This window comes from Chelmon rostratus, chromosome 3 (genome assembly GCF_017976325.1).
Source record: "Chelmon rostratus isolate fCheRos1 chromosome 3, fCheRos1.pri, whole genome shotgun sequence".
Taxonomy (NCBI): Eukaryota; Metazoa; Chordata; class Actinopteri; order Chaetodontiformes; family Chaetodontidae; genus Chelmon; species Chelmon rostratus.
In genome coordinates, this window is record NC_055660.1 from 20,621,038 (window position 1) to 20,895,157 (window position 274,120).

At 43.1% G+C, this 274,120-nt stretch overlaps 13 protein-coding genes and 1 long non-coding RNA gene across 27 annotated transcripts; 9 read left to right on the forward strand and 5 right to left on the reverse strand.

The window, feature by feature from the left end:
• Positions 1 to 24,875: 24,875 nt before the first annotated feature.
• Positions 24,876 to 139,099, forward strand: LOC121604626 (nuclear factor 1 X-type-like). 11 transcript variants are annotated; one of them, XM_041934190.1, is made up of 14 exons: positions 24,879 to 25,552; positions 32,710 to 32,793; positions 60,502 to 61,033; positions 115,120 to 115,182; positions 115,505 to 115,579; positions 115,846 to 115,966; positions 116,475 to 116,510; positions 116,904 to 117,031; positions 118,682 to 118,756; positions 123,107 to 123,235; positions 126,502 to 126,671; positions 128,334 to 128,481; positions 130,764 to 130,852; positions 134,168 to 139,099. In XM_041934190.1, exons 1-14 carry the CDS (start codon positions 25,550 to 25,552, stop codon positions 134,180 to 134,182), a joined length of 1,668 nt encoding a protein of 555 aa, XP_041790124.1. In that variant the 5' UTR covers positions 24,879 to 25,549; the 3' UTR covers positions 134,183 to 139,099. The 11 variants fall into 11 exon arrangements, with proteins under 11 accessions (XP_041790131.1, XP_041790128.1, XP_041790124.1 ...); XM_041934197.1 differs by lacking the exon at positions 123,107 to 123,235 and having other exon boundaries at positions 24,876 to 25,552; XM_041934194.1 differs by lacking the exon at positions 118,682 to 118,756 and having other exon boundaries at positions 24,877 to 25,552.
• Positions 139,100 to 139,679: 580 nt separating this feature from the next.
• LOC121604652 (vegetative cell wall protein gp1-like) lies at positions 139,680 to 142,313 on the reverse strand. Its single transcript, XM_041934226.1, has 4 exons — positions 142,136 to 142,313; positions 141,317 to 141,484; positions 141,090 to 141,236; positions 139,680 to 141,002 (listed from the first exon to the last, which is right to left on the reverse strand). Exons 1-4 carry the CDS (start codon positions 142,136 to 142,138, stop codon positions 140,937 to 140,939), a joined length of 384 nt encoding a protein of 127 aa, XP_041790160.1. The 5' UTR covers positions 142,139 to 142,313; the 3' UTR covers positions 139,680 to 140,936.
• A 485-nt stretch (positions 142,314 to 142,798) lies between these two features.
• rnf11a (ring finger protein 11a) lies at positions 142,799 to 147,133 on the forward strand. The gene is made up of 3 exons (XM_041933459.1): positions 142,799 to 143,226; positions 144,877 to 145,058; positions 145,384 to 147,133. The coding sequence occupies exons 1-3, from the start codon at positions 143,128 to 143,130 to the stop codon at positions 145,553 to 145,555; spliced, it is 453 nt and encodes a 150-aa protein (XP_041789393.1). The 5' UTR covers positions 142,799 to 143,127; the 3' UTR covers positions 145,556 to 147,133.
• A 510-nt stretch (positions 147,134 to 147,643) lies between these two features.
• LOC121604001 (heme oxygenase-like) lies at positions 147,644 to 149,734 on the reverse strand. Its single transcript, XM_041933368.1, has 6 exons — positions 149,651 to 149,734; positions 149,427 to 149,483; positions 148,929 to 149,040; positions 148,594 to 148,809; positions 148,233 to 148,505; positions 147,644 to 148,119 (listed from the first exon to the last, which is right to left on the reverse strand). Exons 2-6 carry the CDS (start codon positions 149,474 to 149,476, stop codon positions 147,931 to 147,933), a joined length of 840 nt encoding a protein of 279 aa, XP_041789302.1. The 5' UTR covers positions 149,477 to 149,483; positions 149,651 to 149,734; the 3' UTR covers positions 147,644 to 147,930.
• Positions 149,735 to 151,350: 1,616 nt separating this feature from the next.
• Positions 151,351 to 157,401, forward strand: LOC121604575. Of its 2 annotated transcripts, XM_041934135.1 has the most exons (9): positions 151,351 to 151,417; positions 152,935 to 153,039; positions 153,613 to 153,646; positions 153,815 to 153,924; positions 154,093 to 154,149; positions 154,228 to 154,345; positions 154,475 to 154,605; positions 155,604 to 155,726; positions 155,877 to 157,401. In XM_041934135.1, the coding sequence occupies exons 2-9, from the start codon at positions 152,935 to 152,937 to the stop codon at positions 155,919 to 155,921; spliced, it is 723 nt and encodes a 240-aa protein (XP_041790069.1). In that variant the 5' UTR covers positions 151,351 to 151,417; the 3' UTR covers positions 155,922 to 157,401. The 2 variants fall into 2 exon arrangements, with proteins under 2 accessions (XP_041790069.1, XP_041790068.1); XM_041934134.1 differs by having other exon boundaries at positions 154,228 to 154,605.
• Positions 157,402 to 157,549: 148 nt separating this feature from the next.
• Positions 157,550 to 164,577, forward strand: LOC121604785. Its single transcript, XM_041934387.1, has 8 exons — positions 157,550 to 157,735; positions 158,545 to 158,879; positions 159,099 to 159,209; positions 159,748 to 159,870; positions 160,975 to 161,350; positions 161,457 to 161,516; positions 161,629 to 161,957; positions 162,153 to 164,577. The coding sequence occupies exons 2-8, from the start codon at positions 158,547 to 158,549 to the stop codon at positions 163,731 to 163,733; spliced, it is 2,913 nt and encodes a 970-aa protein (XP_041790321.1). The 5' UTR covers positions 157,550 to 157,735; positions 158,545 to 158,546; the 3' UTR covers positions 163,734 to 164,577.
• Positions 164,578 to 167,074: 2,497 nt separating this feature from the next.
• Positions 167,075 to 174,860, reverse strand: lyl1 (LYL1 basic helix-loop-helix family member). Of its 2 annotated transcripts, none has more exons than XM_041933766.1 (5): positions 174,684 to 174,860; positions 174,314 to 174,557; positions 171,845 to 173,203; positions 169,800 to 169,897; positions 167,075 to 169,196 (listed from the first exon to the last, which is right to left on the reverse strand). In XM_041933766.1, the coding sequence occupies exons 3-5, from the start codon at positions 172,597 to 172,599 to the stop codon at positions 168,673 to 168,675; spliced, it is 1,377 nt and encodes a 458-aa protein (XP_041789700.1). In that variant the 5' UTR covers positions 172,600 to 173,203; positions 174,314 to 174,557; positions 174,684 to 174,860; the 3' UTR covers positions 167,075 to 168,672. The 2 variants fall into 2 exon arrangements, with proteins under 2 accessions (XP_041789700.1, XP_041789701.1); XM_041933767.1 differs by having other exon boundaries at positions 174,729 to 174,848.
• LOC121604289 lies at positions 173,393 to 182,748 on the forward strand. Of its 2 annotated transcripts, XR_006006745.1 has the most exons (4): positions 173,393 to 173,593; positions 174,450 to 174,547; positions 181,168 to 181,274; positions 181,399 to 182,748. It is a non-coding gene; the product is annotated as an uncharacterized LOC121604289 (long non-coding RNA). The 2 variants fall into 2 exon arrangements; XR_006006744.1 differs by lacking the exon at positions 181,399 to 182,748 and having other exon boundaries at positions 181,168 to 181,328.
• A 12,035-nt stretch (positions 182,749 to 194,783) lies between these two features.
• On the forward strand, positions 194,784 to 197,286 carry LOC121603945 (sialidase-3-like). Its single transcript, XM_041933279.1, has 2 exons — positions 194,784 to 195,078; positions 195,186 to 197,286. Exons 1-2 carry the CDS (start codon positions 194,857 to 194,859, stop codon positions 196,140 to 196,142), a joined length of 1,179 nt encoding a protein of 392 aa, XP_041789213.1. The 5' UTR covers positions 194,784 to 194,856; the 3' UTR covers positions 196,143 to 197,286.
• A 1,770-nt stretch (positions 197,287 to 199,056) lies between these two features.
• On the reverse strand, positions 199,057 to 201,399 carry LOC121604291 (forkhead box protein D1-like). The gene has a single exon (XM_041933770.1). The coding sequence runs from the start codon at positions 201,324 to 201,326 to the stop codon at positions 200,412 to 200,414; it is 915 nt and encodes a 304-aa protein (XP_041789704.1). The 5' UTR covers positions 201,327 to 201,399; the 3' UTR covers positions 199,057 to 200,411.
• Positions 201,400 to 209,550: 8,151 nt separating this feature from the next.
• fdx2 (ferredoxin 2) lies at positions 209,551 to 212,801 on the reverse strand. The gene is made up of 5 exons (XM_041934069.1): positions 212,615 to 212,801; positions 212,212 to 212,263; positions 211,129 to 211,235; positions 210,943 to 211,030; positions 209,551 to 210,831 (listed from the first exon to the last, which is right to left on the reverse strand). Exons 1-5 carry the CDS (start codon positions 212,799 to 212,801, stop codon positions 210,675 to 210,677), a joined length of 591 nt encoding a protein of 196 aa, XP_041790003.1. The 3' UTR covers positions 209,551 to 210,674.
• Positions 212,802 to 242,418: 29,617 nt separating this feature from the next.
• s1pr5b (sphingosine-1-phosphate receptor 5b) lies at positions 242,419 to 247,293 on the forward strand. Its single transcript, XM_041933382.1, has 2 exons — positions 242,419 to 242,521; positions 244,431 to 247,293. The coding sequence occupies exon 2, from the start codon at positions 244,689 to 244,691 to the stop codon at positions 245,916 to 245,918; it is 1,230 nt and encodes a 409-aa protein (XP_041789316.1). The 5' UTR covers positions 242,419 to 242,521; positions 244,431 to 244,688; the 3' UTR covers positions 245,919 to 247,293.
• Positions 247,294 to 249,831: 2,538 nt separating this feature from the next.
• keap1b (kelch-like ECH-associated protein 1b) lies at positions 249,832 to 262,810 on the forward strand. Its single transcript, XM_041965595.1, has 7 exons — positions 249,832 to 249,879; positions 253,387 to 254,621; positions 255,329 to 255,574; positions 256,095 to 256,771; positions 258,158 to 258,363; positions 259,754 to 259,930; positions 260,242 to 262,810. Exons 2-7 carry the CDS (start codon positions 254,316 to 254,318, stop codon positions 260,493 to 260,495), a joined length of 1,866 nt encoding a protein of 621 aa, XP_041821529.1. The 5' UTR covers positions 249,832 to 249,879; positions 253,387 to 254,315; the 3' UTR covers positions 260,496 to 262,810.
• Positions 262,811 to 263,943: 1,133 nt separating this feature from the next.
• On the forward strand, positions 263,944 to 270,092 carry si:zfos-323e3.4 (volume-regulated anion channel subunit LRRC8C). Its single transcript, XM_041965584.1, has 3 exons — positions 263,944 to 264,011; positions 264,728 to 264,886; positions 266,898 to 270,092. The coding sequence occupies exons 2-3, from the start codon at positions 264,746 to 264,748 to the stop codon at positions 269,187 to 269,189; spliced, it is 2,433 nt and encodes an 810-aa protein (XP_041821518.1). The 5' UTR covers positions 263,944 to 264,011; positions 264,728 to 264,745; the 3' UTR covers positions 269,190 to 270,092.
• The last annotated feature ends 4,028 nt before the right edge of the window (positions 270,093 to 274,120 follow it).

Consider the following 274,120-nt stretch of genomic DNA (forward strand, 5'->3'; position numbering starts at 1 on the left):
CATGAAGCCTAAAATCAGCTAAACGCTCCACTCCAGAAGCACTTAAGAGACCCTCAGCTCAATTTATTGTCACAGAGACAGCTACGGAAGGGAGAGTGCGAAGGCCGGGTCCGGCAGGAGAAAGAGGGGAGTTAAATAGGGGGAGCGGATGCGAGCCAGGTCCTAACGAGGGGAGAGATAATTGTTTTGTTTTGTTAGGGGCCCTTCTTCAGCGTGGAGGGAGTTGAAATGACACGCCACACATGGTTTTTGGATGAAGTACGCACGGGGAGAGGGGGGTGCAAGCTTGATGCAAGAGTGGTGAAAGTGTAGAGGAGGGGGTTGTAGCACAGAAAAGGCGGCTATACGCACAGAAAAAGGCTCCACAAAGCTGCAGCCACAGCTGCAGAACATGCAACGTGATTTTTTACGCTGCGGCTTCACGAGCTCCCATGAAGCTTTGATGATGGTCAGTGCACATCGTTGTCTTCCACTCACACAACCTCTGGAAGAGTTCAATGTCAAAATAAACATTAATCACAGAGGAGTTCAATATCACAGTCCACGGATTCCAACAGTGGGAAAGACCACGCTGGGCCAAGACACAGCTTTGGCTCCCAGGCCTGGTCAGATTTATCAAAATTTATGAAACGGCAAACATATGAATCTCTGGTGTCTTGGTGTTCTTTCAACACTCGGATTCCCAGACTGACAGTCAATGTTCCTGGATTTGTAGTTGGCGTGGCAGCACAAACGCTTCTCCAGAATCTCATCACATTTTCTGCGAGGAAAAAGCCTTTGATGTGAACCGTGGGTCCACCTCCCTCCGTGTCCCCGTCCACGTCCTCTCCAGCCCGCTTTCCCCTTTATTTGTCAGTAACATTTGACCAGGAGCGAACTGCTGCTGTGGCTGCTTATAAAACATTTCAAAACTAACCATAAAAACCTTTTTGCAGGAGGAGCGGCACTACTTTTCTGTCTCTCGCATGGTGACGCAGCGAGAGGCATCACTGGTGACATTCAAGGCAGTTTTTCACATTGAGCTGAAAGCCTTGTGAAAACCGCCATCATCAAAATTACAGCTGAGCACACTTTGGTAATCTGGCGACTAGCAGCATCAAGCAAATTATCCTGGTGGACTGCCTCTTTGAGCCAGGCCGGCGAATCACCTCCAGAAGCCTGTCACCGCTTCCATGAAGATAAATGGTATCATTACGCAGCCTCCATCATGCATTAGCTGATCTGGAATCCACTTTCTGCTCAAAAGTGGAAATGGCTATGGATTACACTCAGTCATCTGATAGCACTGATAGAATGTGCGACAAACATCGCTAACTCACTTTGTTACGGCGCTCATCAGGATGCGGCAGTTGACATTTCGCACCAAAACAGTTTGTTAATGTCCTCATCTTGAATTATGGTCATCAAACAACTAATTTCTGCCCTGTCTGTTAATAGGATCAATACCAATACAGGCACAATTTATCCGACACATTCTGCCAGTGTCACAGATATCTGTCCACTAACAGTCATCCTCACAGTGGGCAGCGGAGGAAGAGTAGCATGCCAGTGTGTGCGAGCGAGACAGAGGAAGAGCGATTGAGAGAGAGACAGACACACACACGCATAGGAGGTGGGGGCAGAGACAGGGGGGAGCAGTGCGCCAGTGTTCAAGAGAGATAGGCCAAGTGAGAAAGCGAGGGAGTGTGTGCATGTTTGAGTTCGTGTGGAGGGGTACAGAGGAGGGGTGCAGGTGGCATGGAGCTGGCGCAGGCCTGGCCCACTGTCCCCTGGCAGTGCCAGGCTCCATCTGTCATCAGCAGGAACATCTGCAGCCCAAGGTGCCCTTGTCACCCAGCGTTAGAGTAACGAGTTTGGCGTTTCCATTAGTCCAGGGCCCTCGCCCGCCCGGCCGGCTCTAGCCAAAACCATGGCATTTTGGGTGTGAGCTTGTGTGTGTTTGCCTGTGAGTGAGTGTGCGTCTAGATATGAGACGGAGAGAGGGAGAATGAGGGAGCGAGCTGGGGGTAACTGGATTTGTTTGTCAGTTTGTGCGTGTGTGTGCGCAGGAGAAGTGTGCGCCAAGCCAAAACAACATGGCAGTGCAGAGCGTTGACCCAGCTGGGCTGAGCCGGCATGTCGAGTCATGTCCCCTCCTGATGTGAGCGTGCCCAGTGCGCTCTCACCGCTGCCAGACCCAATCTCTGGTCCCCTCTCTACCTCACCCTCTCTCGCTCTTTCTCCCTCTCTCATCTTCCTGTCTTCCATCTGTCCACCTCCCTCTTATCTGCCCTCTCTCCCTTACCTCTCCGTGCCCCTTGTAGTTTCCTCCCCCTGTACGCAGACTCCTCTCACACCCTGAGTCTATACTAGCATTCTGCCTCTGAGAGCTATACTCACATTTTTATCTTCCTTGTGCCTAAAAAACAGATGGTACTTCTTTCCCGGCTCCCTCTTTTCATCCCTCTCTCTGAGCTCCCCTCCCTCCCTCCCTCTTGTCCTGTGTTTCTTTCCATCCAGCCGGCGTATCACTGATCCTAACTGGCAGTCCACCTGTTTATTCTGCCCCCCCCCCCCTTCTCGGCTTCCTCTAATTTATAAACCTGAATCATTTTCCCTCTCTCTCAAGGGCAATAACATGGATTTATTATTACTTATTGTAGTTATTACTTACATGACATTTTGTTAAGACTAAACATGGCTTACACACTTATCAACTCCACTTTTAGCAAGATGGCTGCTGTTTGTGTTTGCACCACATGGTGGCTCTAACGAGCAGCAATCTGTCTTTACATTAATGAACCAAGCTTTGGCTGCAATTGTGTCAATTACCCACAGAATACTAATCAGTCAAACATGAGCACATCAGAATCAGATAAGATTGATTATTCTTTTTCATTTTTCCGCATCACATGTAGGCGTGCATCATAAATCAGGTTTGACGGCATCTGTGAAGCTAATGTTTAGCCTAGAGGTCTGAGGGAAATTAGACACCATTTAATAAAAAGCCCCACATTCAGGCCTCGAGCAAGTTGGACTTTCTGAGACTCTCGTGATGCGTGAACTTCATGCACTCACACACACATACTCACACACACACGAAGTCATGTTTCCATCTCTTTTGGGGACATTGCGTAGACTTGCACTCATTCCACGGAGACGTGCCCTTACATAACCACTACTTGCCTAACCCTAACCCTTACCCTAACCTTAAATCAAGTCTCCGCCATGAAATTTAATGATTTACATTATGGAGACTTGTGTTTTGTCCCCAGAAGGAAGATGAGTCCCCACAATGTGTCTGTGTAAATAGATTTATGTCCCCACAACGTGAGTAATATGTGTACTCACACACACGCTATTTATCCAATATTTTATCTAATATTTTAGAAGTGTGACTTAAAGCCACAGCTTTGTTCTGTGACACTTCATGTCCAGTCACTTCCTGTGAGAGAGCAGAGGGTTTTAAGTTATACTTAAGATTTCTTTTGCTCTCTTTTTTTTCTTGGCCTGTCCTACAAAGGTTCCTCGTTCCCCTATCAAGACTTAAAAAGTGTGTGGAGATAGAGTGAGTGAGGCAGAAAAGGAGAGCCGCACAGAGATAAAGAAAAGGGAAGCGACAACTGCTAATCAATAAGATTTCTCCAACCTTGTTTTTTTTTTCTCCTCCCCCCCGAGGCCCGCGGCATTCAAGACGAGCCAAGACGAGCTTGGCATTGTGGAGCACGCCTTAAAAAGAAACACCTGCGAGGTGGAAGACTTAAAAAAACAGCAGAAAAAAAAAATCCTGCTTTTCGCAGCTCTTAAAAATGTTGGCAAATGTTCCATGGGTTTTCTGGGAACAAAACAGTAAAAAGAAAGAGCTCCCATGCAAGTGAAGACAAAAGGGGATGGTTTTCCATAGAGATGGAGGTGTCATTACACTTGAGACGGTTGCCAGATTTGGACTTATCTTACCCCCCACCCCTCTCCCCACCCCCACACCCAGCCTTGTATCTATACCATCTTAGTTTATTATCGGTGCTTGAGCAGTGTGGAAAACAAATAATGAATGGTAATATTTAGCTGTTGACAAAATATGTATGTGGCTTTAGTGGGAGATGGGAATGAGGGAATGTGCAGAGAAAGAAAGATGGAGAAAGCCAGGGAGGGATGGTAGAGGAGGGAGAGGAAACTGGAAAGGGGGGTAACTAAAGCAGATGGCACTCTTGGCATCCACCTCGCTCTTAAATCTGTTTCTGCTGTTTTTCTCATGTGCACGAGGCTTTAACCCTGTGGTAACCTGTGTCCCGGCCTGACCCCGAACCCAACTGCTGTATGTAACAAGCATGCGGTGTGTGTTTGTGTGTACACGTTCATCTCTAGCATGTCTCTGTCTGCGCGCTCATTTAATCGGCACCCTATGGAAGCGAGTGTCAGCAGCCTCTCTCAGTGGTTATATTGCACACTTCAAATTGTGCTGCATGTCTTTACCTGAGAGAGATGTTCTCATATTTTGAGTGGCGGGTGGCTTCTTCTCTCCCGACTCTCTTAAATTAGCCTTTAATGAACTTGGCTTCACTGGAGGCCTGCAGGATTGCTCAAGTTCTGTCGATTTTCTGAACTGTTTTTTATTTCTGCGTTTTGTCCTACATGCAGAATCAATGATCAGTCGAAGTGGTTACTGGTAGATCAGTCGTGGAATGTAACTACAGTACATTCACTCAAGTTCTTTTTTGCGGTACTTGTATTTTACTTGAATATTTGCATTTTGTGCTACTTCATATTTCTACTACAATACATTTACTTACCAGCTTACTTTGCATATGAAGGGTTTCTGTGAGTTTATAGAACATAATGCACTGCTATAGGTTCATCTGCCAAATAAAATAGAAATTAAAATGAGCTCCACCTCAATCAGCTGCAAATTAAAATGCTGCTAGCACATTAATGCATCACCAACTATAATCCAGTCATATAACATGTAGATATATAACACTGACAGGAGCCAGTAATACATGTTTTCAGTCTAACTAACTAACATACTTACATCTTGTATAAATGAGTTTTACTCATAATTCAGTACTTTCACTTTGTGGTATTGCTTAAGTAAAGGATATGAATACTTTCTACCAGTAGTGGTGTAAAGTATTTAAGTGCATTTACTCAAGTCCTGTCCTTTGGTACAATTTTGAGTTGTTCCATTTTATGCTACTTTATGCTTCTAGCACACAGAGAACTAGAAAGTATTGGTATAATACATTTCAGAGGGAAATCATGTACTCTTTACTCCAGTACATTAGATTTACATTTTACATACAAAATATATTATCACTCTATAAAACATGTGCATTATTCTAAATTCTTACTACTTTATGAAGTAGTCCATTGTTTCCAACTCAACCATTAGCTTTTACATATTAATAGATCAATAATAATGATCTATTACTATGAGTATAGTAAAGTAACACTGACGGTGGCTGTTTTCCTGCATAATTAGTACTTTTTTGTGACAACACTTACTGTATTTTCTATGGTACTTGAGTAAAGCATCTGAATACTTCTTCCAGCACTGGACTTAATAGTCTTTTCGATATGACACACATTTTTGACTGCTTGTTCATTTAATTTGTTCCGAGCACCATATTCAAGCAAGTGCTCTTCCGTCAGTCCATTCACAGCTGCTGCAGATAAGAGAAATGTCAGCCGTGAGTCGAGAGATCCGCCTGCGAGCTGAAGGAATATTTTTAGCAGTTCAGGCAGAAATTTGCGAAACATATTTGAGGTTAAAAAAAGAAAAGAAAATTAAGGCTGAACACGAAGAGCAACAATAAAGCGCTGCAGCCTGTGATTGACAGAGGTAATATTCTAGTGTGGTTCAAACACCTGTGACGCTGACTGTTTATTTAGGCCACATCCATCTCTTGGTGAGTTGGAACATTCATGTGCTGACTCCCATACATGCTCCCATAGACAGACTATAGATTTCACTGAATGCACATCACTTATATGTGGGGTGCCGCGGTGGTTTGAGCTCATTTGCATAATCTCCCATTTAAAGAGGGATGTGCTGGAAGCCGGTGGGGGGTTGATGGTAAGGGCTGGGGTGTAGGGCTGGGGTGTGGAGCTGGGGAGGGGGGGGGGGGGGTGTACAAAGTGCCCATTGTGCAGTCCCAGGATAGGGAAAATGCCCTGTAGGGCCTGGTTTGTGCGTGTGACTGAGAGTGTTTGCGAATGTTTATCTGTGTGTGTCTGTGTGTGGGAGCCACACCTGTCAGGAGAGCCTGAGGGAAGCAATGAGACCACGATAATGAGTGTGTACATGTCTATGTGTGTGTGTTAATGTTTGTGTGAGGCAGATATAGTCGAAGGGATTTCATTAAGACAGACAAGAGCATTAAAATCTGTGGGCTATGTCAATCTTTTATGTCCTAATTGTTTCCCTTTATTAACTTGGCTTCTTATTATGCCATTTTCTCTCTCTTGCTCACTGTCACACACACACACAAACACACACAGACACACACACACACACACGTACGGTCGCACATACTCCCACTCACTTTCTCCCACACTCAGCAGTAACCACACTCTCCATCATGCCAAATCATAATCTACCCAAGACGCAGCAGGCCGATAGGATCAGACTGGAGAACTAATGGTAAAATCAGATTTTTGGGGGGCTTTCGAGGAAAACAGCCCAGAAGTGCTGAAATAGCTGGTGGCTGTGTCTCTAATGGTAAAACGTAATGCTCAGCAATCTGCTTAATATCCTCGCCACACTCATTAGATTAGTGAACATTAAGGAGATTGGAAGATTTGCACTCTATTGTTTTACCATGGCAACACAGGGGCACAGAGGCTACACTGCTAATGGCGAGGAACAAGAGGTACGGGGAGGCTCTAAATTGATGAAGAGGCTACTGAAAGCTAATGCTGGTGTCTTTTCTGGTGCAGAGGCTGTGTGAGGCAGGTGTACAGACGGACAGGAACTGAGGCACTGATAGATTTGTGCAGAAATTCTCAAATGGAGCCGAGACATGGCGAAGAATTTAAAAAAAAAAACCTAGTCACCTACTGCTCACACACACACACACACACACACACACAGGGAAGCATTTCTAACCCCCACAAAAACCATTGTACACTTATATTCTTTCTTCATCAGTATGGGAAACAGTAGCAGCCTGAAGTTGTCCCCCTATTAATGACTAATTCCTCGGCTGGTTTGGCTCAGGGCAAGACAGAAAGCAGTGTGTGACCACCACCAGTAAAAGCAGCGCCGTGCTGGGATTCAGGAACGTTATCGGAGCTCAAAGTCCTAATTCCACACTGGGAATTCTGCCATCAGTAACATAATAAGTCCACTTTGGCTGTGAGGGAGAGAGAGAGAAAGGTTTTCAGGTTGTTGTTTTTTTTTTTTCTTTGCACTGGAGTCTTGGCTCTTTCTGTTGTAAAGTTCCTCAGGCGAGCGTAAACAGATCAACAGAAAAACAGTTATTTTATTTTGCAGGCTCCCAGCAGTTTGTACGAGCTAATAAGACTAACTATTAAACTCATGTTCTGGGTCTCAGGGAGGGATTTTTTGGGGAGAATTATATGACCTGAGCTCTGCAGGGTGTTTTATATTGCTGGGGTGAACCAAAGCTGAACAGAGATTAGTACTGCACGTATCCACTGCAAATGCAGAACTTGTCAGAAGCTTATTTCCCAAAGCCTTCACAATCCTCTGTTTCCTCTTATTGGCCTGATCACGTCTCACCCACAAAACAGAATTTGTCTCATTTTAGGAAAGTCTGACAATTAACTAACATTTTGTTTTCGGATAATCATTATCAATAAGATCATTTTGCCATGACTTATTCATGAAACGCTGTGTTTTCTTAGCTTTTTGGGGGACTGAGGCAAACTTTGGCAAAGCCCATGATGATTCACATTCCTGGACAAGGTCGCACAAAGCTTTGAAAGGGGAGACAGTGAACAGATTGCACTAACTCAGAGGAAAACACAAGCTTATATGAACATTTATGTATGGTTTTAATGCAAGAGCGTTACCCTTTAATAATAAATTATGAACATGCTGGCTCATTTAAAACAACTACAGGATTGAGCCTTATGTGAAACAGAATTCAACCAAAAGTCAAAGATTTCTATGTTACGCCAGGTACATTACCATTAGCCTTATAACCAGTTCTCCCTGTAGAGAAAAGCTTTGTTTGTTATACGCCTCAGGTGACGTGGTAGAAAAAGTCCCTTTCATATATCATTATTCATTATATGATGATCAAAGGGCTACACTTTCTTGTAGGATGTCTTGGAGGATAATTCCTATTTTGTTTTCAGAAGAGAACTTTTTTGTGAGTAGAGTTTAGCAAAGTCGCAGCACAAATTCTGGACCCTGTACTTTCAAACCCGTAGCTTTTCATTGTGGTATAAAGGGCCCTCCTCATATGAGGGCCCTTTATACTCAGTCCCCTTTCCCCCTTGTACTTGTATGTGCATTACACAGTAAATAAGCTAAGGTCAGACGGCATATTTGAACAATGTGTGATCTTGCATCACTCTCATTATAAAACAGCCGCCTAACCTGCAGTTTCTGTGCAGGTTTTTAGTATGTCGTGTGCTCACACTGGAAAAGCGGCAGAAGAAAGTCTACTCAAACCAGAAACAAACACAGTCCACTTTTGAGTGTGCTGTTGATGGACACTATTCTCCCACAATGCAATGCACAAAGGAAATGGGGAAGCATGGTTGTGAAACAGCTCCAGAAAGATCTTGGAAAACATTCTGATGTCTCTTTGTCTCTTCCCAAAGTTGCTGTTTGATTCACATCCAGTGTCACAGTGTAATTTGTTGTGAGCATAAAATGGTAAAGTATGCTGACCTTTTTGAACACTAACTGCGACAACAGTATGGAGTATATACTGTGTAGAATTAGTGTGCAATGTGCACTTGGGACACAGCTGTGCATCGGGTTCAGTGAATGTAACACCATAGTAACATCATATACAAACCACTAGAGGCCACTAGAAGCCCTGTCGGTAGGACTGCAGGGATGTATGTCCAGTATGAGAGCATGTGGAGCACAGCTTGGCTGTCTTCAGTAGGTCTTGGTGAAATTTTCCATTTTCCAAAAAGGTTTACAACAATAATTCCTTCTAAATGCCAGGATGTGATGGTTGTTTTTAGATTCCGCTGGCTTAAACAGAAACAAGTGACCGGAGCGCCATTTTTGCCACTTCTGTTACTGAGAAAAAATTATAGAGGTAGGTAGCTGTTAGATGTTACACAATATAGGAGAGAGGGCTATCTTTAAGCAGCCTAAATTCAAATCAGAACTTTCTTCTATTTGTGGAAAGATTTGGCCAAAATTAGAGACGTGCTGCAGTCGCTCTCGCCTCCCATTCGTTTCACATTAGTGGAGGCTCAGTTGTGCTGAAGTGTGCGGTGAGTGCTCAAGCCAGACCACAAAATTGTAGTTTCACTTTGGGCAAAAACAAATTTGAGGTCAAGGAACTGTTTGACTATTACGGAAAGAAGAAGAATTATTGTTGTCATATATTATATTTACACAAAATACACACAGATTATTATTAGCATGGGTGCTGTCTCTGACTTTTGCATTCATCAATTGTGCTTACTGCTGACTAGGAACAATGGTGGAATATATCTCAGTACATCTGCTCAAATACACTGCTTAAGTATTAATTGGAGGTACTTATATTTTAATTGAGCATTCCTTCATATGCAGCCGTATACTTCTAATCCACTACATCTCAGAGGCAAATATTGCACTTTTCACTGCACTGCATTTGTCTGACAGCTAAAGTCAATCGTCACTTTTCATATTACAATTTTTCATGCCCTTCCTGTCCAGAAAAAAAGCATGTATCTCCAAATGTGTTGACTTTCAATGTTTGTGATAAACTGAAGGATTCACTGTTCCTTTATGGGTTGAGGAAATTCTCCCACATCTTAGCCTAAATAAACTATTTTAAAACCCTCTTGGATAAGCCGGGAAATGCACCGTCACAAAGCTGAAAATGGTGCTACTGATCTGAATTCATGAAAAGTTGACTTATTGGGGATATGTGCTTCTCACAGGACGGTGGCACTACAATACATGTACAGCTACAATAAAATGATATAATGCCAAATAACAAAATGAGTATAAACAGTAGCTAAAATCAGTCCAACTTTTGACATTTACAGCAATAAAATCAAACATACATATTAGTTCACCGGTAATATTAATAAAAAAATATCATATATACTGTATATCTGTATAAAAGATAGTAAAGAGCTACAGAGACATTTTACTGCAGAATGAGTCCTTTTTACTTTTGATACTTTAAGCAAATTTTGCTGATTATACTTATGTACTTTTACTTAAGTCAGGTCTTGAGTGAAGGGCTTTTTTACTTATAGTGGAGGATTTTCACAGTGTGGCATTAATTACTTTTATTTAAGCAAAGGATCTGAATAATTCCTCCACCACTGATTAGGAATTTCAGGTTACTTCTGCACTCACTGTTAATTACTTTGGATGGGAGTGCGCAAAATAAATGCACACACACACACACACGCACGCACAAAGTCGCACACACAAACATTAGCAGGAACAAAGAAAGATGCCAGTATGAAAACATTAACCATCAGTGGAAATCCAGAGCCAATTTTAAAGTTAGCACTTGGATTTGAGACTCTCTGGGGTAAGTTTAACCAAAACAAACACAGAATGTACTTGCAGAAAATGCATGTATGCTGTTTACTCTTAGCCAGTTCTTTTGTTGTTGAGTTTATTAATCAATAATATGTCATAGCCAAAAACATGCTATGCTATGTTTTTTATTCATGTTCACACATATACAGTTTGAAAAGAGTAGAAACAGTAAGATTAAATGCAAACCTTTAAGAACACGACAGAATAGAGAATGCAGAGCAGTGTGTGCATGTGTGTGTGTGTGTGTTGGGGGATATGGTGGTTTGTAAGCATGAGTTGGCGGGCAAAGTTGAACTCGCTGGCTTTGCCGCTGTCCCGGGTTTCCTACCAGTGTCTAAGCATTTAGCCGAGGCTGGCACAAGATGTTCATCGTGCACACACGCGCGTGTGCACGCACGCAGACACATACACAATCGTATGTTTTATAAGGTGCCCACCGATGTCATGGCAACCCCATATCCTCAGCAAGAGGGAGGATGCTGTGTGCCAAAAAAATGCCATGGTAACTTTTTTTTTTTTTTGAAAGCCACGTTGCCCAGAAACCTTTGAAGCTTATTAAGTGAAACCAGTAGGGAGACAAATGGACAGGGGGAGAGAGAGAGGGGGGAGAGAGAAAGAGAGAGAGAGAGAGGAACTGGGGAAAGAGAGAGAGAGAGAGGGATGGGAGTGCATCCTGTTCCAGGGCCAAAGTGGGTCTTTGTTTTAGGGAAGGGAACATTGTGAACCTGCAGTGAGGAGGCGCAGCTAGCTCGTTAATGGTGCCTTCAATGAGTTTTCCTGTGTACATGACAAGTCCACCTTAACTTATTATTATTATGATGGCGCATTGAGTTATGTTTACGAGAAAAGGTTAACATCCGTGTTGAGCTCACACTCACACTTTCATCTGCTTGAAAAGGTTGCACCAGTCTGCTAGCTGGCATTACATGGTGTTGGCAAGAAGTGGCTAATGGGCAATATTTGATGGAGTGTTGTGAGCTGTGTGTGCTCTCTAACATTTGGCTTTTTAGTGTGTGTATTTGTGCGCGTGTGTGGTTGCATTTTTATTCATGATTATGTACCTGTATGCAAAGTGTGTGAGCATCCTGCATGTGTCCATGCATTTCTTTTCTCTCTCTGTGCATGTGTGTGCAAGTGTATTTGCATGTGCGTGTGTGTGTGTGTGCAAGTGCGTGTGCATGCGTGTGTGCCCTCGCTGTGTAATTAAATCAGTCCATTTCTCCTTGAGTTAGCTTGCGGCGCCAGCGGTGCTGCCCAGTGAGACGGTGTCAGGGTCTGCCAGTTTCATTAGCCCTGATGGATGACCTCATGACAAGCATTACACTCACCTACACTTCAAAAAGAACACACACCAACTTTGAATGACTGGAAAAGTGGCTGTGCGTGTGTGTGTGTACACATGCTGGCATGTGTGCCAACAGTGACAACAGCAGGAGTATTTCATTTCATGCCCCTGTGAACTGAAACTACTATATGTGTGTTTGCATGTGTGTATTTCGGTGTTGTAGTCATGTACGCATGTGAACAGCCTGCAATTACTTTTTCATGTTTTTAATCATATGTGTAAGTATGTGTGCATAGCACCATTGTGAGCTGGGTGTTGTCCCTCTGCGCTGTGTGTGTGTGTGTGTGTGTGTGAGATAGCACCGCTCTGCGCATGTCTGTGTGTACTGTGTACACTGTGCACCAGAGGCAGGCCTCGGCGCTTAGTTAGGATTTTTGGTGGCGATTTCCATATTGCCTGGGGTCATGTGGGCACGGTGCCCACTCCTGGTGCTGTGGGTGCCCGCTGAGGCGTGGGGAGATTAAAGCGGGCGCACGGTGCCACAAAGGGGCCTGTCTAGTGCTTTTTAATTCCCCTAAATTAGGGCACGGTGCCAAGGCAGCTCCCTGCTATGGCAAACACTCCATAACTGGCACCATAACTACTGCTCAGCAAGACAGAGAGAGAGAGAGAGAGAGAGACAGAGACAGAGACAGAGAGAGAGAGACACTGAACACTGGAAGAAAACATTCCCTCACTCTCTCTCTTTCACACACTTGGACACACATGCTTGCATACTTGTAATTAGCAGTCTGCAGCCTTTGCTAGTTTGCAGGGGGACCGTCTTGGTAATTCGCTATCATTCACATCACTTCAGCCGTATTCAGTGAGTTCAGTTGCAGTGATGTCAGAGTCACCAGTGGAATGTGCATGCTGCTGTGGGTTTGTGTGAATGTATTTGTGTGTGCATGTGTGTGTAAATCTGCATACCCTAAGGGCAGTGGCACACCACTAAAGAAACAGTAGGTGGACACTTGGTTGGTATTCATGTGTGTCTTTGCATATTTGTGTGTGTGTGTGTTTGCATTCATGCCCTCGGGGTAGTGGCATGCTGCTAAAGGGCTAGTGTACGGACACTGGGGTGTGTGTGTATGTCAGGTCTCTGAGGTCCTTTTCTCTGTCTGCCTAATCCAAATCCACTTTCTGAGGTGCTGTGCTGGCATGAGTACACCAACTCAGAACACTGCCAGGGACTGCTGGTTCGTCACAGGATCTCTGATACCTTTGTATCCTGTCTCATGCATTTCTGCGTGTGATCCGGCATTTTATTAATGTCATAAAAGAGGGTTCGTAGGTTTAGAGCGAAGCTGATGCGGTGCCGCCCTGGAAGTGGATTTGTTTTGATACATATTGAAGCAGGTACTGGGTCTTTTCTTTGTCTCTCTCACATTTTCTTTCTCTGTGTGAGACTCACCCAGGCTTCGGTCAAAACATGCAACACAAAGCATATGAAGTATGATGCAATATATGGGCCGAGAGAATATTTTGTGTGTGTCTGTTTGCGCCCATGTGTCTGCATACAAACGCCTGTGTTAATCCCAGTCTCTCCCAGCATCTGGAGCCTTGACACAGTTTAAAGGGCTGGCTGTGTCCGCACAGAGCTGGGCCAGTGCTCACAAACACAAACACACACACACACACACACACAAACACACACACACACTCACGCAGCTATCTAGGGCACCAGAAGGCCCAGGCAACGCCAAGGCAGAGGCTGCCCACTTTGGCACCGCGAGGTGGGGCTGTGCTGGCGCTTTGGGGGAGAGAGAAATGGCAAGGGTGTGTGGTAGGTACTGGGAAAGAGGAGGGGAGAGGAAAGGGGTGGGGATGGGGGGTCGGGAAGAAGTGTATACGTGCTTGCATGTGTGTTTGTGTGTGTGTATATATATGAAGGCGAGGGGGGGTGGGGGGGACGCCCATTCCCCCTGAAGAGGAAGGTGCAGAAGGACAAGGGAGGGTGTTGTTGTCCGTATGTGTTAGAGACAGACAGAAATGCAGAGATGGAGAAGGGTGTGTGTGTGTGTGTGTGTGTGTGTGTGTGTTTGGGCGCTGAGGGCATTAACTCCAGTCCTGGAGCGGTCCATCCTAGTCTTCTTATGCTAACGTCTTTCTCCTCATATTTCTAATGTGATTTCTGCAATAGTTTGGAGGACAGATGCTATTTTTTATCCACAGCTTGGCATACAAGAAGAAGAAGAAGAAGAAGAAGAAGAAGAGGAAGAGATGCCTTCTTTTTCCTTCCTCTCACTCTATTTTTCTCTCTTGTCCTCTTCACCTTTCCACATTCATCCAATAATAATCCCTGAAACTTGGGGACACGCTCACACACAAACACATATGCACACAGGGCAGAGAAAGGGTACCATCTCCCTCTCTTGGTGCCGTCTGCACCCCCCTACAAACACCCCCCACCACCACCAGAGCCCCCGTACTATCCCCTCTCCTCTATGTAGCACCACAGATGCCCATGTTGCCCTGCAACAGCTGTCTCACCATGTGCCCTACCAAGTGTTGCCACCCAATGGAGGGGAGAGGAAGTGAGGAGGAGGAGGGAGGATTTGAGTGGGAAGGGAGAAAGGGTGGGTGCTGAATTTGGTTGGGAGGGACGGGGGCATGAATATTAATTTTTTCTTTCTTTTTCCATCCTAAAAAGGATCTGTCATCTACATGGCCATCATGTTTCTTGCTTTGTCTTGATTATCAACGTGTAATCAGGATTTTTTTTTTATTGCATCCACGCTCGCTCACTGTTTCTGCTTCTCTCTCTCTTTCTCATTTGGTTCTGGATTCGGTCGAGGTAATGGCCAGCGCCCATGTCCCCCCACCCCCCATCCCCACTCCGGTCACAGGAAGCCCCTGGAAGCAGAGTGTAGAAGGAGTGAACGTCAGTCAGAGTGTGCCCTCCTATTGGTGCAGCAGGTTAATGACACACGTGATGACCAATGACCAGAAGAGGGGTGCATAGTAACAGCGGGGCATGGAGAGAGGGTATTTTCAAATGCAAACACTGGTCCAACAAGTCAGGTGCAGGATCCAGACTCGATCCGGTGACAGAACAAAATGGAGGGCTGGGATGGTGTGCCGCCATTTTGGGGCAAAATATTTTGAGCATGCATGCCATGTCTCCTTATTAAGGAGAAAGAAGCAGTTCAGACTGCACCGCAAAGCCGTGGCAGCAGAATGACCTCCAGCACTAGTGTTTGTTTGCTAAAAATTCTCAATAGCACGCAAATAATGAATAATTAACAGTACGCTTGTGCTTTTTTAGAACACAATGTGATTCAAAGGTGCCACAGTCACGACTAAGCCACTCTAAATATTCCGCTAATTACTGAAAATTCTTTCAAAGGCAGACATCTGTGCTCACAGAGAAAGCCATACCTGTGACTTTCATTTTTATTTTCAAATTGGAAAAGTAAAGCAATGAGACGCAAAAGATGCCAGGACAGATGGATCCAAGTGTAGGGTACCATCCGAGAAACTGATGCCACGTACTCGTCCCCCGTGGGCTTCGGTGCATGCTAAATAAACGCAGTTGAGTGCTTGAGACGCCCAATAAAAGAAAACTAATAAAAAAAGTATACGAAAAAGTACGAGAGGAGTTGTGAGCGAGTGTGGCACAGCACCCTCCTTGTGTATTTGTTCATTTAATTTTGAAGGGATGAAAGCAGACAGGCATAAAGAGGGGCAGACGTAGAGAGATCACAGCATCGTGTACCGTATTGGTGGGTAGTGTGCCACACAGTCTGCCTCCTAAAGCAATAAATCTGAAACAGCATAATAGATAAACGCAATTCAGAACACAAAATACCCTGCGAGGGAAAACTAATAAAAAACTGAGTGATTAAGTGGAATCAGAGCTCTTAGGCAGTATCTGGAGATGGGAGCTGTCGCCATACAAAGACCAGAGCGGGCCAACACAACAGATGAGAGAGCATAGGGACGGGGGGCCGAGAAAACGAGGGCTAAAAGCAGAGGGAGCGAGAGACAGATGATGGAAGCGAGGAAAGGAAGGATGGAGGAGAGAGAGAGAGAAAGTGAGGGATGGATGGGGCAGCAGATCAGAGGGAGCCTCTAGTGTGTCTTGCTCTCCCTTTAAAGAAGAGCCAGGAAAACAGATTAGGAGTCCTCTTTTCTCCTGGGGGAGCACACACACACACACACACACACACACACACATGCTCGCGCACACACTCACAACCTCCATTCAACCGCCCTCCTCCTCCTCCTCCTCACACAAACATACAACTAACTAACTTTTACACTGCGCCCGCCGCTGACCTGCCCGGCCCAGAACAAATCCACTCGGTGCTGAAGTCGTGCCCGCCGACAGAGAGGGTGGAGACATGGAGACACAATGACAGCCTGTGTGTGCTGCAGTTTAGATGACCTCACATCAGGTCACGTTTGCTAACTGTTTATCACACAAAGAGGAGCGATGTCAGGGAGTATCTGCCTGCTTCAGAGGGATGTGGACACACTCGAACACACAGTGCACACACAAATACAGGCAGAACGGACACACAGGAACACAGTGTGTCAGTGAGAGTAGGTTGTCTGTTTACATACATATATGTATATACATATTGTTTTATGTACATGTGAACAATAATGTTTACAATAATGATAATAATAACCAGAATGATAATAATAATAATAATCATAATAGGGATGCAATTAACAATTGTCTTCATTAACAATAATCTAATTGTTATTTTATCTATTAATGAATTATTCATTTAGTGCATGAAATGTACAAAAAATGCACAACTTGCCCATCACAGTTTCTCTCAATCCTAAATCAGCATCACTGTGATATTCAAATATTCAAAAAAAAAAAACCAGCAAATCCTGCCAAATGTTTTGTCATTTTTGCTTGAAAAATGACTGGAAGGTGAACTTTAACATCAAAGCGGTGGCAGAATAATTTCTTTGTTGATCAACTCATCAGTTTGACAACTTGAAGCTTCGGCTCTAATGATCAGATTAAAATAACTGTTGTTTTATTTGTAATACCTATTGTTGCTGATGCAAAATATCTGATTGAAAACTGATCCTTTGCTTTATCAATAAAATTGTGTGTGTGGTGTGTGTGGGTGTGTGCGTGTGGGTGTGTGCATGTGTGTGTGTTATCAAAGCTCAGCCTAATGTCAGCCATTGATAAACCACTGCACAGGCAAAAACACAAAGACACGCATTAGACCCGTCCCAGCTAAATTCTTGGAAAGGTGAGGTCTCTCTTCAGAAAGACAAACGGCTCCTAATCTTTGTCGCTGACCGCTCGCTGTGAAATGTGCAGAGCTGAACAAAGCATTAAAACCACAGAGGGACAGGAGGAACAATTCAGACCTGTTACCTCAGTAAAAATAACAATATTGCAATGTGACAATACTAAATTATAGACGTCTGAGGTATTATAAGCAAAATGTACTTAAAGTATCAAAGCGTGCAGATTATCACTCATTTTGGTGTTATATTATTATATATTATATCACTGGATTATTGTAAATAATTCATTAACATATAAGCGTTATTTTAATGTTGCGGATGGTCAAAGTGGAGCTGGTTTGGTAGTTTAATCTAGAAACTTGATATTTTCTAAGAAATGATCATATGTAATATATGTAAAATATTCATTTGCAGAGTAAATACCGAGTAAAGCTGTCAGGTAAATTTAGTGAAATAAAAAGTCCCTCTGAAATGCACAGGCAAGGAAGTACAAAGTAGGATAAAATGGAAATACTTAAAATAAAAGTACTTTAAAATTGTACTTATGCACAGTACTGGAGTACTTTCCACATAATGTGTTTTGGAGACACGAGGGATGTGCAATGTTCATTATTAGTGCAGTTCAACTAGAAGACAGTGAAAATGATTTTTTTAAGATGCTGCCAAAAAATAATTGTCACTTCAGCTCAACTTAATACTGCACAGGTCTTCAGAAAAAAGGCCATAAGACGATGAGCGAGGCCGCACTCGGTCTTTGTGACTCCTTCGCTCAGGAATGCATTCAGACGGCCTCTCAGGCAGAAGTAAGTTCGCTTTTACCCCAGAAGCCATTTGACTTGCGGACACTAGATGGTCATTTACACTTTTTGGCATTACGTGTGTTTTGTGGCGTTAGACATGATGAGCCAGCTCTGGATAAGTCACTGCCATTATGTGCACTACTTTCCAACATTATAACATTTATTATTCATAGATTGCTTTTGTCTGTATGAATCAACTTGTAAACACTTTTGCTTCTAATTACCCTTTTGAGAAGGTATTTTAAGCTAGACTGATAATTATAAGAATTAGAGACTCAGTGTATTTAATTTGTCTTGATGTTTTTATTTCCTCCCAGAGCAGCGGCCTCTGTGTTTTTTAATGACAGTTGACTCCTGTCTTACCCATCAGGACGTGTGTTTGTGTTCTCACCCTGTCAGCAGGAGGATGGCACAGCCTGTGGTTAAAACATATATTGTTCAGGATATGGCGGTCTAAGGAGCAGGCTGCAATCAGATGTTCCCCGGTGGAGTCCGGCTGGGGACCTTTGTCGCACGTCACCCAGCCCTCACGCCTCCACTCTCTCGCCACATGTCCTGTCTGTCTCTGCCGTCAGCCCCGGAGCAAAAAGACAAACATGCCCAAAACAAAGCAACCTTAAGAACACGTTCTCAGTGTCTGCTTGTGGCCCCAGCAGATCATTTTAGCATCACTCCGGATCATTTTTGAGGCCTTTACTTCACTGCACTTTGTGAACTTAAGCTCTGTTCGATCTATATACTTGTATAATTCGGTGGGAAAACTGTCCCGGAGGACACTGCTGCAGCTTCGTAATCTGTAGGTTAAAAAGTCTCCATGACTCTGTAGTGGGAATGTGCTCGGCTGGCAGCAGCAATGTGAACATACTCCACCCTCCATCCCATTCTCCTGTGCCAGGGCCGGGCATTCCTCTCCCCTCCAACGGCCGGCTCGTACCCACTCTTTTTCTCTTTCTTTCTGTTGCACACAAACACACACAGACTTACGCTCTTTTTGTCCCTATGCAACTACTTCAAACCATTTCCTTCCTTCCTTACTAGCCACATACATTTCTTCATTTCCTCTTTGCGGCCATGCCATCCTTCACTCTTCCTTCCTTCCATCTTTTTTTTTCCTCCCCCCTTCAACAAACCCTCCATCTCCATCGCTGTCTGTCCCTCAGCTGCTCTCTCATTTTGGGTTTATTTGCATGGCAGAGCGTAAAGGATGCAGACAGTGTGAGCGGGGCCAGCAGAGCCCTCCTGTGTCCATCCAGTCCAGGGCTGAGAATTTGTAATGCTAGACAACACTCGGCAATGCAGGGATAAAACCTCGGCCGCCGCAGACAAAAAGAGCCTTGTTTTTTCCTTTCCCTTTCCACCGCTTATTGCACTTCTCGCATGGAGACGCAGAACTCTCCGGGCCATTTCTTTTAGCTGGGAGAGGAATGAAGATTGTTCAGAGGAAAAAAATAGTTCCGCCGGGTTTGATATATGGTTTTTGGTACAGAGTATATTTTGCATAAGGCCAAGTGAGTATTTAATTTTCCCCTGACTTGGCTGCAGCAGAGGGCAGTGAGAGCAGGCTGGGAGTAGATGTCAGCAGTGCTACAGCCAGGAGTCAGAGTGAAGTGCTTTTAATAGGTGGCAGCAGGACCGAGGCCTTTGATTTCTATTTGAATTGTGTGTTTTGTACTTTGTGTTCTCTCCTGCTGGCGCTGCATGATACCAATCTCAACTTTGGCTTATCAGTTGTGAATAGCAGCTACCCTTTTATCCGGCTCGGTTATATTTACTTTTCTTCATTTCTTAAATATATTTCATTGACTCTGTGTGAGCGTGTTAGGCCCAGTGCCCCAGCAGCCGAACTGAGCACTTCTGCAAATGTGTAGATAAAATTTCTACATTTTGCAGGTAGCAGGGTGAAGGCTGCAGGGGTGAGCCGCCACCTTTGTTTGCACTGCTTTCTCTGTTTTTCTTTTTCTTTTTTTTAATGTATTCTTGGCATTAAAGTTGAGTGACTGTCTTTCTGTCTCACACAGGTTTGTTAGCGTTTCAGAAGGGATTTATTTTTCATGTTTGTTATTTTGACCTCTGCACACCCCGACTTATATTTTCTTCAGTTTACTGTCGCCACCTTTTGCAATAATAAATTATAATCAGTTGGTTTGCAGAGTGAGAAGGAAACATTCAGCTTTCCCACTGTGCTTCTGCCCCGCAGATTAAAACATCTGTTTGATTGATTTCTGAAGCCATATTCTCTCCTTGACCACAATCTGACATGTTCCCTTATACTGTTGTCCTAATATATACTTTATTGCTGATTAATTTTTCTGTTTCTAGCTCGTACCTTTGTTCCTCTGTCCTTCAAAACTTGTAAACAAGTGTATGGGCCAGGTCCATCTTTGATAACAATGGAAATTTATCAGCTACAGTTTACCTCAGTGGCATCCGCTGACCAGCAATTTATCGCATGGTCTGTTCTCTGATAATTACTTCCAACATGTCAATCATGGTTTGCAGTTGTATTCCAGCCCGGGATGGAAAACTTGTAATTTTGAGGAAAAATTTCATTTTGGGGTTTGCAGACGAGCATTAAGGGCTCTGAAGAAGTCCTCCCATGTTGTCTGAACTTTGCCTGTCTGATCCCACAGCGTGCCCTTCTCTTCTCACAGTGAGGTTTTAGGGAACTTATTGCCCACATAATGCTGGGTCTTAAAACAGTGTGGTATCAGAGCCATTGTGGTCTGCAGTAATGGCTGGTTTAAGGAGGCTGTGGTGAGATACTCCGCTCAGGGCTTTCATTAACCCAAAGCTCAGCCTAATTGACGCTTATAGGTTGCCTTACATGATTAGGGCCAGCGCACGGCAACAAATTTCCTACAGTTTGTTTTGCAACTTTTGGAACATATCAGCACAATCTATTTTTTCCCAAAGTGAACGTTTTCTTCCGAGAAACATTCAAAAGGAACAAAACTCATTAACTTTTCTGCGGGTGGCTCCTTTTTTTAAATTTTGGTTTAATAATATAAATTAAGGTTTTATGACAAAACCATTTGAGTTATTTTATTATTGTGCACCCTGTCTCCACAAAATAAAACAATCTACTGGCTGTGATGGTTTGGAGGTCATAACCAGGATGGTTTGAGGAGAGATTTACAGCAGTAATCCACACTTTCATCAACATTATTTTAAGAAAAACAAGGGAATTGTTGCCTAATTGAAATGAGGTCAATGCTGCTACAAGCATATGGTGCATGAGCATCAGGAGCACAGAGTATAAATTATTATTTAAGCCACATTTATATACAAATGCAAGGCCTCTATGTAGCATTAATGATTCAGTGTACAGATTTTTAATGAGCACGTTTCAAAGAATTTGGCCCATTGTTCCCTGATGGCGGTCAGACTTTGATGAATTACATGAAGTTATACTTGTTTTAAGAAACAATTTGACACTTTTCAATAATCAACACTATTGAAGCACTTTAAAGTTCAGCTTCAGTTTTAGTCTCCCCTCCTCATCCCTCATAATGATTAATTGACCTTATGATGAAACTCCTCGCGGTTATGTGACATTTTGAAATCAATGAATTGTTGCAGTTTCCTCTCAGATGTAAATGCTCTCGGAACAGGCAGCGTGTGTTTTTCCTGCAGTTTTTCGATTTTAGAAAAATGTCTGCGGGCCGTTTATTATCGTGGACTTTACCTGAAAAAGCTCCGCACTGCACATTTGATTAGTGCTCATTTGTGTGTCAGATAAACACCCGATAGTGACGCACTGAGATGATGCAGAGCTGCACGGTTGTTTTTTTGGTTTTTGTTTTTGTTTTTTCGTTCTAGAAACACGTTTGCTCGTTTTTATTGATTTTTTCCGGAAGCAGTTTTGTTACCTGAGACTTGCAGAAAATCTGCCTGGCCTTCTGCAACTTCCGGGCTTGAGCTGGTCGTGCTGAGCACACACTGTGCGGTCTGACTGTACAAAGTGCAGTTTGTAAATTAATTAAGGGGTAGGAAAAAAATCGTGTCGTGGGATTATTTGGGGTTTAGAGGCCCGTTCTGGTGTTTTTCCAATCAACTGGTCATCCTCCAAACAGGCCGTCGGGCATCACCAGCATCTGTAAAGGGACAGCAGAATTCATATTCTAACAAAATAATAGTGATAATACAAGTAGGAAGGTCATGGTAGGAAACTATACAACCGCTTTATCCTGATATCATTCAATCAATAAATCACCGCGTGGGTTGAGTTCTGAATTACACTTTTTTTAATGACATTATTGTTATTATTATTATTTATCATTATTGTTGTTGTTTGATTTTAATTTTCACGAATCGTTATTAGCCTCGGTGCTTTGGTGATTGCGCTGCTTTTATTTTCTGTGTGAAAGTTTACTCATCATTTATATTACAAAAAAGACCTGAAAGACTCACATTTGAGCTCGTGCGCATTTATATGATCAAACTAATGACACTGGTGTGGTGAGAAAATTATATTTTGAAAATTAGATCGAAATGTAGAATAAAATCTGTCCTTTTACTCTAAGCAGAGGGCCTGAAGCTGTTCTAATGTGCCTGCAGAAAGTGAGTCAGGCTGCTTTATTTGTCTTTGTGCTAAATTCTGATTAACACAATCAAGTTTTGATTGCAGGTTCTTCGTTGAGCTGCGAGTTAAACAACATTAAAACTACGACACCAACAGATACGACGTTTTTTTTTTTTTTTTTTAATCTCTCTGCTGGTGAGAAAATGGGCCATCGCGGCCTTCGTTACCTCAAAATCTTGAACTAAATAAAAAACAGTCTGAAACGTCATCCCAGCGCAGACACACTTTCGTGTTAAATTGAATCGTCCAAATTAGGCTGAAACAAAAACTTAAATCACGAATTCAATTACAGATGAATAATTGATGTGGCCAAATGTGTGGGGAGGTCAGCATTTAATAATTGATAAGCCGTCTTGTTGGAGGAATGTCATTAGACGTCTGATTGGAACAAAACAGCAACAAAAAGACAGATAACGACACACGCACAAGTGAGAACAAGAAGATTTCAACACGCAGACGCACAGTTCAGCTCAGAGCCGGTCCATCCAAACAGCGAGCACCAAGAATCCAGCATTCATCTGGAGCAAGAAGGAAAATAATGATCTGACTTGATTTAAATCAAGCGTTTGCATTTGTTTAGCAAAGCCTGACATTTGAAAATACCTGAGAATGAGACAAAAAGAGGCGGATTTTAAAATCTGGCTCAACCTGAAGGTGCCAGGAGCTGCACAAAGCTTTCGTTTTAAAACTGAACACGTTTGCTTTATTTATTTATTCATTCATTTTTGAAGTGTTTTAAGTTTTCTTGGGTTTGCTAAAATCACTTTTATCTGCCGCAATTTTTTTTCTTTTTGAGATACAAATTTATTTGTGCCATTTCCAGCCCAGGTGGCCCCTTTATGGGCACGACGGTGTCCCTGCAAGTCCTGCAACACTTAACGCTCCTCATCCCAGAGCAGCGGGCCTACAGGTCCCACAAATAACCCGCTTTCTTACAAGAAAACTGCACAGACGTTGTGAACTTTCCTTTGGCCCTGTTCCTAAGCAGTCAGAGAGCATGTCCACATGTGTTTTGCTCTTGTCTCTCTGTTGTCTGGGACCGTGCTGTTGCTCCTGGCTGCTGCTGCTGCTGCTTCAGGCCTCCAGCCCCTGCAACTATGAGCACTTTCATAAAAAAAAACGAAAAAAGAAAAGAAGCATATTTCTGTGTTCTTTCTGTTATTTCCCTAAAGTCAGATATGTTGTGGCTTACAATATGTCTGTAATATCTCAGTCGCATTTAATCCTGCTGCTTCTCTGCGTCGTTCTGTTGGGAGACACTGTGACAATAAATCTGCGCCCGTCAAGTGTTGAGAAAAAGCTTTAAAGTTAAAGCTTCCTAAATTCCGTCATTACAATCACCACCAGGATGAATTAACAGAATACAGTTAACCTCGTGCGTGCGTCATAATACAACCAAACCCAAACTGTGGTGAGTCCTGCCTTCAAAACCCCTGTAAACCTCCTCATGTCCACTGAATGTCTGGGCTTACACTGACTGATAGCTGACAGAGGTGTGTTTATATTTTGGCGAGTGTGATCAGCCTCGTGGAAACAGAGGGACGTCTTTTGCTCTGAGTGACGAGTTGTTGGGTTTTTTTTTTTTTTTTTTCTAAAATGAACCTCTTGGCCGTTTTGTTGCTTGATCTTTGCTCCAGACCGTAACATAAAGCACTACGGGAATCAGGCTCGGAGCAGCTCGGGTCGTACCCGGCCGTGCCCACAGTGGCACTGTGGAACCGACAGTACATGCAGGCGGTAGGCAGGAGCCAGTGCAGCCCTAATCCCCGCCGTCCGTGATTTAGCCCCTGGTCCTCCTAATTCTCCTAAAGCCCCAGCTGCTCCCCTGGCTGCCCCGCTCTCTCCGCGACAGACTGCACACCGCTCGCTTTATTAATAATTCACCCAATAATTCACCAGTTCGACGCTGCCGGCTGAAGCACCGGCCCCCCACCTTCACTGTAAACAACTGCCCTAATTCCCCGTCTATGATTTTATGTGTGTGCGTGTGTGTGTGTAAACAGGTCGCACGCTGCTGAGGTGAGCTATTTAGTGGCCGATATTTTTGGGGAGGGAAGTGAAGGCTGCCTGTCGTCGCTGCACGGAGCGCACGGAGAGCTTCCATTTTACGCACCGAGGCATCCGGAGCGCCGCGGCAGCCCGGAGCCGACGACGTGTCGCCGCGCAGGCTTTCTGCTTCTCGGCGAGGCTGGAGCGATCTGAAGAAGCGAAAGACGCAAAGCTGCTCTTTCATCTCGTCAGCTTCGAGGAGGAGGCGGCGAGGGACCAGGGGTGTCCTCCCGTTTTGTGTGCAACGCCGCGTGTGTGCGTGCGCGCGTTTGTGTGTGTTCGAAACGAGAGAGAGAGGAGAGAGAGAGCGAGCGAGAGAGATACGAGGGTAAAACAGATCGGACGCGCGGCGCAGGAGACAGCCGCTTTTGGACACGTTTTGGAGACAGAAGCTGCCCGGCTGCAAAGGCTGCACACGGAAAAACAATATAAACAAAACTTACTTTGCATCACCACTCCCGTCCATTATTTTTTTTTATCGTGTTATTAATATTACTTCGGGGAGTTTTTAGCGTCTCCCAATCTGCCGGACAAGTTTGGCCGCTGAAGGACGCACCTCGGGACTTTGACGCAGACGTCTCCCTGACTTCTTGCTGCCGGACATGGGCGCATCTGAGGCCAAACAGCGGTAGACGGAGGGCTCGGAGCTGCTGTCCTCCTTTCCTCCTATCTCTTGCAGAGTGGACCCACTTTTGAAAGAGCGTGTTTTTTTTCTATCTGGGCCTAAGGCCGACTTGTTTAAAGGTCCTTTTTTTGCTTCCGGCAACGGCGAAGAGACCAAGTTTTCCTCCCTCAACCCGCACTCCCTCTCTCACTTTTTTGGAAGCTGAACTTTTAAAGGAAAATGGGGCATTGAGAGGGTTGGCAGATCTCCCCACGCTATAATGGTACGTGCTGTGTAACTCAATAGTTTCCCTCTGTTGGGTCTATAGGGTGAAGTCTATAGGACTGAAAATAAACCAAACATTGCATGTGTTTAATTGCATCCCTGCAGGGTTTTTTTTTTTCAGATTTAGAATTTAAAAGATCTGCACTTTGTTGGACGCGCAGGGTGAGAGTTGGCTGTCCAGTGTGAGGCCATGGATGACGATACAACACACCTGTGTGTGTGTGTGTGTGTGTGTGTGTGTGTGTGTGTGTGTGTGAGAGTGAGAGAGAGAGAGAGAGAGAGAGAGAGAGAGAGATGTGTGTGTTATGTGTATAAGTATAATCACCTTGCTTGCCTGCCAAATTTGATTATTATTAAACACGTAAACTCAGTTTGATTAACCAAATTTCAAACATTTAATATGCTGCCTGTCCCATTTTACTTTCACTGCAAACAATGTATTTTAATAGATATTTTACTTGTAAAATTTATTTATGAACATATGCATTTTTGTCAACTGCTATCCCTTGCACACATTTTCCTTAATCCATCCTCAAAGACATAATAACGCTCTAATATATATAATGTTATGTAATGTAATATATATATCTATATGAATGTGTCACGATAGAAATGGGTTTAGCCTCGCTGGTGGGTGAACAGTGTCGTGCAGGCTGGATTGTTTGCGGAGGCGTTTGTAGACACCGACTGACAAAGTGGAGGCTGATCTTCCTGCGCTGCTCAGATCAAACAGAATAAAACACACATGCAACCGCAGACTGAGGAGCTCTAAACGGCCAGCATATAGGCAGAGTATACTGGCGGTAGTCGTGATGATGATGATGATGATGATGATGATGATGATGATGATACTCTGCAAGCATCCCATCAGCCCATGTGGCGCAGAGTCGCTGCAACGTTCTCCACCTTGCCTTTTACTGTCTGAGCCGGTCACCGTTTCTTTTCTCTTTTTCTTATCAATGGGCACTTCATTTGCGTAGCTGATGACACTTTATAACGACTACAAGAGGTCGGGGAGGTGAGGCGACACAGAGCGTCTTTGTGCCTCGGGAACAAGTGCTGAGAGTGCTTAAAACCAAAGCAACGTGGACAGCAGCTATTGCTTATTGATCAGAAAAGCCAGCAGAACAATCTCTAGTTGCATGATGATGATGATGATGATGATGCTCCAATTATGCTTTGATATGCTGCAGTATTTAGAGAGATAAATATTATATTTTACAACCTGCTTATTGCAGTTTTGTTCTTTTCATTGCCTTTTTCTCAGTGCATCAGTTACTATCTGCAAATGATTATTTGACATTAAACATCATGCTGCAGTTTGAAGCCTTTAAATTATAATGGACTTAAATTAAAATTATAATGGCCTTGAAATTGTGACCTACATTTTAATTGACAGTCATTATTAACTCAAGAGATTACAGCAAAGCTGCCACTATTTGGCTGAACGTCATGTGTTTTGTAATTTGACCAGTAGCTCACAGGGTTGATTTGTTGAGCTTTTTGGTTGACGGAAGACCTGTTCAAATATTCTGAGGTGACATTGGGAACACTTTGTGGTAGCATGGAAATACAGCTCTTCAGAAGGGAATGAGCAGAAATTATTTTGATTAGCAACACAATATTCCTAATTGCATCAGTAATGGAGCTCTTTCAATACGGCAGTCCAAGTAGTTTCATGTGCATTTTAATATTATTGCCCAAAAACAGTAATTCAATGGTCCCCTGAGGTCAGGACTCCCTTTATTAGACATAGAAATTAAATGTATTCTCTATATGGACTGAAACACTATCTAGATCCACTTTTTAAAACGGCAGTATATTTGTCTCACCAATGAAGACGCAGTAAAAATATGAAACATTGAAAGTGATAAAGGCATGCATGTGCAATAGTTGCTCCAGCTTATGTAAATGGAAACTCCTGTCATGAGCATATTTTACTGCAGTTTATTCATTATATTTATTGTATAAGATTGAGCAAATTTTCTAATATGTTTTTTGTTTTGTATATATTGTTCTGAAATAATCATCTCAAATTCAGACTGGAGGGCACATTCAGTGTCATAAGCAATAAGCTCAAGTGTCTTTATATGCGTTACACAGAGCATCAGTGAGTCTGCCTCTGCTTGTTTATTGTCATCAGCCAACTCCACAGGGGCAACTCGATTCCTGTCCCCCAGATGAGTGACACATTGTCAGCGCCAGTAGGATGTGAATACATATTTTGCTGTGTTTTAAACATCAGTGTTACATAACTTTATCGCGCGGGGGGGAGGGGGTCACCTGCCAAAACTGTTTGTTGGCCTGGGTTTGTGCGACGCTCAGTCATACCTGCACAACAACACAGACAGGCCTCAAGGGGTTCAAAATGTCAAATTACAGGCCATATGTGACTTGTGATGTCTGCTGTCCAATTATCTGTCTATTTTTCTTAAGGTAAGCGAAGCATTAGACAATGCTTCATAATTGGCAGTGATATAACGATCCTCATTTTGTTTTGATTGTAGGCCTATAATTTCACAGTTGGTTGCACCGCGGTTGTTGCAGAGAAAACCTGCCAACCACAGAACCTGTCAGTCAAATCAAAGCCAAGACTGTTATTGGTGCCAAGCTGGGAGGTGGGCGTGAACCGCACCATATTATTTAAAAAAAAGTTTTTAGAGTATCATTTCAGTTGAGTTGGAAGTGGGTGAGACATCTTACACGAGCGCAATGCGCTGCTTTATTGAGTCATACTGTGTGTGTGTGTCTGTGTGTGTGTGTGTTTTGTAATGTAACTCTATGCTTCCTGGTCTTTGTGGTAAACTCTGCTGTATTAGAACCATAACCACAAGAAAATCTCCCCATGGATCAGTCCTTGTGTGACACAAAGGGCTGATTGTACCAGCCCAAACCTCATTGTTAAATGCACATAGCCAGTGCGGCGAGGCCTTAACTGAGTGTGGTTTGGCCATTAAAAAAAGCTTGAATAAGGATCCGTGTAGGAAAAGGATGCCAGTGGCGTTGGGTTACCTAGTGTACCCAACGTGCATGGCGCGAGGAGTGTGGCAGCAAAATGTTGCAGCCTGGGAAGTTGCAATTGGCATGGTGTTATCTTAGGGCCAGCCTGTCGAGCAAGATCAGTAGTTGACAGGCGAGGTGCCAGGCCAAGCGAATTTTTGGGTGTGTCACAATGCGTGCTCTGTTCAAACTTGTTTCACCGTAACAGTTTTGGTGAAGGGATGTATTTCTTTGCATGGGGTCGAGACTGCTGTTGTCAGGGCTGGCATAGTTTCACATCAATTACTCAGGGATTCAAAAGTTTCACCTCACCCAGGTGATTTGTATGTCAGCACGTTTGATTTGAGCCACGCACACACGGTTGAATTACCAGCATAAGTCGAATTGTTTTCAGCTGTAGTCATCTGAAATTATATTGTACTCCTGCCTCCTGCAGTCAGGCCTCCTTAACAGAAACTGTTCACACCGTGTGCCGCATGCCTTCTCCAGAATCCCACCGTTTACTATTGTGTTAAACACAACTGCACAATTAAGCCTAATGCAATCTTCAGCGCTGCATCTTGGCTGTACTTCTGACCCAACAAAACCTTCAGGACCCACAAGTGGAGTGAAATAATTAGCCCCACTCTGCTCAGCCATCCATCTATCCTTCTTTTTTTAATGCAGCCCCTCAGTTTCTCATCTTCTTTCTTATTCTCCCCGTTTTCCCTTCAACCCCCCCACCCACCCCCGAGACGGCTGTGTGAAAAATTGTATTTTTCCAACATTTCTCCCTGAGGTAGCTTTGGCAGGGACTCACACGGCGGCCATTTCTGCCTTTCATACACCCCTCACACACCGTGGAACAGATCGCCGGTGCGGCCCGGCGTCTTTGAAGTGGTTGCCATCTCACGCAGGTTGGCTGGACTCTCTCATTCTCTCTCCCCACCCCCCCACCCCCTCCCCATTTTCATCCTGTGCCTTAAACTTGGCAGTGTTATTTTCAGCCAACGAATCACGATGATGAAAACGCGTTTAAGACACAATGCTGGTGATAATAATTATGGTTTTTAAAAGACGAACTGACAGTGCTGGTAGTGCTTGACGATTGTGCAGAAGCCAGAATAAATGTTCTCTGGAAACAAGGAGATGACTGCACCAGGTGTGTGAGCAGCGCAAGTTGTGTGTGTGTGTGGGTGATGAATTAAGGTGTGTGTTTGTGTGTGACTGCTAATGTGAGATGCAGAGAGACAGAAAGATAGCGAGGGGGATCATTGATATGTTGCCATTCATGTGCTTTAAAATGGAGCCATCTGAGAGCAAATTTCACCATCAGGGCCTTTCATACACAAAGCTCCGTGGAGGTGTGTTTGCGAGCGAGTACGCGTGTGCGTGCAAGTGTGTGAGCAGGTTTTTGGAGATCTCACCTCCAAAGAATTTGGCCATATGGTCGTCAACACATATATCCAGAGAGAGAGAGAAAGAGAGAGCGAGAGAGGCAGAGAGCAAGCCAAGGAAAGGCTGTGTGAGATGAGTGAGGGAGAAAGTGAAAGAGAAGTGTCTTCTTTTGTGAGTGGAGGCAGCAGGAAAGGCAGTTTAAAACACATCCTCTACCCCTACCTTAGATCAGATGGCTCAGACAAAAAAAAACAACCCTCCATCGCATCCCCTTCTCCACATATTTGTGGAGTGGGAAAATCTGTCTCAATTAACACATTTGCATTGGGCGATGATGGACTCCAAATAGGTCACTGACTCAATCTCCCGCCTCCGAATCTTCCCTCTAAAATGTTAATTAAGGAGGGCTTTGAGATTTTTTCGCTCAGGGCTGGCCATATGGGCCGGGCATATGTTCTATATATATAGTACAATATATAATTCATACACTGCTGCAGGAGAGAGTGTTTGGGGGCCTGGAGTTTTTTTGGGGTTTACTACAAAGGGAGTCAGTATGTTCTGGCCTCCCCAGTGGCAGGTACAGAGCTTAGCCTATTCATTAGCTTCATGTTATTCACTGTTGCACAATGGGATTGAGGTTCATCAGCACCTGTCTCTTTGGCTGACGACATAAAGAGGGCATTTTAATTCTTCTTTGTTGGTTTGTTAATATGAAATGAGAGCAAATGATCTATTGTTGGAGTGCGGATGCATTTTTGTGCATTTTTCCATCGTTTCAAAGAGGTCAAGTTAAAGGATGAGTGATGATGAGAATCTGTGTGTGAAGCGTTGCATATGTACAAAGATATTCTTAAATGGTTAGTGTGTTTCCTCACACACTCCCAGTTGAACCAGTTCTCCCAGTGCCATCCTCCCAGACACCCATTCAGCAGCAGAATGAGGCAGTGGCAGCCAATGAAAACAGTTCTTTCCCACCCGCAGCTTTTTGGGTCTGGCTCAACCAATCAGGGAAGGCTTGCTCGTGCACCTGACCCTGTTTCTGGCCGGGGACAGCCAATCACAGATGCTCCAGCACACCTGATGCATTGTGGTCCGCTTGCTGGTAGTCGGCAGGCTCGTGCTGGTGCGGACCCCCACACAGGTGCCGTGGATCCAGGCCATCATTCTGACCGCCGGCCAATCAGATGCATCATCTCATTATCACATGTGGTCTGGCAGACTTTGAGTGTTTGCATTTTGTGTGTGTGTGTGTGTGTGTGTGTTTGTGTGTGTGCGTGTGTGTGCATCAGCATGGATGTGTATGTGTGCATCTGAGGAACTCTGCTACCCAATTCCCATAATGCTTTGCAGTCTTATCAGCAGGCCTCTCTCACTCCGTTCCTGGCTTCATCCTCTTCTTGAGCCTCAACAATGGGCACTGTGTTGCCCCCTTAAGGAGCTGGAGGCCTTGGCTATAAAAAGAGACTAAAAATTAAAAAAACATGTTTATGGACTAATAAAGATGATTAGAAATCGCACAATTGCAGAAAAATGGAAGGTTTGCGAGTGCAGATTATCTGTAATAAAAAGCTGAGGGGAGAGACGGGGGAGAGAGGGAGAAAGAGAGTTAGCTGTACAGACCTCTCATTGCGAAGGATATGAATAGCCTTTGTTTTCACCACAACTCAGGGCTGTGTGGTCTGCCAATGTCTGGCTCTTATTATGGGGTTTGTGTCTGTGTGTCTGCGTAAGTGGCATGCACGTGTGCGTTGGTGTGTGCGTGTGTGCGTTGCTGTATGTTTGTGTGCGAAGCAGAGAGCACATGGGCATGGAAAAAAAACGTACATACGTGCAGGTGATTATATTTTCAAAAGGGTGAGACTATACGTACGCGCATTTAAACGTTCCCACACACAAGATACACTGTTTTCTCTCTGCTCCTGTTCGGCTAAATAAATGTGGCATGGGGTCTTGGGCTGGCACAAGCGTGTGTGCACGCTATTTTATCCGTTAAAGTTGTGAAATGAAATAGGATTTCACAGAACGGCACAGCGGCTGTGGGATTTGGGCTCCCTTCGGCTAAGTAGAGTGGGATAGGTTGATCCAATCAACGGCAGAACTGCGAGGAGAGCCCATTTCACAGCTCCGGGCCCTGCCAGAACCCTGCCTGCCTGCCTGCTTGACTTAGAATACAAATGAAGCTCCCTGAATGCACACTTACACACACATGCATGCATGCACAGTGGTACTTACAGTCTGGCTGGGGATGTATAGTTGTGAGCAGGCGCAGTGCTTTCTGTGGAGAAATGAAACCAGTCGGGTTATGAGGCTGCCTCATATAGTGCAGGTACATTTTAGGGATGTCTCACAAAGGCAAGCAAGAAAATGTTTGATCAGGGTGACTTCAGGACAAGATTAGCCACGAACGTCAATCTGGATTTTTTAAAATTCCCACAATTTTGTGAAATTGCTAACTTTTTTTTTACGACTGCATTATTTCTAGTGTAGCTTACTATTTGTTAGAGAACAACAAACATCAGATATACATTGTGTTTTGCTAAATATTGAGAGAAATTCAGTGATTTAAACATTTGTCTATAATGTTTTGATATATTGTATCCATCTTCAAATTCATTGCAAGTTTATACTTCTCACTGGCACCTCACACAAATCTTCTGGTGTCCTGAGGCTAAAAACTGTTGAGATCTGCCTCATAAGAGAGTCGTTAATATTGTGACAGAATCACTGCAAAGCTGTCGCAATTTTAATTCAATAACCATCTCTTTCTTTTCTTTTTAGGCTACTGACACGTACCTGGTGAACGACGATCCTTCTAGAGGCCCAGGGATGCCTGAATGTTTCCTCGTGTCGGATACATATAGGGTATATACACAGACACAAACACACACACACACACACACACACACACACACACACACACACACACACACACACACACACACTACAAGCTCTCTATGTCTGTCCTTGTCACATGGGTGTCTCACAGATTTATTTCCTGGACACTTAAACAAGCCCAGTCCATTAAAAACAATCTATTTTTTCCTTTATAAAGACTGACTGCAGTGGAGAGGAGGAGGGTATTCAGAGTACAAAAGACTCATCAGTGCGTGTTGCAGAATAATTTTTACATGGTCAGACTCCTCTATGGGGATGTTAACCACTATATTATCTTTATTCTTCAGATCTTGAATTGGTGGTTGTGGGGTTAATGTGCCCAGGAAATACACACCCACACACAGACACATACATTTTTTAGTGTTGTCATTCTGACCGTTAGCATGCTCATATATCCACTTCCTGTAAAATCTCCCTCATGTCATCATGGATGTCCTGAACACATGTGCTGCCGTGTGGCGGCAATGCCCTGCATGAAGAATGCATTTCCTCAAAATTTTAGCTTTTCTGCGACTTGTATTTTTTCACTAGGTGTTATTTATTCTAAGCAGTTGTTCGGCTTTGTTGCACAGTCCGGACACATTTTGCTTTTCACTAGGTGTTATTTATTCTAAGCAGTAGTTCGGCTTTGTTGCAGAGTCCGGACACATTTTGCTGACGCGGAGGACAGAGCCAGAAGCCAGTCCTAACAAAGTAAAATGCAAAAACCTTAAAAAAGAAACAAAGATATGATGGTTTGTTTTGTTTTGTTTTGGGTTTTTTTTGCAGGACACTTTCTGTGTGTTCTGCATGTGGTCATTTTCATATCTTTTGTGGAAAAAAAAAAGCATGTCGTCGTTCAGGCTGCAACTGTTAGACTGCCAGGAAGACTGCTCCTCTGGCCTCTGTGCCGGAGTCTGACATGTTGAATTCACCACTTAAATTAAGAAACAGTGACATCAGACTAGAAATATAAATCTATATCCTTTCTTCCTGTTGAATTCAAACGCGGTAGGACGGCACTAATCCAAACCAGCCGAGTAAAACGTATATGGAGCTATTTCACACAGTAAACACATAAAAAGCAGCAGGCGTAACACATTGCTCTGCGCACACACACTCAGATTGCAAACAGATCCATAGAGTCTCAGGGATCCGCACTGTGTATGATATGCTTGTTAGCCATAACGGCCAGTCAGCCATTTCTTTCTGACTGCATATGCCTGTATGCATTTGACTGGCGTGCTCCCTCCCAGAGCACACATAAACAGCTTACTCAAACAATATTTACACTGTACGGCGTAGTAAACGGCACAGTTACACACATTTTCCGTTCACATATTTCCTGCCTTTTGAAAGGCAGCCTCAACCACCTGTCTCACACATTTAGCATGCTAATGGCAGTATCAGTATGCTACATCACTTTCAATATTTAATGGCCTAGCCACAGGCGAGGATAAACAGCAAGTATATGGGCAGCGCTGTGTGTCAATGGGAGACCACAACATGCTAACTTTAGACGCACCATATGGTTTTCTCGTGTGCTATTTAACGGCGAACTACTCAGAAACCGCTAGAGCCCTGTGCGCTCGAGGGGCATTGTAGGTGATGGTCAGGGAGGACGCCTCCAATCGCGGCTCAGAGAGAGACATGAAGAGAGGGAGAGTGTGGAAAGAGAACCTGAGTGTCAGTGTTTTGTAACTCCTGTGGTTGCTATAGTTTGTTTGTTGCAGCCAAGTGCCTGTGTTGAATACTGAGATGGTCGTCTCGGTCCAGGCTGCAGCCAAAGAGACAAAGAAGGCCGGGAAAAGTCAGACAGACGAGCGGGACGGTGTGTATGTGTGTGTGTGTGTGTGTGCGTGTGTGTGTGTGTGATTAAGACGGGAGAAAGCGAGAGGGAACAGCAAAAAGATTATAAGATAGAGAAAGGTCACTAAAAAGCACCATGGAGAAATAGAAAAGGGGGCAGACAGAGAGAGAAGGAGGGAAAGCGAGGGAGCACACAAAGGCTTTGGGGTTTGGGCCTGTGCCGTGGTGGGGTGTGGTTTGGAAAGAGGAGAGACGATGGGAAAGGAATAGACTACACCTCAATATGCTTCACTTTCTTCCACTTTTATTTTGTGTTTTTCTCCTTTTTCTCAATCTAATTCCTTTTCGAGTTGCTCGTGCCAGCATATCTTTGACCGCAGGACATTTGTGGCCGTGTGCATGCGTGCGTGCGTACATGCACGTGTGCATATACTGTACATTATATGCATGTGTGTCTGTGGTGTGAGCGTCTAAGTATCCAACATAGGCTGAGGTCTCGTAAATCTGCACAGCTTCATATCCCCCTGAAAAACTTGGCATCCGTGCTCTGGGGTGACTTCAACCCCCGAAACCGCACCCTTGCACACACACACACGCACATACAGAATTGTATTCACACATATGCACACACACTTCCAAACACTCTCACTCGCACACATGCACAAGGCAGGGGCTTATGTATAATTGCAGGCACTCTGCCTGCATATATGAGTTTGATTAGGCTGAGGAGCAGGGAGCAGGCGAGGATAAAGCCAAGCCTGATTAGAAACAGAGTGTATCGCTTCCATACAATAGAAGTCACAATGAAACTGGTTTAGACCACTTTGTCCAAGTTCAGGTATCTTTTGTCTCCATATACACATGCAGGGCACCAGAATATGACTTGGACTGGGTTGAAAAGGAGAAAAACAGGAATCTGAGGGCTATCACAGCCGAATAAATTACAATCATGCAGACAGCAAATTTACAACTTGCTGAAATAACTTTGGACTTGTTTAGTTCCTCGAAGGCATTCGAGGAGGCCCCCAGAAATACACGTGAACGCTCCCTCGCTTAAAAATATAACGTGGCCTTGGTTCTAACTTTGAGGCGAGGAGCTTCTCGTACCCAAACTCTGCAGCCATGACGGTCCTCAGCCAAGAGCTGGGCCTCAAATCCAGCCGTGGCACCTTGTAAAATGAGTTAAACACAAATAACTTGGGTCCACACTGGAGCTGATGTTTCCGCTGCATCAAACACTTTGTCCGTTGCACACTTTTCATTTGCACTAACAAATGCTCGAGTTAAGAACACGGGGGCCTCTTCCACTTCAGACACTTGAATTGGTTTACTGTGTGCTGAAAGCTTTGTGTCACTCTGCAGCTGACGGGCTGACCAAATACCGCAGCAGAAATCTGAGTTGTAAATTTCAAACCTTTGTTTCTATTTTGGGCCCACATGGGTTTGCTTCTGCATTTTGTGTGACAGCGAAGTATATGAAAATGGAAAAAGATAATTGTGAGGAAATCTGCCTCCTCTGTCATTTTGCGTTTACTGTGTACTCATTGCAAAACTTTTGATTTACAGCTTATTTATAATACAAAGTCAAAAACATACTGTTTGCCTGTTCTGGAAGGAATCCTTAAACATAACAAGGTTTCTTTGCAATAATAAATTGATACCACAAGAGAATAAATTGTACTGTAAGCAATAAAATACGATAAAGCCATAAAGTCATAGTGAATTCACCACTGAGTAACAAAGGCAAACTGTCAGCTGTGATGTAAAAACGTTACCTGGCTCTTTGTTCAGAAAAATGGAGATTTGGCTTTCTTACCTTAACATCTATCTATGTATCTGACCAGACAGCTAACATAGATTGACACTTTGTTATTATTTGTCATAGCAGTATGAGATTAAGTATGTAAATATGCGGCAAAATCATGGCTGCATGTTTGCTGCAGGAGAACAATTATCCCTCTCACACAAACTAAATGCTGTAATATATGTAAAGCAGGGTGGCTGCAGAAGCTCCTGCAGGACTGCACGTCCAGATGGAAGCATTACAGATATTCCATATGAGTTTTGTAAAATACCATAAAACACGACGAGGTGACTGAACTCACCGCTGCGTGCCACATGCGCACTGCGAGCCCCTGCAGCACTGTGGGGCTACTGTAACCTCGAGCGATCCCTGTCTGAGCTTTTAGCGAAGCGCGGATTCTTTACACACACAAAAGAGAAACTATAAAAAAGCCGATGATAATTTAAAATACAGTTAGGTTTGTGGCGATCCAGGAGAGAAGCGGGGAGCGAGAGAGAGAGCGAGAGAGAGAGAGTCAGAGAGAAAGAGGGAGGGAGGGAGGGAGGGAGGGAGGGAGAGAGAGCAGCAAAAACTTTCCCCTAAAGTTAGTGCGGAGCTTTCACTGCGAGTGAGGCGGGGTTACAGCCTGGACTGAGCCACAGCGGCTTTGCAATGCGGCACCGCAGCGAACCTCCATCCAACTTTATTATCAACGACTCCAATTTTCATCTCTAGACACAACCATGTACTCCCCGTACTGCTTGACACAGGTATGAAAAAAACGCCGTTTTTCACGCTCCTCTTCGCAGCTTTGTTCCGGTTTGGTGCGCCTCCGGTGTGTTTCTACTGTATGTGGTTACAGTGTTGTCCGCCGTGCTGCTGCCGCCGCCGCCTGTCATTTGTTGCGTTTTTAAGGACGCTTTTTCCAGCTCTGCTCTCTTTTCCCCGATAGTGTTTAACCTCGCTCTCTCTCTCTGTCTCCCCCTCTCTCGCTCTCTCTCTCTCCCCTTTCTTTTTAATGGCACTCTTCCAACGGGCTTTCTTGTGCGTCTCATTGCGCATGGTTTGGAGAGAAAATGGCGCTTCTCCCAAATCTATTTTATATAAAACGGAGGTTGGAGAAAGGGGAAGAAGGGCTCGGTGCCCTGACAGTTGGCGACTGATTACAGTCGCCCTGAGGCAATAATCGGCTTTATCGACAAACATAATAAACCACCAATCGAGTTTTAATGTGGCTGGTTGAGTTATGGGACAGTTCGTACATTTTTTGTCTATATGAATTAGGGTTTCTGACTTGCGGCTGTTACGGAGGTCTGCCGGTCTCCAGCCGCTGTCGGCGCCGGGGGGCTTTCGGGTCACCGTGGACACATTCAGGACTATCCGTCATTTAGTTTATTTCACGTCAGCAGCCTCGTTGTTGAAGTGAAAAAGTTTTTGGGGGGCATCCTGAAGGCGACAGAGGGAAGGGTGGGCGTGTGTAGTTTGGAGAGTCCGAGCTGCATGGCTGCAGTTTGATTAATCAGAAAATGCAGCTGACCTTTAAAGCAGCAGTAAAGCTACTATGTGTAATTTACCTCAATTATATATATGTTATATTAAAGAGAGCACAAACTGGAACTTTTAAGGGATTCACTCTCTGTAAAAAGAAAACCTCGCTGTGACTTGTGCGTAATTTCAGAGGCCGTTTGGAGGTTCATGTAGAAGTTGTGCACAGTTTATTTTTGTTTTGCTTGTATTAAAAGAATGTAATAAAATCTGTTAAATAATTAAGACATCCATTGTGAATATTCAGCTCATATTTTATTGAATGAACAATGTCAGACTCTGTTTTGACCTTTCGGGCCTCATCCCCTGTGCGCACTTCTTGCAATACACATAAATAGGAAATAGTCTCATTTTTTTCATTTTTTAAAGCAGCACAAACACTTGAAGCAAACGTATGTTTATTATATTTCAGTAAAAATATCCACCTGAAATAAGCTTTTATCGATCAGTGCCAAGGCTACACAGTGAAAATACTGGACCGGCAGGTTTGACACAAGTGGCCTGTTGTTTCTTTCTTTTTCTTTTTTTAAATTTTTGTTTTGTTTTGTTTTATCACAGCACGTCTATTTTCTTTGCGTGCTGAATTTGTCTTATTTCAGAGTGTACATAGTTTTATCTGCAAATTAAACAGCCTCATATAACGGCTCACAAACAGCAAAGGTCAAGTCATAAATGACCTTTTTTGATTTTCTTGCAGTGCCGCGCTTTTTGCGCCTCGTGAGCGCATAATTAAAGTTGTCATTTGAAATGAAGCCTGAGCTCTGACGCGCAGACCTTCAGCTCAGTCACTGCAGAGTTAACAGAGGAGAGCTGCAGGCGCGCCGAGCCTCAGCCTCAGGCCGCCGCAGCTCCGGTTTTCCCCTCTGCCGCTCGGTTTCCCACTTCACACACCGGGCCAGAAGACGCTTTCACCTTTCACTATTTCCCCATTAAACCCATTTTTATAAAGATCAAGTGGAATATTAACTTTTCAAATCAGTCTTTGTCAGGAGGCTAACATTCTCTTTGTCTGAGGGCAAGAGCTTCCGTTAGTCATGACTTCTACAGGAGCCCAGAAGAAGCTTAATTATCAGGCTCCTGCACTGTAAGTTTTACACATGAATTTACGCTTTGAACTGATTTTGCCTTTAAGATGCATGTTTGAGCGCCGCAGGGAGGTCACGGCCCGCCGCTCTGCTCTCCTTTCCTCAGTTACGCTGTTGTTCTGGGATAATATAATATTCATATTTTTTACTTTTTTAGAGCTAATATTAGACCTATACATATGAAGCAGAGAAATTACAGTCATGCCTTTCCTTAAACAGAACAGTGTGTGACTTTGACGAGCTCCGTGGAAAAATCCCTCTCAGTGTTATTTCAGGCCTTCTGACCAGACCTCAGCATGTTTTCTCTTGATTGTTTGTAGTCGTCAGAAACGAGAGAACAGCCCTGGTCAAATGCAAAATAATATTTCAGTACATCTTTTTTCCATTATGTTTATTATTATTATTATTATTATTGCTGTCACAGAATCAGAAGCCGTGGCTGAAAAACAGGCTGCACTTAAAACGCGTCTGTCTCGTTTCTTTTTTTCCCTCTTCCCTTTTTATTTTCTCTTGACCTCTCTGGCGTCTGGAGAGTTTTGAGGGAGACTTTTTCTAATCAATAGTCTGTTTGATTTGCTCCGTAAAATAAATCCAACAGCCCTACTGCATGTTTAGCCCAGATAATTTTCCAAGCCTGGTGGTATGAGGCAGAGGTCCGCATCGAGTTTCCTCTTTCTTTCCATTAATTAAAATTAATTGGCAGCAGATCCTCTCACACGAGCGCCGCATGGACGCGTGCTGTCCATATGCGCGATACATATTGATCTGCTTAGGCTGCTGTTACTGCGTCTCCCGGTCCTACTGATGGATATCAAGCGGAGCTGACTTGTTTGCACTCTCACATGTCTCCTTGAGAACTTGTGCTCGTACTTAAAGGATATCCCGCCAGCTCAAAGATAACAGCAGTCAAAAATTAACTTGAAAACCGCCCGCGCGTCCTGCTTGCGCACACCTCTGCTTCACACCTGTGATTTAAACTGGACTTGAGCATCCGCATTTAGTTAGCTTTACTCGCCTGTTTTAATGATCTCTTTATGTGTGTGTGTGTGTGTGTGTGTGTGTGTGTGTGTGTACACCCAGTCACGCATGCATGAATTACGCGTCATGTAGCCACGACTGCGGTGGTCGTCCTGTGACTCCGTTAAGTGAGTTCTTCGATCTCAGACACGTAAATAATTCACAAATCGCAGAAAACACGCAAAACTGCTGCAAACAATCTGCAATGCATTATTAATGCTGATAAAAGCTTTGCTGGAATGGCCTGGTAGGTGACGGACCCGAGCAGCCAAAAGTGGTGCAAGTGCACACTTGCCAAACAGCACCGGCAGTTTTTTTTTTTTTTTTTTTACGGGACTACGTGGCATTGTTTCACATCCCTGTGACGGAAACGCATTTGCATAAAGTTTTTATGCGGTTTGAAGGTCGCGGAGGCGTCGTTAATTAAAACTTTTATGTGCTGCGTTTTGAAATCAATTATTTCAGACTCCACTTAAGTCCCGCTTATCCAAATGAGATGTGGGCTGCTAATATGCCGCTCGTCTCGCAAACACTGCCAACTTTTGAAGCTTTTGCCGCAAACTCTCTCCCTCTCTCTGTCTCTCTCTCCCTCTCTCCCCTCTTTCTAAGATGTTTAACACTGTGCGGGAGATTGTTTAACCGTTTCCCGCACATTTCACAAGCAGAAAAAGTTTCATTTGCTTGCTCGAGTCTTGCTCAGAAGCGCTTCGTGTCCAATTCTTGCACTTCTAAAGTGTTTTTTTTTTTGTTTTTTTTTTTTGTTTTTTTTAGATAGGGAGATCAAATGAGTCCTTGAAATTCACTCAGCCAGCACAGATTGGCAAAGCACTTGAAAGCATGCAGTGAAAGCCATACGTACTGTAGCCATGCCATATAGCCATAGCAACAGAAAAAAAATGTGTGTTGTCAGTGTCTTTGGTGATGGAGATAAAGGAACTTTATCAGCTCAAGGAAACGCCGTTAGTGCATCAGTGCATATGAAGAAGCACGAAGTGTGTGTGGCATATTGTCCTAAATATCTTCTAAATGAAACATTTTCTTTAAGGCAAATTATGGTTCATTGTATCTTCCTGGTCAGCCACCAGAATCACTATACTAAAACTCACTTTCAAGGCCTCAGTCCACACCTGGCTGCCATAGCTGCATGCAGCTTTGTGTGTGTGTGTGTGTGTACAGTGCATGTGCGTGTTTCTCACTCCTGCCCCGTTTTGGGCCGATGGCTCTCCTGCGTCAGTCGTCGGTTCTGGTTTCACTGGGACCGGACGGTGACGGCCGCGGTGCTGGTGTAAACCGAGGTGGGCCTGCATGATCTGGTAACATACCAAGCCTTGCCGGAGTCACTTTGCACCACACACACACACAAACACACACACACACACATACACTAATCCTGCTCACACAGAGCTAGTTGGTAGGCACAGCACAGGCAGCGGAGAATAGGTTTGCTGTATAGTGGACGGTAGACAGGGTAAAAGTGGCCTGCCAAATGTGCCAGGACGACAGGCAGGCAGGCAGTGGGTTGCAGGCAGAACCCAGGGGTACATTGTGTTCTTTTTACTTATTCATCCTTTCTGCTGGAGGCAGACCAGGTCCACCTAACACTGCTTGGCCCGGAGTGAGAGCTGGTAGGCAGGGACGGAGGGATGGGACGGAGGAAGGAGCGCAGGGAAGTGGGAAATGGCTCAACGTGTCCATGTCAGTTAAACAGCGTCTGAATACATTTTGATTACACGGAAAGAAGGAAAAAAAGTTCCTGATTTGTGAGACGGATCTGTTGACACTTGAGGCCTTTAAAATGCACGGATGGAGTTCAAGTATTTTAAATCAAACGTTGTGCATCATGTTTGTCAAGATTTACGTGTGCGCACGAATGAAAAATATTAGTTTTTGTTTGCAGCATGCATGTATAAGGCCCCCCAATCAAAACCCTGAGGTAGCTTGTGGACGGCCCTCTGCGTCTGTGTGTGCGTGTGTGTGTGTGTGTGTGTGTGTGTGAATCTGTCTTGGAGGTGAGTTAAATCCAGCACTGCGGTGCTCTGCTCATCCCTTATCTGTGCAGTCTTGCTGACCGCCCATAGAAAATGGATTTCATGCTTAACTGAGGCAATTGGCACAACAGGGTAATAGGTGGTTGTCCCCTGGATGGATGGGCATGTGTGTGTGTGTCCGATATCTGTGTAAGTGTGTGTGAATATGTGCACCCCCCTCCACCCCACACACACACACGCACACACACCTCCCTGTGCCTCCTAGTGTGGATTAGGTTTAGGGCTGATCTGCGGCCAGTGGAAGCAGGCGGCCCCTATAGCGGTCTTATGTTGGTCTCTGATATAGTTGTGTTTACCAAGCCATACGGCACACACATGTACGTGCGCACACACACACACACACATAGAGACGCACTCATCTGAAATCAGACTGAACACTCACATATGCTACAGACAGATAGACAGACGTGGTGGAGGAGTCACAATCACTTCAGTGTGCTGATACTGAGAACATCTCCCTCAGTTTGGCCTAGGCCAGCTTTTGTCATGAGAGTAGAAAGTCCTCCAAAACTAAATATATGCAATTACCCTGCGGAGCTGTTGTTGCTGCAATGCTCGCTACCCGATATCATTTTATTTTTGGCCTTGGGTAAGAATTAGGTGTGTGCTTGACTGATAATTGCGTATCCTCCCTGTGCGAAAGTGCTGTTATTTTTCTCAGGTTTTTTAGAATCAAAGGTGCAACAACTAGCAGTTTACTGTCATTTACACCAAAAAGAGATTTTTGCCAACGAGCGGTGAGACGATCGGGCGGCAGAACCCGCAAAGGAATCGAGGGATGAGAAGACACAAGAGCCAAAGGACTGTGCTCTTCTTGCAGCTGCTTGGTACAGACTCCCCCTCACCTTCATCCTTCTCCTCTTCCTCCACCCCCTCCACCTCCTCAATTAGCTCCCTTTAAAAGCAAAGTAACGGTTAGTGAGAGATCTGCATTGTTCGAGGATGAGCTTCAGTTGTTGTTGTTGTTGTTGTTTGTCTCTCCCTCTCTCTCTCTCTGTCTTTCTCCATCCCCCTCCTCCGTCGCCCTTTCTTTTTGATTTTCTCAGAGGCTTTTTTGTGGGGGTAACCCCGCTGAATGGGACAATGCAGCCTAGCGTGAAATTAAAGCTCTTAGTAAGTTTGGAGTTGCTCAAAAGAGGATTTTACACATGCATGCATTCATACACCCTCCCATACGCTATAGATATAGCTAATTAGAGGAAGTACACCCTATGTCGAGCATCAAGGGCCCAATTAAAAGAGTAGGGGGAACCTCAGTGCGCGAGATCTAGGCCAAATCAGCTCTGTGAATGCATTTCTAGGCCTTGTGTGTGAGCAGTATGTCTGCCTTCTTAATCCAGGCGGGAGAATATGGACAAGACCGATATGAGAAGCGCGCAAGTTTCATTAACATATGCATGTCACGTACTGGGTAAGTAAATGAAGAAAACAGTCGGATTGATCATCCTGACAGGCGACTGTCTGATTCTAAACAGATTGGCTCGCTCTTGCTGACTCTTCCAAGTCTCATTTTGGAAGTAGTCTTCAATGAAATGTCTGTCATGCATGCGCATTACGGTTTTCGTTGATCACGTCAAAAGGCATTTATGTATTTGGCATTTATTCGTGCATGGAGTCTGATGATTGTTTTGCTTTGTCAAATACGTTTGCATGGTACTTAAAAACATAAAGCATTCAGAAGTTAAATAGCGGCCTCTTAGAATAGACTTAGCAGTAATGTTCTGCATGTAAAGCGTAACTTGTCTTGATATGTTTACTCCATCTTTAAAGTGTAGCTGATGGAAATACATGAAGCACAGTCTATAGCCACAACACCCCACTGTGTTGAATGACTACCTAAGGTCATTTATTTTTTGCCTGCACTGTGTGCGTGCGTGTGTGTGTGTGTGTGTGTGTGCAGAGGCAGACTAATATAGAGCAGCAGCAGTCCACATCGCCTTAGGGAGTGAGAGCTGAAACATTCACCAGACCTAATAAATGTATCTGATACTTGAAACAAAAGCACCAACAATCTTTACTGCCATTACTGAATTATCAAGTTACACACACACACACACAGACACACTTGCTTTTGTTCAGCCCTATTTCCTCAGTGTAACTACTGGTCATAGAGGCCTGCAGTCCCAGCAAGGGAGCCAGTGAATCCAGTTAGTGAGTCAGACTTTGTGGAACAAAGTGTGCTGCTCTCTGATACTCTCTCTCTCTCTCTCTCTCTCTCTCTCTCTCTCTCTCTCTCTCTCTCTCTCTCTGTCTCTCTCTCCCATTGAGAGCGCTGGCAGCTCGCCAGGGGTGGAAAAATCTATAAGCCATTGCGTAATATACCATATCTTTACCTTGGTTGAACCCGGCACAAGATCCACAGCTGTGTGAGCGCACAAACAGAGAAATGAGTGTGTCCATTGCCTCTGTGTGAAAGAAGGAGACAGACAAGACAGACAGAGGGAAAGAGGACGCACAGAGTGGCTTCTTTGTGGCTAGTTTTCAGCGTGCACCCTCATATAAACAGTATCACACCACTTTGATCAAATGCTGCTGACAAAATATTTTCCAAAGCAGGCCGAGCACGGCGTTCCGATCGCCTTCTGGAGTGTTGTGCCAAAAGGAACGTAAGCTGAGGCCATAAAAAATTTATCTGTTTTTGAGGCGGTTGACGTTAAAAATGGAAATCAAATTAACTTCATGTTTTGCTTTAATGACATATAAACTCCATGGCAACACCACTGCGCTTCCAAAGCCAGTGGTGTAAGTGATACTCACTACTGGAGTTACTTGTTCTCCATGCATATCTTTAGAATGGAAATTAATGTGCAAGGCCCGAGGCTGAGTGGCTTCCAGGGCCTTTCATGTTCGGCACTCCTCTTCTTATCCGGTTTTGCGTTGCGTGGATGTTTTTGGTGCTGTGTTTCAGCAAGTGCGGGCCTCTCTCGCAGTGTCCGTGCACCTGAAGCTTCTTCGGAAGCTGTGAGCCTGAGCTCCTGAGGGAGAGAGTGTAATGTTTTTATTGGATGCCTTTATAACAGGCCTAAGTCACCAGCTTTCAAACTTTTCTGAGGAGGGTTTTGATAATGTAAGTTCACAGGTGTCATCTCTGCAATTGCTCTATTATCTCACAGAGACAGTGAGGCACACATGCAGTATACAGAAAAAGGTAGATGTAAACAATAATAAGCTGGATCTCTGTGTGACAACTCCAATGAGATGAAATTCCAAACACCTTGTTATCACTTTTCATCTTCACTAATATGATCCACTCAGCCAGTGATGCTGGCCATCCAAATATCACATGCTTGGACTGATTCGTTTTTGATGGTGGTGATTATTATTAAATGATCTGTAATGACTACTGATAATCCCCATGTGCACCCTGGATTCACTGAGAGGCAGTTGTTTGTTAGTGCACCACTGAAACCTAAAACACATACAGATGTGTGTGGGACAAAACCACAAACTCAACTGAGAGCCCTGCCTTTGTCTGAGTGCATGCTCGTGCTTAATTTTTACCGGCTTGCTTATGGAAATTTTGCAGCAGACGTGCAGCTTTTCAGCGCAGGGCCCCCACATTAAATTCATTTACTTTGCTCGCCCTCAGCTACACAGTGTAAAGGGTCAAACTGTGTTAGTGTGGTGATGGTGGTTTGGGCCTGGGGGGGTGACAGCTGGGTGGGAGATGGATACAGCATCATTTTTCACCTCATGTATTGCATATGCATTTGTGTGTGTGTGTGTGTGTACTGTGTGAACGTGTGTGAGGCGGACTGCTGATATGTTTGTGTTTATTGACTCAAAGAGACGGGCCGTGGCTGCGTACACAGCGGTGTACGGGTGGCAGAGGTCCAGGCTTGGGGGAAACGTGTGTGTTTAAAGTACACACAGGCCTAATTATGCTGATTTAAGCATTCTTGCGGTCCTCCCTCTGGCTTGTGGTGAGTTAACTGGCACAGAGGCGTCCAGCAGAGAGAGGGAGAGAGAGCGATGGCAAACATAAAGAAGACAGAGACAGAAACCGAAGGCTCAATAAAGAGATTGATTTTTTTTTTAAAAGTAGAAGAGACAAAGAAGAAGAAAGAGAAGAGGTGGCAGAGGGCTGCAACACAGTGGGAGTGACTACACAGAGAGAAATGTTGTCCCAGACACTGGTGAAACACAGGAAAAACATACAGCCGAACTTCCCGGCAGGTTTTTTCCCTCCACACTTTGGGGTTAAGAGCGCGCCCGCTCTTCGTATTTATTTTTATATTCAGATGTTATGGATTGCTCCGGGAAAAGGCTGTCCCTTTTCCCAGCAAGAGGAATTAATACTGTTTGAATGTGCTCTCTGGAGTCTAAAAAGAGGAATTTTTGCAATGGAGTTTACAAGTGAAAACCTGACCGCTGCTAAATAAACAAACTAGGAATGATTAAAAACTGACCCCCGTTTGTTGGCTCTCTGCTTTCTGGGCCGTGTGTGCACCTGTCTCCTGTCGCTTTATGCACACGCATGTCCCATAGCAGCGTACATGTGCGGAAAGTGGGGGACGTGAGGGAAAAACCCACATGAGGGTGATTTAAATCACTTTAACTAAATTATAGAGGCAGCTGTACAGGTGAGTCTAACAAAGCTGAGGAAGCAACATGTGCCAGCAGGAGACAGGTCTGAATATTTATGCACATGCATGTAATATCTGAAACACGTCGCACACGTTTTAGTGTGTTTCCGTGTGTGCTGACTTATGTATTGTTGCCTGTTTGAAACAGAAAACCGAAATCCTGTGTGTGTGTGTGTGTGTGTTTCTGCACTTTGCATTACGACTTCTCTGCCTTAAAGACACCCAAAGCATCGCATTAACACCAAAGAGTGCATAAAAGGTCCGCACAGGTTCCTCCTGCAACAGAGCGCAGCAGAGATTGATGACGTCGGCCTGAGTGTATTCAAGCCGCCTTTCACGCAGGTGATAAAATCCTGCTGGAGAGGCAGGCAGGGCTGCTCAGTGTCTCTGGGTTCATTCGCTGCACTGTATGAGACAGGATCAAGCAACACCAGAGCTCACATGTGCTCTCATCTGAAAATATGCTCTCACGTTCCTTACACTTCATTCCTATCTTTTTTCTCTCCATTTCTGGTTCTCTCAAAACCTCCCTCTCTCTTTTGCCTTTTTAGTTTGCTTATCTTTGCCTGCTTTTCCCTATCTCAGTCTCTCCCCATCCCTCAACTCTCTCTCTCACACACACACACATTGCGTCTTTTACTTCAACTGTCTCTTTCTTCCATTTTACCTCATTCTTTCCAGCCCCCTCCGCTGCTCCTCTCTTTCGTTCCCTCAGGAAGAGCCACAGTCTTATCTGGGATATGTTGGATTTGGTGAGCTTAAAAGCCACTTTACTAACTCCCTGTCTGCCTCTCCTGAGAACAGCTCAGGCTATCTTAAACAGTTTCACCATTCGCCAGGCTTTGTCCACTGGAATGCTGCTCATCGGGCAACTTTTCACTCCCAATGGCCTCTTAATGCTAATCCTTTACCTGCCTCTCCATCTTCTTGACTTCTCCCCTCCTCTCCCTTCTCTTTTTCTCCCTCCACTTCTTTTCTGTTCCTCCGCGGACCAAAATGCTTGATAAACACAGATTGGGTTTCTTTGGTGATGTGAAGGAATGCTAATGTATCATAACCATATTACAGTACTTAGAGGAGGCAAATGGTGCCAAGTGCTATCTGGAGAATCAAATCTCTACACAAGAGCCTGCTCCCCCCTTCAGATTGAAAAACGGTGCTCCCATTTTGATTTTCCTCTCTGGAAATATCTAAAGCTGAAAGCCCCTCTAGAATTTGATGAAACAATAGCGCCGTTGTATTCAATAATGCAATTTCTCCAGGAACTGGAAGGCTAGCCTAAATAAAGATGAGGCCAAATCCTATTTTGCATCTGATTTTTATTATTTATTTATTTATTGGCAGCCTGAGCACTTAAATGTTGCCCACAACAATCCACTGCTGTCCTCCTTGTGAATAAATATTTGAATATTCTGCACAAAGCGCTATTACAATTTGGGTGTCACTGTTTAAAGTAAAATAATGTCTTTCAAAAAAGAGCATTGAAATACTGTACTGATATTTGGAACACAAAATACGCATTTAATTGCTTGAAGAGTGTGACCAAATGATAAGTGCAAATCCAGAAGCAATCCTAACAGGATATGATCAGACCCGGGGCAGGCCCTCTCTGGCGTGTGGCAGGCGAGCTGGAGTGAGGGAGGATTTGCTCGTTTTATTATTAGGGCCTGTGTGTGTTGTTGATGGAGCAGCTCCATCCATGTTGACTCACAGAGAGACAGCGGTGATGGCTACACTGAGCAGGGGTGTCAGGCTTGGCTGAAGACTCCAACTCCCTAAACAGCACTGCAAAGGCAAACCCTTCCTGGTGCGTGCTTGTGTGTGTGTGTGTCTGCACATTTATGAGTCTGTTTGTGCACGTGCGTTCACATGCATGCGTGGATGTGTGCGTGTGCAGGCCATACTGCGTTTGCATGTGCGTGTGTGTCTCCGCTGTGCGTGCGTGTGTGTCTGTTTCAGTCCTGACAGCCAAGAAGCCTCAGCAGCATCTGACGTGGCAGCTCTTGCTGCTTTCAGTCCAGCTCTCTCCTTCTGGCTCACTTTTCTGTGATACTATCTTTTCATACAATCGCATGTTTATAAATGGAGACTGACTGGTATTTTATACCGGACCAGTTTCGGAGAGAGTTGATAAACACTGTACCATTCGCTGCAAAATAACATGGCACGAGTAGAATATTTATTGCAGCTAAGAATGCTTATTTTCAGTGAGGCGGCTGTAAATCTTAGCAGGAAGCTAAGTAAAGGAGGAAAAGTTAAATTTTTTTTTTGAAAATGGCTGGATTCAATCTGAGGCCAGAAGGGGCACATTTGATGCACGTACACAGTATTTCACTTGCATGTTATTCCATTTCTAATACAAAATACTACCTGTAAATATACCAAATTATATTAAGTAGCTGCATTTATAAAACGCAGAGATAACTGATTTTCACTTATACATTTTCTCATCATAAAAATTCAATATATGAGGATCACTGTTATAAATCTAACACTAAACTAATTTGAAGCTTGGATCAGTTGCCCTCTCCTCCTTTTTCTCTCCCCGGCCGGTTTGTGAGGTGCCTTTTTATCGAGGTGGGTTTCCTCCATTTTATGTCCCCTCTGAGGACATGTACTTATGGCCGTCTGTCTGTGGTACTGCGGTGCTCCTGAGGTCTGCGCGAGGTGGTAGTTTAGGCCGGGGAAGTCAGCGAGCGTGGTCACAGAGGAGATAACTGCACACACTCTCTTCCAGAGGCGCCCGTCTGCATGTCTGTCTGTCCTCCCCTTGCTTTGGTGGAGGATACATCTTTAGAAAAGGAAAGCACTGGTTTGAGAGGATAAAAGTTTCAAAATGATTTAGCTGTTGTGTGTGTGCGCACGTGTCCTCATGTGTTTAAGTGTGCGCGTGTGTGGTTGTGAAGGCTCTTTGTTTCTCGCCTTGCATGTGTTTGTGTGTGTCCTCTGTTTCTTCCGGCCTGGCATGGTGCTCGCCCTACAGGGAATGCCACTCAAAATGGGCTGAGCGACCTTTAACCCTCACGCTGCCAGCTCAGAGTAGGCATAACGTGCTGCCATATCAAGAGCCCGTTTCCCTTTAACCCAAACTCTGTCATGTGTAGCAGAGATTAAGACCCGGCTCTCAGGAAGCCATTTGGAACAGACACCTTTTAACCCTAATGGGATCAGAGTTGCACATGAAGCCACTTGGAGCAGCCACCCACTCTTAACCCCTAACACTACTAACTCAGCGCAGACAAGGAAGAGTGCACAGGCAAAGGCCCAGCTCATATCATGCCACAGGGAGCGGGCACCGTTTAACCCTCGCAGCGCCAACTCAGCACAGGCAAAACTCCAGCTCTCATGATAAGCAGAATTAAATCCGCAAGCTTCAGTGTTCCTGATAGGGAGCTCACTGATGCAGAAATAGGAAGCTAATGTAACAGGGTTGGTTTTCCATCTGCAAAGTAGCATGCAAACATTTGCTGTGTTCTAATTGTAAATGATAAATTGTGGTCACCAGGCTAAGAAGTTCTGTTCTTTTTCTTATCGAGAAATTAAAGAAAAAAAAAACAACAACAACAACACACAAGCAAGAGTAATTTGCCACATTAAACCCTGCCAGTATTTCTGCCGTGCTCCCACAAGTGTCAAGAAGAAAACAGCCAATGTTTCCAGCTCGACAACCATAGAGTTATGAGTTGTAAAAATTTAAAAGGGTTTCACAAAGCCAAGAGTTGTAGAATCTCATCTCATAGTTAATAATTCTTCACTCTCCCAGATTGGACTTGGTGGGGTTTCACCCATCGCTCAGGAATTTGCTGTGTGCAGCTGCAATGTTAATTTGGAACAATACAATATCCTGCACTTTTCAAAATATGAAGAAAAAGTGGCTGCTGTGTAAACATGACCCAACACATTAAATCAAGGGGGAGTGTTTGTGCGCTCCACTCATGTCCTGCTCAGCAATCACGGAAACGATCAGTGTTATACTAAATGCTGATGGATGGTATAGTAGTTATACGGACCGCAGGAGATAAAGAAAAAATATTATTTCTAAGAGATACTTTCCCTTTAAGGGAAGCACCAGGGCATGAGTTGTGGCATGAGTGGCTTTGTGTGTAAGAGAGAGAGAGAGAGTGAAAGAGATAGAGGAAGAAGAGGGAGAGGGTAAAGGGAGTTTCTGCACTTGCCTGTCTGGCAATGACCAAGGAATGAGTGTACAAGTTTGAGTCTGGGTGAGTCAAGCTGTGTGTGTGTGTGTGTGTGTGTGTGCATGAGAGAGAGGAGGAAGGAGGGGAGAGGGAGTTCCACAGTGAAAGGAGTGAGGGGGAGCGGAGCGAGAGGCGCTGGAAGATGGATAGCGATGGAGATAGAGAGAGCACAGGCGATTGGTAGAAGTGAGAGCGTGAAGCAGCAAAAAGCAGAGGGAGGGATGGCTGAAGTGCAACAACAATATGGAGTGCAGGAAAGGGAAAAAAGTGTTAGAGGGAGAGGGAGAGAGAGAGAGAGAGGGATTTCAGAGCAAGAGGTGAAAGAAATAAATGAAGGAATGGAGGAGTAGGTGATGGTGGTGGTGGGGGGCACAGAATGAATGTGTGAGTCGGGCTAGTGGTGAAGCATTTGCATAAAGGGTGAGGGCACTCTGCCCGGGCTTTGGGGAGAGGTTGGCATCTCGCCTTGCCGACTGGCAGAACGAGGACCAGGGAGGAATAAAAGAATGAGGGGGAGCGAAAGAGTGAGAGAGAAAGTCTCTCAATAGTGCATCTCTTGTGTGAGGAGAAGCAGGCCTTGGCTGCTGCTGGAGCAGGGCATGGAGGGGAGGGGGATATCGGGTTTCATTATCTGCTTGATTCCTGCTGTATTTGCTAACCATGAGGTTCAAAGCCCTCTCTGCAGCTGTAGGCAGGGCATGGTAGCCAGTGTGTGCCGCTGGCATGTGTCGACTGGAACGCTCTAGGTGTGTGCAGCATGCGCCTCGGTCCGGAGTGAGACAGAAAGTGTGAGACGGACGCTCTCCTTGCCTGTACAGTCGGAGCTGCCGCACTCTGCCGTCACCCCTCACACACACAACCACTCCACCAGCACCCCTCAATAAACACACACTCCAAGTATCACAGTGCCTACTTGACCTTATCAGGAATGGCCGCCCTTGTCGGAGGGAAATGCTGTACTCTCAGTTTTATTGCAGCATCCTGTCGGAAAATGCCACACCAGCCGTATGCCTGTGTGTGCCTGATTCAGTTTATGTGTGTGTATTTGCCATGGTGACGCAACTGAAACCGTTGTAATGTAAACACACAGACGACACACGTGCAGTAGTCTATATGTATTCATTTAGCAGACATGTAATCCTATACTGCCCCATCTAGCTGCAGCCACATGTTGAAACGGTTTTATTAAATCATTGTTTGCAACATGCTGCGCCAAAATCTCATAATTTAGTTTGAAATCTATAACTTTGCCAAGTTTTATTTATAGCAAGATAACATCATCCCTAAGAAAAACATTCTTTCTAATTGACGGCACTGTTATCAAGATTTACATTCAGTTTTGCATTATGAGGAGTAAATGTATAATGTTTCACACAGCCCTTTTTGCAGTTCCCACAATACATTCTGCTGTATGCAGTGAGTTTTTAATTTTGTTCACCAAATCCAAGCCAAAAAACCCCCAAATCTATTTAACAAATGATCATCACAAAATGTCTTTTTAAGTCGTCCAGATTGAATTCAGTTCTCCAAATATTTTCATAATATAAATTGGGAATATAAATCACTTGTGAGGTTATGGTTATGTTTATAATTAACTTGTATAAGGTGAAATTTATGCAGATGGGCCAGAGTCATAGAAAAACCACACAAACCTCAAGAAAGTCCTGGCTGAATTAATTTTGGATACTCCAAAAAAAAAAAAAAGAAAGAAAAAAAATCACGATGAGCTCTTGATCTTAACTGTGATGTGCTTACATTTGAGGCTGAAACAGTCTGCGCAGACAAATCCATCGCACAAACATGAAAGAATACTGAGTATAAAATTACCCAGGTCTGACTGCAGTCATGTCAGAAGCCCCAGCTTGCCATCAGTCCTTGTGTCTCTGGAGCTGTTTAAAGTTCGTTCGCTCTGTCTTTCCCTCTCAGCCTCATGCCACAAATGGCTTCCAGACTTTCACACATAGTAATGCTTCAGTGTGTAAACAGGCGTAATTACAAACGATGCGCAGACACACTTTTAACATCAATCTGTGCCGATGGGAGAAAGAGAGCAGAAAGAGGGGAAGTTTTTTTCCTCTTCCAGGGAGTAGAATGGATGAAAAGGTTTTGAGCTGGATGGAAATGGAAGGACTGGCACTAATGAAGTTAAGGAGGAAATTTTAAAGAAGAATAATGTGGGTCTGTGTGTGTATGCATGTGTGTGGGCTTGAATAAGTGAATGAAAGGAGAGGGAAAAAATGACACTTATTTTTTCTATTTCATGAGAGTTTCCAAGGAAATGGTAGTTTATGTCAACTTGTCCGTAATTATTTTATATCCCAGAGGCTTGTGAGGTTACTAACCCATCACCTCTTAATGGCAGGGTGTTAGTCACTGCTAGTCAGCCTGCGCACCTTACTTTTCCTGTACTCCTCATGGGAAGAAAATATGGAAACTTCGCTCAACCCGCAGAGAATTTTTTTTTCTCCTCTACTTCCTTTTTCGTTTTTCACAGAGTGGACAGAAACAGAAATGGTATTATGCCTGCACTGCAGTGTGGTTTTGAAAAGTTTTAAAAAACATTTGTTTATACACAAAGCTCAAACAGCTCCAGCAGGAACGTAAGGCCAAATTATTCCCGACCATCTCAAGTGATCAGAGCACACGCACACACACACACACACACGCACAAAGGGAAAATAGTTCAGATCACTCACAGTCTTTCCCTTACATCACCTCAGTACTTGTCAATATGTGATTTCATACAGCAGATGTCAAAGATGAATTCCAGTCGTGACACTTCCTGACATGCTATAACCTTCATCAGCTTTCTCTCTCTCTTTGTGTGTGTGTGTGTGTGTGTGTGTGTGTGTGCGCGTGTGTGCCCTTATTTTATGGGATCATCTTGAGTTAACAAAAACTTGAGGCAAATTTAATTTCATCTGACAAATGTGGCCTTCAATTACATGCTTTTGCAGCATTTTAAAAAATTAGGTTTTGCTTTCTTCTTTCTAATAAGACTTTGTAATAATAAATGTTACTAAAATAAAATGCTGAAAAAAGCAAAAGGTGGTAGGTCCCTGGGTTTCCTGTTATTTCAGCAAAAAAAAAAAATCATTATTTTCACAATCATTATTATTGTTGTTAGTATTATTATTATTATAAAACAATTGGAATGTATATACTGTAAATTAAATACAATTTAAGAATATGTTTTTACAAGGAAACTGTCATTTAAAATGATTATGACTAAAATGTTCAGAATTTTCAAATTAAAGGAAAATGTGAAAAGTTTGATCAAATTTATGCTTGAGTTTGATTTTATTTTTAATTAAATACTGTTCCTTTGTTTAAAAAATGCATTTAAAACATGTAGATTTTCAGGATATTGGTGTTCATTAATTCACTGCAATTGTTATGTTTTAAAATGTATATGTATTAAATCTATATTAATTTTTAAACCAACTACCTTAAACTTTAAACCAACAAATTAAAGGGGTTTTAATAATGAAGGGATGTTATGCTGGTGGTAAAAATGCAATAATATAATATAGTATCACAGGAATAGAAAATACAAATAGGGTTCTTTTATTAATATAATATAAGGGTGACCTGTTGTAAGGCTGAGTTTTTTGATGAGCCTGGAATTTATTTGTGTTTAAATGTTTGTACTTCCACTTACTAATTCCTTCTCAAATTCAATTTTGTCTTTTGTTGTAATCACAATTTAACAGTAAAAAAAAAAAGAAGGAAAGAAAACAAGGGACCTTTATGCTTTTAATATAATGTCATGGCCCTTAAATCTTACCTGAAAGAGCAAATCTAATGCCTGCTGACACACAGAGGCATCCTCACCGGGCTGGATGTGGCAGCACATAAATGTCTGACCTGGTCTTTCAGCCCTTTGGCATTCATTTGCATACCACAAATTCATTTCAGGTAATTGCTTATTAGAGCTTTGCTTACTTATCTTGATAATATTGTGGGAATCGCCCAAGTTACGGCTGTTAAAATCAACTGTATGCAAATATAACCCACAGGCAGGAACTAAGTGTCCTTTTCATTTGCATGAAGGTGTTCGTGTATCTAACAATGTTCACGCAGCACAGGAGACGTCAATAAATCTGCAGTAACTGAAGGAGGAAAAGCTGCGTACGCGCTCTTGTACAAAATCAATTGCATTGTTCACCAGTGAATATTTGCCTTCACTGAGGTCACACTTCACGCTTTTCTTTTATTATCAGCTCCACTACGGAACGACCAACTACTAAATACATAATCGACTTTTTTAGAATTAATTTTGACCCTCTCTGTTCAACGTAGGTCGCGCGGAACCGAGGCTGGGAGGAGACCGTTAGCAAAGCTCAAGTTCAGCTTTGTCTCTATGTGGTAGAGGAACATGAGATTTGACCATGACTGGTATTTAGAGCAGTTTTACTGTCAAGCATAAAACATTTTGTTTATTTTGACGAACGTGAAATACATAGAGTTGCTCATAAACAGACGGGCGGAGGTTAAGACAGGGAAAGACAGCCGTTATCAGCCAAAACTAACGTTACACCGGTGCTGGAGAGACGGTAATTTTCCGGTTGACACTGAGGTAGGTTTCTGTATATGTTCTCTGTGTGAGTGTGTTCATTTTACATTGTTTTACAAATGTAGAGACACAGGGTGTAGGCCGTTAGACAGGCGTTAGAGGAATTTGGTGCGTAGTTACCTTTATCACACTGATAATTTCTTTAGCCAAAACCTTAGTAATTTAGTCATGTTGAAGTAGTGACGCTGGTTAAATAATAAAAATATGTTATTTTCAACGATAGGACCTACGGGGTGTTTAAAGCCTGAATCTGGTGCCATTGCACTTCATTTGTAGGCCTCATTTCACAGCGCTGCGGCCACGAACGTTACAGTGTGTTAGTAACGGTGTGACGTTCAGGACACTCGCTCTGTCAGCCTCGCAGATATGACAAATAGTCTAATAGATTCATTTGCTCTAAGCGCTGTTATTTAGTTTAATACCACCAAAAGCTTGAATACAGCCGTTTCAGTTTTTATGGGTTTCCTCTGTCTTGTGCTTTCTGCAGTTGCTGCTGCTCCAAGCTTGGCCTTGTTAATAAAACCTGAGGTGGTTTTCATTTCTCCCCTGCTCTCTGAGTTGCATACTGTCAGGCCAGGAGGGGAGAAGACGGTCTTGCCCAGCCTGGCGAACAAAGGTCGTAAGACGGAGCATGGCAAGCAGAGATAAGATGAGCTCTCGCTCAAATTATAGCAAAACAGATACCGAAAGAGTACAGTGGCCAAGGCCCGAAAAACTGCCACCCTCGGTTTTGCTTTCCTGCAGAACTGTGGGCAAACAGCACTCAGCCAGTCTGATGAGCTGAGGGAAATGTGGATTTGAAAATACAAAAATGACACATTAAATAATACGGTGCCACACAGACTCACTCCTTGGCCAAAATCATAAAAGATCTTGCCTGAACTGCAGATTGTGCACAAACCTCAAAGCTTGTGTTATGCTGTTGTGTATAATTTTGTATTTGGTCCAGTTTATGATCATAATAGGCCTGGCAGTGGATTTAACTAAGTGATTTTAAAAGGGGGGATTTTTTTTTTGGAAGGATTACACATTTTATACAAATAGTATTTGCTTAATAGTATGGATTAAATTTATAGTCTTATAATAGGTTTCTGTCAGTTTTTCATCCTCTTTTTGTTATATAAAGAGTTAATAAGAGTTATGGTCCTGAAAAAATGCTGCAGGGCTGGAACTACAAAAGCAAATGTGTTGTTAGTTTGAATGGACAAAGGAGAGGTTTGGATTACCCTGATAGTAATCTTGGTTATTATCATTTTGCCTGTCAGTAATGGCATGATGATATTACAGGAAGTGACAGTAATACTTGGCACATATCTGTCCTTTTCTTTGTCTGCGGCCCATTCATCAGAAAGTCTAGATCCCTTCAGTCTTTTCAAATAAGTGACAAACACACCTCCATCATTATTCCTCAAAAACAAAAACAAACACACACATCCTCTTTAATTCCATCTCCTCATGTTCCTTATCCCATACTTTTTTTTCTTGCCTCCGCCATCTTCTCTCATTCCCACATTTTTCACGTGTTCAGTGTGGCTGTGTGAGGCAGGCGTATGTTAGCATGAACAATCGGCACCCGGCCCGGCTGGACCGGTCTGGTCCAGATGGGGTCTGCCCCCCCCCCCACCCCCACCCCCCCAGCAGTAGCAGTGACGAGCCAGCCAGCCAGCCAGCCAGCTAGCCAGCTAGCTACCCACCCGGGTAGCCAACCAGTCATTCACCCAGCCAGTCATTTAGCCTCTCAGCCAAGCTAACAGCCAGTTCGCCAGGCAGTCAGTGGACCAGCCAGTCATCCAGGCTGCGGCTCCTCTGTCAGACTCTGACAGAGGGAGCAGGCCAGGCTAAATCTGATGGAGCCAACCAGAGGACTCTCGCCTTTGTAGGGCGTTCACACAGACAGCCTGTCCCGTTGCACAGCAGGGGGCTTCAACCCGCAATCAAATGGCCGGGCCCTCAACTTTGCCACATGACAAGTTAGCTTTTTGTGGCTGCCCACTGCACAGATTCCAGTTTTGACAATGTCTCTATAATTCCTATGAGCCCCATGGACTAATTCATGTAATTTGGACAGCAAGTGTGTTCCTTTTTTGTAATTTGGAAGAATGCTATTTAAACGCACTTCTAATGAGAAGACTGGCCTGTACGTATTTCATACATATATCAGATTATATTGAATTGATTCTTGGTGAGAGCCTTTGTCTCTGCGATATTTCTCCAATGGTGCACTGGGCACAGCTTGTCCCTCTGAGGTCATGTGGGTCAGCCAATGAGGGCGAAGCAATGAGCTTGCCAGTACAGCTATACAGCCCTGTGCTCTCGCACTTTTTGCTGCTGTTCAATCCCAATCATGTGTCATTGTGTACTTCACAATGCGTCAAAATGAAAATCTGGGCAATTTAGTGGCCACAGTATGAATCTATAATTCATTTTGCCATTACAAAGACCAACGTATCTAAATCTGAAAGCATTAGACTAAGCTTTGTGAACTACAGGGAACCGGTATAGCCTGTTTAAGGCATGAATATCCGCTTGCCTTAATCAACATCTTAACATGTATAGGCTACTTATATGAAGGTGTCCACCACAGCATTTTCAGCTGTCATTGTCCACTGCATCCTGTCTCTCACCCACAAATGGCATTGCTCTCTAATTTGGTAACAGAAACTTTTAATGTGTTTCTGTATCTGTGCTGTTGGGGCTTTTAAAGTGGACTAACAAAAAAAAAGAGCGAGGGGGAGAAGGAGCCAGTTTGGATGTGAGAGTGCATTTTGAAACAGGAGAGCATGTTTTTGGATGGTATTTTTTGTTGGGGGGGTAACGGGCATTTTCTTCCCCCTCCTCTCTTTGTTTGTGTGGTAAATCCAGGAGCAGCTGCTGGTCTCAGGGTCTAGTGGGATTTTGGGCCTGTGTTTTCTCATGCCATCCCATGCCAAGGTGGTGTAACGCGAGCAGAGAGGGAGAGGGGGAGGGAGAGAGGGGTGTTTCTCGAAGGGGGTGGGTTGTGGGGGGGAATGCAGTTTGGAGAGCGAGCTGGTTTGTTGGGATGGCTGTGACCATGCTGGTGACGAAGGCGATGAAGGCGGAGGGGGGCGTAGAGGGCTTTAGAAGGCGGGTGCTGTCTGGATTGGATGCATGTAAAATTAATATCCTCTGGACTTTGCCTTTGCACTAGATTGGAACTTGTCTATTTGGCTAATGACGTGCCTTCTGCCTGCACCACACACAGTCTCCGTCTCCCTCCCTTCTCCCTCTCTCTCTCTCTCTCTCTCTCTCACTCTCTCACTCTCTCTCTCCACTACCAGCCACCAACCATCCACCCCCCACATCTTTGCTTCTCCCTCTGCCATCTCTCTCTTCCCTCCCTTTCAGCGCTGGGAGCGTGCGTATTGGCTGGGCTGTTTGAGACTCTGTGCCAAATAGGTGGGCCCTCTGCATGTTGGCACAGACTCAGTCAATGGTTAGAGAAGGAAAGTGGAGAGGAAGAGAGAAAGAGAGAGACAGAGTTGGAGAGAAACAGGGGGAAAAAAGAAGCTGCACTCGGGTTTGCCAGCGGTCGTGCACACTCTTCCAACATTGATTCGGTCCTCTTGTTTTGTTTTTTTTTTTCTTCTCCTCCGTCCGCACCCCCCTTGTCCAGCTCTCTCTCTCCCTCTCCGTGAGTCTTATGCAGATCCTAGAGAATTGAACCAATAGCACGCGTCGCTTTGCCAAGCGTTTTTTTTGTTGTTTTTTTTCATCAAGATATTTTTCTCTACATATTTTTGCAAACACAGAGGCTTGTTTAAGTTTTTGACAATTTTATCCTTTTTGCTGCAATATCTGTTTATTTGGTTTGTGCATGTCCAGCTCTTTTTTGAAATCCTTTTAGACAGAGAGATTGCTGAACTTCTCTACACTCTCCTTCTGTTGTGCTCTTGAACAGCACCTCTCCTGCAGCTCTTGCCACAGTACCTCCTGTGTTCCTGTGCTGGTATTACACTGCGCCCCCTTGGCCTGTCTCCTCTTTCTCAGCTTTTTCCCCCCTGCTGCTTTTATTGGACAGTTTCTCAGCTTCTCTTTTTGCTTAATCTTTTTTTCCTCAGTCTTTTGTTTTCCAATATACGCAGCATTACTTCAGAACCTTTTGACTCGAACAATCCAGTTACTGTCCTGGTGGCGCATTTTAAGTTTCTTTGCAATCGGCGGGGTGAATTTATGATGAGAGAGCAAAATGGTAAATACCATGTTATTCTTGTTTTATTCACATACAATGTTTCGTGATAACGTCTGTTCTTAGATCATTTTGAGTCCGGACACAGTCATGTTATTTATGGATGAGTGTTTTGTGTTTAATTTTAATAATTAGAAATTTGTATGTAATTTCTGAAATTATTTTAGTGTTGTAGGCATTATATGTTATTTAATATAGTCGGTCTGCATTATGTTTTATAAATGCTGCAAGTTTTTACTTTTTCTAGATGAAGATATACATTTTTTTAGAATGAATATTCTTTGGCAGAATTAAATCTGTTTTCGTTTTAGTTTTGTAATTGGTAAATGAAAGTCTGGCAAATACTTTCATTTATATATAAAATATTTGTTTGTATTATATTTATTTAGTCACGCAGGCACATTAATATTAGACGAAAACTCCCACAGTATATACTTAATTTTTCTTTCAAATTTCATACCTGTCTTTCAGTATTGTGTTCAGTGTTTTATCAAGTGTGTCCTTCAATGTGTCTGTGTTAGGTGTTAGTCAGGGAGTGTATAGCATCTTTCTCTCTCTCTCTTTCTCTCTCTCTCTCTCTCTCTCTGTCTCTCTCTCTTTCTCTCTCTCTCTCTCGGTGCCTCTCGCTCATTCTCTCCCTCCGCTCACACAGAGCAGGCGCTGCTCCTCCATGCTGCGTGCCGGTGCTAACTGCCTCTCTTCTCTCTTCCCTTCCTCACCCCCACTCCCTCTCTCCCCATCCTTCTCTCCCCCATTCTCCCCCTCTCTCTCCACTGCCTCCTCCTGCTTCCCCCCCTCCTCCCTCTCCTCCTCTACCCTCCCCCCATCCTCCTCCCTCATCCAGGATGAATTCCACCCCTTCATCGAGGCCCTGCTGCCCCATGTCCGCGCCTTCGCCTACACCTGGTTCAACCTGCAGGCCCGCAAGCGCAAATACTTTAAGAAGCACGAGAAGCGCATGTCCAAGGAGGAAGAACGTGCAGTGAAGGATGAACTGCTGGGGGAAAAGCCAGAGATCAAGCAGAAGTGGGCCTCGCGCCTGCTGGCCAAGCTCCGCAAGGACATCCGGCCCGAGTTCCGTGAGGACTTTGTGCTCACCATCACGGGGAAAAAGCCCCCCTGCTGCGTGTTGTCCAACCCCGACCAGAAGGGCAAGATCCGTCGCATCGACTGCCTGCGCCAGGCTGACAAGGTGTGGCGGCTGGACCTGGTGATGGTCATCCTGTTCAAGGGCAGCCCCCTGGAGAGCACGGATGGGGAACGGCTGGTCAAGTCACCACAGTGTACCAACCCTGGCCTGTGCGTCCAGCCGCACCACATCGGAGTGTCCGTCAAGGAGCTGGACCTCTACCTGGCCTACTTCGTCCACACGCCAGGTATGTGGCCAACTGGATACTAGACACTGATAGGGAGGGATGCCAACACAAAAACACCCGCCATACATGCCCGTGTGCATGCGCATATAGATGTACACACAGACACACACATTTGCATAATCATGCATGTGTACACACAGAGAAACACACCTAACACTGAAACACTTGCTTGCATAACACAAAATTAAATAGGGAAGGAATGACAGAAATAAAAAATCATGAACTTTAAATGTAGTAAGTTTCAGGAACACACTAAAAATGTGTTTCAAATTTAGAAGAGATTTAGGATTATAATTAGGCTATCTAATAATATTATATGAAAATTGTGAATTCACAGAAAGTTTTTATTTAATGATCTTCTGCTACATAAATAAAACAAACATTTACCTCTGAGGACCAAAATGAAAATCCCTTCTTGACTTTGTTCTCTTAGCAAACAACAAATAGTTTTGCTTTTTGTCTTTTTGAATTTTTCCTTCTTTTCGTCTGTTTATTGGTGTTTGTTTACATGACAACATAGTATCAACAGTAATAGAAAGAATATGTGAGTGTGTGTCAAGGGCATTCGGCCAGCGTGGTCTGGCAAGTAAGCGTTCATTTTTCTGAGCGAGGCATTTGCGGCTTCATATGAGCATGTATTTTGTGTTTTTTATAGGAAGGAATTTGCATGCCTGCGTGTGCGCGCGAGTGTTTTTTATGAGATGATCACCACTGTCAAATTGTGTGTTTTTGTGCAGTGAGTGAGAGTCACTGTTTATAAGATTGTACTCAGTCTGTTGAAGTGTATGTGCCACGATAAGGCCATTGTAGCCAGGGATCGTCATTTGGCCACAGCCCAGCTTGTGTGTGTGTGTGTGTGTGTGTGTGTGTGTGTGTGTGTGTGTGTATGAGAGAGGGAGAGCAGAGCCGCGAGTCTCCTGCTCTCAGGCCGCAGGCTGCTGCCGCCTTCACCGTCTGCCTGAACGCTAGCACCACGTTGGACCTGGCTGCCAAACACACACTCACACACAAAATGCCAGTGCTTACAGACAGCCAGTACTATTGCAGCCACCTTCACACCCATACACACACACACACATACAAACACAGCTAAATAAAGATACACACATTCGATAACAAAAAAAAGAAAAACAACTCTGTCATCTTTGTAGCGCACTTTCACACGTAGAGCCAAACACGGTTTTAGTCACGATTGCGTACACACACCCACACAGCATACATTCTCAGCCAAGGACTATCATAGATACAGTTTGATACAGCCAAACATTGTTGTATCTCAGCCACCATCATGGATACACACACTCACACTCGGCCAAACATCGCTGTAGCCTCCAGTGCGCGTACTTTACGCACACAGCCAAAACACTGGCTGTGTTGTAGTTTTTTCCCCACATTGCAAAAAAACACCGTCACAGCAACCACACACGCACACACACGAAACACATTTCACAGCCAAATCCTCCAAATACACACTACTTCACCATTTGCTGGCTACGTATACATACAAACACACGCTCATGACCTAATATTATCTCAGCTGGAATTTTCTGGAAATTTCAAACAGTGACTCAACCAGCTTTACACACACACACACACACACACACAGGCACATATATGTACAGCATACCCAGTGACTGCCCAAATACACTCACTCTCTGCCTAGGCAGAACTCTTATGGTAGCCACTAATACGAGTGTAGCCAAATGCTATCACAGTCGTCCCTCAGTCTGCCTCTTTCTCTCTCTCTTTCTTTCTCTCTCTCTGTGTCTCTCTCTATCTCCCCCTCTCTCTCTCTGACACACACACACACACACACACACAGAAAATCTCGGTCCAGGCCAAACACCTCGCTCGGCCCAAGCCAAACCCTGGCAGCTTCACTTTGTTGGTCTGTCTGTGGTGGTGATAAACCGTAGGTAGCGGACAGTCCTAACGTTGTCTGCAGAAATCTATCTTTCTGTTTTAGTGGTATTTTTTTCGGATGAATTGTCTCTCAGCCATAATTGTTTGATTTTATTTAATTTTAATTTTTTTAAAACTTTTTGTTATTGTACTATAAATGAGACAGGGGTGCAAAGAAGAAATTATAATGAATTATACTGGATTGTGGGTCAGTGAGTCGTTTTTGGGATTTAGTAACATGTCTGCAGAGCCTGTTTTGGCTCAGTTTATTTTGAAATATACAGCGCTTTTTAGCACTATTTTCCTTGTAAATTATACTCTTTGATTATACTAAATTATAGTATTATGTTTGTTTAATTTTAGCTCAGGGTGTGTGGTCAGGGAAGGCAAAATGTAATTAAATAGAAAGATGTTGCCTTGCTGTTACATTTGTAGTTTTGATATTAATTGCTAGGTATTTTGATGCATATATTTAAAGCAATTATATAGGTCTAAGTTTTTGATTTAAACATATTGACAAGACAAAATGGTTCTTCTGTTACGCTGGATGCACACACAAAATGCAGTCCACTTAAAGCTGTAAGTATTGTATTTGTGGTATTATATACTACTATAAGTGACACGAAGACTTTTCAAAATGTTTAAAAAGTGTCTGTATATGATGAGGAACAATTGTGACGCAAAAAGTGAAAACTAATTGAAATATTGTATTTTCCTTTTTTACATATATTGTGAAATACACACAGGCAAGCAGTAAATGTCTCATGACTAATGTTTTCTCCCTCTTCTGACACCATTCCCTATCCAGTTTTTAGTTATTTTCACTCTCTGCTACAGTACTTTGGTTTACAGCGGTACAGTAAAACACAAAGCTGCTTGCAGGAGCGACCCAGTGCGCTGCCCATTCATAATGTTGACTTACTGTGTGCTCTCTCTTATCTTATCTGGCTAACACAGCGTGCCTCGGCAGTTTTATCTGCCTCCAAAGAGCCTGTGCTCAGTTAAAGTCCTAGTTGAAGAGACACTTTGGGGTCTACAGACAGAGGGAGAGACAAAGGGCAAACCACTGTCTGCAAACCTGTCATAAGGTCGCCAATGTTACCACACTTGGCTCTCATTTACTTCTAACTTGTAAATGTGTGTTTGTGAACCAATAGGCTTAAAGGCCTGCATTTATCTGTCACATTTATCTGTTACAGTAATGTGCGGTTGCGTTTTTTAGCCACAGCCGCGCACTGAGTGACAAGATGTGCTCATTGTTTGTTTTTGTTTGGTTTGCGTTTTGTCGGTCTTTAGCATCTCTGTCTTCCTCGCTCCTCTTTGATCCCGTGCACACTTTTGTTTTGTCTCCTTAAACATCGCCCTCATTGTTGCTCTCACAGAGGTAAAGCCTCTGCTGATCTCTTTTGTTTATATTGTAGGAGACAGAGAGAGAGAGGGAGAGGGAGCGCGTTGGAAAGGAGAAGAGGCTGCGATAGTGATTGTTCTGTTTGGCAGCGCCCGAGCTCCGTTGGTGTGGGAAGAAGAGAAAGACGTCTTGTGTTTTGTTTATGACAGAGTGGCAAAAGCTGCCACGGGGAATCTCTGGGCTTGCCGTCAGGCTTTCTCAGGCTGTTCTGCAGCCAGCCAGCCTTTGAGATCCTCTCTGTTACGGAGCGTAACACACTGCAGCCGTTACAGAATAAACCACGCTGCCACAATACACAACCTTCTCCCCTGTTTTTCAGGCACCTCAGATGAAGAGCAACAAACCAGACAGAACGTGTCTTTGAATATTGCACTACTGAACTGAAAAACTGGCATGGAACACAGGAGAGGCGAAGTGTAGTAGTGGTACAGTACAGTGAGTAGTGTATTATTTTTAGTGTTTTATGAAGAGTGAGTGATTGGTATCGTAATGGAGACAGTGAGTGACTGGTATTATAATGGAGATAGTGGCCCTTGGCCTATAAGAGCCAAAGGTCTGCCAGAGAACCACACGCTGGCAGGCTCCCATTGATAACCCATGAATGGAGTGTGCTGGATAAGCTTAGTTCACGGTACTAGTTTAGATATAATTCTCACTCCTGTTAGTCTGACTACTGAATAAGTGGGTCCACTTGTGCACCATCAGGGGAGAAATCCTTTAACTGCTTCTCATAGTGTTCAGCGGACTATTTGATTTATGTAACCTTTGTGCTGTTTTAGCTTAAACTCAGCACATTTCTGATTTATTCAAGGTTGGAAAAATAGAAGATTAAAAAAAAAAACAGTTGTGAGGTCCAAAGTTAGCTCAGTGCACTTAGTCATATTTTGGAACTCATTCCTACTGCTTTTTTTTTTTTTTTTTTGAACTTTTCTTTCTTTTGTGCACCATAAGTGTGATCATGAAAAGATGCTTCAAATGTGTTTCCAATCAAAAGTGCAGTACAGGAAATTTGCAGTCACTCCGAGGGAGGTGTGAAATGTGCTCGCCGTGCCATTTCTGCCATGACCGCTCCACACTCTCCCGCTCCACAGTGCCAGATCCCGCCTCCCTCTCACTATAGCAATAGTAATGCCTTGGACAGCGCTGTGAGAAAGCCCAGAGAAACCCTAGCACTGCGGCCAGCCCCCTGGCCAACTCACTGACCACAGGAAGGATTCACAAATATAAACCCCACTTGTGTTCGTCATTGAGGAAACCTTCCTGAGTATTCTGAATTTATGAGGGGGGGAAATAAGAGTGGGAGAAATGAAAAAGGAACGAGAGAGTGAAACAGAGAAAAAGAGAGGCATGCTGACAGTCATGGCTGACATGATGAATGGCTTGCAACGTGTTAAAAGTTGATACTCTGATAGATTCCGCAGGTTCCCACTGCTGTGTGCCTCAGTATTTCTTTCTTTCCTGTGAAAATAATCTGTTGTTAATTACTTCCTGGAACTCTTCTCCAGCTCCCATGACATCACAAGGGTTGAGTGGACTGTCCTTGTGTCTAAGTGTTTTTGTTTGTGTCTGTGTGTGTGCACAGCTCAGGATGACCCTCAACAGTAAAGTAAGCATTGAGTTTTGATTAACTGAAATCTCGACACTGAGGGAGTCGGTCAGGTCTGAGGCTTTTGTATTGTGTGTGGTGGGAACAGGGCCCATGCCGGCTAAGAAAAGCCCTCCACATGCAGAGCGGCTTTGGCATCAGTAAATGTTCGCTGATGGCTCTTGTTTAGCCGGGCCCGCATCTTCTTTTACGTGTTTCTGTCTTTCTGTCTGGCATCAGGGACACGTAGACGTGGCTCCATATCAAAATCTGAAGGGTTAAGATAGAGGGAGAGCCCCGTCACATTAGAGAGACAGAGTGAGAGGGAGTCTTCTCACACTATTCTTGGCTTCGGAAAAAAGTCTGTGTATTTGGATAGCTAATGGTACAGGGCTAGCCAAAGCCCTGTTGTGTGCTCATTCGCTCCAAAACATGCGCGCACACACACACGCGCACACACACACAGACGCAAGGCTAACATTGGGGTGTCACAGACGTACATAGATTGGTCCAAAACCGCAGGGTCTGCATTTATCTCATGAGACCATGATGACACGAGCAGACTCGAGGGGAAAAAAAAAAAAACATGAGAAAGACGAGTCAAAGACAATGTTGTTATGTTTGGTCTGTCATTAAATTGACCAGCGAAAACTGGCACACTCCATGATACGGTGCCTTTGTCCTAGAAACAGCTCCCTGCTTTTTTGGTTTTTACATAACGATCATAAGCCTCCGTCTCTTTGGCTGTGGCTGACTCGGGAGAGAGTAAAACCCCTGCAAATTTCTGGTCTACCCGCATCTGTTTCCTTTTGTGTGAAGAGTTTTAGCATTGGGAGATATGAGGTAAACAGATTATTCCAGTGAAATCGGGAGGCCATCATCATGGTGGAACAGACAAATGAGGCAGTTTGTGCTGTTTGGCTCCTTTGGCAGTTTTTTCTGAGCCCCTCTTTCTTTTTGAATGAACTCAGCCGTCAGATTTTTTTCCTGTTTCTCCTCACAAAAAGCTCTCCATTGAAAAGCCAACACAGGTAGAAAAGCAAAAGGACTGACAAACATTTCTCTGCTTTGTATTGTACGACTCTTCACGATCGAACACAGAAGTCTTATCTCACTGTCGAATTAGAATTACACGTGTTTTCTTCATTACTAATGGTGTAAACCTTTTTTCCTTCGTGGTAATTTACTTTAATACAGAATTCATCATTTTGAATTCTAGCTACCCTGTTTTGTAATTAATATTTACACAAAATGAAAGGTACAATAATCAGTGTCAAATATAATGTTGCCATATTATTTTTTCATCTTTATGTTGGATATGTGTTAGAATTAATTGGTTCTGTTATGGAAATCAAAATACATGTATCTTAACTATAATTAAAAATAATAATAATGCAGTTAATGGAATGGTATTACATAAATGCTTAGCAATTTTTCATTTTGTCTAAAGGAAAATAGGGCGTTTTTACATGCTGCTGAACCCAGTCTAATACCTACTGTTGAGATTTAATTACACATTAAAACACATTAACGATTGTCAAATAAAAATGGGTGTAGGCTAAGCTAAGCACGCAGTGATAAAAACTGCATTCTTTACTTGAGCTGAGTGGGCTTTTTTTACATTTTTTATTTGGAAGAAAAAAAACCTACAGAGAGCAAGAGATGGGGAGGAAGAAGGGGAGAGAAAGGAGAAGAAGAGAAGACAAGAAAGAGGTTATTGAGAAAAGAGAGAGTCAGAAGCAGCGAGGGGGTGGTATTGTCTGTATTAATACTGTGTCTTCCCAGTGCCGGGTCTCTTTTCAGGCTTTTGTAGCAGCGCCAACCATGAAATGTGTCTGTCCCCAAAAACCATATACCCACTCAGGAGGGATTCCCGACCTCAGAGAGACAGAGAGGAGGAGGAGGAGGAGAAGGAGCAGGAGAAAGAGTGCAGTGGCCAGTGCTCACTATCAGACAGGCCAGCCAGAAAGGAGGGAGAGCCAGGGAACATGGCTTATTCACCGGGCTGCACTCACAGCAAGGCCCTGGCATCGGCTGCTAAGTCTGGCTAACAACGCTATTCAGCACCACACAGTCGTAGTCATGCTCGAATGAGAGTCACAATAATGCGTTTTAAATCCAAAGCACCATTACTTTTCTTCTTGTTGTTTTTATCTCATTTTTTCCCATAGACTTGTTTTTCCCATAAGAAGCGGCTTTGCTGAGTTTTTGTTGCTGAATAAAAAGTTAGGTCACTACTGATTTAGAAAGCAAACAAAAAATAAATTTAAACCCTTTTTCATTTTATTTTGTACATGTGGGTTGAAGAATAAAGAAATTATTATGTGGGCGAGTTTAACGCTGATGTTCAGAAAGTGAGAGGAGTTGAGAGGAGTTGTGTCGGCGGCCGTTTTTGGCACGATGCTATCTCTCTGTATGGAAGACGCCAAATTTTCATACACAGTTCCTGCCAACCTCCTCCCTCTGATCCTCGCTTTCTTCTCTTTTCTTTTCTTTCTTTCACTTGTTCCCCTTTTCTTTTATTCCTCTTTAGGGTTCAAATGAATGCCCTCCCCTAGCCTCATTAGCACCCTGGACTCCTGTTTGCAGCTACAGAAAAATGTATAATAACTTGTAAGCACAAACATTTTAGCACTCAATAGGACCATTATCCTTGTTTTTCATGAAAGCAGGGCATCATGGGGCTGTGAGCCTTGACTGTGAAGTTTTTTGTTTTTTTTGTAATTCTCTGATGTTTCTTTCATTTAGTATGCAAAGATGTTTTGCCACCAGTCGTTTGGGTCTGTCTTCACAAAGACTGGCATCCTCCCTTTTTAACGGTATCTTTACGTTTCGTGTTAGATCACAGGCTATGATTTTTTTTTTTTTGGTTTTGAGATAAAATCATTTCTGTAGAAGCTTTAGTTTCTCTTGTTTTGTGTAAAAATTTCTTTCCTGCACTTAACGAGATTTTCAGAACATTTCATTTGGTCACTTCGGTTTTTTTTACCACCTATGAGGTGAAAAATTTTAACCACATTTTGCGTTTCGTTTTTCAGTTAAAGATGTCTGGGCTTTCTCACTGCGGGCCACTCGCTCTTCTTGAGAGACAACCTTCACGAGGGCATCGCTTGGTGTTAGTTACACCGTGAGAAGGAGAGCAGTTTAGAGAAGACAGAAAGTGGGGTGGGGGGGCGAATGAGCGAGCTAGCTGAGAAGCACAACAGAATGCAGAGAATCAAATTTGGCATGCGTCTGTGTAAGCGAGTAAGCTTCAAATCAGTTTGGACACAGATCTAGGACGCTAGACGGAGAGAAGAAAGCAGGATGAAACGGGATAGGGAACAACATGGGATTGAGAGGGGGGATAGTGTGTGTATATGTGTATGTGTGTTTAGGAGACTAAGGGGGTGTAGTTAAGTAGAGGATGAGATGGAGGGGGTTGGTGGGTGAGGTTGAGGGGGTGGAGGGGGGGGGCAGTTGGTGTTTGGTAGTGTCCCTCAATGACGACTTGAAAAACAGGCCGGTAAATAAATGGAGTGGCAGTAAACAAGGCTCGGCGCTTCATCAAAAGACTCCATTCATCTGTGAACAGGAGAGTCTCTCTTTTCACTGAGGAGACAGAGAAAGGAACCCACTGACGCTGACGAGAGAACGGCGCTTGTTTAGATAACAGGATGAGTTTGGAGTGGAATGGCGTTAGTGTGTGCGGGCTCGCTCGTGTTTGTGTGAGTTTGGAGGGGGTGCAGAGCAGGTGGGAGGTGGACATAGTCTTAACGAGTGGGGTAAGGTGGGGGTAGAGATAGTGTGTTTTTTTATCACTAGCGTGGATTCAGGGAAGGATTGTGTTTTGGGGGTTAGAACTGTGGGATCGGCCAATGACAGTATGCGTTTGTGTGTGTAGTACAAAGCGGTGTAGGGGGTGGTGTGTTTTTGGCAAAGGCTTATGTGCGTGTATGCACAGGCGTGCATTTGTGGAAGAGTGCATATGTGCATATGTCTCTGTCTGCTCATTATACATGGTTATTTTTTCCAGACCGAGTGCTATGCTCTATTTTGCATGATTTACATTCTTATGAGCCAAGCAGCAGGTCTTTTTTATGAGAGAGACAGAGTTTGGAAAGAGCTGAGTGTTGGGGTCTCAGGGACACCGTGGTGAACCGGCCACAGCAAGGTGCCATGCATCGCTCTCTGCCTCAGCTATTCATAATTCATTCTGTCGGCCAAGGGAGCCAGGTGTGAACTAAGTGCTAAAAAGTCCTTTTGCGCATTTCCGTCATGCAAACTTTTTAATTAAGAGAGAGAAGAATTTATGAATATAGAGATCAGGGTTAAATCACCTCCAACCACTTAGTGAATTCCGACTGAAAGAGCAGGACAGAGAAGCCTCTTTCAAAAGCTTTAATTTAGCTCATGTTTAATTGTGCCACACTTAAGTGTGAATGTTAACAATTCCTTTTAACTTGCCTATAATCGTTTAAGAGCACATCTTGAGATAACAGTGGCCTTGTGGAGTAAGATATGAGATGCGTTGTCTGTCTTTTTAACTCGATTGATCAGAGTAGTATAGACACATACATTACTCATGTCATTCACTTTGCCAAGAGACTCTTTTAAAAACCCTTTGTGTAGGTTATCAGCAGTATCCAGCACACGTAGTCTCTCTCAGGTTCTCTGTTGCCACTTGTATTTTATAGGACATCAATGATGTTATTTTACTGTCCTTCCATCAATGTATCTTTATCTAAACAGGTCTTTTTATGGTTCTAAAGGAGTCAATTCTTTAGAACCACAGGATTGATTTTAAGGTTGCCATAGCACTCAGGAACCCCCCTTTCCTTCTCTCTATCCTCTGTCTTGCCACCCCAAAATCCCCCTCCCTATCCCACCGCCTGTTCCCCTCACGTTTATTGGACCCAAATTTGGCTGGCACCATGGCAACCAAGGCTCCCAGGGAACCTTGCCTGGGTAGAATCCAAGGTGCCTCCAGGGTGGCACTGGCTGGCGTTGTCAGCGTCAGCGGGCTGTCACCGCGGCAGGTTGCTACGACAAGGCCAGCCTGGCTCTAGCCCGCCACGGCCGCGTTGGGAGTGCTAGCTTGCTAACCTCCTTTAACTAGCGACGAGCTAACATGACCTGCTATATCTGGTGTCATTAGCCACCGCTTCCACTGCTGCTGGCCTCAACGACTGCAGCACGGGGGAAAGCAGGGGAAGCGTTTCACCAGTACGCATATTGATGTGGCATGGCTGGGTGCCCAGTGCTGCCTCCCACATGAGAGAACACAGGGGAGAGAGAGTGAGAGAGAGAGACAGAGACAGAAAGAGAGGGAGAGAGCATGGAGATGCATTTTCAATGTATAATATATGAGCGTATATGTTTTTTTGAACAATGCCTTTCTCCCATGGTGTGTAAATATTCAGCTGCACACATTCGGCTCTCGATGTCTTGCCAAAACGTGTATGATATTTAAATGCATGATTATAATGTGTACAGCTCTGTGCATCTGTTGAAGCAATATGGTTTTATGATGGATGCTGAAAACCATTAGTGTGAACCAGAGGTGAAATTCATTCATGAGGGGTTATTGTTTTATTCTATTTTTCCATGGACTACTTTTTTTTCTGCACAAAGTGAGTGTGGGTGTGCTTGTGTGTGAGTGCATGGCTTCCTGTGTGAAAGTGAATGTATGGTCGTCTGCTTCACCCTGTTTAATTGCAAACAAAACAAGCAGGTGACGCACAGAGTCCTCATACTTAATGTGATGATTATGTTAGCGGGATCCAGATTGTATGCTAAATAGAAGGCACACTTGTGCATGTTTTGTATTTATTTGCACTTCCTCCGGATAACATAGGAATTCTGCAACACTTTGGGCGCATTATCTCATTGTGAAGATTGGCACCTGGTGCCCGTGCATCCACCCACCCTTAGACACACACACAAAGCTGAGGCCTGGATAGTCCCTGGGTAGGCTGGTACAGCGGGGATCCATGTGGCGCTCCTCCTTACCTCAGCTTTCTTCAGACGGGTTTTCCTGCTGTGGCACGGTGAGCATAGGAGACTGGAGCTGTAGGGTCCCGCTGATTTAGAGCATCTTCGCACTATGTCTTTCCAATTTACCCTGCCCTGGCAATTGACAGTTTGCCAAACATATCAGCACATTGGAGAAAGCTTTACATAATGTCTATATTTAGGCAGAGCGGTCTGCTTCAGATACTCTTCAATCTGGAGCCCAGCTCTTTTGAGTTAGACACCAATAGGGAGTTGGTGTTTTAGTCATAGGTAGCAGGCTGCCATGGTTCACCCAGCTTTAATGACAACCCACCACAAGAAGCTAAAAGTGGTGCTTGACAGTGTGAATGAAATGATAAAAATGTATATGACTCACTTTTTCACAATATCAGTACAAAATGCAGTTTAGGCAGCAGTCAGACTGACTCTGTAGAGGAGCCTGACTTAAAGTCTGCTGCCGTCTGTACAGTACATTCCAGATCTTAACTGCACAAAGGGTGGGTAGGGCAACGCATTTACTCTGCAGGGAAGGAATGGATATCTCATCACCCTACTTTCTTAAACTATGAGTCAGTATCCCTAATTGGTCATGGGCCAGTCACTGCAACAGTAGGCCTCCACTTAATGAAAGTAGCAGTGTACAATTTGCCTGAGCTTGGGTTCAGATTAGGAAGAAAGTTTGCAGAGGGGTTTATGGGCAGTTTAATCTCGCCTTGGTATTGTGAGTTTCTCCCTTATAGGTCCATCTCGTACATTTTAACCACTCCTTTGCCTTTGTTGTTTCTTTTTCTCTCTTTGTGAGGACAAAGTCAGCGTTTCTTCCTCACCCTTAAGTGAGTTCAGCCTGTGGCAGGAAGACAGTGGATTCGTCATGCGAGGTGTGTAAGGAGATATGGTGTGTGATCCATGACGGTGCTGGCGGGAGTGTGCACGCTCAGCGCTGCCAGCTAGTGTAAAGAGGCCAGAGGTAGAAAGTTGAACAGAGAGAAAAGTTTGAAACTACATCGTTTGAGACTACGTAAACAGGAGATGGAGTATTACTAAGTTGCTCCATCCTTGTTTGTTTCTCATTTCTGCTCTAGTCTCCCTCTGTGTTCCTCCTGACCTGAAATTGGGGGTTAGATTGAGGATAGTGACGGACTAATGAGCCCCCTTTCCTGCAATTACCCTCCACTCTCCTATTCTCTCTGTCTCTCTCTATTTCCCTCTCAAATTCTCTGTTCAGCTTTGCCCGTCCGTCTTGTTCATTTTCTCTTTCAGTCTAATCATTCGGATTCCCTCTCTTCCCTGCTTCTCCTTCTTTTGCTGTCACCTTCTTAGAGAGTAGTGGTAAATCAAGGTGGCAGTTAATCTTTAAAAGCAACATGATGGTCAATTAGAGTAATCTGGTCCTAATTTGTGGTAGATTGCTATCTGAGATGTTGGATGGAAACGTTGCTTGTTAATAACGAAAAAATGCAGAGCTGTGCTCCCTTTCTCTTTATTCCCTCCTTTGTTTTCATTTGATTGGGGTTTTTATTTTTGGCCGTCTCTCCACTTGGATTTTAAAATACTCTTCTTTTTTCTTTGTTTCTTCATTCTTCAGTGTTATCTGAAACACCGTTTCTCAGAATCAGCAGTACATTTTTATTACATGTAATGAGGTTTGGAAAGTGTGTTTTACTTTATACTCTGCATGTATGAGTCTTGGTTATTGGCATATTGGCAGCAAATCCTGGTATATAAGCTGATTCTTTCTTTCCAGTCACTCACTTTTTGGTCTAAACTGCCTCTTAACCACAGAGGATGTGTATTAACGTGTTCAACTTGAGGTGTGCATGAAAAAGAACATGATTTCTTTTCCTTTCATGGTACCTGGCTGCTGTTTGTGTTTGGTTTGGTTGCTAGCCTGCTGTGTCTGCCTCCCCACTGCACACTGGCCATGAAAAAGAGCAGAATAGTCAAGGGTTTGATTGCCCCTGCTATTTTTTGTTTCTTTGCGCATTGTATCAATACAGACTGAACCCCCCCACCCTTCACTGTGACGGCCTCTGTAGCAGAGGCCTCAGAGGCTATAGGTATCTTTGTAGGTACAGTGAGTATCGTAAGGTGAAATCACTACATTAAAACATGTTTTCAGTCGTATTTGTTAGCCTTTATCCTTAAGAATCATTCTCTTTCTCTGTGTTTAACATCATTGTTAAGTGTGAGGTTTTTGCAGGAAAGTGATTAATGATTGATTGATTAGTGATTGAGTGATTAACAAATTTTGGTGTCACGGCTTGCTCCCAGCTTTCAGCTGCATTGGCACCAAGTGTTTAAATAACAACAGGGTGGTTTACTGAGTCAGGTTAAAGCTCTGGTGGTCAACAAACACCCAACCAGTTTCAGCAACCTTGAACAAAACACTCAGTCCTTACCAGCTCCAGAGGTACTGCTCTGTGACCAACCCTGGCCTCTGACCCCTCTGAGCATTGCAACTACAGTAAAGAATTTTTACAGGGAATCAATGAGGTATCACATTACTAGTAACTCCTAGCATAACGCCATGCTCTTTGGATGGTAAATGCCTTGCACAGGTGCTAATGGGATGCTGCCTCTTAGCCTAGCGCCAACTCCCTCGCATCCCGTCTCCTAGTCTTGTGCCAAGTAAAAGTCAGTCTGGATGCTAAATCCTTGCCTATTGCACTATGCTAACAAGCCCCAATCTAGGCTGATCCGTATTAATACAGTAGGTCATGATCAGCCTAAAAGATATCATACAGCTGCCCTCTGTGTGGCATGGTGTTTTTGTAGGGTCAACCAAATGACAGCCTGAGAGAGAGTCGGAAGAGGAAGAAGATGAATGAGTTGCTGAGTTCTGACTGTATGTGACACATGTGTGGCTGTTGTTGATTAAAAGTTGTTGTTGTAATTGCGGGGCTTAAAATGCCAGGTGGCGGATGTGTCCCGCTAATCCCCTATCTAATTTCGAGGTCCAGGGGTGAAGCTCTTAATCCGAAACACACACATACGCTCACTCATAGTCTTGCAAACACACATATGCACATACGCACACGTTCCCCGACAAGAACACATATGCACATACACATGCTCTCAGTCTTCTGTGTTAATTGTATGCACACAAAGTTTTGAAATTCCCACAAAAACTGTTCAATCATTTGCAGATTCTTAAAAAAGAATGGATTGTTCATAGTGCATGAAAGTATGGCAACACATGCACCACGCACTCACACGTAAACATGTTTAATTTCACGAGTTTGACCTTACCCTGCAGATGCACTTTTATCCGTTTGTTTTTCTTGATGGACTAAGCATCTGTGTGCGGCCTTGTTTGTGTAGGATAGCTTTAATTGATGATGCATGCTTTCCTCATCTCTCATACCTCAACACACACACACACACACACACACACACACACACACACACACACACACACACACACACACAAACATGATTTTATGTAACTCACTTTTTTGTTTTCTGTCTTTCTCTCTCTTGTGTTTATTTTTATAACTTCAGCGGTTTACAGGGGATGTCGCTGCACACTCAGGCCATTATAAAGGTACTCTTGAGATAGTGGAGTGTCACAGTTACAGAGAGATAAGAGGGTTGACTGGCTGCTCCACCCTTTACCTCAGTTCACCCTTGCTCTGCTCTGCTCCACTGTATGTGGGTCAACCACACAGTGCACAACTTGCACACAGTGGATAGCTATATTATAACATGTGGAGGCCTCATTGAGGAGGTGCAAGGGGATGTTATTGTCTGCGATGGTTATCTTTCTTTTCTCCTTGCTCTGTCTGAAGGATCTTTCTCAGTGTAACAATTTCACTGTTTTTCACTGTTCATTGAGCTTTTACAGTATATTCCTTTTCTCAGTTTTAACTTTATAATAGAGACTTCATGCTTTGCTCCTGTCATGGCTCTGCTAGTTCTTTATTGTCTGTAATTATCCAAATATACAGCCTAAAAAAGAATTTAATTGTCTTTCTTTTCACCGTGCAGTGGGAGATTTGTTTAGGCCTTCAAAACCTGTTGATAGCTTTGTTTTTTGCACTACATATAGCACATTAGTGTTCAGATCCTGCCATATTTTCTTCTGTTTTTTTTCTTGTCTGCCTCTTTCTCTTTTCCTTGTCTTTCTATCAGCCCTCTGCCTCTCAGTGGCAGGTGTGGCAGCCATGTGTTTTAAGTATGTGTAGTAGTTTACAGCCAAGCTAAGAGGGGGAGGAAGGAGGGAGGCAAGCAGGGAGGGTGGCAGGAGGGAGGAGGAACCGCCTTGCCCCGGGCGTAGGGTCATCTCAGGTGAAATGTCTCTCTGGGCATGTGGGCATGGCCTCAAAGAGAAGAAGGAGGAGTCTGTTGACACAACAAGATAGACAGAAAGTTGGTTTTAGGAAGGGAGATCAGGAAACCAGTCAATATCCAGTATTTTTACATCATTAGCACTAAAGTCTCAAATGTAGAACAAATTTGATCTGTTTACTAGTGCTTATGTGTATAAAGATTGAAGTTAGAGGAATGAAAGTCTTGAGAATGAGAGAAAGAAGGAAAGAGGGTGGAATATCTCCTTCTGGCCTCTGGTTGTACTGTGGATGCAGTTCCTAATAAAGTAGAAATATGCATCTGAGTGATACATTGAGTGACCAGGCCGGTGTGAAGTGTTGTGAATTCTCAGTGACAGCAGCGACGTGTGTGCTCAAATTTGGAGCGCTGAGAAAGGTGCCTCGTCAGGGGACCTCTGTCAGAAAAAAAAGGAGGGGCAACGTTGCGGAGAAACTTTGAGAGAGAAGGAAGGAGGGAAAATAAACCGAGGTTGGGGAGTGGGGGTTGGGGGGGGATGACAGATGATTTCCCAAGTTCAGATATGAAAAGAGGGCGGAGTAAATAACAACGAGGAAGGGGGGGAAACAGGGAAACAGAGAGAGAAGTGGGGAGGTGGCAAGAGAGAGAAAGAGAGGCTGTGGAGAGAGAGCGAGAGAAGAACGCAAGAGAAAAAGAGAGAGAGCTTCTTTGCAGGGCGGGTTTCCTGAGGTCACAGTACTGAATATCACAGAGGAATGTGGAATGCTGAATCACTGCCAAGCCAAACACACCGGCCGGGCCACCGCCGCCCCCGATGGCCGTCAAGGGCTGCTTTATATACACAAAGACACACACAAACAGGCAGTCATATATGTATGTGCATGTGCATATATACACTACAGTCACACAGAAAGCCCAGTGCACACTAAGATTGGATATAGTGCACTGTTCACACACACACACACACGCACACACAAATACATGCACATGCAGGCTGCAGTAACAGCCATGTTGTCAACACCTGCAGAAGATGTAATTTTTTTTAAGCTCTCCGTGCAGGCTTGTGGTGATCAGAGACCAAGTTTAGGTATCTTTTAACTACAGTCCTCTACAGCTGTGATTACTCGACTGGGATATTCTTGCTCTCAAATGAGCGTTATTCAGAAATGTTTTCATTAGTGTGTGTGTGTACGTGTGTGTGTGCAGAAAGAACATTATAATGGACCGTGACAGCATAGCTGAAATGCAGGGAGCTGTAAGTTATTACAGCTGTGACACACACGCACGCACACACACGCAAAATATGCAGACGAATAGACACACGTGTGTATAGTTACACACAGAGGGAATTACTCATTTATTGCGGGTTGGACAAACATGTTAAAACACACTTGCACATACACTGATCCAGTGACTCATACTCCATGCACACACATGCTAAACCAGCCTTTGATGTTTTGTCAAGGACTTAGGTTATATCCGCCGTCGGCTAAAAATAAGTGCAGCAAAGATGTAGAGGAGAAGATCACCTTTGAAGAATTCACTTCAAGTACAAATGATGAAAAGAGTGAGAGATAAAGTGCTCATCCAAGTGCCAAGAAACTCATCCATTTGTCCTCCATGTTCATACCAAAGTCAAATGAAAATCACTCTGAACATTTGCAATTGATTGAATCAAGGAGGACGCTGCAATACAGTCAGACTCAGACAAGTTCAGCAGGATGAAGGATGGCCTGCACCACAGAAGAAGATGCACAAAGAGCTGAGAGAGGAGGCAGAAAAGTCTGTGTGACAGTCTGAGTGTGTGTGCATATACGTGTCCTAATGATTCACTTGTGTGTGCTCGCTTGCAGGTCCCTATAAAAGTTTACAAGACAAATTGCTATGTCTCTATCCGTGGTTGTTTTTCTAGCTGTTGTAAATTTAGAGGCTGTACTGTGTATCCCACCCTTTTCCTTGTGTGTGTGTGTGTGTGTGTGTGTGTGTGTGTGTGTGTGTGTGTGTGTGTGCGCGCGCGCGCGCGTGTGTGTGTCTGGGTATGTTTGACTGTGTCTTTTTCTTCTACTCCACCAGCCTCCCTCTGTCTCGGAGCATGCCAGGGTCATAGGTCATAACAACTGAGCCACTCCGTTGTTCTTTGATGTGGTTCACCACACAGATCCACGCACGCACACACACATGAGCTCGTGCACACACATATACACACGCACACAAACCAAGGTCATGTCAAGACAAACAGCGCTCACACTTAAGGCCTTGTGCCTCCGTTTGCTCTCTCTCAAGGCGCTGACAGCCAAGGAGAAAAAACAAGGCCAGGGTTTTGCTGTGCTGGTCTCTGTGCTTTGATGTGCTCTCATGTTTGCCACATGCACATTAGCAGGTTTTGACAACAGCCCTTAGGAACCGGACGGGGTACATCTGTTGCAACACGGATGCACACTGTGTGTGTGCATGAAGAATTTAAGTATTTTGCATATAAAGAATGACAAAACACTATACATTCAGATGAGAAATAATCAGAGGGATCTGGCTGCAGGCTTGTGGTGAAAAACCCCTGTCTTGGTTATCTGCCAGTAAGATCAGGTCACATAGTTGTAGCATTATCTGGGCTTTTCTATCATAGGTTGGAGGCTTGGAATGACATAATTCTTTTTACCTAATCCAGACATATCCAAACAATGAACAGTTTGATTGGGAGAGCTGCCTTATGTGTGCAACAAGGCTGTCTATTTTTCTGCCACTAGTACATTTTGACAAAATTGGGCAGACTACACCTCATGCTGCTAGTCCTGTAAAAGGGGGATCTGTCACTCGAAGTCTGCAACCAGACTACTGTAGAAATCATGCTCATTATTCCAAAAATGTAAAATCGGCAAGGTCCAGTTTGTAAATTGGCAACATTTTGTCCTAGAGGGACTCTCTGCTACCAGAATTTCTGTTTTGCGTTTGAGTCATCAGTCATTTTCTAAAAGTAGGCAGGTTCTGTGTGGATTTGTGTGCTTTTGTTCACACCGCAGGAGTTTAAATGAGCTCATTTAATTTGCGCAAGTGTTTGTATGCACACATATGTATTTGTTTATGCGGTTGCTCACACATGTACAGCCAGCATGCATGTGTGTGTGTGTTTTTCATTCTGTCCACACCCTGTCATCTCCCTCCTTCTCTCCCTCTGTCCCACTGTTCTTTTCCTTCCTCACTCTTAGCTGTGCAGTTGGGAGAGGCAGGCCTGGAGTCAAAAGTGCAAGTGTGCCGCTTGGCTGATGAGTCACAGAGAGGCAGCTTTCCCCCCACTGTTTGTAAATATGTGGTTACCCTAATTGAACGCAGCTCCAGTTCCCAACAACTTTCATTTCTTCTTTTGTGTGTGTGTGTGTGTGTGTGTGTGTGTTTGTGTGAGCATAGCCACAGCTGGAGCAGCAGGAGAAATATGGCAGTAATACACACTGCTGTGCAAAAATCACACATACACACAATAACACATAACAGAGGTACAGAGGTCCGCTGGCACACACACACACAGACACTCCTAGGATCCAGTTGAAATTGTGTGGAGAAGGATGTAGCATATCTTCCTGCCTGCCTGTTTCTCCTTCTTTCTCATACACATGCACACATACACATAAACACACACACACACTCTCTCTCTCTCTCGTGCTCACACACACACGCACACGAACACACACACACACACACACACAAAGAGTGACTTTAACATCTCTCCATAATTACAGGCTGTGAGATCCCAGTCTAAAGGCTGTGGTTTGGCTGGCCCTCCTCTCCCTCCATTAAGACACTAAGCAGCGTGTGTCACTCAGCACTTGGACGGCTCCTCTCCAGAGGTGGCAGCAGGGGGCCCATAAATGTACACTCTCACTCTCACTACGCACACAAACACACGTCCTGTCTCTCACACACACACAGAGGTGTTAGTGAGGGGCCAGTAAATGTTTCCCCGAGGGCTCTTTCTGGGTGGCACTGGCATTGCTCCTGCCAACTACCACAACTGCTGTCCATTTTATCTTATCTTTGAGTTGGTTTAACTTGTAAAAGCTTGACTCACATTCAGACATAGTCTAAATAAAGTTAATCTAATGGAAATTTAATCAGACTCACCTCGGTTTAAACAAAACTGCCAACTGCCAAAAGATATTGGTATGGACACCATATAGTCCTAATTCCATTTCCTTATAAATAATTGAAATTCTTGCAGTTTCTGTAGCTAATCTTTTGAAACTTGTGAAGACTTCTAAATGTGAATTCAATTTAGTCATCTGCCTAGTCTGTTTTGACCTTTTGACCCAAAATGTGCCCGTAACTAATCTGCCTATGTTATCTCTGCAGACCCAGAAGTACCCTTTGCTAAATTCATCTCCCTGGAGCTCCGCATTTTCTTTCCTTGCCATCCCAACACAGACTTAGTAATTTCACGTTTAGGTCCTTAAATAGTTTTAATAGAACTAATTAGATTATGTCCTCCTTCACAAGCCCAGAAGCACCTTGTACAGAATTAGACTTTATTTTAACCTATTTTTACTTCTCTACCTGTTTTTTCCTGCAGTCCTGTCTTGACTTTACTTAATGATCCATGAGCCTTTCAGTAAACAAACATGAGACGATCTTCCCCAGATTTAAGCTCATTGACGTCATCCCGTGCAAATCTAGAAGGTGGTCTGCAGTGGCAAATCCTATATAGTTTCTCTCACAGCACCTTGATCTTTAAACTTTGGCTTCAGTGGCAGCGGAGTGCTTATGGAGACATAGAAGCTGTACCTTTGGTAAGTGAACTGTGAAATCATCACCTTAGTTGTGCTTTTCCTTTTACCCACATTATTAAGTAAGATTATTTTTTTGAATTTAAGTTTGGTGATGCCATTGTTTGATGTCTCCTCGTGTAAACACAGTTTCTTAAGCTGTGAGAATCAGCCTCAATTTTTTTTTACTGCTACTAACTACTATGTCTTGGCCAAAAAATGTAGTTTCATTAAATAAACAGAATGCATACATAGTCCATAAACAACATTAAACACTCCAAAATGCCTTTCGGAACAGTGACATTTCATTTACAAGTGTGTTAATCAGGTTGTGAAGGAAAACATCAAGGCAGCTCATCCAGGCGTACTGTATGCACATGTTTGGATAAGGTCTGTTGGATGTAATGTTTTGCCTCCCTGACCCTTCATGACTCCAGTAAAATAGCCTCAAGTGCTTAGACTGTCACCTGCAGCTCCATCTGTACCCGTCATTAAACTCCATCTCTTCCGTACCTAATTCGAGTTTGATTTGATTTACCTAAGTTGACTCTTGCCTCAACCAAACATGTACGGTCATGGCACATTCAGCTCTAGCAGTGGTCTGATCTCCCTTTGACCCTGCACACACCCTGACATACCCGTGTGTATGTGGCAAAGCCATATTAGCATTAGACTCTCTGGCCTGGCCTGGTGTTGGTAATGGCTGATTAATCGACTGGTGACAGTATCAGAGCTCCCCTTAGTCGCAAAGCAGCTTAGCCTCTCCGGGGCACAGCCAGAACACCCTGTGATTGTGTGTGTGTTGCACATGTGTGTATGTGTTTGTGTAACACTGTACTGCTATAGTAGACTTTCCCATCCCAAAGTATAAGAAAGAATGAATTGTACCTACTAAATGTCACTTATAGGAAGGCGCTGCGCTTTAGTCTGCAATATGATTTGTGGCATATGATCGAAAAGCAATATGACTAAAAGATTTAGTGACTGAGGGAAACAGATGCAACTGTACCACACTCGGATAAGCACGTACACACACACACACACACACACACACACAACGGCGTGACCATAAACACAGTTTAAATCCACTCGGGGATTACAAATCCACTTATAGTGGGTCAACTTGACTATGTCAGCTGCAGATCCTGCACTGATCCTGCTGCCCTTCCACACTGCTTCATGTTGCATATTTGAAAAAACGAATATGAACATGATGAATTCTCAAGTGGTTAGTTGCAATGCATGAAACATGTGTACATTATAGTAACACACACACACACACACATTAACTGCAGTGCATTATGGTCATCCTGTTTTCTGTGCGTGTTGCAGATGTTGGGACTTTGCCGTATGTTGAGCTTCAGAACTGTTTCAAGTGTTTCGATTGAATGTTATAAGGGTTAAACTGAACATAGATGGCAGTGAAAGTAGAACACCGAATGAGAGAGTAGCAGCAAAGAGCAAAAGGCAGAGCTTTTGTGTCTGCCTGTTTTTGTGTAAGTGTGGACGAGTGAAGGAGTACGTCGTCTGAATGAGTAATGACACATATGATATTGACTTTAATCACATCTGTTTATGTGATTTCATCTCTCTCCATTCCCATTGGACCTCCCCTAGTTCTTGGAATGGGCCGCAGCCTGGTCTGCCAAAAATAATCGCTTGTTTGCTGCTATTTACTTAAATCTGTCAAAGAGGCACTGTTGGAGCCCATGCTGTTATGGTTCCCTCTTTTGCTCCGTGTGTATGTGTGTCTGCAAAGTACACAAGGACATGCCAATGTGTGTAATGTTCTATACTGTTCTCTCAGCTGTGTGTGAGAGTCAGACATATCCAGGCATCCTTAGCCAGTGGAAACACACACTTTCCCTCTCTCTCTTTTACACACACACACACAAACACACACACACAACCAGAGCCAGCCAGCTAGAGAGTGTGAGACGCCTCAATATCTCTCAGTGAGTAGAAACCTGGCAGAGGCACTGGGTTCATCTCAGCGTCTCTCTGTGTGAGACCAGAGGCCTGTGAAAAAAATACAACCCTCAGAATATAACACACACACACAGACACAGACACAGCGCCTCAGAGAAGTGAAGAAGTGTCAGACAGGAGTGTCGGGGGGAGCAGGGGGGGTTTGTGTGGTTTGGATGTTTGCCTTTGTCAGATGAGCGATGTCATTTTTCCTCCTACTTTATGAAAGACGAGTAAAAGGGGAGAGTGATTGGTCAAAGAGCATGCAAGGTGAAAGGATGCCAGGCAGATGTCGACTCTCACCTTCCCTCCCTTTTTCTTCATCTTGTGTACTTTCTTCATTCTCCATCTCTGTCTCTCTTCATCATTGCTCCTAACCTTTTCTCTCTCTCATCTTTTCTCTTTCACTTTGGGGTCTGGAGGCATCACAGACCGCTCCCAGCTGGAACCAGGTCTGAAAGCATCCAGGGATATATCAGTTATTATTAAACCTGCTCTCCGATTGCCAAATACCTCATCACTCATGTGCACATGCACACACACACACACACACACACACACACACACACACACACACACACACACACACACACACACCACCAGGCAGAGTGAAGCAACCACTTTTCTCACAGAAGATAGACATTAAAAAAGAAGAAGAACAAAAAATACCCTTCTGATTAGAAGTTGAGGGGATCATCGTAAATCTTCCCCTGTGTGATGGCAAAATGGTAAACACATGTCAAAGCTGTCTTCTCAGGCTGCAAAGCTTGCAGAGCGCTTTTTTGGAAGTCTTCTGTGTTACAATAATGATTCCACCACACCCAGCGGCCCGCGGTCCTTATCCTTATCCAAACTAGACATTCACAATCAATCACAAACTCATCAAATGCCAATATGCGATAGTCTTTGATGAAGACATTACTGGATAGAGTGTGGCTCTCTTAGAGAGCATCACACAGTTATACTGCTATCGTATGGACATTTTTTACTGTTCAGTCAAATATAGCATCTGAAGTCACAGAAGTGCTTAAGGAGCACTTGATTTATGGTTAACTACCATTCAAGTCTATTTATTCTGTTTTGTACCATTGAGGCAGGATTAATAACACACACCACAGATGTTCATATATGGAACAATAAGTCAAATATGTTGTTTTTAAATGTTTTAATTCAATCCAGATCTGTCTGTCATAACCCTTTTGGTTTTATTGACTGTATTGCTTCCACCTCATCCCCCCACCACTCATGTCTGCACACACTCAGTTTGAGTTGGAGATAGCAGGGCTTGTTTTCCCTCCCTTCAGAAGAATACATTTGCTATCATTTTTTCTTAAACAGGATGAAAAACAACTTCCACAGGACAAGATTAAACATCTATTTCAGCAGACATGAGGCCAAAGTTGTATTTAGAGAGTGTTATCAGTGCTGCGTTATGCTATGGTATTTTTCTTCTGTTAATCACTTGACACCCACAGGAAGTAACAGAACATGTTGTCTTGTCATATCTAGCATTTTCTTAAGTAGCTAGGCTACATTTATCGGTCAGGTTAGCAGTTAATCGTAAGCTAGGTTCTGCACTGTAAAGTTTGTATTTTCACCGAGACAAAACAACAAGTAAATGTTAAAAATCTTGCATCGCAGTCTAAGCTGCACACAGTTAAAAGGGCTAAATGCAGTATAGCTTTATACCAACGTTACATTAAAATCAAGTGTGAACACATAAGCTGTAAATGATTCAAACGAATTTCAACATAACCAATGTAGCCTAATCCTAAAACTACTCTATGTCAAATTGACATTCCATTCATTTGTTGGGCTGCCTCACTCGAGTGACAAGCCAATAGGTGATTTGTTGTTGTCATAAGGCGGTTTTTAAAGGCAGCAAACACCCTTACCTTTACCCATGTTTTTTTTAATCGATGGTGTCAAATCCAAAATGCTTCCATTGATCTCTGATGGAATTTGTGTCATGAATGCACGATTTGCTAGTTTTCTCCATTTCGCGTTTGCAAAGAGAACAATAGCCTAATTTGGTGAACAATGCATTTTACGAATGCATCCCACCGGAGTGCAAGGCATGGGCTGTGGCACTTGCAGACTGTGAATTTTGCACATGGAAGCTCATTCTCAACTGTGAATTCGAATTCTGAGATTGAACTTGAACTTAAGTCTGAACTAGAGCTTGACCGGGTCAGAGCCAGTTGCCAATCTCCCCTCCCCCGCTACTTGTAGCGCTCTCTGTCCCTCTCTTTCTCTCTTGCACCCTCTCTCCCCTGTCTGCCCCTCCCTCTGTGTTGGGATTAAGGAGCGGTGGCGGCATCAAAGGCCTGTCACCACTAGAGTTAATGGAGCATCACACGTGTTCATTCACACACACACACACACACACACACACACACACACACAGACATGAGAGACAGGTCCTGCAACCTGAGATCGGGGCATTTGGAGATTTGGGATGGGGGTATTAACAGCATAGAAAGGAAGGAGAGAATGTTACAGAAAGGGTTATAGGGCACGGTAAGGAAAGCATGTGTGAAAATGAAATGTTACAGTGTGGTTTTGAATAAGTCCATGTGTGTGAGCATGCATTTGTGACAAAGCTGGAGCAAAGAGAGGTCATATGTAGAGGTCAAATCCTTTAAAAGAACATGGGGGAAGTTTGTAGTCATAAGAAGGAATGACGAGAGGCACTTGTTCAACATAAAGCCTAATGTCATGCTTACTTACACTTCAAACAGAGAGTCTGCCTACTCACTGGAGGGAAATGTATACTGTTATCAGACTCACACACGCACGCTGCAGGCAGCCATACATTATATACGTAACCACACACAATGAAGTGCACCTTCCTGAAATACACGCACACACACAAACACACACATACCGAGAGCTGGGTTAATAGGGTACAGTTCCTGTTGCTTCCCTGATCAAACAATGGCATCTCTATTACAGGCTGACAAACCAGACTGTGCCAAGGGAGAGAGAGAGGGAGATGAAAAAAAAAGAGGGAGAATGAAGGGAAGCAGACAGAGAGATAGAAGGGGCAGAAGGCTGAAGAAAAGCAGTCAACAAAACAGGCTTGGCAGAAAAAAGAGACTGAGAAGGAGAAAGACGAGAAAGCGAGAGATCCTCTTACATACAGGACATACTGTAGAGTCCTCCAGGGTTTTGTCTCTATAGAAGTTGCAACACAGAAACTGTATTTCATTACCTGAATCCAAACGGCAAACTGAAATGTACGTGTAATTGCATGTCTGCATTTGCATGAATATGAGCACATGTGGATTTGTGCTTGTCTATGCACAAGTCCACATGTCTGTCTATTTGTGTCAGTGCTCTGCAGTGTGTGTGCTCCTTTCCAGTGTGTTGTACATCAGGAGGCGGCCAGCCAGTGTTTTGTCCCCCTCTGTTTGACACTGGCGTGTACAGAGCCCCTGTCAGGACAGAACCTCTGCTTGGAACAAGCCACCCCTGTGTTTCCCCTCCTCCTTCTCCTCCTGCGTATCCTGCCTACCACGTCTCTCCAGGAAACGCTCCTCCTCCCTTCCTTCCTCCCTCTCTCCCTTCTCCACCTCCTCCCCCTCGTCACTGCTGTCTGGGCCTTTATCGCTCCCCTGCCTCCTTCCTCTTTCTATCTATCTACTAGGATGAAAGACTCAGTGAAGGAGTACGTGTGAGGGGGCATTCCTTATGTGCATAATTGTCACTGTGTGTCTGTGTGTGTGTGTGCACCTATGTATCTTTGTGTGTACATGGGTCTTTGTCTGTGCAAGTGTGTCTTTGTATATGTGATTAAAATACTGTTGACTCTAGTGAGCTAGCTGTGTGAGGGCTCCTATTGAGTCAGAGCAGGTGGGCTCCTGCTACTACAGTCCTACTAATCACTCCTTCCTCTGGGTGACTGACTGGGTCAGGCAAAGGGCAGCTGACATACAGAAAGCCCACTGTTAATGCCAGATAGAGTGAAGAGAAGTCAATGGATGATTAGACACCTTGTGTACTTGTTAGGCTATATTGAAAAGCTTTCGTTTGTGAATTTGGTCAGTGGTGCTATTTGGCTGCCATCACTGGATGTCCTGTTCTGTGACTTTGTTGCCTTTAGATCTATTAAAAAGAAGTGTACAGGGGTTGTAAATGATAAATGAATTTGCATTTAGTGTCTTTAACCCTCAAGCGAAGCAAAGTTCTTTACAGTTCCTCACATACGTCATTTGCAATAACAATGCAATATACTTTACAACTCACATTTACTCACACAAACTGACAGACTGATGGTGGCGAACTGTCATACAAGGCAGGTGAACAGACTGGCAAAGCTGTCATTGCTGAACGAAAGTCAGTTACAGTTAGTGTATCAGATCAAAGGACAGTTCAGCAACATAACATAACGCAAGTGCTAGTTGTTTGTTACCTATTTCATCTGAAGTAGCAAAACAGGAGTCACTGACAGTAAAATTTGATGAGATAAGGAGCGCAGTAGCTTTGTCAAGCACAGAGCTATAGGAGGATCTAATTTACCCTAACCCTAACCCTCACCAATACCAAGGAAGATATTATTAAACTGATCCTATAGTCATTTTTCGACCCATTCAAGTGATTATGCTCAAAGTCCTGTGTGTGAACACTGATTTTGGGGAAACCGTTTTTCATATTTGTGCTGCACGAGCTTAGAACATTTGACAAACTCATTAAAAATGAACACAGTTATACCTTTAGGTCAAAAACCTTGATTACAAACTACTCTGCACTTAAATGTAACTGTTTTTTGAGTTGTTTCATTTCTCGTGAATTATTTTTGTGTGAATTTATTCTGTGATGATTCAATGATTCTTTGAGATTTAAAGGACCAGTGTGTAAGGTTTAGGGCTCTCTATTGGCAGAACATGGCAAAAATGCAATATAATATTCAGAATTTTGTTTTCATGAGTGTAAAATCACCTTAAAATAAGAATTGCTGTGCTTTCGTTACCTTAGAATGAGCTCTTTATGCCTACGGAGGGTGCGGGTGCTCTTCATGGTGTTGCACCGCCATGTTTGTACAGTAGCCCAAAATGGACGCACCAAACACTGGCTCTAGAGAGCGCCTTTTCAGTTGGTATTCAGTTGGTTGCAATCTGCAACCTCACCCCTAGATGCCACTAAATCCTACACACTAATAAAGAAAAGGTGTGTTTACTGATCACAGATTTAGTTAACAAGTTGTCTTATACATAAAAGAGTCAGTGAGTGTGCATTTGCCAGCGTATCTGTTTTTCAGTTTTTTAGACTTAATCAAAGCCATGTGGTAGCAGAGGTCTTGATAAAGTCAGACATTTCCAAGGTGGGAATTCTGTGAACAGTGTGGTTACTGTCCTGGCCATGGGTCAGATAAGCTTCTGTCTTGTAGTGATAGCCAGACAGTCAAACAGCTCATTAAACCTGCTAGTTGGCAGACTGATTACATTACATAGCTTGTTGCTCAGTCTGAGGGTTTTTCCTGTTGGATTCTGTGGATCTCTCAGATGTCAGGACAGTATTTTAGGCTGCTGTGTTTTCTTACTGTAGCTAAGCTGCTCTCTCGTCTATTTGGGAGCTGCTATATCTCTTTAACTGTTCCCAAAGAGAAGGAGTGATACTCTATGTTTTCCATGTACTTAAGTAACCAGGTTTTTATGGGGTTTCTTGACTTTGTAACGTTGTCACAGCTACATTAATTGAAGACACCCTGTTTCTTTGCCAGTTTATATTTTACATGCGCAATTTTTACATATGGATTTTTACATTTGAAAGTACCTCTGTGTTGATCAGTGTCAAGGAATGAAAAGGAGATGGTCTGTCCTTGCATCCAAATTGAGTCTGAACAACTGAAACTGACACTAAAATAAAGAACTCTAAATAAGTTGGCTTCCAAAACTGAACAGTCACTTATTTATTAATCACATTTGCACAATAACTGAAATTGGCCTGCTCTTTGACCACAGAAAGTCTTCTCTCCTTGTACCATGTCCAAATGCTTAAACACCCAAAGTTGGCAGTAGTCAATAAAGGAGAAACAGGATTTCTAACCAGCTGCAAGCAAACATGTTGTAAACCTGTGGCAACTGGGCTATTGCATTGATTTGTGCCTTAGCCTGACTTTTCTCAGTAACCTTGTGTATGTGTAAACATAGTGAATGAGGCAGAGAGCAGGGAGATGAGTCCACCAGACATGACATCAAGGACTATCCAACACAGCTGCAGACAGAGACACAGAGATGCACCAATGGCCCACAGGCTTTTGATCGAGGAGGGGGGAATAAGTGAGAAATAGAGAGAAGCAGCATTTACGTTTGTTGCTTGTTCTTGATCAGTCACAGGTCTGAAAAAGTGTGTGGGAGTTCTGAACCGCGGCCGTTGAATGAAGTGTGTGGTTTCTTGAGAGAGGGGGTTGCACTTATGTGGTTTTTGTGGGTGTGTGTCTTTGTGTTTCTTTCTGTTGTTTGTCAACCTTTCTTGTGTCTATGTGTCTCCATTTATCTGTGAAGGCATACAGCATCAAAACCTGATGATATCCTTATGAGCAACTGTAAGACAGTCTGCAAGTGCATGAATGCATTTCTGGTCAAACCAAATGGAAAGCACTTTGAATATTTGGAGGTGGAAGTATGCGCTTGATTTGTCTGTGTAGAATTTCAAATATTCAAACCAATTTTTCATTTTTTTGATAAGGAGCCATGTAAAAAAAACTTACAACATATTCTTAAAAAATAGAATTTACAAACATTGTTCAAGTAAAGGTTTAAGACAGATGTATGTGTTTCTGTATCTAGCTATATATTTTCATCCTGGACTGTTGCCCAGTGCTGCCCATGGTTTCTTTCCTGGCCTGTATCCAGTCCAAACTATAGATACACCATCAGACTGGTTGGAGCATTAACAGTGAAAGGAGATCACCTCTAATCTCTGATTTAAAAAAAGTTACATAAAGTATTGTGAGCTGCAGAGTATTATTTCAGATACCTTGGCGAGCAACCAAGACGTTCTTAAGTCTGGCAGCAATTGCAGTGCTTTTTTTGTGTGTGTCCCCCCGGTGTAGAAAGTACAGAGGGTTCATTGTGTCTTTTTCTGTCTGAGTGAGGAGGGGGAGCATTCGTGTATGCACAAACCAGAGAGTGCGTACCTTCCCAAAAAACCCTGTATAAGTATGTTGTAAAGCGGAGATGAAAGTCAGCGTGTTAAGTAGAAATCCACCTCCTGTCTCTTCCCTCCTTCCCCTCTCCCTACTTCCCTCCATCCATCTCCTCCTCCTTTTCTACAGCATTCGTTTTTTTTTTTTTCTCTTTCCTTTCTCCCCGTCAGGCTTAATGCCTGCTTACAGCTCCATTTAGGCTGCATGCGTGGAAATTGGGTAGGGGATCTTGTGGGTTTTGTGTCCTTGGAGATAACCAGTGTGTGGGAGGTGACAAAGGTAGCGTAAGCCGTTTGAGTGTGTGTGTGTATGTGTGTGTGTGTGTGAGTGTGTGAGAGAGAGAGAGCGAGTCTGCTTTAAGTGCAGGAATAGATCTCTGACAAACGGCAGTGCGGAGGGGTATGCATCTGTCAGTGTTGTTTGAAAAGCCAGAGGAGAGTTAATCTGAGCGAGTCACTCCACCTTGTGTTTGATCAGCTCCGCGTGTCAGCTCCACCTGCATCGCGCTGCTCTGTTCTGCCTCGAGTAGTTGGTCCAATAATGTCCACTTGCAAAATAGAATCAAAGCTATGCACAATTGAAAGTAGGGCTGAGGCAAATAATAGTTATATTAGCAGTTGTATTAAGCCATAAGTATTTTTTTCTGTTGCTCGAGACATTTGAACTGGCAGCTCAGCCTTAAGACAGCTGTTTTGTGAATGATGTAACGTGTTCATACTGCTCGGAAACTATGACAGTAAAGCAAAGCAATGTGTGATTTATTCTTATTATTATGCTTTCTGATTTTATGAGTATGTTTTGTTTAGTTTTGTGTATGACTGTCGTGCATGCAGGCCTGGGTATTGAAGATGTGATCACTGCCCTCCCCCTCTGTATTTGTCTCCATCATGAAGTGTAAACCTCTCCACTCTTTCTATCCCAGTGATGATCAGCTTGGCCCCATCATTACCACCACCATTGTTGTCGTCATGGTCCCTATATCCCCACTAGTTCAGTCAGTAATCCTCTCTAAACAATCCCTCATAGCCCTGATTCACCATTAGCTTGTCATTAAGCCCAAATAATCACCATCAGCTATCAAGGAGCCAAAGCAGGAGGATCTGTGGCTGTTAGCCCAACGCAAGAGCTAATAATAAGGCCTCAGTGGGCCTTACGCCCCAGGCTGAGCTGTATGATTTCTGGCTGAGCATTGGACCACCAGTCAGCCTGAGCTAAAACAATCTGACACTGGCTTATTGATCACGCACATTGATTAGAGTGTGTGAGGGAGTGAGTGCTAATGCGCATGAACCCTTTGTCAGAGTGAACTCTAACACAGCATGTCATAAACTTTTTACTTCACATTAACCATACCTCCTTCTTCCTCCTCCTCCTACTCTTGTCTCTCTTTGTGCTTGCCGTCTCCCATGAGAAAGACAATCAGTGAGGGCGTCAGTAGTTTCACCACAAAGCCCCCAAGTGGATTACATCACCGCCTCTGTTAACGACGCTGTCTGTCACAAGCCATCAGCATGTTGTTGACTTCATACAGTCCTCTACTAAACTTTATTGTAGTAGTGGAACCAGTTGTAACCAGTCTTAGGGCGCCACAGGCATGACCTGTTATATCAAGACCTCCTTCTCATTGAGATGCATTGGATTTCGAGTATTTGCAGTGGTTTTTGGTTTCTTACTTAATTTCTTTCTTTCTTTTTTTCCTGTCTGTCTGTTACTCTTTCTGTCTGTCTGTCTGTCTGTCTGTCTTCCTTTCTTTCTTCTCCATTATATAAAAATGAGATGTCTTTCTGGAGGTAAACACAGTCCCATACAGGGAACATCTGCAGGATTGTGTAACAGGATGTGGAATTTAGTAACCTATCTATATAAACCGTCTGAGATGCATAATGTATTGTCATTCTTTCAATCTGCCAGAATTCCCTCTATAGTGCTGGAAGAGAAAGGGTGAGAAGGTTTTATATATACAAAGAATAATATATACAGAAGAAGAAGAAGAAAGAGTACTGATATCGCAAATTAGGTGTAATCATAAATGTTTGTATATAGTGGGAAGAAGGAGGGAGAGAAAAAACTGGTATGTGTTTGAGGTAGGGAGAGGTTAACTTGTGAAATAAACAGAAATTGAGTAAGATGAGGAGGGAGAGGAATAGACAAAGCTGAGCAGTGATTGAGAGGGAAAGAGAAGAACTCAGAGAAAGATAGAGAGAATGATGGAGAGGGGGGAGTAGGATAATTGCAGGAAAGGGGTATTATTAGTTCGTCACTATCCCCAGTCTGGAGGCTCTCAGACCAAGGCCGTGGATAAGTGAAATCATATGGCTGTCTCATCACAGAACAGAGAGAGAGAGCGTTGATGAGTGCAGACGGTTTCAATGTAGCAGTAAACATTCATTCAACGGTGCTCATTAAAACAGCCACCTCATTTATGCTGTGGCCCATATGGCTCTGTGTATGTGTGTCTGTGCGTGCGTCTTTACTTTCCTCTAATGCATATTCTTTATCTGCATACCTTACGCACTTGTGTCATGCAGTTTTTACATTGAACTCAAATACAATCAAGTCAGTATGTAGTGGTGCGTGAAATAGTCGCCAGCTTACAGTAACGTGTCCATGAAATAATTGGTATCAGGGTTTTGAACAGTTAAGTGTGCACAGTGGCACGAAGCCAGAAGAAAACCACGTTGGTACAGTAAAGTTGAGCTCAACGGCCTGATCGGGACTGTTATGCTTAAACATTATGAAAAAGGATCACCGTTAAATCTGCCCCTCACACATGCCTTCACACTCAGGTGAACTTTTAAATATGCGAAAGCATGAGCCAAATACTAGTTGGGATTTGGTTGTGGAAAAATGGAGTAGGTACGTGAAAGAAAGTATAAGATTAAAAGGACATTCATTCCTTTCTGGAAGAATGAATTTCCCACAAACATGTCAGTAGACATTTGTTTTCGGTTCCATTTCACCAGTTCTCTTTCATGAGGTCTCGCTTCCTGGACCAGATGACTTGCTCTTTTAAATGTACTGATTATAATAGAAAACAGTGTGTGGCAAGTGATGACAAGTTGGATTAAGAGACAACTGTAAACTTAGTGACAAAACTTGCTTAGATTAACAGATCACACTTTTTAATATACTTTTAAATACTGTTTGATTTCTCAAAGTAATGTTAAAGATAGTTATTGGGCCCATATAAATGTCTAAAGCCAGGAGTGTTTTTTTTTCCACAAAAGAAAATAAGCTTGTTTTTATTTTATAGCAAATCCATTTTGAGTTTTGTAAGGATTTCATAAGCTTAGGGGTTATACACACAATTTAACATGTAAGAAAGCATTCAGCAGGACCACAACAGTCGACGAGAGAGACTGTCTCATTGGCTTTTGTGCAGCTGACAGTGTTCCCAAGCAACGGTAAACGTTCTAGCCCTTGAGGCTAATGTTAGATAGCATATTACTGTTGCCGGATATTAAAACTGACAGTTAAAATCTCACTTGCAGGTTTCGCTGAAGAGTAGATGACCCGTGTCTCCCCAGCCACTTTCTAATCCAGAATCGTTTAGCCTTCTGCTTTGGTTTCTTGTCATTGCAAAGCGTTACTACAGCAAGTTGTTGCACCACTTCAGTCTCCATTTTGTTTACATCTGCTTCCCAATGAGATCATGTCAGGTGGTGCATTGCTCCCTCTGGCATGATAATCTTAATAATATCCTGTAGTGTGGGATGCGCAATTATTTTCAAATCTTGTAGTGTGTGTATGTTTGAGATTAGAGAGAAGAACATCTGTGAGGTTTCGACTTATGTGCATGATGAAACCCGATTTCAAAATCAAGTAGGATTTTAAAACTCCTGTAGACTGAGTCTGGCTTAATTTTGTTCAAAGTTTCACCCTGGTCTGGTATAGGAAGAACTTTCTGTCAGGATTAGAATAAATAATGGAGGAAAACAATCTGAGTAAAAAAGAATAAATAGATCAGCCTTGTCTTGGAAAGGTTTCATCTCGGACTTGACGGATGAATGAAAAATACAGAAAATGTAAAATACTGTTTGTCTCTAACCTCCAGCTGTGGGCTCTTCTGAAGTCTTTTCTTTATCGCCGTCTGCAATCGTCTCCTCTTTGCTCACTGTGAAGGTCCTTAGCTATAAATCGCCAGGAGAGCTGCACAACCAAAGATAACGCTAATGCACTCGTAAGCTCAAACCAGTCACTTAGCTGGGATATTTACAGTTTTCTATAGAAAGCCTCGCCTGAGGGAGACTCTTCAAAAACAGAAAGAGCTGAATGGAGAAGACTAATGATGTGTTTGTTAGAGATACCGTGAGGAGTCCCAGCCTTTGAGGTGATGCCGAATGTTGTATCTGTGGTGGTGTCATGTGGTTTTCTTTAACTCTTATTCAAGCAGGGTGACTGATTATGTGTTTTCTTTGAAGGTAATGTCCTGGAGGAGTGTGTACAAGTGGAGGGAGCGTTTTACACACCTCCGAGCTGAGCTGTTTGTACTGTTAATTCATGTGGACCAGTGCAGTGATTGAGTGCCTTGCTTAAATGATAATTCTGGTGACATTCTATGTTTTTCTAATCGTCAACAGATTCAATTAAAAAATCAAAACTAACAATGAATAGATTCTACTGACAAATAGTGTCTGCTATGCTGTGTCCACAAACCATTAAACACACATCACTGCATGACCTGACCTTTTTATTGTGATGATGGGCACTGTAGTTTATTTTGACATACACTGTCCTGCTGGTGTAACTTCTGTTAACTAAAGCACTATATGTTGCCCAACTGTTTTGGGAACTTACTTGAAAAGCTAGAGCTAAGTATTTGTGATGAGTTTTTAAAGACTTACATTTTCAGTAGGAATCAACAGGCTTGTGACTGAGTACCAAAGACGGGATTGAAGGCAGAAGGTATTCAGAGATTTGTATTGTATTGACAGGTAGAAAAATAGAGAATGCTGCCAACTGTTGCTTTTAAGAGGGCTTTTACGTCAGTTTCTCCTTGGTTTGCACAAAAGCATTTACTTAGAAAATACAAATAAAACCGAAACCTACATCTAAACAGTTTTTTATGATATAATCACAGTTTATGTTGTTGTTGATTGTTGAAAAAAGACAAAATATGCATCACCGTAATCCTCATGTTAATTGGCGGATAAATTATGTGATTAAGTATTATTTCCCAAATTAACCACTGGTAAAAGTTTTATACCAGCCCACCCTGCTTACAGCAAAACCTCAACACTGCAAACAGGAAAAAAACCGGCGGACCTAGTAACTTTTCCACATTAATTTCTGTCCCACGACTTTCAAGGCTTCTGGTCATCTCACACCTCCCCACAACCATCTCGCTGCCTGTCTGTTCGTCTCCTCTGTCTGTCGACCTCTCTCCCTGGTCTGTCCTCAGACAACCCTGAGTAGCTTTATGTGCGGGTTTGGTGGTTTTGGGAGCTGCTTTGCCCAACATCAATCCAGGCCGGACAAGCAAAATGCCTTAAAATGACTGAAATCCCCCCAAAGCTGATAGCACAGGGATAGTACAGGCTTATGTGTTCCAGTGGGATCTACAGGGAGTTAGACTGAGAGGGGGGGGGGGGGGGGGGGGGTTGTTCCACTGTAGAATTCAAATTAACATACAAGAATCATGTCACAAAACTAAGTATCTCAGAAACATACAGTGGAAGTAGGAGAGAGCGAAATATAAAGACAGAGAGAGGGTGGTGGTGCGGTATCAAGAAATGAGAAGCACATTTTCATTCTTTTATTCCGTCACACTGACGCTCCACTCCTCCTCTCTCTCCTTCCCTCCATCTATCTCCACGCTCTAACTCCCCTGTAAGTTTATTTTCTTCCCTTCCAACTTCCCTCACTTGTCCATCCATCTCTCCTTCCTCTCCTCCCTCCCTCTCTCTGTCAGTTAGCTCATGTAAACTTTGCCTTCCCTCACTGTTTTTCCAGGGGAAAGTGCCTCTGCTTTTGATTAAGCTCTGGGCCCCACTTTAATACCATAACCCCCCTCCTCCTCCTCAACACACACACTGTACCAGCACCATACGTCATATCTTGCTTTGCTGTGGAGCAGTACAGCGGTTTGGCTTTTGCAACCAGATACTGATTGGCTGCCTATATGTCTCTCTCTCCAAAAAGAAGCCACCTTCAATGTGCTATGGTATATTTGTGTCTGTCCGCACTGTATATACAGTATCCACTCAGAGAGATACGCGGTTATCAGCGTGCAAGTATGCATCTACATACAAACACACACAGAGACACGCACACAGGTGCTGGTTTGGGAGGTGGACGGCAGCGGCACCTGTCTGCCAGCTGTTTGTCGTCCCCTGGGGGTTTCAGCCGTCTGACTGACAGGTGAGGAGGCCCGGGGCTGCGAGCCACAACACAGCTGGTCTAGCCCAGATGCCGAGGAGGGACAAAAATCCTCTGTATGTGTGCGTGTACTTTTTGTGGTTGCCTCATTACCCCTGATCCCTGTTTTTTTTTTTCTTTTTTCTTTTTTTAACTTTCGAATAAGTAGGGGCTATTGTTGGGGTGGGCTTGAATAAGTATTGTGAACAGGTGAAGTTGACAGAAGAAGTGTGGCCCTCATTTCTACTGTGCTTCATTCCTGTCATTTATCTAATTTTCACTTACTGTCACATTTTAAATATCTCGTACTGCTCTGAACTGTCATTCATCGCCTTCCTCTTTCACAGACTCCACTCTTCAGAATTTTATCCTTTCCCGTATGTCATCCCTTTCTTCTCCCCCACTTTCTCTCTCTCGTCTTTTTCCTTTCTTTCCTTCTCCCTCCCTGCCTCCCTCCTTCCTCTCGCTCCTGCTTTCCTTCCTTCCCTTGTTGCCTCTCTTTCTCCGGTTCCCTCCATCTCCCCTTTTCCACATAAAGCTGTTTTTCATAGAAGCCCATGCAGCCTGGAATAGCATTCCCCCGGGCACTGCAGGGTGAAACACTAGACTTTTCTGAGCCCCAGCCAAACAGATGCTGGCTCTTGGAGTCCCACCAGAAACAAGCCTTCATGCTTCTCTCTTTTTTCTTTTTTTCTCCCTTCCTCTCTCTGTCTCTCTTCTCTATCTTGTTTCTGTCTCTCACTTTCATGCTTTTTTTTCCTCTTCTCTCCCTTTTCTGTCCCTGGTTCCCAGTCTTTCTTCCTTGTCTCTCATTCTCCTGACACTTTCTCACACTCTCTTCTCTGTCCTACTCTCTCCTCCCTGTCAAGGGCAACATCTTAGTGTCCTAATCTCTTAGCAGAGTGTCGTCCAAGCGCAGTGTCTGGCCTCGAAAGTCTGCTCAGCCTCTGCTTCATCAAACTTCCTCCATCAGAATCCCTTTGTCAGGTGCCTGTCGCTTTGTGCCTCCTCTTTAAGCATAGGCCTTGTGCTTGGAAACAAGGAAAGCAGTGGAAAAAAGGGGGGTTTTCTCTATTGCTCTGTTCTTTCTTTGAATATTCTTCTATCCACCCTGAAGTCTACACTCCTACATTTTCCTTCCTGCCTCCTTGCTGTCTTTCCTTACAATTCTTGACCCACCTCATCCCTACTTTTTGTTTTTTCATTTTGGCAGACCTTGCTAACCCCCCTCCTTCACCCTCCCCTTATAGCTCCTTCCTCTACTTCTTTTTCTCTCTGCCTTTCTTGCTTGCTTGCACAGTCTTTAAATTTGCTTGAACCCAGGGACCCTGTCTGTTACGTAAATCGGTTAAACACAGACGCACATGTGCTCACGTACTGTATGTACACACTCATGCCTGCACATACAAACCCTCTTTTCACCACACATGCACACACACATACATGCACACACGCACAGTGTGCTATATGGCCAAACTTGGCTTTGCAGCTTTTGGCAGGCGTTCAACTCTCTCCCCGTCTCCACTATCGCTCACTAGCTGATGCAGTGTTTACATGAGCTGCCAGTCACAACCGAATCAAAAGCGTTCCCCTTTGAGCTAAGAACAGTTGGGGGCCATGGAGGTATGCTGTAAGTGCAGAGCTTTACACTAACTTTTTTTTTGCCTATAGCACTGGTGCTACAGAGGTTGAAAGTTTTGTAGCACAGGTCACAAAATTGTAGCATGAGTATAAAAATCTGTTACCATCTCAAGAAACCACCACAAGTAGTGCAGTTCATCACGTAGACAGGCATGTGACCGACATTAGTGTTCCATACAGGACTTACAAAATTGACAAACATCGTCTTTATTTGATCATATTGTTAAATTGCAGGGGCATATCACCTCTTACTATACAAAACATCCATATATTATGCTGTGAATGAGCAGAACAACAAAAACTCAGTTGGTACATTTCATCATACATGCCATATTATTTATATTAAATTCATATTGATTATATAGTATAAATCTGTAAAGTTATTTGTTCTCTAATTAGTGATTTACACAAACAAACATGGGAGCCGGTTCAGCAATAAAAAACTAGAATTCAAAAGATTTTTGTCAGATTCAAGTTTTGGCCATATCTCGGGTAGACATTGAACTTTCTGGAGCTTTGCCACACCAGCAACAGAACAAGAGCTGCTGTTTCTAACTTAATTGTTTAACTTTCGTGTTTATTGTATTTTGGTCTGTTGTTAAGACTTCATTCATTTCTAAAACTACATAGTATCTAATCTATTTTACGATGCACTAAGAAAAAAAAAGAATATATATAGAAACTAATGGCATTAAATTAATTTTAAATATTATAGAACTATTTATACTATTGAACTACTGCTACTGTCTATGTATTTTGGTATGAAAACCCACATTTTTAAGTTAGCCAACTGTCATAAATACAGTCTAGTCATTTGTCTCATCTAGTCATTTCTTACAAAACAAATTGATTGAAAATTGGTTGAAAATTACTTGAAAAGTTATGTTGATTATAAGTTCCCTAGGAACTGACTGTGGGAATTGGTGTTAAATGTATTGATTCTGCACTGGCAGGAATAGACTTAGATCGCACGATAGACTATAACTACCAAGTTACGGCAGTCACCTCACACACAAACAAGCTGGTCTCTCTCACATGCACACATCACAAAGCTCTATCGCACGGGCAATATTGCAGGAATTTCATTCCTTGCACTGACTTTATTTTTTGCCTTAGCATGTCGCAGTGTACAACCCTGGAGTGGGTATGTTAGCACTGATTTGACCAAAGCCATTTTGAGGGCTGAATGTAGCCATTGGTATTGTGCTGCTGCTCTGCATCTACTTGACCTTAGTGAAGCTAAATCTTTGAAATAGGTCCTCATCAGAATGGAGCTGCATGATGACTCTTGACACATTTTGAAAATGCTCTGTGCTGATTGCAGATACTTGATTGTGACATAATCAAAATATTCGGCTGCACAAAGTGAGAATTCTTCTGTGGCTGAAGCCTTGTTGATTTGAGTAGCGTATTATTGATTATTGAATTATTTTGGATCTTGATGTTTATACCTCTTGTCCTGACAAAACAGCCATTCATGCTCAGAATGAACCCCGTGAACCCTTGGGTATGTAAGCCTGTTATAAGGTTATGTAACATATTATGGTGGCTGCACCAGGCATTACATCACTGGTTAGATTACAGGGGATCAGGTCTGCTCACACACAACCTCTGCCCCAGCATACACACACATTGCTTCCCATTTTATAGCTCTTTATAGTGTGGATAAAAGCTTGCATGTCTATTTAATGAATTCTGCTCATTTGATGAGGAGAATTATAAATAGTGGTATTAATGTTTTGATTGTGTTTCTGTTCTTGTGTTCTGTGTCAGAATCCAAAGTGAGTATCAGGTGTCTTTGTGGGAAGCCTCTACATGTTTATTTTGGCAAGCTTTAGGAGTGGGGTTCCACTAAATTTAATTGATTGGGGTCGTAGGCTGAAGCTAATCAAGCACTATTAATATGGATTAACTATACAGCACAGTCAAATACTATGGGCCAGTTACCACGTGGCCAGACAGATATGGTGTGTGTATAGCTTAGCCGAGTACAGGGATGATGTGTGGGGTGATTGTGGTAAGGAGGTGAATTAGATTTAAAATTAGAATTAGTGAGGAGACGTTAAGCGGGATGGGCTTACAGGCTCAGCCCTGTGAGGTGGTTGGGGGATGTGATCCTTATACAAACACTCATACACACACAAACACATACGCACAGCAAGATCAATCAATAGATGAATGCCTAACGTTTCCACGTGGAGACATATAGGAGAAGTTTGACAACAAAAGAAAGGGAGGGGGAGCCAGAGAAATGGCTGAATAGCGCAGACAAATGAGCACAGACGTCCACACACACACGTACAAATGTTCAGTGTGTTGTGTTTTAGTGACTTGTTGCTCTGTGGGTACACACATGCTTTGTCTGTGATCCAAACCCTAAAAAGACTGTAGGCCTCTGTTGTCTGGCAGAAGCCTTGGAGTCGCCTGCTGTCTTCTGCCCAGACTGAGTGCTCTTTTCTGGGAGCGATAGTGAGGATGAGAGGAACATTGCGACATTATGAGAGGGGAGAAAGTGTGTTTGTGTGTACATGTAAATTTACTGATTATATACACACCTGAGGCATACGTTATCTCTCTGTCTTCCTCTCAATCTCTCTCACTATCGCGCACACACACACACACACACACACACACATACACACTGACCCTATGTGGCACCGATGCGGCTCCCTAGTGAGTCCCTATACTATCAGACAGATGGTGGTCTGCTTAACTGTACATCTACATCCTGATTGGTTTATCCACTTGTCTGTGTTGGTGCCATCACTTTTTTGTCCCGAATCCAAGCTGTTCGGCGCTATCCTCACTACGAGGGTTATCACCATCACCATTTGTTGGATTAGCTTGTTAACATTGTTTTTAACAGTAACTGACTTTTTCCTATGTAGGTTAAAATGATTGGCAATCTGTCCGCTTCTCCAGCAGTAATGCTCTTTTAGTTTGTTGGTACTCATGCTTAAAGTAAGCATCAGTATGCATTAAGGTTGCCATGATTCTCCAAATCTATGATTCGATTAGATTTTGGATTTAAACATTTATTGCAACACTAACGACTAAGTCATTGTTAGACTATCAAGTCTTGATTTGTAAAGATGAACAGATCATTGTCATTTACAAATTTGAAATTATTATTAAAAGCTACATGGTATCATTGTGATATAATCAGCATGCTTTTTATTTTTGTTTTTTTTGTACCACCATAAGGCCATATGGTCTATTTAAAGGACCTGTGTGTAGCATTTAGTGGCATCTGTTGGTGAGGTTTGCTGATTGCAACCAACTGAATACCCCTCTTGCCTCACTTCCACTCTCTTCCAAGCATGTTGCACAAGTGACTTCAGAGAAGCAAGAGGATTTTAGTTCTGTTTCTCTGTCATCTCCCACTCCAGCAGCAGCCACGGTGTCAAGTTTAACTCAAGTAGTTGGGGCTGGAGAGAAAAATACTGGGAGCCCTTTTCAATCAATATTTGATCCTGAATCAAAATCATTATACCTCTATCAAGCATGTGTGTGAGTATGTTTGTATATTAATTGCACGTTGAACAGAACAAAATCAATATTCATCTCATATACACATACAAACATTGCTTTTTTTGGAAACATTTTATTTTTTTCACCCTGTTTTTTTAATGGTTTTAATGGGTCACCTGTGTTTGGGTGATGTAGTTAGAAGAAACTTAATGGCTGCAGTGCTTTGCTTAGAATCCTCCAGCCAGCTGTTCTTTCATGGGCCAAAGCACCACAGGTCAGTTTCATTCATTCCCTTCATCTCTACATCCATATAGTCACCCATTTTACGTGTGCATGTGGCCCTCCACTTCATCAAACATCAAATCCAAAGACACACAGACACTGAAGCATCCTCGCAGGGACACCCACTGGTGATGCAGACTTCTGGGTTGACTTGAGGCTGGCTGTTGCGCCTGGCTCCAGCTCCCTCACATGACCTCACCCTTTATCCCTCACCACTCTCTCCAACTGCCCTCACCAGGCCACACAATAGACAAAGAGTGCCTCGAGTGTGTGTGTTTGTGTGTGTGAGTGTGCCTATGTAAAAATGTATCAACATTACCAAGCAACATATCATGTCTTTTCAAGCATTGTGTGGTTGAAGTGTGTGCACCATGAGCCATTCTTGATAAGATGGCAGTTCAGCGCCCGAGACCTGGCACTCAGGGGCACAAGTTCACAGTCTGCCTCCTCTGCCATTTACTTGCCAACTCCTCCCCTCTACCTTGCTTCCTCTCTTCCGCCGCCCTCACACATTCCTCCTACGTGGTCTTTAATCCTCCGTCTGCGTAGCAACACTAAAACACATGCAGACACACCAACACACTGATACAAATGCACACAGCAGCTGACATGAACGCATATTGACATGGCACAAAGTGATCGATCGTCAACCCTTGTCAACCTGGTAAAACTTTGCTTTCATTGGCTCATACGATCTGACGTCATGGTTGTGATTGGCCAGTGTGTGCCCACACCCCTGTGTACACACAAATGCACACACACACACACACACACATACACACATAAGCACATTGAAGCACACTGTTTGCTCTACTTCCTGCGTTGAGCTGTCTGGCTGGCATCATCTCCAGCTACAGTGCCAAGGGGTCAAAGGTGACCACCGCTTGGCAGCACTAGCTCCATGTCCTTCCGCTCTTCTGTGGGTATGTGTGTGTGTGTGTGTGTGCGTGTGTGTTGTCAACGTGACAGCATGACCTCTTTGATCAAGTTTGCACTCCTGGAGTTTTCCTCCATGTATATGTACAATACAATATATACAGCCTTTACATCCTTCACTGTTTTTACTCTATTCCACGACTTGCCAACAGTTCCTTTCCTCCTCTCCTGCTAGCATCCCTGCTCTTCCTTTTGCTTTTGATTCCCCCGTCCACCTCCCTCTTACTTTCTGCCTCCCACCCTCCCTCTGTCCTCTTGGCACAGATTGACAGGGTTGAGTCACTTGGATTGTTCGTACTTCCCAGTGAGACACATATTGTGTCAGTGTCCAGACCACTGAGTGGTGCACTGTATGTGTACAACCCAGCAGAGAGCAACAGTGTCTAATGCATATTGTATAAAACTGCCTGTGTCACTGTGTATACTTAGCCGAAAAATTACACTGTCGCAATGAAATATACATCTTAATTCTCGTTATATTAAAAAGTTTTTTCCAAGAGAAAATAATTTTGATTATGGCTTTTATGCATTCCCAGCAGAACAATCATTATTTTCAAATGCATTCAAATGGGATGGGTTCTCTCTTTACTTTCATCATTACATTTCTCATGAGCAAAGAACTTAAGAGATCTTCTGTAATTGGGTCTCTTGCTCAAGTGCAACACACTCACCCAACTGACTTTGACGTATTGTTATGTTCATAAAGTGGCACATTTGCTCTGAATTTTCATTGAAGTGTTCCTCGGGAGAAAAAGACTTGGCTGCAGGAAGAATGTTTGTTATCACTGTTATCTCAGTGGTGCTTTTGGAGGAGTTGGCAACCTTGCTCAGTATCACTTTGTGAGTGTGTGTGTATGTGTGTGTGTCTGTTTTGAGGATGTTTTCTCACTCTTATTAACGTGTCCTTGGCTGTGCCAGTGCTCCAGCATTCTATTAGTGTAATTCACTTTCTTTTATGTATCTTGTAAAGAAATGCGAAGAGCCTGGGAGATAAAAGCAAGGGAAATAGTACCGGTGTAATAGACATGTAAAAAATAACACTCAGAAACAAATATAATGTTAAATAGGGAAGGACATGGGCATAAAGCAGGTGGTCTGAGTTATTTACATTGAAATGAATGATGTGTTTTTTACCAGATAGAGGAATAAAGAGTAAGTGTAATACAGGAAGAGGGAGGAATAGAAAGAAAGACAGTTCCAATGCTCGAACATGGGAGAGGCTTACCTTAAAGCACCCCTTTGCTGGCCAGACAGGAAGTGTGTGTAACAGCCTCAGCACAAAGACCCACAGTGTGTATCTGGGCCAGCAGGAAGAGGGACTGAGGGAGGAGAAATCCAAGTCTCAACACAGGCCTTCCCTTGCTCCCCAGCTCTATATTCAGCTCTGTACTGTACTTTCTCGGCAACATTTTCAACTTTTCTTTTTGCAAAGCTGCACTCAACTGCTCTGCATTGTACTGGTTTACTTCACTCCAATTGTCATTTCTATCTTTTATCTTTGTCCTGCTATACTCTCAACTCCTGTCTTGCATCCTCCTTAAGAATTGACCTGTAATAAACAATGTACTGTCAAGGTAAGCCTAACATAAGATAATGCTGTACAGTGTCACACTACAAAACAGCTTTCTCAAGACTCGCTCATAACGTATTTCTTCTCTGCTTTCTTTTGGCAAAGTTTTCACATTCTTTTATTGCTGTTCTCCTCTGCCGCAAATATGCCTTCTGTCACAGTGCTATGTTTTTGTTTTGTTTGTTTGTTTTTTTTCCATTTTCTGACCGTGTTCTGTTCTCTTGCAAATCTACATTCCCCCGGCTCACATATCTCTCTCTCTCTCTGCACTTTCTGGTAGGTTTGCCCCTCTCTAACTGCCTCTTTGTCTAACAACGCTCAGCTCCTGATGTTGTTGAGTGTGAGGCATTTTGATTCGAAACACTTTATTTGAACACGATAGTATGCGGGCTGTGTGTTGGATCTCGCTATCTAAGGGCAAAATGCAGTAGGGATAAGCTCCTACTCACATCTCAATAATATTCACGGCTCCATATTTCACTTTGATTTTATTCACATCACATCTCTCTCCCTTTTCATCTCTTTGTCTCTCTTTCTCTCCATTCCTGGCCTGCTTCTCTCTACAGTCTAGAGAGTGAAGTCTGAGCTAGCTGAGACGCCTGGCCCAAGGCCTTGTTGCTTTATTTGCATTTCACCATGCTCTCTATGTGCCAGGAAAATGCCACCTGGTGGTGATAACCCCCTACTGCAGCCGCCCATTCAGTGTGCTTGTCTCGCTGATGTTTGTACTGTATCTTGTGAGAGCCAAGTAGGTAGTGGCAAGAATAAGTGTACCCCCCACCCCCCGCCCCCCTTCCTCCTTCCCTCTACCTCCCCAGTGTTCCCCTTCTCTTTCCCTTTCCGGCCTTTGTGCAGCTGTATTTATTTGGGCTGGCTGGAGCAGGGCTATGCAGAGACACTGGTCCTGACCACGCGTGGGCCCCCGCCCTGGTTGACGCCTTTAAGCTGAGTAGAGATGGAGGTTGACAGGGTAATAATGCTGGTGTCAACACCACTTACAGGACAGTTATATCAGTATCAGCTCAGCAGGGGGACGTTCACACTCTGTTAGGCTGGGTCGTGAACCGTGCTGGGGGCCCCCAGCCTCAGACACACACACACACACACACACACACATACATACACGCAGTACACTCGGGTCTCTGCTCATGAAGCAGCTTAGATGTACGTGATCGCAAAATGCTCATACTCATATACAGCAAACTCATATTTAAACACACATGCATGCACAGGCTGAACATATTAATTCAGCATATAACGTTTTATAAAATATTCTTTTTAATATACATAATAATCTGTGTGTTGAGTTGTATAAATTCAAATTTAATTGATCAAATCAGGTACATTTCATATGAGAGTGCTTTCTTTCCCTGACACGTGTCAGTTGGAAGAGTGTGTGTGTATTTGAGTGTGCATGTGTCTTCTTGTGAGTCTTGCACCTTGAGCCCTAGCGGTCCTTCAGGACTTTGAGCGGCTGTCCAAAAGCAAGTTTTGTCAGCATGACTCCAAGCACAGAATCCCATTTACACTATTCATATTAATTATGAGTCAGACTTCTGTTGGAGGCGTCTGTGACCGCATTGCATAGAAATAAGCATCAGATTGGATGCTAACAGGGTTGCCTGTTTCACAAACTATATTATTGCCCAGCTAAGTGTTTTTAGCCATAAAGGAAATTACAACATATATAATATACAGCCAGTTCTCATTTTGTTTGGCATAGAGCCAAACTGTCTGTTGGATACACTTAAGCTTCTTGAACTCTCACAACCTTCTTACATAAATTGTACCTGCCACCTGCAACTGCCACACAACAGGAAATACCCAGAACATGGACTTCTACAACATGTAGGCTTCCAGTCGAATAGTTACGAATCCTCTGCTGAAATTCAGGCTAACCATAATAAAAAGTCTGATTTAAAATGTATATGCAAGTTATGAACGGGATAATAAAACGCATGGATATGCTTACTTTAACCAAGAGTTTTAATCAAGTCTGACCTGATTCAACTGATATTGCATCTGTTTCAACTGACCTGTGAACCACTGCAGCATCTAATAAACCCAGACTTGGGTTGCACCCAGATTTTATTAAGACTGGCACATGCTGTTAGCAGGCTCAAACCTTTGTCTGTTGTCTGATTTTAACATTCAATACATCATCCTGACGTTTTGGGACTATTGGCAATAACGTAGTTATTCCACTGACTATTTTATTCTTTATTTCATCTGCATTCATTTTTCTTTCAGTATATGTAAAACAAGCTGGCAAGCTAACAAATATTGGCAATCCTAACACAGCGCATTGTTTCCCATGCTCTGATTTAGGGCTGCTCTGTTATGAGGAAAATCATAATCATGATTATTTTGGTCAATACTGACATCATGATTATATAACAGGGTTACTCATATACTTTGGAAACATCATGCATTTATTGAACTTTAGAAAAAAGACTTCTTTCTTTCTTTTCCTTTTAACAGTGGATTTTCATAAACTTTAATACAGTTCAACTGAAAATAAACTGAAAATATGTACAGCGGAATGATACATGTGACATTCTGATATTAGACTTTATTCTGAATGTAGCACTTTCTGATTAAGACGGGGGATATGGCGACATTATTCGAGTTTTAGGAGTGTTCTTTGGATATGTAGACAGTGCATTTGGAAGATGCCTGTTATTTGGGGGTTTTTGATGCAGTTTTTCATGTAGTCTGCATGTAAACGGGGACATTCATAAAAAAATCATTTTCATAAGCCATGTAAGCAGTTTAGGAGAGATATCGTCTTTTTTGGAATAAGGACAAAATCCACAATATTTTGTGCATGTAAACATACTCAGTGTCAGCTCTGAGCATGTTATACACACACACACACACAGTAATCACTGTAGAGAGCCGATACATGCACTGCAAGTTGCCATAATCTAGACTCTTTTCTAATTTATTTGTATGAGGTTTCGGGACTGCTACAGTGTGTAACAACCATCCCTGCCTGCTCTCCCAACATAAGTTCCCTGTGTGAGTGTGTGTGCGATTGCTGCGTGCACCGGTGCACCATGTCATATCTTCCTGTCTAATAGCTGAACTAGTTTTACCTTCCTTGTTGACCAAAGGCTCTCTTTCCGCATCTGGGCTCTGAACTAAACATGCCACAGCCTGGCTGCGAGCGAGCTTGGGCTTTTAGGAAGGGGTGAAGGGCACTGAGGCACTTCGGATTCATATTTGAAAATAAATTCAGATAATCACCCATCCCTACTTTGATTTAGGGAAACAAGCCATGGAATGTGTGCGGATACTGATTCCATGACTCATTTTCAGCTCAATACAGGAAAATGATAGAGGAGGACAACATGACTGATGAATGATGAAAACCTAAGCCTTGATAAACTAACACCTTGTTAAAGAAAAAGAATAAAATGAAACTAATGTAATGGTGGGAGTTGACTATCAAACCTTTACTTCAAGCTTTACTTCAGGAAGAAGAACCAGAAAATCCAACATACTGCACCAGTTTTGTACAAACTTGTGAAACCGGACCTAATTCATACACACATGACAGTTGATTCACACATCCTGTACTGAAGTTCATAACTCTCAGGGGAAGTCATTTTTCACTCCTCAAGTGCATTTAAAGTAAGCGTTTGGCTTACTTTAAATGCCACAAGTGAATGAGTTCACTTCTGATATGCAGAATATATTCACACACTTTTAACAATTTTAACAAAAATCTGAATTTCTTTTATTTGCCACTTTTACCACATACAGTAATGAAGGACTTAAAATTGTGTAATTGATATACCTTGGGTTTTCATGCTCTTACTCTCGGAATTTCCCCAAATTGATTTTTATAGGCCATTGGGTAAGCTAATTTAATATAATCTTCCCCTTTTGGGGATACCACCTCTGGGCCTTCAACTTAATAATTAGCCTAGCTTATATTGTAGCAGCTTGGGGATACCCTGGTGATTTAACAAAGCCAATATCTTTGGCTAAAACATGTCTGAAGAAACCGTTCCTGTTTTTAGGAGGCCCCTATAACCCACTGTTGGGTCCTAACCCAGGGATGGAGAAACATAGCTGTGTAGTACGTAGCTGTGTAACACAGGTCCTCAGTAATCTGCACTGATGGAGCCAAGAGGTGATGCAGGGGTGAGGATAAGAGGATGAATGGAGAGAGGGAGGAACAACGGGAAGGAGTGGAGCGGATAAAGGAGGGGGGTATGTATGGGCATCCAGCCAGCCACATAGCCCCCCAAACCTCCACTCAGCACCCCACCCTCTCACTATCACCCACTCCACCCATTCCCTGCGAGTTCATGCATACTCTCTAGACCCATAACCCCCTCCCATTCCCTCTTCCACTTTCTTTTGCTCCCTTTCCTATCCTCCATGCACCCAGCCTTGTAATCCCTCTCTCCCTCCTGTCTCTGCTCCTCCCTCCATCCTTCCCCCTCGTCCCTCTCTTCTTCTCCTCCTCCTCCCCTCCATCTCTCGCTTTCTTTCCATTCCTCCCCTCGTCTCTCAGCATCCTTCTCTCCTGGGTGTTCTTGCCGTGGTGTGGTACTGTTGGCAGAGCGTGGGCGCAGGCGGCACACAGACGGGAGCACAGATGGGCAACAAGCTGCGCAGGGCGGCCAGGCACACCTGCTCCACACACACACACACACGCACACACACGCACACATACAGAGCCCTACTCCGCCACCTCGTCACACAGCCTGCCTGCCTGGCAGCGTGGCACAGTGATACATGGACACAAACACAAATACACACGGACACACATGCATACATACGTACTTACATACATTCATTTGCACATCCATACGTACATACAAATGTTTGCGCACACACAGATACGCATGTATTTGTAGTGTATACACTGTGCAAGCAGTGGTTTCTGTACACACGTAATACCTCATTTCACCATCGAATAGTTCAGTTTCCACTGACATTTTTAGTCTCTTGTGACTCTTAAGGATTTCAAGTTTCACTTTGAACTTTTTGCTTAGAACAGAGTAAACATTCGAAAAGGTCACATTCACACTTCTGGTTCACCACATGGGGATGTGGTTAACACTTTTAGGACAAAAGCATTATTGCACACATACGCACACACTCACACACACACACACACACACATATACATACACTAAACAGTGGCAGTGATAAAGACTTCTTAACACTGAAACATAAATATACCCTCATATGACACAGACTTAAATAATAAAAAAAGAAAACAGAGAAAAAAATATATAAATAAAAAAAGAAAAAATAAATAAAATAACGTCCAATAAAAGAGCTGAGTGAACATCTGTGTGGGATAGCCGGGGGGATTAGGAGGGTTTGGAACATTTTAAGCGCATTAAGGATTAAAAAAAGGTCAGAATGTTTAGCAACATACCGATAAACCTCTTAAGCGAAACCCAATTGGGAGGCTGTACCGCGTTATCCTGTGTTTTGGGGAGGAGAGGAGAGGAGAGGGGGAGAGTAGAGTTGACATTTGTTCCAACAAGGAGGGGAATCTCTGTGAACCAACAGTCTGTGCACATGCATGTCGTTACACACATATGGACACACACTGGTTTAATGTGGCTACAGAGTACATTAGCTCACTTGTTGGTTTGTGTGTTGATTTTACGAGTGTGTGTGCTTGTACTGCACAGACTCACAAATGACCAGCGCTGTTTATGCATCTGTCAAACAGTGGTATGCCGCTGCAGAGCCCACTTGTCACTTCTTTCATTTCTGACCTTGACTTTTGCTGTGGTTTCATCCCAAGTTTATAATCATCAGTTCGTATGTTTCCACACTTGCAGAAACATAATTTGTGCATTTCCAGCTTTTGTCTGTCACAGTAGCGCGCGTGGCGCTTTTAGGTCATGTTTGAATGTGTTTTAATCTGGACTTTTTTTCGGCTGAGCTTTAGTTCCCTGCTTTGCTCTGCTCCGCTGGCTGTCTCCTCGCCACGAGGAGTGACAGACTGGCAACTCTGCCTGACCCCTATCGCCAGTCGGTCAACAGCACAATCCAACAGGTCACTGAGCCAAAGCCTAATCCACAACTGATGGATGGATGGTGGGTTGGTCGTTCGCTCGGTGGGATGGATGATAGACCAGAGATCAACAGTGCAGCTTGTACTGTAATAACAGGGGAGAGAGTGGAGCAGTGAAGACAGTAAATAGAAGAAGATGTGGTGGAGGGATGAGAATGATTAGTTGTGTCGGTTGAGAACAGGGACGGAGGTGCTTATACTGTGGAAGACATGAAAAGAATGTCACATAAGACAAAATATTATGACGAGGAGAATGCAGCACAGATTGAACTGATGCAGGGAAAAGCCACAGAGATATGTGCCGGATGTCAGAGAGATGGTAAGAGTTATCCCACACAGTGAAAGATGGAAGGATTGTGAGAGGCAGAGAACAACCACAGCGGGGGGTACAGTACTGTATGTCAAGGCCATGACGACTGGGGTTATGTTGATTGTGGGGAGGGTCGTGAGATTTGCCCTGGAGCCTGTAGGGAAAATTCTGCAATCAGAGTTAGAATGCAGACGCCAACACAACCTCACCACAGCAAGCCTACATGTATCAACATATCCTGTGCTAAACAGCGAATGTGTTAGCAAACATTTAGTCGTTAAATGTCAAATTTGGGTGCAATGTTAGCACAGGTCTGGTCTGCCAACCCCTACAAAAATTATCCCAGTCTTTTCATCATACTGGATCTGGATCACACTCTCTTCACTCATTTACCTTGGCTGTTCAATAAAGAACAAGATGTCGTTGTGAAAAAGCAGGAATTTTTGGAGTTTCTTTCTGATCATTTGTGGAAATGTGCATCGTAGTTTTACTTACGTAGAAACCCAACTCTAAAAAAAAAAAAAAGTTGGTACGCTGTGTAAAATAAATATAACAATGTGACAACTTGCTAATCCTTTTTGACATATACTGAATTGAAAACAGTATAAAGACAATATATTTAATGTTTTACCTCATCAACTTCATTGATTTTCGTAAATATCTGTTTATTCTGAATTTGATGCAGCAAAGTGTTCCAAACAAGTTGGGACAGGAGCAACAAAGACTGGGAAAGTTGTGGAACGCTCCAAAAACACCTGTTTGGATCATTCCACAGGTAAACAGGTTGATTGGTAACAGGTGATAGTATCATGATTGGGTATGAAAGGAGCATCCTAGAAAGGCTCAGTTGTTCACAAGCGAGGATGGAGCGAGGTTCATCACTTTGTGAACATGTGATTGTATTAAGGATGTTACTACATGGATTCAGGAACACTTTGTAAAACCGTTGTCATTAAACAGTTTATCCACAGATGATTACATTAATTCATTTTTGTTTTGCACAGCATCCCAACTTTGTTGGAATTGAGTTTGTACTTGATTTTGAAGAATTATTTCTCTTATTTACCAGGATGTTCATGTTTAAGGCTGAAATGAAGTCAGTAAGTTAAACTGAGCAAAATTGTTCGCTAATAATCTAAATTCAATCTTAAAATCTGACTTGATTAATTTTTTGAACCAAGTTGGAGGGTAGAGCCCAGTTTGTGCTCATGACTGTGGCTCCATCGCCCCAACTGTTATATCAGGATTGACTCTTGCTCAGAACAATGTCGAGTCAGTCTTGTCAATCCAGTCCAACATAGGTGGTTATGAGAAAATAAGTGCAGGCCTAACAGTTTTAAACATGCTTTATGTGTGCGTCATGGGGTCACACTGTGTGCACACTCGGCTTTTATCTGTGTCTATTTTTTTTGAGGGGGCTGCGGGGTAGGCTGACATGTCTGAGGTTAAAGGATGGGGTTGGTGGAGGTGGAGGGGCATCGTGGGGGCTGCAGGACTATGATTGGGGTTGCTGAAGGGAGGGCTTTGGGGGGCTGCGGTGGGAAGATAAGGGACGGGATGTGTGGTTAGGAGGCGGGGAGGAGGGGAAAGGGGGTTGCTGCTGCTGTTGTAGGCTGCAGCTGGCAGAGTGGTGATAACCAGCAACTAGACCTCCTCTGTCTTACCTCCCTCTGTCCTGTCCTCCTTGCTTCTCTACCCAGTTATATGATGCACTGGTGAACTCAACAGCGGCACTGATTTCCGATGAATGATGTAGTGCTGTGTTCCAAGCACAGTGTTAGCTGCCGAAGGAGCCAGACCTCAGAAAACTAGAGACAGAACTGTTGAAAGCTCCATTATCTAGCTAGGTCATCTTATTGTACAGTCTCCAGGACAGCTTTTCAGGACTTGAATAAACTCTCTGTAGACAGGACAGAGCATATTAAAAAAAGCCTCCTTGAATTAGAAACAATTTGGAAAGAAAATAGGGGTCACTGTCTCTCTTGTAAACCAACATCTAGCCTTCTTTCTTCCTGATGGGGTGATGTGGTTTGAGGCCTCAGGGTGACGTTGAGGACAGCTATCAGTGTCTCTGCTACTGCGCATATCTGCCTGACAGTCTCTTATCTACCATGAGCCTCAGTTTTCACTCTTAGTCTTTCACACCTTGGCAACAGCATAACATGTTGGGGTCATGACAGGCCAACGGTAGTCAATCTAAGCGACAGTGAGGACAGGGTTTCCAAGTGCAGGTCCACGCTGAAAAAACAGTTGTTCCCTGTCGCTTAATAAGATTTACAGTACATGATTCCAAAGTAGGGGGCATTATGGTATGTTAAAGGAGGTCTTCAAATAAAAGATATCAGAGATATAGCAATTCCATGGTGTGTGTCAATTAGAAGATTCTCCGTGGTGTCAATCCAGTATTGTGCGAAGGACTGAACTTGTTCTTTTAGAAGAAAAAGTGGAAGATCCTGGGTTCATTTCTGTTCATTCTGTATTGCATTTTTTTTTAAGTAGGAAGCAGGCTTTGCTAAAGTCACTGTGGAAACTTCCATCTGTGCGCGCTCCCTCGTAGTCTTGTGAAGGTTTGTGGCTGCAAACCACACCCTGTAACTTATGCATTAGATGCATATCACATATCTCCCTAGCATACTGTACATACAGTGAGGCGGTTGTGTATCCAACCAGTGCGTGCATGGTGTGAGAAATAGAGTATTTACAATATTGTAGAGGCCTGTGGTGAAATACTACACGACGGTAAGAAGTCCAGTGAAGTCAGGTTGTTTTTTCAACAGCTTTCATTGGCCATCATATATGTTTACTCTCAGTGTGTACCTCAATGTTTGTCCACGTATGAGTGTGTGTGTGTTTCAAAGTGTCTGGGTGCGTGTGCGGCGGGGGCGCAGCCTCGTATGTTTGGAGTGAGTGCCGTCAGTTAGCTGGAATGTGGCGCTACCGCCAATGCTAAGATGGCTGCCAAGCTCTAAGATGGCTGCCAGGATTACACCCAGCCAGTGAGAGAAAGAGAAGAGCGAGAGATTCTGCATGAGAAAAGAGGGGAAAAAAGAAGCTCTCTTTCATTTCTGTGCTCTTTCTGTCTTTCATTCTCGCTCTCGTCTGTCTCGCCCCTCTCTCTGTGGATAAGCAGTGCTTCGTAGGCAGCGAGACAGGTCTGTTATTGTTTCTGCTCAGTAATCTCTGGCTTAGTGTGGCTGCAAGGCAAGTGCTGCTGGCAGGAGTCTGTGTGCTCTGTTATCACCTACAGCCTACAGATAAACACCTCCTCTAGCTAGCTTGCTAGCTAGCTACAGCCTAGCAAGGCCTGAATGCATGGTCAAGAGCAATAGCCCCCCCCACACACACACACAGCCAGTCCTTTAAATTGAACTCAGTCTTAATGGTGGTCGCAAGGATTGAGGCAAAACATAGCCTGTGTTTTATATATCCATAAACATATATGCATGCACACGTGACGCCGCTTTTCACAACCTGCATGAGAATGCACCATCTTTAGACCAACTTTTTCAGTGCTCGTGTTACAAAACCTCATTTTGAACCCTCCTCTCTCAGCCTGCAGCCCCTCCAGGCCTAATTGTGGCCCTTTGTTGCCAAGACTTGGCATGTTTGTGTCTGCTCATGTGAGTGGAGCACCAATGCTTTCATAGGCCAGTCATAACAGGTGCGTGTGTGTGTTTGTTTTGCTCTGCTGTCATTTGATCCCAAGAGGCAGAGTTTCTGTCTCAACTTTAACATACTCTGCCTCAAATCCCTCGGGCCGGCCAAACTGGCATGGTCAGCCTTTTCACAGGGTCTGTGTGCTTAAGTTTGTGTGTGTTTGTGTGTGTGTGTCCATGCAAGGATTACAGCATGTATTAAAGTATGAAACAAAAATTAAAGAAAGAAACAGATTGAGAGAGAGTGTGCACGGTTGTGTGTGTGTGTGTGTGTGTGTGTGTGTGTGTGTGTGTTATGTGTAAGGTGCTCTGTTTACGCAGACTAAATCCCTACCAGCAAGAAGGTATTAAATAGGATTAGGGCGAGGGATATGATTGCGTGGTTAGATACTAAATGGCATAGCAGCACACTGTAAATCATTGCACCTTAAGTCAGGAGGGACAGAGGGAGATGGAAGAGAACATTCTTAGATACAAGACTGTCACACAAAAATGTGTGAATTATCACACACACACACACACACACACACACACACATACACTCACAAGATGTATACCATAGCCCAGCACATACTGCAAGTCCCTCTTATTCCTTCTCACACCTCAGATATCACAGTCTTGGCAGCATGGATACATAGCTATGAGTCATCGAGACATTGCACACTTAGCAGTATGTTTTTGGTTACTTTTTTTTAGCATACAAACCAGATCCTAACCATTTGTCTTTCTCTACTCTCCTCTCCCTGTCTCTGTTTCTGTGCAGAATCCGGACAATCAGACAGCTCCAGCCAACAGGGGGACACAGACATCAAACCACCACCCAATGGTAGGTACACACACACACACACACACACACACACATCCATGTCCAAAGACTGTCAAATTAGCATACTAGAATTGATTCCATCATGCTTATCAGTCTTAACATTTTCCAATTATGGATCCAATTAGGAAACACACTCACACAGATGTTGATTCACAAACATAGTTGCAGATGGTCGCCCTCTCAAAGGAATGTGATGTTCAGGGTTTCTTCCTTTTTTTTTTTTTTTTTTTTTTGATACATGAATTTCTAATTTAGTGTGTTTTTTCCCCCCCAAAGCTTTTGTGTGTATATGTCTGTCCTGATAACATCCTTTTCTGTACAGGGCACCTGAGTTTCCAGGACTGCTTTGTCACATCAGGTGTGTGGAACGTGGCGGAGCTGGTCAGAGTGTCACAGAGTAAGTTGGAATTTGGTGGCTTAAAATAAATTTGTTTCCTGATGGGACTAGGAACCGCAACAACAACGATACCGTTTTGACAATATTTATATACAGAAGGAGCCCAGTGTATGCCTTTTAAGTGAACATGCTACTGAGACACAACGTAACTTTATGGATGATTGTTTTCCTCCAATGAAAATCTTTGGAATATCTCTGGAACATAAAATACATATCATCTTAACTCTTACTTATTTTTCTCTCTCCTTGCCTTTTCTCCCTTTCAGCTCCTGTAGCCACAGCGTCAGGTCCTAACTTCTCACTGGCTGACCTGGACAGCAGTCCCAGCTACTACAACATCAACCAGGCTTTGGGGCGGCGCTCCCTCACCTCCCCTCCTTCCACCAGGTAAGCAGTCCCAACTATGATTTCGCACAGACAACAGTAGGGCACTGGTGTATCGAGATGTATGTTGCCCAGAAAACAGCAGTGACCATTATACAAGTCCAGCTGTCCACCATTAGTGGAGTCCCTTGTGGGTGAAGCTACCATGTGGCAGTAGTAGTGCTACCTTGGTATGCGATTCTCTGTGAAGCCAAGGGCAGACTGTAGGGAAGTGTGAAATCACAGTAATATCTGCCAACGGGATATCGCTTCTTATCGGAAGGATGACTTTACTGGCAAGTAAAGTACGCCATTTCATTGAGGTTTCTCGCTATAAATGGCATTTAGTACTCCAGCCCATTCCCAGTCTTGGAATCTGTCCTGAATGTCTTCATATATATGTGTGTGTCTCTCTGTTAGCTGCTCTCCTCTTTATGAATGTGTGATGGCTCTTTCTGCTTTTTCCTCTTTTGTGTCTTTCTTAACTTGTCGCTTTCTCTCTTCTTACCTCTGTCATCTGCTGTCACTTTAGGTCTGAGGTGGAGTTGTACGCAAACCTTCCAAGGAGGTAGTTATAAACACCTACAAAGACACAAACTAATGTGACACACGCACTGAAAAACACACACAAACACACATACAGAGAGAGAGTTTCACTGTGTGGCTGTCTCTGCTTCCTAACTTTTCTTCCTGTTTCCTCCTTTTTCATTCGTAGTTTTGACATTTCTTGTACTCTATATGTTCTGCGCCAAGACTTTGTGACAGTATTATTATTTCCACTAAGATGCAAAACTTGAAGCCTCTTCAAATGTTAAAGTGCTTGTTGATATAATTACTTTCTACGAGGTATTTTGTTCTTGATCCATACATTCCATAACATTATGTATGTTTTTAAAACCGTGTCTCTTCTCCTCCTCTCTTTCTGCCTCCCACATCTCCTCCCCCCTCCTCATGGCCTCAGCTCCACCAAGAGGAAGTCATTAGACGACAGTGAGCTGGAGAGCCCCACAGATGATGTTTTCTACCCTGGGCGCTCGCCTGCTGCCAGCTCCTCCCAGTCCAGTGCATGGCCCAACGACATGGATGCAGGTACCCCTATCCCACCCCGTGCCTGTCACCCACTGAGCAAGCATCATGAAACTTTATCACACACCTGCCTGACCCCCACCCGCCACCACCAAAGTCCAAACTGATGTCTCCATTCGACTTTGTCTCTTCTCCACGTTCCCTACCTCAATAATCCTGCCATCACTCTGGTGACCCTGAACACCCCTCAAAGCCTCCCGCTTACCCACCAACTACCTTTGTAAAGACCCTGTACCCATTCTACACCTTAGAGAAACAGCAACACCCAAGACTGCAGGTCATAAATACCAAAGAGAGAATTTCGACTTGATCATTTGTCAAAAAAAAAAAACAAACAAACATGAGGAGTGCTTACAGGCAGAATGAGTAGGATTTGTCGGTTGTGGTTTGTAAAAAAACATTTAAAGTCAGCTCCTCCTCCTTCGGCTCAGGATGCCTGGTTATGATCTGACACCTGTTATGCTTTTATAGAGTCCCACCCTCACACCCTGCGCACTGTTATTGGCTGGAGGCTACACACACACTGCCCGTATGTTGACACCGAGAAACATCCCGAACACAGCAAAATAGAAATAGACAGGCAGAGGGCAGATGCCACCACACTATTAGTGGGTCATAAGTGATGATCGAGAGTGATTATTTCTGTATGAGTCATGCTTTTTGCTTTTTTTGTCATTTTCTTTAGCAGAATCCTACTCATTCTGCCTTTAACTGATATTGAAAGGGGTGACCAAGATTGACCAGGGTCGGTCACAGCAATAAAAAGCTTTAAATAGTTTAAATATTTATAACCCTGCCTTATATTTAAGCCTATGAAAGAAGACTTGAAATAGAGATGCTTAAATGTTCACAAGCTACCTGCCAAAATAAAGGTGACTTAGGTTCATAATGAAAGGCCAGGTTTAGGTCTAGTCATGAGAAAATATAATTGGCAATAAAACCTTTACACAGTCATCACCTGGTGAACCTATTTCACTCTGATTGGGATAGACTCCTTCCTTATTGTTCAGTAAATGGATTTAAAAGCATCAACATGTTTTAAATTGCAGTCTGTGCCATTTTTTGTCACAATTTTTGCAATCATCATCAGTACAAACCCAGAAAATTGAATCTATCATGGATAAATGGTGCTAAATGCTACCCACCAAATAGCTCCAGACATCAGGAATATAAATGCCAGGATGCATCAGGGATGAAATAACAGCTTACAGCAGCCTATATTAAGGCTTTATGTCAGTGTTTCCATTGTTTTGGCAGTAACCACTGACTCTGTTATTCAGCTTTGGACATCACCCTCTTTATCCTACCTCCTCAGTAATCCTACCTCATCCCCCCAACAACCCAATAACTCCAAGAAAAAACACCTGTCTTGTTTACTTTACATGAGTCCCAAATCTCAAGGCTTCATATTTCCTCATCCTCACCTTAAAGCCATGATCACACATACAGTTTACCCTGATGTTGTGTCAATTATCAGTCACTCACTACCTCCATCGTACACAAATGCTCACTCTTAACTCTCTACCTTCCCTCTCTCTCTCTCTCTCTCTCTCTCTCTCTCTCTCTCTTTCTCTCTGTCTGTCTCTCTCTTTCTTTCTGTCTCTCTCACTCTTCCTCTGTCTCATTGTTAACAATACCCTTTTCCACTTTCAGTGCAGCACCATTTGGCGAGTGTGCAGGAGAGGAAGATAAAACATGAAAACGATGGCGTGCAGTTTCCTTACCATGGTTAGAACAACATTGATTACACTCATATATATTTGCTATTTATCAGCCTTTCTGCAGCTCAGTCATTCCTATGTGTATGTGTGTATATACATACATATGTATATGATGTTTACTGTTTGAATGTGTGTGTGTGTATGACTGTATCAAGGACAAGAGTGCAAGGGACTACACTATACTTGTCGGATCATTTTAGTGATGTTTAGTTGTTATCAGATTGATTTCATTGCTGCTGCTACTCAAAATTTCATTCACTGACGTTACATTTCTTGTGATGCACAGTATCAGGATTGTCGAGGATTATCCAGTTCAGGCTTTACTTTCTGTGTGAAGCATGAGGCTGAAAGTAGCTCACCTAACATACCTCTCTGAAGTCATGTCAGTCCTCCAGCAGCACTTAGATTGACAGATGTCATCAGGCTAACACTGACAATATCAGCAGGGATATTCACATGCTGTGCCCACTCTGCCTCACATGCTCAGTGACACACTCACATATCCACACAGATCGTCACACATGCACATACATATACTGTACATACCCCCCCCCCAGCACGTGCAATGACTTTAACACTTACAACCCCCCTCATACGCAGACGTTCACACATTGAAACACATGCTTATCAGGCTCTCCACCCCTGCAGGTGTTCAGGTGCCTGCCTCGCCTCCATCCCTCTGCCGCTCCATCCCTCCCTTGCTTCAAATCCCTCATTAAGACGCTTACCGTCTGTGGATCAGAGGTGTAAAACCCTTCCTCCTGCTCCCTAGCTCTCCCTTCAACCCTCCATCCCTGTCTCCCTTCTGTCTAATTGAAAACGTGTACAGCAGGAGGGACCCTGGGGAGGGAGAAAACATGTCAGAGGAGAGGAGGAGAGAGAAGCAGAAAGCAGGCAAGTGGATGGGAAAAGTGGGAGGTGAGAGAAGGAAGAGAGGAGAGAAGAAGATTTGGTGTAGTTAAATGGTGATAGCTAATGAGAGAGAAGGGTTATCAGGATGCAAAGTAGAGGAGCCAAGAGTCCTGGTTAGGTTTTGCCCCAGTCTACTCTCACTCGAGTCTCAGCGGCTGCTCTCCTGTTCCTGCTCCACTTAGCTGTAAATGTAATTAAGAGGCTGTTCATCAGAGCCACAACAGAGGCTGCTGCACGCCTTGGCGCACCAGAGCCTCACCTCCCATCTTTTTCCTGTCTCTCTCACTCGCTCTTGCTCTGTGTGTGTGTGTGTGCCCCCTTACTCTCCAAAGTGCACCACACACAGCCTTGTACACCTCCTAATGAGTTTGGCAAATAGAGGTGTAGAATGGCGTGCAAATCTGGACCCTTTACCCAATTAATTTACAAAATCCAAGCGAAAAATTAGGAAGCCAAAAGCTTTTGTAATTATCAGCCGTTTTTTAATTTATTTTTTAATGTTGTGTGGGTTTGGGAATAGTTTGTAACAGTAGCTAGTGCAAAACATGGTTCACACTCAAGAGCGGCCAAGGCAAAAAGTAGAGCTTGAGGTTTGCGTGAGCAAGGATGGAGCGAGTACAGAATGTGTGATTTTGGTACGGTGTGTATCCGATTTTTCCAAAGGATCCCACCTGCCACAGGCAAAGCTCATCTGGGAATTCCTGTCCAGGTGGGGGGTATGTAAACAAGCAGCACACAAAAACACGCACACACACACACACACACACACACACACAGACAAACAAACCAAGCGGCTTCTTGGAATAGAATAGAAAGCACACTCACATACAGGTGTGCCTCACCGTCTGTCCACAGCACCATCAACTCCCCCTGACTCCCTCCATAACCAACAAAACGCACACATCCAGTAACACACACACACACACACATACACACACACACACACATATGCATTTATACATATAAATCACACAAACACAGTTGCTTTCAGAAATACACGTGGTAGATGTGTGCACACATATTACACACACACACACACACACACACACACACACACACACACACACACATGCACAGCTGAAGCATGGACCCAGATGGTGTTTCCGTGTGTGTGTAGCCTTGGGATCCGTGAGGATGCTGGAGACATCTGCTCCACAGGGGCTAGAAGAGGGGTGGGGGAGGTTAGGGGAGGAAAACGAAACAACCATGATTTCATATTAGTTCCAAATGATTGTGAAATTTTCTTGAGACACCAGAGACTTGCGGTGGCGGGGGCCTTTTTTGGTGTTTTGAGTTAAATGTTACAGGTCCGTAGAGGGATTCGGCTGGACTTACATATGTGGTTTAAATCACTAGAGAGAGGAGAATTCCCTCACTTTCCTTCACTTATTTAAACCACTATCTCCTACCTTTTTCAACTGTGTGTGTGTGTGTGTGTGTGTGTGTGTGTGTGTGTGTGTGTGTGTGTGTGTGTCTGTCTGTCTGTCTCTGCGTCTGTGTGTGCTTCAGAGGCGCATCTGGTGGCAGGCCTGTTAGTGCAAAGAGACAGAAGGGTCATCATGGGAGCGCTTGATTGGTTGCCAGTGAAATAATAAGCCTTGCCAAGAGAGAAAACAGTGCAGTTGTGGCACATACACACACACACACACACACACACACACAAGCCAGATCAGACCATTGCACAGTCTCTGAAGTGTTGAATATTGTCTTTCACATTCCCTTGGTGATAGTGACAGTGCTATAACTTCCTATATATACAGATGTCAATCTTCATCTGATCCTCTCTGTGTTTCCTGGCTCTCACAACTTCAGATTCATTTTATACTTCCAAAATTAAAGCACATAACTACCTCTCTGAAACTGTTTAATCTATACAGTTCTGGTTGTTATACTTTCTTCCAAACCCAAGCCTTTCCCAGATCTCCCCTCCAGGGCCTTTCCTTGTTTAAGTCTCTGCAAACTGCTCTTATTTCCAGTTTGCTCCCACCAGTGTGACAGTGTCATAGCAATCACTGCTAACTATTGGTGTCAGAAGTGGGATTGGGGTTGTCTTCATGCTTGGAATCTGTCTGACAGTACAATACGCCCCCAGACTCCTGCTACATTTTGGGCGGGGGGGGGGGGATATATGTCTGCTAAAGACATAAATGGTTCACACATATTCACTCCCACCTGCTTGAGACTTAACTCTTTCACACAGGGAGGGAAGGTTTTACACGCCCCCACACTCCCATAGACTTTCACACGTCTCCAGCTGGAGAACTGAGGAGGAATCGTATTTAATGCCTTCTTTGATGCGGAGGGGCCACGGAAATAGACTACCAAACAACAGTCTAAAAAAAGTTGAAACAGAGAACATTATCACATCACTCACTTGTTAGGAAGATTAGAAGAAAACTTAATGGAGAAGAAATGTGTCCATTGTTTCATCATTTAAATGTGACGGTGTTCTAAAGGTCTTTGTTTTCGTGTGATTGGACGTGTGCTCGCACCTTTGAGTATGTTCAGACGTCGAGTGAGTGTGTGTGAGTGAGAGATAATAACCATATTTAACATCTTATGACATTCCAATTTCATACATGTCGTCAGAGCAACGCATTGAAAAACAAGACACTGCTGCATTTTTCACAGGTTCTGCTTTGCTCTCTCGCTCCCTTGCTCCCTCACATATTTTCATGTCTCCCACGTTCTTCTCGCCTCTCTCTTTCTCTCTCTCCCTCCCTCTGTCTCCTCTCTCTGTCCGTCTGCTTGTCTTTCGCACTCAGCAGCTGCCGTGTCCATACTGTACAGTGTGTGCTATTTCTGAATGAAGCCTTCTTCTCGTGCAGCCAGCCTGTGAGCTTCGCTGAAGCCAGACCACAACTAGCTGACTGTGGCTGTACGGTGGCCATGCTCATACACAGAGAAAGCCTGGAGTTGGCACCTGAAAGAGAGAGAGAGAAACAGAGAGAAAGAGATGAGAGAGAAAAACATACAGTGGCACAGGATAGGTTATTATAGCTACAGATGTGTTTTGGCTCTAAAGCAAAAAGCAGATTCAGATTGGCTTCAGCTATTTTTCCCTTTTTTTTCTTTGAAGACATGCACTAAGGCTTTGAAACATTGCTCAGCCCATATTATCTGACTATAAAGCTGGGAGTTAGGAATCCTGCAGTATATCTCTGAATGAGTTATTACAACCTAGAGTCCTCTGATTGACTCATTGAAACTAATGGGACAACAGCCAAAAGAACAGGGAGCAATGCACTGCCATCAACCAATGAGGAAATTAAACAATCTAATCAGCAAATCATGATTGTCAAAGTCCCCTTTAATAAAAAATCAAATTGATTTTTTTTAGTGTAGCCAATTAAATAAGCAACATTTTGTTGATTAAAACCACCTCTCTCTTTTCCTCCCTCTTCCCCACCACTTTTTTTGTTGATCCCATTTTTTTTTTCGCCAGGACTGTCCTCGCCTGGTTCACTTAAGAAGCCGGGGAAGTTTGATTTCAACGCCCTGACTTCCCAGACGAGGTCCCCCCGCATGGCGTTCACACACCACCCGCTGCCTGTGCTGGCAGGAGTGAGACCAGGTGAGAGCGCTGCCATGAACCCAACAACCCCAATCCCCCCTTTATAACCTGAAAAAGAGAGAGAAGGAAAGGGAGTGTCAAACTTGATCCTAGATTGCCATATTTACACCTCCGAACTCCTCTGGAAAGAAACAAAATACATTCTACAAACGTGTGCCTGGAAATGATGAAAAATCCCAAGCGTACTTACTGAGAAAGCAAAATAAAACTTTAAAATCCTACAGTTGCAACTGCTGAGAAGCAATATGCCCGCAGAGTTTCACCTGTTCAGTGTTACTGCTATCATCATGGCTTGGCATAAATTTCTCTCTCTCTCTCTTTCAGCCTCTCTCATCCATCCATTTTACCACCATCTTTGTGCCTGTGTGTTTTAATATTGTCATTGCATGGTACCATTGCTGCATCCATGCCTTTGTGACTTATTGGCCTCATATCTTGCTGCTTCATGCATCCATTGTAATGTTTTTAGAAGTCTGTTTTTCCATTGAAACTGACAAAGCTGTGTATTCTTATATAATGAACTTGACTGGGTGTGTTAATATACCAAATGGAGTTATCAACACACTTAATAATTTAATTTATGCTGTAATAAGATCAAAAACTAATACGTACACGACATGAGAACCTTGGAAAATATCTACTTGTTTATGGTCAAGAAAGCTGTTGTACCAAGGAAAAAGACACACTATAGTGAAAATCAAAAAAATCAGTACTATATCTACAAGAAGAGGACAAAAAAGGGGCCATGCGTCTTAATCGGGAGGGGGGGTTCTTTGCCATGGTGCATCTGTCAGTTATTAGAGCCAACCAGCGCTTCTTTTTGTGTTTGTTTGTTTTTTTAGATGCACCATCTCAGTTTCATGTTTGTTCTTCAAAATATGTGTATGGTAGATTTTGCTTGCCAGTATAGAGCAAATACAGATTTAGCAGCAAGTTGTAACAGGGATTAAAACAGTATCTGAAGTCATGCAGTTGCACAGAGGTAGTCTGTAGTGTATAAAATTAAGTAACCAAAGTAACATCCAGTATTTCCAAGGTCTTGTTTCATTAGAGGCACTAAGGGCAAGTTGTCCTCATAAGAGCTTTTAGGTGCTATAGGATAACCGACATGGTTTCTCCATCTCCAGTCAGAGAATTCCCTAAGTCTCCAGGATCTCAAGTTTGCCAACAAGTCCCTGTAGGCTGGTCTCACTTTTCAAAGGAGTAAATATGTCCTCCTCTCTCAATCTCTCCCTCTCATTCCATTTGTCTCTCAGAGGGATGATTTGATCCACAGCCAAACCAGACCTACCGCGTAAAGGTCATTTGGACTCATTGCCTTCCATGTTGAAACGTATTGAATTTTACTTACGGAGCTCCCCACAGTATATTTAGAAAATATAGTTCAGGCCGGATCTCGCACCATTAAGCCATGTTGTTTATCTGCATGGAGCAGTCCTATACCCTCTGGAGAATCCAAAGCACCAGATTGAATTTTGCATTTGAATTGATTTCTAAAATCTGCTGCTCTGTTTGGTGCGTGAGTTGAAGAGGTGTGAGGGACTGGCTCAGGTTTCTTTGTTCGTCCAACTAACTTCTCACACTCTCTGAAACTGTGTGTGTGCACTGTTGGCTTAGAGGGTTTCATGAAATAGAGAGACTGTAATGAGACAGCGTTTAGAGATTTTGAATGGTGCGTTTGTGCACACACATATAGACACACATGTGCGTATGTGTAAATTTACACTCTTGTGGAGGACTCTCTGTGCTAAAATGGCTGCCATCCAAATGGAATGTCCCTCGGAGGCCTTGGTTCTATAAAGAGACTGGAGGATGATGGGAGGGAGGGAAGGAGAGAGGGATGAAAAGAGAAATGGGGGTAGACAGAGGGGGGGAGAGAAGCAGTTAGCAATCATGGCTTGCCTTGGATGGACTGGAGCTATTAGCTCTTGTTGTGTAGGTCTAGTGAGTGTGGCTGCTCAGGGGTAAGGACTAGATGGTTTATGTCCTGTTTTTGGCTCCGGACTGACGTGGAGAGCTGCCAGATTGACTGTTGTCTGATTATACCAGTCTGGAGAGTCCGCCATTGTGACGGTGATTACACACACACATCAATATACTGTACATACAAAGACACATGAAAGCTGCAACAGACATAGCAACACATTCATACAGACAGAGCACAAAAATGCATGCAAACAAAGATACAGAAGCAAGGACCCACAAAATTCAATTGCACACAAAAACCCAGCAGAAAAAAAACACACACCCAGACACAAAAAGATGGGAACACCAATACGCCAAAATACAGAGCAGGCACACACTTTATGAGTACGGCATACACAAGAGATAGTAGGTGACAGACATAATCGCAGATGCTTGTTCGCCAGGCTCCCCTCACCTAGCAGCTTGCCTCTTTAGTTTGGTGTGCCAAATTACCAAAGCCATAGAATCTCAGCAGAAGACAGACAGTGGAGCCTTGTGTGTGTGTGTGTGTGTGTGTGTGTGTGTGTGTGTTTGGCTGGCTGGTTGACTAATGTCTCCGGGAGGCGTTTTGTGGTTGGTTGGGAGCAGAGGGGAGATTCTCTCTCAAGCTTCAAACTACTGGGCAGAACCGCACAGCAAGGATATGCTGCTGATTGATTACACATCACCGACAAGCAATAAAACAAAAGTGGAAAAACCCACTGTGTGTGTGTGTGGCACTGTCATACACCAGTGGTTTGTGTGTGTGTGTGTGTGTGTGTGTGTTTGAGAAAGAAATTGAGAGGGAGCAGAAGGCAGAAAATACTGTAACACTGGAGCGTGTATGGGCCTGTGAAAGTGTGTGTATGTGCATGTGGTGATGCCAGGCTTACCAGAGGTACAGAGAAATCTAGTGGGCTGATTTCTAAAATGAATGGGACCAGATGTTTCCCAATAGCCAGGGATAATGCCAGTCATTTGTAAGCAGAAGCAGCTCTAGTCAGTCAACCACAAGAGAATGTCACAGCGATTTTCTGTGTTATGACAATAATAGGCCTAAGCGACAACCTGGTCTTTGATGCCAGCTGTGTTGGTGCTTAGTTAGAACATATGCATGTCTTATATACTTTCATAGGTATGCATGGACTGAGTAGAGTGTAAATGTAAAGTTAACATCAATCCTGTGTTTTACAGTAGTAAAAAACAAATAGAATGACCTGAGCCTCATTGTATTTTCCTACTTTTGGTCTCTCTTCTACTCCTCATGTTCCTCTTCCTCCTCTCCTTTCCCTGTCCTGTTTCCCTTTCACTTTTCTCCGCAGGGAGTCCCCGTGCCTCAGCCTCAGCTCTGCACTTCCCCTCCTCCTCTATCATCCAGCAGTCCAGCCCGTACTTCACCCACCCCACCATACGCTACCATCACCACCAGGACCCGCTTAAGGAGTTTGTGCAGTTTGTGTGCACCGATGGCACAGGACAGCCCAGCGCACAGGTAAGTGGTCTATGGGTTCAGCAAAGGAAGGTGAGGGGACGGTGGGACGGTCTGCGGCACAAACGGCCATAAAAGAAACGTTGGCGCTGATTAGAAGTCAGTTTATAATTCTATACAGAGTGACTGCTACATCATTTCTAATGTTATTTGTTAGATATGCAGATACAACAGGGTCATGTGAGCCCAGACCAGGGAACAGAGCAATCTTTGTGAAGTGAAGCAACTTCACCAGGGAAGAAGAAAATAGCTTAAGGGCAAATACGTCAACGGGAGGAGGCAGCCAGATGTGCTTAAACAAGAGAAAGAACCCAGTTGGAGAAAACCAAGGGGGAACAAGCCAAACCACATTTGACTCATCATAGTTGTAACATATAAACTTCTCCCACAGTTATGTTCAGGTTTATGAACGAAGAAAATATCAGGAAAAAGCCCCTTTCAGCAGACAGGCAGGTATGACCCGGGCGGGACTGGCAACTGGCAGTGGATTTCCTAAAGGGAAGCACTAGGGCTGCAAACTTGGTAGACGGGGTGTGTAGACGGATCTAGATTAGCACTGTTCAGAGAGTTAGGTATCCATGGAAGGAAACTGAAGCAAACATTTAAGACTCCTTATTTAACAAGCCCTCAGTGGCCAGGTGCCATTTCAAGTGATGTCCTCTTGACGGGCACATCTTTCCCAGTCTGCATTGTGATCGGTGATCAGAAATCATTAAAAATATTTATCTGTACAAAGTTTATGTGAGTGCCGAGGGGAAAGAAGGAAAAGACATTAAAAGCACACCATGTTGCAGATGAAGCTGTGGAAGCTAGCGAGGGGTTCTGGGTGAGGAGGAAACTAACTGAGGAAGCTAAGTGGGGCAGAGGGGTGGGGGTGGGGGTGTGGTGTTTCTGGGACACAGTTGAGCCTTTTTTGAGGTGTCATGGGGCTAATTCAGTGAAACCTCAGTGAAGGGAGGTGCCCCCTCGATAGCCCCCACTACTTGCCCAACACTCATCCTGAAAGCTAGAGTTTCCAAACATCAAACATCAAACATTTCAGAATTGTTTGCAGACATGTTCGCTGAGGTGCAGGGTGCTGGTAGAACTGTAAACCTCTACTGAAAACTTGGCCTTGTGAGCAACTTTGAAACCACTTATTGAGCCGTTTTTCATGTCATGTATTATTCTTTGTTCTCATTACTTCACACACTGATGACACAGTATCAGCAGTGAAATCACACATGCACACACACAATGTACATGCACTCGCACATAGAGACACCCCTTTCTCATTGCTGGTTTCCCCTTCTTTTTTAATTTCCTACATTGCACTATAATAACTTCCCTTGTGCACAACTCCATTTTTATTTTCCACTTGTGTGTTGGTATTGTTCAACATTTTTTTCACTTCTAATTTATCTCATTATTTTTGACCAGACTTTCTGATTTTTTTGTTTTATTCTAAAATTGTGGGTGAGTTAGGTGATCTCTTTTGTCCCTGTGTGCGAGATTACTTGTGTGGATTCTGTTTGCATCTGTCTGTATATGAGTGTCTTACCTTGACATAGGAAACTTGGCCGTGTGTGTGACTTTATGTCGTGTTCGTATGTGTGTCTGGCTCCTTGTGCACTGTATATTCTCGGGGTGTGTCCTGCTCACCCTGTCTGTATGGTCCGTCTGCAGCCTAATGGAGGTGGCCAGAGCAAAATGCCGGGCTCCTTCCTGCTGCCTCCGCCACCCCCGGTGGCGCGCCCTGTGCCCCTCCCCATGCCCGACTCTAAAATCATCAGCACGCCCACTGACGGCGGACTCAGCTCACCCGCATCTCCGTGTAAGTCACCCCAAACTCCCACTCCCCTCCACAAACCCCCATTACTGCCCCAGTCTCCCCACAGACTTCTCATAGAAGCCATTCCGATCCGATTTTAGGCTCCAGTAGGATGGTTAGCTCTTAGCTGCCAGTTGATTTGTCCTCTGTTCCAAGCAAAACTACATCAAGTTTGTTAGGCTAGAACAGATGTAGCCATCATAGACGTCCCAGTATTTATGTGCAGTGCAGCTACACTTGGCTTTTTTCTGTCATCTTGTAGTACAACTACTGAAAAAGCACAGGTGTGGGACTTCTACAATGGCTACTGCTGTAGTTTTTCATAGTTTAGCTGACTGCTTCCAGTAAGGTTGTAGTCTGTGCAGTCAAACACTCAGCAGCCCCAGGAGCTTCACTCCTATTTCATCCATGACCTTATGAACTGTACTGTACCGTACTGTACTGTACTGTACTGTACTGTACCGTACTGCACAAGCAAGATCTAATTCTGTCGAGGCAGAAGCCACGCCTTTGCCAAACCAGAGATCCTCTTTCAAGCTCTTCTGTATCTCTGAAGTTCAGTCCTCTTTTCTCTCTTTATGTCTTTGCAAACCTCCTCAGCCTCTTTCCTCCACCCTTTCTCTTTCCTCAAAATCTTTTTATTCACTCTTTCTCTCTCTCTCTCTCTCTGGTGTTCGGTTTCCTGCAAGCACCACAAGAGGCAGTGTAGTCTCTCTCCCTTCTTTTTGATGTGTTTTGTAGTTTGGGGGGAGCAGAGCAGGGCCCTGTGCACGTTGCCTCTGTAGCCGCACGCCTTTGATCAACGCAGACTTTGCATGTCTGTCTGTGACAGTGGCAATACAATCTACCCCCTTCTCTCATTTCTTTTTTGCCTTCTTTTCTTTATTTGATATATTCTCATATCCTCCTTTGTTTCTTTTTTCCTTTATTTCTCTCTTTTTTCTTTTTAAGGGAACAAAATTAGGGCAGTTGGCGTGGACTCCAAAAAAACATCATGCCCCACTTTACCCACCCAATCCCCTCGCCACTTTCACACAAATCTCACAACAATTAAAAATTGAGAACAACAAAAAACATGGAAATCACAGTATAACAAGAACAACCCAAATCTCTCTTAACATGAATGATAAAATCTAATCAAACCTGTCTAATTAGTGCTATGCTGGGGGAGCGGGAGAGAGGAGTGTCATCAGGGAGCGGTGAGGCTTTGGTTGGTTCCACCCAGACAGGTGCGGTGCGAGAGTCGGGCCATGGGAGAGGCACACCAAGAGGGGGCACTGGACGGAGCAACCGGGGCACCTTCTCCTCCTTTTGTTTTGACTTTTTCTCCTCTTGCTGTCCTATCAACCTTTCCTCCCCTCCCCCCTTCCAACTCTCTCGAATTAACGTGTCACTTTATTATTTATTTATATGAACATCTATATAAATAAATATCGTACTTTCCGTCTCTTTTCTCATTCCAGTGACTGTTATCACTGTATTTTTTTTAACCCCCTCTACTTTTGTCTCTGATTCTCAAGATATCGTAAATACAGTCATAAAAACACACACACATGCATATGGTACACGCGTACCCTCACTCATGCATCAGTTTCCAGCCCTGTCACTGTCACCCCCACACATCCCCATCCCCTCAACCTCAGTCCAGTCATGCACAGCAAAAGTTCTAGTCAGCCGCCATGTTGGAGTCCAGTGAGAACAACTGCCCTAAATTTGATCCTGTGGCATCACTGAATGGTGTCACCGTAGGCAAGATGCTCCTCTTAACCTATTAAATGTAAATGGAGCATTGGTTACCATTGGTGATGAATACAGTTCCTCCATTGGTCACCCTATTATTAAATCCACAGTGAATCCTCAGTGGTTTTCTATGATTACGGTGGCTTATTACTGAGGCCAGGGGCTGCTGAGGAGAGGCTGTGACCAACAGTGCAGCCATAGTTGGGGGAAATAGCTACTTTATGTTTGTGCTAATCATTACAGGCTGTACATCCCCTTGTTAAAGACATATTAAATGATTAAATAAAGGAAAGTCACAACGAACCTGCCCTCAAAATGAATAAATCATCCATGTGACTAACAGGGCAGTAGTATCCCATGACCCTTACTGGTCTTTTTCCAGCAATTCATTTGACAGTGGATCGTAGTCGTAGTCTTAGCATTAGGCTAATATTATATTAAAACATATTGATAATGATAAGGAGAGCATCAAACTCTTCTATGAGCTCGGTGTGTATGTGTGTGTGTAAAAGCATGTACACACTTGTCCCTCTCTCTGTTTATAGCATACTCCACGCCAGGCTCCACAGCTCCCAACCGGTTTGTCGGCATCGGAACACGGGACAACTTTCTGAATATCCCCCAGCAGACTCAGGTACCCCGCCAACCTCCCTCATTTAATTAACATCCACCCATCCGCCTCTCCCTCCTCCTCCTCTTCCTCTGTTTTTATGTCCTTCTCTTCCTTCTCTCTCATCACCCGCTGCAAACCTGATGCTGCACAGTGCTGCACGCAGATGATACTTTACAGTGTGCCATTACTGTAGGCATCTTCGGGTTTAATGGGACAAGCATGTCATTCAGAGCGAAGACCGTGATACAGAGGCAGTGCTCAGACAATGGATCTGCATTGGCACTGGCTACACTCAGTGACTGAGCCCATGGTACCAGTGTTGATCAACAGTTTGAATATATTGCCACATTGAAAGTTGAGCTGACATCTGTAGTCATTCATAACTGTTAACCTGCATTATTCTGGCAAAACAGTCCCAAGTCAAGGTCCACTCACAAGCTTTTTCCAGCTTTTAACCACATCGCACTTCAACATGGAACTAAGCTCAGCTTTGATAGAGATGGAATGAGAGATATGTTAAGCTTGCATGCAAACCGATTCATGTACATGAAAACTGAGCAAAATCCATAAATGAACACTGTGCGTTATGGTTGAAAGCCTTGGAAAAAGCTTGCAAGTAAGTGGACCTAGATTCAGGATTGCTTTGTCAAACTACTTCCAAGGGCGAACCGTAGTATGTATTTCTAAAATGCAGTTTTTGAAGCTTCTCATGCTGAAAAAAAATGTTGTGCTGTCCACGTCTTAGACACTGCCATCTTTAAAATGCTTGCAGAGGAACATTATAATGGACATGGGGAGGCAAATATGTCACATTGTCAAGATTTTGTCCATCAATTGTTTGCAAACTTGCCCACCTACACTGACACAAAGTGTTGCCCGTGTATCAAGGCCTTTAGTTTCAGCATTGGTTTACAGTGTCTGTACCACAGTAGTTTCCCCACAGTGAATGTAAGCAGTGCCAGTTAGTTTCAGCTCCAGCAGTGTTGATTTATCTCTGCTCGGCCCCACAGTGTGTATTAGTGCAGCATGTGAGGCCAGTAGTGAACTACATTGTGGTTTCAGCTTTGGCTGCGCTCTGCCACTGGGCTGCAGTGTCTTGGGCCTCCTCCATCACCAACACAACTTTTCTCATTAGGGGCTAACCGCACCTGCCTGCAGCCAACTCAGCTCTCCTGTCCTCCCCACACATGGAAACAATCTGCATTCCTCCTCGGCACAGCTCTGCTCGGCTGCTCTGCTCCCCCCTGCCCTCCCCTCGTGCATCAGCAGCCCACCCTCCCTCTCTTTCTCTCTCCCTCTCTCCTCCTGCTGCTCCCTCTAGTATTTTCGAGCTCCCCACCTGCACCATTCTCCCACAGATGTAGCCCTGGCACTGAGGGGACATCCAAACACCATCCAAATGTGTGTGAGCGCGTATACGCGCACACACACACACACACACACACACACACACACACACACACACACACACTTCAACTCTGTGCCAGAACTCTTGCCCCTCATTTTCTCTCCTAAAAACAACAGGGCTTTTACAACAGCTTACATCTGTTCAGAACACTTATTATCTCCTGCTATTGCTTATCAAACATTATTGAAAAATATCCGCTTTGAACATTTCTGCTGGGTTTACGGCACACACACTGAGAACCTGGGCACTGGTCTCCACTGCTCCCAGTTAGCTGAGCCTAGTAGGTCAGTAACAACCCCAGCCAGAGTGAGTAACAGAGGTCTCTGCCTTTCCTGCTGTTCTCTGGCATATGGAGAGGTTCAGACGATGGCCCTGCCAGCCCGCCTCGCCGCCTGCTAGCCAACTAGCCAAGACAGAGGGAGAGAGTCTTCCCACTGCTGTCGGGACAAGAGGCAGAGAAAAGCTGGTCTGAGGAGCTCTCTGGTGGTGAGGCCTCAGCCCTGCAGGAAGAGAGGGGCAGACAGGGGGACGTCTATGAACAAAGTAGGAGGGCCTGAAAGAAACGGAGGGAAAAAAGAGAGAGGGAGTTAGTCGAAGCTCACTGCACTCCACAGTCACGTCCCGGCTGTCTGGTTGCCCGCAGCAACCAGACATGATGTCATAGGCAGTTGAACTTGGACTTGAAGGGGGGTTAGAGAGAGGGGGTCACTTTCCACTGCCAAGGATTACACTGGGAGAGCCGGAGTGAGAGAGGGAGAGGAGAAGAGACGGGGGTTAAGGGAAGTCAGAGCCAGGAGGTGGAGTTATCTACAAACACCGAAGAATCATGGGTAGGAAGGAGGGAGGCACAGTTGGAGGAGGATAGATGGAGGTTGAGGGGGGTTTGCGAGAATGGGGGACAACAGAGAGTTTGCTGTTAAAGGTGGGGTGATTCGCTGCTGTCCCCGGGCCGAGGCCTGTGGAATGTCAGCGGCAGCCAGAACAGCTCGGCCTGTGCCAAAGCCTCCACTCTGCCCTCTTATCAAACTGAGAAACTGGATCCCTGGAGTAGCTGCCCTCAATAGCTTTACAGTGTAGCCTGAGACCACTCGGGCCCACAGAGCAGAGACATATTAGGAGGATCGCTTTACATGTAAACTGGTAGCGCATGACAGAGCGGATATAGTCTAGTGTTTGCTCACTGGAAAGCCATTCAGGCTAAATGCTATTAGTAGCTCTGAAATAACACAAGTGTTTTTAATGAGTAAAACACCAGAGTCAGCCCTCTCGAAAACAGCAAGCTTTGACGTTGAGGTAGTAACTTTTCTGACACTGTGTGGGACAGCTGAGCTCAGCAAGTACTGTAAGTGAGGAGGGAAAGCGGTAGTAGGTGGCCCCCTAGTGGATGAAGGATTATCTACACAAGCACTTCCCACCACTTCAACCATGTAAAACAAAGCACAACAAACAAACTAAACATTGTTGCTGCTTGCATATGCCTCCCTTTTCTGTTGTTTTTAAAGGTCTAATTTCCTAGAATAAAAAAGGCAAAGACTGGAGGAACATCTGTAAAATATGTTTTCTCCTGTCCTATTAATCACCCTGAGACCCCTGAGATTTACCTTGTGACCCTTTGTGGGGGTCTTGACCCCTAGGTTGGGAAGTACAGTGTAAGATGCTGTTCTGTGTTCATACTTAATATCTTTTCATACTATGCTATGTCCCACCACGTCTACCACCTTTGTGTGTGTGTGTGTGGTGTGTGTGTGTGTGTGTGTGTGTGTGTGTGTGTGTTTGTGTGTCTGATAGTAAGTAATTTTCCATATTTTTCTTTTTTGTCATTGTACTTCAAGTTGGAACTTAAGACTGATGAGAGTTGAGACTTGATTTAAATGTAAATCTGCTGATGTTGCTGAAAGACTCATTTGTTTTTCTTCTCTTCTCCACAGTCCTGGTTCCTCTGACAAGGCCTCTCTGAAATCAAGAGCTAAAATTGTGTCATGAAAATTGGAAATTTGAAAAAACAAACACATCACCGCTGATTAAGAACAGACTGCTGACACTCAAAGGTCTTTCTCTCTCGCCAACACTATTCAAAGTACTACTATAGAACCCCCCAAAACCCCCCACCCCACCCCGAGAGGACTCCCAATCCAACACAATTTGAACAGGAACGTTCGTCCCCCTTTATGCAGGAGGCTTCAATGAGATTGAGTGGACAGACTCAGAATGCAAGGAGGAGGAAGAGGAAGATGAGGAACTGTCTCACACACACCACGAAATGCCAGAAAGGAAACACAATATGGCAACCTGACAAACGACCAATTATACATTTGTTGTTTCTTTTTTATGATTTTTTTTTTTTTTTCATTTTGTTGTCTCCACAATGAAACTCCATGCATTGGCTGGGAGATCCAAAAAAATAACAAGTAGTGGTAAACGGTGAAGTCGGATGTGCAAGTTGAAAAAATTGCCACCCAAATTGCACGCCTCCATATCTGTTTATTTTTCCACATACCTCTCCTCCAGGTGCTTGGTCCCACCTGACCCACAACCCCCACCACCCCTCATCACCCCACCTGCAGCTCAGTGCTGCCCAGGGCCCAGACCGCAACCACAGCCGCACGCCTGCGTGTCGCCACGCTCTGCCGCTTCGTTCGCTCAGCCCTGAGCCTCTTTTCATTTCTGATTGGCCAATCATGGTGACACCATCTGATGGTGTGACATATATGCACTAAGTGGCTGGTCTTTGTTTACCTGTCAAAGTATCAGGGCGCCCTGCTGTGGGAAAAGTAATAGCCATGAGGCGAGTGCACGTGAGTGAACACACGACAGACAGTCATAACACTAACTCTACATGTGCCCGTTCGTCCCCTCACCTATGCACTATTAATTTTTAATAAGGGATGAACAATATTGCACATTGATGGTCAGATGAGCGATCGGAGGAGTGAGTCGAGGCGTGCTGCCGCGGCAGGGATGTGGCTGTGCTAACATTCAGGTCTGTGCCCTGAGACACGCAGCGCACATACGCACACGCTCACACACAAACACATGCACGCTTGCATACAGCACATACAGACGTTCTTCTCCAGAATAGTCTGTCACACAACCACTCATTATATCATCTTGTTATTATTCATAGACATGGAATTTAATTTACAGTAATGCACACGCAGCATCAGCTTCATATTATTAGCTTTCATTTTGTTTGTAGGTGTTTTCTTGCAATTTCCTCTTTTTTTGCGAGATTTGGTTTTGGTTTTGTCTCACTTAGATTGTTTTAACCTTCTCTTGCATGCCATAACACTTTTTCCTTAGTTTGCAGTAACACGTTAAGTATCATGCTCAGATTTCAGCGAAGTAGTGACAGCAGTTTCTCAAATCTCTCACGTATGGACAGCACAGTAACAACAGCTCATCACATGCATCCCTTGCATTGCTTCACCTTGTATCCCTCAATCCAGTCACAGCAAACCCCAGAGGACTACACACACACACACACACACAAACACACACACACACACACACAGACAGACACGTACATATAAATTGCACACTAGCACCACCAACAACCAGACATAAAATAATAAAGGGAAGCCTTTATATTTGGTTCTCCAAACTGCCTTTGTTAATGGTTTTTCATTCACTTAAGATTTGTCTTTTTAATTTGAGATATTTTTTCTATGTAAATGTTCACATTGAAATTGCTATTGGTATCATTTTCATCATGACACAATCCAACAAAAGCCGACCTCACAAAATAACTGGACTGCCTAGCTGTTGGTTCTATTTTGCAGGGATAGTAAACAGGGCTGAGGCCCTGTTCTCAGCCTCTCTAGTAACATTAGCTCTATGTACTAAAACCATATATCAAAACTATAACAATATATCAAAGTGCCTCTGTATTCCCTTCATGCAATTAGTAATAAACTTGACTTCAGGTTCTCTTCCCACATATAAGCTAAAGCTACAGGGAATGGTAGCGTTGGTGCATGTGGAAACCATTGGCCTAGGACAGATCTTTATAGAGGACTGCAAACTTTTTTTTTTTGTAAAGACAGAGAGAGAGAGATCTTATACATATATATTTATGATATACAGTATGCTCCTTTTTAACTTTTACTACATGAGCTGGTTGGCAGTCTAGTTATTTTCTGAACTCCCCCCCCCCCCCCCCCCTCCACCCCTCCACCCCCCCACCCACAACCCGTTTAAGTAACATCACCTTACTGTTACCAGTACGGATCAAACGACACACGCCATCGCCATCTGCAGCGCAGCATTATAATACCTAGATGAACATGTCAAAAATCGACAGTAGGTTTGAAGAAAAAAAAGTGTTTGTTTTTTGATGGAAAGTATTATTATTGAAAAATATGTGTCGATTGAGCCACGTGCAATGCATTGGGTAGATCATTGTGTTTGTCTGTTAGAGATTTTTAAGAAAGCTAAGAGAAAAGAGAAAAAAAATGTATTTGTTTCAAGTCCGTAAGCTCCGGGACTCTAAACTAGAGGGCCATGAAAATCCTAGTCTTTGTAAGTTGGGGGTATTTGTTTTTATTTCCTTTGTCTCTTTTTTAATGTTTTATGTGTAATCAGTTGTTTTTAAAAATGTGGGAGGGCTGAAGGAAAAAAAATTCTACACAGCTTGAGAAAAAAAATCTCTATCATCAGATAAAAACTGGTGCTTTAACACTATAAAGTACTTTCAGAACTATTGTAAATGAATGGTAATGAACAAAAATAACAGACCATTTAGGAAACAGCATTATTCCTCTCTATTTTTATTCTTCTTCTATTTGTATTGAGTGGGGGGAGAGGTTCCTATTCCTTAAGGTTGTGACACAAAAGGCATTTTGGTTCAACCTTTAGAAAAAAACAAAACAAACAAACCTATACTGTCAAGCCGAAGAAACTCTTCAGATAACTTACCCATGCACTGCCTGAAACTCACCAGCAAAAAACAAAACAATCCTCCCAGTTTGACTCATTTTATCACATACATTGGCATAAATACATGACAAGTTCCTCCCTGTTTTGCGGGAGAAGAGATCTTTTATTCCCATGATCATCTCGATGTGTTTCTGAATCTCGAGCTGGAGAAAATTCAGCAGGTTGTGTTGAGACCCACATGCAAAGGAGCGAGCATTAGGTTAGACCCTCTGTCTCCTGCACAGATAACACTAATAGAAAAGGGGCGAAAAGTAGCTTAAAATCAGGCAAAAATATGAGGTCAGAACCATTTATGAAATAGGCAGCAAGGTGAGCCTCTCCCCTGTTCCACCCCCTCCTCTGTAAATGACTCTTATAGTGCTTGTGCTGTAGTGTATAGTTTCCCAGCAGTTAAAGGTTGTCCCTTAAAAGTGCCTTTTGTTCACAGACTCCATTTTGTAATCCAGATCGCCCCCTTTTTCCTGAAATGGCTCGAGGTAGCAGGTTGTCCCTGAGTGCCGCAGGGAGGCAACAGGTCGCCGCCCACTCAGCGCCCAGGGACAACTTTTTATCCCTCCGCCTTCGAAATGAATCCCTTTCATTGTACCTCCCCTATATCCTCTCTTCCTTTTCAAAGCTGTATATATATATATATATATATATATATACATATATATATGTATGTATATATACAGTACAAAAGGAAACTGGTGTGAATTAGTTCTTTACTTTTTATTGATAAATGACAAAAAAAATTTTTGAAAAGGCAAAAAAACTTGTTCTCGTTCAGCTCTTGCTTTTTTCTTCCCCTCTGTCTCCACTGTCTGTTTTCTCTTAGACACTGGAGTAGTCTGTAACTGTGTGTCCTTCACTCTCCGTCTCTCTCTCTCTCTCTGTCTCTCTCTCTCTCTCTCTCTCTCTCCCGCCCTCTCCGCTGTTGGGAGGGTGAAAAAAAAAAATGCCGAAAAACTTTTGTCTGAGCAGAATGCAGTTAGCTCACATGTTATTCTTGTCTGTATGCTTCACATTGTATTACCATACCCATCTTCTTCAGCTTCTCCATTCAACAGCTAATGTAAGTGAACAAATTACGCTGACGGGCTTTTGGGGGTGTCCTTGGGTGGGTTAGGAAGGGACGACAGGGGTTCAGGGGTTTGGGTTGAAGAGGTTTATGGAGAACATTAACGGGGTCGAGAGGGCTGGATGAACTGCTTTGGGATGTTGGAAAGGGGCTGCTTTGACCAGGATAAGAGTTTGCTCTTTTGTTTTAGCTATTTATTTTTGGCTTTGTTTTACTTCCCCCCCCTTTTTTGTTTCCTTTTAATTTGGATTTTTTTTGCTGTCAGGGTATGCTGTCATTTAGGCTCTCTTTGAGGATGCCTTGGACTGTAAATGAAAGCTACAAGCACCTTATAACCGGACTTGTCCTGCACGAGGCTGAAAGAGGGGGGTTGCATTTCCAGGACATATTCCACATCCATTCAAACCAACCTTTTAAAGTGAAGTATTATTGTTCATGGTGGGTCTCACACAGTGAAACCCTCAGCAGTATTAGCCATTTACAACATACCAACCAGATAGATAAAAAGCCAGCATGAACCTGATCACTCAGATTTTTGAGGATTCAGGAAAGTCCCTCCATTTTTTTCTCCTCTAACCACCTCATGCTGGACTGCTCCGTGTATTTGTTCTGTTGTTTATTTTGTTCTTTATCTTCTTAAGCGTGTATGGTTATTGGTGTAATAGGCAGCACCCTAGGCCCCCTGACTCCCAGCTCTTCTACGCCTCTGTCTACGCCCTCAGTGCAGCACCACTTCTTTGTGAGAACACCCCCAGAGCTCTAGGTGAAATGCATGTGTTAATTACAGTTTCTTTTCCATAAGAAGAAAAACACAGTTTGAGAAGAGCAGCACCTGATTGAATAAAAAGGATGTTCTTGACTGTACCATCTTGTCGTGCCATGTCTTTCTTTCTATGAAGAATCAGCTCTAGAGCTGCGTAATATCCGTATACAGTATTTGTTGTCATGTAACTAGTACAGTATTACTATAAACTCTTAAAATGGTTCCTATTTGCAGAGCAATCCTGGCGGAAATTGGTGTTGTCTATGTGCTGCTTTCATCCCTTCATTCTCACTGAACCTGGGAAAATCCATCAGGGGAGGAGGTGGAGTGTATCAACGTGCAGTGCAGTCAGGAGATGTCTCTTTTTTCATGATGTCACCAGTATTAAAGACAGTGTCTCCAAGTGGACTTTTTAGCAGTGCTAGCGGCATAGCTCTATTGTTGGCCTGCCTGTCTGTCTGTCAGTCCACCGCTTTAGTCCATATTGAGATATCTCAACAATTTTTGGATGGATGACCATAAAACTTGGTATACATGTCTATGGTGCACAGAGGAGGAATTCTGCTGACATTTGTGATCTGTGGCTTTTCATCTAGCACCACCAGCAGGTCAGAATTTTCACTTATCGAGTGTGTAGGAGCCACATTGAAGTTTATTTTGCTTGCACTCATATTTTGTTGTTTTCTGCATTTTGTGAGATTGCGTCCTCTATAGGTGGTGAATGGTGCCACCACCACCGGGTCAATGGATGCCTATTGCGCATGACTGTAGGAAGGCAGGCAGCAGGATACGCTGCTCACCTGTGCTGAATATTGCCTTGCAGTGTGCTATTTACTAAACTTTATCTTTTGCATACCATTGCATCCTTTTGTTTGTATTTTCTTTTATTTGTAATAAAATCGGCAACAATTCCAGTCAACCATCTCATTGGATTATTAAGGGTGTGAGTCTGACACTGAAATCTGCCTTCTTGTCTCATGGGAAAACGGATAGGACTTAGGCTAAAGGAAAAGCCAAAACCTGTTTTTGTAATAACTGTTCCTCTAACGTCACTGTCAGGTTCACATTCTTGGTTTTGAGGGAACTGTCGCAACTATTGGATGGATTGCTGAGATATGGTGCAGATTCATTTGTTCCCACCGGATGAATTGTAATAACTATGGTGATCCCCTGACTTCTCATCTTGCACCATCATCCCGTTAACATTTAAATTAGTCCAATACTTTGGTTTATGACCAAATACCTGCAAAACTAAAGACATCACATCATGTTCAAAGCAGATCTGACTTAAATTTATGGAAAGTGACAAAAACTACATTTGGCCGAAATGTGCATTTAAACACAATAAAATGAGATCTTTTTAAAAAGCAGTGGAAGTGTACATTCAATATACATCCTCCAATCTTAGAGAATATACTGTAAATAAAGGGGTACTCCAGTGATTTAGTATTGCACATAATTCCATAAAATTAGGAAAGTCAAAAGAGACAGATTACATATTGAAATTCAAGATGCAGGGGTTGAGATATCTGGTCTTTAGGTCCCTAAGCTCTCAACAAGCTTGATCCTTTTCCTTTAAATAATTTAAATAATAAATAGTGGCAACAAAATATACTCAATGTGTCATACCAAGTCCTTATAGTTTAGCATTTTGGGAGCTTATTTCAGATTTTTATGACTATGTTACCAAAATATCTGTTTTTAAGATGTTTGGTTCAGCGTTTTTCAAAGGCACAATAAACTCAGTGGCTGTAATATGTACGAAAAAAGCAAACTCTATATGATCAGTTCAGCTAATAACATATTCAAGCATCTTTGGCCTGAACATGAAGCGATGTGCTCACTCGACTGTACCCTGTTACAGTGTGTCAGCGCCATTAGGAACAGCATTTTCAAGTGCTGGGAAATGTAGATGTTGGTTTTAAGTAAATAAAGTGCGTCAGGGCGATTGGTCGTCTGCAGCCTGGTCCATCTGAGCGACTGCTTCATCTCGCTGCTCCGTCAGCTTGAGACAGAAAGAAAGCCGAGTTATATCTTATGCTCTTTGTGATACGGATAATGATATGGAAAAACAATATCTACAGAAATATACCTGTGGGCCACTGAGTGTCTGTGGGGCAGGATCAGTTTCCTGCTTTGGAACAAGGTTCTCTTCACTATCAGGATTGTCTTCTTGTCCTTCTGATGATGGAAACTGGGGTCCATTTTCCACTGGAAGCGGTGGTGTACAAGGTGCATCCTGGATATTGAGAGATTTCACAGTAAGATCTTTTAGAGGTCTCACACAATATAACTCCAGACTGTGGAGAAGACACTTACCTCTGCGTCATTAACAGTCTCTGGTGAAGGACTCGTCTCTTGGACTGGAGGTCTCTCTTTAGAAAAAAATGGTATTGCAGCATATCCAGGGCACGGTGTGGGACTGCTCCTACAAGGTTGGTTTGTACAGGGGGGAGGAGGGGGTGGTGCCGGTGGTGGAGCTGTTGACTAAATGTGTGAAGAATGACATTAGGGAAAGCTGAAGTCCCACTTTGTATCCAAGCTGAGCTCTGTTCTACTTGTTTGACAGTGACTTCTCTGATTGGCCTTTCTCGAAGAGAAACATGGTACTGAGGTTGTCTGTCTGTCCACACTCTAAACTAATGCGCATGTACTGGTCAGGGCTGTGGCTGCAGCAGAGAGCACGTCCTTTGTGATATTTCTTTAAACTCAGAGGGGCACCCAAACATCCACCTGCAGACTCCGACTTTAGCAACGGGAAAGACACCTGCTAGCATCACTTCCTGTTCTCTTCCCCAGTGCAAGTGCGGTGCTACAAAGATGCCAAAGATAATTATATTGTTGGGCTGTCTTCACATGTGAATAAACTTTTCTATATACGGTGACTAATTGGAATACAGTGTGTTAAATTTAAATCAGAGGAATTATCTACCACAATTACGTACCTGGCACCGGATCATAGATAGCAGATAAAAATGAGCTAAATTTTTTAAAAAGACACCGCCAACATCCACTCCGCACTGCAGATATGCCAACAATCCGTAGTAGAATAACAAATGTTGCTATATAAAACCATTTCTTACAATAACATAAATTAAACACAGAACACAATTGTCATGCGTTGCCTCCATTTCTTACCATGTCTTATTTCTCGGTCTAAAGATCTCTGTGAACTGAAAAAACAGCACAGGACGAAAACACAGCGGGACGAGACAAACAGATCAGTTAAAAACAGCTATTTTTTTCTCCACTAACAACTTTGAAAAACAAAATAAGGTTAACATCCCGAGCAGCGGTCTGCAGTGTCACTGACATGTGTTTCGCCCCCGTCTGCTACGCTGTTCATGCATCCGGAAATGATCCTTCACAATTAAGCGTCAGCGTTACAAACTTTTTTATGAGAATTGTTTTTCTCAAAGAAACAAAGGTTTGTGTTGCACAGATTATATACTCTTCCCGACAGACTAAATGCCAGTGTGTGTGTACAGTGCTGATGAAGGGGAATAATTTCATAGATTCTGGCCATATTGTAAATCCTATTTTATAACCTGCATTTCAGACTTTATTTGATGGTTTATTATATTTTTCCATAATAGATAAACGAATAAATGCCATATAACAGTATAAGTATAGGTCTGTGGCCACTCGGGTGCCCGTTGTCTCATTATCCGTCCCTCATCACCAATGTATGACTTTGACAAAAAAAATCTTAAAATTCTCGCTTTTATTCTGAATTTCTAATGACGTCTCATCAAAGGCGGAAGTCCGTTGTTTTGCACACATACTCATGACCATTTCCGGTTTGTGTTTTTTTGTAAACACAAGAAGCCAGAGTACAAGCAAATACAAACATCACCTCGTTGTGACGGTTGAACTCTATGTCAGCAGTTGTTTTGCCAGCCACCGCGTAGCTCAGCACTGGACGTCTCCATCACGAGAGCGGCGTTTCTCCTCTCGCCGACTTCCGTCACGCTGCTCTCGGAATGACTACAGACTATCGGCTAACTAGCTAAGCTAACGTGAGGCCAAATCGTTCAGACGTTAGCCAGTTAGCTTAGCTCCTGCTGACGCTTGCTCGGTGTCGTTCACCCTCAGTACGAAGTGGTCACGCTCATGGTGGTCTCAGTTCAATGGGGAACTGTCTGTTTTCACAAGGTGCGGATGACCTGTCGCTGCTGAACGAGTCCGAGGGCGGCAGCCTGCCCGGAGAGCCTCCGCCGCCTTACCAGGTGAGCTGCTGGAGCTCCAGATACAAACAGTTGTGTTCCAAATAATAGCAGTGTGTTTAAAATTCTTCAAATTTGAATGAACACAAATTCATTGGGGACACTGCACATCCTATTTCAAAGCAAGAAAACTGGAGAAAGTAATTGAATTTGATAATATTTTACAGAAAGTCAAGAAATATAATGTTCAAAAAAACAGCAGTGTTGACATCTGTCTTTACAAACTCATACATGTACTGTATAAACTAAGAAATGCTTGAAGATTCAACTTTCCTGAGAATCATAAATTAATATTTAGTTGCATAACCACGGCACCGCTCACCAGGTATTGCAGTCCAGGACAATTGTACTACATTCCACAATTCCTCTGCTTTTCTTGGTTTTGCCTCATGAACAGCATTTTTTATGTCAGTCCTCTAGTTTTCTATGGGATTAAGGTCCGGGGATTGTGCTGGCCACTCCATTACTTGAATGCCATTTGTCTGGTTGACCATGGTTTTGCCCGCTTGCTGATGTGTTTGTGGTCATTGTCTTGTTGAAACACCCATTTCAAAGGCATTTCCTCTTCAGCATATGGCAACATGACTTCTTCCAGGATTCTGATGTACTCAAACTGATCCATGATCCCTGATAAGCGATAAATAGGACCAACACCGTAGTATGAGAAACTTGCACCACCACTGTCTTCACTGTGTATTGTGGCTTGAATTCAGTGTTTGCAGGACGTCTGACAAACTGCCTGTGGCCCTTAGACCCAAAAAGAACAATCTTACTCTCATCAGTCCACAAAATATTACACCATTTCTTTTTAGGCCAGTTAATGTGTTCTTTGGCAAATTGTAACCGCTTCAGCACATGTCTTTTTATTAACAATGGGACATCTTACATGACGACATGCAGCGTCAGTTGCCTTGATCCTTAAATAAGGGCCACCTGTTTAACACCTATTTTTTTCAGTGAATCACAGACCTCACTAAGTGAACTCAGCACTGCTATTTTTTTAACACAACTGTACACTGTGGGGTCGTGTCACCTCAGAGGTTTCAACATGTTACCAAAAACTAACCTAAACAGACATTCAGTATTGATGCTGATTGAAATGTTCAGTAATGAAATAACCGTAGCCCCAAACAACACTGTTCAGGTTTGGACTTTTAAAGTATTTGTCTCAATTTGGAAGTTGGAGCTTACTTTTATCAGAAACATACTATTATGGTAGGAAAGCTGGTAGAGGCATGGGCATACTGTGCTGTACATTCAGAAAATGTGATGTTTACCTGTAATTATAATGAATACATCTTATAAATCATATATCAAATATGTCAATCAAAATAAGACGATATGAAATAATTATCTATTAATAAAAAAATAAAAAAGCAAGGAATAAAATGATATGATATGAAGATATGAATAAAACAGCCAACGGTTGAATTTTCCATGATTTAACGTAGATAAAGTCTTAAACCACATCATCCTTACCAGTAAGACAGCCATTCCACTGGTGTTGACAGAGACACAGGTGCATTGCTGTCTTGGATGTCCTCCAAATGATTTCCATGTTCAGTTTGACAAACAGTAACAGTATTAGCTTCATAGATCCATTATGTCAGGCTCGAACGCAAAGGGAACATACCAAGAAGACTTGCTTCATAGCCTTTTCAGGAGCGCACCCAGCCGCTGCCGGTGTACCATCCCACTCCAGGTGAGAGTCGTCTGGCGTGCCAGCTGACCGAGGAGGAGCAGGTCCGCATTGCCCAGCGAATCGGTCTTATCCAGCACCTGCCCAGAGGTATCTTCGACCCAGGCTCCGACCCCTCTGACAAGAAAGTGAAAGAGTGAGTATAAAATTGGCAAAACTCATTACATTGTTTTTTGTCTGGCCGTTTTTTTTGTTTTGTTTTGTTTTGTGGGGTGGGGGGGGGGGTATTCCGCTTTTTCTTCTTCTTCTTGCAGCCTGAGCGTTTGGATAAATAAGTTGAGATGATGGGATCATGTCATAAGTAAATTTTAACAATACGTGTGGAGGGTTTATTGTGTTTTGTGCTGCATGATGTATCACAGTCTGTGTGTGTTTGAGAATCTATAAATGTTGATTTTCCTGACCTAATTTTACAAGCACTGTATTCATGCTTAATGTCTTGCGGTTTCTCTCTGCTCCAGGTGTGTGATCTGCATGATGGATTTTGAGTACAGCGATCCCATTCGGTTCTTGCCCTGCCTTCACATCTACCACGTGGATTGCATCGACCCCTGGCTGATGCGCTCCTTCACCTGCCCCTCCTGCATGGAGCCGGTAGATGCAGCCCTGCTGTCCTCTTACGAAACCAACTGAGCAGCCTCATGGTGGCTGCTCCTGCCTAAAAGTTAACTGCACCTTTTTAGCTAAAACTGTCCTTGCTGTTCAAACAAGTAGCCATGGTGATATGGCGTTATGCAGATGTTTGGAGGGTGTTTTAGGATGCACACAGATGTTAAACTGTGCCCTACAGTACATTGCTTAGGTCTGGTATGCACCTATTTGGGCTTTGGAAATCTTTGCCTTTTACAGTAGAACAACGTGCCAAATCAAGCTAGATGGAAAGCTGTACACGTAGCATAATATTACTGCAATGTGTTTTCACTTGTGTATGACTGACAGTCTATTTTAATTTGTGATTTTTATGGTAATTAGATGCATGTCACCAATATAATTTCCTTCCCCTTTCAATACGTAATGTGCAATATGGTATATCTATGGAGAAAATGCAGGAAATTTGTCTTGGCATCATTGTTTGTCAGAAAATCCAGTGAAAACATGAAGTGAAGTTGCTGTGTTTTTTCAAGTGAACTCATGGCCTTGACTGGCACAAAAGCACAGGCCTCTCTACTTATATGCAATCATCAGAACATAGAAAAATAGGTTTCCTGAGCAAAGATATGCTATGAGGTCCCCTGAGATAATATGGTGTCATTTCAGCTTTTGAAGATATTTGAAAATTGAATATTTTTTTGACTAGGGTCTTGTTGTTTGTACTGTAGTGCTTTTTCCTTTGAAGCTGCTTTTATAATGTGGATCTGTTTGTTGCCTTCCACAGTATGGAACCTCTTCTTTGCTTTGCCTTTAGTTTGTGCTCTCTGTTTTGTTTTAAAAAACAGTCCTCAGTGTGCCCTTTTCATTGTTTACCGTTGGTGACATTTACAAAGACAGGATTTGCTCTGCAGTCCCCCTTAAAGCACCTTGGGCTACCCCTCATGTGTCACTCTGTAGCTTGTAGATTTTGTAGATGATTGTGAGTTTTGATATGTGTGGGATTTTTGAGGGGGTGGTGGGTAGAGATTGGCATGTCGTGGTAACATTGTGAGTTAACCCTGTCAGTTGTAAGCCTTGTTGTAGTTACCTCTCTCTTTCTCATCTGAAGCTGTTGGCTTTTGTTTTGGGTTGATGGCCTTCTCACAGCAAGGGTTGCATTTGCAGAGCGCCCGGGTCGGGTCACACAAATGCTTTTACCTTTTGGTGTTAGACGTGTGCTTTGTGACACTGACCGCATGATGAAAGAGAAGCTACTATTAGAAAGGAATGTATTTTGAATGTAAAGCATTATTCCAGCTTTATTTAGACAGTATAGGTGACAATAAGAGGACATTTCTGATTTACTCAGGCTGCTGTGCCTTTTAAGGTTGAGGTAAGCCAATTCCTGTGAAGTACAATCATTTCTGACTAGACTTTTGGTGTTCTTTTAGTTGTCCTGTAGGGGGAGACAGATACCAGCACTGCACTGATTTGTGTCACCATGAAGTAGGCCTAGGAAGAAGCCAGAAATGTGCTCTGGCTACTGTTAACAATCATTTTGTGTTTTAATTTATAATGTGTGCCGCTGGCGCATGTTTTAGGAAAATTATGAAACCACAATAAAAGTGGATACCAAATTTTACACAAGTATGGCGTGTCGTCTCTTTATTACATGTTAAAGCTGAGGAGGTCACTGTGGCGAAAACAAAAAATATGCTTTGCTTTCTTTTTGCTTGCCTAAATCACAGTTCCTCTTTTTTATACAGTGTGATAGTTGAGTTCACTGTGCATTAAGAAATTAATAAATAATAAAAATAATTGTTAGTAGCGGCGCTTGTTTCAGAAGGTGCCAGCCTGATGAAGAGAAGGCGAAAATAATTCTGCATGTTGGAGATGGTTTACCAGCAATTGTGTTCATTAACTGCGCAGTTGTATGAACAGTGAATCTTTCCCAGTGTTTCACCGGGAACCATCATAACAGCAAGGGCCAATGAACAGCAGGCACATGGTCGGGTGCCAGAACATTAGTGCAAATGTCAACCAGCTGGACCCTGAGCATCAGCAGTGTTGTACCATTACAAGAAAATAATATGCATGAGCGGTGCCAATTAAAGCACAAACAAATACCACACAAAACTGCAACGCTTTCCAACAAAATATTTTATTAAAAAGTCACATATTTACATATTTAAAAGCACACATATTGCACATTTAACACACACTGGATAACAGTGTTGACCAGAGAATCATACACTGAGATTTCATGAATGCATATTTCAAGATTCTCAGATCAAAAACAAACATTACACAGCATTTTGTAACTTCCAGGCAGTTAAAATTATAATGAGGTTAAGGTTTTGTAATGATCTTACAGTACAAAAGTGAAGATTTTAAAACCTTAGTAGTAAATACATAGTATTTCTTGTTATGTAGCTTCTCTAAAGAGCATAGATTCCCATACTGACTGTGGCCAGAGCCACAAACAGTCCCAGAATCATCCTGAGCAGTGGGGTAGTTTTGATGATGGTTCCATCGATCTGGAGCGTCTTTACTGGTTTGGAGTGTGTTGAACTATTCTGCAGCTGGTTTTCTGTGACACTCAGCATCTTCTGTAAATCATCAAAGACCTGTAAAACAAAGCAAAGGATGTCCATCAGATGCCTCTGGCTTCATAGGCAACTGCAAGAGCAAAGGTTGATCTTGAACATTTAGCTGCCCTCAACGGGACATTTCATTGTACCTGAATGTTGAACTCGAAAGCTCTGACAGCCTCCTCCAGCACGCCGTTCCTCTCCTCCTCTGTCAGCTCCACGCTGTTCATTCTACTGCGATACAGCTGTTTGAACAGGTTGGGGCTGGACACACCAGGGAAAGCGAAGAAAGCCAGACCCTCTCTGTCCTTCAGCCCCATGGACTTCTGGGCGATTCGACCCAGGACCTGACCTCCAGACAGGTCCCCGAGGTACCGGGTGTAAGCGTGGGCAACCAGAAATTCAGGGTTTTCTTTACCAATCTGAAAACAACAGGAATGAAGAGTGTTATTTCGGTTTCAAACGGCAGAGAAACTGTGTGTAATACATGTGCGATTCAGCGAAACATACCTGTCTGAGTCTGTGGGAGTATCTTTTAGTGGCTGCGGGGACGACAATCTTCTCTCTCCAGTTCTGGCCGTAGAAGAACTCCAGGTCTTTCTCGATGGCCTCCAGCCTGGCCAACTCAGCCGGGAAGTAAATGGGTGCGACGCCCGGGTGGTTGCAGTTCCTCTCCAGCTCTTCCTCCAAGGCCTGGTAGATCTCATACAGCGAGCACAGGAGAAGCTGAAGAGGACGAGGAGGTGGTGTCAGACACAAGGACCACAGCAGCCCACAAAAAGGTATGCAAAAAGTGAGATAATCTGATAAAAATAAAAAAAATATGTTGGGCTCCACTGCGTTACCTTGTACTGCTGCAGTGTGACTTGTCCCCTCTGGAAGCTCAGCATCAGCTCAGTGTTTTCTGCCCTGACGTGACTCTCCTTTGTCACCTTTTTGATTTGTTCTGACAGATCCCTGCAAAAAAGACAATGAATCATTATCAGTGCAGGCAGGTTGCACTGAACGCAGATATTTTCTGTTCATTTATGTGAAATACGGCACCTGTAGATGTTTATCTAATCTAGGCAACAACAGTTTTGATAAAATTTTGCAATCACAGACAGAAAGTCAGCACATCCTGCACTACAAACTGACTTTTTGGATGCAGCAGCATGAATGCAGAGCCGCTCATCAACTCAGCTTAAGTTTAATGTTTAGAGTTAAATGTTAACTCTCAAGATACTTAGAGTTTCAACACAATAATCTGAAGGATAGATGAACACTGTGACCGGTGGTGAAATGTGAGTGAGTTAGGAAGAAAGGATTTAAATATGCAATTAATCACAGCAGCTCATTCTTACCGGTCAGTTGTCTGCTCTGCTGTAGTCTGAGTTCTCTTCTCGGTCTCCATTGTGGCCCTGAAAAAACGTCATGATGTCAGAAAGGTACTTTTGCAGGACGTAAACAATCATCCAACATGATCACCAACATTGTACAGGCATTCAAGAGGTGTAAAATGTCAGAGAGAGGTTAAGAAATTCAAAACATGACAAAAAATAGTAGTGTAAGTTTGTGTTCGACTCACCAGATGAAGTTCTGTAGGTTTGGTGGTTTGGTCTATAATCACAGCGGTTCAGTCTTCTCTCTGGGTGTTCAGTACAGTTTGTGCTCTGTGTGCCACCCGTCCTCTCCTCCTTTTATACGATCCTCCTTTGTCTCCTCCCTCCAGCAGCTGAATGAAAACAGGAACTCAGCGTCACAAAACCTCAGCTAAACATGATGTGGCAACTTCAGCAAAAATCAGTAGGAGGGACTGACAGTTAACATGATGCAGCAACTATGGACGCAACTTGGTAAAGTCCTGAGGGAGGGACTACGGGACTTAGCATGAGTAAGGAGGTTTTAGTTCTGCCCTGGAAAACCAGGAGGAGGAGGGACTGAGTGCTAAACGTGACGCCGCAGCTTTGGAATTCCAAAGTTGAACCGGCCAAGAGGAGGAGCCGACCCTAAACATGACTGTGTGAATTTCTGAAGAGCGAGGAAGTGTTGAAACAGTGACTAACGGTACAAGAAAAAAAAAAATCACATGACAGTATCAGTGCAATACATCAGCAGTGTCAGCTCATCAGAAACATGAACAAGTTGCACCACATAACCTGATAAATCTGTGAACGTTGGCATGGGAAGAAAACGTTCAGTACAGAAGCAATAGTAGAGCAGTGGAGGCTGCAACAATTATATTAAAAGATGTGGTGAAACATGCTGCTTTCTTTTATTTTTTTTAAATTGTTTTAAAACCAGAGCTTAAAACTGTTAAAACAGCTGAACTATCTGTGCAGAGTTCATCCTTTTTGTAAACAGAGCAGCACAGTTGGATAGATCATCAACTCTCAAGTCACATTGAACTTGACTGTCTGGTTGGTGGCATCCTTTATGTGTTAGTAATGGCTGGTTTCAGCGATACAAACTACTAGCAATCTAACACTGCTGAAAGAACAAATACTGCATGGCCAAAAGTCTGTGGACACCTGCACATTACACCCCTATATGATTGCTGAGCGTCTCATTCCAAAAACATGGGCGTCAGTATTGCTGCTTCCACTCTTATGTGAAGGTTTCTACAAGATTTTGAATCTGGCTGACGTCGGACGATCATGTTTGCCGGCTTGCAGCAGATATTCACCTCACCAAACTCAAACAGTTTCTTTATTGACCTCCTTTTGAGCATAGGTGAGTGTGTTTAAACAGGACAGGGAATTTCCCAAACTGCTTGCACAAATGAAATTGGAAGCACACAAAATAATGTTGAAGGGTGTCGTGTGTTGTAGAGATTGTGAAGACCTTTGGGGCAAATTTGTGATTTCTGTGCTATCAGAGCAAACCATGACGAGCAGTAGACATTCAATGCATGGAGACAGGGGTGTCTACATACCTTTGGCCCCAAAGTGTGTTTACTCCCATTATGGAAAGGCCCACGTGAAAATTAAATATGCAGCTTATTTTTAATGAATTGATACAGAAATGTAGAATGCACGCAGTCTGGTGACGTTTTACTGTAAAGTAGTGAAAAATTCTTAAATACAATAAAAAAAAATGTCAAGAACATCAGTTAATGTGGAAACTGTGTCACAGAACTTCTATGCTGGGTCAGCTGCAGGGAGACATGATAATTGGTCATCTATTAAATCAGTTCGGTCACTGTCGCTCTGGCCTAACATGAGTCAGCCATACGGGAGGGAGACAGAGACCTGCTAAACGTGAGTCAGCAGCTTCTTCCTTCGCGTGGTTCACCGTCATGAGAGAGGGCTGAGTTTAGTCGAGCGCTCCGGCGAAAACAAGACTCGGTCTTAAGGTTGTTTGTATGACGTTTTAAGATGATAGTACATGTTAGGTCGTAGTTCAGTTGACAAAACCTACACGAAAGTCGTTTTTTGAGTTACCGTTAGCTTTTAACGAAGTTTCAGGCATGACGTTGCCGTCAAATGTCGCTGTAACCTGGCAACATCGACTACGGACTTAAAACCTGCAGCATGGCGGCATGTAAACGTTAACATCCTCACAGTTTTAGCCGTTTGTTTCATTTGTTTTACAGCAAAACAACCTCAGCGACTAGAAAGGAGCAAACAGTCCCAGTTTTAACTGCATTATTAGCAACATTAACTCATGTATTTAGGCAACACTGAGACGGTACTGCTTGTTGCTTGTTTGGTACACTCGCGAGACCTCCGGGCTACAAAACACCTATCTTAGCATTTAGCTAATTCCTCTATTTCGGTTGCTATGGCAAGTGGTGGAGGCAGTATCCAGATCCTTTTCTGAAGTAGACGTACTAATAGCACGCTGAATATACTCCACTACAAGTCCTGTGTTTAAAACCGTACTTAAGTAGAAGTATGTAGAGGTTAAGAATTATTAGAAAAATGTCGATAAAAGTATCAAAAGTACTCATTCTGCAGTAAAATGGTCTCTGTCAGTGTTTAACTATTATATATGATGTTGTTGGGTGAATGTGACTGCTGCATTGATGTATATGTTGCATTTAATTGCTGTAGATGCTACTTTGAACTACTTTACATCCTGTTGGCTATTTTAATCTACAGCAATACATCATAATCTATAAGATCTTCATGTTTGTACCGTCCTGTGAGAACCACATGAACCACTTTTCATAAGCAGCCCTGTTTTCAGCTTTGTGATAATCCATTTCCAGCTGATCCAAGAGGGTCTTTAAAACATACTTTATGTAGCTTTATAAGTAGGATGATTTTCTAATCCTTCAGTTTGTCAGAAAAATTCAAAATCTGGAGATACATGGTTTTCACAGGACAGTTGTAATCTGAAAAGTAACTGGTAACTGTAGCTGTCAGACAAATGTAGTGGAGTGCAAGGTACAATATTTACCCCTAAGATGTAGTGGAGTAGAAGCATAAAGTTGCATATAATGGAAATACTGAAGTAAAGTAATACATTAAATTAGTACTGATCTGTACCTGAGTAAATGTACTTTCTTTACACTACTGACTATACCAAGACATTGACAATAAAGGTTAATGATTAATTCACTTGCCTAATGCAAATGCTCTATTTCTGGCAAACTGACACAGTGAATTAGAATACATTTAGTCAGCCCTTCTTATTGGTCTGACAAAAATCTTAACAAATTCAAATAGGGCCAGACATATCATCAAAATAAAGTACATTTTGTAATGAAATGGTCTTTAGATCATACTGTAACTGAATTATTTCTGAAGTTATGCTATATTCTCTCTCTCATTGGTGTTCCCTTGCCTCTCAATCACAAGTGAAGCTCATATGTCAGTTAACATTACTGCTGCTGAATCACTGTCCTTGTCATTCCTGATGGTGCAGATGGACGCTGAAGTGGGCCTAGAGAGTGGACTCAGCCAGAGAGAGAATAAAAGGTCCCTCAAAGACTCAATGATGGACGAGGAGGAGCTGGAGAGGCTCTACAAGGTGGATTGCATTGGTGGTTAGAGGAATGGTGGACAAGTTGTTGACGATTAAGAGTATTAACAGTTGTGTTAAGGGGTGTGACAAATTACATGATATATTACGATATAGTGTCTTGGCATATGTAATTGATACATTGTGATCAATATTGTATCCTGTTGCAAGGTCAAAGGTGTATCCTTAACTGCAGATATTGAACTCTGAACTGTTCTGCTTTGTGGCAACCTTTTGCCAGTTTATGACTGTGTGTGTGTGTGTGTGTGTGTGTGTGTGTGTGTGTGTGTGTGTGTGTGTGTGTGTGTGTGTGTGTAAAATAAATAGAATCGCACCATGCAGAATGGTACACACTGTTCTGTTTAAGCCCTCTATAAAACTGTGAAACAGGCAGCTTTTGTAATGCAGTGTATGATTGATTGTATATTGAATTAGGTGTATGTTTTGCCTGATCAGTTATGCAGTACATCATTATGCATTACAGGTAACTGTTTTGCAGTGTTGTCATTGTTTTTGCATGTTGTTGATTCACTTTTAATTCTAGCACCAATTGTGATAGCTTCTTATTCACCTTTTTTTCAGGAACCAAAAGGCTTGCTTAACAAGCAACACTCTGGTAAGGTGCTTTTAGTGTAACTGTGTGTGCTCAGTGGTAAAAATTTTGGTTAAAACCATCATGACTGTTGATTACGTTAGATGATGACTGCCATCTGAAGGTGCAGAAAGGCATGGGATAATCATAATCATCTGTTGTTTAAGTTTATGAATACTTGACATATTGCAGGCAACAGCGGAGCTGAGCCTGCACTCTATGGAGCAGAGTCCTCCAGCTTCCTCCCTGCTTCTCCTGTCTGTGTGCCACAAGCTAGATGGGAAATAAGAACAGGAGGAGAGGTGACAGAACAGATGGGATGTAAAAACGTGGGGTTAAATACATTCTAAGTTTGTCTGTGGATGTTAAGACTGTAGGATCATCAGTAAATAGGTAATCTGATCTAAACTGCCTGTGATTTCATCACTGCTATACTTTCTCAGGACTAATATCTAAAGTCTCTCTTTCAGGACTTCCAAGACAAGTTGCTGCATTTGTGTTGTACAGCAGAGGGCAGCATTGATCAGGTAGTTGTCATGTATGTTATTCAAAGTTTAGTTGTCTGTTCTTCTATGCTTCATCATTTCTCTACCTTTCTGTTGCAGGCAAGTCCAAGCTCCATGTTGGAGTACTTGGTGTATCTAGATAACCAGCACAACATGGCAGACTGTCCCATTACCACGGCTATCACCCCTCCTGCCACTCCAGTGAGCCACAGGCCATGTCCGTTCATACCTGTTCCTAGTTCAGTGATACCTTCTACATTGAGCTCTGTAGTTCATCCCATGGTATCCAGCCCCATGACTGACACCTGTACTCCCATTAGTTCTTTGTGCTGTGTCACCGCTTCAGACAGGGACACTCTCAGATCAACATCCAGGGGTCCTGGCTGCTCGAAACCGGATCCTGTCAGTGCTGCAGCTCACCTGCACCTGTTGGGGGAATCATTGTCCTTGATTGGACACCATCTTCAGGAGACTAATGTGAGTGTTGAAAAAAACAAAGAACAGAAAAACAGAACTCTTGTCTTAATTTCTAATGAATACTGGTCTGAGTCTTTGACATTGTTAGGGTATCGCATAGATAATAAAGAGGCTGTTCCTTCATTCGATTTAATTGGATATCTATATTTCTAATCTTTCCAATCATGATATAACCCTAATTCTAATGATAAAGTACATAACAAGTGCTGCTTCATGAACTCATAGTGTTGCATGTTGTTCATCTTTTTCTGTTTACTTTTTAAAGTAACAGATGAGGGGTGCTATGCCTGTCGGCCACAGTGGCTGTGCAAATTACTGTGCTGTGCCTGTTTGAGAGCAAATAACAACAAGTGGAGATTACTGATTACAGCTCAATTTACCAGACATCCAGACCAAATTCCTAACTAGGAAGGCCCGTGAATTTGCAGGTACAGATAAGTGTAAGTGCAATAGGGCTAAAATACTAGTGTACTGTATATTATGACACAATATGGAGATTGAGACATGGATCCTGGGGCTGAAAAATATATCAAAATATTAAACTTTTTTTTAAGATAGCTGTTGTTTTAATATATGCACATTAAAAGAAAACAATTTGTGCTGATTTCAATTTGTTCTATTGTATGCTTTGATTTTTGTTTGCACCTGTCTACCAGGTGTGTATTAAGCAAAATGTAATTTACATACAGTCCAAATAAAAGCCAAAGGGCAAAATTAAATTGGATGTGTTTTCTCTTACATTGAAAATGAACAACACTAATTTGTACAAAAGAAGTGTGTTAGGAAAAGGCAAAAGACATTTTAAAAGCTGTGCAATACTGCAGTCCTAGAATAAACCCATGACTGGTTTGTCGGCTTTAGTTCGGACAGAAAATGTGTCTCTACGTGACTGCAAAAGACTGCAAGATCTAGAAGGGCAGGTTTCGTTTTGCCTCTAGGGAACATAAAGCATATTCACTGCATCAGGGGGTGATAATTGCCTGTCTCTGTGTCTGCAGAAAATGGTGAGTGTGTCGAGTAGCTTGTCTCTACTCTTGGATTCTCTGCTGTGTGCCCTGGCTCCTCTGATCTGCCTCACCACAGAGATACCAGAGCTGCAGAGCGACACACAACACACACTGGTGAGAGATGCAGCCGCTTAACAGACCGTTCACACCACATACTTAACACTCTGTTTATGTGCACGCGCATGCATACGAGTGACGTGGTGCTTCTGCCAGCATGTTGTGTGTTCAGGAGGAAACCACTGTTTCTTCTCATTCTTTTTTGAGGCCTCCACACTGGAAAACATTGCCTATGTGATGCCCGGGATGTGAGTGATCATGGCAGCTCTGCTAGCAGCTAGGATGTTCAAAAATGCTGAAAGACATTGTAGGTTAGTTTACAGTTGAAAAATAAGTATATTAGTTATTTTGTTCGAAAAACAATATTTGCACTATAAAGATGTTTTAGTTTTGTCATAAATATGCAAGTTTACCTTATTTTGTTAATTCTTTTTATTGTTTTGGTAATTCATTTCAAAGATTGGTGTGAAGGTTGAATTTTGTAATTTTCTTTTACTGACAAGACCTTCTGTCAGTGTCCCTGGACACATTAAAAGTGTCAAATTATATTTTTACTGCTTCACAGTGTCATTGATCAGGCATCACATAGATTATTATGAAACATGATGAAACTTTAATTGCTCTAAAAATCAATATATTCAACATCTGTAAATGTATTTCTTGATAATTAAAGTTGTCAAAATAATGCATTAATTTCTACTAATTATAGAAAAAAAAGCAGATTAATGGTGCTCTATGATGCCCCTTGATCCTGTTCGTCACTGATCATACAACTGTCCACAGCTTGCAAACTTGATGGAAGCAGAAGGCTGTTCGGCCCAGTGAATGGAAAATCAATTGCCGAAAGGAATTTTTGTACCATTGGAGAACCTCGAGCCTGAAATATCACGTCAGCGCAAAAACATTTTATTATTATCCCTGATGGAGAACATGCCCCATGCCATGCAGGACACTAATGACACAGACCCAACCCTTTATGAGACTTGCACCATGTCCTGAGTCTATTCATTCCAATGGAAAAAGTGAATGTTCGATTATGACCGATTCTTTTGCCCCATAGTCACTGAAGTAAATATTGGAGCATTTTTCACAGGCCACATATCATCTGAACATTGTGACATTAAAATGGCATTTTTTAGACCGACAAATGAGTAGAAACTAAACTTCGTTTGACACCTGTCTCTGTCTCAGCAACACATTCTTGCAAGATCTGGACATTTGGAGCTAGCGTAATAAGCTAGCAGGTAAAAACGAGCGGCGACAAAAAGCACAAACATTAAATTTGTACTGTATCTAGCGTTGTATTGTTTTGACAGGGACGAGCAATAGTCCATTAGTAATGTATTAGTACGAGAAATGGCCGGTGGGGATCAGGGTGAGTGGCGACTTGTGCACACTTTGGAGACAAGAAGTGAATACCATTTCATACCACTGGTGCAGCTTGTAATGGTTAATAATGTGAATCAACTGTCGAGCATCATGTCAAACGTTTCTCATGATTTTGTGATGTTGTTTCTTTTTTATCTTTAGCAAGTACTAATTTGTGAATGCCCGTCTGTATGACCTACAGTAGTCCTCTTTGATTTACTTTACATTGTAAACTTGTTGGTCTCGTGCCCTCATTCCTGACTGGGGATGACAACTGCAACATATCAAAACATTTACAGGCATATTTTCCCAGTTATCGACCTTAAAGACTAAACCCTGAAGCTCATCCACGAGTTTTGACACTTCTTAGGTGTGGTAGATAAAACCAGAATGATTCACATGTGCCGCGGAGCACACCTCCTCCGCCCCATCTTGGAATGTTTAGCAGCCTGCAGACAAAGAAACCTGTTGTGTGCGCAAAAATATATTATGAGTGCGTTCATGTGTGCATGTGTTCACAATTGGGAGTGGTGAGACGGGTAGCTCCCTGAGACGAGCCTCACCTGCCGAGGCGGCTTTCAGTAGTCAACATGTACTGAAGTTGTCTGGATGAGAGACATAATTCAGTGCCAGCTGCACGGAGCACACAGAGAAGACAGCACATGAACACAGCTTCAAAGACCTCCAACGGTAACAGAGTAAGTATGTTTCTTTTTTTATTATTTGAATGATACATTTGTTTACTAAACTACTAGTTATCTGAAATTTAAAGTGGGTTTATCTGAAGCAGCAAATTGTAGATGGTTAGTGAGCAGACAAAGTTTCATATTTCTGTTTAATCTCAACGTAACGTGTGCTGTGGTGTTTTTATACCGGCTTTGTGCTTCTGAGAAAGTGGTTGCCTAACTAACTACTACTATCTGTCGTCGAGTTATGCTCTTTGCTTTTAGGATTAGTTTAATACCAAGTTTGAGGTTCACCTTAGTGCTAAGTGTGTTCAGTCTGCTCTGTTGTGTGGTGCCAGATGTTCAGTCCCTATATTTGTGTGCATTTGGATCTATTTTGTGCATGTTTACATATCAGTCCAAATATAAAAGTTCAGGTAGAAAATGTAGTTGGACAGGACTGGCGAGGTGTGGCCTATCAGACACACTGAGGAAAAAAAGGGATGAAGTTACGAGGGGAAGAAATGTGAAACGAAAGCTTCATGTAAGAGCACAGCTTTTGTCAGTTATTCTAGTTCTTGTTAATTCATGCACAACAGGTGAGACGATGGGGTGAATGTGTTGGAAAGAAACGTGATGCTCAAAGAAAACCTCATGCTGTCATAAAACAGCTGTCAGATTAGATAACTAAACTCCTCCCCAAACTGTCTAGTCCTCAGTTTTTCCTGTTTTATTGTCATGTGGTTTCATCTTCATCTCAATCTAGAGACAAACCTTTGATTAAAACCACATGTATGAACACACATTCTCACAACACACCTTCGCTTTTGTTCACTTTCTAGCCATGAGTGAACACTTGAGAGGGAGCTACTATGAGTCCTCGCCCCCAGAGCTCAGACTTGTTCTTCTGGGAAACATTGGATGTGGAAAGACGTCGTCAGCAAACACTATCCTGGGCGAGCTGTCCCCCGTCTCTCCAGGTGCCTCCAGGAGCTGCCAGCTGCGACAGGGCGTCTCTGATGGCAGGAGTGTGACCCTGGTGGAGGCGCCGAGGTGGTACTGGAACGGCGGCAAGATGGAGGACAGCGTCAGGAAGGAGACGAAGCGAGCAATCCCACTAGTAGCACCAGGCCCACATGCTATTTTGCTGCTAGTGCCTGTTAGCCAGTTCACAGAGGTTGGTTGCAGTTTCTGTTTGGCCTTTCACTTGTGTTCTGCAATTATCTCTCATTGACTCATCAATTACATCTTTTTGGTTGTTTTACGAGTAAAATATTTGATTCACATTTTTGTTTCCTTATATATTCATTCATGTTTTACTTCTTTGAAATTTGCACCATGTCTTTATGATAAATAAACAGTTGGCAGTGACTTTTTTCTTCTTCTTTGTTCCCAGATGGAAGGTCGTGTGCCTGCAGAGCTGGAGGAGGTGTTTGGGGAGGAGGCGCTGGATCACACCCTGGTCCTGCTGACCTGTGGGGACTACTTGATGGGAAGAAAAGTGGAGGTATTAGAGTTGCACGCTTAGTATCAGTGCTCGTAATTTTTGTTAGTAGGATATGGTCAATACATTGTTGTTTCTTTTTGGAAGATCCTGCATGACATACCTTAAAAGTCTTGTACACTTTGGTACCGTGCACTGTTTGAAAAACGAGGGCAGAAATGTACTTTTTGGAGTATAAATTCTTACCACAGGTACCTCAGTGCAGTACAGCACTTTCCTTCCCCTCTTCTTGTCAGTCTTCTCTATTAACTGACTTAAACCATTGATTGACCTTGATTTTGATGGGGATGCAGTTCAAATTGATGTTTTGTATTTAATTTTTCAACAAGTTGGCCAGTATTGTGACACAGACACAGGAATAAAATTAAAACTCTTCAGGTCAGATTTTGTAAACTACTTTCAGACATCATTTTGTGAAAAATGTCTCCTTCAGATATTCTTGCAGTACTTCCGTTCACCTCGTCCAGTTTGAACTAATCGGTTGCAGTTTCTAAGAGCAGGAGAGAGGCAACTCATTGCAAATCTCAACTGTTTTCCACAGGAATACCTGCAGAAAGAACACCCAGGCCTGAGGCAGATAATTGAACACTGTGGGGGGAGGTACCATGTCATCAATAATCGTCAGCAGCAGGACAGGGAGCAGGTCCGTGAGCTGCTGGAGAAGGTGAGAAGCCACCACAGAGAACAATTAACAGAAGAGAGTTTTCGAACACATTTGGGAAACGTGTACTGTTAACAGCTTCTCTGTTTTCATACTGATTCCATTTCTATGGATACTTTAAAAAACACTTGAAATGAGGTACCTGGATGTCATGATTTTTATCAAGCACTTTTTCAGACGCTGAATTTCTGTTTTGTTGTTGTCTTTTTAACTGTTTTGTCTGTTGTCATGTTTCCCAGCAACACCCTGTGACACACTCACACAATCACACCCAGCCGTAGTCAGGACCAGTTTGGGTGTTAATGATTAGAATTATTGCATTGTAACCCTGACCTGCGATGTAATTTATTCCACAGGGGGATTAAATGCAGGAATTAGTGAACAACAACACTTGTTCTTCTTCTACCAAACTGTTTTTGTTATTCTTCCGTATTTTTTTTTTATATATATGTTGCTGCACAGAAACTTCATTCAAATACCAAAACGTTCAGCTCATTTAGGACACGCATCTATTTCTTTTCTCATTCATGCTTTTCATATTTTCTGTAATAGGCCATTTTCTGGGGAATTTTCTGAATTCAAAAGAATGGATGTAATGTTCAGAATTCCCCATTTTTGCACTTTTTCAAGGTTTTCAGCTCTTTTCTACTCATTCATACTTTCAGCTAGAAACACCATTCAAACTTTCAATCATTCAAAACACTTGGGACTTTCAGTAGTTCAACTTTTTCATAATATTTATACTTTTTACACAGTCTGAGTTTTAAGTTTCATTTAGGTTTTTATTGGTCAAATAATGCAGTTCAGCTCCTAACTTAGATTTGCGTCATTTGGCCCACTTCCCACTTTTCATGCGTTTTTAACTTTTATCAACCAAAAGCAAAAACTCCTTTCAAACCTGATGTTCCATATTTTTCATAAATTATTGGTGTTATTCATCTTTTTAAGCCAGCAGTGCACTTTATAATCAGCTTTTCAATATCCAGCATTCACACTGCAGTTTCCTCAGATGTATATTTTTATGGTTATAAATGTGACAGTGTGAACATGGGTATGAGGGACATTTCCAAAATGCATTGTTTGTTTATGTGTTTATTTATGCCACAGGTGGACAAAATGGTGAGTAAAAATGGGGTGTACTATATGAAAACAGCCCAGGAGAGAGATCTGGAGAAACGAGTGAAAGAAAGAAGGCGAGAACTCATGGAAAGTTATAGAGCTCAAAAGGAGGAGAGAAGAGAGACGGTCGCTTCAACGCACATCACAAACACAGAAACAAAGAGGAGTATCGATAGAGGAGAGGAGCGCAGCGCCGCCCTGGAGAGTAGGAGAAGGGAGGAGAGGGATGTGATGGAGGGAAGAGTGGGCGTGAGCCAAGTGTCTAACGGGCTTCATTCAACTCCAGCGCCAGAGCAACAGTCATATCCAGAGCAGCGTGATGACAGAAGCGTGAAGAGGACGCCCAGTTTCAGACTAAATGCAGGTAAACGCCAAGAGAACTTGGCACTGGATCCCATTTTTGTGTCATGTAAGAAAAGAAGAAAAATGAATGTGAGCAGAAAACAAACAGGACTGTTTCTCCTCTGTAGATGGAGCTATACTCTCACAAATGTCTGAGGTTAAACCAGCTTCCAAAATGATCACCACTTGTAAGTCGCAGGACTTCACTGTCACTTTGTAGTTTACTTCTATGATGTTTGAAGTTTAAAAGCATTTCAGATTTTCAATGTTAAACTCCAGTTTTCACCCAATTGTTTTCAGTTCACCACAGAATCAACAGCTTTGAAGAGAGATCCCCTGAGGCATCTCCAACCTCTGCGTCTCATTCGCCCGTCTTCTCCTCTTCCCCCTCCTCGCCAACCTTCACCTCCTCTCCCTACTCCACCCCGACATTCCCCCCCTCCTCCTCCTCCTCCTCCTCGTCATCCTCTCCGGAGCTGCGTGTGGTGCTGCTCGGGAGATCTGGAGCAGGGAAGAGCACCGTTGGCAACAGCATACTGGGGCGGGAGGAGTTTGAGTCACGCCCGGAAAGCCTCACAGCAATCACTCAGGAGTGTGAGAAAAAGAAAGCTCTGGTTGAAGGAAGACGGGTAAGTTATTAAGATGTTTGCTCGCACGGTTTCATTTTCCTTTCACACATTCCATCACGTGCCATTGTCAAAACTCCCAAACATCAAATCTTTGACACGCTCTACATGTTCTGTGTCAAGTAACAGTACTATCTGGCTGATTTCCTATGAATTGACTCTTCATATTGCTGCGTGCATCTCCTCTCTCGCCTGCAGGTGGCGGTGGTGGATACTCCAGACTGGTTCAATTCAGAGCAAAGTCCAGATGAAGTGCGAGCTCAGATCTCTTCCTGTGTGGCTCTGTCCAGTCCTGGTCCTCACGCCTTCCTCCTGTGTGTCCCCTTAGACCAGCCTGCAAAGACCGAGCTGCAGGCTCTCGGGGCCCTCGAGTCCGTTTTTGGCCCAGAGGCAGTCCAGAAACACACTATGGTCCTCTTTACTTACGTAGATCGACTGAGGGAGAGCGGGAAGGCTGGGCACAATAGCGTGGAGGCATATATTGCTGGTCAGCGGGGGGATTTGTTAAAGCTCGTGGAGAAATGCGGGGACAGGTTTCATGTAATGGAGAACGGAAGAGATTGGAGAGAGAAGAGGAATGTGGCGGAGCTGCTACAGAAGGTGGAGCAGACAGTGGAGGAGGCTGGAGGCCAGTGTTATTCTTGTCCAGCTTTTCAGGAGGCGGAGAACAGAGTGAGGCAGAGGCAGGTGGAGATAGCGAGGGAGAGAAAGGGGAAAAAGTTAGAGGAAGGGAGACAAGAAGACGTTAGACAGCTCAGCTCTGAAAGGCGGGTTCTTTATCCCTACATGCAGCCTGTGGCCGAGGCAGAAGAGGAAGTGAGAGAGGACGAGATTGAGAAAACAAGGGACGAGGCAGAGATGAGTGTAAAAGCCATGAATATCGAGAGCCTTCCTCCGATTACGCTTTCCACCATGTCACCTTCACTTCTCCGTTCCATTATGGAGAAAATGGAGTGTAGTGCAAAGAATTTACCGAAGCTGTTGGCCGATAGCTCTGTGTGGGTCTGCGAGGGGGCAAAGAACGTGAAAAATAGTCCAGTGTGGGGGACAGTCGGCAGCGGAGCACAAAACGTCCAGAAGATGGTGGTTGATAGTTCTGTGTGGGGAAAGGTGGGAGCTGGTGCCGGACATGTGTCCAAACTGGTAGGAGATAGAGTTCCCAAGGTAGTGGTGGACGGTTCTACGTGGGTGGGATCTGGGGCAAAGGCAGCAGCGGCAAGTCCCATGTGGGAAAAAGTTGGTTCAGGGGCCAAAGTGATGGCAGAGAGTTCCATGCGTGTTGGAGCTGGGATTGGAGCCGGGGCGAAGAATTTGGCGCAGAGTCCTATGTGGGGAAAAGTAGGATCTGGGGCCAAAACTGGAGCCAAACTGGTGGCTGACAGCTCTGTGCGAGTTGGAGCTGGACTTGGTGCCGGTGCAAAGAAGGTGGCGCAGAGTCCAGTGTGGGGGAAGGTGGGCTCTGAGGCCAAAGCCAGGGCCAAAATGGTGGCAGAGAGCTCAGTGTGGGAGAAAATTGCGACTACTGCTAAACAGGTGCCCAAGGTAGTCATAGGGGGTGCATTGCTGGGTCTGGTGCTTGGTGTGTTTTTGGGGGGGGTGATCGGCGGAGCTGTCGGGGCAGCTGCTGGATCTGCGGTATCTGAGGTGGGTAGACGAAAATTCAGCAACAAGAACACATTAGAAAACACAGATGATGCTGCAAACAGTGTGGCGAGAACAGTGAACGACAGCGTGGACTCACTGGTTAAACAAGGAGAGAAAGTACTGAAAACTGAATGAATGTGTATAAAATGTTTAGCAAATGCAAATGCATTTGTTTTAAATTAGTACCATCAGAATGTATAATAATAAAAAAAAATATTTTTATTCTGACAGATCAATGAGCTTTTAAGACGCTTTTCTAGTAGTTTTTCTTTCTTTTTACAGAAATATAATTCAGGTTAAAGGGTGAATGTCAAAACACTTCTGTCAAACAAATGCCTTGAGATGATTCTCATCTTCAATATTATTCTATTATTCGCATACTTTCTGCCAGTTAATGAATGAGGATGTGTGTGACTTTTTAAAAAGGATGAATCTCACAAAATGTATATATGAAAATACATTTCCAGATTTTGACAAAATGAATTAAACTTGGCTAAACTGATTTGTTAAGTATTTAGGTGCTTGTCTTATATACTGTGTGGAAGACGTTTGAAATTTTGTGAGAAAAACTAATATATATAATAAAAATGCAAATATCATTTTGGCCAAATCTTTAGCCTATTATTCCTTCTTATTTCCTGTCCATCTGCTGAATGTAAACATTATTTAACAAGTGTGTGTATATATATACATATATATATGTGTGTGTGTGTGTGTGTGTGTGTGTGTGTGTGTGTGTTTGTGTGTGTGTGTATATATATGTAGTATATCAGTCACTTGGCACTCCTTTTAATACTGTAATTTTCTTCAGCACTCAATTAAAAAAACTATTCCATATGAAATGAAATGATTGTTTTTGTTTTGATGTTGTCTTAATGTAACAGAGCAGAATGTATGAAAACATCTTAAGACATGTTTGATGCCATGTGATGGACAGTTTTATCATGACCTTTTAAATACATTTTCACTCTTTCACTGTCCTACACTGACATTCATTAAACCGCACAATTTGCTAAACCTCTGCATTTAAAAAGCTGTGGCCTCTTTCTGAGCATGCTACAGAAAAGCTGCTTTAGGACCAGCATGTCCACTCCTCACATGGGGTGTTCAGGTTTAGCCTGAACACGGCCGGTGATGTAGAGCTACTGGTATTTCTGTGCGCAAGTGGGTGTGACTGTGGTAGCAAGAGGGGCACAACGGAGGGGTGGAGGCAGGGACATTATCTCTCAGTCCCAGGCTGGCCAGAATCTCCCTGCTTGGCCTCCTGTATCAGAAGAAGGAGAGAAGGTTAACACCCCAGCTATAAGGTTTCACTTTCTTTACCTATATGCATCATTGCAAGTTTTTTTCAAGTTCTGCATATAAAAAGAACATGCACACATTAGAAGAGCTCGCCCTTTTCTCTAAATAAGCTGAACTTTGGCAAAAGCTGTGATGTTCAGTTGATTTCAGTAAATTCACCCCAGTTGGGGGACGGAAAAGCAATAAGAACATGGCTGAAGAGGGAATGTGAACAACAGGGTTCAATTCAGTAGAAAGAGTTTCACACTGGCTGGATAGCTAGAAAGTTAAAGCAGCTCAAAAGTTGCATGATCTCAAATCTGCAAGTAAGTTTGAAGGTGTGAGCAGAACACACTGATGATTACATATAGATGCTAGTGGATGCAAACCGCTGTGAATATGCATTTTTCACAGAAGATTTTTTGACATGTCATGGTAGAAAAAACACAGTTGGAAATAATCAATTGAATCACGGCTGAATTCTGGTGTCCTGCCTCGGTGTCAGGGTCCTGGTATTGTGCCTGCAGGCTCGCTGTCACACGATCACGGCTTAGCGAGAGACATGAAGAAACGATGCTATCATTAAAGCAGCTATAATTCATATTTCCAGTATAATCACATGAAATGACAATGTGAAAGGCATCAGTCGGAGTGTAAATCTACAAAGAATTATCACCTGAATATGCAGCTTTTCAGCAAGTTTCATTGCTTAAATACTCCATTTACCATATAACCAAGATCTAAAAACCCCACTGCACAGCTCAGCACCAAACAGCAGGCAGATACAGATACATAGTCAAACATTTAACAGCTGAAGTGCCAGATTTTTCCTTCAGGACTTGGTTGACCAAAAACAGCATTCACAGGTTGGCCAGAGGCACGCCTCTACATGACTTGTAATGCTGCTCCGCTGTTGGATGTGAAAACAAGCAACCGTTTGCTAACATGCTCACCATATCAACTTTAAAGGTGATAACATGTCAATGTTGTCTTTATAAGTGGCCGAAACAGTCAGTTATTGCAGGTTTTATTAACGTTTTTAGTAACAGCTGTGCTTTTGATCCTATGACAAGTTAATATGTCCACTGTGAAAGAGGCTCTTCAACAAGGAAAATTAATCAATTCCATTCAGTTCAATCAATTACACCCGTGCTTCTCCTGCTATGACAAGCCAAATGTCCTTGGTGAAAAGGGTCTATTGGTTTATCCGCTCACGCATCATGGCCATGACATCAGGAGGCCTTTTGTCAGACCTACATATCATATACTGTTAAATAACTCCCAGCAACACAGCAAATTGTGTGTTGCTGCAAATAAACTGTCAAAAACTGCAGCACCCCTTTAATTTGTGTGACCCCTGCCTCAGCCTGTCATCCTCTCTGTGGTTTCAGAGTGCAGCATGGCGGGGACGGAGCAGCCTGGCACAGCAGAGCGGGCAGACGCAGCCGTAGCAACGTTCGTGAAAGCGCCACTTCCTGTTGTGCGGTCCAGAAACCGGGTGTGTCGGGGTTCCCACTGCATCCGGGTGGGTGTATTCTTTTTCAGCTCTCCCTTTCTTCCATGCAGCGTTTACCACCTCACATGTCCAAACACACACACACACACACACGCACATACACCGCCACCACCCCTCCTCCAGGAAACTCGTTGGCTGTCAATGAGACAGCACTAACTGTAGACGTTTCCTGGCCACTTGATAGAGCCAAGCACGCAGGCAGAGACAGCAGCGCCACTGCACAGCTGCAACTTACCCCCAACCCTGTCACTTACACAACCCCCCCCCCCCCCACCACCACCACCAGCAGCACCACCTGGCTGAACCCCATCTCTACCCGCATTCCCACATCCATCCTGACCTTTGTCACACCCAACCGCAACCTACAACTGTTGATGTTACATAAATCTTTCGCTAGCTACACATCAACTTGTTTGCTTGCACACACACATACAATATGTGCAAACACATCAAAAACATACAGTGGTGGAATGTAACTAAGTACATTTACTTAAGCACTGTACTAAGTACATTTTTTTAAATACTTTACTATACTTCTATTTCATGCTACTTTTATTTCGATTTCTTCACTACATTTTGGAAGTTTTTACTCAATATTTGACAACGTTCATGACTAGTTACTTTCAGATAATACAAAATATCAATCAGATAATAAATTATTATACTATTGATTCAGCCATCTGCATAGTGCATAAAGTAGTTCAAATTAGCTCCACCTCTACCGTCAGTAATTATAACCTAGTAATATAATGTATATTATTCTGAATTGGGGCCATTCTGCATAATGAGTATTTTTACTTTTGATACTTTAAATACATTTTGATGTTAATACGTTTGCTAGATGCTAGATTTTAAATGCAGGACTTTTGCTTTTAGAGTTTTCTTACATGGTGTTATTGCTAAAAGTACGTTTTCCATCACAAAAAAGCATTGTAGACTGGTGCAACACTCCGCTAAATCTGCTTCCTGCAAAAACTCCAGCACTTCATCAGCAACTGTTGAGTCACCAGGTTTTCTCCTTCTTTGCTCCAGGGCTGGGATTGTCACAGTAATGTCAGCGAACACTTATACTGGGCTTCAGGGTGTCACGCCACTCACTATTTTTATTTCTTTTTAACTGGTGTTGTTTATGGCTCCCTTGTTAAATGCACCATTATCAATCTGTCATTCTGTGGAACAGCACAAACAAACAACATGGAGTCTGACTGGAGGCCCTGACTGTATAATGTGTGGTGACAAGTTTGTCATGGTGCTCTGTGTTGTTGTTTAAAATAAGCAGTCACATTTCCTCACAGCATTGCATTTATATGTTTAACATTTGACGGTTATTGTGATCACGGCACACTGAGACTACTACTCACTGAATACTCTGTGGGTACGCAAATGTTCCCTAAACATTTGGCAAACACGGCAAAGCATTTGGATGTGTTGAGAAATCGTGCTGACACAGAGCTGACAAAGAGCTGTCTTTGGAGCGCAATAAGAGGATGTCAAATACGGAACAGCAAACTAAAACACACTTTATTTCTGTCTGGTACAAGTGTGTCACAACGTCAGGGTGGGACCATCGACCCCGCTTCTCTTACAATAAGAACAGCAGGAACATTAAAAGCTGAAACTCTGATCTATTAATGCACGACATGCACTCCTCTGCAGGTGCAGTGGAGTATGTGGCTGTCCGGCTCACCATAACTGCACTGGAGCAATGTTGCTTATTTACATGGAAATTTAAACATGCGACAGAATTAACAGACAGAATTTTTATGGGTCTACAGAGGTGGAGATCAACATCCTTAATTTCTTGACCGAGAAAGGATTATTTGAGTTTTATGTCATTTTAGGTTGATTAGATTTGGTTGCTGCTGTAAATTCAGCCTGATATCATCCAATTAGATTTCCAGGATCCTGTTTTGCATCATTTATCCATGTTATGGATCCATGCTGTTTGACAATGAGGTGAATGTTTAACAAAGCAACACTCTGACTTTATTTTGATATGAAACACATACAAGTCTGAATGTTCTGTGATGTTTTCATTCATCTCTCAACTGGCCCCAGAGCACAGTTCACTATTTTCCATCGTAACACAGAGCTTCACACTCAGTGTTTGCACATCACCAGAAAAAACACGGAGTACAAAAAATCGCCAGAAATCCATTTCTTACTTATTCACACTACTTCTGATGTGGGCCGATGACTGTGTGTTCTGTCCTGTCCGTCATTGTGACATTTAAACTCCGTGTGGCTGCACGCCTCTTTGCCTGCTGTCCTCTGGTGTCACCGCTCATCATTTGTGGCCGCCACCATCCTTATCTGACCCTTAACTTTTCCCAGAATGCCATGGGTCACCAAAGAGGCCTTAGCCCCGAAGCTCTCCTCGCTGTCTGTGTCACCATAGCAACTGGACGTTGCCGGGGAGTTGGCCAGTGCGATGACTGAGTCGGTCGAGTCTCTGTCTCTGTGGACAGATGGTGGTGGTGCGGCGTGGGACAGGGGAGGAGTGTCGCACTGAAAGAGAGGGTTCAGTTTGTTACCGTCCAGCCCGGCCGCGACGCTTTCGTCCTCAGCCTCATTGTCAGTGGAGTCCCTGCTCTTGTCCTGGGCCTGGTCGTTGAGCAGAGTGACCAAGAAGTTGATGTACTTCACAGCCAGACGAAGGATCTCGTTCTTGCTGAGCTTCTTGTCGGGTGGGTGTGTGGGAATGAGCTTTCTCAGCTCAGAGAAAGCGCCGTTCACGTTCTGCTGTCGCCAGCGCTCGCGGCTGTTGGTGAAGACACGGCGAGCGATTTTCTGTGGAGGGCCTGTTAGACACACATGAACACGGTGTAAGTGTGCGGGGCCTTAAACGACATAAGAGGAAGTTCACATACATTCGTCTTTATGTCAACAAACCACGTTAACAGAGTAAAACCAACAATGAAATGATCCTGCTAACAAGGATTGTGTAGCTAGTCTAACATAGCTCTATTAAAACTATTAAAAAACACAGTGAGCCACATCGTCACTCTGTGATACGCGCTGCTGCTGTAAATACTCCAAACAGTGGATTAATACACCAAACGTGTATTAATCCACCACTGAAAATAGTCCCAATTGCAACAAATGCACTTTTTACTCCTGTTTGATTAACGCTTGCTAAAGACTACAGTGCCCAGCTGTTTTAGGGAATTATATAAGCTTGAAAAAAAAAATATATATATTATGTATTATTTTTTAAGAACATTTATGTCTTTGGTAAGAACAACTGAGCTTTAATATAAAAGCCACAAACAACAGAGAGAAATTTTTGAGGAAATATTGAGAGACAGACTAAACCATTGATGCCACTGATAATTAGAAAAACAGTAACTATGGCCATATCAGTACTGACATCTGATTCTTTGTTTGGCTGCACAGAAACTCACATTCGCTGATCTCCACCTCAAAGTGTGACGAAGGTCTTCTCTTCATCCGGCTGTTGCTGATGACACTATAATTTCCTGCTGAGGGACCCAGGTAAGAACTAGAGATAAAAAAACATAATGATGTGTGTGAAAATGCGACATTCATGTAACTGCATTCACAATCGACCTGGACGATAAAATGCGGCTCAATATAATGAGCATGTTGCGAACATGCTGGGCCGTTCCAGCACCTCTCGTCTTAAATAGAGAGACACATCGGAGAGTGGATGGAGAAATCGACAACATGGTGGAAGCCATTAACCGAAGTGTGATTACTTTGGTGGCATTGATTGAGTATGCATGCAGAGTTTTATCCCAGTCTCATTAAGTCTGGTTACTAGCTGATTCTACCTCAGGGGTGGGGGGGTGGGGGGGGGGTGAAATAGATCAATGCTTCCTGCTACAAACAGACCGGAGAGAAGTGAGGAGGGAACCTTATTCCCACACCTCCATGACAGATGGTGAAACCATAGATGTAGTTACTGTGAAAAAAAGTCCTGCTTTTAACGTAGCTGATGCTCCTCTGTTACAGAAAGAAACTGTGGAAAATCCTTTTTGGAGTAAAGAATAGATGAACAGTAGGAGGGCTTTGATAACGTCTGCAAATGAATGCCTTTCTTCATGAGTGTAAGCTTGGACTTGCCAACGCTACGAGCCCAAAAAGTGCTTCAAGAGTTCTGTTATGTCACCTTTTGTCAGTTCGCCGACTAAATTTAGCTGCAATTAAAACCTAAATGTATAGTTTTAAAAGTGATATTTTTTCCCATGATGCAACTCGTGTCCAACAGCCAAACCTTCTGGTGAGTAAATTTAGCGTGAGAAATGTTGGAAATGAGAGGTCCCTTTATAACAGCACACATCCTGCTGTCAATTTCACATAGCGACTATTAATCACAATGGGAAGTCATGAAATCCCAGCAGTTGAGGTTTCCTATGAAACAGAAACTTGTCGTAGTTACCAACGAGAGCATCTCAGGAAAATGTACGGCATTTTATACTTTATAGTTCCACATGAGCCTGCACACCTGGTGCCAAGAATGTGGCATTTTTCTGGCTTTTATTTGTCATGATGTTCCACAGAGAGCTGAAGTTACATTATTGTATTTTCCATAATTCTTTACAGGTTCAAATGCAACCTCCTGAATTACAGCCGCAATTGTGAGAAAGCTGGGGCAATGTGTAAAATGTAACAAAACAGAACGCAAGCATTAGCAAATGAGCTGTGTTTACTGACGACCTTTATACAATAATGTGTTCACTGAGTGGTGAACCTCGCTCCATCCTTGCTTGTGAACGACTGAGCCTTTCCAGGATGCTCCTTTCATACCCAATCATGATACTATCACCTGTTACCAATCAACCTGTTTACCTGTGGAACGTTCCAAACAGGTGTTTTTGGAGCATTCCTAAACTTTTCCACTCTTTTGTTGCTCCTGTCACAACTTGTTTGAAATGTGTTCAAAATAAGCAGATATTTACAAAAATCAATGAAGCTGATGAGGTGAAACATTAAATATATTGTCTTTCAGTTCACTTTATGTCAAAAAACAGGGATTAGCAAATGATCACATTCTGTGTTATTTCTGTTTTACACAACATCCCAACTTTTTTGGAATCAGGGTTGTATTTAATTGGTCATGAAATAGATATTCTATCAACAAGATCTTTTTCAGCAGAGTGTGCTAGTCACGCTTGGGTACTGGATAACACTGTCAGTACTGTCTGCTATCGCTGTGGTTCCCAACTCTGTGGTTGAGACCCCTTGATGGGGTCACAGGAAAAAAATTAGAAAGAAAGACATAAAAAGACAAAATTATGTTTTCTGACTTTTCACCACACGTTGCTTTTTCTTGTGGAAAAAGATAGTTTGACCTCTTTAGGCCTCAAAACGTTGTTCAGATGAAACAGTCAGAGAAGGGAACCTCACTCTGCTCTCCACTCACTGATGACGGGTCGCAAGTACTCAACATGGCTGTAAACCACAGTGCTCATGAGCCAAATCTCACCTGGTGAAGAAGGGGTGTGCAGACAGGTACTGCTGAGGCAACAGGGGTCCTGATGAAGGAGTCGAATGCCCCCCGGAACCTACTGCAGGTCCAGAAGCTCCAGGGCTGGCCCCAGGCAAGCAGGTCAGCTGATTGCGGCGAAGGTCCCCGTGGGGCCCGTGCAGGAGGTTGGGAATTGGGTGGAGAGCAGTCAAAGGGGTATTGGTGAGGGGGAGAGGGGGCTTGCTGTGGCCGAGGCTGATAACTGGAATGTGTGGAGGAAGAGGAGAGGATGATGAGGACAAGGGGAGTGATGTGGTGGAGGTGGGAGGTGGTAGAGGACACGGGGAGGTCTTGGCTGGTGCCGGGAGGAGCGGAGGCGGAGAGGAAAGAGTTGGGGACTGGTTGGCAGAGGCACCAGTGGCTGTGGTGGGCGTTGGTCCTCCGCGCCTCTCCTCCTCCTCCTCCTCCTCGGTCTCCATGACGATGGGTTCAGGTGCAGCTGTTTTATCCGCGTGGTGACTGGTTAACACTGTCGTCGCGGCAATGGGGGACCGAATCGAGCCAGCAGTGGGGACATCCGTGTGTCCCTTGCGCCCTGCCTTGTTAGTGGGAGGCGGGCCGCTGATAGCATCCGTGGATGTCTTGTTCTGGAGGGGACTATGCTGCTCTAGGGAGGCACAGGATGGGGAGGAGGCGGTGGAGGAGGAGGAGGAGGAGCGAGGTAGTTCGGGGGGTGAGGCAGGTGTGCTGCTGGGGTTCAGCTTCTCCATCATGGTGCTGAAATCTCCCTGTCAGTGCGAGGTCCTGCTCCTCTCGGCTGCCCTGCGTGTGTGTGTGTGTGTCTTGGTGTCTTTATATGTGTGTGAGAGTAATTAACATGTTGTGGTTCCTGCAGACTGACACACAGAGCCCTTTAAACCTCTCCTTGCAAAGTCTATGTGTCTTTTCCATATAGGCGACTTATAACCCTTTATTTCTTCTTCCTTTGCTCCTCTTTCATGCAGATTATACAATATTCGGCGGCTCTACCTCATTAAAACTGTAGATTTTCCTCTGGCCAGCCTGAATCCATCAATTGCTCTTACCTTCGCCAGATCAGTGTGTGAGTTTTCTGTCTTTAACGGATGACTATTTCTGCGGTGTCGTCCCTGGGTGGAGCGTGGAGCCGGGGTGGTTGCCGCGGTCTGATTTGGCGTGTATTTTTCTCACAGTACATCCTGAGCAGCACACTCTAGGTTTCTGAACGAGTCTCCAGTGGCTGCTCTTAATGAATCTGTCCGTCTCTGTCTGTCTGTGTATTTTGAGGATGTGAGTCAAAATCCTTTTCAGCATTCAAAACGTCCCAGACCGCCGAAGATTGGATTGATATCAAAGAGTCTGTTGAACAAAAGAAAAAAAAAATGCACTCAGGATATATATTAGTCGTATTTTTAGCAGAAGGAATAAGATATGAAAATGTGCTCAAGGGGTGAGATTTTGCATATAAGCACCAGAGGAGCAAATAGTTGTTGGGGCTGGTTTCCTCCGTGGACGCTGGGCTACAGTTTAAAATCTGAATTAAATTCATGGAAATTTACAGATTCATCTCATACTGCAGCCCCGACGGCACGTTGAAACGCTGGACATGAAATGAAGTCACTGTTTTCACATTTGTTTTTACTCTCGGGTTTTGCAATTGCAATTGTTCCTTTTTTTTCTTTTTTAGCGGTCATGACTTTATTTTGGACAGTTCCCTGTTTCACAATGATGGACAGACGACACTGGCAGGTAGTATTTTTCAGCTAATTTTGCAGCAGTGTTGTATTTACTGTCAAATACATGTCAAGCGGAACCCTCAGAGAAGCGACACAATTACAGAATATTTTTGCACAAATTTGTAAGAAATTAATTTTGCTGTGGTCGCCCAGAAACAAAGCCATTATGACATTGTGACTATTTCGTTGTAGGACAGATGATACGCATTTTAATCTTAGTCGAGCCAATACTCACTTCCACAGTTTCTTTCACCACAAGCTTTTTACTATTTTGTGTCAGTTACTCAAATAAAATACCTTTGATAATTGTGATAAACCTGTATGTTGCCAATATTTCATTTAAATAGGCTTTATTGAAATAGTTGAATTCCATTGCACTTGATTTCATACTTGTCCAGCATGTCTTTTCTTTGTTTAATCCCTTTTCATGTTATTGCCTTATATTATTGTTTAAGCCTAATACACAATACATTAGAAATGTACTGTAACCAGTAGACCGTCACAAACAAACAAACTGCCATCCAACAAACCATTTAACAAGACTTGATATTAAAATCTTCATTTACTTGCCACAAAATAACCCTTTTTTTTTTTTTTTTTTTACAGTTTTCAACTCCAGCTGCTGTTTTTGTATTATTAGTATCATTGTCTAAAATAAAAGTTAGGGGCTGCAAAGCGCTCATGTACGACAGGATGCATTAAGAAGAATACAACACACAAAATAAGTACTCACAGATACATCATGACATCCAGTGTGGCTCGTCTGTCTGTCATGCAAAATCCGTCAGAGTTCAAGTGATCTGTGAACGCACATGGTGTATCTCCTCAGTGTTTAACGCCCTCCTCCTCCTCGTCCTCCTCCTCCTCAGGTCGCTCTCGCTGCAGCCTGTCAGTGTCTGTCTGTCAATCTCTGAGATCAAATTGGAGCCAAGCTGTCTGACACCACTCAGAACACCTCCACACACCCGTGAGTATCTCTTTAAAAATTGACAGAAATAATAAAAAAATAAATGACCCAAATATTCGCAAAGAGATGGAAAGGCAGTCCAAGCGAACTTATTTGTTTTATTGGTGTGAAGTTGCTCCTTTGAACAAAGACTCACTCAAAGCGTGGACATGGAGGCTGTGGGTCCGTATGCCACTCTCACCTCTCTCACCTCCCTCTTTGACTGTCTTGTCTATCCCTTCCTCCTCTCGCTCCCTTCGCCGCCAAGACGACACAATGCTCCGGTTGGTTGCCAGTCGGAGAGCTGTGGTACTGGCAAATGTGAGGTGGGAGAGAGAGGGAGAGAGGGGGGAGAGAGGGAGAGAGAGAGGGAGCCATGTTGCAAGGAGAGTTTTCCGCTCCCTGCTGGACAAGAGGATGTGCTAGTACAATATGGTGGCTGCTGATAAGAGCCTCAAAAGCTGCCTGTGGCCTGCAGATAAGGAACCACCACTGCCCCTCCTCCCCCTCCACCACCAATACCTCCACACAAACACTTTTCATAACACGTCTCTAAAACACACACAGGCGCGCGCACACACACACACACACACACACACACATACGCAGGTTCACGCCTATGTGCACGTACACACACACACTTCACACGAGACTGGTCAGTCCCAGACTTTGAAGGACCTGGATTGTGTCCAAGAAAATATCCGCAACTGTACTTATATCAGAGTATAATAAAGAGACAAAGGTGTACTGTACACACACACATGCTTATTGATACACACATAGAGTGAATGTTCATAGTCATACACAAACATACTGTAAAGCCTTCTAAAAATGCTATGAATGCCCGTTTCACACCTTGATTACAAGTAATAAATCCCTTATAATGTGTATTTGTAGCAGCATTACAAATACCACACATATGTTGTTTTATTCTGCAGTTTAGACAAGTTCATGTAATGAAGGAGGTGAGAAGGAGGGGAGGGGAGCAACTGTGGGTCCCTGAATAGAGCTTTTCTTTTATTAAAGCCGATTGTGTTATCCTAATCCCAGTAAATCCATTAGTCCAGTTGTTTCAGTCAAACATTCGTTGGTTTCAGCTTTCAAATGTGACGATGATTTGATGTCTTTAGTAACTATAATAGTAACTCTGTGTGTGTGTATGTGTGTGCCTGCAACAGCATTGTCCAAACACAAAAGATCTCTATTCATTGGACTCATTCATGACATCAGAGCACACCTGTGTCACTGATAGCAACAAGCGAGTCGTCATCGTGGTAACTTTCCCCCCCAAGAGCTCGCGAACTTCCTTCCTACATCTGTCTCTCGCCCGCTCTCGTCTGTGCTCACCCATTCCTGTTCCCTCCTTCCCAAAGTCTCTCTCTCTCAACCTCAGGGTCAACGCCTCTTTTACATTCCCTCAGTCATTTCCTTCTTAGACAGACTGAAACACAAACATTATAAAGCCTTTACAGTTGTGTGACCTTCAAGGTCCTGGGAAAGAAAGCAGTTTGTTGAGCAACTGCTCAACAAATCTGTCATCACCTTCATCATCCTGATCATCATCATCGTTTTTTTTTTTTTTTCATTGTAGTCATCAATACCCTCATCATCATCATCATTATGAACAATAAGTGCCCTGAACCTGCTGAAATAACAGCAGTACGATCAGGGTGCAGACAGTGTCGTCTCTCGGCCTGTCACACTGCTTTGCGTCCGGCAGCTGTGGTTCCAGTCGATCGCACTCTGTGAGCCAGAATAACGTTGTAGTGGCACCGCTGTGCTTGCAGATGCTGCGAGAATTTGCCTGTAACATATAAAAAGCGACACAAGGGACAAAGTGAAATCCTTGAGGGATTAACTTTTCCTTTGCTTTATATGCTCCTTTAGTATAATTCAATATTGTCACATTGTTGTATTGTCGGTGCAGTTTTGGTTCTTTAAAGGTGCTCATTTTGTTGCTTTTTGGGATTCATTCAAAATAATTTACAGGAAAATACCTTTAAATGTCTTTTAGCTTTTATTAATTGGTTGTTGTTAATTAGTTAGTGTTTGTGGCCATGTGTAACGAAAGAAAATCTAATAAAGAAACAGAAATACATCTGCGTAGTCATGGCAGACTGATTGAAACGGGCCTCGAACTGTTTTGGTTCAATATTTGAGATATTTTTTTCCAAGGAAAACAGACAATGAGTTGGGATAAAAGCACTTTATATGTAGATAAATTGTATTAAGAAGCTATTAGTGGCGGCATGGCGCCACGGTTTTCTCTGCATTGTTGAGTTAGTCAGATGAAACAGTGTGAGCCAGCAGGCAGCAAATCAGTGTACATTTTGGGTCTCCCCCATCTTACTGTAAAAGCCTGACTTCTCAGACAGTCACAGTTTTCTGGGCAGCTGTCTCAAAAGAGGAAAGACACCAAAGACAAAAAGTTAACTATCTCATTTAAGGCCCCGTGTGAACACCCAAACTGTAAATGGGGAATAATAATAGAAACAAACGATAACAGACGGCTTCCGCTTTTCCCTTGAGTGAGGAAGAAATCAAGAGAGGATTGTTTTAATCTCAGAGCCGAGCTGTCACACCCTCCTCCTGGCTACCTCAAAATACCCTCCTCAGTAATGGAGTATTGATGTGGGAGCCTCTGAGCATGTGTGCATGTATGCATGTGTGTGTGTGTGTGTGTGTTTGTGTTTGTGTGTGTTTGTATGAAAGGGTTCTTCCTTATCTGTTAAATACACTAGAGACCATAATAAAGGTATATGTAAAGGCTCTCTCACTTTGTGTGTGTGTGTGTGTGTGTGTGTGTTTATATATAAGGGTTAGACTATCTGTTAAATACACTAGAGACCAGTAAAAATAAAGGTATATGTAAAGGCTCTCTCACTTTGTGTGTGTGTGTGTGTGTGTGTGTGTGTGTGTGTGTGTGTACTTGTACAGCTATCTTTGTACCTTGGTAATGAGGACATTTCAGCCGTTCCTCACTCTCAGGCAGACCTTCAAAGGGCTGTTTGAGGGTTCAGACTTGGTTTTCTGGGTAGGTTAGAGTCAGGTTTAGGTCAGGGTTAGGGCAAGGGGATAGGGAATGCATACTGTCAATGAGTGTCCTCACAAGGATCTAAGTACAAATATGTGTGTGTGTGTGTGCATGTGCACCTGCAGAAACAACATTGATCTCCTTGCTGGGCCAGTAAACACGGTGTGGGTGAGGGATGGAAAGTGAAAACCTTGCGGCTAATTCGTGGCCCAAAGAAAATATCAGCTGTTGAATTGGTCCAGGAACCAAACTGAATGTAACATTTAAAAACCGTGAAAAGTGGAATCGCTGCAATCAGCCGATGTAACATTTCATGCAGAGGTAAACTGCAAGAAACCTTGACGTGGAAATTTGCACAACTGAGCGACAGCAAGCCATGACAGAGCTGATCTTTGGAGGAAACAGAGAGCAGAAGAGTCCAAAATGAAGGAAGCTGTCGGAGCTCAGCAGTGTTTAACCGCCGACCTTATTTAACCCTCATGTAGTGACAACTGCCCTGCAAACGAGGCATGTTTAGCAGACAGTAATGCAACAGGAGATGGTACAGATGCTTCTTTTGAATGCACGGTGCGAACTAATATTGTCCCTGGTAATGATGCTGCTAATGGACAGTTAGCAACCTCATTAGCTTTTCTCCACCTCGTCAATAAACCTTTATTCAACGAGGTGTAAAATCCAGGAACAAAAAGCCAGAACATTGAAAAAACACTTGGGGAACTGTTGTGACTCACTAGCACTAGCATGCCCATGGATAGCTAGCATGTTAGCAGTTAGCTTACTTGCTACAGTAGTTCACCAACTCACTTAAAAGAAAATAAAATAGAACTTTATGAAATTCATGTGGCTCAAAAATGACAGGAACATAAGAACAGAGACAATAGAGTAATAAAGTTTTACAAAGAAGTAAAGTGTCAAAGGTAAATGATGACATCAGTGCCTAACAGAGTTACAATTAAGTACAATACATTTAGAAAAAGACGTAAACTAAAAGTATGACAGGAGAAAAAATATGGGCAACAATGATATTGAATGAGAAGTCACAGAGCCTCTGGAACCAAGTATTTCCCAAACTCGTGTGGATGAATTTTGCTGAGCCACTTTGTCATGTGACCATCCTTCAGTCAAATAGTCTAACTTTAAAGATTAAGAGAACTGCAGAGTAAAATGAAAAAGCAATGAAAGCAATATTCTTATGGCAAACCAATATTTGAATTACCGTGTGAACATCTAGGTAAAATGTTCAGGTGCTACAGAAAAATATATATCACTGCAGGGCACAAGGGAAAAAGTGTGCACGCTGTTCACCTCTAAGTGAAGAGTTTGATTCTCTCTTAAAGGCAACGTTTTGATCTGTTAGATCTTCCTCAGGCAAGTGCCAAAGAGAAAACAGGCATTTCTTGTTGGGGCAGAAATCAAGTCAAACCACGATCACCTGCTGGTCAGCGAGCAGTGCAGCAACTTCTCTCCCCCTCACAGAATATTGTGAGCTGAGAGTCATAAAAGTCATACGAACATATAGCAAGGATACACACACACACATGCACATGCCCAAGAAAACACACACACACACTCCCTAAAGTGAGCTCCATGGCCACATTTCCTCCACGCCATGTAAACACTATTGTGCGCCGGGCGATAGGGATCACTGGAACCTAATTGTTTGAGGCAATATTCGCAGTGCATTTCATGGAGAAAGTGACAAACAATGCTGCGAGCGCTGGCCGGGACAGACGCCCTCTCTCCTCCTCTGCTGCGACAGATGTCCGCACTGTTTATTTTTCCTGATTGTCCTGGAGACCGGCCATCCAGCTACAGACAACCACAGCAAGAAGAGTTTCGGTTTTGTGGCGGAGATCAAAACAGGGGCATGTGTTTACACTGCCAGCCTTGGATCTCATCTTACCCACTTTAACACAGCAGAGACCTGATCTCCCTCACCAGGACTCAGCAGGTGTTTGAGGAGTCAAAACAACATACATGTGAGCAAACATGTGGATTGAGCGGCAGAACCAGACATCTTGTCATATTTATTCCATGCACTCATGCAAACCTGGCTCCTACTACATTACCCACAATGCTGTGCCACTGACAGTTCAGTCTGAGTTTCTGCTGTGTAATAGTGGCTAATGTAGGCTTGAGCCGCTAACGTCAAGCAGAGATGACGGACGGGCTACAGACGTCTCTGAAGCCCACTTTTACCTAACGTCACACCCCCAGATTTTTTTCACTGTTAACCTTGTAGTCGTCAGCCTCAACGCTGCCTTAAGTGACATCATTTGAGGCCATTTCATCCGATTTGACACAGCTCCCTCTGCAGCCAGCCAACTTTCTACACATAGCGGTGCTCTACAACACCTGTAAAATCAGTGGCGTTCCCCTTTGAGCTGAGAAGAAGTGGTCATTCGCGAGGCTGCTTCATCTCAAGCAGATGGAACGTGAAATTATTCAGTTCATCCTCGTCACCGTCCCGTGACATCGAGGTCGAAACAGTGCAGGTTTTTTTTTTCCGACAGCAAGGTGCTTTATTTTTATCTTGTGGCTGTATAAAGTTCATGGCGATCCTGATTACTGTAACGGCACCTCGCACAGTGTCAGCCACATGTCGACGGTCACACATCGCTCCGTTCCCAGGATGCACCTGGCCAGGGGCAAGCGGGCGGACGCGGGGGACAGCTGTTTCCTGCGCACACTTCCTGGTTTGGCAGAGCAGAGGGGAGGGAGGAGGGTTGTGGTGTGGGGGGTACGTAGGGGGAGAGGGGCTGGGTAGAGGCGTAGGCAGAGGGGCGGATTAAAGGTGTTTGATGAGGCTGTTTCCAAACAGGACGTGTCTGACACAGCCACAGGTGTGAGGGTTCTCCTCATCCTCATATGTACATTTAAATAAAGAAAGAAATAAAAGACCCTGCTGATTGGCTGGGAGGGGTTTGGTTGAGGGATGATGGAGGAGGTGGAAGGAAAAGTAGAGAAGGATAAGTCTATAGAGGAAAAAGAAAGGAAGGCCGGACAGACAGAGAGAGGGAGGAGAAAGGGCTCCTTTATTGTCTCCTGTCTCAGAATAGACTGACTCAGCTGGGAGGCAGCGAGGCTAATCAGAGCATAATGGCTTCAATCAATCGTTTCCTTGATTGCACACATACTGTACATTCGACGTCAACAGCTGAACAGGAGCCAGACAAGCCCCACGCAGCACCACGAGGCACTTAAATCAGTGTGAAATATACAAACCTGTGATGAGGTTTCATCAGGCGGCGCTATAAATGGCACAAGACCATATTTTTATGGCTATCAAAAGCATAAAAAGCCCAACATTTATGTCACATTTTAGAGTCAGTGGAGAAAATGTTGACTGATACTGAAGACAGTGAGGTAAATGTTGACCTCTTTGACATATCAGTGCAATGATTTGGCTTCCAGAGAAGTTTTGATTGTGTTTTAGACGCTGACACTGCAGAAGCTTTTATTGATTTTGCTGTGTGTGTGTGTGTGTGTGTGTGTGTGTGTGTGTGTGTGTGTGTGTGTGTGTGTGTGTGTGTGTGTGTGTGTGTGTGTGTGTGTGTGTGTGTGTGTGTGTTCCCTCCAATCTCGGCTCACCGACACCTGCTCTCAGCACCAATCAGCCATCACAGCTGCAGCTGCAATCCACACTCATCAGCCACAGGATAAATTCCTAGATCTCCTCACCAGTCTCAGCTGACTGTTGAGCTCACTCACCTGGTAACAAGGCTCAGCCTCTTTGCTTGCCCCTGAACTGTTTTACATTTTCAAAGTTTTGCCTTGTCTGCTTTTTTGAGGGACTGATCTGTTCTACTCGCGTCTTTAACCTGCCACGCCTGCTCAGCTCCAGTCCACCACCTGAAGAACCTGCCAACTCACCCTACTCACCTGCCTGCTGTGTGTCTGGACCACCAGGAGCATCCTCCCCATGAACATTATCCACTTTTGTGACAATAAAACCTTTTGCTATTCGAATCCTCCATCTTCTGTTTCCTGCATTTGGAGTTCAATCATTTTCTCAGACCTTTAGAGTGACAGTAAGTTAAACAGTAAGAAAATAAGATAATATATATAGATCTGTTTTTGTGACCTTATCAACTAACTGAATACACCAAGTATTATAGTATCTAGTTGAATAATTAAAATAGAGTTTGAAAGGAAGCATAAATCTCAATTTTCCTTTATGTCCAATAAAGTGATCACCTCTCACTCTCATTTTAGTCCATATTTCATTTCATTTTTGTTCATAGCACAAGTTTAATGTATTCCCAATTTTCCTATAGTGCATTTGTGAGAAACAATATGTGCTCAATAATATGCAGCAATGTATCCTTGTTTTTGAGCAGCTAGGCCGGCTTTATGTTCGACCATTTCACTTGTTTCTTAATCATCTTAACAAGAAATTGTAACTTGCTACTCAAATTTATTTTATTACTGGTTCTGAGTAACTTAATGATTGAATTTCCGGATTTATAAAGCTGTTTGATCGACAGTTAAAAGTAGAAAACTGCTTTGTCAAAGTCAGAATTTCTTTGTATCCAGACATTTGTACCTGTTGTTAATGTGGCTGCATCACTTTTAGGAGAAGTGTGGGTCCTTTGAGACTAGATATTTGTGTTTTAAAAATTTTAAGCTGCCTTTCTACTGGCACCAAGGACCCACTTTGGCTCCTTTTTTTCTTTTTCTTCTTTTTTCTCCTGCTTATTGATTTTATTTCATTTCTTGTTTAAGTTATTATTCTTTTTGCTGTGTCTCTTCAACAGAGTTGTTATTATTTTTTCATTCATTTTTTCCTTTGAAGAGAGAGGTTTTTTTCTGTTTGTTGATCATGTATTGTCTGGATTATGTCAAAAAGCTGAAAAACAGCAAAAAAAAATATGTAAAGAAGAAAAAAAACAAAAGATGAGCCGGGGAAGAAAACCAGTCCAGGAAGTCTCACTGGGAGGACTGGTGTGACTCATTTGACCCCGAAGCCTCAGCGTGACCTTTGACCCTGAAGCGTCACCACCTGAGCCGGATTACGTGCAGAACTTTACGAGTGCGCTGCGGCTTTTCAAACAGCACCACTCGCATCCACTTCCACTTTTGGCAACACAACTCCAAATATTTCCATATGAGATGAGCACTGACAATAGCCTGTGTGACTGTGTCTGTGTGTGTGTGTGTGTGTATTTCACTGCGCCGAAAGTTTCTAATTGTGATGTGTGCAGTGTGCATGTATTTGTGATCGTCTCTAAACATGCATACAATGTGTGTGTGTGTGTGGGTGTGTGTGTCTGGCCGGAGAGCCCTCGGGTCACGATGACACTGCGTGGAACAACAGAGTATTGTGTCTTCCTCTCATGTTTCTCATCATCAGCACTGCCGCCGTCCAAATTCCACTGGTGTGTTCGCAGCGTGGCGGGGGGACTCGGCCCTGTTGTCAGCCCCTCATCCTGCAATAATAGGAAACACAGCATCACTTTTCCACTTTCTCCCTCACTTTTCACTGCTAATTCAAAATATATTGACTTCCTGTTTTGCGCTCCCTCACTCTGGGCTTGATTGTTTGTTTTGGAGAGAGGCTGCATGCAGTTTTCTTTGTTATCTGAAATGGTATTGTTGTACATATCATGCTGCTGTTGTTCTGCTGTACGGGTGGAGGCTGGAGCCCATTTGTAATGTAGCAACCACCTCGTCTGTTTTTGCACTTAGACTGTACATGCCAATGAACACAACTCTGCCAGGACATTAGAAGTATTAATATCTAATTAAATGTGTCAGTATAATCGCCACTGACTCATGCTGACATTTGGGGGTTACAAAAAAATCCTTATTTATCTGGGACATTTTCACTGAAATGAATGCCCTCTTTCATAGAAACATCATGTACACTCATGTGCAGAGCCAAAGCCATGATTTCAGAAATCCTGATGTCATGAGTCCTGCGTGCGGCTCTAATGGATAATAAATGTTTTGGTCTACTTTTGGTAAAATAAGATCTGTGCAGCAGGCTTATGGTTAAACTATTTGATCATTACCAGACATATTTCCTCAAAAATGTCTTCATGTTTTTATGATTCAGAAATGTTACAAAAACCTGCATGCATGGAAGCAAAGATAGGAGGCCCCTTCAAACAGCTTTGCTGTTAAGGTAGAGTGCATTAAACAATGTTCATTTCCTTTCATTAAGCTCATATAATATGACATATGTGGCTGCTATGTTACAACAACTACAACTACAACAAAAAAAATATATACTTTCTTTGTCTTCTTCTGTTTTCTTTGATGATTCACTGGAGCCAAGGGCTGAATTTCAAAATCTACGATGCTGCAGTACTCATATAGTTCTGTAGTGACCGAAAGTGAATTATAGTCATAGACTGCAAAGACCCACATGTTAACAACAATACAGAGAGCACATGGGCTTAGTGTCCTTGTGGGGCTCACCTCAGTGTGTAACGAGGGAGGAGGAACGTCTGATCTCACGTCTGGGAAGTCTCTGGAGGAGTATCCAGTTTTGAACTGCCGTGCATCTGTCACAAACCTGCAGATCTGCTTCTTTTCTCCACCTCCACAAAGGATGGGTGTTTCTAATACTTTGTCCACCCCATTTATATAAATGAAAATAGGATAAATAACAGAAACACCTCGCTGTATGATGTAATACAGCACAACACACTACGTCCCCAAAATGATTGTTGCGTTGGCTAGATCTACCATATATACTGGCAACTAAGTGCACATCAAGGTGCAGTTGTTGTCTCAGCCAATGTGCTGTCTGCAGTGCAGGTTTTATTATTTGAGTGTTGTGGTCATCTCACCACTAGATGGCGACAAAGGCTAAGTGCTAAACTTCCAAAGCAGCTTGCAGGACTATTTAAAGGGACATTCTGTCAACCATCTTTTTGTCACAGTGTGGCATGCTCATATTCACCATTCACTGTGTCTAATATGTCAATGAGATTACTTGGCTTAGAAAGGCTGAAGTCAACCTGAGCCTGGAAAAGTATCATCAGCTGTATAATTTTAGCGGTCAGTGGTCTACCTACAATATGTAATATAAGCATGTATACCCACACTCTGTACCCAAAGAAAAGGTTGAAAATTGGTGGTGCTCCTTTAAGTCGGAACTCTTTAATTTAGCAAACGCTGCATGTCAGTAAGATTTTAAGTGTCCATTCGGAGCCAATGTACCTTTAAATCAACACAGTGAGACATCATTTTCTCCTTTTTTGTCCCAGGTGGAAAAAGCTCAACTCAGCAGCGTAAAATAAACCTCAGCACTCGCTCTATGAAAATAAAGAGCAAGTCACCGTCGTCTGTCCATTTTTCCATTTCTCATCTTGTGCTGGTTGTAACCTGAGGGCATGCAGATGTAAGAACAATTTAAACCAGTGATGATCATGTTTAATGTGCAATCAGAAGCATATAAACAGAATTAATCCTATTTTAAACACAAATAATGTTCACTAATTATTAATTTGTTACTGATTCTGTGTAAATGTAAGAACAGTTCTCCTTTTGTCCACACGACGTTGTGTAACGCGCTCACATACTCTCTGCTGGTGGGCCGCCGCCGCCCCGCTCAGTGCGTGGGTGGTCTGGGCCAGGTGGAGGAGAGAGCGATTAACACCAGGCCTGCCTAAAGGAAAAAGAAGTACAGAGGGAGAGAAAACAAGAGATGGAGGAGAGATAGACATCTGTCCACCAGATGTGCTGCTCGGCATACGGAGGTGGTTTGTGAAACAGAGAGGAGGGAATGAAAAGGCTTTTGGTCACGGGGCTCAGTGACAACTGGATGCATTGTGACTGAAATAACACTCAGCCTCCCTCTCCTTCTTGCTCAATCCCTCTCTATATTTCTTTCCGTGTGTGCGTTCGTGTTTGCTCTGGTTGTCTGTCATTTGGTTAAAGACATAACACAAACACACACACACACGCACACTCTGCCTCTTTCCGTCTCTTCTTCCGTTCCCGGAGGAACTTCTGCAGGCTGCTATTATACAGTATAAACCAGTGATGACCACCTGTCAAAACATGTCCAGTTACTCTGTGTGTGTGTGGGTGTGTGTGTGTGTTTTAGGAAGGTGTTGATGAGAGGGAATGAGACAGGTTGAACTTACTGCGGAACATGAGATTGATTTAAAGACTGATTTACGTGTTAAAGATGATATAAATACACTTTTCTATCCACAAATCCCACAAACCTGCAAAACATACGTACTTTCTTCTTTAGCATTTTTATATGAGATCTGCTCGTCATTTTTGCTCTTATTCTGATTCTTGCTTCACTGCTCATTAGCCTTTTTAGCCTTTAGCAGAGTCTCAACATAGTAGAGTATGTCACCCTACATTTCCCCGCACATATTGTTTGACTATGTGATAAATAAAACCTTTAAATCTTGAATCAGGGAATCTTAAAAAAGTAAACTCGAGATCCGGAGCTTTCTGCTGAGAAGTGAAACAGTGACAAAAATACTGTTTCCAAGCACAATAGTGAACACTCAAGTTCATTGTATGACTGTAATACTACTGCCGGACGTAAACAACACCTAAAAACGCAGTTGAAAGCTTCATTCCACGATTAGATCAAGTGTATGTTTAATTGTAGTCGCTCTATGAATAAATCGCATGCAGACATGAAGAACAAGAGATGGGACAGTTAAACACTTAAACCATCATCTATTTACAGTAAACCACCGCTCAAGACACAGTTGCTCTGCTGCCAGCGGCGCTTCCTGACCACACACACATCTGATGGCTTAGTGTAGTATACACACACACACACACAAATCAAGTGTGTAAGAACGCACAAGGCTCCACATGCTGTTATCAGATAATATATATGAATATGGCTAAACTTAGAATAAATAAAACAAACTTTTCCTCACAGGCAGAAATCAGCACAAAAATGTGGTTTAGCTGGAAAAAAGAAAATAATATAACAGTTTGTGTTAAAACAATAAGAATTCCATCAGAGGGTCATTTTTGCGCTCAGGGGGAGCTTTTGGTCTGAAGGTTTTTGTCAAATGTTGTTTCCAAAGTCAGGAATGAAGCTCAACTTTTAAGCAATCGTGGACAAAAAGGGTCACTTAAGATGAAAATCTGAGCATCTGCTTTTTGCATGACGGCTGAAGATAGTGAGATACGACTGAAAGCTCCAGAGCAGCTTCTGAGCGAGCTTTGCGGCGAGACTTTGTTGTCGCGTTGTCTTTGTTTCCCAGAATGAACTTTCAAACTCAAGCCGTATTTATTATTACTGTCGTGCATGCAGAAATATTACTGCTCTTTTTCCAGCCAAACCACATTTTTTTTGTTATAGAATGTAAAATTTTTGTGTTAAAACGACTAAATAAGTTACAAATGACTGAAATTAAACAGTGATGTTTTTCATTATTGTGATTACAACTTGCAGCCCGCCTTATAAAACACACACTGTACGAATATGTCACATTTTTCTGCCCTCAACTCTGAATATTTGCTCTGTGAGATTTATGCATTTGGCCCGCACACAAAATACTGCATGACACTCACACAGAGCTCCTTTGAGGTTCAGCTGTAGTTTAGCATCTTTTTTTTCAGCTCCTATGGATTCACTGTTCACTTCTGTGTGTGTGTGTGTGTGTGTGTGTGTGGGGTGGGGGGTTACAGCTGTTTACATAGCTAACAGTGGGTGAGCCCTGTTCAACAAGCACCACCTCTGGGATTGAGGCATTTCGAAGGCCTATAAACCCTGGATGAAAGCTGAGGCCAAATTAATAAAGTTTAACAGGATAAAGATGTGGCTTGTTACACAGCACGCCATTAAAATATCCCTCCTAAATGACAGAGAACAATCTGAATTTAGGAGTTCCTGGCCATACAGCATCGTATGAAGTAGACCAGTTTCTGTTTGCATACGTCCTGTTTCAGCTCTGTCCATTCAGGGTCTTTACCTGAGCCTTCATATTTCTCCCCTCTGGCTCAGCTGACCTCAGAGCTCGCTCTCATAACGAGATGTTAAGTTAAACCAAACACGCACACGGATGACCGCGGCATCAGCCCACGTTCACTCCTGCTAAGCAGCGACGGTGAGGTGTGTTACCTGGAACTGTTCAAAGTTATTTGCGTTGATGCTCTGGTTATTGGGTGCTATTAGGCTTTATCCCGCTTGGCGCTTTAATAGTTGTTGTTCTTTCTGAGCCGAGCAGTGAAACGCACCTTTCTCGCGCACGTCACAGAGCAGTAAATGCTGGAAAATAAAGTGCCTGGATTCCTTTAAAACCCCAATGTTATCTCATGTGTAATTACTTGGAGTCTGAATATAGAAAAGCTGACCGATATGAGACGTGTGTGTGGGCCTGTGTGGGTGTTTCAGGCTGTGTGTGTGTGTGTGTGTATGTGTGTGGCTATACATATCTATCATAGTGAATGATGTACACTGTGAACAATTAAAGGTGATGGAAGCCTCAAACCAGGCCAAAATGTCTCACAGTGATATCACATCAATCACATTGTGGCTCTGGGAGTGAAAGAGGGAACTTAATGGTGTCCTCGCTGTTCCAGCTGGGTAAAATGAGGGTAAATCTTTGGCAACATTTGACACAAAAGCAAAAATATGTCCTCTAAATCCTTTTTTCATTGAAAACATCTGCCTGCTGCAGCCAAAAATGACGCTATGAGAACCGTCCAGACAGCTAAACACAGAGCTGGAACTCCATATCAAGCTGCAGGTGACTATGAGTAACTCCTTTCACACATTGTTACTGCAACAATTATTATGATTATAGCCACTTTAAATTACCTGCTCCTAGCAAATGTCAGTGCAGCCATGATGGCTGTAGGATAGATACCTGCAACAGACACAAGCCCTCTCTTTTCACTGCCTCCCACGCCAGGAAAAAAAAGGTTACATGCTCTCTCCCTGTAGTGTCAGCTTTCCCTCAAACACTTCTCACATGTCAGATATTTTATTTCTATGCAAATGCAATTTGAGAGCAGCTCCTGTGGCTTTATTAACTGTTTGCTTTGGCGGACAAATCTGAATGAAAAAGTAGACCCCTGTTGTGATAGAAACTTTGATCACTTGCTGAAGTCTTTATTTCATCTGTCATTTCGCTCTCATTCAGCCTCATGAATCATCGCTGCGGCTGACGTTCGTAAATACTGAGCGTTTCACTGAGGCGCTGACTGACTCCTCTCCACCGCAGTAACAGATGAGCGTCAGAATGGAAGCACGTATCTCCGTGAATGGAGCTTTGGCACGTTCACGAGCCGCCGGCCACTCGCAGTCTAAAATGAAACAGACTCCCTTGCTTCGTTATCCCCCTTCCATCTATCCTTCCTCACTCAAAAACCAGGAAAGCTTGTATTTGTATGATCGGAAATCTGCTACAAATCTGGCATCCATGTGTTGGGACATATTCAGCTTTCATGTCTTTCAACTTGGTGTCTTTTTTTTCGGTTTTATGAAAGAGTCTGCTTCTCTGCACATGTGCATCTCCCTTCTTTCATATTCTTATTGTTTCTGAAGTGAATCCTTGCATTGTGTGGTTGCTGACTGCGCCCCACTTAGCGAGGCCCTCTGCTGTGCCAGTGAACGTTTGGGGGATTACGGTTCAAAGGGGCTGCGCTGAGCTTGTACAGACGACCCCAGCCTGCAGATTCACTTATCTTCTGTTACAGGTTGTCAATGATTGGGAAATGTATTGTAGATTGGTTCCACATTGTTGCTGCCTGGTTCTGACATTATTCTTATGTTGACCTTTAGTCGTATTCCCGATTATTTTGTGGAGCGCAGAGAACAGACGCGGCACAGTCAGTTTATGAGACATGAAGTTAAGGGCAGATAAAGTGCAAATATGAGCACAGAGGTAATTTGAGCAACATTCAAAGATGGTGGTGGTTCGGGGTGGGCGATTCACTGTGGGATGATGTGTACTCCGTAAACCAGCAGGAATTTGGCTGTAGCATTCATGCTGTGGCAACCACTGCTGGATTATCAGTGGGCAGCAGGGGGCTCCAGGTTCACCATTTGGCAGTAAGCTTGTGTAAATTTATTTATTTAAATTCCTTTATTTAAGTGTTCCTTGAATGCAGTATGCACCATTAAAGTACAATCTAAACTATAATGATAGGAGCCCCTGAAAATGTGACCTCAAATCTTTTCTCTCTAACTATTACTATTATTCATGACTGAATATGCATGAGTCGGAGTGGGTTCAGGTGTTATTTATTAAAGACTTCATCAAGCTTCATCAGGACTTTGTCAATGTGGCTTGATCAGATTTAATTGGCAATAACCCACCATCATCAAAACCTGATTCAAATGGTGCTGAATCCTGATTGGTGCACAGCTGTTCATGACATCACCTTTTTCCATATCCACCTTTCCCACTTCAAACCAGTGGGAAGAACGTAACACGGATAGAGAAATCTCACACGTGGAATAATGACCTCATTACTGATAGTAAGAGGTTGATGGAGAAAACAGGTTTTCAGAGCCTTTAAGGCGACACTTGCACTGATCCCGAGGCCCTTTCCTGTAGAGCAGCATCCAGTTAAAATCTAGTTTTAAGGACTTTGACACCTTCACCCTAGCATCCACCTGTAGGCCCCGTGCCCTGCTGTGCTTGATACTTCCTGTACATATTCTACATTGACATAATCCGTTCCACATGAGACGACTGGCTGAACAATAGTGATGGTGATCATTAATTTGATGGTGAGGCTCTGAAGATCTGATTCATCATTAACAACTTGCCAGCATGATGCACACAGACAAAATGAACAAACAAAGACAGCAAGGCAGCCAACTAAGAAAAGCGGAGATAACAAGCTGACATATGAGCGGAGGAAAGCGCGAGCGAGGGCGAAGGCGAGCGCGCTTTTATGAGAGTCAGCCAGGGTGGTCCTTAGCTGGGCGCTCAGATGAGAGGCTTGTCGACACAACAGCAGAAAACATCCAAGTCATCCCACTCCTCCCAACTGCGGCGGACACATCCACGGCTGGCCAAGTCAGTGATGGGTGGAGATGGAGGAGGAGGAGGAGGGTGATTCGAATCCTCTACTAAAATAACAAAGCTGCTATTGACACTGACCTTGCCTCTGTCTCCGTCTGACTTCTCCTTCCCTGTTACTTCCCCTTCCAACTAGCCAGACCTCGAGTTCGGTCTGGCTAGCGGGTGTCTTCAAAACACTTCGCAGCTGTTTGTTTTCGCTGATTCAGGTCTCCCACTTTTGTTCCCTAAAAAACAGCCCAAACCAGTCAGTTTGAATTTAACGGCAGCTGTTGATGTGTATATATTTGGAGAGAAACTAAAGTGCAGATTTATTTGATCCAGAAATACTCAAGAGTTATCAGGCCAGAGCTCATTAATGGTCCCTGCAGCTCTTGTATCCCTGGCTTGGGTCTCCAGCACCTGTCAGCTCCACTTTTTTATGAGCACTGGAGGCAGGAGTGGATACGGAGCAGCAGGGTAGAGCAGTTTTTGAGGGAGGAGAAGCAGAGGCATGGGAGGAGGAGAGGAAAGGGGGATATTTGGGATATTTATGGGCTGCAGGGTGGCACACAGTGCAGCATGCAGCACAGCACTGCAGGAAGCAGCTCTTACAACAGAGCTCACCGTCTCTCTCATCCAGTGAAGGAGCATCACAACTGTATTTGAGGCTGTTTTTCCTAAGTTACCATCCATCTTAAGACACTAATAGTTATTATTCATAAGGACTTCAGCACAGCTTAGACTACATTCAACACTTTCTTTTAAAGGACCAGTGTGTAGGATTAAGGGGGAACTATTGGCAGAAATGGAAAATAATATTCATAATTATGTTTTCATGGGTGTGTAATCACGTGAAAATAAGAATAAGAATTGTTGTGTTTTTGTTACCTTAGAATGAGCTCTTTATACTTCCAGAAGGAGCAGGTGCTCTTCACAGAGTCCGCCATGTTTCTACAGTAGCCCAGAGAAGACAAACCAAACACTGGCTCTAGGGAGAGTCTTTCCATTTTTTCACATTTTTAGCAGCCATCGCAGGGGAGGGTGAGGCGAGGGATATTCAGTTGGTTGCAATCTGCAACCTCACCACTAGATGGCACTAAATCTGACATACTGGACCTTTAAACTAGTATGTACCAATAAACATTGTGTGAAGCAGCAAAACATCTGGATCAAACTCCAGCATACACAGTAGGACCATGAACTTACTGCCGTTTCTGTATAGAGGTACAGTTTTACTATTCTTTAAATTTACACACATGAACATTCACATGTTTGCAGACGAGGAAAAATTTAGGAAAACAGTACGCTTTTTTTCTCATTTTAGAGACATTCACATTTTATGCTTTGATGCCGTGTTTTCCCTTGCTGCTCTGCCGCACAGTTATATTTTAGAATTGATTTGATTGGCTGAGCTTCAATTTAACCCAACCCTGAAAATGTAAAAGTTCCCTATTGGGCCACTTCGTGTACGGGTAACCTTAAACTTTTACAGTCCAGTATGCAGCAAATGTACACTGGATCAGGCTGCACCACATCACTGCCATCTGCTGCCATTCAAGACTTTGTCTGTGTGTGTGTGTGTGTGTGTGTGCGCGCGCGTGTGTGTGTGTGCACGTGTGTGTGTGTGTGTCCACCAGGCCTCACTCTGTTGTCCAGTTTCTGGGTCTAATTTTTGCTCAAGACGCTCACGTCTCTGAAAAACAGTAGCCACCCAGCTCCATTTTCACTTATCTCGCAATAATCTGTATGAACAGTTCCAGTCTGGTTTCCGCCCCCTCCATAGTACCGAAACAGCACTCATTAAAATAACAAACGATCTCCTACTGGCAGCTGATTCTGGCCTCCTCACTATTCTCATCCTCCTTGACCTGAGCACAGCATTCGATACCATCTGTCACAACACTCTACTGAACAGATTATCTTCCATCGGCATTACTCACACCCCACTTCACTGGTTCACATCCTATCTCACAGATCGCACACAGTTCATTCAGCTCAAATCTTTCCGGTCCAACCTTTCCTCCGTCAGTACAGGTGTGCCCCAGGGCTCTGTACTGGGGCCCCTGCTCTACATTATCTACCTCCTCCCCCTTGGCAATATCTTCTGAAAACATAACATTCATTTCCACTGCTACGCGGATGACACCCAGCTCTACATCTCAAGTAAACCTTCTTCCACTCTCCCACCCTCCTCCCTTACTGACTGCATTACTGAAGTAAAAACCTGACTCACCTCAAACTTCCTCCAATTAAACAGTGACAAAACTGAGGTTCTCCTCATCGGCACTAAATCAACACTATCCAAAACAGACAGCTTTTCTATTCAAATTGACAGCTCCTCTATCTCCCCTTCCCCACAGGTTAAGAGTCTGGGTGTCATCCTCGACAGCACTCTGTCTTTCAAATCGCACATCAATAATGTTATCCGGTCTACTTACTTCCACCTACGCAACATTAATCGCCTTCGCCCCTCCCCCACCCCCCATACCACTGCCATCCTTGTCCATAGCCTTGTCACTTCTCGTCTGGATTACTGTAATTCCCTTCTATTTGGTCTTCCTGTCAAGTCACCTCACAAACGTCAACTGGTTCAGAATTCAGCTGCCCGCATCATCACCAGAACCCCCTCCACCAACCACATCACTCCTGTCCTTCAGCAGCTCCACTGGCTCCCCATCAAATTCCGCATTGATTTCAAAATCCTTCTGGTACATTCAAGGCCATTCATAACCTCGTCCCTCCTTATCTGTCAGCTCTCCTCCATGTCCACACCCCCTCTCGCTCCCTCAGATCTTCCTCTACTATCAACTTGTCTGTCCCCTCCGCCCGTCTCACCACAATGGGGAGCAGAGCATTCAGCCGCTCTGCTCCCCGGCTCTGGAACTCATTACCACCCGAAATTAAAAACATTGATTTATTTTCCCGTTTTAAATCCACACTCAAAACTCACCTGTTCAGACTCACTTATCCTACATGAGGTCAACTGGTCACTCTGATTTTACACTTATTTGTTTTATCACTTGTTTATTTTATTTTATTTTATTATTTTATTTTATCGTATTGTTGTTTGATATTTCTTGTCATGTACAGTGTCCTTGAGTGTCCTGAAAGGCGCTTTTAACAAATTAAATGTATTATTATTATTATTATTAAAAGCGAAATTCAGTTGTGAGTGTATGTTGGCAGTGTTACTGATTGCTGTCCAGCTTTTGCTTATTTTCATCCAATGCGTTCCTGCTCTAAAGCATATTCACCATCTCTGCAGTCATGATGCCAACTCACTCACACAGCAATGATGTTGGACAATTCTGCATGTATGTGAAATGGCAGAGCTCCATATGGTTAAGTGTAGTGTTAAGCACTTAGGCTGCACCTACAGTTGTTTTTACATGTTTTTTCTCTGTTATAGGACTGTGACAATCCTCAAATATGGGTCATTTGTAATTTTTGTAGAGTTTGTGCCATGATCTGCGCCTTCAAACCATGCTGTAGTTTTACATTTACTTATAGGTATGATGTCAGCTTGTTTCTCAAATACAATGACTAGTGAAATACAACCATATAATAGTCTGCCTTGTATCAAACATGAGTCTATCACAACCATGGCGAGGAAACTGGCTCTTGTTTTATCACTAAGAGGCATGTTGTGGAAAAGTTTCCCGGTCTGCCTACAGAGAGCCAAACAAACCACTCTGGAAAGCAAGTAACGTGCATGAAGTGTTTAATCTCTATAGAGAGGAGACACAGCCACAGAACCACACGGCAGTAAGCTGTTCAGAGTTGTGCTCCCTGATCAGATGTTTTCACCCCATTCTCATAGTCTGACATGCCTTTGGTCTTAGCAGAACTGGTTTAACAGATGGCAACAGAAAAACAGTTGTCTGCAATAAAACTTGATGATGTCCTGTTCTCAGGACTTTACAGTTAGGTGTGATAACATCAGGTCATTTACTTTGGCACCCTGGGAGTTAATTGCAGTAGGTTACAACAACAAATCCACCAGGACATCCTCTAGTCAATGTAACAGTAAAACAGCTAAGACTACAGATCAACTATATAAACTAGGAAAACAAAATAGAGAAGTAGAAACATGTAAAAATTCCATCACAGGCAGAAAAGGAGGAAAGACATCAACGCTGTTTTTATCAAGTTATTTGCGTTTGGCCAGTGTGTTTACATTTCATCGAGACTGAGATCACAGTGCACCACCCAGCCATAAAAGACCACTCCCTCATTCACAAACTGCACCGGACAGTCCTACAAAACGCCCAGCAGGCATTTTTGATTGAGATAAACGTTGCCAGTCTTCTTACCCACTGCATGATCAATTTACACCAACCATGGATGAGATAGCTTTGAGGGATTTTCAACCACGACTACAGGCACAAACTGTCTTTAAATCCGATGCTGGCTGGTTTTACAGGATTCCTGCTCTTTTGTACGAGAGAGAAAGTGAAACTATTCTGGCCTTTGCGGAGCAGAGGCTGAGTCGAGAGGATATCAGTACAAAAAACCTGGTCATGTCAACAGGAACGCTGAAGAAGCCAGAAAGGACGATTGAGGTAATTATTCTTTTCCTCCCCAAAGTACTTGTGAATATAGAGCATTGCTTTTAATCTCATCAGAGCTGTGTTGTTTTATTTACACACCTGAATAATATGCTTTTCAGTGGTCAGAGCACAAGGTGGTGGAAGAGGCACATATTGATGGACACCGTCCTATGAACCCCTGTCTGGTGTATGAGAAAAACAGCAAAACACTTTTCCTGTTTTTCATCTGTGTTGAGGGGCAGGTCAGCGAGAACTGGCAGATAGAAAACAACACCAACAAGGCCCGTCTCTGCTACATTACGAGCAAGGATCTTGGACAAACTTGGACTGTTGTGACTGATTTGACTGACACACTTTGTGAAAGCCAAAACTGGGCCACATTAGCTGTTGGGCCAGGACATGGTTTTCAAATGAGGAGTGGGACATTGATTGTTCCATTTCATGCTTATGTTATTCCCCACAGCTCAGGCTGTCTCTCCTGTCTCAAATCAAAAAAAAGAGAGAAAAATTCTCCACATGCATACCATCTGTTTAGTGAGGATGGTGGAAAATGGCAGTTGAGCAAAATGCTTCAAAATGAGTCTATTGAATGTGAAATGGCAGAGTTTTTTGATGAAAAAGACAACAGCCTCATCTACTGCAATGCTCGTACAAGGAGAAGCTATCGAGAAGAAGCTGTCTGTGGAAGCAACAACATTTACACTTGTCAGCCACACAATGATAGGCTTGTGGAGACAGGTCAGGGCTGTCAGGGAAGCGTGGTCTCCTTTCCAGCTCAGAGCGAAGATGCAGGTGAAACAAGCCCGGACCTAAACAAGTGGCTCCTCTTCACCCACCCAAATGATAAGGAGAAAAGGATTCATCTAGGGGTGTATCTCAATAGATCTCCAAAGGCTCCAAGCGCATGGAGCAACCCATGGATCATCAACAGTGGGCACAGTGGTTACTCAGACCTAGCTTACCTTGGTGATGGTCAGTTTGCATGTCTAATGGAGTGTGGGGAGCAGACGGAAACTGAGAAAATAGCCTCTGTAGTTTTTAGTTACAGTGAAGTCAAGCAGGGCATTGGAGAGTAAAACAAATGCTTTTATCTGATATGAAGCCTTTTCTCTATTTTTAAAGACTTCTTGGAATCGTTATACTCTATGTTAAAATGATTACAAAGCACCTGACTTTAAGATACTGATGCTGATGATTTAGATTTTATAACCAGCCTTGAAAATGTATGATCATATGCTAAGATTTTTTTAATATACTTCTGATATGTAATTTAATAGAAGCAATATTTATGGAGAGCTTAATGTTGCTCGGTATAAGAATTAAAAGTCTAGGAGAAATCAATGGCACCATATTATAGTTAGAAAGATTTCCTTTCACAGGAACTGCTGTTTTGCAAAAAACAAAGGAAGGAAAGTTCTCCTTCCTGTTTTCAATAGAAATACAGCAGTGACTGTAATCAAGTTTTCTTACATGGATAATCCATTATTAAATTCATTAAAGGGTAACTGGTCTAGCTTTCTGATAAACTTTCTAACTCTAACCCACCAATTCTGAGTTTACAAATGTTAATTAAGTATCTGATAATCTGTCACAGGTGTCTGATTTGTAGCAAACCAACAATTAAAGTTAGTTAAGTCATTGCTAAATGTTGTATTAAATGTTTATAAGTCTGCATTGTAATTATTAATACGCTGTGAAATGCTTTTTATCGATTACACAGACTATATTTAGTGAGCTTTAGCTGTTCTGGTAGATTTTTCAAAGAGCTGTTTCCGCCATGATGCCAGTATGTATGCTAACCTAAGATAACAGTATTCTGGGATTAACCCCATACTTCACTAGAAATGAAAGTGCTACTGACCTTGTCAGCTAACTGATAAGTGTACTTCCCAGGATGTCCAGTCATGACAAATGAATGGGATTTCCAGTAGGATTAAAAAAACCCTTCACAGTTGGTTTACTTATCAGTCGAGTGAAAATGTTGTTTTACCGATTAAAACAAAGTGGGAAATTTCTGTTTCCTGTTTTTAATGGATAAACGGGTGGGGTTTGAAACACAACTACTCTTATGAAACTGGCGCTTGTTGCAGGGAAGCGGTCTCTGATGTGATACAACATCACATAATATATTGATGATTTATTGATATGGAAGATTGTAGCTGATATATATATATATATATATATATATATATATATATATATATATATATATAGAAAGATGCCAAGAAAAAAAAGAGCACAGATTCCAGGATCAAATTGAAAAAATGAAATAAAATAAACTAAAACCAAATGTCCCTTCATCAAAGAACGTCACTAAGCTTGTAGCGGTCCTGGTGTTTGCTCTTGGTCAGTCTCTGTGTGCCATTATGTTGACCGAGAAACTTTTTTGGGAGATGCATGGTTAAATTGGGCGAATGTTGTGCAAGCCCCTTCCCTGCAGGAAGCACACAAACAAACAAAGACAAATTCCCCAATGTGTTGGATCAGTTAATGGGTGATGGGTGAGGCTGAGCTCATTACATCATGTCTCCGGCTCGCTGCTTTGGTGTCCGCTTGTTCGGAGGCTCAACACAGCTGGAGAAAACAGGACTATTTCTGCAGTCCTCTCGTTTTCTGCTTTTGTTGTGGTGTTGTCACAAGCCCCGACTATAATGGGACACATTCGTTCCTAACACATATCCACACCTCTGAAAGAGAGCTGAGGATCTACCACGCTCCTCTGATCGTGGCTGTTTGTATGAGAAGTTGTTTGTGGAAATAAACTGGACTATCACCTTGACCTTGTGTTCGTCTGTCATGTCTCTCTCTGTGGCATTTTTTGTTTCCAAATGTTAAACTCACTTTTTTGTCCTTTGTATGGAAGCCCATTTCTGACAAATACATGAAAAAGTAGTTAGGATTTAAATACATTTTGACACTAATTGAAAATGATGTGATAGTAAGTTAAAATGTGGACTTTTATCTCCTAATTTTGACTTAACATGAGCATGTTTTTATCATGACTAACTTTTATTCTTTTATTCAATTCAATTGTTCCTTTTACTACTGGAAATGGACTTGTGAAATGCCATTCCACTCTTTCAGTAAAGTCTTTCTCTTCAGACATGTGGATAAATTATGAGCTCATGGGTGGCTCTGCTGTTACACTATACGTCTCTGTCATCTGTCCTTTCCGGTCTTAAGGGATTGGAGAGGGGTCCCCCTTTCTTCAAATATACACACTCCATCATATTTCCTGTCACAGTGCTCATGCTGCAGTCTGACTCTGGCTCACACATCACTGACTAACTTTAATGGGCCACACTCCATGGAGATATATGGAGATTTTAGTTTTTCAGAGGGGGGGGGCAGGACTGTGGGCGTGCATGTGCGCTATAATTTAATTAAACTCAAATATGACTGAGCGTGCCAGGAAAAGCAAACTGCTCCCTAAGGGTGTATTTAGGTCAAAGGCAGCTGTTTACAGACGGCAGAAGACCTGCTATGAGTCACATCACACTTACACCAGCAGCTACATCCTGGGACACGTTTCCTCCACACATTTACTCAACGATCTTCTGAATAAAAGTAACTACGGCACAAAAATTGTTCCCACATCTTTAGCAAGCAACTTATGCCGATGGGCTGAAATAAATATCCATGCATCTTCTGGTGTCTCAGAAATTCTCAAAGTTTTGAACAAAAGGTAAAGCTTTAAGACTGAGAAAAGAGGAAATTGCATGGTTGTTCTGGATATTTCATATCAAGTTTGGCTTTCCTCTTGTGACAGCACAACACTCTGCAGGAATCATCACACTGCAGGTTTGTTCTTCCTGCACTTAAACGTGCTTCTTTTTGCTGTGTCTACATGTTTCCTCTGTTTGAATTATTGTTGCAAACACTCATAAACACCCATAATCTCTAACACAAACACACAGACAGAAACATTTATATAAATACACTATAAGTGTACTTTTTTACTAAAGTAACTATGATGATAAGTGATATAATTTTGCATTAAAAAACATGTGATGAGCTTTGTGGATTTATACAGAAGAACTAACAGATTAACTCCACTCGAAGCTACATTAAAATGGAGATAATATACATACAGTAAATGCATCACTTAGAAAATAGGCCACTCTGCATATTGCCTAATTTAACTTTCAATCAGTACATTTTACTGCTCACACATGATTGTGTGTCTTAGAGTTGCGGTGTTCCTACTTTTATTAAACAATCTGAATCCTTCGTTCCAAAATGCAGGCGAACTTCTGCAGCTCACATTCCCACATAACAAAACAAATGTCCGATTAAAGCCAGCGGTGCAGTTTTAATATGTAAAAGCCTCATACCCGACGGCCGGATGATCAGATGTAATTGATATTCATGATGAACACCGCTGGGCTGCAGAGGCTGACCAGACCAGCGTGTGTTCTATGTAGGCCTGTTTTGACGAAAGCAAACATGATGTGGAGGAAATCACACACACACAAACTTAAACAGACAGTCAATAAACAAGGGAGGGAGAGACACAATGTGCACATGACCAGATGTTTCGTAACCTCTTGTGTTTACATCTGCTGTAAACTTATAACAATGCTCATAATCCAAAATAAACAGCAATGTTGTCACATTTGAGCAATTTCCATTTCTTTTTAAAGCCAGTATGTGGAGGTACATCCATGCAGAGGCCTTTCGGATAAGCTGAACACTTTACCTAAGAGCTTGAATTATTATTTGTTCTAAATCATTGTTGGTCAGTGATTTTTGACATTCATTATAATACTATTTTTATTGTCATAGTTCTGACCTTACAAAATAAAGTGCTCCCTTTGTCCCAAAATGCTCTGTTATTATTATTATCATTGTTGTTGTCATATAATTAGTTGTGTTAATTTTTTGTAAGAATATGCAATGAATCATTTTTATTTTTATTGTAATTATTTATTTTTGGTCTGGTGTGCTTCAGTTCGCCCAAATCTTTCAAATAAGCCTCGTCTCAAATTTCGTAAAAACAAAATGAAAAATATGGAAAATCAATCAAAATGTGATAGAAAAAAGGGCTATAGGGCTACATTATTTGATAGCGTCTATGATAACGATAAATCCTGTGATATTTCATTCAAATTACAAAAAATGCGTAAATGCAATCGATTTTATTTCAAACATATTTAAGAACTGTAAAATGTCAGTTTTTGAAAAACATTTGCGTTAATAAAACAAATTGCTAAATATGGTGGCCTGTTTGCGACTTTAGGCCATCATTAAAAAACGGTCGTATTTTTACATAACGGGTTTATTCTCAGGCTGAGAGGAAGAAAATCCAGTTTCCCTTAAGTTAAAGACAGGCGGGCCTCATTGCATTAAACTGAATGAGACGGAACTTTTATGATCCCAGCGGGGAAGCTAGACAAGTGAGAAACATAGCTGGGCATCACTCCGTGCAGCGAGACAGGAGGCATGAACGAGGAGTTCGGAGCCAAGCACGGGACAGCGGCGCAGCGGCCCGGGTCGAAATGTTCAAAGGTTAAACAAGAAGGGAACCTCTTGGAGAGGAGCGAGGAGAGCGCAGGTATGATGCTGCTCACGGGTGGGATGCTGGGACTAGTGTGGGAGCCTGGACGACTTCTTATGCTCGGGTCGTGGTATAAATCAGGACCCTGGAGACAAGAAGCCATCCTGTGCGCCCCGAGCAGAGGAAAAACGGGCATCAGGCTGCGCTCCTGCGCCCTGGAGTCCGCCAGCGCTCCCAGATAGAAATGCTGCCTCTTGAAGCGTTTCCTCCGCCGAAGAAAACTCCCGTTTTCAAACATATCGGCGGACAAGGGGTCAAGGGTCCAGTAATTTCCCTTCCCTGGATTCCCAGGCTCCCGGGGCATTTTGACAAAGCAGTCATTTAAAGACAGGTTGTGGCGGATTGAGTTTTGCCACGCAGGGAACTTCTCCCGATAGTACGCGAAGCGCTGGCTGATAAAATCACAAATCTCACTGAGAGTAAGTCTCTTTTTCGGGCTCTGGAGGATCGCCATGGTGATGAGAGCGATGTAAGAGTACGGAGGCTTCGCTGGGGCGCCTCTCCCGCCTGGACCATCCTGGAGCCGGAGCGCGAAGTCTCCCTCCTCCCGGTCGTCAGGGGTGAACGAAGACGCGCTTCGATCGAAGTCGGCACGACTCTTACTACACACTGAGAAATCTGTGTTCTTCACGCCTTCACCGCAGACCGTCTGCGCCTCCACGTCGATGTCCGTCTCGTCCATGAGCTTGCTGTCCGGGGTCATGGTCCGGAGTGTCCGGTGGCACGGCGGCCCCAGCAGGCGAGATTAGCGCCTGTCTGGGACAGAACAGACCCCCTTCTCCACTTTCATTCACAAAAAAAAGTTGTGCATCTGACTGCATGTTTGACTTTTCAGCCTCCCACTCTCAACTGTCTCCTCCTCCTCCTCCTCCTCCTCTTGTCTTCATCAAAACAGCAGCAGATGCAGACCTGGAGCAATGAGGTCTGGATGACGGTTCAGGTTCTGAATGGTACACTTTGATAACGGTGCAGTATGTTATGATCGCGATAATTCACCACTCATTTCAAACACCACACACACACACACACTATATATGTACTATGTCCAAAATGACTCAGTGTGTGTTGTATTGGTGAAAGAAGTATTCAGATTCAGTCTATACAAGAGTCTGTTTCCAGTAATATATACTATTGTTGGATTATTCATTCATTCACAAGCTTCTTAATGGTGTATTTGGTCAATGTGGAGCCACTTTTAACTACTACTGGGTAGTCTAATCTATATTTACAATATAATCATATGTTTTTTATGAAAAACCTAACTGCAGTAACTCTAGCCGCCAACTAAATGTAGACGAGTTAAAAATTGTACAGCTCAAGTAAATGCACTTAGTTTCTCTTCATCGCTGTTCATTATGTTTTACAGTTGATATTTAAATGACCACAGCAGGTGAGACTGTTTGGATTGAAATATGCTTAATGCAAAAACAGAGCAAGCACGTTCATTTTATGGAGCCTGTTTCTATCTTTTATGTTCTTGGCTTAAACAAAGCTCATTTCCTACGGTGTTCGTCATTGCCGGATAGTTTGGCACATGGTGAGAGAGGCAGCGCTCTCTCTCTCTCTGGCTGTTTCAAATAAGAGGAAGACGTAATCCGTTTTGAAATAATAGCTGCACTGTATCAATTCGTGTGAGGCCACCCACCAGGCAAATGAGCCTGTACTGCAGGGTGGGCTAAAGAAACTGTGGGAAGTCTCATTAATGAACAATTCTTCCTTGTGCCTCTCCATATAGTATAATGCAATATGTGTACCCTTCTGAAACTATTATACTATTTTATAGTCATGCATTTTTAGTAGGGGATTTATATCAAGTGCAGGCTTTACTTATGTGCTTAAAAAGACCAAGGAAACAAATTGAATGGTTCAAAATGAATTTAATACAGACCGAAACCCATTCAATCTCACCCAAAAATCAATTTTTTTCTTCTCACAGATAACAGGCATGCAAACAAAATCAGTGAAACTAAACACACAACCTAAATAAACAACAAGAAACAAACTCCCACAAAACAACCACAATTAGAAATGACGACAAAGACAACAAAACGAATAGCTTCATTTAACTTGTGCACTTAAATGTGTATCTACTGAACTCAGCAGACAGTCTAGCTGTCAAGGTCAAGAGAAGTAAATTGCTTTGCAGTTAGTAACAGTGAACACAGCACTGCGCTCAGGTTGCCATATTTGGTCCTGAATAGAAATAACTTTATATTGCAGCCATCTGGCACTGCTGACCATTATAGACTAGCAACATCGAAGCTATTTCGATGAAAAGTGTCACCAATTATGACTAAACTTTCCACTGAATGCGTCTACTTCTGGTAGTAGCCCTTCAGTATACCATTAATTTGCGCATGTGATTCTTATTGCTGCTATAAACTGTCTGTGCTTCATCAAAATATATCCAGAACAAACCCATCAGCTGTATAAGTTCTGTCACAAATGCAACAAACAGGATAGCAGGTAGCACAAACAGGATCAGTGCAGTAAAGATTGAAGTACAGATCATTTTTCAGGGTTTATGATTATGTTCTTCCCTGGTGTAAACAGCATGGAGGGAATTAGTGCTGCTGCCTGAGGTACAACTTTGCTCCGGTGAAACTAATTTAATACTCTGAGTCAAGTGAGATGCAAGAAGCTGGTGCTGCTCCTGCATGTTTGCATCCACACGTCCAGTGAAGTTGTAGAGAACGGAGGACTACAGGAGCAGGGAGTGTGGTGTCGAACTGTTGTGTGCAAGTGTGTGTAAGGAGCTTCGTCACATGTGGACATAAAAACCTTTGCTCTGTGTACGTTCCCTAGGTGGTGTGTTTCCGCTGAGCTGAGGTCAGCCTCACAAAGTTTCCACACTTAAGGCAGCATGAGTTGGAGTTGCCGTCTTTCCTAGGGATATGCCAGCAGTTGACACAGCGCACTCTGTACTTCTTATACCTTCAAAAGTCAGGACAGAAAAATAATACAGTGCTGATTAAATGTCTTTCCTTTTAATGCTCAAGTATCGTAATTCATGCTTTCTTCATCCAGTCCTCATGAATAGTTGGTATTTATCAGAGACATATATATCATATATATTTGAAATGTCCCAGGTTAGGACCACTTATACGGATACTCAGATAGCTGACTCTCACCTTTCCACTCATAAAAAACCAATGATGACAATGAACCAGTTGTTTTTTTTTCAAATGTTATGCTTTAAAGCCTTACTCCATTTTGCCACTTGTGGCTGTCCATGACTTTGTAGTAAGCAATTTTATAGAGATGCTTCTAACGCATAGAATTGTTGTTAGTGATTACTGCTGAAAATCTAATTCTTCATGTGTTATTGGTATTAAGATTTGGAACTAGGCTCTCAGTGTTACAGCCTATATGGGAAGTAAAAAAAGTAAAAAACAGATATTTCAGAACATCATCTTAAAATATGTATGTAGATATAGTAGTGCACTCCTTTGTGCACAGCTTCATGTGTGTGTTTCTAAGTATTCTACAGTATGACCTACCTTATTCCACAAGCATTACAGAGTGGGGTCCCGTCATCAGCATCCCTCCACATGGGGGTCTTCCTGGTACAGCATGATGCACAAACTTTACCCTCTTGTGAAACAGAAAGGAAATGCCTTGTTAGTTTGTGTTAGACTCATTGTGAACTGAGTGCATTTAAAGACCTCCTATCAAGCAACAGTTTCAGTTTCAGGGACATACATATGATGTCCTTTAGTTTTTATGATTTTATGGAAACTAACACAACATTTTAGAGATAAGACTAGTACTAAAGTATGACCTGGAAGAGTATTATGCACTTTTGGTGTCAGTCTATGACTTTTTTGAATTACAAAAAACAACTCAAACAATAACATGTATTGGGCGAAAGGCAAGATTTTGTCATTTGTAAAAGACATACAACTATACTTCTTTTGTATATTGAGTTTCGAAGTTCAATGTACATCTATGGTGCACTTTCCTGTTAATAGCTAACAAAACAGAGCAAGGCTGTATGTCTGGGTGGTGATGAGAATCTTAGCTGTCTTTAAATGTTGAAGATAAAAACTTGCTCATGTTCCCACTGACAAAAGGAGAAGAAATGCAATTTTCAAATTGTGATGTTTTGTTAAAATGTGTCAGCAAGGAGAAATGCTTATCACAGTGACACTGGAAATAGAGCGACTCAAAGCATTAACTGTACAACCGAAAGTTACATCACATGTCGACATTTATATTGTTTCTCAGTCTAAAGGGAATTGGTTGATACACATGTTCACACAAAGGGTCCATGAATACTATCAAATGTACACCACCTGTCCTGAGTGATATTGTAACGCCATATGTTTTGATGTGGTGGCATCCTCTAGTGGATAAAATAGACATTGCATGCAAATGGATACCTAGTGACACTATTTTTTCAACCATAGCGTAGTGTTTATATTTGAACATGTATGTGAAACTCCTAAAATTATTATAAATGTTTAGGTCATGTACAGTACCTGTCAAAAGTTTGGACACACCTTCTCATTCAATGGTTTTTCATTATTTTTATGATTTTGAACACTATAGATCAAAACTTAAGACATCAAAATTCTGTAATTATGAACTAGGATGAAATTCCCCCCCCCCAAAAAAATATTTTATTGGGGATAGGGTCGTCACTTCGATGACCTTCTCTGCAGCAGAGGAAACTAAGTCTTCCTCTCATGGTGGGGGGTCCTCATGAGAGCCAGTTTCATCAGAGCATTTGATGGTTTTTGCAACTGCACTTGAAGATGCATTCAAAGTTCCTTAAATTTTCTGGATTGACTGACCTTCATGCTTTTAAGTTATGATGCCCTGTCGTTTGTCTTAGCTGACTTAGCTGAGCAGTTCTTGCCATAATATAGATTAGTGAAGTCGTCCAGTAGAGCTATTTACTGAGTACCAACCTCCTCACAACACAAATGATGGTCTCGAACGCATTAAGAAGACGAGACATTAACTAATTAACTTTTGACAAGGCACACCTTTGAACTGGTTAGGGCCATGCCAACAGTGTACAAAGCTGTCAATAAGGCAAACAGTGGCTGATTTGAATCTAAAACATAAAAACATATTTTGCTTTGCTTGACACTTGTTTGTGAGAAGCTTCTTAAACAGTGAATGAGAAGATGTGTCCAAACTTGACTGGTATTGTGTATGAACTGAACAACTGCAATAATTTAAGGAGATTCAATGCTACCATGTTATGTGATGAACACATCAGAAGCATTACTCTATAGCTGAAATAGTAGTGTTGTAAAATGTGCATTTGCATGAAATGCCAATCTTATCCACTAGAGGACGCCACCTCATCAATACATGAGATCTGACAGCATCACTCAGAACAGGTAGTGTACATTTGGTAGTATTTACTTTTCACTGGTACCGTATATAATGTACTTTTTTTGCTCTTTCTTCTGTTTTTCCTTTTTATTTCCTCCATTAGACAAACTTGTCAATTTGGGCTGCATACTGTAAATTATTGGAAATTATATAGACTTATCATGATTTATATATATATTTATATATATAGTTTAAATGGAAGGGGCTCCACATCCATGCTGTCTAAAGAGCCTGTAAAAATGATGGCATAAACTAACATGAGCTTCAATAAACAGTTCAAGTACTCGAGTTTTACTCACTGGAAACAATGGTCATCGGGTCACTCTCCTCACCCGAGCTGCTGGTTTTAATGGATTTCTGGGATGTCCGGGTCCTCAGCCTCGGTTTCCTTACACTCTTGCAGAGCTCCTTACTGTGATGAGTACACAAGCAGCAGATATATTAAATAAATAGTAAATTCAACATATTGTAAGTTGCTTCATCACTAAGGTCTAAATTCATATGCAAAAATGCAATGAATCCATCACTACCTGTACTTCGAAGTTATGAGGAGTCGACACTGTTCCCTACTGTCGTCCAGCTCCGTGTCCATCCTAAACGTCACCCCCTGGAAGTCTGGGTCTTGGATATCAGCGCTTCGGCTGGGATGAGGTTGTTTTCTAGGAGTCTTGGTTCTCCACTGATGTGTAGATGGGGAAGCAATTTCCTCCGTTTGCACTCGCCTGGGTTCTGGTTTTGATGCTGCAGGAGGTGAAGGGTTTGTTTCTTCAATATACTTTGAGGATTTCAGTTGTGCAGCTGGAGGGGATTCTTCCTCTATATTCTCTGGTTTAAATGCGTTGACATTTCCCTCTTGTTTTGAAAGCGAGTGAGACTTGTCTGTAATGCAAAATAAGAGTGATGCTGACTGCGAAGAAGGCGGGATGGCGCTCACAGGGTGTAGCAGAGTGTCACATGGGATCGCTGTAGTCAAAGCAATGTTTGCATTGTGGTCTAGTGTTAGTGCTGGCTTTGACAGAGCGACACTTCCATCTTCATTTGAATTAAAAGTCAGCTGAGCATTAAGGGATGCATTGTGGATGAGTGTTTGTGACAAAGCATTTTCAGAGAAGGGTGTATTCAGAATATCCTGTTCAGAGGAGAAACACTCCCTCTTATACTCCTGTGAAGACGCTCCTGCATCTTCCTCCACCAGCTCTGGTCTAACAGCATCTGTTTTTCCAGCAGTCTGTGATTGAACACAACAACCCACCATTGAGTCTTTCGTGCAGCACCGCGCTTTATATCTACTGGCACCTGCACTGCAGTCTCTCACATCTTCCACAGAACTGGCATAGGCTGGCATTTCTTCTCTCTCATAGATAAGAGATGGCCTCAAAGCGCATTCAACACTTAGGCAGTCACCTCCAACTCCCTGATCTGTCACATCTGCTGTTGCAGTTGATGCTTTGCCTATTGAATAGCCAAATTTTCTGTTACACAATACTGAACTTGGGTCTGACTTTTCTACGTCACTGTGATGCTGCAGCCTCTCACACTGCAGGTTGATCAGACTCAGTACTTTCCAGGGGCTGCTGCATTCAGGATGTGGCTCAATTAAAGTTGTGCCCTCGCTGCTGTGACATTCCTCCTTCACTTTCTCCTTATAAGGTGACATACAAGACAAACTGTGCTGGCAGGAACGATTAGAGATTTGAAACAAATGTACATCCTCTTCCTCTTTTCTAACTATTGGAGGACCTTGTCTAGTCTCATTTAGCCATGTGGAGTGTGAATTAGTGTCCGGGAAACTGTTGTGGATGGGAGAGGCAAGCTTGGATACTTCTTGAAAAAGGTAGAAGAGTGCCGAGTGGGGGGCATCGTGTTCCATTGTGCTCTGGTGTCCCTGGATGAAGGCAGCTTGTGTCCGTGTCTGCATCGCAAACACAAACAAACGGCTTTCAGATCAGTTGTTCCCAACCTGGGGGTCAGGCCCCCCTCAAGGGGTTGATTACAAAGCTAGGAAAAAATAAATTCTCTTGCTACACAAAAATATTGTTTATTTTCAAACATTTCTCTTAAGTTTGCTTTTTTATTCTTCTAAAATGGTGCATAGTTTAACCTTTTCAGGTTACTAAATGTTTTTCAAATAAAACAGGCTGATGGAAGACTACTCTTCACTTCAACTGCTCACAACTCAGACATCAACCAATGATAATATCGCTCTATATTAAGCTACAAAATGTTGGGAACCACGACTCTGGAAGCTTAAGGGATTTCAAACATTGGCACAACATAAAATATTACACAATTTGTAATATATTTATATCCGTAATACCAATAATTGAGCTACATTAACTACTGTGTAACATTTTTTGTTTAACGTGGACTGTGGACAACAGTGACAGCGATGGAACATTATTGAAAACAGAGGCCCATTTTTATTTTAGCCTCCAGGGCTAACGGGACTCGTCAAGTGTCATTTCAGAACCTCACAGAGTCGAGCTGTCAGTTTCCTTGAAGACAGATGACATGAAGCCGCCTGTTTCATCAAAGGGGGCGCATTCATTGAAATGTAGCCAAATTTGAGAACTCACCGGATGAAATGTAACAAAGCGTGGAGTCCTGGAAGCAGTTCCAGCGTTCTAGAATGTTGAAGATTTTCGCGGTTGTCTGAGTTTTGTCGCGAGCGCAGGAACACATCGCACGCATACACTGAGAGTGACACGACAATGATGCTGGAACATCAGTGAGTTTATCACAAAAATGGGTATTCCTGCACCTTTATGCTCTCATATTTGCATTAGTAGACCACGCTTTGGCTTCACCTAGGCCTAAATGTTTTGGAGCACTCAAAGGCGCCTGTAGTTGTCATTTTAAGGCCTGCTGGTGTCAGTGAACATTTTTAGCAGTTGATTTTTACTGTTTTCCTGAAACATACAGCTGGTTTGCTAATAGTTTTCTGCAGATCGACCACAGCTCACTGCAGACAGCGCGTTCAGTTTAATGATGGCATATTCTGATCCTCTAATTCTTACAATCAGCTCTATAAAAATGCTTTACAATCAAGTTCGCCCCCCCATTTTCGACCTGTCACGGCCTCTGAGACTGACCACGTCTTTGTCATTCGGGCCTGAAGAGAACATTTCACCATGTGGTCTGAATCGGATTCCAAATGCTCAGTCCCGCCAGTCAACCCGCCATCGATGTGCGCTGCAGCTGATGCTCACCTCAGATCTCCAGATGGATCACCATCACATCGCGGATGTGTCCCAAATCACTGGGAGGGAGCCGTTTGATGAGACTTGATGGTGTTTTGAACCAGCAGGGATCTCGCGGGTGTTTTTGGTTTGCTAGATTACACCTGTTGAAGAATGAAAGCCACCACAGAGTTTGACTCGGTAGCAGCTGCAAAGCGTGTTTTGCAACTGGGTAAAAGTGGCGATTTTACCGACAGTCGCCCTCTGCTAACCCTGCAGTGAACTGTGGGTTATTTAAATTTGGCTAAAACAACGGAAACTTCATTTTGGTCCCATTTAAATCCTGAAATTGTTCGTGTTTTGTGATTAATGAGAAGTGTTAAGAGATAACTTTTTAAAACTGATTTTATTGCACAACTTTAAATATTTGTCATTTGTAAGACATTACACAATTCACTTATATTTGTGCGTAAATTGGACAAGTACAGTAGACTTAACAAGTAAAGGATACAGCTGTGGTGAACTCATTCCATGGTAACATGAAGCCCACCAGCTTCAAAAGACACTCGTCTCCACCTCCATCCTACTCCGGATCAATGCACATCTGAACCATATCAGCTAATCAAGTCTTAACCAGTGGCAGCAGAGGAAGTACTTTAAAATGCACTTCACATCTGATATTTGAAACACAATTCACCTGAAAATGTTTTCAAATGTTTATAGTGAATAAAATCTAAGTTTCAATCGTCTAAATTCCGATTTATTTAAGAGCTCCCTCTTTAAGCTGCAAGCAAGTGTCTTTCAAATACACTTCATTATTGAGCTGCTTCCTCTGTTTCTCAATTCAGTGCCATCTAGAAGGAAACTATTTTGAGGTTTATGATTTAAGGTGAACTATAGTCAGTGGGTACTTTTTGACAAGCCATCACAACACCTACAAATGAGCTTGGTACATACAAATGAAAGTAAATACTATGCATACAATGTCTGATAAGTAAATCAGAGTGGCAATGATGAAATGACTTAAGAACATCGTCTTGTGATACTTGTGCGTATGTGAGCTGTAACAAGGAATGGTCCATTTAACGGCACAAAGATGAACTTTGTTAAAACTTGCTCTGCGATGTACAAAACAAACATGAGATGTCTCTTAAACTGTCTTAGTTTTAGCAAAGAACAGCTTGTAGATTAAATGGCATGGAAGTGCTGGTCTGAGAACCCTCCACATAAATAAATACATTGTCAGTTAAACCATCACAGTTTCTTTGTTTGTTTTTTGGAGGTAACCATTAATTTCACCTTCGCTCATATTGTGCCTGACTCTGCCCAATCTCCTTTGCAGGCTTGTCCTGTCATTGGTTAACTGTGGAATTTCTCAATCTGCAAGACGTCTTGGGAGTTGCTACGGACTTTGCTATCCTAGCCGTGCATCTCTTTGTAGCCGCTTCCGCTCATTGGAGGGGCAGTGCAGAGACACCCTCTCATTTTCCTCCAATCCCCCTCTTCATCCTCTGCGCCTCGTCTCAGTGAGGTTTCGGGACATGCCCATCCACGTAGAAGTTCCTGGTGACTTTGGGCAAGGTGAACTCAATGCCGTCAAGCTCTGGAGTGAGAATGATCTGGCAACCCAGCCGGGAGTTCTCCTGAAGCATGGGCGCCATGTCCAGCATGTCATCCTCCCTAGAGCGCCAAGATATCTGTCAACATTTACAGTGATCTCCCTTTCACCTCATCACACACATTTGTTGAAACTCCAATAGTTAAAGGAACATATAATTTCAGGAGACCTACCTCTCCTCAGGTTCTGGCAGTTTGTTAAAATGGGCATCACTCACGTAGACCTGACATGTTGAGCAGGCCAGTGATGCCTCACAAGCTCCTAAATGAAAGAGGAACACAAATAATGAGGGATAATTGTCTAAACACCATGCTTCACTAAAATCTTTAAGAAAAAGCTTTAACTGTGTTCATGCTCACCTTCTAAGTCAATTCCATGCTTGTGAGCCAGATACAAGACATTATCTCCCACTTTGGCCTTAACTGGGATCCTCTGGCCAGACCGATCTATATACACCACATTCACCCTAAACAGTAGTCAGTTAAAGTAAGTTAGCTTTATTTACAATCATATCTGGCAAGGCTCTGAAACATGTAATTCACCATTTATTTATTTAAAATGCCAATGTGCATTATATTCATCATGCATATAAAACATCCCATTTGTGTTACGGTACGTGCATCACATGTGCACCTCTAAAAAAGTGGTCATTCAAATGTTCTCAGACATTCATTGTGGTGAACATTCATTGTGACTCTACTTTCCCAGTGGGTGGAAGGGTAGGTTAGGTCGAATTAGTGTCAGGATTAGTCTCATGAATCAGTCTGACTGCCATCACCAAAGAAAAAGAACAAGACGCACACATGACCAACACTGGAATGCTGATCAGCTGCTTATGTCATGCATTCTGAAATGGTATCTGAATGAGGATTTGCGATTAGATTGACATATATAAAGAGGGCAGTTATTGTACTCAAATAAATGATGGCACTATAAATTGTGTGAATGTCTGGCAGAATATTAGAAACACATATTAATACAATGCTCTCTAGTACAACACCACCCCCATATGACCTCAATTATAAACATAAAGTAGAATTACAAGCTTTCTGACAATGTCAACATAGACTGAAAAATTATCAAGGTAGACTTCATGGCAGAGCCGTGACATTAGATTGTATGAGTGCGACTTATGTGATGGTCAGTCAGTGTAGGTAGCCATCTTTATTTTAGATTTAAATTGGAAACACTGGTTCAGTCTGTGTTCATGGTGCGTTTAAGTGTGCAGAAATGCATGCTCAGCATGACTGGGCAAAAAAAACAAGAGCTTTATCTTTCTGCCTTGGTTAAAGGTAGCCTCCGCTGACTTGGACTTTGCAGTTTCTATGGTTGATAGTAGCAGTAGTAGCTTTACAACTGTCACTAACAGCATAAGGTGCTGGCTGATTAACATCAACTGAACACCGCTATCAGTTAAAAATAAAAGCCCCAAGTACACTTACACATCCTCTGCGTCCTCCGCACCGGAGCTCCCCTCCTCGCTGTGGTTGAGACCTTTGAAAAGGAGAAAGCATGGAGAGCTGTGAGTGCTCCTGCTGTCAGTGCTGATAGCAGCACCTCCTGACGGTACCGGATGCGGAGACTGTTTGACTTGTTGCACAAAGTTTCACAACCCAATCTTGGAATATTGAAGTGAAGTTACTCAAGTGTTATTGAGCGGACTATAATCCTCTAAAAGGTCCTGATATCCTTACATACATACACAACAAACTTTGCTGGGATCAACAATAACACAAACTCTGGAACAAAAAGATAACTTGCTACCACTTATCGTAAACAAACAGTTCCAAGAGACGAACCAGCTCCTGATTGAAGCTAAAGATGTTAGCAAGGTGTACTACTGACCTATACTCGTCTGCAAGTGTCGATTTATGGTCCGGAAGCTATCAAAAGAACCCCTCCTTTGTGGATTAGACACGCCGCTAACACAGCTCTTTAACCTGCCGAGAGGACATGTGCTACAGTCCGGTATAACTCGAGAAAGTTTGAAAGTCAGCCCCATGCTCGACCGGACAGCAGCGGACGCCGCCATGATTCTGTTTTGGTCACATGGCCGAAAACGGCCAATGGGCTGGCGGGATGACGTCTCTGCTGTGATGTACATTTCCGACAGCAGAGGGCGCTGCCGCTTCACATGCTTGATAGACTGGCAGTGTGGAAGAAGTATTCAGACATGCTGTCTACATATATACAGAAGTTCAGATCCTGGGCTTATTCCTGCAGACTCTGAGGAATATTTCCCCTCTCATTCAGGGCTCGGCCTAAGGCATCCCAGGCGTGCTCAATAGGGTTTGTATCAGTGGAGCAGGCAGGTCACGGCATCTGCTGCACCCCCTCTGCATCAAGAAATTCATCACTGCAGTTGCCCTACTACGCTTGTGTTGTCATCTTTCGGCCTAAAGTTGTTCCCATAGACACTTTTTGCATGTGGGAGGTAATGGTTCTCCAAGATGTTCCGGTACATGACGGCGTTGACGTTTCCATCCAGCACCACCAATGGCGTTTTTCCTCCATAATGAATACAAGCCAACACCATCACTGAGCCACCATCTCCTTGAGTGGTTTCCTGGATGCAGCCATCTCACCATGTTCTCACCATGTAATCGCAGCACCCTTTGTCTTCCATCTATACGGCCAAGGCTATAGCGGCTCTCATACATAAAAAAAACATGTCGCCAGTGCCCAAGCTGTAATCTTCTGTGCTCCCTAGCCCAGTGAAGTCAAGCAACTCAGTGTTGAACAGTCAGGCATGGACACTTGGTCATTCGTCTTGCTTGGTAACTATGCTGAAGCAATCTTCGATTTACAGTTTCACGGGAAACGTTGATTCCATGGTGTCTTTTCCACAAACGACAAAGCTGATTATTATTGATGCTAAATGCATCAATAATAATAATATTCAAATAAAGTAAAATATGTTACAACATAGCAATTCAAGAGGGTCCATTCTGCAGTCATTTTCTGAGTAATTTTTCTTACCTAGTTTTGCCAGTAATAGTTATGGACTTTTATTTAGGTAAGATTTAGGCCTTGTAGTTGTTGAATTTGAATACTAGCCTGTGAAAGTTATGACTCCAGTGAAGGAAGAAGGTCTGCCCATGTTTCAAAACAATCAAAATGCAGTATTTCATATTTGTATACTGTCCCATTCAGTCTTAGACTGTAATGCTTGCCAGTGTCACACAAAGGTAAATACAAGTTCTGCCTTGTTTATGAGTGCCGTAGAGGAAGACAAACCTAGATAAGAAATCTGATGCAGGCTGGCAGCAGAAAACTGAGACCACTTGTGTGTGAAGACAGAGAAGTGATGTTTTGACTAGAGGCAGGTGAGGTGCTCAGGCGTGCTGTTTTCTCTCTCTTTCTGTACCTTCCTGACATCTGCTTGCAGAGAAAGAAAATTATCTTACAAAGCTGAGCCACTAAACATATAATCACTTTACAGAGTAGTAAAACTCCCACAGAGGAGCATTGTGTTGATATCTGAGATGTGATTTATAGGCTTTAGTGACTCTATAATGACTGATGTCATCCACTGGGACAGCCCTATAATGTTTGTTTCCTTTTTTATCCTTCCTCCAGTGTCTCATGATGGTCTGGGGAAAATCCTCTCTTAAAGTGCGTATATAAAGATACAGTATATACTAACCCCCCATCTGGATCTGGCTGCAGAGGTTCATTCCATGGCCATAAAAAGTAAATGGGGCATTCTCATGTCTGTTGGGAGTTAACTCAACTGGCATATAGATTATTACACTTTATATAGTCTAAATCCACATAATGAAACACCATTACACCATTACACTTTGATGTATGTACTCTCTCACACACACACCTGCACAGGATTAGTGCCCAGGGACAATTTACCTGTATGTCTGTGAAGTCTGTGATTTTACTGCACTTACTATATCACTGGGCCCTGTTGTCCTCGGGTCCTGCAGGTGTGTGTGTGTGTGTGTGTGTGTGTGTGTGTGTGTGTGTGTGTGTGTGTGTGTGTGTGTGCAGACATGTGGTGATTGGAGGTTGTTACACTTGACCTGGGTATAAACTGGTCCCTAGATGTTCCTTCAGAATAAATTCAGCTCACTCTCTGATGGCTATGCATTACAATAACTCATGGCCCCAGCATACACACATACTTCCCCAAGCCAGTCACACTGAAATACTTAAACAAGACTTCTTAACACAGACCTGCACATGCAACACACACATGCACACATACACAATTAACAGACACACCCAGGGCTCAGCAGCGACAGCATATGTGGACATTTTAGCAGTGATATATTGATCCCCCCAGAGTGCACCATGTGTATGTGTGCAGCTTATGTTTTCAAGGACAGATAAAGCATGGAAAAACACACTTCCCAGCATTCCTTTGGGCGCACTGCCATTATTATTTATCAAACTTTTCCCACCTTGTCACAACAGAACTGAGCATAAATTTGAAAAAGTCACCATTTGGAGCTTAAGAAAGCACGTTTCTTTTAATTCTTTGAAAGGATAAGCTTGGTGATATTTCACAATTTCCTCATTAACCACAAATCCCATGAAAAGATCAAAACCAATAATGAATGTATTCTACTAACAAGTACTGTCCGTGTGGCCTGCGCCTGCTACAGCTTATTTCTCTGTGTCGTGGAAATTATTAAAAAACATTAATGAGCCACACTGCTGCACTGAATGATGCCATCCTTCATTACCATGAACATGGACACTGTACTTTATTTTGAGTCAGACCCACATACAAACTGTCCCGCTGCTGTTAATACTCATCAAATGAATCCGCAGCTGATGATAGTTTCCAGAAAATTTGTATTCATCCGTGTTTGAGTTACTTTTGTGAGGAAACTGCAGTGCCCAGCGGTTTGAAGTAATTACTTTGTCTTTTTTAAAAATGGAGCTATATATTTAGGACCAGTTAATAAAAGTGCAAATGAGCTTTGGGCGCAGACCGGATAGGGAAATCAGAAAGTATAGAGAGGAGAACTATCACATCCATGAAGTTCGTAGAATCTGTCGACATGGACACATTTTTTCAGGAAGTTAAAACATGAAAGTATTGCTTGTGTGTCTTGCATGTTCCACTATTTCAAGTTATTTCTGGCTTTATGCTAAGTACATCATCAGTTATATATGATATTGGCCATATTAGGCCACTGGGTTGAATGACAGCAGCTGTTTCATGAATTTCACTTGTTTTCCTGCCACCCTTTGGGAACAGTCTGAGTTAGATGAAGCGCTGAGTTTGAATGTTTAATGGAGCAACGTTTCCTTTAAAGCTGCTTTGAACGATGCAGCCAAGTGCCAGCAAACAACGACAGCCCAAACCTAGATTTAGTGATTCTGATTTGGTGCCCAACTTAACGGGACAATAGGCTTTCTTAAAATGTTACAGCATTTTGGGTTAGCTTCAGAAACAGTGAGAGAAACCTCACAGCTGCTGAGTTTGGCCTTAAAGAGAACGCACTGACACCAGGACATGTCTGAACTAACTGAGTTCCATTTAATCTTATCTTTGTCATTGTCTTACTGCTTGAATCCACTGTGTGTGTGTGCGTGTGTGTGTGTGCGTGTGTGTGTGTGCGTGTGTGTGTGTGTGTGTGTACCTGCGGTTGTACGTGTGAGCAGTGTTGTGCAAGCAGTGTCATGAGTCCCGTCTCTCAGATGACTCACAAAGACTGCTGAGAGTAAATGGTAGAAACGGGGTGAGAATAAACTGCCCGTACGCCTTGCCATGCTTCATGTGTGTGGGAATGCTTGTTTCTCCGCCAGACAAAAGGGAAACTTTCCATCATTGTAAGTAAACACAGCAGCCTGGGAGCTAATGCAGAGTAAACAGCTTCTTAGTCAAGCTGTTGTGACATTTATGCATCTGGGCCACTTTCTCTATCATGTGTCACACACTCAAACGTTTCAGGAGTCTCCCCGGGGCTCAAGGTTGTGTTGAGTTGTTTGTAATTAATGACCCTTTCACGCACGACACTAAAAACTGCACAGCGGCCAGCGGTGACGGTGTTTGTTTTAGCTTGAGGTTTGGATGGGGTTTCATGGTTTCAGTCTGTGGTCTGAGTGACTACCGCCTGGCCTGTGATAGACAGCGCTGACCGCTGACTGTTGACCTTTGACACCAGATAAAGAAAGGCTGCACAGAGAGGTCAAAGACTTGGGAGGTCAACAAATCTAAACACACCAAAGAAGTCGTGGGTTCATTCCAATTATGCTTTTTTGCTGTTAATTTTGTTAAAAGGTTTGTGGAATGGGGGTCAGATTTGAACACATCTCACATATATTTGAAGAGAAAAATAAGGTAAGTATGCGTATAAGAGCAAAAACGACAATGCATTAGTCCGTCTTGCTGACGACCTGTCTGTGGCCATTTGTTCCAACTGAAAACATAAATCTGCATCCTGGCACTTGGAACATCAAACTGTGAGCCAATCACAGGCCTTCGCCTGATCTCGTGGCAGCAGAATGATTGATAGGCTCCTTGGGGAGGGAGAGCGACTCCAGGCTTTCTCTCTGTTGTGTTGACAGCAGGTAAAGATCATTTTTCTTTTTACTAGCCTGTGTGTTGATGTGTGTGTATGAGACAGCGAGCGAGAGAGGGCATTACGATATGTAAATTAAAACATCTGCGTGCTTATGCATGCCTGTGTGGATGTGTATTTATGTGTCTGCATGCAAATGAGAGACTGACTGCTTGCCTGCGTGTGTCTGTGTGTGTGTGTGTGTGTGCGTGTTCATGGAGTTCTATGTGTTGATATTGAATTATGGCTGCACCAGTGGCTGTAATTGACCCTCCATGATCCAGACCTGGCCTCTGCAAGACATTTTTTCCAGTAGAATGTCTCTCTGGGGACTGAGAGGTGTTAACTCCATGACATACCGGACTCTGTTTCACTCCACATGATCCAACTTTTCACTGCGGCTGTAAATCGTCTTTATTTCAACAGTACATTTTGAAAATGAATGATTGGCCTTTAGGAAATGTTGCATTTGCAGGCCATTTTCTTTTTAATTGAATGTGTACATGCCAATGTGCACACATACACTACCTCACTCAGTCCTAACTAATGCAGAAGCTAGTTTGGACCTGGTACTTGTTTGCCTAGTGAGCATCTATGTTTCACAGAGTCTCTTATTAGCAGCTGTGTGGTCTTGTGGGTTCATTTTGATTTTTTTTCTGCTATCTTTAAACACAGGTCACAGTCTTTAATAACTTCTTCCACTTCATGCTACAGCTATGTACATTTTCCACCGTGGGCTCCAAAAAGGAAGGCGCGGAAACGAGAGATGAAGATTTTATACTGTAAAAGGGTGAGAAGTTTACTCACTTTCTTTTAAATGAAGTGCTTTGCTTTCCTGCCTTTAAAGGAGAACAACTCACCATCAAAACAATTACGAAACTTGCAAGGAGACCAAAATATATTCCATGTATGGTGGACAGGCTGCTGACCTTTGGATTATTTTAATTTGTCAGCTACATTAGCAGTCTTATCGTCTTGTTGTTGCCTCTACACTCGAAGCTCAGTGAATACATCATTGTCCTGGCTCACTTCACGTCTGTCTCTCTTTTTACATCCTGCACGTTCGCCAGTGATCCCCCATCCCTCATCCACTCCATGACCAAAACAAAACAAAAGCACAACACTTTTTTTAATGTGTACAGAATAGCCAGTCTAAACAGTGTTATCGGCGCTGCTTGCAGACTGTAACGGCCCCAAACACAAACCTATTTTGTGTGAGGCTCAAATATCGTTTTATTGTTGCATGACTCGGCGGCAGCCAACAGTGTATGTGCATAAAACTGTGTGTCCTTAGTTTTCCAAGAAGACATTCAAAAACAGCAGTTTTAGAGGTTTTTGAAATTATTTATTATTTGTCTCTTCAAAAGGCAACACAGTCCTCTGGAACGCATTTAAAATCCGCCCAGGAAAAAAAACAGCGTTTCATTGATTAAATCTGCATTTGCTCATTCCTGAATGGCGAGCTCTTAAAACTGCCACATCTGTTCCTAACATTAGTTTCAGATTAATTATAGTGACGAATGGCAAATGGTTTATTTTGTTATCCAAAGGGTATGATGTGGCATGTGGATCTTATGTTTTTCTTTGTATGTGTGCGGTTTGTGAGTGTATGTGTGCAGTTTGCATGTGTGTGTGTGTGTGTATTGCACATTTTGGGGGTTGTCGTCTCCCGTCTGGTTGCTGTTATTATCTGAAGCTCGGGCTTTATCGTCGCACAGCAGCGATGATAAGCGGAAGCCAGTGGTGTGGGCCAGTCTTGGATGTGTCTCCGTCCATATTACACACATGACTACACACTGGCACATACGCATTCAGTCCTGAAATAACTGGTTTAGAGTTTAATCTCACCCCCAAATGTGACACTGCATAAACCAATACACGCATGACTGTCCACATGATATAAATCTTCAATTTATGTGCAATTTTCATTTAAACTACTGGTTGCTACAGTTTCTCCTGATGAAAACTATGGGTTGAAGGTTACCTTCAAGTAAAATACTCAATGTCTATTTGAGTCCCTGTTGACAACTTTCTGTGAGGTATCCAAAATGAAGGGGCGCGAGTGTATAAAGATATCCTGCTGCTGAAATTTTAAAATGTAACATCAATGCTGCGAGCGCCGCAAATGAAATTCTGTGTATCTGAGCAGAAGAAACCGGCAGAAAACACAGATGCTGATCTTAAAATCTGGACAAATGAATCCAAAGCTATACCATTAGAGTTAAGTGAGGAAATTTGGAGTGTAATTTAGGTGAACCAAAACTAACCCATTAAGAGGTTATGTGAAATCTCAAGGTAAATCATTTCTGACAGCCTGACGTGGGGAAATTCCCGTATATGAGCTCGTCATGTGTGTTGCCTGGCACCTACTTCACGTGATGCATGCAGGTCAACTCTGGCTCTGGATTTAGATTGTCTGAATGTGGTGAAATCATTTCAAATAACAGGCTTTAAAGTCTAAAAAAACCTCAGCAGACTACTGAGAGACAATAAAAGCGCCTCCTGTGGACCGATCTGTTTTGCATTGGTTTGCAGAATCCCAGCATGTGTGAAATCATTTGAAGTTCTGCGTACAAACAGCTCCTCCTCGATTCGTTTTGCAGTCCTGAAATGAAATCTGCGCCGACAGAGCCTGAACGAGCTGCAGAGGATTTTGTCTCCTGCGCTTCAGATTTAATCTAGGTCTCTCTGATGTTGGTGTTTGTACCGAAAGCTCGGCTGCGGTTGAAGACATGTGAGGAGATTAGTCTCTCCGAGCTGTAAGAGAGCTGTGATGATTTAAGATTTAAGCAACGCACAAGCACACTTAAACAAAGACTTCATTCTTTTTACATCTCATGGGTTTGTGCAGCAGGCTGGAGGAGGATTAAGACGGGGCTGATTTATGGGGAGATGGATCGGAGAGTGTGCGAGAAGAAGAAGAGAAAAAGCCCAAGTGGGTCAAATCAAACTCAGGAAAAGTCATCTTGTTCAAAATGGCACCAAACTCTCATTACATTGTGCTTTCAGAGCAGGCGCGTCCAATGAAAAAGATATTGTATTACATTTGGTATGATCCAAAAAGCAGCCACAGCTTTCATTCATATGAGATGATAATTTGTTAAGTAAATGAACATTACACAGGCTGTCACACTGGTAAGAATGTGATCTATTTGTGGAAATGATAAATGCTCCGCATGATTTTCATTATGGAAATGATGGCACACACACACACACACTGCCTTAAACTTGCTCCTTCACGTTATCTCCTACCAGTGACCACGTTGCACCCCTTCCCCTTCGTGTCCACTCACACACATGCACACACACACTCGTGCACCAGGACAGGGAGGTGATGATAAAGGCTTGGCAGGTGGCAGTTGAACGGTCTGGTATGGTTGTTCCTGGAAATGGGGGCAGCTGTGAGCGGATGGTGTGTCTGCACTGGGCATCACAGCAGCTCCTGTCACCGTGCTGTGTGAGTTATTACTCTTGGGTTTCCTGTAACATGGTCAGAGAGACACACATAAAGGCACGCAGACACATAACGCTGTCTAACCGATGACATATACATCTACTGTAAACACACAACACCAGGAGGGTTTTGGAATCATGTGCTTTTTAATCGCCTCTTTATCACCTTATAGTAAAGAGGATCCGCACAGACATAAAGTTGAGCTGTCTTTAGGGTCCCCTCACAAAGGAATAGAGCTAAAACCAGACACCTCAGGAGGTGACGTGGTGTGAACAGGTGTGTCAGACTCTGTGTGTCTAGCACTGCAGCGCTCAGCCGGTGCATAATGCAAGTTTAGTCATACGCATTCCAAGACATGAACACTCACCCACGCAGCAAACATCTAAACAAGTAGTCAGACGCAGACAGACAGAGCATACAAACCCCTGCCACACACACATAAGCACACATTCACGGGGTCCTTTAATTATCCTGATACACTTACCTCATCCTTTCTCTCAAGTCTAGAAGGCAGCACCTGGTTACATTACTTCATAGAGACTAAAATAAATCTGCACATGCACACAGTCAGACCCTTGGTCATGTCATGTCAGTTTATTCATAGTATTTATAGATCACATTTGAAAACATCAGCTGCTGAAAAAATACAACAAAGACAGTTTAAATGAAAAGAAATAGATAAGTGAATAGATAATTGACGAGGCTGCAAAGACAGACAAACAAGGAGCAGAGATTCAATGAATGAAGACGATGACTGTATCCTTACTGGAAGTTTATCCACGAGGAGTGTCTGCCAGATCTGTGGTCGCACACTCATTTCGCCAAAATCCATTTAGTGATCTGGTTTTTAATTAAAGTTGCTGCATAGATGGGAGTTTTATTTCTCATAGTCGGGGCTCTATAGATGAAAGTGGAGGGGGAACGCTACACATTCCACTGACATGAAACATATACAATTTAGACAAGTCTAATAGTAAGCCAACAGCATGTGGAAATTCCCTGGATGGAAAGAATTCATTACAAATGACTCTTTCACTTTCCTCAAGGCATTTCCTCACCTTAAGGACTAAAGTTTCTCTGAATCGGTTAGCAACAGGTTTGTTAAGTAAAAACATACCAAACAAGTCTAAAATATTATTTTCATTTCAACTCAGAACATTTTCCTTGTTTTTTAAATCTTGGCACACATCCAGTCATCTATTTCCTATTTTCCTCAGTACCTTTCTAATTTTCCTATGGTTATAGGTTGAAGGCTAAAAGATAATGAAACATGATTGTCTCAAGGTCTGTGTGTGTATAACATTAGTGGGGTAATCCAGAGGAATGTGTGGCTAGCTAGCATAACTGAAAATAGCTAAACACTCTGAGGACCAGTCTTTTCAGCTAGCTACCCAGCTAATGCTAACTTCCATCATAGAATTAAAACAGATTGTATGTGTAATGTCAATCAGCCACATATTGAATTGTATACTGAAGTAGGGTCACTGTGTAACTCAGTTGCAAAAGCATAGCTGGCCAGCTAACACTAGCAAACATAGCTAACTACTGATCACTGGCCAGCTAACACTAACAAACTTAGCTAACTACTGATAGCTGGCCAGCTAACACTAGCAAACATAGCTAACTACTGATAGCTGGACAGCTAGCACTAACAAACTTAGCTAGCAACTGATAGCTGACCAGCTAACACTAACAAACGTAGCTAACGACTGACAGCTGGCCAGCTTGCACTAACAAACTTAGCTAGCTAGTGAAACTTATTATTGATATATTCAGTTATATTTTTGGCTAGTTTGATTGCCTTTTACAACATTTTGTCAGTTTAGGTGCTCAGGTTCACTTTTTGTGTAAATATGATTTCGTTTTACCCATGCAGGTCATAACTACTGGCAGGCGAGACATTTGGCCCAGCTGCGTGGTGTCTTGGATCATGGTTCCTGCCTGTTGGCACTTTAAACTGTCTCTCCTGACTTCCCTGTGTTACACATGCCGAACATCAGCAGCACACAGAGGTGGTGGGCTGTCAATCAAACTCATCTAGTGCAGCATGAAAAGACACGAACAGATGTTTTTTTGGAACGTTTCATTTTTCATGCAGCTTTTTGCTCTCATGTAAATTTTTCCCCTCACAGAAAATGACTAGTTTGTGCCTTTTGGTTTGGATTGCCTCTACCCGAGAGGTCAGCCTTGCCATCTGTGTACAATATGCTGAGATGCTTGATGAGGAGCCACGATAGCAGGCAAGCAAGCAGAAGCAGCAGGCAGATGAAAAACACCATGTTTAGCAGGTTCATTCTGTGAGCTTGTACAATGGCTACAATAAAAAGTCCATGTGTGAGAAATGGAGGTGAAATTCTTCTGTAAACTCTTCTTAATGATTCACATGAAACCGCAGAATGGGAGGATATGCCAGTTACACAGACTGCACTCCCACATGACTCTGTGACTCCCACCATGCCAATAATTACTCTTGTTCTCTTCCCAACTCCCATTTCCAGCATGTGTTTCATGTTGCTATGTTGAAAGGCCTTCAGTGGAAAGCCCCATGTAAGGAGCAGGACTCATAAACAAGTTCTGTTCAAACACTGGTATCTCTTTCTCTCTTCTCTCCCTGGCCTTCCTTCTTCTTTCCCTCATGTGATGAATGGAGTGTGGCGCTGTGCCCATCTCCCCCAGACCCATCTTTAGGGCTGTGTTAGATACCATCTACGACTCCATAAGAACGTCATCCATCACTGTTATCAACAAAGGCTTGTTCAGACCTCCTTCATCGACATCCACAGGGGTCCATCTGTCCTCCCACACTCCCACACTGGTTGTAAAATGTTGTGTGTATGTGTCCCCTCCACCCTCAAAAGCAGGCTTGCTCCTTATCTATCCTATCAGCTTCCATTAACTGTCCGCGGATCGATCTCATGTCAAACTCACGGAGACACTTTGAAACGGGGAGGAATTTTCTGGACCATTAACGCTGAGCTGCGTTCAAATTAAGTCTGAGCATAAACGGAAATGGAGAATTTAATATCATTGTGTGCGTACTTTTGCTCTGGCAAGTGAATGTTTTTGTGTGTGTTCAGTTCAGCGGGTTCTGTCTACGTGAGGTAAATCACTCTGTTCGCGGATAGAAAGCATGGTGGGCCGCACCCACAGACCACACTCTCCTCTGGCTGGCTCGCACTCCTAACGGGGTACAGGCCAGTTGGAGTCCATACATCTTGGCTTCCTGTGTTTTCTCTCAAACTAACCTTCCCTCATTGTTTCTCTCTGCCATGTGCTTTGGCAGGGACCCCCACCCCCTTTAAAAACGTGAACGCCCAATCCTGAGAAAGGGAGCGAAGGAACGAAGGGGAGAGAAGGAAGAGGGGGAGTGCAAGAAAGAGAAAAACCGAGAGAAGGAGAGAGAAAGAGTGGGTCTCAAGAGTTTCTGTGACGCCGAGCACTCGCCAACCCCAAACCCACAAAGAATGAGATTGGAGGAGAGAGCGGGGACGGCATGGAGAGGACGTGGGAGGGAGTAGAGGGGCTTATGAAAACGACCATGGATGAAGGCAATCTTTAATAAGGAGAGAGCGTTGGGTTTCTGCGGTGGTAATGGCTCCAGTTGTCTAGGAGGAGGCCTGAACAACACAGCATGTTTATCCAGAGTAGTGGGGCTTGCTAGCTCTACAGCTTCCATCGTTAGCATCTGTGATGACAGCATGGATTGGCGAACTGGTCACTTGATTTTTTTGCTTTCCTCACAGCAACAGTCAATTATCCACCGCATGGTTTCTGAGCGATGTGAACTTGTGGTTCTCAAATTGCCAGCAAAACGAGATGGGGGACAAATTCCACATTCCCCGCTCTGTGTACGGATGCGCTTTAATGGCCCGGTCACACCAGAAAGTGCAGCGCAGCAAAGCTGTGGTGCTAGAAGACTGGTGACGTAGTGTCGGCTCACGGCGCTGGTGAACTCCTGTGGTTGGCAAGCTAACTGCGAGCATGTTGGCCAGCCAGAAATGCTTACACTAGTCAGTCACATAGCTCTAGCTCAGTAGTCACAATAGCTGTAGCTGGATCAGAGTGAATCTGGAGTCTACACCTTCAGAAGCTCCAGCTCTCTCCTCCAGCAGTAGAACTTTCCTTCTGCTCCACCCGGTCCTCACCAAACAGCATTCTGCCAAGCCCCGCCAGGAGAGTGTATAATAACCTTTCCGGTCAAAGATCTCGTTCTGTCTGCTGCTTCCTCATCAGCAGTGTGACGAGAAAACTCAACTTGGCCTCTTAAACAAAAACCTTAAGAGATGGGGGGTCTGTGGTCAAGAGTGGGTCGTGGTGGGAAAAAAAAAGATGCAATTCAGCAAGATTTATAACATCGTTTTCAAGGAAAGGTCTGTTAGTTTGCCAATGATAAGACTTAGCAGTGAGAAACTTAACCACGACCACAGCCTCAACAACAGTAACTTACTCTGCAGGAAGAATGTAGGGAATCTCTCTCGCTCTCTAATGTGTCTCTAAAGAGGCCATTAGCTGGGAATGTGACATCACCTAAAGAGCTGTGTACTCACTTGTCTGTCAAGCAGCATGTTATATATTTGACATTAATTCCATGACATTAAAGCGGGACCAAACAGATTTGGATTAGAGTGCTGCCACTGTAAACCAAGGATCTTGTGGTACCATTACAGTGTCACTCCTTTGTTTAATGTGACTCATGTTCGCAGGTTGTTAATGACCAGTGTCACTCCTCACACATACTTTGTCTTCAGAATGTGCTTACTCTTGCAGGGAGTGCAAAGAAAGCATTTTGAGGGAGTTGAAGTTGAGAATGAGGCTCGTCATCATTCTAAGTCAGTGTAACAGTGCTGGATGTGATCTCATAAAGTCTCTCTGGGCAGCTGAAGCCTCTTGTTGCGTTGTTTTTTTTGCTGCTTACTTGCCGCTTGACCCAGATATGTTGACTGATAGTGTTTTCTGTGTTTACACAAAGTCTGAGAACTCCCTGCAGCCTGCTTGCCTAAGCAGGTAAAAGGTGCTGTGGCGCTTTGAGAGACGATGAGATGGGGAGGAGATGGTCGTGGAGGGCACAGCTCTCCCTTTGTTTCAGTTCTTGTTTACACGAAACACGTCGCATTCACTTCTTCGTCAACTCGTTTTACGTGCTATACTGTGAGCAAGCAGATGTGCGCCACATTAGCATCGTTAAGCACATAAGCCACCCCAATGACTGCGTCATTAAAAAACTCCCCAGACGCCAATTCTTCCAATTACCCACTACTTAAGCTATGATGTGGCACGACTCTTCTCTAGATTCGAGATCTGCTTGAGATTTAAGATTTATAGTTGAGTTGACTGCTTAAGGAGCAGTTAGCTACAGAGATCAGAGACACATAAACCAATACCACAAGAGAACACAACCAGCGTTAACTAAGCACAGATGAGAAGATGGCCTCATAAAAACCGCATTGCCTGACACAGGAGAAACCTCCACACTGGCTTTCTGTGGAAGTCCTCCAGTGTCCGTTTGGACTTTCATTTGAAGGAATTTGTGCTGCGTTTGAGTTTGTACAAATTTGAAGTAACTGTACTTTACGTGAGTATTTCCATTTCCTGCTACTTAATACTTAAACTCCACTACGTTTTAGAGAGAACTTCCATGCTTTTTACTCCATTGCATTTATCTGACAGCTATAGTTTGTAGTAACTATTATTACCTTATAACATACAATGTATTATTAACAGATTTAATTGCCCAACACTATATGAAGCACATACATTTAGCTCTACCTTAACCAACCACATTATTTAAGCACTGCTTACATATCAATACATCAATAATAATGACACTACTTGTATGCTTTTACTTAACCAACTGGAGTATTTTTATAGTGTCGTTGAGCTACTTTGACTTGAGTAAATTATTTCTTCTTCCACTGGTCTTCCTCTTGTATTTTCCCACAGAGATGACTGATGGCATGAATGACTATTAAGAGAGTTCATGCTGATTAAATGGCCAGCACAATACGCAACAATATCAGCTTTTGTTTGGAAGAAATATTGATTTGAGAAGTTTAACACTGTTTTGCGTTTAGTTTAAAGTTTAAAGTTTAGGTCTTTTATTGTATTCTTCCACCCTTTCAGCTTTTTGTTTTGCCATTTATTTCTGTAAAATATTGAGGTTCTGTCAGTTGATTTTTTGGCAAGCAAAAACAAATAGAAATCATGCCTGTCTGGAAAAAAGGAAACATAGCAGTAATGTAAAGGCTACATGATTTGTAGTTATAACACATGGGCAAAAATGTGCTAAATCACTTGTATAATCTTGTTGGGGTTCTTTTATTATGTCAGAGCCGGCGTTAGTCACTTTGGAGAAACCAGGAAGAGTGAGCTAGAATTTGAAAGTATCCAACCAAAGAATCCCAGCCCCTCCCTCCAGGCCTCCTTCCAAAGCCACTACCCCAAAAACACATGAACACACACTGCCTGATGACGGCTGGAGGACGAGTCCGTGAGAGAGCACCGGGGAGAGGGGCAGTGATGAGAAGATGGGCTCTTTTATCCATCCATCCATTATCTATACACCGCTGAATCCTTTGCAGGGTCACGGGGGGGGGGCTGGAGCCTATCCCAGCCGTCTCTCGGGCGAAGGCAGGGGACACCCTGGGCAGGTCGCCAGCCTACCACAGGGCTACATATACAGACAAACACACACACTCATTCACACCTATGGACAATTTAGAGTTATCAATTAACCTAAGCATGTTTTTGGACTGTGGGAGGAAGCCGGAGAACCCGGTGAGAACCCACGCTGCACAGGGAGAACATGCAAACTCCACACAGAAAGACCCCAGGCAGGATCGAACCGGGGATCTTCTAGATCTGCTAACCACCGAGCCACCGTGCAGCCCTGGGCTCTTTTAATAAATACATATGTAAACAACCTCTGTTAAATGCCACAATCATATAAACGCCAGCAAGATCACGCCATCACGAATGTAGTTTTCAGTCATTGAGTCAGAATGGACACCCCAGCCTGGAAGTTAACATTTCGAGTGCATGGATGGCGTATGTGCCAGTAGGTATTTCATTCAGACAGAATGAAATGAGTGGATTGGCTTATCACAGGCCTGCAACAGCCAAAAGTTTTGTCTTTCTTTTTTTTTTTGTCAGAGCATTTGATTTATTGACCTTCTTACCTAATCTGGCTTTAAAAGCAGCAAAAGTGTTTGAAAGTGCTGCTCTCCTCCCTCTCACTTGCTGAAATTTCTATTCACCAGCTGTCTCTTATTTTGATGTGCTGTCATCGTCCCTGAGGCAGAGCTTACCAGCATGACTAATGCCACCAAAACTGATGAAGAAGCACAACAGGCGATGCAGGTGATTTGACATGCAGTAAAATCTTCTTTTTACTATGTTTGTCTGATGTGCTTCAGTGCTCTCACTGCTTTGCTCCACCGTTGTTGTAGTTGTGACTTCTGTCTGCTGCAACTACTTAAGTCTCATCTGGAGAGTTCAGCCCAGTTTAACAGTCGGCCAGTTAGTTTAACTGCCCACAGCAAACAAAATACCTCTGAAATGTCCTTCAAACCATCAAAGGACAGAGAGACACAAACAAACAGACTCCTAATACATCCAACAGCATACTTGTATTGTAAATTTAACAGTAATTCAGTAACATTTCAAATTATTTTACGTTTCAGGAGCAGATGCCACAAAGAACATCTCCGTAATAAATCAATCACTACACCAGATCGTCGATAGCTGATTCTGCAAAATGCCAAAAATACGTTCAGTTCCAAGATTTATAAATTCACACTTTCTACATCATTTGCACCTGTCAACTACTGTATGGTTAAAGTTAGGGAAAGAGGGCAAATTAGATATATTCATGGTCAAGGTTTGGTTTGGATAGGGTTAGGGCTGGGCAATATGGCCTAAAAAAAAAATCTCCGATTTTTTCACAAAAAATCCCAATTCACGATTTAAATCGATTTTTTTCACCCCCTACCTAAAATCAATTTGCAGATGACAAAGAAATAGTTCAAAACAAGTTTCAATTTTATTTTGTTAAAATTCTCCCTTCTGGGGTTTAAGTTACATAAACAAGCCACAAAAAAAGAGATGGCAAGCCCTGCCTACCATCGTAAACAGTGACAATGTAACTTTTCAGTGAGCTTTATCTAGTTTCAAAATGACACAATGCACTCTAAAACTAACTTGAAAAAATAAAACATAAAATTATAAGACGCTTTTTTGAGGTTGATAAAATAAAGTGCAAACAAAACTCTCAGCTTATGAAGTGCACCGTTAAACTTAAATAGGGCTGCATCACTCTGCTGGACCACAGATCGGTTGTCGCGGATTAGAACGGAACTTCTTCCAGCTCCGTAGTGAACCTTTGGCATGTAATGTTATACAGCTGAGGCAAGGCAACTTCAGAAAAATGTTTGCGGCCTGGTAGCACGTACCTGGGGTCCAAAACCTTCAGCAGGTGAATAAATCCCGGCTTTTCCACGGTGTATATGGGCACCATATCTCTCGCAATATACATCGCGACTGCATCCGTGACAGCTTTCCACCGGGCTCCTTTCTTATCATACGGGATACAGTTTGTCAATGTTTCAAATACGGTAGTTTGTTTTTTGGTGACGGTGCTTGGGCTGCCGCGGTCTTGTTCCATTCATAGGGAGCAACACCTCTCCCACTCGGCAGCATGCTTCTGTTTGTGGTGCTGCAGTAAAGTGGTCGTACTGCTACCTTTTGTAGCAACAGCCTTTAAACAGACTTTGCAGCGAGGTGCTGTTTGTTCAGTGTCTGACGCCACAAAGCCGAACCAATTCTAAATCACAGAAGTTATCTTTCCTTTCTTCGGGGTGAGATCGGCACCGCTCGCCGCCATGTTGTTTGTGTATCAAGCACGGGGGGGAGGGGGCGCGCACTCTGAACTACGGGAGTCCAGCAGGCAGGCGTTGGTGGCGGATGTTGATAAGAAAATCGATTTTCATGAAAATAAATCGATATTAAGTACAAATTCTAATTAATCGATAAAATCGATTTATCGCCCAGCCCTAGATAGGTTTAATCACTAAAACTTCCAGGCAGGTCAGCAGCAGCATTCTCCATCTCCATCTCCACCACAGCAAGGAGATTCAGTGAGTTTACAGTGTTCAACAGTTGGAAAAGAGAAATCCTGAGTCATGACAGAAAAGTCTGAAAGCTTGATTGTACATGAACTGCCTAAGGAGACTGGCGACTATAATAACTTGCCCTTGAGAACGCAGCTGTCTTGCTTGGACAGAGTTTACCGGCAGCGGAATCTGTAACAGTAGTTTACTGCTAATCAGAAGCCAATCTCTCTGCGCAAACATTTTTTTTCCACATTCGATGAAATCACAGGCAGGCATGGCTGTGAGACAAGCACACACAAAGACTACCAGACAAACATTCTTTCAACAATAAAGTCTGAGCAAGAAATTCACATCGATAGAAGAGTCTCCCTCGATCGGCTCTGTTCTCGAACCACCACCCAGAGCTGTTTACATCCCTCCACCACGAATGTGACTCAGTCGTAACCACAACTCGCTCAGCTTCCCGGAACCAAAACATTATAACAGAATCACTCAGGTGTTATCATTGGGGCGGCTCATAGGACGTGATTACTCAGGAGGATTTGGCACAGAACGGCTGCCTGATTAAATGCAGCCCAATAAGTTCAGAGCTGGTAAAAATAGAGCTCTTTTTAGGGTATTTAAAATCACCAGGGAGGATTCTCATCCTGCTCTTGTGACAGAAAACACATCCCCTCATCTCCTGTGAGGTGGTTTTTCACTGCCACGGAGAACATCTGGAGCCAGTCACTCCACCGCTGGCTCATGAGAGCAGCTCCTAATGGAACATGTGAATTTGTTATAAGATCCGGCTCGAACAGCTGCTATTAGCTCAATTACATATTTGGCCAGAGAGCAGCAACGTGCTAACTCTTCACGCATTCTCGTTTAATTGTGTGAATTGATGTTAGCACCACTCCTAAGAGCCAAAGCGGAGGGTCATGGAAGAAAACAAGCAGTCACGTCTAACAAAAAAAAGTCTGACGCCGAGACCTGAGACCTGGATGAGGGGTTTAACAAGGAGTGGGTGGGGCGCTCGAGAGGGAATGAGGTACATGTAAAGAATGAAAACAAGCTCTCAGGAATCACCATTAAGAGCCAAAGGTCAAAGTTGAAAGATACTGTTGCTGAACTTTTGTTTCCTGAGAATATTTTGTTTTTCAGAGACCATGACTCTACCTGTCTCTGTGGCCCGGGGCAGCATTACAGCCACACACACACACACACACACACAGAAAAATGTCCAGACATCCAAACATGCTCTTCATTGTGCCAGAGGTATCACAGAAAAACCTCTCACCCTTCAATTTCCTGTAGAAACCTTTAAGGTTAAACATGGTGAAGTGTGTATTTTTCTAAACCATTTAAGTCAATTACATCTGCAACTAGGGAGTGCATGAACAAGAATCAAAATAAACAATCAGGCCCAACTAGAAAAAACATGGCCCAGAGATGTAATCTGCTTTGGTCACTTAATCACTCTTCCATGTCACACTGGCATGACGTGCATGCCTAGAATGAGTGACAGTAGATAGAGATCGGGAGCAATGTGTGTGTCAATGAGTGATTCTCACAATCAATTTCTGCAGCATTTGAATGGAAACAAACAAATGTGATGACAGCATTTGGTGACCATGTCACTGTTTGCTTGTTTTGTTCTGTGTAGCACAGATACACAATATAGAGTTGTCCACAAATGGGCATGAAATCTTCAGCTGTCCCGGCCGATAGCCTTGGAGGGAGATTCGGTCACCAGCTGTATTCTGTTTCCATTAGACTAGTCCAAATGTTACCAACCAGCACAATTTTGCACAGAGCTGGACAGAGAAGCACTAATCATGGGAAAATAACTGCCTATAACCTCTTTCCTCTTTTTCAAAATGACTGGGACAGAATTATCCGACTATCGCTGCGTGTCCTTTCATGTGTTGTCATCAGGCTTCAGGTCGTGACTGCGTGCATATTTTCCAGTTGCTATCACTGCTCATGGCATCACTGCCCATTTAAATCCCGGTGACATTTGTGTCTGCAAAAGACATTTACGGAAAGAGTAAGAGTAAAGTATCTTTAAAACAAACTACATGGCGTTTGTTAGCTGGCTTACAGCGAGAAGAGTGAGAGGCAGTAATCACAGGAAGGCATCCATAATGTTGCACTCATTTTTACGCATGGAAAGTGACATTTGTGTGAAGAATGAATTAAGAGCCTCCATACTTTCTCATCTGTGCAAACCTGCCAAGTCAAGCAAATGAGTGTGCAAAGAATAAGCAAAGGGAAGAAAAGGCAAGACAAGCTGGACGAAAGTAAGAGAGGAGGAAACAGAGAGAGAGAGAAAGTGGGATGGAGCCACGGGTGAGAACGGATGTGGAGAATAGTGGACCGTACAGTAACAAACAACCCGCCTCTCCACTCCACTGGTGGGGAAATATCCCTCCAGCATGTCCAGCTGAGTTCACATATGCATACTAAATGCTGCCATAATACTGTCTTTCATCACAAGGATGCAGCCCAGTCCTTTCCCATCCTCTTCCCAGCCTCCTCCTCCAAACCCTCTGTCTTGATGTCCCTGTCAGCTGGCAGTGATACATGCTATACCCTGCTGCAGAACAAGTAAACATAGACTACAGCCAACTGATTTACAGTCAAACACGCAAACCCACGGACTTACAGTAAGTGGCCATTCTGTACACTGTGTACACCATGCTAAAAGACGCACCGCAGCTGATGCAGCATATTGGCCTCCTTGACCGATCACCTCAGTGTTGCAAGGGATTTTAGGTTTTTCCTGTCCAAACATAAGCACAGATGTGCAGGAGGAGGCATTTAACCGCAGAGCCCTATACAGGGAGAAAAAAAAGGCTAATCACTGGTAAGATTTAGGTTAGAGCAGAAGAAGAGACACTAGATGACAGTGTGAGGAATTATGGAGGATCTTTTGCTCTCTAGTCTAAACAAACTTGAAAGAAGAGCGCCATTTCTCTTTAGGCACTGGCATATTCCTGGCTGTTCGCTGCGAGAGGCACTCACAGCTATTTTCCATGTTTTCATTAAAGCTGTTTTAGGCAGCAGAAAAGAAATGTGCGACTGGCTAATGTTTAAATCCATATATCGTTGTGTTTGTTTGTGTTGTCCTTATTAGCTCTATCCAGCTTTCTATTCCTCTGTCCTTCACAGTCACTTTCTCTTTATTTTTCTATGACTGGCCCTCCCTCTTCCTTCTTCTGTTCCCTATCCATCCCTCTAAATTGCTCCTGGCATCCCACCTTTTAGAGGGGGGAAAGGGGAAAGGTCCCAGAAGACAAGTCCCAGTGGGAATGTCAGAGGCACATCAGGAAGCTTGTGAAATCCATCGCCACTGGCTCCTTTTCTAGCTTTTCCACCACATGTAAAAAGACCTCTGCCTGTATCGATCCCTCTCAATCCTAACATGAAACATGGAAGACCTTGCAAACAGAGGCCAAGCACAATGTCTACAGTGTTAGCCAACAGTAAAATCATTTATAGCAGCTAGCAAAGACACTAGCTGCCCTTTCACCAAAGCCCAGCAGTTATAGCGTGGCCATTAGGGCCCAGAGGGACTCGTTTGGGACCCGTATGCTGCCCAGTCGCTAGTAAAATTGTGCTTCCGTAAACAACAAGGCCTATCAGTCACTGGGAAAACTAAAATACCCTCGCTCATGAAAGCACCAACAAAACAAACAAAACACCAAAATAAGACATGGAGCTGAAACTCACGGTGACCCGCTGATCTCTGGAATCCCACAGTGCTGATTGATACCGACGCACAACCATGTACAGACATAACACCAACTGTATTATTCTCTTTCTTTAGAAATTCCCCTGAACTAGTCACAAAGTGAGATAAAACTAAAGCTCCTTGGTACTGCATACACATACTGGATCTGCTTGTTTCAACACATCACTGAAGTTGCATTACAATCATGTTGATTGAAATATTCTTACGTAAAAGGGAAAGAATTTTTCATCATTTTCTACACATTCCCCTGTAATTCATCCTGGGGCTTTTGATGTCTTTGGAAACTTTGGCATCTTGACTAGAATTTACAAGTTCTGTGGGTTTGAGCAAAGCTTACTGCTGACCTGCCAAAGGGTTTGTGGGACTGACGAGTAATCTCGTCAGTGCGAGGATATTTGGCTAAGGCGAGCGAGCCCCGGGACCAGTGCTTGATTTGAAACCCCTCTGCTGAGTTGACTCGACAGCTTTGATTGCAACTGCACATTTCTGACAAACGAAATAACTGTATGAGCTGGATCTGACTGGACATAAACTGCAAAGTAACTTGATGCCTTAAGCGGTTCTGAATCGCAATCAAATGAAAACTGTTTAATCAGGAGTCGAGCCTCATTGGGACGCTGATGAAAACATGAGAAAGTGACTGACTTTCAACAGAAGGATGTCTGACTGGGAACTCTGTGACTCTGGAGATTTCATCTGTCCCCTCTGGCTGTCAGCTGGGTCTATTCCTGATCTACTAAGCTGAGGGCAAAGAGAGGGGTTGCCTGAAAAATGAGGAGTCAAACGTGGCTTTGGAAGAATTCACCCCACTCCCCAGCGGGTGTGTGAGCGAGGGTGTGTGTGCATGCCTATACATGTAAGTATGTAGGCCGATGTGATTATTCTGCCACTGCAGTCCCTCAAGGTGGAAGGGGAAACCCTGCAGTTCTCATTTAGAACTCTTTTCAAATAAAATTACAATTCTTTTCGTTTTTCTTTGACTTTTCACTGTGGACCAAATAAGCTGAAGGGGCCAGCTGGTTTGTATCTGTGCACAGTCTGCTGATGCACTCATGATACCCTGTTCTACTGAAACCTGCTCTGAACTTGCACCACGGCACACTGAAACAGGACCCAGCTGCTGGTGCGCTTGTGACCTGACATTTAATTGCTTGCAATGGAACAAGCAGCTTGGAAATGTGGTTTCTGGAGGAGGGGAGGTGGCAGAGGTGGTGGTGGCGGGGGTAGGATTGGGGTAAAGCGACGGATGACTGACACTTAGACGTGGAGGCTCAGAAACCGAGGAAGACATTAAGTTTGCGCATTTGAATTTCTCTGAACCGCACATAATTGGTTGCAGAGCTTGAATGACATCAGAGCGTTGACTTCCACTAATGGGCTTACTGAAAGATCCAGAGGGTCGTTCAAAACAGAATAAGCTATCAGAGATCATACATGGAGCTTTACACACAGTAAAATGCATGCTTTTGTAAGCTAAAAGTCTATCTGAAAAAGCATTATGATTATGTTTTTTAATGGGTATTTTATCATCACTGCTCATCTTAATCTGTTGTGGTCTCAGGTATCTGTTAGCAAGGCAGCGATGTAAGGTGTGACATTACAGGAACAGTAAGAGGTTGAAGTATGTGCTGCTGCTCTGATGAAGCCTCCCATTGTAAAACAAGCCAGCAGAGCAGCTGAAATGATTTATGAATAACAAACATATCAGATGGCAGAATGCCAAATGCATTAACAACACAGCTCAGCTCTAGGACACATGCTTAGCTTGTTGCTGAATCCTGCTGCTTTGAATCTGGCAAGTATGTGATACAGCAGTGCTTTGAATTAACTTTTATTTTGTGAGTGCAGTCAAAGATTTACACTTTACAAGATGTGCTAAACAGGAACAGGTTTGTGTTAACAGGCTCTAACAGGGAATCAAACTGTTACGCAAATCCAATCAGCGACTGACTTTTCTTTTCTTTCTAAAAGGCCAAGCTGTTTTTTAGCTTGGCCGAATAAAACACCAAAATTATTGTTTTAACTGTTTGCCATTTTAAAGAAACAGGAACATTATGTTGAGATTTTGATGAGACGAACAATACAACTCTCATGCTTGCACACTAATGGAGTTAGGGGCAGGAAACAACATAGACTGTCTACGACATGGATAGTCTCTGTGATGTCACCCATATGTGTCTGAAGAGCCATTGTGAAGCTCCGTGACAGCGGCTCTGGTCGTCTCCATCTTGGCATCACCTGACCCCGCCTAACTCCCGGCTGATCCAAAAATGGCTAAAGAGGTGGAGCGTGGGTGTGGCTGAAGTGGGCCGAATAAAGCCTGGTTGCTGAAACCTGACAGCTAGCTGTCACTCCGAGCAGCCATGCCCATAATTATGCAGAACTTGAAGTCTTAGTATAATTTAAACAAGTGAGTTACATAAAAATTCACCAAACAGTTGTCATGAACAGGGAAATTAGCTATAGAGACCAAAACCCATTTTTGTACTAGGCTGTAAACATTTATTTCTGCTGTTAAGCAGGCATGCTAATATGGGGGTCTATGGGGATTAACTCGCTATTGGAACCAGCCTCAAGTGGCCATTTGAGGAACTGCAGTTTGTGGCACTTCATTTTTCAGCCCCCTTCATTTTTCAGTTTAGCATAGGCTAAGAGAGAGGCTCGCCTGACTTTGTCTAAAACTCACATATTATCAGATTGATTGTATTGTTTATTTAATCCGTACACAAATGTAAAAAAGACAAGCAGTGTTTCTATGAGTTATGTGCAGTCTCAGCCAAGCTGATCACCTCCTGGTTCGGGCTCTCCCTTATAATCCATATTTCCCAAAAAGTCAAAGTATTCCTTTAAATGATTGTCATCTGCTTGCTCCAGTGCCAGTTAACGCTGCTCAAACTTTTTACATTCATGACAACATTGAGCTGACTGTACCACTAAATGGAAGGATTCTTTGAACTGTTAATGCCATCCCTTGGTTTGGTTTGAATTGGACAAATTGTTCTTCTGAGCTCTGCGTTTTTTGAGTGGTATGCTCTTTAAGAATAAACCGTGTAAGGAATAATAAAAAAGGAGGAAGCCAGACTTTATTTCAAATCACTTCCAGTCACGCTAACTCTACTGTCTGGTTGACTGAGCTGGTACTCTGCCCATTTTGAGTCCTCCTCTCTATAAAACACCTTCTGACTGGAAGCACAAGATAGTTGCTGAGAGAGAAAGTCGAGGGAAAACGTGGACATTGAGAAGGAAGACTAAAAAGAAGAAGGAACACAAACGAAAAGCAGAAAAACACTTCAGGTCCAAGCTTGTCCCGTGCCCTTCTCCTCAATCTCACCTTATCAGCGTCTTGGCAGCATGTTTTTTTTTTTTTTTTACAAATTATTCCAGGATGCAGAAAGGGGCCAAAACCCGGGGATCTGGCATTCATTTACATTCTTACTGGTTTGTGCTTCTTCTGCTCTCTTTTTTCTCATCAAGAACAGAGAGCAAGATGGAATTTCAAGGGGCCAAAAAGAAACAGAGCAGGAATCGTTCAAGCAACGAAATCCCTGAGTGAGCGTCCCACAGGGATCCGTATGGCTGCCGTGCGGTTGTAATGTCTTTGTCCGCCCATCTCCTCTGATTACCATCGTGTCTCTGGAGAGGTCCATGAGGGCAGAATTCGTGTGTGTTCATGCGTGTTTGCAAATATGTCAATGAGTGTGTTTGTAAAAGAATGTCTGGAAGATAACACAACAGCAATTATGATATAATGTGGAGAAAAAGTGTCATGTAACATTAAGATGAATTTATATACCTACGCAGAGCCTACGCAGAGCTCCATAAGTCTAGTATTCACTCTGTTTCGGTCTCAACCACCATTATATTCACCATCTTATTGCTGACGTTGTCTTTTCACTGAAGAAAAGCTGTCTGCTGGACACTAAAGAGAGCAGTGAGACTGAAGCAACACTGTAAAGTTGCATACCATAAAACCAAGATACTAAAGTGGTCCATAATGCAGCGCGACCCTACAGAGACAGATGACATCTATCTGCGGGTCAGACACCTCTGGCGTGTTGTCACCTTTTCCATTCTTGATATAAAAATATAAATTAGCAGCTTTGAGGGAATATATTTCTGATTATGTATATCTATAAATATTTAGAGTTTCACATCATTTAGTTCTGAGAATCTACTTGTTTAACTTTTGTACATGAAAACACTTTCACAGTCACTTTTTCATACAAATACTGTGGGGACAAATCTTCCACGAGAGATATAACAATAACTGTACACTTTATTTTTGAGTTAAACTTATCAGTGGGTTGGCATTTACAGATTTCATTCAAATTGTCTTTTGCGTCACTCACAATAACAATGTCAAATCCAGAGTGAGGGAAATGGATTCGAGTGCTGTGCAGAATCCACGCTGCTACCAGCAGAGCGGTATGTAGGACAACACAGAGTCAGTCTGAGGACAGACGCTGACATAAATTGTCTGCTGACACTTTGGTGGGAAGCTTCTGTACAGGCAAAGCTGGAATTTCTCATGCTTCCATGTTGGAAAGGCATATCACCAGTGTATGTAGTTACAAGTACCTACGTTGTAACCAAAGCAACCCCTGCAGATAGGTTGGTGATGTCTGAACACACAAATCAGTTTGATCATTTGCAAATGACAGCCTTAAAGATCAGATTTGAGAAACAAATCTGATATGCCTGCAGTCTGAACAAAGGCTCATTATCTTTTCATGTGGAGACAGATGTGTGTATATGCGTGTGAAAGTGTGAGGGTATGCAAAGCCTCTAACTGACAAACGCTCAGATGCACACACAGATGCCCTCAGGGGCCAAGTCATGATTGGCATTGTGTGTTAATTCTGGCATCGCAGGAGTGAAAACATCATCCCGAGGGTTGAATGAGTCGGTTACAGCCCCGTGGAGCCGAGGGGAGAGGGGTGTCAGTATCACACTCCAAAAACCAAGAGAGTTCTCAAATCTGGTTCTCATTAGGCCTGCAGTCTGCCAGAGCAGGAGTGAACACATCCCGACTGCAGCCACACTCGCCCAACAAAGCTTCAGCACGGAGACACCGCCAAGCCAAGAGAAACAGACTGGATCACCAGTAGAGTGCTCAACGACCTGAAACACCCCTGCAGCAGACGGAAACCTCTGGATGAAAACTGCAGTATGGTACAGACGTCTGCAGTCCACATGTTGTGAAAAAACACACAGAAAACAGAGGTAAACATGCACAGGCACACTCGCGTACATGCATGAACACACACACACACAGATATTTGGTGTTTCTTTGTCCAAGGTGTTATCTGCTGTTATCGCTGCAATTGGAGCAACAGGGGGTCATTTCCTGCAAGAACGGAGCTTAATTGTGATGACTCATTCCTCCTCGCTGCAGCTCCCTGCAACCGCTCAGCCGTCGTCAGAAGAAGACCAGATCGCCTGTACCCCTTTCTCGCAATCCAGTCCTCCCTCGACTTTTCCTCTGAACTCATTCCTCATCTCATCCCTCCTTCTGAAGCCACCGTGTCCTGCGAGCACTTCAAAAGGACACAGATCCTCATAAAATCGCCCTTGAGTGGCCCCCAAACCGCAGCAAGACGGCCAAACAAACAATACACTGATGAGGGGGTTGGACTGTCTTAGGTCATGCATTGCTGCCCCCTGAGGCCATCGAGTGATTGGATACCGAAAAGTAAACATCACGCTTCAGTGAGGCTATATGGAAATATGGAGAGGGGAGGATAAAGTTAAAGAAGAGAGGGACAATCTGCTGCTGGGATAGAAAAAGGGACAAAAAAGAGATACAACTCCAAGCAGTGAGGAATGTTTTCTTATCGCCACAGTGCTGGTCTGGCTGGTCTGATTTTGAGGACTTATCAGTGGATTGGGCCTGAAGACTGAGTGGTGATAGATTGCAGGAGGGGTCAGTGGTGCGATAGCCTTAGAAAGACCCCAGTCTGAAGTGTTTAGGTGATGAGGAAGAGGACTACAGAGAACTTGGCAGGCAAAGCCCATTTAGATGGTGTTTTAAAGTCCAGTATGCCATACTCATATCTTTGCCTCTTAGCTGATCAAAACCTCCACCCTTATGAATGTCTGACAGGCAGAAGTTGAGCAGCTGTGAAATAACGTCTGGGATATTTGAAAGTTTTATTGCACTGAGAGGAAATGCAGGTCAGGTTCATCTACAGGCCAAAATTCACCTTCAAAAGTGAAAAAAATATGATGAAATGAGAGTTAAAATTCAAACTGTAGGTGGTCCTGAGTTTCAGACTTCTGACAACCATGTCCATCCCACGTCCTTCCACACAGCCTGAGAAATATCAAGGCTGGAAAAATGTGAACACTACAGCTGAAACGTGTAGCCACCAGTGCACAGCCATCATAACATCACTCCACGGATGGAATCAAATCAGCAGTGCTGCTGTGGGCTGACCACAAAAATAAACCCCTCATGCACCACAAACAGGTCCTGTTGGTCACACAACCGGTCCATCAAGGTCCGCATTACTTACACACCTAAAAGGAGCTGGCTCAGCTAAAAGGCAGCGGCGTGTGTGGCCAAAAACATACATCAAGAGTGCCGGAGAGGGAAATCCATGCAGGGTGTGCTTCCAGTGTTGCTGCTGCACAGAACATGCATAGACACAAGACATGATGAAACTTAGAGTGACAAATAATTAAAAAAAAAACATGAAAAGTGTGATAAAGAGAGAGATGAAACAGCAATAGGAGAACACAGTCAGTCAAGACTGGGCAGCACATAAATGATCAAGAAGAGGAGATGAAAGGGGACAGCTCTTCCTTCCTGTGCAGAACTGTGTACGTCCTGCCCGTCTGTTAGACCACTCATCCTCAGTGTCAGACCCCTGTTTCTCTCTGAGGCTTTGATGTGAGGCTTCTGCACTCGCCCCGACAGGATATTACTCTTTAATGATCTCGTAGCTGCGCTCCCCTCCTACACACAGCAGGGAACGTGGGTGAAACATGTAGCGTTAATACACACATTCAAAACACTTACATGCAAAGAGCAGTCGGAGAGAGTTCACCCTCCAACTTAGAGTCCTTGAGCGTCACAAACAGATGCACGTGCATGCACACACATGCAGATACTATAAGCCAATCAGTACACATTAACATGTGTTTAAAAAAAAATTATCCGCGGATACAATGCTGTAAATAACACTTACTTTCCAGGTGATGCAAATGGGCTGTAGTCATTCTTTGTGATGGAAGAAGTTCATGTTTTTATTGCAGCCAACGGCTCAGGCCGATCCCATTTTTTGGTGCAAGGCCCCGAGCATGTTTCCAGTAAGTTAGCTCAGGGTGTTGTGACTGTTTGATCTGCTGATTCACTGATGTGTGTCAGTGTGTCAGCAGTTGCACTTCACGGACATTATCACTGACATCTGTCACACAAGAGCACAATGTTTAATGAAGACCATGTGAGACTGAGAGTCAGAGTAAAATATATTACAGAGAAAGAAACAAACAAAAAAAGGTGCTTGTGTGTTGCTCACACTCACACACAGACTGACACAAGGGAGCCAGAGGAGTCTTCAGCTAAACCAGGTAATCCTACAACAAGCAGGTTTAGTTGAAGGAAACCTCTGTTTGAACGGTGAAACACTGTCGCCTAACAGATCAGAGGAGCAGCCGGATAAAGAGCAGGATTTCCAACTGTCAAAACTCTGTGGGTAAAGAAAGCTGCTTGAATAACTTACCTGAATCAAGGGCAGTCATTTCAGATGCGTTCAGGGGACAGTGAGTTTGTTTTTCTGTATGTGCAGCAGGAACAATCAGGACAACGTGTGCATCACACCAAGCAATGGCTCTGAAACATACAACAAACTCATAAAAGTTTTACTTGAGGCTTATACAGCATCCTCCTCACCTCCCCCCTGCATTGTTGTGTGCGGGCCCTGCAGGGGAGGCATTGCAGGTGAGCCGCTGAAGCGTGTTAAAGCATGCTGCAATCTCACTGACAGGCTCTGGGAACTGGGATGCCACCATTACCATGAGCCATGTGAATCACTTCACTTCCCCGCCTGCATAAGTGGGGGTTGTAGAATAGATAATCGTGGGAGTAATAAATCTAAAATCGAAGGAACTTGAGAGACACGGAAGCTAAGTGCCTATATTTCAGCTGGTTCAGGGAGTTTGGGGAATTGTTACTGAGCTGTGTCCTCTCAAAACTGGTTCGTCCAGTGAAATGGAAGAAAAACCTGGCAAAGTTTTATGACCTCTTTATTTCTTTGGAAAGTTGGAACGAGGTGTTTATTTAGAACACAATGACAACATCTGTAGTCTTTTTGCAGCCAACACTCTGCATATTGCATGCAGGTATAAGGTATAACATGTATCTTGGTTTTGAGGAGAAGGGGGCCGGTGTACAGAGTTAACAATTTTTCTCTTGCTGTCGTTGTCATTGCACACAGAACAGAGGAGTCTCCATGAAGTCATCAGGCAGATTTAGTTATTATCACCCATCTGTGTTAGCATGTCAATGAACTTTGAAATATAAAGAAGTGTCACGGCTACAACTGTTGCAGCCGTGCAATCTGAGCCACTGATTACACCGACGGGCATCAATGAGACCCTCATGTGATGATCGCTCCGGCTCCCTCTCATCTGCCACTCATCAAGAACACATTTCATGAACCTTTAGGTTGCAGCCTGGAGAATAAGCACAAATGTATGGGAGAGAGAGAGAGAGAGAGAGAGAGAGAGAGAGAGAATGTGAGGGGGAGAGAGAGTTCGGGTTAAGACCAACCCCCTTTTTAACTGTTGCATGTTTCAACTGAGGTCTTCCTTCACTCCCTCTGCCTTGTCAGTTTGTCTGTGAGTCACTTGCTGCTCTTGTTTGGATTCTCCTCACTGAAACGCTGATGAAGTGCAGGATAAGAGCAACGCCGCAACAATTCCGAGGTAGTCTTTTCTGTGTGTGTGATTACAGGATGTGATAGATGATTGTATTATAGGGAAATACTGTTTCAGATCATTTTCGTACGGTTGTGCTGTGGTCACACAGAACAGAATGTTAGGGGAGTCACTAGCTTTAGAGTTTGTGTTTGTGATTTGTATATGAACATTTTACTGTAATGTTTAAGTAAATCTATTGCTTTTTGAGACCATTTACGTCTGAGAATAAGAAAGGCTGCTGGAACATATTCACTAAATTTTATAGGAGATTGCATTCTAAGCATGTGGTGTAAGAAAAAATAACTTTACCAACTTTATCAAATTCTGATATTTGATTTAATGATGTAAGTCAGTGTTTTCTGAAGGAAAACTGAAATGCAGATGTTTGTGATTTAACATATGAGATCACATCTCATCATGTATAACTGAGACCGGTGTTCAGTCATGATCTCCTTCGTATTTTTATCCATACTATTGAGGGACCCGACACACAGCTGTTGAGCCGACCTGGACAAATTACCTTCATCCCCCGAATTCTTGGCAACAGATTGAATGGGTTAAAGTCTCCAGACCATTTGTTAAATGTTAACATATGACTCAAGAAACTAGATGAACATACCCTCACGCGACAGAGACTCAGAGGAATGCAGCCCTAATCGCCTCTGATTGTTTTCAACATTAAGAGTGAAAGCTAAAATAACTGAACCACAGCCTTCATCATATTTCTGATTAGCATTTGTAAAAGCCACAAACTGTGCACATATTGTATTTGCGTGTGTGGGCACCTTCAGAAAACCCCTCACCTATGCTGTGCAGAAAAAGCAGCTGCATGAGTGCCAAATGAAGTGCATGTGTTGTGATGGTTCTTGTCTAACAACCTCACGATGACTGACATGCACTTTAAACACAGTCGGAAAGACTAAATGTTTGTTTGACATTGAAATGGTCCCCCTGTCTTTTGGGCCTTCGGTATCACATTCTGCAATAATCACTCAGTTTTAGCTCAAGCCTTGAGGTCATGACCGTAATTTAAGTTTCATGATCACACTTTACACTCATAGGAAGGTATGCATTTAGCTTGTCTGCCAAAATATGCTTAATGTTTCCAGTTTGAATATTTTCCCCACCAGCCTGCACTTTGCTTCTCAGTGGAATTGTGATTCATGAATATTCACTCATTGTGGTTAAATGTCTTGAATGTCAGCGTGACATAACTTAGTCCTAAACCCTTTCAAATTGCATGCATGCTTTACTTACTTTAATTCAGAGGTGGAAGAAGTGCTCAGATCTTAAGAATCAACAGTGTAGAAATACTCTGCTAGAAGTAGAAGTCGTGCATTTAAATTTTCACTCAAGTGGAAGTACAGAAGTATTAGTATCAAAATATACTTTAAGTACTTGTTATGCAGAATGCCATTTTCAGAATAATGTTTATTATATGATTGAGTTCTAATTACTGATGCATTAATGTGTTCATCTCTTTAATGATGAAGCTGGTAAAAAGTGGTTCACCTGCTTTATGTAGTTTATTGGCCAGGAAGGTTGTGAGTTTCCCTGTGGGGATCAGTGAAGTTTTAGTTTAATCTGTAATACTACATCATGATTTATTTGTTGATAATGCTTTGTATTATTAAACTAAATCTGCAGAGTAACTAAAGTTGTCAGTGTAATGTAGTGCTGTAATGTGGTGGAGTAAAAAGTACAGTATTTGCCTCTGAATTGTTAAGGGAGTAGAAGTATAAAGTCACAGAAAATGGAAAAGTGCAAGTGCAGTATTTAAATGTATTAGTTAATTTCCACCACTATTTTAATTTAAGAATGTGATGTTTTTAAGTGAATTATGGCTTCAGCTGTCTGTGGTTCTTCATCCACACTTTCCATCACTTTTCATGCGTTTCTTCTTTTCTGTCTGCAGTGTCTGGACCCTGCAGGGCAAACAGAGCTCAAGAGCACCGTCTTCTGGCCAAACAGAAAACGTCTTGGGATTCTGGTGGATTACACTGTATCAGCTTCATGTAATCCCTCCATTTTTTTAAGGAGCTCAGACATTTCTTTGTGTATCTTTTTTGTACTTGGACAAATTCTTCACAGCTCCTTCTGCCAAAAGCATGTCAAGGAAAATGACTTCATAGCCACTGACTGCAGGTAGAATAGAAGAAAAGGAACATAAAGCATGGAGGCTTCAAGTTCTGCTCATGCAGGGACTCTCCGCTCTACACCCATATTCCCCACCTCTCCCACTCCGTCCTATCATGGCTACCTGCAGTTCTTCTGGGAGTACCAGGATAATTCTGTCCTTGTGGAGCATTACAACTACACTGGCAAGCTGCAGAAAGACCGCTACCGTGAAGGGCTCAAACCTGAGGGTATTGCATTCCTGGTGGTCTGTCTCCTGATCGTCCTGGAGAACGCTGTGGTTCTCATCGCCATTTGGAGGAACAAGAAGTTCCACCTTCCTATGTATTACCTACTGGGAAACCTGACTCTGTCTGATCTGCTGGCTGGGATTACATATATGGCCAACATCATCATGTCTGGACCTAACACTTTGAAACTGACACCGTTGCTATGGTTCCTCAGGGAAGGAGGGGTCTTCATCACTCTGGCTGCCTCTGTAATTAGTCTGCTGGCCATTGCAATTGAACGTCATGTTACCATGGTGACTATGAGGCCGTACCATGGGGCGAAGCGGGGACGGATGTTGGCACTGATTGGTGCAAGTTGGGCCCTTGCAGGGTTTTTGGGGGTCCTACCAATTTTGGGATGGAACTGCATCCACAGACTGGACCAGTGTTCAATAGTCCTCCCACTTTACGCCAAGAGCTACATCCTCTTCTGTGTATCTGTGTTCAGCGCAGTGCTCCTGGCCATTGTGGTCCTTTACGCCAGAGTTTTTCGCATTGTCCGAACCAACACGCAGCGCCAGCGGCTGGGCCTGTCGGGCAGCATGAGGAAGGGCTTAGCGAGGAAGTCACAGAAGTACATCGCCCTCCTCAAGACAGTCACCATTGTGCTAGGCGTCTTCATCGCATGTTGGCTGCCCCTCTTCCTCCTCCTCCTCCTGGATTTTTTTTGCCCCACCCGCAGTTGTGGCCTGCTCTACAAGGCTGATTACTTTCTGGGAGTAGCCATGGTCAACTCGCTCCTTAACCCCATCATCTACACTCTGACAAGTAAGGACATGAGGAGAGCTATTCTGAGGCTGCTCTGTCGGCCATGTCTGATGACCAGAGATGGCCAGGTGAAGAAGATCGGGATGCCATTCCTGGAGTGCAGTTTCAGTAAAACTGAGGTGGCATCCCAGAAGCTAGAGGGGGGAGCGGAGACGACCATTTCCTCTGGAAACGTTATCACCACCCCATCTCCTATTAAGGCCCTTTACCCCAAACTCTTCAAGTCATAAGGACTAATACTGAATGGGTTTCCCACTGAACAGAGGACATGTAGCACATCTTCTATAGACAGGGAGCAGTTGTCGTATTGTTACATTTGGAGCATAGCCAGAAACAAGGTGAACGAAATAGTATGGAGGCACAAGAGACTCAAATTTAGATGGTTTCACCTTGACAAAGACGACGTGGTTATAGCAATGTAACCACATGATGATGGCTACAAAACAAAACGCCACAAGGACGCCGCTCAAATGTGAACGTACATGCTGGTGATGAGTCTCACCAACTAATTTGCACTGACATATCACAATGAATGAAAGGGGCAGCCTTGGATTCCATTTTCCCGTGGTTCTGTAGTTTGTGTGGAAGTCTGGAAGGAGACTCCTGTAAACTCAAAAACTCTTGTGACTGAAAAAATGCAACATTCTAACCCAGACTTGTCATGTTAATTGTGTTTGGATTTTCCCTTTTTGCAGTTTGTTACTGAAGTGCCTTAAACACCTTTAAATTGTACAGTGTGCATCTGCAGACACCTGGATTTCGCTGGTTCGAGAGCCCCATGGTGTGCTAGATTTGTCCAGATAAAACAGTGTAGAGCACTTCTGCGTGTACGTGCGTACGTGGTGCAGGGAGAGTTAAAGGGAGACAGAGAGATACCAGGAAAGAGAGAGGTGGCACTCGCTCTTGACTGCTCCTACAAACACAGCTCAGTGAAGAATGCCGGGGAGTAGATGTGGGCTGGAGGCGCAGCATTAAAATCCCCCATTGTTTTGAAGCGACAGATGGTTAACCTATCTGATGCTGAGTGGAAAGATTTGGGGTTTTGTGTTTTTTTTAAATGTCAGTCTGGCAGATGCCAGATGCAGGAGAACTGCTACAGGAAAAAAAACAACAATGAAATGTCATCGTATAATGTGATTCAACAACAGATGCAACCAGAAACATCTTTCTTTCCATCATGACTTCTAAGCATAAGCCCAATAAGTTATTACTTCAAAGATTTACAACTTGCAAATAAAGTTGTAGATGTAATTAATCATCATCCAGCTGCATCCGGATTTTTAAGGACAAGAATGTGCCTGCACTTGTAAGCTAAATCATGCAGAAAAAGTGCAATTACGTCCCTTCACTATCCATCATGTTAACAGAATATTTCTGGTTATAGTATAAGGTACTGAATTTTTCTGATTATACAATGATTTTGTACATATGTTTTTTTTAGTGCAGTCTTTTGGACCTTTTGATGAACAAGGCAATGTGCTTTTTTGTACTGTAATTTGTGTAGTGAACTTTTTGTATTCATATCATCTGTATTGTAAATTATATCTATTTTATATCAAGAAACGGCTTACCTTTCTTTTCATAAAAGAAATAAAATGATTGCTTAAATGATTCTACAGAGTTTGGGGTTTATTTTCATTGTATGCACACTGGAACATGCATTCATATACATTTTTATGTGGCTGGAGCTGTGTGAGTGGAAGAAACACCACAGGAAGTCAGCCCCCTTGTCTTACATCTGGTAATGACATTGGCCTAGATACAGCGTTCTTCTACAAGCTCTGCGTGTCTCGGGACGGCTCCGGCACCACACAATGCACCTTTTATTCCAAACACTCCATGTTCAATTTTTCTTTTTCCTTATTCTGTCAACATGTGGGTAGGATTGGCCATCACCTCACTGTGACCTGCTGTCCACGTTTGGCATGGCTGAGACAGAGAAAGAGCATATGCAGCTGACTTTAATGTTGTTCCCTGGAAGCAGTACATTCTGTCGTCAGGACAAAACTCAACAGGCTGTTAATTCAGCTAAAGTTTGTCTATTTCCCAACCTCACCCAGGGATGAAAGAGACGTTATAGTTCAACCATGGGGCGTAGTTCAAGAGAAATATTGCATGGTTTTTATTTGGTGTTTTGGCTCGTACATTTAAGCTTTGTAGTATGATTGGTGAATGGAACAAATTCTGAGACTGACAAATTTGAAATGGAGTCTTGAGCAGGTTAATTATTTTGCAACCACAAGTGCTGGAGTATTGCCACTGTTTGTTGGACCACTGTCAACTCTAAACCATTGTTCATATTACAAAATCCTCTGACTCAAAACAAGAAGTGCGGTATGACTAAGCAAGTATGTTTAGCAAGTGCAGATATGTGTGTGCAGGTATGTGCAATAACCTATTTAGGGACATAGGCTAACTTTTCACACCTATCAGATGAAACTGATGTGCAAGGCAACACATGAAAGGCAAAGCAAAGCAAAGTCTAGTGGTGGCAAACAGGCAGCCTGACAAACAATACGGTTGTTTCATTTTTGATTTAACCCAAGTGACCCAAAGACATACTTAGCAACAGTAAAAGATACCACATGGCACTGGGATGCCTTTGATTTGATTTGCATGGGTGCAGGTGTTCCTCCAGATGTTTCCTGTATCCATCAGCACTGTGCCTGCTGACAGAGGTCAACAAGTCTGGGAATCTTTCCTGGCCCCCAGCTTCCTTCCTGCTGCTGAAATCATACAACAAAGTGGACAGGTAGAAGTCATAAGTCATGTGTCATGATCACCAAGGACAGTCCCAGCCACAGGCTTGTAGTACAGATGTACTGCTCCTCACTCCAGCAGAGCCTTGGGAGAATTCACAGTAGTAATGTGTGTAGTTGATAAATAGAAGACATGTATATGAAAGTAAATTACCAAACTAATCCTGGTGCAGTCTGTGGGTGCAGCTTTAATATCAAATGCATGGGGAGCAGACTGACAATAATGACGCTTGAGTGAGTGTCCATTCGGTGCCCCGAGGCTAACCTCGCCTAATTCCTCTGACTGGAACAGTGCACAGAGTGAGGGGCAGAGTCATCGCTCAGCTGTGGAATTATTGATGAAAGCTGCATTCAAGGCTTGTCATATCATATCAAGGGTTTTTCATGCCTGCTGATGCTTTGTCATGCATTTCAGTGACCCTGAGGGAGCAGAGATTCAATCTCAGCATGAAATATGTGGTTTAATCAGCTGTGAATTCTAGCTATGGGGTTCAACAAATCTTAAAAATTTTCCAAATGTATAATTCTTGGCAGCCCATTTCCAAATGATTAAAGCTAAGTTGACAACATGTAATATATTTTTGGAAGTCTTTGCAACTGCAGTCATAGTTGGATTTTGGTGCCACCTTGTGGTTGATGGCCAGAAGACAGTATGCCGTGTACTGTACTGACCTGAATTACGTATTTTATAAGGGGAGGGGGGGCTTACTGGTGTGTCAGCACCTGCCTGGAGCGAGCATACTTCCCTGAAGCTGTCATGTACCGTAGAAGCCATTCACTAACATGGATTTTTAGGAAGAAGGAAGCTTCATAAGCAAGGTGAGTTACACATAGAAATGAGGAAACAATTTGGGTTATGGTGCAATCAGGGGGCATTAAAGCCATGTCTCTTGACTACTACTACGTTTCACTTAGAATCATTTAACAATAGAATTTCAGCAATTTCCTTCTCGAATGTCAAAATGAAGCCAAGCTGCTTGAAGTAATGTTACTGAATTTTCTTTACATATTTTCCTTCATAGCTTACTTACACTGAGGTTCACTTTTACGTAGCCAAACGGAATATCCCTTTTTAAATACGAAGTGCAGTGGACACATGCGATGCGTTTATCACACAGGTGCTGGTTGTATTGTTTATAACAGATTTGATTGACATTAAAGCTACAGTTTTTGGCACCTTGCCATCAATTGGTCTCGCTTCTCTTTCACTCCGAGGACTCTTTCATAATAAAAGCCCCGTCCCTCGGTGAGTATTTCACTGCCATTACTCGTCAATGGAGGCGGGTCCCGCGCTGTGGCGGCTGGCTCTTATTATGAAAGCGAGAGGAGGCCGGTACAATGCTTAGTCACGGTGAGTTACAGCTTCCCCCCTCCTCCTTCCTATGTGGCGCACAGCTCGGCAGACCGCGATGGAGGAATTGAACTAGACTACGTGAGTTTCTTTTATTACACATACGTTTTATCAGCTGTGATTAATACGAAGTGTAATGTGGGTAGATTGGAGAGGGAGGAGGGAGCTAGCTGAAGGAATGTGGATACGGTAAATTGCCGCTTTGTTAGCATCTTTGTGCTCGGATCGGCTCACAACCGTTACGCTACTGTCTATTATTAGGAGCTTATTTTGCTGTCAGCTCTGTTTCCGAAACGTTTTAACTTGTAATTCATGGTGTCTTCGGCAGTTTGTCAGGGCTATGTTCAGTTCACTTTCGTCTCTGACCAAACCGGATTGTAGCGTTTCTGCTTCACCTGCGTTATTTTCGGTGCATGCCAGCGCCGTGGATTATTTTGATTCAAACAAGCGCAGAAACGATGGTCGTTCGTGTTCGCACCGGGACGGAAACGGCGCTTTGTGTGAAAGCTGTTTAATGTTAAGGAGAAGGCGCGGAAATCCAATTTCCGTCTGGGTTTATGTAAGGACTGGCCTCACTTCTGGGTCGTGTTTTGGTATAGCCAGTTCCACTGTTTGCTCGGTGAGGAGTTCAGGATGAGTCACCGAGGAAAGCTCCTGAGCCAAAATACATATGAAGCACGTTAAACAGCCGCATTTGTTCGTGGCGCTCATGTAAACATCTCAACTTTTTAAGTGGGAATCGCACAAGTTGTTGTGCAATCCCTACTGAATGGCATCCAAGGATTGCAGGCCTGAAGTGTGGTGGGGTGCAGGGATCTACCGGGGGTCCTTGGAGATGTGACAGAAAGTCCCTGAACACCATCCCTCAACACTGAGTGTCTGTTTGGTTCCTAGGTTTCACTGTCCACATTGATGTTGCTACTAAACTCATTACATCTAAATTTGTCTAAAGTTTAGGTCTTTAATTGAGAATTATTCCCATTTGCTGCTGATCAATTCCTCAATTAAGCATCAGCCTTTTGTAGAGCTTGAACAAGTAGTTGATTGGCCACAGGAAAAGACTGGCAACGATATATCCACCAATCATTAAAGTCATGTTGCAAGTAAAAATGCAAAATATTGTCTATTTCCTATTCAACCTTATAATTCTGAAGAATTTCTGCTTTTCGCTTTAATATATTATTGTATATCATTTAAATTGTACATTATTTTGGGCTGTTGATCAGACAAAAAAAGACACCTGAAGATCACCCTGGATTTTAGGAAAATGTGACGGGCGTTTTTCAACTGATAGAGGAAACTAATCTGCAGATAAATTGATAATGAAAGTTGTCACTTGTCATTGCTCGTCAGAATTCACAAATGCCCAGGAGTCCAAGGTGATGCTTTCAGGTATCTTATTTTGGCCAAAAAACAACCTCCAAATCCCAAAGAAAGTCAATGTACTATCATACAAGACAAAGGAAGGTGGCTTTCACAATCGACAAACTGAAACCAGCAGATTTTGCTTGCAAAGTGATTTAAACAATAAAACGACTATAGACTAATTTTCTGCCGGTGTTAAATCGACTTATCATTTAATCCCTAATGGAGCTGTATTTAAGATATATTGGGATAGTTTGGACCCAGACACACTAGCATGTGCTGCAGCGCTTGTTTGTTCAATTTAGCACGAAGAAATGGGATCACATGCTCTTGTTCTGAAGAACACCAGCCTTTAATGTCATGCCTGAAACTGCTACTGTGTACATGAAGTGCAGGAAGACAGAGACATGGAGCAGGCCCAGACGTAGACTCAGGCAGCCTGTTGTCAGCGAGCAGTTTCTGTCTGTCTTGGAGAGCGAGCGAGTTGAGCAATATGCTCTCCAGTGAAACTATTTCCTCCAGAAACCTGGAGAGAGAAAAACACAGCCGTAAATCTGAATCGCAGTGTGTTTCATATTACAGTGGGATTAACTGCTGACTGACTGCACTTATGCCTATGAAGTGTCCACACATGATAAGTTGGTATGTTGTTTGCGTCACCTTAACTGATTAAAGAGCAGGACACAATAACCTAGTTGCACAATTAGAAGCAGCACGGCCTTATAACCTGGCCTGTGCACGGTGTATCATCACTTCAGGTAATGATTGCTGTGTGCGTTTGTCTGTGTGCTTTGTTATGTAAGTCTGAACTCACATTGTTGCTGACTAACTCTGACTCTTCTTGATCAGAGAACATCAGGCAAACAATTAGCGACTGTTGACGGCTCTTTGTGCTGTATGTCACTGTTACAAGCAGTTCGTATTCTGAAAAGAAAAAGTTCGATTGACAGAAAAGCATTATTTTTTTTGCAGTATCCCTGTAGGTCATTTTAAAGGTCTGCAACAGAGCCAGTGTGGATCAGAGCCCACTTCTTCCCAAAACCAGTCTGCATGGCTACCTCGTAGCTGCTTATTTTATCGTCTCCTGCAGTGGGTTTCTTGAGATTCCTTAATATCTAAAAGAAAAGTTGCCTTTGAATCTCATTGAAAGATTATTTTTGGCCAAATTGTGTTTAAATTGCTGCATGCTTGCGAACGCACACGCTCGCTCATGCTGTGAGTAACGGTGAGCTTGGATGTTGTTGGCCCTTGCACAAACGTCCCCTCTGTTCCAGCTAAATTCAAGCCTGATTTAAGTCACTCCACCGTCCTACAAAACAGACGTTACTCCCTCGCTTTTCCTTGCACACTTGCTCGCGTTCACATTTCTTATTTGTCCACCGTTGCTAATATTGGAAGTCTCTTTAGTGGTGTGGCGCTCGTAATTCAGTCTTATCTTTAGATGTGGAAGTAGCAAATTTGTTTAGCTTCTTGTCACATGCTGGGGAAGGTGAGATTGAATCTTCTTATCAGCGACACCTATAACCAAAGATGAAACAAGCTTTGGTGACAGTCATGATGAAAGGGAGGAGGCCTTGACCCCACTGAACTGCACTAGGAGGAGTCCACCATGGGTGTGAAAGGCATGGTGACAGAGAACACAGAGTCTCTTTGCATAGCTAAACTTTTGCTGTGTAGGTTGATAGATAGTGACTGGTGCTGAGTCACTTGTTACGTAAGACAATGTGTCTGTCAGCAGCCAGCAGGAGTTATAAACTCTGTTAAAAATAGTTTTAGTTACTTAGTAATAGAGCTGCAGTGATGAGTCCATTAATTAAGAAGAAAAATAATCGCTTATAAACAGTTTTAAGAAGCGATTCATCGTTTCAGTCATTTTCCAAGCAAAAGTGTCAAATGTGTGCTGGTTCCAGCTTCTTGAAGTTGTGGATTTGCTGCTTCTCTTGTCATTTATGATAGGATATGAATAGTCTTTGTGTTTTGGGCTGTTGGTTGGATAAAAGAAGCAATTTGAATATGTCTCTCTGAGCTCCGAGATATGAATATGAATTCACAATTTTATGGCATTTTATAGACAACACGATTAATTGATTCATGAAAATAACTCAGATTAATTGTCAGTTTAATCGACAATGAACTTAATTGTTAGTCACAGTTCTGCTTAGTAAAGTACGTGACCACTGTATACATGCGTGTTCACTGTCTCTGTCATCTTTCATTCTCCAGTTGTCAGCTGAGCCTCTGGCAAACACAGCCGTTCAAACAAATTCCTTAGCCTGGCGACCTCGAGGAAGGCGTCTTCGGAGAAAGCCACTGAACCACCCCCCGGCCCCCCCTTCCCAAGGGCTCCAAGTTACGCTTATGACACTTTTGGCACTCGACCCTGGTTCTCCCACCCGCCCGCTCCCTTCAGAGTCAACAAGCCTTCTACTGCCTCATCTATCTGTGTCTGCAGCTCTCAGCACAAGTGTAGCCCTCTGAAATGAGCTTTAATTATTACCTCTCCAAAATTAAGCAGTAAGTCTGACTTTTTCTCTCTAGAATCATCAGTATGCATGACTGACCTGTCTCAGTGGTGAATCTCATTGGCATTTAGGTTAATTTGTAACACCTCAAAAAGATGATCCTTTAGACAAGAGACAGTTTCCTTTTCAGGCCTGATTGACAGGTCTCTGTAGGTCCCCCAATACCTCTGTTGACAACACAAACAGTTGAACTGAGGGTCTTTTGCTTGTTTAGTTTTTACTGATACTGTTCTCTCAGTCTGTTCTACAAAGTTAACCCTACGACAAAGCCAGAGGAATCCCAAACTCAAGACATTTTGATCATGTTGGAGCTGCAAGATGTAGTAGTGCGACCAGCCGTGACTGGCAGCTCATATAGAAGTCTCTAGTAATGCCATAATGAGCAGAATGGCTGGACTCAAGCATTGAACAGAGCAAGGAAATCCTCATGTTCGCATAAATCAGACTTAAAGGTGAATTGTTCCGCACAAACAAAACCCAAAGGGAGCCTGCAGCTTTCTGATAAGCCGTCTGGCAACTTTCATTTCAAACTCTTATTTTACCGATGCCTGCGCCTGGTGCAAGGATGCCCCATAACACCGCCCACTGTTCTTGAGAAAGAGAGTAAAGGAGGAGGAGAACGGGTAGGAAATGACAGAGTGCCTGACAGAATGCAAAGCGCTGGTGACCCCGTCCACGCGCAACGGCCACCGCGTCTTCAGCTACACGCTGGAGAGCCACACGTCGGCCGCCTTCGCCATCATGAACGAGCTGCGTCTGGAGCGCCAGCTGTGCGACGTCACGCTGCGGGTGCGCTACAAAGACCTGGAGGCTGTGGACTTTGTGGCTCACAAGGTGGTGTTGGCCTCCTCGTCCCCGGTGTTCAGGGCCATGTTCACCAACGGCCTGAAGGAGTGCGGGATGGAGTTGGTGCCCATCGAGGGGATCCACCCCAGAGTGAGTCAGATCTCATCTTTTCTTGACAGGAATGTTTGCTTTATTTGATTTGAGACACCATCTCGCTCACAGAGCATCAAACATGATCCAGCGTTTCATCACAGTAAAGGTAATTGGACTTTTGACCGTCTCAAAGGTTTTATGTCTAACCTCAGAGTCATGATTATAATGGTGCATTTCTACTTGTCTGACATTAGTAGGCAACAAGATATTTTATAGGGCTAAACAGGGATGGAACAACAGTTGTTCTAGCACAAACCACTGCTTAAATTAAAAGCTTCAGCCTCTTGCCACGGCAGCATTAGAAGCGGGTTTTAATGTTACAAATATGAGAATTACAAAAAAAGAGATCACATGTCAGCTAAGCTCTCGCTCCGTGCAGCTTAAGTATACACAGTGAAAACGTGCAGTAAATAGAATCCGCTTAGTTTGACCTCTTTTACTTACCTGGATGTTTACTCAGCTCATGCAGATAAACACGTAGATAAACTATCAGCCTCTTGTTAGCTTACGAGCCAATCTGTCTGTCCCAGTTAGAAATGAATAGGCGCACAAATAAATAGCACCAGATTCTTATTTTTCCTCCATTTTTTCTCCCATTAACTTCCCCTTCTGTACACTGTTCTGTCTTATCCCAACCCTCTCCCTCTTCTCTACCTCTTCTCTACCTCACCCTTTCCCCTGATCTTTCTTCCTCGCTCGTTCAGGTTATGGACCGACTGATAGAGTTTGCCTACACGGCCAGCATCTCCGTAGGGGAGAAGTGTGTGATTCACGTGATGAACGGCGCTGTCATGTACCAGATAGACAGCGTGGTCAAGGCCTGCTGCGATTTCCTCGTCCAGCAGCTCGACCCGAGCAACGCCATCGGCATCGCCAACTTCGCTGAGCAGATTGGCTGCACAGAGCTCCACCAGAAGGCCCGCGAATACATCTACATGAACTTCAGCCAGGTAAAGCTGGAGCTGAGTTTCTAATGAAACCTCAACTGTTTTCTCTGTTATCATGGACTGTTTTGGGGGGTTTAAGATGTTTTTTTCATTGCCTTTCAGAAATGCTAGCAACTGGCCCGTGCACTGGTGTGATTAATGTCATGAATGCACGCTGTGAGTCAGCATAAGGGTTAACCTGTGGTTGGAGCATACAGCACCTAACTGCAAAAGATAAGAGTACAGTGCAGCACAGAAGAAAGGAAACGGCACAAGATTTTGATCCCTGCCGATAAGTTCAACGTAAACCATCAACCGAATAATTGAGAAAATATTCATGAGAGTAGTCATTGATGCTTATCAATTCTTGTAACCTTGAACTGGAATCTACTTGGAATTCCAGTTTTTTCTGTATATTTTCATGACTAATAGACACTTGAGTATGCATTTCTTTGGATTCCTTCTCGATTTTGAATAGATCCGAGCTCAGCACTATGTATTATAAAATGTTTTTAAAAGTTTTCGCCCTTACTCCTGTCCCTAGGTGGCGACCCAGGAGGAGTTCTTCAACTTGTCCCACTGCCAGCTGGTCACCCTCATCAGCCGCGATGAGCTCAATGTGCGCTGTGAGTCCGAAGTCTTTCAGGCATGTGTGGCCTGGGTTCGCTACGACCGGGAGAACCGGCGGCCGTACGTCCAGGCCTTACTCCAGGCTGTCCGCTGCCATTCCCTCACCCCCAACTTCCTGCAGGCCCAGCTCCAGTCTCTGGACTGGGACCCCCAGTGTAAAGACTACCTGGCCCAGATCTTCCAGGACCTCACCCTCCACAAACCCACCAAAGTCATCTCTTGCCGAACACCCAAGGTGCCGCAGCTCATCTACACAGCAGGGGGTTATTTCCGTCAGTCTCTCAGCTACCTGGAGGCGTATAATCCCTGCACAGGATCCTGGCTGAGGCTGGCTGACCTGCAGGTACCCCGCAGTGGCCTCGCAGCCTGTGTGATCAGCGGGCTTTTCTACGCTGTCGGTGGAAGAAACAACGCACCGGATGGCAACATGGACTCAAATGCACTGGACTGCTACAATCCCATGAACAACTGCTGGCTGCCGTGTGCGCCAATGAGCGTACCCAGGAACCGAATTGGAGTTGGTGTCATCGATGGAATGATATATGCAGTTGGTGGATCTCATGGGTGCATTCATCACAATAGTGTTGAAAGGTAAGCAAATGGAGCTTTTAATGGAATAGGCTGGCGATATATTAAATTCTTTATTATTTCAAATAATTCCCCTGAAGAGCCCTAAACCGATGCTGAATTTATTCTAATAACAAGTATAGTCAGTATGGCCACAGCCTTATTTATCGTTGATAAAAAAAGAAATATACAACACCGGCCTTATTTTAAGTAGCAACAGGTCTCTCTACAACCACTGCCAGTGTGCTGCAGGTGTGCTTTTATTTCTGCCTGGTTGTTTTAAAGGCCCATTGAATTTAGATTTATTTGACCATCATTATGCCTGTGCTTCTGTGGTTTTGGTTAGTGTATTGGTTCAGTAATAAATAAGCAATGTGATGTGTGACTAAAGTCCAGCTAATGCTCTGATCTGTTTATTGTAGTCGATGAATGCCCGAGAGCAGGAATCGGGTAACTTCCTGGAAATTAACTGGTTTGTTCCACTTCCTGTAGCACATTTTTAGTTCCTGAAAAGCTTCAATGAGGAAGCTTTAATTGACAGGGAAATTTGGATGGGGGGGGGGTTATTAAACTAAAAAGAAAATTTTGTGATGGCTAAAACTAACACAGCAAACTTTGTTCTTAAATAATAAAAAAAAAAACCTTTAGCTGTCATATGCCAAAGAAAACCTTGTGTTAGCTTCCCTTTGACAGTTTATAAGTCACAAGTGGAAAATTTGTTTGGTTTGTTTATCTTTTTCTCTGCAGTTGGCCTGGCCAGTGAGTCAGCAATCTCATACATTTTAATGACCATGTCCCACCATCAAGTGTTTAATGTATGTGTTCTGCTGTGTAGGCATGTCTCAAACCCAGACAGGGACCTCACCTGTGGCACAATCTCTAACCTGAAAGATTGTCTGTTATACATTCAATTATGTAACTTGACGTAAGCCACAGTTGAAGATTTACCCAAGTAACAGTGACAGCAAATTTTAACCAGGCTTGCTTAACCTGCCTGAATGCAATGACTGATGTGACTTAATGAAGTAGAATCACCGTTGACCCAAATGCACCTGTGCAACAAAGACACAGGGTTCAGTGTCCAGGCACAGGACCTCTGGTTTGGTTGTGCATCCCAGCAAACAAAAATAGCAGCGTTTGCAGTTGGGAGACAAGGTCTTCTTGTTGGTTGGGTGTGAACCTCCCGTGTACTACACCCTCTTGGTGTCAGGTGAAACGAGGCAGTTGGCGTCTCAATGTGTCACAGAGGAAGGATGTTCCTGTCTGCAACCCTCATTGGGCTGGCAGTGACACAGGTTAGCAGAGCGTAGGGAATGTCAATTTCTAAATGCGGAACAAATGTGCAAGTAAATCTCAGAAAAAGAGTACTAACAATGAAACTAATCAATATGTGTTTTTCCTGCTCTGCAGGTATGATCCAGAAAGGGACCAGTGGCAGCTGGTAGCCCCCATGTTGACACGGCGAATCGGTGTGGGTGTTGCGGTCATCAACCGGCTGCTTTACGCTGTGGGCGGGTTCGACGGGGCCAATCGGCTCAGCTCCTGTGAGTGCTACAACCCTGAAAGGGATGAGTGGAAGACCATGGCCCCCATGAACACTGTGCGCTCTGGAGCAGGTAAGAAAGGGGAAGAAAGCTGCTTTGTAATGAAAACCTCAACTGGCCATGCAAGTTTCCATCCCTGTTTGTAAAAGGTATATGCAAGGTTCGTCCTCTGTTACTGGCTTGACTCCAGCATGTGTTGTACAAAGCTGTCCAGTAAGTCTTAAAACCAGCCAAGAAGAAAAACAGTTGTATTGATCATACCAAGCTCGCAATATCAAGCAAAATTCATCTCTTACTGAGTCACAATAATGAAAAATACATTTTTTACAGTGTCAGCATGTCTGTGATGGATATTTATATTAGGGCTGGATACCAAAGTTCAATACATTTAAGGCACTGACTGAGTTGCTTCAATACTATCCGTCCGTTCACATCATCCAGCTGCGCATCCTCTCCTCTCCAGTGAGGGGATGGATAACCTGGTGCAGACGTTACTGAACAAACATGGTGTAGCTAAAAGACCGACAGGTTAAATGAGAGCTAGCTGCCACTTAGCATAGAGAAGAGGTCTCACTCTGCTATTTTCCAGTACCACAAATATTACTGGATTAGGCAGACCAGACACTACAGTCATTCGGGAATCGGTATCGAAGTCAAGGTATCAATTCTGGAATCAAACATTTTTGCATAACACTGAGCTCTAAATTGTATCAGAGTTCTTTTTGACTAGTTTTTAACCATAAAAAAAGTACTGATACAGTTGACAGGTTAATCTTTTACCGTTCTGTAGAATATTGTTACACACCCTTTCACATTTTTCACATTTAAACTTCATCAAGTACATAAACTCACCAGGAGTTTTGCAAACGCTGGCCTATGCTTGCAAGATTTAACTCAGAGGTTTCCATAAGCGACAGCTGGTGGCCAATGAGCCAGCCAGCTGCTTTATTATATTAATTTAGAATTCTAATAAAATAGTCTCGATTAACAATTTGCGATTCACTGTGTGTGTACATTTTCCGACCACTAGCCTCCGCTTCAGAATGACGCGAGCATAATGATAGGGAAACGTGCCCACCTGCCTGTATCAGCCCGCACATGCTCTACATGAACGTGTGTGAGTGTTCAGCTGAGAGGCTGTATCCTGTCGACTAGACAGCGGAGTGTCGTCTGCAGTGTTTGACAAATATTAGCAAAGTAATTCAAGACAAAACACGTGAAGAATTGCATTTATTGCACAGACAGGTGACATGCTCATTAGACGGCTGCTGGTGGCAGCAACTTGACGCTTAAAAGCTCTAAACACATAAAAACAGGCAATGTTGTCAAAGTATGAGGAAAAACCCCTAGGCAGCTATTGGCTGGCTACTCCATATCTTTTTGGAAAGCCGTGTCTGCTTTGTGCTCATATTCAGATAAAGTAATCTAACACTTACATAAACTGACTTTTGACCTTTCTTAGGTGTGTGCTCACTGGGGAATCACATCTTTGTGATGGGCGGCTACGATGGCACTAACCAGCTGAACACAGTGGAGCGCTATGATGTGGAGACTGATACGTGGAGCTTTGCTGCCTCCATGAGGCACCGACGCAGTGCTCTGGGAGTCACTGCATTACATGGACGCATCTATGTAATGGGTGAGTTGTAGTGTAACTGGAAACTACCTGTCGACAGTAAAAGTACCAAACCAAAGCAATTTATAAATTGCACTCTATGTCATTACATTTGCAATCATGGCCACTGGAACGTGTTTGGTTTGTTTGTGCTGCAGGCACATTTTAGTCTTATAAACTGACCACATTTGCCAGCTAACTAATGATAGTATGTTATCTAACGTATCTACAGTCAGTCATATCTAGAGACAATCTTACAGGAGTGTGCGCTGCTAAATCAGTGGGGCATTAATTGAACATAACTATATTCATGGAACAAAATGTTATGTTTTCAGGAGGTTACGATGGCAACACCTTCCTGGACAGCGTGGAATGCTATGACCCTGAGAAGGACACCTGGGCGGAGGTGACGCACATGACATCAGGGCGGAGCGGCGTGGGTGTGGCCGTTACCATGGAGCCATGCCAGAAAGAACTGCCACAGTGTCAGAAGTCTGAGAGGGAGAATGGTGTTGCGTCACCAGCCAACTCCGGGTTTGGCTGTCACCACAATCAGCGGCACGGCGGGCCCTTCGGCATAGGCACATGAGGCTCATCCCTAGACCCTGTCACACACGCACATACACAGACGAGCACCCGAACTCCATTCTGTCTTCCCATATCAAAATAAAGACCCTCAAAACTGATTAGAGACAGGCGAGCTGAAACAACACATGCTGCCTCACTGAGTCTAGAGATCGCACTTGATATGAATAATTAAAAAAACAAAGTCAGTAACACTTAATTTTAGAAGTGCGGTGTATCTGCATCGGACCATCCAACATAAAGTATGACCCCAGATCCTACAGTCAAGTTTTCAAGACCTGAAATTTGACTCATTTGTTTATGGTAAATTGTGTTTAGATTTGATATCCAAAGTCATCATCTCCCAGGTTTGAGCCATGGGAGGAAAGGGCTGCATAACAAGGGCCATTTACTAACTCAAAGAGTCATCAGGGGCTCTTTGCACTCCAAGAGCAGCCCATGCAAAAGTTGAATCAAAGGGGAGGAAAAAAATCAAATAAACTCATTTTGTAAAAAAGAAAAAGACAAAAAGTAGCTTTTGTCAGCATAGGCAGTAGAGTTCAAAGTGCCATTAACAATGCCTGTGGGCATTACTGTCATCAGTATATTGTCTTGAGGTGCTTTGATGGAAAGACGGACAGAGTCACTGTGGTGTGTAGAAATGATCAAGTGAACCCAGACAGCCACAAGATGAAGCTTAAACATGACAATGGGCCTCATGCAAGAACCTTTTTCAACCTAAACCTTGTACATGTTCCAAGTCAGATTCAGAAAACTCTCCTGACAACACACTCATGATAATCAACGCACCCAAATTGCTATATAAAGCTACTTGTTCCACTCCGTTTGTAGGCAAGTTTCATTCATTAACACATCACTGAAGAGTAAAACAAAAAGAATTTCACACTGTGGAACCTGAAGTCCTGATGTTAGAAATTAGCAGATGATCAAATAACAATTTTAGAAGTGTCTGTAGTCGTATTAGTGGAGCCAAAATGGTTTGATATGGAATCAGAATCCAAAAGCAAAGTAGTCTCTAAAACGAGATGCTGCAGTCAATGGAGCACCGCACTCTGGGAGACGGACGTGAGAATATATGATGTTTACACTGTTGGGTGTTACAACGGAGGGTGTTCGCCTGCAAGACCCTGATGTGTGTTTTCCAAGCAACTGCTGAATTATATAAACTGTCTTCCAAAATATGGCCATAAAATCTCAAGGATAAAAAGAAAGGGAGTAAATTGGCATGCCATGATGCAAATCACACTAATACAGTGTGCAGAATATTCATTTTGCATTAATTCATTCAAATTAGGTTGATTTCTTCAAAGAAGTGTTTCTCCCCTGTAGAGAAAATCAGCGTACCTGTGCATGACTCAGGCCTGGACCACCCCTGACACCCCTGCAGGCTGCCACAAATTCTCATCAATCAATACATCGACTTGGCATTTACACTCTTCAGATGATTGGGTTTTTGCATGAGACCCAGTCTCAAATCCAAGCGCTGGTAGAAGAGAAGCAGAACTTCACAGTAACTGCATAGTAACAGATGTGTCTTTTCACTAATAGCCACTGGTTGGTCCGTTAAATGTGAAACGTTTGGAAATGGTGTAGGCAGATTGTTGAGCGTCGCCTCTTGTAAAGCTACCAGAGAGTCTGCTCCGGTCTGACTCGTATGTGTGCCAAGAGAATGAAGAAACAGGTTTTAACTGTTTTTAGAGCAAAGAGAATACTGTAGCATTTAAAAAAAACGTGGATTCAAACATCTCACTGAATGTGTTTTTATAAAAACACTAATTACTGACCCAGTTGAAAACCTCCCCTTACAGTTGACTTTGTGGCTTTCACGTCCACCAGACCTCAGAAACAGAAGAGACCATGTTTGTGCATTAGTGTTCAGATATCGTATGCTAATGACAAAAAACTTGCTTAAAGAAGTGTATTTGTAACAGCAATTTAAGCTACAAAGGTTTTTAAGTGATGTTTTGTACATTGATACTCTAAGAAGTCTTGTACAGAATTTCAGAGCTCACTTTTTTTATTTATTTGTTCAGATCCTTTTGGTTTTCTCGTTCCTCTAAACTGACATCAGCTTTGTATTGAATTGGACTCTGGTGTTGTGTTTTTGAATAACTAGCATGCATTGTAACTAAGTAGGAATGCCTGTTAATGCTAATTTTGGATGTTTGTAAAAATTTGCTTCACTTTGAAAGGGACTTTTTTTTCCTGTCCATCAGTAGTTGGAATGGAAATTTAAGTATTTAAGGTTTTTATTTTTTTCCAGCCTGTACAATAATACATTGTAAAGTAAAATATATGTTTATTGTACTGCTGGAGTCATGTAATGTTTTGTTTGTTCTGATCTGTGGACATCTTGTTGTTTTTATGTAGCTGGTCACTCATGTCGTCCCTGTCAAGACATTGTGGTCATGCAGCAGCAGCAGAGGCCACTGGAGGGCGATAAAGCTCTTTTATAATGAACAAAACTTTACCTGTTCACTTACCACCATATTTAACACAAACAAGTCACTGATACCAATTTCTGTTTGACCATAGGCACCGATAGGCAGAGTCATTTTTTTCTGTGGCTTTTATTTTGTCTTCCAGTGAGTCTAAACTTGTGGCCAGTGCGCCATTAATCGACCGCCTGTGACTGCTGCCAACACGTCTCATTTCCTTGCTAAACCTGGCAGGTGGATGAGATGGTCCATCATTATATTATCCAAGAGGAAAACTTCCCTGATTATGTGGGCTTCCAGGTGGATCAAGACAATCCTGTCAAACATAGACCACAGCAGCCCTTCACAAAGGAAGGGCCTTTGAGTAAAAAAGAAAAAATGTTTGAGCCATTATGGTAACTGTGCTCAATAGGAAAATGTGTCTTTCAGTATGTTTCAAATGGATGCTTTTCATTAAATATTTTACACAAGTCAATTTATGTTCTAGACATATGGTCCGAGACTGAGGAGGCAACACAATCCATGTGGCAAAACATTGATATTTTAGATGCCCCAACCATCAGATTCTCTGTGGATTTTTATCATAACGTACAATAGTACAATATTACCTATTTAACATGAATTTCTCTGGCTGGGGATTAATAAAGTCTTATGAGATAAAATAAGAGAGGCTAATAAAAAAGAGAAATTGAAATGGTAGTGAAAATTGAATAAAATACGAAGGAAAAAGGCAGATTTTGTAACAAAGTGTGTATTTATAGTTTTTGAAGGACAGCAAAGTGAAAGCATTAAACCAGCAACGTTGCACCTAGGTATAATGTCTGTGAGAAGATTAGGTGATTAAATATTCATTAATGTACTCGAGTCCCCACAGCTTACAGTAGGACGCTTCTTTATTTAATGTTTGTAAAGTTGGCGCTCAAATGTGTTGAACTGGCTTGTTGATGATGGGTTTATTTTGAAAATCCTGCCCGGATGTTATGTGTTGTTTGTTGCTAACTTGACACCGGTGCGCTCGATTTCAACGATGAAAACGGGCTCACGAGTCCCACCGGACACCAGTGGATCCTCTTCGGGCGCAGGTAAGTAAAACTCACCTGGTTAAAGCTGAATACGACTCATTGTGTACTGCACTGCGTATGCGCATACTTCAGGGGCACACTGAAACTATTTTGAAGCGATAAAAGTTGGTGGAATTTGATTTATGTACCATGTGACACTGACACAGATTTGTGTGATTTCGCAGTTACGGAGTCAAGGACCTTTGATGATGAGTCATTAAAACGTCGCTTTTAATCAAAAAACAAATATCACTGTTTGGAAAGACGATTAAAATCCAGCAAACAATTTGTTTTGGCCTGCTGCAGTGGTTTGTTTCTTAGTGTTAATTGTCACCTTGTAACAGTCCATACATTAAACGTGTAGTGGTGATATAATAAGGCTTGAGTGCTTGTTACATTTGTTTTTTGCCTCAGAACTTGCTATGAGGAAAACATGCCTCAGCCCTCACTAAAGCAGAGTCACTTTTGGTGGTTGTCAGATGTTGTCAAACTAGTTTATCCACTTTGAATCCACCTACAGGGAAGAGGCAGACTGTTGATTCATTCATTCATGCAAGGCAATAGATACCCAAAGCCTGTAGTTAGCCTCTACATGACGAAACCAAACAGCACTGTATATTCTGTCCTTTTTGTGTCATATAACTTTAAAACCTTTGACAAGATGTTCTCCAGAGACTGCACTGTGTTGAAAGCCCATTTTAGCCTCAGCGTTCACAGTCTCTCTTCTCTTTCATCAGTGTGGAGCAGCAGCCAGGATGATCCCAGTGGGTGAATTCAGAAACCTCGGCACAGAGCAGAACTCAAAGTTTCGCGTCCTCAAACCGTGGTGGGATGTTTTCTCAGAGTACCTGTGCATTGCTATGCTTATGATTGGAGTCTTTGGGTGCACCTTACAGGTGAGGCACCAACAAACCAGCCACTTTGTGATCATAAGCTCTTAAATCCTTAAATGGTAGCCTATGGGTGGAAACAGATTTAGAAACATAATTATTACTAACCGAGTGTACCCTTACCTGCCTGATGAGGCGAAAACATCTGCATCATTTGTATCTCTTGTTTCAGAATGACTTTGAGTGGTATTTTGTTCTGTCTCTGTCTAATGCCGCAGCAACTCCTGCACTATGAGACCTCCATGTCAGACAGAAACACAGACAGTGTAACCGAACTAACTTGCCTCCCCTGACCCACTTACTGCAGATTCAGATCACTAACTTGCTGCTTAATGTGTCTCTCAGCACCTGATTATCATTTCTGTGTCATGTTAAAATAGCACAGAAGGAAAGAAAAGAAATGTATAATGTGTATCAGTGATGATAGCTTCCAAGTTCTGTGACTGATTTCCTTGTTTCGTTAGCACGGTGTACAGCAAGAAAGTTGTCTGTGTTGCTTTATTTAAGAGCAATAGTGGAGACAGTCCATTCTACTGATTAGTGTAACTTTAGTGAGACAGACACAGAGGAAACGTCTAAGACGAGACCAGTAAATTGGACCCTTAGGTGTCTTGTCTAAACCACGACAGGATCAGAGGTGTAACTCTTGCTCACAGAAAACATAGAGGCTACACTGAAAAAAGGCTGGAGTGGGGTAACTTCTAAAACCTCTGGTGAAATAACTTTTTTCCTGTTTTTCCTATTAAAAACAACAATAAATTCATCACATTCTTTTGTGCCACCGACTTTAAAAGACACTGTAGATTTAAAACACATCAACAAGCCACACTGCTGCACTGGGTGACACGTTCCTTCATTATAATGAACATGGTCACCGTAACTTATTTTAAGACAATCCTACATACACCATCCTGCTGCTGTCACTACTCACTAGAGCACCAAATGTGTATTAATCCACCACTTCTGTGAAAAGCATTTTTACAGATAGAAAATACAGATGGGTGGCAAATTAAAGGAAGAAACAAAATAAAGTGTGAGGGTGAGGCCCCCATTGACTTCCAATTCTTTCAAAAGATATTCACTCATTTGGTGTCCTCATGACGGATGTGGGTCAATAATCTCTCATAAGTGATTAATTGGGTTTGAGGTCTGGTGACTGCATCATACATATTATACTCATCAGGCCTGTCAAGCCAAGTACATAGCAGGTTAAATATAGAATTAAATTAAGAATATTAAATTAAAGATACAGTACTGTTGGAGTAGGTTTTCTGTACATTTCCTTGAATTTATTGTGGAACTGTTTCTTTAACAACTGTTTTAAAGATGGCAAACATCTGCCATATCACATCATTCATGATAAAATGGATATAACTTTTAATATGCTAAAAAAATCCATATCGTGATTATACACAGCAACATGGCTGAAAGTGAGAGTAACATTGCTACCAGCTCCACGGTGGAGGAGTTAGTTCCAAAAAGTGGAGCAATTTCAGAAGTGTGGATGTGGTTTGGTTACAGAAGATCAGATGTACGTAACAAACCATGGTAACATGTGAGAAGTACAAGAAGAAACAACAAAAGAGGGCAATTTACAAAACTTATTTCATCACCTCAAGCAGGAGCACCCAATTGAGAACAAGGAGTACTCAGCAGCTATTGTGAGGTCTGATCCAAGCAGACAACCTACGCTGGCTTAGCATAGCATCGCCAAATCTTTGGCAAGTTGTGCTCCATGTGTTGTCATATTGTCAAGAACATAGTTATCGAAGAAATACACTGATATATTGTGTTTTATTTTAGGGCCATATCGCTACCCTTAATGGTGAATACAAGGAGATCTTATTGTCATTGCTTTGACTTGAATGGTACAATTAAGCAGTCTTGTCATGGTTTTTTGCCAAGTAACTTACTGTTTGGTGCATGGAGCAAAGTACGTTGACACATATTCCTATTATTTTTGTTCCCTTCCTTTTTCTGCCCCTTATTTATTCTCTCATTCATCTGTTTTCCACAGCTCACCCAAGACAAGATTGCTTGCCTCCCCAGCCACTTCACCAGCCCGACGCCTGAAGTAATCGACTGCAGCCACATCCGGACCTACAGGGAGAACGAGACGTCGCAGCACACCCTGATCAAGCCCGTGGACCCCATCATCTGGGAGGTGGTTGGTCGCAAGAACAACCTGGACATCCACCAGTACGTGTTTATCAACTACTATTGCTATGAGAGGTTCGTCCACTGGTATGCAAAGTTCTTCCCGTACCTCGTTGTGATCCACACTATGATCTTCATGGTAGCGAGCAGCTTCTGGTTCAAGTTCCCTGGGACGTCCTCTAAAATTGACCTCTTTGTTACGATCCTCGGGAAGTGCTTTGACTCACCCTGGACCACGAGGGCCCTGAGTGAGGTTTCTGAGGAAAGAGGAGAGGAGAAACTGGTTAGTTGGAGGAGGAACACCATGTCAAAAGAGCCCACAGATCGACGAGCAGAGGATGAGGAGACTACGGGTCTACTTCTTCGCTCCTCGTCTGTCAAGTCTAATCCAGAGAAGAAAAGTCCAGAGCCTCAGTCGACCCCCTCCGTCTTGGACAAGAAGGAAGGAGAGCAGGCCAAAGCTCTGTTTGAAAAGGTGAAGAAGTTCAGAACTCATGTAGAGGAAGCAGACCTCTTGTATCTCATGTATGTGCTGCAAACATCACTGAAAGTCTTCAAGTTCCTTTTAATCATTATCTACACCGCAGTGTTGGTACCAAACATTGAGATCGTGGTGCGCTGTTATGTTCCTCCTGAGCTGACTGGTTTTGATATCTATTGCTGTAACCACAACAAAGCCAATCTTTTCTCCAAGCTTGCCTACTGCTATATCTGCTTTGTGGGAGTGTATGGACTTCTGTGCATCTACTCCCTCTACTGGCTGTTTCATAGACCTCTGAAGGAGTACTCCTTTGAGCAGGTCAGACTGGAGACAGGTATTAATGACATACCGGATGTTAAGAATGACTTTGCGTTCCTCTTGCACCTCGTGGACCAATATGATGCTCTTTACTCTAAAAGATTTGCTGTCTTTCTCTCTGAGGTCAGTGAGAGCCACCTCCATCAGCTCAACCTCAACTATGAGTGGACCGCTAAAAAGCTGCGCACCCGCCTCGCCAGGAACACCAGTAACCGGTTGGAGCTGCACCTGTTAATGTTGCCGGGACTCCCCGACACAGTTTTTGAGATTCCTGACCTGGAGTCCCTCAAACTGGAGCAGGTTAAAAATGTCACCATCCCAGCTGGTGTGGCAAAGCTAGACTCTCTTCAAGAGTTATCACTGATCTACTGCCCCGCCAAGCTCCAGCTGCCTGCCCTGAACCACTTCAAGGCAAATTTAAAGGTCCTGCGTCTAGCTTTTGAGAGTTTAGAAGAGGTGCCTATGTGGATGTACACCCTGCATGGCCTGGAGGAGTTACAGCTGAATGGTCCTTTAACCAATGAGGTGTCCAGAGGTGCCACTCTGGACTCCCTTCGAGAGCTTAGAGCTCTGAGAGTACTCACTCTCCACTCCAACCTCAGTAAGATCCCACCCAGCGTAGTGGATGTTGCGCTGCAACTGCAGCGGTTGTGCATCTATAACGAAGGTGTCAAGCTCCAAGCTTTTAGCAGCTTGAAGAAGTTAACCAACATAGTCTCGCTGGAGTTAGTGGGCTGCGAGCTGGAGCGCATCCCGAGTGCCGTCTTCAGCCTGAACAACCTGCAGGAGTTGGACCTGAAGGAAAACAAACTCACCACTGTGGAGGAGATTATGAGTTTACAGCACTGCCGGCGTTTAGTGACCCTCCGACTGTGGCACAATAAAATCTCTTACATTCCTGATCATATCAGTAAGCTGCACTCCCTGGAGACGCTGGACATTAGCTGGAACAAGCTACGAAAGCTTCCCTCTCGGCTGTTTTACTGCACCAAACTCAGACACCTTGATGTCTCCCACAACCAGCTCACCTCTCTCCCCCCTGAGGTGGGCATCCTGCAGGGCCTTCAGTTCTTCTCTGCTGCTTTCAACTCTTTAGAGACGCTGCCAGAGGAGCTGTTCTCCTGTAAAAGACTAAAGACGTTGGTTCTCGGAAACAACTGCCTGCCATCTCTTAGCTCCAGAGTGGCCAACCTGGCCCAGCTGGTCCGCCTGGAGATTAAAGGGAACCGTCTGGAATCTCTACCTCTGGAGATAGGGGACTGTCCCCTGCTCACTGTCAGCGGACTGGTAGTAGAGGACAACCTGCTGGATCTGCTGCCGTCAGCTGTACGAAGCAGGTTGATGAATGGCTGAGGTTGTAGAACAAAGTGCTGTCACTGACTCGTCTTTTCACAGTGTAGCGTGGTGGTCGACAGGTGTCTGATTTGCATGCCGCAAACTGAGTATTAACAGAGAATTAACCCGACCCACAATGTGGGATCTTTCATATAAAACAGGATGAAAAGGAAAACCATAGCTGACCACAAAAAGATGACCAAACACTAAAAAAAAACTATTTATAGAATCAGTCATCACAAAATGTGGGTTCAAATCCTTGTCAATGAGTGAAAAATCAACTTGCTCGCATTTTTGAAAAAAATTTATGCATTTATATACCCTTTTTAAATAAAAATGTCACTGAGTTTATAGGTGTCCTGTAAATGCATTTATTTCAGACAACAGGATTTTTAGGTAGCTGCTCTTACTGGTGTTACAGTAATTTGAGCATCTGTTGAGTAGTTGAGACGAGGCTTGACCTTCAGATTGTTGGGGGGGGGGCATTTTTGCTCAGACTCATGTTTTGTTTGCTGATTGGTTTGTGGATTATTCAGAAGTGAAGGGATTTCTAACTGCGCTGTATCCTGTTGGACGGGTTTGTACAGCGTGGAGACGTGTTTCCCACACTGCGGTGGCTCATGTTGCTCCCTTTCAGACGCTGAACAAGTGGAGGGGGAGAACGCCTTTCAGTGGCAGAATAAAAGGTATTCATCTCTCTGTTTATGTACTCAGTCAAACGGAGAAAAGGCTGATATCATACAAGAGGTTATGGATCAGATAAAAGTCGTCACGCTGATATTCAGTGTGCTTAACAGGATACAAGAATTAATCATTTACGGAGAGAACTATTGTCTTCAAGATACCTTTTGGATGAGTAACATGTTGAGTGTAGTGATGTCAGTGGGAATGAGTGATACATTGTACATATATACATTCTTTCAACACATTATGCCTAACGTGACGGCTTCCCTGCAGTTGAAATTTCGCTTCTCTGGTTTTTTTTTATTTATTTGTTTTTTTACAATCTCTTTGCACATTTGAACTTTTACAGTAAAATATGGCGAATGCAGGATGTGATTTCCAGACAACACTGTCAAACAAGTGGAATTTGAGTAGTAAGTTGTGAAATTACCTAAAAATGTTTGTTAGGTTGCACATGTTGCCCATCATACTCTGCTGCAGATACATTTAGAGTGCCTTTTGAACACACTGAAACAAGGAAATAAATGACTTAAAAGCATCTGTTGCTAAAGTGGAGGTCATTGCAGTTGCTTGTGTTCAGTTTCAGCATCAAGGATACAGTCATGGCAAATTGGATACATCTTTACTCTGAAATTCCTCTGCTGGGTCTCATGCAAACACCCTCTTTCTATCTTTCTTTCTTTCTTTCCTTCCCCCAGTGCTCCGTCACTAAGTGAACACATTTTTATGCCTCAGCCCGGGCTTCCACTTTTCAGCCCGAACTGCAGCGCAGTCATGTCCTGGCTTGCATGGCTACAAGTTGCGGACATACCACAGTAATACTGGAGCACACATTGACCTGCCCACGCCGCCACACACCTCCAAGGCTGTGGGAAAAGCTGTTTTCTTTCATATTTTGTCATTTCAACCGATTGGGTTTGAGCAGAGTATGGCACTGAAGGATGTTTAAAAAAAACAACAAAGAGAAAGAAGATGCACAGTAGTCAGTGAATGCCAAATAGCACAATGCTTTGTCAGCCATTTAGCTGTATCTTTGCTGCTCTGAGGGTGGCAGCCAAGCGTGTCTCAGCTGGAGTAATTAGGGGCGATATCTTCAGTTAGAGGTGTTGCACTGTCTTGAGTGTAAAATGCTACAACTGCACAACTCTGGGGTGTGACCTCAGGCCTGAATGTCCTCATGCAGTATTTACATTCAAGTAGGAAAATCAGATCGGGAAGCTTCTTCCTGCCATGTGAGTCTCTGTTGTTCCGACATCTAAAATGTCAGGATGCAGTTGCTGCGGGCTGTGATTCCCTGCAGCTTGATGAACAGAGTTGAACCGTCGGCGGTTTGTAGGTGTGCATACCGTGTGTTGGTGTCTGATGTGCTGAAAGTGATTCACCATTTTTGATTTCACCAAGTTAATGGTATCAAAGTTCATAACTCATCAAATGTTTTATGTTATTGTGCTTGTGCACTGAGTGCTTAGGCACCTTGTTTTAAACACACATGAAGGGGATCTCTATGTAGCTTAAAGGACAGGTTTGGATTTATTTTAGTCAATCTTAATACAACACTAACATGTCCCCACATACAGTACATCGAAAGTGTTAGGGATCACTGTAACGGTGTCTCCTCTCCATACAGGCTGTGAAGTGAGGCTTCAGCAATGAAAAACAGCCCCGGGCAACAAAAGGAGGTGATTTCAGTCTAAAAAGGTTTATCTGGCTAACTCAAACTGTCGACTTAAAAAACAAACTTCAAAATGCGTCTCTACACAGAACGAGGGCTGTGGAGAATGCCCCACTTCTCTGACAGTGTAGTTGTACCAGGAAGGTGTCACTTTTCAGGAAGTATAGACAGGAGGAACAATCACAGTGATCAATAGCTCTTTCAGTGTACATGTGGACATGTGAAGTTGAATGTGATTTACGCGGGTAAAAAGGACAAAGGTTGATCTTCATTTCACTGAAATTCAACTTTGAAACTTTTTTATTAGTTGCTTGCTCATTGTTAATGATTCAGAATGATAAAGAATTGCAGAGTGGTGGTGGGCATGAACTTTTTTCATCTTATGAAGGAGGCACACCAGAACAAGTTTGAGAGCCACTTGACCAAATAATTTTGCTAATAATTAAAGAAAAAGAAAAGCTGAAAATTCTCACATTTGATGACCTGGAACCATCAAACCTTGTGGATGGAAAGAGAACAACAATTAATAAAATCTCTGAATGAAATGAAACAGAAATAACGATGATAATAATCATTTTTTACATATACGGAATTGAAACAGAAGAAAAACAATATATTCAATGCTTTACCTCATCAACTTCATTGATTTTTGTAAATATATGTTTATTCTGAATTTAATGCAGCAACACATTTCAAACTAGTTGTGACAGGAGCAACAAAAGACTGGGAAAGCTGTGGAACGCTCCAAAAACACCTGTTTGGATCATTCCACAGGTAAACAGGTTGATTGGTAACAGGTGATAGTATCATGATTGGGTATGAAAGGGGCATCCTGGAAAGGCTCAGTGGTTCACAAGCGAGGATGGAGCGAGGTTCATCACTTAGTGAACACATGATTGTATTAAGGATGTTACTACATGGATTCAGGAACACTTTGTGAAATTTATTGTCATTTGACAATAAATTCTATTTTTATTTATTTTTTACACAGTGCCAATCAACTAATTGACAACGTGGTAAGGGGCATCATTGTGAAAATGGGGTCTAAGATGCCGACCATACAACATCCCCAGTTCAAGTCATGTTGATGGCCTTTGTTTCAAGTCAACCCACATTTCTCTCTCACTTCATTTCCTGTCAGCTCTCCTCTGTCTATTATCCAGTCTCGGGGGAAAAAACATCTGAAAACACTTTAAAAAGAAACAGGTGTAAACTGTCACCACTTGTGTGCACTCAGTCAGACATGTGTGCTAAACATTTCATCCCTTGGTACAGAAGTTCCCCCGTCAGGCACTTAACTCAGTGTTATCTTCATGTATTCACACATCTGTCTGCGTATGCTTGCACAGAGAGTGAGGGAGTAGGCTGATACTGGTTTTTCTTGTCCACTCCTACTCTTTCTTGCGAACATGTCGCTGTAACTGTACCTCCCTCGGCCTGCAGAACAAACAAACCACAGCAGTGTTTATACTGAACAGGGGGTATTTGCACATCCAACAACACGCCCACACTTGTGCTCAGTGAAGTCATGCAGCTCTATCTAGTGGCTGGAGGCAGGTCTGTCTGAGGCAACGTGTTTACAGCTGGTTTGTGACTGATTTAGCTGTTTGGGTGTGAAAACATATGTAAATATTATTAGTAGTTGCGGGTCTTTGTTACACAAGAATGAGGTAGTGGTAGCACAAAAGAGGGACGTCTGACCGGAAGGCTGCTGTTTCAAAATCTAAGACCAACTGTGAAAATATGGGTGGGGTAATTTTTAGTATTTTTTTTCCTTTTTAGTAGTGGACTGCTGCTGAAGTTTAACCTCAGGCTGCTGCAATAGAGTTGTTTAATACCCAAAAGTCAAATCCTGTGGTTGGCCTGTGCAGCTCCCAGCAGGTGTCTATGTGTGGGACTATGGAAAACTGAGGCAGATAGACCTAGCAAAATGTACTCATATGACTGTGAATGTTATGTTTTTTAGTATTCATACACTCATGAATAAGTAGCATTTTAATGTTTGATGCTGGTCCAGGTGAGCTACTTTATATTTTGCAGGGTACTGTAAAAATGTATAACAACATTGTATAGTTTGTGATAAGATACATGTAGTGGAGTAGTACAATATTTCCCTGTGAGTATTAAATAGCAGAAAATGGAAATACTCAAGTAGAAGTACTTTAAAATTGCACTGAAAAAACTCCTGAACAGAGAAAGCTCACTGCAAGTTTCTGTGATCTTGCTTTCAAATGAATTTAGAAAACTGAGTTTCAAGTGAAGTGTTTTGCTAAGATGTGCTAATACTGTGAGCAGTGCTCATGGAGCACATGTAAACGACGCGTGGTCTCTCTGTGACACGACGAGGCTCCGCGCACGGCTGTCTGGTGGCACTGCAGTTGAGCTGTATCTGCTTTCTCGGCTGCTGCCCGTGGCACACAAGCAAACAAAATACCCATTGTACTGTAAGAGCCCTGAGCAACAACATCAGCAAACTGTGCCACCGTTACCTTGCCCCAACAAAACAGGGCCCTCATTCATTTTGAGTCGCAATCCAGCTATCTGTGCGACCTTTCAGAGGGTTTGCACATTCCAGCGTGTAGTTATTATACAT

Coding starts and splice junctions, on each gene's coding strand:
- LOC121604626 (XM_041934190.1), top strand. Junction 32,794..60,501: donor TCGTGTCGGATACATATAGG/GTATATACACAG, acceptor TCCCTCATCCAG/GATGAATTCCACCCCTTCAT. Junction 126,672..128,333: donor CAGGACAGCCCAGCGCACAG/GTAAGTGGTCTA, acceptor GTCCGTCTGCAG/CCTAATGGAGGTGGCCAGAG.
- LOC121604652 (XM_041934226.1), bottom strand. Junction 141,237..141,316: donor AGACTGTTAATGACGCAGAG/GTAAGTGTCTTC, acceptor CTCAATATCCAG/GATGCACCTTGTACACCACC. Junction 141,003..141,089: donor AGACACTCAGTGGCCCACAG/GTATATTTCTGT, acceptor TTCTGTCTCAAG/CTGACGGAGCAGCGAGATGA.
- rnf11a (XM_041933459.1), top strand. CDS start 143,128: ATGGGGAACTGTCTGTTTTCACAAGGTGCGGATGACCTGTCGCTGCTG. Junction 143,227..144,876: donor AGCCTCCGCCGCCTTACCAG/GTGAGCTGCTGG, acceptor CTTGCTTCATAG/CCTTTTCAGGAGCGCACCCA. Junction 145,059..145,383: donor TCTGACAAGAAAGTGAAAGA/GTGAGTATAAAA, acceptor TCTCTGCTCCAG/GTGTGTGATCTGCATGATGG.
- LOC121604001 (XM_041933368.1), bottom strand. CDS start 149,476: ATGGAGACCGAGAAGAGAACTCAGACTACAGCAGAGCAGACAACTGAC. Junction 148,810..148,928: donor TCACACTGCAGCAGTACAAG/GTAACGCAGTGG, acceptor CGTCCTCTTCAG/CTTCTCCTGTGCTCGCTGTA. Junction 148,506..148,593: donor ACTCCCACAGACTCAGACAG/GTATGTTTCGCT, acceptor TGTTGTTTTCAG/ATTGGTAAAGAAAACCCTGA.
- LOC121604575 (XM_041934134.1), top strand. CDS start 152,935: ATGGACGCTGAAGTGGGCCTAGAGAGTGGACTCAGCCAGAGAGAGAAT. Junction 153,647..153,814: donor GCTTAACAAGCAACACTCTG/GTAAGGTGCTTT, acceptor GACATATTGCAG/GCAACAGCGGAGCTGAGCCT. Junction 153,925..154,092: donor AAATAAGAACAGGAGGAGAG/GTGACAGAACAG, acceptor TCTCTCTTTCAG/GACTTCCAAGACAAGTTGCT.
- LOC121604785 (XM_041934387.1), top strand. CDS start 158,547: ATGAGTGAACACTTGAGAGGGAGCTACTATGAGTCCTCGCCCCCAGAG. Junction 159,210..159,747: donor TGATGGGAAGAAAAGTGGAG/GTATTAGAGTTG, acceptor TGTTTTCCACAG/GAATACCTGCAGAAAGAACA. Junction 161,351..161,456: donor CAGTTTCAGACTAAATGCAG/GTAAACGCCAAG, acceptor TCTCCTCTGTAG/ATGGAGCTATACTCTCACAA.
- lyl1 (XM_041933766.1), bottom strand. CDS start 172,599: ATGATGGAGAAGCTGAACCCCAGCAGCACACCTGCCTCACCCCCCGAA. Junction 169,898..171,844: donor GCACACCCCTTCTTCACCAG/GTGAGATTTGGC, acceptor TTTTATCTCTAG/TTCTTACCTGGGTCCCTCAG. Junction 169,197..169,799: donor TGAGGTGGAGATCAGCGAAT/GTGAGTTTCTGT, acceptor TGTGTCTAACAG/GCCCTCCACAGAAAATCGCT.
- LOC121603945 (XM_041933279.1), top strand. CDS start 194,857: ATGGATGAGATAGCTTTGAGGGATTTTCAACCACGACTACAGGCACAA. Junction 195,079..195,185: donor AGCCAGAAAGGACGATTGAG/GTAATTATTCTT, acceptor TATGCTTTTCAG/TGGTCAGAGCACAAGGTGGT.
- LOC121604291 (XM_041933770.1), bottom strand. CDS start 201,326: ATGACCCCGGACAGCAAGCTCATGGACGAGACGGACATCGACGTGGAG.
- fdx2 (XM_041934069.1), bottom strand. CDS start 212,801: ATGGCGGCGTCCGCTGCTGTCCGGTCGAGCATGGGGCTGACTTTCAAA. Junction 211,236..212,211: donor GCGGAGGACGCAGAGGATGT/GTAAGTGTACTT, acceptor ACTACTGTTTAG/GGTGAATGTGGTGTATATAG. Junction 211,031..211,128: donor GCATGGAATTGACTTAGAAG/GTGAGCATGAAC, acceptor TCTTTCATTTAG/GAGCTTGTGAGGCATCACTG.
- s1pr5b (XM_041933382.1), top strand. CDS start 244,689: ATGGAGGCTTCAAGTTCTGCTCATGCAGGGACTCTCCGCTCTACACCC.
- keap1b (XM_041965595.1), top strand. CDS start 254,316: ATGACAGAGTGCCTGACAGAATGCAAAGCGCTGGTGACCCCGTCCACG. Junction 254,622..255,328: donor TCGAGGGGATCCACCCCAGA/GTGAGTCAGATC, acceptor TCGCTCGTTCAG/GTTATGGACCGACTGATAGA. Junction 256,772..258,157: donor CATCACAATAGTGTTGAAAG/GTAAGCAAATGG, acceptor CCTGCTCTGCAG/GTATGATCCAGAAAGGGACC.
- si:zfos-323e3.4 (XM_041965584.1), top strand. CDS start 264,746: ATGATCCCAGTGGGTGAATTCAGAAACCTCGGCACAGAGCAGAACTCA. Junction 264,887..266,897: donor TCTTTGGGTGCACCTTACAG/GTGAGGCACCAA, acceptor TGTTTTCCACAG/CTCACCCAAGACAAGATTGC.